At 37.7% G+C, this 288,358-nt stretch overlaps 8 protein-coding genes, 1 long non-coding RNA gene and 2 pseudogenes across 29 annotated transcripts; 6 read left to right on the top strand and 5 right to left on the bottom strand.

Moving 5' to 3' along the window:
* Positions 1 to 365: 365 nt before the first annotated feature.
* On the top strand, positions 366 to 36,569 carry Pkd2l2 (polycystin 2 like 2, transient receptor potential cation channel). 4 transcript variants are annotated; one of them, XM_078045732.1, is made up of 14 exons: positions 366 to 505; positions 1,177 to 1,278; positions 4,428 to 4,561; positions 7,134 to 7,390; positions 10,176 to 10,397; positions 14,349 to 14,577; positions 17,512 to 17,682; positions 18,127 to 18,308; positions 24,414 to 24,534; positions 26,089 to 26,190; positions 27,774 to 27,838; positions 29,121 to 29,175; positions 32,530 to 32,642; positions 36,518 to 36,569. In XM_078045732.1, the coding sequence occupies exons 1-14, from the start codon at positions 475 to 477 to the stop codon at positions 36,567 to 36,569; spliced, it is 1,836 nt and encodes a 611-aa protein (XP_077901858.1). In that variant the 5' UTR covers positions 366 to 474. The 4 variants fall into 4 exon arrangements, with proteins under 4 accessions (XP_077901858.1, XP_005327297.1, XP_077901868.1 ...); XM_005327240.5 differs by lacking the exon at positions 36,518 to 36,569 and adding an exon at positions 33,031 to 33,129; XM_078045742.1 differs by lacking the exon at positions 36,518 to 36,569 and adding an exon at positions 33,031 to 33,129 and having other exon boundaries at positions 17,578 to 17,682.
* Positions 34,565 to 140,512, bottom strand: Fam13b (family with sequence similarity 13 member B). Of its 11 annotated transcripts, XM_078045636.1 has the most exons (26): positions 140,360 to 140,512; positions 130,428 to 130,551; positions 101,674 to 101,840; positions 100,186 to 100,377; positions 99,540 to 99,752; positions 95,889 to 96,066; positions 95,454 to 95,595; positions 90,559 to 90,654; positions 87,039 to 87,199; positions 75,806 to 75,847; positions 75,011 to 75,166; positions 72,618 to 72,750; positions 58,173 to 58,237; positions 56,013 to 56,061; positions 54,610 to 54,757; positions 51,340 to 51,405; positions 49,112 to 49,322; positions 48,381 to 48,510; positions 47,260 to 47,341; positions 44,799 to 45,028; positions 43,542 to 43,625; positions 42,066 to 42,161; positions 39,457 to 39,540; positions 39,203 to 39,366; positions 38,380 to 38,481; positions 34,565 to 36,776 (listed from the first exon to the last, which is right to left on the bottom strand). In XM_078045636.1, the coding sequence occupies exons 4-26, from the start codon at positions 100,340 to 100,342 to the stop codon at positions 36,653 to 36,655; spliced, it is 2,913 nt and encodes a 970-aa protein (XP_077901762.1). In that variant the 5' UTR covers positions 100,343 to 100,377; positions 101,674 to 101,840; positions 130,428 to 130,551; positions 140,360 to 140,512; the 3' UTR covers positions 34,565 to 36,652. The 11 variants fall into 11 exon arrangements, with proteins under 11 accessions (XP_077901762.1, XP_021583369.1, XP_021583371.1 ...); XM_021727694.3 differs by lacking the exons at positions 130,428 to 130,551; positions 140,360 to 140,512 and adding an exon at positions 117,132 to 117,452; XM_021727696.3 differs by lacking the exons at positions 42,066 to 42,161; positions 130,428 to 130,551; positions 140,360 to 140,512 and adding an exon at positions 117,132 to 117,453.
* LOC101959716 (transmembrane protein 39A pseudogene) lies at positions 81,751 to 83,279 on the top strand (annotated as a pseudogene).
* Positions 140,513 to 158,343: 17,831 nt separating the features above from the next.
* Wnt8a (Wnt family member 8A) lies at positions 158,344 to 163,423 on the top strand. Its single transcript, XM_005327242.4, has 6 exons — positions 158,344 to 158,411; positions 158,505 to 158,538; positions 158,752 to 158,890; positions 160,359 to 160,484; positions 161,186 to 161,328; positions 162,878 to 163,423. The coding sequence occupies exons 1-6, from the start codon at positions 158,344 to 158,346 to the stop codon at positions 163,421 to 163,423; spliced, it is 1,056 nt and encodes a 351-aa protein (XP_005327299.1).
* A 17,366-nt stretch (positions 163,424 to 180,789) lies between these two features.
* Nme5 (NME/NM23 family member 5) lies at positions 180,790 to 203,032 on the bottom strand. Its single transcript, XM_005327319.5, has 6 exons — positions 202,579 to 203,032; positions 201,960 to 202,134; positions 190,012 to 190,217; positions 189,159 to 189,259; positions 187,266 to 187,384; positions 180,790 to 180,967 (listed from the first exon to the last, which is right to left on the bottom strand). Exons 2-6 carry the CDS (start codon positions 202,086 to 202,088, stop codon positions 180,860 to 180,862), a joined length of 663 nt encoding a protein of 220 aa, XP_005327376.1. The 5' UTR covers positions 202,089 to 202,134; positions 202,579 to 203,032; the 3' UTR covers positions 180,790 to 180,859.
* LOC101961441 (non-histone chromosomal protein HMG-17 pseudogene) lies at positions 198,757 to 199,076 on the top strand (annotated as a pseudogene).
* On the top strand, positions 202,457 to 212,190 carry LOC144376995 (uncharacterized). The gene is made up of 3 exons (XR_013437457.1): positions 202,457 to 202,588; positions 210,514 to 210,616; positions 211,947 to 212,190. It is a non-coding gene; the product is annotated as an uncharacterized LOC144376995 (long non-coding RNA).
* Positions 203,172 to 217,927, bottom strand: LOC144376992 (bromodomain-containing protein 8-like). Its single transcript, XM_078045803.1, has 7 exons — positions 214,496 to 217,927; positions 212,906 to 213,175; positions 211,959 to 212,116; positions 208,287 to 208,376; positions 206,989 to 207,057; positions 204,317 to 204,494; positions 203,172 to 203,566 (listed from the first exon to the last, which is right to left on the bottom strand). The coding sequence occupies exons 1-7, from the start codon at positions 214,799 to 214,801 to the stop codon at positions 203,516 to 203,518; spliced, it is 1,122 nt and encodes a 373-aa protein (XP_077901929.1). The 5' UTR covers positions 214,802 to 217,927; the 3' UTR covers positions 203,172 to 203,515.
* A 96-nt stretch (positions 217,928 to 218,023) lies between these two features.
* On the bottom strand, positions 218,024 to 246,086 carry Brd8 (bromodomain containing 8). 6 transcript variants are annotated; one of them, XM_005327243.5, is made up of 22 exons: positions 245,828 to 246,078; positions 244,267 to 244,363; positions 232,747 to 232,816; positions 232,017 to 232,066; positions 231,593 to 231,715; positions 230,976 to 231,056; positions 230,403 to 230,467; positions 228,662 to 228,798; positions 227,906 to 228,124; positions 227,390 to 227,534; positions 226,195 to 226,404; positions 225,531 to 225,811; positions 224,783 to 225,235; positions 224,388 to 224,481; positions 224,142 to 224,188; positions 223,082 to 223,296; positions 222,784 to 222,876; positions 222,558 to 222,626; positions 221,848 to 222,025; positions 220,555 to 220,659; positions 220,040 to 220,084; positions 218,024 to 218,400 (listed from the first exon to the last, which is right to left on the bottom strand). In XM_005327243.5, the coding sequence occupies exons 1-22, from the start codon at positions 245,844 to 245,846 to the stop codon at positions 218,341 to 218,343; spliced, it is 2,856 nt and encodes a 951-aa protein (XP_005327300.1). In that variant the 5' UTR covers positions 245,847 to 246,078; the 3' UTR covers positions 218,024 to 218,340. The 6 variants fall into 6 exon arrangements, with proteins under 6 accessions (XP_005327300.1, XP_077901888.1, XP_077901896.1 ...); XM_078045762.1 differs by lacking the exon at positions 226,195 to 226,404 and having other exon boundaries at positions 245,828 to 246,083; XM_078045770.1 differs by lacking the exon at positions 227,906 to 228,124 and having other exon boundaries at positions 245,828 to 246,081.
* A 172-nt stretch (positions 246,087 to 246,258) lies between these two features.
* Kif20a (kinesin family member 20A) lies at positions 246,259 to 255,384 on the top strand. Of its 2 annotated transcripts, none has more exons than XM_040273221.2 (19): positions 246,259 to 246,424; positions 246,891 to 247,076; positions 248,961 to 249,050; positions 249,152 to 249,271; positions 249,631 to 249,769; positions 249,899 to 250,086; positions 250,173 to 250,302; positions 250,485 to 250,679; positions 250,766 to 250,877; positions 250,984 to 251,052; positions 251,431 to 251,574; positions 251,721 to 251,886; positions 251,999 to 252,163; positions 252,274 to 252,413; positions 252,639 to 252,741; positions 253,061 to 253,259; positions 253,511 to 253,602; positions 253,809 to 253,946; positions 254,831 to 255,384. In XM_040273221.2, the coding sequence occupies exons 2-19, from the start codon at positions 246,912 to 246,914 to the stop codon at positions 255,149 to 255,151; spliced, it is 2,676 nt and encodes an 891-aa protein (XP_040129155.1). In that variant the 5' UTR covers positions 246,259 to 246,424; positions 246,891 to 246,911; the 3' UTR covers positions 255,152 to 255,384. The 2 variants fall into 2 exon arrangements, with proteins under 2 accessions (XP_040129155.1, XP_077901904.1); XM_078045778.1 differs by having other exon boundaries at positions 249,899 to 250,008.
* Cdc23 (cell division cycle 23) lies at positions 255,373 to 276,923 on the bottom strand. 2 transcript variants are annotated; one of them, XM_078045792.1, is made up of 17 exons: positions 276,723 to 276,862; positions 276,563 to 276,635; positions 273,686 to 273,714; positions 271,957 to 272,094; positions 270,757 to 270,799; positions 269,945 to 270,050; positions 269,509 to 269,641; positions 267,847 to 268,024; positions 267,664 to 267,761; positions 267,431 to 267,512; positions 259,737 to 259,890; positions 259,503 to 259,622; positions 259,111 to 259,186; positions 258,724 to 258,785; positions 257,204 to 257,282; positions 257,008 to 257,127; positions 255,373 to 256,802 (listed from the first exon to the last, which is right to left on the bottom strand). In XM_078045792.1, exons 1-17 carry the CDS (start codon positions 276,723 to 276,725, stop codon positions 256,632 to 256,634), a joined length of 1,665 nt encoding a protein of 554 aa, XP_077901918.1. In that variant the 5' UTR covers positions 276,726 to 276,862; the 3' UTR covers positions 255,373 to 256,631. The 2 variants fall into 2 exon arrangements, with proteins under 2 accessions (XP_077901918.1, XP_005327302.1); XM_005327245.5 differs by lacking the exon at positions 273,686 to 273,714 and having other exon boundaries at positions 276,723 to 276,923.
* Positions 276,924 to 288,358: the final 11,435 nt, after the last annotated feature.

Here is a 288,358-nt window from a genome sequence, read left to right on the forward strand (position 1 = left end):
CTTTGTACGTCAAAAATATGAGATACATAAACTCTATATATTTAAAGTTAATTGTGAGTACATTTAGAATATCTAGATGGGATGGTTTGTTTTTGTGGTTTTATTGATTTCATTTTCTAATAAATCCAGGAAGAACAAGACAAACTGAAGCTACCACAAGGGAAGAAATCAACCATAATCTTTTTTTACCATTTTTGTTGTTGTTTATGGGGGTAAGATTGATTTCCTTTCTGCGTCCAGAGAAGTGAGCTACAAAATAACCTTCTGCAGCAGAAGACAGAAATAATCCTCAACCCCAGTCGGGAGAAGAGCTGCCGCAGGTCGTCGTTGCGCATGCGCACTTGCAATTTGTCCAGAAACTTGGTCCCTGGGGGCTCGCGCAGGCGCTTGGACTAGGTAGTGCACGCCGCCGAACTATAGCGCAGGCGCGACAAACCCGGGTCCGACGAACTGGCAATGTAAACCGGGTCCGCCATGCCTGAGGCGTCCCGGTGGCACCGAGGAGGTGAGGGATGTGTCTAAGGCCTGTGTGGCAACTTTAAATGCCCGGAAAGGCCCTCTTTAGCTCCAGATCTGAGATGTGACCGCAGCACTTTTAGCTCTCACACCCTCCCTTAGAGAAGCGGAGACTCACAGAACCATTTCACAAATGGAAAATGAATCCCTGAAAAGACCTGGCACTCCCCTTGCGAGGCTCTAACTGGGCCCTTCTGCTGCTGTGCGATGACCGTCACTAGGCAGGTCTCCGAAGTGCTGGGTTGCTCCAGGGATCCGTGGCCTTACAGAACTCCAGCCCGACGCCCCCTTCCCACTCTCTGCGGAAGCCTTCCTCTGCAGGAGTCAGTATTGATGGGTGGAGAAAGCGACTAGGGTCTGAACAGGGAGTTGTGTGTTTTGATTTGTTTTACTTTTTAAAGACAGGACTATGAGGAAACAACTGTGATATAAAACCTATAAAAATGACTACCTATAACCTATAAAATGACTACCCATTTACCCCAATAGGAAAATTCCATAATTATCCATGCCCCATTAAAGTGAGAATTTAAAAATAACCTGAAACCATTGCAGCTTTCCTTCACACAGTGCAACAACTAAAAATAGTTGTGTTTTTCCATCATTGTTACCTATATATTTTCTATAAATGGCATAATAAATTTGTTTTGTATCTCACAGGGACTTCGAAGCCTAAGCTACATTACAGAAAGGAAGTAGAAATTAGAACGACACTTCAGGAGTTGTTACTCTACTTTATTTTTTTAATAAATCTATGTATATGTAAGTACACAGATGTAGACAAAGATACTAATTGAACTAGAAGTTAAAATGTGGAGATAAGGGGCTGAGGTTGTGGCTCAGTAGTAGAGCAGTCGTCTAGCATGTGTGAGGCCCTGGATTCGATCCTCAGCACTACCTAAAAATAAATAAGTAAAATAAAGGTATTGTGTCCAACTGCAACTAAAAAATAAATATTAAAAAAAGTGGAGATAAAAAATAAATGACTATAAAATCATAGGCGTTGCAAAACTTCTCAAAAACAAGTGACCCATTTTAGACATTATTATCCTATTATTGATAGTATTTCTAGTTTTTAAGGGGCAAAACTTTGTTACTTTTTTTTTAAGGTCACAAATGTCATAATATGTTTCCATAGTCAATATTGGTTGAATATAATTATCCCCTTCATTTGGCAGATCTATTTTGAACATAATGCCTTGGGTTGGCAATTATAATTTGATTTCTTTTACAGCCATTTAGGTGCATTAGTTCAGTTTCATGAAGTACAAATAAGACCAAACACAGAACTTTGTCTTGGTGTCTGCCATTAACTTTGTTCTTTTTAATGACTTGTTGCATAATCAACAGTAAAATATGCTTGTGCTGAATCAATGCAAATCTTTGAGGAGGACTGGGAAGACTTCTCAATCTGCATCCCCCTATTTGTGAGTCAATGGCATTGACTTAATAAGAGCCTAGCATTTTGACTTTAGGACACCCAACATTAGTAGCTGTAACCTCACAGGATTTATCTCATATTGTTATGTGCCGCATACTGTGAGTAGTATACTAATTAATTGATTGGTGTTGCAGGGGAAAGTCTGGGTCAGAACTTAATTAAAGACAACTGTAATCAACTTTATAAATGAAGGTAGACAAGTTTATAAAAGCTTAGTTGCAGCCGGGTGCAGTGGCGCAGGCCTGTAATCTCAGCAGCTGGGTAGGCTAAGACAGGAGGATCCTGAGTTCAAAGCCAGCCTCAGCAAAAAGCAAGGCACTAGACAACTCAGTGAGACTCTGTCTCTAAATAAAAGTATAAAAAATAGGACTGGGAACGTGGCTTAGTGGTCGAGTGCCCCTGAATTCAACCCCTGGTACCCGCCCCCCAAAAAAAGCTTAGTTGCAAAAAAAAAAAATACATGCTTATTACAGAGCATTTAGAAAAATGGAAAAAATATAATTCCACTAAGATTTTATATACACACACCCACATATTCCCAGCCTTTTAAATTTTTATTTTGGGACAGGGTCTCACTAAGTTGCCCACAGTGGCCTCAAATTGTGATCCTCCTGTCTCAGCTTCCTAAATCAGTGAGATTACAAGTGCAGGCAACCATACCTGGCCCACTGTTGTGTTCTTGGCGACATAAACCCTTAAGGGTCACTCCAGGGGAACTGAAATAACTGGACCATGCAAAATAACCACACAAGAGACAGAAATACCTTTTTCTTTGGGGTTGCTGTGACGGCTCCTCTAACCTTAAGGGTCCGCAGAAAGAGAGAGAGAGAAAAAAACGTGCAGACCCCTTTTATTGAGGAGAACCTATTCAAATGAGGCAAGGGGTCAGGTTTAAGGGGGCTGAGCCTAGCTTCATGATGTCTGCTGACAGCAGGTTGACTGACATCTAGATAGGCCACACCCAAGGGCAGAGTAAAGGAAGGGAACATACAAAGGGCACTTCCATGGAACGTTATATCCCAAACAGGGTAAGAGGTAATATTACAAAGGAACAGGTGAGCATAGCTCCATCCATGGAGATGTGGGAAGACACACCCATGCACAAAGACACAGTCGCTAGCACCCTAAAGATTGGGCTATTGTCTGGGTTCCCTAGGCAACCCAGAGTGACCTATAATGATGCCACACCAATCCGAAGGGGAGACAGACACGGTCTAGTTTGGCCTCCCACAACCCACTAAATGATATTTTTAGTATTTTTCTTATAATAAATAAAAATTGAAAACAAACTGAATCTCTTCCAACAAGTGGATTTAACATTGTGAAATAAATGCAACTGTTAGGCTGTTTTAGGTTTATGTGTGCCATGAAATGATGTTGAAGATACATGATTTTTAAAAATTAAGGGTTTCTGGGACTAGGAATGTGCTTGCCTGGCATACACAAGGTCTGGGACTCTACCTCTAGCACCACAAAACAAACACCCCGAACAAAATGAAGAGCTTCTGGCAAAAACAAAACAAAACAAACAAACAAACAAAAAGACCACAAAGACATATTTAGTCTATATTCTACTCTAAAACTCACCAACCCCCAAGATAGAAAGAATACTAGGTAATATATTTTAAAACTCATACTATGTGCCAAAGGATGGTTTTTTAAATGTTCTAGCACCATTTAATCTCTCACATCAAAACTAGGAAGTAGGAAATATTATATCTACCATAGGAACCAAATCCTTACCAGACTGGTTCAAAGTCCTTAGCCTTGACTGCTTACCATACTTCCTGCCTATTCTCAACATGGGGAAAAAGCTAACTTGCAGAATAGTGGATATGCTTTGACCTCATTTTTTTTTTTTTTTTGCATATCACTTCATTTCTTTATTTCTTTTTTGATGTTGCTGGGGGTTGAAACCAGGTCCTCACACATGCTGAACACGTGCTCTAACACTGAGCTACATCCCCAGCCTCACGTATCATTTCTTAAATAAAAATGGGCTTTTATTATATGCACTGTTCTGCAACATGCTTTTTCACTTAATGTTAATATATAGCAGAAAGAAACTTCATTTTTTTTAAAGTTGGAAATATATTTCATTTAATTTTATGTGGTGCTGAGGATCAAACCCAGTGCCTCACATGTGCAAGGCAAGTGCTCTACCGCTGAGTTATAACCCCAGCCCCTGCTTTGATCTCATTTTTATAGAGATAAACTTATTTCCTGTTCAAGTGTATATGCATGAAACCCAGTGAATCTAGGTCCAACTTAACTCTAGTAGTGGGATTATAAGAAACTTCTTTCTGCCTTGAATATTTCTATTTTAGATTTTTTTAAATTAATACTTTTATAATTAGACAAAAGTCAATTTTTCAAAAGAAAATTGGGAACAAATTGTTAACATTTTAAATTCTTACATTAAACTAAAATTTTAAGCATAAATTTTTAAATAAAAAATTCTTCTCTTTAGTGACTTTTGGGATGGTAAACCCACACATGTATTACTTAAACAAGGTTATGTCATCTCTATTTTTGGACACTTCTGTATCTGGAGATGAAAGAACCAACTTTAAGTCTATTCGCAGCACAACTGATTTTTGGAAGGTAAGGTGTCATGTGACTGTGGATTGAGTAGTTTTAGGTATTCCATAAATCCTTGGTACACATAGTAAACATTAGGGAAACATTCATTGAATGAATGAATAAAAATGATTACCATTATTATTAAAATCAAATTAATATTTAGTTTTTATTGTATTGAGAACTAATTATTTGCACTGACACTGTTCTCGTAACTTTAAAACTTTGATGTTTTTGCAGACAGTCCTATTTCATTTGGAAAATATGAGACTTTTTAAAAATATTTTTTTAGTTGTAGATGGACACAATACCTTTATTTTATTTATTTATTTTATTTGGTGCTGAGGATCGAACCCATTGCCTCACATGTGGGAGACAAGCACTCTACCCCTGAGCCACAACCACAGCCCAAGATAATTTTTTTTTTTTTGTAACGGAATTGAACCCAGGGTCACTTAACCACTGTGCCACATGCCTAACCCTTTTTATTTATTATTTTGAGACAGTGTCTTAAGTTATTGAGGTTTTGCTGAGGCTGGCCTCAAACTTGAGATCCTCTTGCTTTGGTCTCCAAAATTTCTGGGATTACAGTCATGTACCACCACACCTAGTTGGAAGGTACAAGACAATTTTTTATGTGAGGATTAGGATCTAAAGTTAATCTATAATTGTATATATAATGCACATGAATGACAGTTGCTCTTCTTAAGAATTCTTAAATTGGGGCTGGAGTTGTGGCTCAATAGTAGAACACTTGCCTAGCATGTGTCAGACACTGCATTCAATTCTCAGTACCACATATAAATAAATCAATAAATAAAATAAAGGTCCATCAACAATTTAAAAAATATTTTTAAAAAATTCTTAAATTGCCCAGAAAGTACAATATACATGATTTTGATATGCAACTGGTGCATTCCCCTATTTGTGTATCCCCCCATATGTTACAGTAATGTCAATAAATAATTATGTAGATATTTAATTTATATTGTTTTTAATTACAAAAGAGAATCATTCCTTCAGCATTGGAATAGACTTATTTTTCCCACTAAACAAAGCAAGATGCTCATCTTACAAAGAAAAAACAATTAAGGGAACAGCAATTTCAGGTACCCCATATCACAGACATTTATGCAGACCAAGCAGTTAGGGAAAACTTCCCAGAAGTGATAACAGTGCTATTGAGTTTTAAAGGTTAAATAAAGGGCTGGGTGTGGTGTTGCACACCTGTAATCCCAGCTACTCAGAAGGCTGAGACTGGGGATTGAAAGTCCAAGGCAAGCCTAGGTAACAGCAAGACCTTACTTAAAAAAAAAAAGTCTAGGGGTGTAGTTCAGAGGTTAAATACTAGCCTAGTATGTGTGAGGAGACTCAGGTTCAATCTTCTGTATTGAATAAAAAGAAGAGCATTCTAGGAAAAAGGAACAAATATGTGCTACAAGTAATCCTCCCTGTGCAGCTGTTTGGCATTGTGGGCATTTGGAAATGGAAAAACCAATTAAGAATTGGACAGAATTCACATCATGAATGCCATACTATGAATTTGAAACTTATCAAGAAGCCAAGGTCATTTCCTGAGAGTGAGAGTGTGAGATAAAGTCTAAATAATAGATCATTGGTTTTGACCAGATGAAATAGGAAGAAAGAACAATAGAAGAATTAGTGGAGCTCATCCTGCCTTGTTTTTACTGTGCTATCTTGAAACCTGTATGTGGTCAATGGCAAAGAAGACAAAGGGAGGAAATTTAAAATGAACCCTGAGCGAGGTGGAGTGGCACATGCCTATAATCCCAGTGGTTTGGGAGGCTGAGACAGAAGAATCCCAAATTCAAGGCCAACCTCTGCGATTTAGTGAGGCCCTAAACAACTTAGACCTTGTCTCAAAATTTTTTAAAAGTGGGGGGATGGTGGTGAAGCACCCCTGGGTCTTTACTCTGGGGCATGTGTGTGCACAAGAAAAAAAGAAAGAAAAGAAAAAAAAATGAACTCTGGGCTTGGAATCCCTTAGAATGAGGAGACAGGGACAGAGCCAGATTAATCATCATGGCCAGAATTAGGGAGGAAAATGGTGGGAGAACACAGACAACTTTGGGGTAAAGTCATGATGTGTGACTATGACCAGCTCTGATACTCATGTATAGGAAGACAGTTTTTTTTTTTCTTTTAATGGCATTAGGGATTAAACCAAGGGGTGCTTTACTACTGAGCTACATCCTCAGACCTTTTTATTTTTTATTTTGAGACAGGATCTCACTAAGTTGCTTAGGAACTTGCTAAGTTGCTCAGGCTGGCCTTGAATTTGTGATCCTCCTCCTTCAACCTCCCAAACTGCTGGGATTACAGTTGTGCACCCCTGAGCCAAGCTGATGGACAGTTTTTAATATGGAAGGAGAGAAGGGTGATGGGATTAAATTATAAGGTGCTTAGAGCAATGCCTAGTACATAGTGAGTACTCAATAAGTGTTAACCAACAGAAGCATCATTATCATTACTATTAATGTTCAATAATTTTCATACTCTTATGTATAATGTTATGAAGGTAGATTCTGTTGATGTGAAAATATTTTCCCCATGCCATTTATCTTCCTTTGTGAAGTATATGGAAGGACCCCTTTTGGAAGGTTTGTACTGGGACTCATGGTATACTAACCAGAAGCTGTATAATTTGAAGAACAGCAGTCGCATCTACTATGAGAACATAATTCTAGGAGTCCCCAGAGTCCGACAACTAAAAGTCCGCAATAACACATGCAAGGTCTATTCATCCTTTCAGTCTTTGATTACTGAATGTTATGACAAATATACTGCTGAAAATGAAGACCTGTCTGATTTTGGCCTCCAATCTAATACTGAGTAAGTATAAAATTATATAGTAACTTTTTTTTAGCAGATAACCATTGCATCTTTTAAAATTGTAAAAATATGTGTACTTTCCAAGTAATATAGGCTGGGGTCTGGCAGGTAAGGTTATAACAATAGTTTCAAAAGTAGACTTTTGGATATAGCAGTGTTTAGAAAAAGGGGAGTGACCTATTTGGGTTTGGGGGTTTGTTGTTTGCTTACCTTAGGATGCAAAACATTTTCATTTCTTTTCCTGGCTTTAGTATATGAAATGCTTAATTATAGTGCATGCAGGGTAAAACATCATTTTGTTGCGTTTCCAATAGTCAGTCAGTTTTTCTGGTTCTGGCCAGATGCCCTCAAACTTACCCCCCAAACTTTGTGGGATCCTTAGGAAATATATCTGACACTTTTCTCCTTCCTCACTCTTACTTCAGTGATATCTTTTGTGTCTGCCCACACACTAAAAAAAAGGTAGTTTTGCTCTGTAGATGCTGCGTCTGATGTCACCTGACAAAGATCCTGTGGCCTTATTCTCCAAAGTAGCTGAGGCTAATGCTCCATCTACACTTTATGTTGAAAATGTGAAAGCCCAAAGCCACTGGCACCACCACCTCTCGTTGTCTGTCCTATGAAAATTGTAGAAATTTTTTTAATTACTGATGATTGAACCCAAGGCCTCAAATATGCTAGGAAGCATTCTTCCTCTTACCTACATACCTAGCCCTACCTTTTTTGTATTTAGTATTTTTCAAAGTGATAACAAACGTTTACAAAGGTCTACCCTCCAGAAACAGGTACTCTTTGCTCTTTTAGTTGTTTCTTGTATACGTGTTTCCAAATAGCATTCTTGCACTGCTATTACTTCATTTTACAGTTTATGGATCTGGAAGGCCATCTGGAAGGCAATTTTTCATGTAGCTCTCATATGCTACTCCTCTACACACCCATTCTACTCATTTTAGTCTCTCAATATAGTTATACCATGACTATTTTTAGTCATGAGTCAATATTTATGTTATAAATTTTAATTATATTTCCTTTCCTGAACAACTTCCCCAGAACCCCTAGGATGAATAGTTGCTTTGTTCTGGGTGTTGTGGCTCACGGCTGTAATTCCAGCAGCTTGGAAGTCTGAGGCAGGAGGATTGCAAGTTCGAGGCCAGCCTCAGCAATTTAGCCAGGCCCTATGCAACTTAGTGAGATCCTGTCTCAAAAAAAAAATAAAAAGGACTAAGGATGTAGTTCAGTGGTTAAGTGCCCTGGGTTTAATGATTGTTGAATGTGATGATCATTATCATCCAAAGTACATGTATGAAGACACGAATTGGTGTGAATATACTATGTATACAACCAGAGATATGAAAAATTGTGCTCTATGTATGTAATAAGAATAGTAGTGCATTCCACTACTATATATAAATAAAAAACAAAAAACTAATAGTAATAATAGTAATAATGACAATTGCTTTGTAGTTTTTGTTGAATTATTTATTTCTTCCTTACATGAGTTTTGGACATTCTTAAGGGATTGTATAATTCTTATAAATTTAATAAATTCATGATATAATGATGCATTCTATTAAATATTGTATTATTCACCCCTTTTCAACTCAAAATTACAAATCAATTATTTAATTACACATATTAAATTGGAATCTTAAGACCAATCTTTTAGTTATAAATTATAATTTTTCAGATTTTCATAACTACAAATACTTTAAATACCAAGCATGTTTTGGATAATCCCTGTACTTAACTGAAATTGTGAGTTAATGCCTGTCATTCTTCCACAACCAAAGTAAGAAACAATTTGTGCTTGTTTGTCTATCTAAAGCGTAAAATTCATTAATTTAAAATATTACCTGTTAAAAATTGGACACCAGTAGAGAGTGGGTGTAGCAAAATTTTCTGTTTCAGTTTAACAGTCATGTGCAGAAAGTACTCAAAAAAAAAAAAAAACACAACTGTGAACCTTTTATAAAAGTATAAGTATATTTTCCTAATGGTATCAGTGCCACCCTCCCCCACAAAAAAACAGTATTATTACTAGAAAAATATGTTTAAGCAATAATCTTTGGATAACCTTTGAAATATGTTTTGAGGGAATAAAATTTGGTTATACACATTGCAGTTTATTTTGTATTCTTTTTTTTTTTTTTTTTTGGTGTGTATAGTATTGTAGAACCCAGGGGGTTCAATTTCTTTCTCCACTACTTAGCTACATCACACCCCAGTTCTTTTCTTTCTTTCTTAAAAAAAAAAAAAAAATTGAGACAAAGTCTTGCTGAATTGCCCAGGCGGTCCTTGAACTTGCAATCCTTCCACCTCAGCCTCCTGAGGGGCTGGGACTACAGGTGTACCCCAACCTCTGCACTGGGCATGATGTGTGTACTTTAATTAAAATAAGGTTTTTACTTATTGGCATTTATAATGGTATATTACTTTAGTGAGACAAACTATGAAGCGCCTTTACCCACATTCTTGTCCCACTCAAAGACTAAACGACTCAAGACAACAGGTATAGCATGTTTAAAAAAAAAAAAAATTCTCATTTGTAGATTTTTAAGTTCCAACAGGCAACAGATGATTTTTGAAATATTTTCTCATATCACCTAGTCCTTTGAACTTAATCCTTAACTCATTGTCTTACTTCAAAATTATTCTAATACTTAATGAATTTTCTACTAGAACTTTTAAAAAACTGCCACATGTGAATCAAAGATTAGTTTAAATTCTTAGAAGACTTTTCAATTAGGCTTTCTCTTCTCTTCATTAATTTTTTTATGTCTAACAGATGGACGTATTCTACTTCTAATACCAGTTCTCCTTGGCATTGGGGATTTGTTGGTGTTTACAGAAATGGGGGCTTTATTTTCACTTTATCAAAATCAAAATCTGAAACCAAAAACAAGTTTATTGACCTTCGACTGAACAGCTGGATCACAAGAGGGACCAGAGTTATTTTTATTGATTTTTCACTATACAATGCTAATGTAAATCTGTTTTGCATCATCAGGTGAGTGATTTGAAGTTCTATATTAGCATATTGAATTGAAAAAGCATCCAGAGCCCTCACTTGGGTTTCTAGTTCGTACATACTTATGCTGATATTAAAATCATGAGCTTTAAATACAATGTAGTTCTATGCCAAAAATGAAAAAGAAGTTGAAGCAACATTGCATTTGTTGTTTCATTATTTCAGAGTATGTCTAGAAAGATGGAGAATTACATACAATATGTTAGTTTTGTATTGCTTAAGAAAATATAGTCTAATTTCTTATAATTCTGTAGTTGCACAAATCTGACATGCAGTGTTGACAGTTTTCTTTTTTATCAGATTATTAAAATCTTTTGGCTTCCCTTCAGAATTAGCTTATTTATTAAATTATTCATTTTTGTCTCAAGAATGAACTATTTGGGCTAGGGTTGTGGCTCAGTGGTAGAGCACTTCCCCCCCCCCCCATGCATGTGGCACTGAGCTTGATCCTCAGCACCACATAAATAAATAAAATAAAGGTATATGTCCATCTACAACTAAAAATATTTTTAACAAGAATGAGCAATTTAAATTTCAAACTATATGTAATATAGTTGTCAGCATCCCAGCAATTATTAGAACCTGTGGCATATTGCAAAAAGGGCCTCAATTTTTCATATATTTGTCTGCCACCCTGGGCAGTGGACACTGCTCCAGCTCTTAATGCAGGGTTTAACCATGTGACTTGCATTGGCCAATGAAAGATTAGCATATATAAGTAGAAGCTTGAAATGAGTTTGTACATTAGAACTTGCTCTCTTGCACTTCTGTAGTATCCATGGAAGGATATGTTTAGGCTGACTTGTTGGATCCAGAAGGAGGATGAGAGACATATATAATGGAGCCAACTCAGATTATGAATGGGTCCAGGGGCAAATGGCAGATATAGTACCAAACTAGCTGAGGTGGATCAAGTTCAGCTGGATCAACTGAACTTTGCAAATACTTATGAATATTTATTGTAAGCCACAACATTTTGCTAGATTGTTATCTAGTAAAAGCTAATTGACTTGAGTCTTAGCTCTTCACCACTAAGTCATTTAAGAGGCTTTTGGTTTTAACAGAAAACACCAACTTAATTTAGCTTAAACAATAACAAAATTTATTCCTGCCATATAGCAGCAATTTCACTGTCAGGAAAATACCTTTTGCAGTAAGTTCAAGGGTCTTGCTTCATTTCTTTGAGGTGGCTGCAATTTTTATTTTTATTTATTTTTATTTAATTTTTATTTATTTATTTTTTTAAGAGAGAGTGAGAGAGAGAGGGGGACAGAGAGAGAGAGAATTTTTTTATTATATATATATTTTTTTCTTAGTTCTCGGTGGACACAACATCTTTGTTGGTATGTGGTGCTGAGGATCGAACCCGGGCCACACGCACACTAGGCGAGCGCGCTACCGCTTGAGCCACATCCCCAGCCCCAATGGCTGCAATTTAAAAAAAAATATATCCTGTTTTACTTGTAGTTGGACATAATACCTTTATTTTTATGTGGTGCTGGGGATCAAACCCAGCGCCCTACATGTACTAGGTGAGCACTCTACCACTGAGCCACAACCCCAGCCCCAAGGTGGCTGCAGTTTTGTGCTCTTTTGTATTAAGCTTCCCCAAGATGGTTGTGTACAGGCAGCAACAGTGGTTATATGTTGTTCATATCTTTATTTATTTTTTTAAAGAACTGAAAGTGGAGACTCAAGAGATATTTTTAATTTTTTTTTAAAGAGAGAGACAGAGAGAATTTTTAATATTTTATTTTTTAGTTTCCGGCAGACACAACATCTTTGTTTTTGAATGTGGTGCTGAGGATCGAACTCGGGCCGCACGCATGCCAGGCGAGCGTGCTACCGCTTGAGCCACATCCCCAGCCCAATTGTTCATATCTTTAAAGGAAAATACCAACCAAAGAGAAAAAAATTCTCTCTGCTTGTCTGATTTGGTTACCTTAGGTCACCTCCCAACCTGGACCTTGCTAATTGATGGAACTCATGAGACTCTAGCATGAAATACTGACAAAAGAAATAGGATTACCATGATTAGATCTGTCTGGAGATTTAATCAGCTTCCCTTAAATGATCTGGGATGACTGAATACAATTAGGGTTCTGTTAGAAAGAAGGGGTGGGAAAATAACCACTAGAGAAGCAAAATTTTAGTGATCTACTTTTCTCTAATAGGTCTTACATTTTTGTTGTTGTTGTTCTGAATGGAATATGGAATTAGAGTTTTCTCAGACCAGGGAATTTTGCTCTTGTGCAACAGCAAAAACACCTCATAAAACACATCATCGCTGTTAAAATTTGTATAAATGAATAAAACAAATGAACTCTCCACATAGTCTTTCATACTGTAGTTCTTGTTTTTTTCCTCAGAGAATCAGAAGTTTTTACCAATATCAATCACCCTCCCAATAGTCTTGGTCAGGATAAAGTAAAGCATATAATCACATCTATGTTCCAAATGAGAGTGGAAGCATCATTAGGTTAACTGGCTTAAAGTTAGATGAAGTACTCTAAGTGTTATACTTATTCTGTTACCTTTATTAAAAATTATTTTTTAGAAACTTCAGGAGATTTTGAAGCTGTTAACATGATAGTTAATATGATAGTTAATCAATTCTTAAAATTTGTTCTATGGAATTCTAGATCAAGATTGAGAGAAATGGCTTTATATTTAAGGAAGTTTGGGAAATTTTGCGCCAACAGTTTGGATATTTGCAGTGTGTATTTACTTTTGGCTCTAAGAAATACTGCAATAGGTTTGTTTGCTTTAATTAATTAATTGTTCATGATCTTTCACTAAATTTTTGAGAAAATAAAGAAATGTTTGAGGTTGCCTTCTTTTTTCAAGTCACATGTAAACAGCTGTTAACTATAGAAGCATATAGTCTACACTAAGACAATATCTGTTTTTCCTTTTGTATCAATTATGAAACAATTATTCATTATTATTCTGCACTTCAGATCATAATATTGAATTTCTTTGATTTCACTCACCAATCCAACATGAAACTACCATGTACAAGATGTTAACAGTTCTGTTTGTTACTGGGTTATGTCTGGTTTTTGTTGTTTGTTTTAGAAGCATTTTATTCCATTACCAATAAATTTTGCTAGTATCTTTAGGTAGTAATAACTGCACTGTAACATTGAGATAGAAATGCTTGTTCCTTAAATTATTGCAAATTCCTAATTACTTAAGGCAAGCATCTACCACTGAGCTATGACCCCAGCCATAAATTAGTTTTTGTGCTTCTGTTTACATAAATCTTTATATTTCAACATCAAATGCCTAAAGTAAACAGAAAATATTTGTTTTAGTAGAATATATGACCTTGACATTTAGAAGATAGTTTTCTCTGATAAACTGAAGGGGGGGAAATTTTATTTCCCTCTTTTGAAATATTCAAGTATTATGAAGAGAGTCCTACCTAATAACAATAACTACAGTACAGCATTTTCTTGAACAACACCTCATCCTCCTATGGAGATAAATTAGTATTTCCAGTTATGAACAAGCAATCTGAATAAAAAGTAGACTAAAAGTCTGGCTAAAATCACATCTTTTTCTTTTAGATTACTTTTTATTTTTAGTACCAGGGATTGAATTCTGGGGCACTTAACCACTGAGCCACATCCCCAGCCCTTTTTTAGAGACTGGGTCTCACTGAATTGCTTAGGGCCTCACTAAATTGCTGAGGCTGGCTTTGAACTCAGTCCTCCTGCCTCAGCCTTCGAGGCTGCTGGGATTACAGGCATGTGCCATAATGTCCAGCTAGAAAAATTTTAAATTGAACTTACGACCCCAAGGAAATGTATAAAATATATGATTATCATTAAAGAATGCATCAATATAGATTAGAAATTTCACATTGAGTTAAGTACTAAAATACAACTACTTGAAATGCATACTTTCACAAACCTGATTTTACAGATTGGTGGCAGAATTCCCTGCAACTGGAGGAATACTTACTTCATGGCAGTTTTACTCCGTGAAGCTCCTCAGATATGTTAGCTACTATGATTATTTTATTGCTTCCTGTGAAGTCACATTTTGCATTTTTCTTGTTGTTTTCACAACACAAGAAATCAAGAAAATAAAAGAATTTAAGTCTGCTTATTTAAAAAGTATTTGGAACTGGCTAGAATTACTACTTTTGGTGGTGAGTATATATTCATATGTATCATCTAAGGGGATCACATATGAACCTACCAATGAGGGAGATGTAAAAAACAGAATTTCTATTCACATGGGATTTATTTTGAAGCTAGAAGTATCAAACATAAAATGAATTGTCACAGCACTTACTAATGACATGCCACTAAAAGGCAGAATTTTTTTTTTAATTGGTATTTGGGAGGGCCAGCATAAACCTAGAACAGGTGCTAAGCACAGTGGTGCATGCCTCTAATCTTAAGGTTGCAGGAGGATCACAAATACAGAGGTCAGTCTCAGCACCTTAGTGAGACCCTATTTTTTTTTTTTTTTTAGTTGTGGATGACCTTTATTTATTTATATGTGATGCTGAGAATCAAACCCAGTGCCTCACACATGCCAGGCAAGTGCTCTACCGTGGAACCACAGCCCCAGCCCCAAAACCCTATCTTAAAATGAAAAATAAAAAGGACTGGATGTAGCTCAGTAGTGATTGTTTTTTATACCATGGTCTTGACATCTGTTAACAATAAGATTCTGGCATACCATCCCACACTAGTAATTTTGAGGAAAAGAAACCAGAATAACCCTGGGGCCAGGCATGATGTCACAAGCATGTAATCCCAGTTACCTGGGAAGCTGAGGCAGGAGGGTCACAAATTCAAGGTCAACCTGGGCAATTTAGCAAGACCTGGTCTCAAAACAAAACAAAACAAACAAATGGGCTGGGGATGTAGATCAGTGGAAGAGAGCACCTGGGTTCAATCCTGAGTCCAAAAATTAATAATAAAAAACATGAAAAGAGGGCTGGGTTTGTGGCTCAGTGGTAGAGCATTTTCTTCATATGTGTGAGGCACTGGGTTCAATTCTCAGCACCACATATAAATAAATGAATAAAATAAAGGTCCAGCAACAACTTAAAAAAAAAAAAACATGAAAAGAAGAAAACAAAACAAAGGTCCCTAGAACAGAGCTTGGGTTGTGGCTCAGTGGTAGAGCACTTGCCTTGTATGTGTGAGGCACTGGGCTCAATTCTCAGCAGTGTGCTTAAATTTAGGAATAAAATAAAGATCCATTAACAACTAAAAAAAAATTTTTTTAAATCCCTAGAACAGGTGATTGAGTCCATAAATATGAATTAAAGCACATAGTGGGTTTCTCTAGCCACACTAAAAAAAAACCCCAAAAAACGTATTTTTGTTGACTTGATGGTAAGTGCCTAGAGGTCCCAGCTGCTTGAAAGCATGAAGTCAAGAGAGTCACTTGAGTCCAAGATGAAGCAGATGTGGGTAACAGAGTGAGTAGGACTTCTTTAAAAAAAAGAAAGAAAGAAAGAAAGAAAGAAAGAAAGAAAGAAAGAAAGAAAGAAAGAAAGAAAGAAAGAAAGAAAGAAAGAAAGAAAATTATCCCTTACAAGGCCTCATGTTTCATTTAACATGAATCTTTTTGAGCAATTTTTTATTCCAGGTTTCTTTAAAATGTACTCTTTGACATTGTCTAAATTTGCTTTTCTCCTCACACTAAATTGAGAAAGTAAGATGAAGACAAAACTAGGAAAAACTGAAGGTGAGGAGGGGGCTTGAGCAACTAGAGGATGCCTTGTGGGCACAAACGCACCAGGACTGGGAAAATAGTCCCTTAAGAAATGCCAAAGACTGGGCCGGGTTGTAGCTCAGTGGTAGAGCGCTTGTCTAGCATGTGTGAGGCACTGGTGTTTGATCCTCAGTACCACATAAAAATAAATTAAGATAAAGGAATTATGTCCCTCTGCAACTAAAAATATTTTTTAAAAACCCACTAAAGACTGCCAGGTCTAGTGATAGGAATGTTCTAAAATAAACAGATTTAAGTAGGACAAAACAAAATGTTATGAGCTTGAAATTAGGAATAGTCAATGAACAAACATGTCTGGCTTTTACAATCTGATCTTTTCCCTTTTTGGCCTGTAGTTATAGCCAATCTAGTACCTAAGGCTTGTTTCCCAAAACCAGATTGAAAATTTCTCAGATAGTGTAACATCTATCTCTCCAGTATCCTCAGTAATATCTAACAAAGGGCACAGAATTAAATGTTTAACCATATGGGTATTTCAAGCAAGAAAAGCAAATGAATTGTTTCATGGCAGTTATGAAGCTCTGTTTCCTAAAATAATCTGGACCTGAAACCTGCTTTTAAAATGGTTGTTAAGGCATTCTAGAAGGGTTTATTTTTTGTAATTGCAGTTTTTTTTCCCTTGTAATATTACATGGTAGAAAATATTCAACTTTTAGGTATTATATAGATCAGAAACTCTTATGGCCTATGCAGAGTAACATCATTTTTATACACTTGTGCTTTATGACTAAAAAAAGCAGGTAGTAAATTAGGTTGGTCCAGGGAATGAATGTCTTCATGTTTATGAGAATTATACTACTTTCAATTTCTGTACATTGAAGATTGTAAAAATGTATGTGCGCTGTCCCTCACTTTTTATTAAACTCTTTTTTTTTTTTTTTTTTTTTTGCAGTACTGGAGATTGAATTCAGGGGCATTCTACCACTAAACTACATCTCCAGCCCTTTTTATTTTTAATTTTGAGACAGGGTCTAGGTTGCCTGGATTGGCCTCAAATGCCCTTCTTCTGTTTCAGTCTCCCAAATTGCTCAAATTTTACTAACATTTTTTTGTTCTGGGAATTGAACCCAGGGGCCCTCTGCCACTGAGTTACATCCCCAGCCCTTTTTATTTTTTATTATTTTTTTAAAATTTTGAGACAGGGTCTTACTAAATTGCTGAGGATGGACTCAAGCTTGTGATCCTCCTGCCTCAGCCTCCAAAGTCATTGGGATTACAGGCATACGCCACTGTGTCTGAACTTTTTCAAGTGTTTCTTCATAAGCTGGCAATATTTAGAAGTAGAAATAATTTCTAATTTAACCTTTCTTATTTTTCCATTTTTTAGTTGTGTTTTACAGCTGTTTCCTTCAACATATACTGTAATATACAACTTTTTCTCTTACTTGGACAGCTATTGGAAAATACTGAAAAATATTCAGATTTCTATTTTCTTGCATACTGGCACGTTTATTATAACAATATAATTGCTGTTACCATCTTCTTTGCATGGATAAAGGTATTTGTATTTTATTAGATTACGTAAGACAACACTATAGTAGTATAATAGCAACTTAAAGTGATAAAGGGAAAAAAAGTATTTGAACAAGTGTTTTTTTTTTTTTTTTTTTTTGAAAAAGTGATTTTAAAAGTAGTTTGGCCTGGGCTGAGATTGTGGCTTAGTGGTAGAGCGCTTGCCTACCATGTGTGAGGCACTGGGTTTGATTCTCAGAACCACATACAAATAAATAAAATAAAAAATTTATCAACAATTAATAAAAAATATTTAAAAAAAAAAACTATTAAAAAAAAGTAGTGTGGACTTCCATGTTGGCTGGAAATCCTCAAACACCCTTGATTATCATTAAGTTTCCCATTTAATTTGAAGCACAGTTCTCAAATTAATTTAAGTAATTAATAAATTTGATATTCTACAACTTCAATTAAATTTGTTCTTTTTCAGATATTCAAATTCATAAGCTTTAATAAGACAATGTCTCAGCTGTCATCAACTTTGTCTCGCTGTATCAAAGACATAGTAGGATTTGCCATCATGTTTTTTATAATATTCTTTGCTTACGCCCAGTTAGGATTTCTTGTTTTTGGATCACAGGTTGACGACTTTTCCACTTTTCAAAATTCCATGTAAGCTCTTAGTGTAATTATATTTTCTGTATATGTAACCCCAAATCATGGCAAGGCCCATGATTATTGGTAATATAAGACTTAATTATTAATTTAAATTTGGTTCAATACTTTCATTGAAGACTAACTGCCATATTCAAAGTAAGGTTTGGGATTGAAGGACCCAATGGATGGTGATATCCATTTTTAAGTATTATGAAGTCAAGTTAGAAAAAATAATTCTTAATTCTTCACTGGAAATGAAAATTTTACCTAAGATAATGGAAAATGGCTTCCAGGTCTCTAGTATTTATTCTTTGAGCAAAAGAAATCTTAAGTGGTTTTTCATTAAAGGGCTCCATCTTAATCTTTAAATTGATTAATTTAAATTGATTTAATTTAAATTGATTAATTGATCAATTGACTTGAGGGGTTTGGGTTGTGGCTCAGCAGTAGAGCTCTCTCACCTAGCTTGTGCAGGGCACTGAGTTCGATCCCCAGCAGCACATTAAAAAAAAAAAAAAAAAAATGAAGGTATTGTGTCCAACTACAACTAAAAAAAAAAATATTAAAAAAAATTGATATTGACTTGATTGTCCTATGTTGATCTGCCAAATATGTATTTTAAAAATAGCTTTATGTGCATAAAGCAGTAAAAAATAGGCAACAAGTTTATAAAAGTGACTAGATACAATCTCTAGCAAAGCATTCAACCTTTTCATTAAGAACAAAATATTTTCATAGGTTTACTTTGAGTAAACAAAGCAACTACAATCTGTATGAAAAAAAATATGTTAATCAATTCTTAAAATTTGTTCTGTTGGAATTCTAGATCAAAATTGGGAGAAATGGCTTTATATTTAAGGAAGTTTGGGAAATTTTGTGTCAACAGTTTGGATATTTGCAGTGTATATTTACTTTTGGCTCTAAAAAATACTGCAATAAGTTTGTTTGTTTTAATTAATTAATTGTCTATGACCTTTCACTAAATTTTTGAGAAACTAAAGAAATGTCTGAGGTTGCCTTTTTTTCAAGCCACATGTAAATAACTGAAGTAAAAATGTATAAATTTTATAACATTTTTCTGAATTAACCTTTTACCAAATTAGCAATGAAAATAATTTACTACAAACCAAGAGAATATAATTCTAGTTTCCAGTTCTGCCATTAGGTACTTATATTTTCTAGACTTCAATTTCCTTATCTGTAAAATGAAGGAACTGGAATAACTACTCCTCAAAGCCCTTTCAACTTTAAATGACCTATAATTTGAAAAGTTTTAAATTATGTAGAAAACTAAAAAATGTAATTAAAAACTGTTGCTACAATTGTTTTTTTTTTTTTTTTTTTTTGGTACCGGGGATTTAACTTAGGGGCACTCAGCCACTAGGCCCAGCCCTATTTTGTATTTTATTTAGAGACAGGGTCTCACTGAGTTGCTTAGTGCCTCATTTTTGCTGAGGCTGGCTTTGAACCCATGATCCTCCTGCCTCAGCCTCCCAAGCTGCTGGTATTACAGGGGTGTGCTACCGCTCCTGGCCAACAATAACTTTTATAATTACCCATGTATTTATCCTCTACTGAGATCTATACTCCTTCATATGCCTTTAAGTTACTGTTTAGTGTGCTTTCATTTCAACCTGTAGGACTCCCTTTCAGATTTGTAAGACAGGTCTAGTGGTAATGTGCTCCCTAAGCTTTTACTTATCTAGAAATTACTTAATTTCTTTCTCACTTTTGAAGGACAGTTTTGCCAGATTCAGGATTCTTGTTCAGTTTATTTTGTTTTTCCTTTTAGAACTTTGAACATACCACTCCACTGTGTTTCTGATGAGAAATATGCTGATATTTTTACTGAGAATTCCCAGTATTTGATGTTGCTTTTGTCACTGCTATCCAGATTGTCTTTGCCTTTTGATAGTTTGACAGTATATTTTGTTGTGGGCATCTTTTTTGAATTTATCTCTTTTTTCCTTTTCTTCTTTTTTTGAGCATTGGGGATTAAACTCAGGGGTGCTTTACTACTGAGCTATTTCTCTAGCCCTTTTTATTTTGCCTAGAGCCTAAGTTGCTGAGGCTGGCATTGAACCTGTGATTTTCCCACCTCAGCTTCCTGCTGTGATCACAGGTGTGTGCCACTGTGCTCAGCTCTTTGAGTTCCCTGAGATAAGAAGATATTCTTATCTTTCACCAAACTCTTCCATTATTTATTCAAATAATTTTTCTGTTCCTTTCTATTCTCCTTCTGGAATTCACACAATGTATATGACAAGCTTGCTTGATGATGTCCCACCGGTCCCCAAGGATCTGTTTTTCATCTTTCTTCAATCTTTTTCCTATTTCTCAGACTCAATAACCTCAATCATCCTACCTTCAAGTTCACTGATTCTTTCTTCTGCAAAACAAATCTGCCTTTGAATGCCTCTAGTGAAATTTTCATTTTAGTTTTTGTATTTTTCAGGTCTAGAATTTTTTTCTTTTTGGTATTTTTTTTTTTTTTAGCTGCTATTATCTATTTCCATGCTGGGTATCAGCTTGAGTTATAAACATAAGATCTTCTTAGTTTTCTCTGAGCCTGTGTCTTTCTCTGTATTGCACATTGACTTTATAACTTCTATATTTGCAATTGCTTTTGGGTGTTCTAATCTTTAATGCCTGTTCCCCAAAGGGAAAAAAGAAAAATACAGTGTGGGAGGGAGAAGATGTAAGCCCTTAAAATTCCAAGGAGGTTTTAGTCAGAAAAGATACTAGAAGCAATGCGGAGTAGGTGGCAACAATGGTTCCCCACCTCTGTATCTGCATCTTTTCGATTAGCACCAAACAATTGGAACATAAGCCCTAATATTTGGAGGACATGGTCTTTACTCCCCATCCCGTCCTTTGCAAGCTGCATACAAAGCTGCTCCAGAAACATGTGCATGGATACCAGCTTGAGACTGGGTTGGGGGATGCATAGCTACTGCTGAGCTGAACTGAAACAAAACAAATATTAACCACAATTTACTGTTCAAGTCTTATTATGAAAGTTGCAGGACTTCTCCAGATTTTCAAAATAATTACATTAGACAGATTTTTCCAGTACAATTTTTATTTAGGTGTGTGTGGAGTGGGGGACAGATTCTGGGCACTTCCATCTCCACCATCTTCCCAGAATCCTTCCCTGAAGGCATTTTTTTTTTGCTGATCTAGAAGAAATAGCTGACGAAATAAATGTGTTTCTGGCCAACTCTCAGGAAAAGACAGAAAGCAAAGCCCAGAGTCTGAACAACATGTGTGTGTTTAGGGAAGGTCTGTCTGATCATCTTTCCACACATCAACTAGGAAGCTTGAGTCACTGTAATTTCAAATTAAAGGTAAATCCATGATAGAGACTTGAAGCTTGGGTTCATTCACCTAGGTATCATGGTCCTGAACTTAAGATGGTCCCAAGCTAGAATGTTTCCATCTACTTGGCTGACACAGAAAGCCTCTTTGGAGAAAGTTACCTTCCTCTTAGGTCACAAATTATTTCTTTTCTTTTTTAAATATATATTTTAGTTGTAGGTGGACACAATACCTTTATTTTATTTTTATGTGCTGCATGAACCCAGTGCCTCATGCATGCTAGGCAAGCGTTCTACCACTGAGCCATAACCCCAACCCACAAATTACTTCTACAAGTAATTTTTTTCATATATAATGTGCTTCTCACAATTAGAGATAACTTGGTACATAAGGGAGAAGAAAAATCATCATCAAGACAAGCAGATATAACAGACAACACAAACTTCAAAGACTTTAGAAATTGAAATACTTATTAAACAATACTTATGTTTTGAAAGAACACAAGTCAAAAAATGTCTTCAGAAAAGGAGACAATATAAAAAGTGACATATTTGGAAAAATACCAAAAGTAGAATTTTAGAACTGAAAACCACAGTAGCTGAGATTAAAAGCTCCATTGATAAGGTGACAGCAAATAAAACACAGAGGGATGATAAAAGCAGAACACAGATCAGAACAAATGACCAAAAGTGTATTATTGAAAGACAAAATATTGAAAGAGGGTATGCAATATAAGGAATAGAACGAGAAAGTCATTTACATTGAATCTGAGTCACTAAAGAGCGCAGAAAGTAGAATAAAGAGAATATTTGGAGAATGCTTAGAAATAGCTACTACCAAATCAATGCTTCTAAGTGAAACTGAAAGGTCACATTAATGACAAATGGCACACTATTACTGAACAATCTGGTAGTTATTTTAATTCAATAAGGAAGAACTCTGGAAAGTTAGGAAGGGTGTCAAGAAGTTACAAAGTAGTATTTTCACTCAATTAACCCTCTCTGCTGAGGCAACATTTGTTTCTTTTAGCTTGGAAGGAGAGGGAACAGAAAAAATGTATAAGCTCCAAATTAATAGGAGAAAAGGGGCAAGTACTCCTTTTGTGTCTGGAGACTCCAGTTCCTATGTGATTATAACCATTGGGTAGATTGCTTAGGTTTTTTTTTTTTTTTTTTTTTTGAGAGAGAGAGAGAGAGAGAGAGAGAGAGAGAGAGAGAGAGAGAGAGAGAGAGAGAGAGAGAGAGAGAATTTTAATATTTATTTTTTAGTTTTCAGCAGACACAACATCTTTGTTTGTATGTGGTGCTGAGGATCGAACCCGGGCCGCACGCATGCCAGGCGAGCGTGCTACTGCTTGAGCCGCATCCCCAGCCTTGCTTAGGTTTTTATTCTCATCATTTTCTACAGAACAGAGGTATCTAAACACTTTCCTGTTAGAAAAGGGCTGAATGGAGCTTTAGTTATTGAGCTAGTTTCTGGAAAGGAAAAAAGAATGAGAAATGATGCCTTTAATTAGAAGATTTTTAAAAATGACATTAGAAACACTAAAACAATTTTCTTATTCTCCTATGCCAGAAAGGAAAAACTATTTAGTCTTCTTTCATTTCAGCATTTTCTCTACCTTATGTAGAACATTACAAACCAGTATTAAGGGGTTTGGTCAGGTCTTACCTAGGTACTAGGGAGGAAATTCAGATGTTTGAGTCCTAGGACTCCAATTAGCCCATTTATTTCAATGTGTTTTCTTTCTTTATTGTAGATAGCCTTGTTTCCTTTTATGTGATTGGCAAAAGCAAAAAGAGAGACTGCCTCCCTTTTGACCAACTGAATAATCATGAAGAGTTTTAACATACTATTAAAAATTGCTTCCTGGCTGGGCATGGTGGTGCCTGCCAGTAATCCCAGTGGCTTGGGAGGCTGAGGCAGGAGGATCACAATTTCAATGCCAGCCTCAGCAACTCTTAGTGAAGCCCTAAGCAATTCAGTGAGATCCTGTCTCTAAATAAAATACAAAAAAGGGCTGGGGATGTGGGGCTCAGTGGTTAAGTGCCCCTGACTTTAAAATCCCCAGTACCAAACCAAACCAAACCCTTGCTTTCAGGATTAACCCTTAAAGAAACACACAATTTATAAATTATATTCCTGATGTATAGGCAAGTATATATCCCTGATGCTAGGTAAGTGTTCTACCACTGACCCATTTTCTCAGCCCTTCAATTTCTTAATTTTCATCTTTAAAATGAGAAAAATGAAGGTCTGTAATATTTTAAATGGTATTTAACATTGAAACTGAGTTCTTAGAGTAAGGATAAAATAAACCTCAGGACCATGTTGAGGACCATTACCAGCACTTTGAAACTACCAAGAGACAAATTGTTGGAAAAGTCGAGTTAAGACAAAAATTAAACACACCGTTGACATTAGGGCTCTTGGGTTGAAAATCATTGGTAAACTAAAAGTATTCACTTCTAGAAGGGCACAGAAATGGTCAAGGAAGTCACTGCCAAAACCATTTGTAAATAGTTATCTCAAGATTCAAATGTTGTAAGTGAACACTGAATTCACATTGGTTAAACAAATTGAAACCTATCATTTCCTAAACTACCTGTTCAGCAATTGAGGTAGGTGACTCAAGTCTTGCCTTAAGGGGACTTTTCCACATCATTTTATAGAACTCTGCAGTAATAATTAAAACCAGAGGGTATATGCAGCTACTTTCCTAAAGACAACTCCCAACAGTTGTCATGTATGTATAGAAAAGGAGGTAATATTTTCTAATGTTCTTCTTTCTTCTTACCAAAGATTTACACAATTTCGAATTGTTCTTGGAGATTTTAATTTTGCTGGTATTCAGCAAGCCAACTGGATCTTGGGACCCATTTACTTCATCACTTTTATCTTTTTTGTGTTCTTCGTCCTGCTGGTAAGAATAACTATATATTTTCTCCTCTGCCTTTTTCCCTACATTTTTTAAAAAATGGAATTACTCATTTAAAAGAAATTGTAGTATTACTGCCTACCTGTTAAGAACACTGAAATTTATTAATGGCATGGATAATATAATAATATTATAATATTATTATTATTCCTAATAATCCATTTTTGTAGACTAGTGAATACTAATATTTTCAAGTTGTTAATGGGAAATGGGATCATAATAGGTGCTTATTTTAGCAAGGAATGTGCTTTAAACACATGTGAAATCCTTTAACAAAATGTGAAAGTCCTGTGTCTTTTCAGGCAGGGAATTCAGCCATTCCCATATTTCAATGGCTTACAGCCCTTATGGCTAAAAACTCACCCCTTTGTGATTTTCTAGGAGTCACTAAGACGGGCCTCTCAGACATACTAAGAACAAGTCTCTTTGAGTTTCCTATTAAAGGAAACTTGCCTCCCAGTCAAGGCACTGTTAATGTCTTCCATGAAAATACTTTTTGTCATGCATAGAAGTTATTCCCCAGTGATATTCAAGAGTCCTCAGGGTGACAGAGTTAAAGGTGGAAAGCTGGACTAGGGGTGACAATATTATTGTGTTATCTGGTCATTAGTAGTTGCAGTCAGATGGGAAATTTAAGCAACTTCATAGTACTTAAAAAACAACAAATCCCTCATGAACATATAATTATTCTAATTTTTTTCTGATATGTAATATTGATAAATTATAACATTAGTAACCAGGTCAGACACTATTTTTACACTATCTTTCTCATTATCATATTTGCCTGTATCCACAGGCTATATGTGTTCCATTGTACTCTGCATAGCCACTTATTATTGAGTATATGGGTTACTTTTTGGTTTGGCAATGCTGGTGATTGAACCCAGGATCTCAGGCAAGTATTCTATCACTAAGCCACATTCCCAACCCCAAATGGGTTAATTTAAAACTTGAATCTAATTTTACATTTGAATCTAATTTTACAAATTCCAGTATTTTTTAAAAAAAATATTTTTTAGTTGTAAAATACCTTTATTTTATCTATTTTTTATATGGTGCTGAGGATCGAACCCAGGGCCTCAGACTACTAACTGAGCACTCTACCCTTGAGCCATCCCCACCCCCAAATTCCATGACATGACACTTTTTAAAGTCACTTTTTTTTTTTTTTTGAGACAAAATCTCACTGTTTTGCTCAGGCTGGTCTTGAACTTCTGGGCTTAAGCAATTCTTCTACATCAGCCTCCCAGATAGCCAGGACGGCAGGCACGTGCTACTACATCTGCTTTAAAATCACTAACATTTAAACTAAGTTTTAGCCTAGCAAGGTGGCATATGCATATCCCAGTAACTTGAGAAGCTGAGGTAGAGGAGTGCAAGTTCAAGGCCAACCTCAGCAACTAGAGAAACTGTGTATGTTAAAAAATAAAAAGGGCTGGGAATGTAGCTCAGAGATAGAGTGCCCCTGGGTTCAATACCCAGTACAGCAACAACAGCAAAAGTATCTATTGAAATAATTGTGTGAATATTTCTCCCTAGAACATGTTCTTGGCAATAATTAATGACACCTATTCTGAAGTGAAAGCTGATTATTCAATAGGCAGAAGACCAGATTTTGAACTTGGTAACGTGATTAAAAAGGTATGTCAAATTCTTTTCTAACTATAATTCTAAAGCAAACTGTATTCCTAGCTCTTGGGTCAAAAAACACTTAAACCCCCAACTGTTAGTGGTCTTTCTTCCTGGAGTTTTGTTTTTTGACCCAGTGTTACTCATATTTGCCCTACTTTAGTAGGGGGGTGAAGTATTCTCTCTGGCTTAAAATACATGTATGAAGATGTGAGGGAAAAAATAAAAGAACAGTGTTACCTTAGATTAGGTAGAGAGAAGTGATGGGAGGGGAGGAGAGGAGATGGGAGGTTAGGAAGGACAGTAGAATGAAATAGACATTATTATTACTGTGTGTATATATGTGACTGCATGACCAATATGATTTTGCAACATGTACACTCAGAAAAATGAGAAATTATATCCCATCTGATTCAAATGTATGATATGTTAAGGTCATTGTACTGTCATGTGTAACTAATTAAAACAAAAAATTTTAAAAATGTAGCTGAAATTATTTCAGAGCTCCATATATCAAATAGTAAATAGGATTACTTAATATTATTTTATTTCTTCCCTCTCAAAAGTTTTCAATTTAGATACTGGCAAATTTCTACACAATATAAACTGAGAATTTCGTGTACCCTGTCTTCTTCACTTTCCTGTTTCCATTAATTGTAATATTATTCTCAGTCACTCCTGGCTCAAGACTTATTTCCTTCCCTTTCATAGTCTCTTGATATGGCCCATGTGTATTTTCTCCCTGCAGATCTTACTAGTCTTTGTGGAATTCAAGAATCTTTTGGAATTCTCACTGCCACCACTAGATTATATGGCTTTCTGTAGGTTTCACCAACCTTCCCTATGGCAGCTCTTCATAACTGTTCTAGCTTTCTTCCCATGCAATTCTTACTCTGATTCTATCAGTTTCCCTGGACCTTTCAAAATAGATCCAAAGTCTTTACTCAATACTCCAAGCCCTTGTCAAGCCTCACAGTCACAATCCATCTTCATTAGCTACAGTTATTTAAGCCCTTTTTACATCACCTATTTCCCAGGTAATTTGAGCACTGTGCTTTCATGTCCTCTGTTCATGTTGAAATATTCTCATAGCTCCTGGCTTTCTTGCCAACATTCTATTCTTGATGAAGTGGAATCTGCCTTTTCTTTAGACATCTCTACATACCCCATGGGTCTAAGCATAGCACTTCACAGAGAAAAAGTCCTAGTAGTTATGGGGTTAGTGGGGCTTAAGAACTTCTTCCAAGAACTTATCTGTAAAAGAAAACTATTAAGATGACTGAAGCCCTTGCAAAGAGCTTAACTGTGGATTACTTTTCATCCTTTATCTGGAGTATGATGTTGGTGCAAATATTAAAAGTGTTAACATCCTTATTTTTTTTTCAAGTGTGATGCCCTCATGAGAATTAACCCCTTTTGCTTTTTCACAAAGGTAAAAACCAAAGATTATAGCAACGTGAAAGGATAATCATGACATTTCTTTAGGACAGCAATCCCTAGAGATAAATATTTCATATTTAACTTACTTTGGTTAAACATTACTAATACAGGCTATATTTTTGGTGAAGTTTTAAACTATTTTTAATTATGTACAGGGTTGTTTTAATGCACTTGAGAAACTCAAACTGAAGAAAGCTCAAAAAGATGAAGACGTAAATATGTAAGATGACTTTTCTTAAATTTTATTTATTTATTTTGTACCAGGGATTGAATCTAGGAGCCTACAATTGGGCAAAATCATCTAACACAAAGCTGTTTTTATAGTTAAGTGTTTATTGTATACCTGGATCCAAAAAAACACTGGCAACATAGCATACTTTAGACTCAGCTGTCTTCCTTTGTGACTGGGAGATACAGCTTACTGTCACTACCCAACATAGTAAGAGTACTTAGCATTTCAGCTGAAGAAATGATCAAAATTTAAAGTTTCTACTGAATGTATATCACTTTTACATCATCATAAAGTCGAAAAATAATAAATTGACCCATGGTTAAGTCAGAAACCATCTGTATTATAGGAGAAACTTAAAAAATGAGAGTTAAGGTTTTGATTTCAAAATTACCACCATCCAATGTAGTGATTCTAAATATATTGTCATTACATTCAGTAGTGCCTCCTAATTTCTGAGAATGTCATGAAACTCTTAAGCTAATTTAAAATTAACATAACTAGATGCTGTGGCACATACTATAATCCAGTGACTCGGAAGGCTGAGGCCAGGGGAATGCAAGCCTCAGCAACTTACTGAGACCCTGTCTCAAAAAAACAAAACAGAACAAAAAAACAAAAACAAGGGATGTAACTCAGTGGTAAAATGCCCTGGGTTCAATTCTCAGTACCACAAAAAATAAAATATAATTAATGTAGTAGTCCTGGCATGTTGCTCAGTGGCATGCATGAGGCCCTGGGTTCAATGCCTGGTATCACTAAACAAATTTAATATAATGCACTACTCAGATAAAGGTTTCTTGCTTTTTTGGGGGGGTGGTGGTACTGGGGATTGAACCACAGCCTTGTGTACCATAGGCAACTGCTCTACTACTGAACTCCCTAGCCTGAGAAAAAACTTTAAAGGAAGTTGGGAGAGTCCTATAACGATAGAAAACATATTTAGCTATCTAAAATGAAAATATTTTACACACAACACTTGCAGATAATACTCATACTTAATTTATTTTTTAATTTTACACACATTTATTCCATGATGTGTGTCAAAATGCTTCACAAACCCAGACCTCTGGCAAAAAAAGTAAACTTTCTTCAAAAAAACAGCAAAAGATGTGAAACTCTTAATGATCACATTTTCCAAAAAATTAGGATTTATTATCATAAAAAACAAAAATACAATTCATATCCTTACTATCCATCAGAATGTATTTCATGGTATCACTTCCCTTTTTACTTTTGTATGCCTCTGATTTTTATTTTATATTTCTCATAGCAAAAGCAGTGGAGAATTGGCTGAAGAAGCCAGAAGACAAGGCTTTGATGAAAATGTAAGGTTTAAATTTTTTCATAAATAAGTGGTAGCTTTATTAGAAATCTGCTTACAAAAAAGTTCTGGTTAGGAACTGTAATGATTTTCTTTATTCAGAAAAGTAGTAGTTACCTCTAAATATATCTCCCAGAATTGAGATCCTTTCTTACTTAAGACATACCATTTGGATCCCAGGTGCTTCCTCTCTCCTAGTACTCTCAGCCAGATCCCCTGGTCCCCAGGTGTACACTCACTGTAGCATTATTTATTTAGAGTACATAAAGTGATTATATTTCTCTCCTATTAATGTGATGACTTATTCCAATGATTCTAATATTTCAAAAATTATAGCATATATATATATATTCAATAAATATTAAATTTAAGGAATATATATGTGGAGTTTAAGGAATGGATATCTCCCTGCTACTATCAGTCCACTGAGAAGCTGAGAAGAAATAATACCCTAGCAGAAACAAGTACAACTGAGTACCCAAATCTTAGTTTCCAAATACCATTCTCTGCTAACAGGAGGCAGGACTCCTTGGAGACCCTACTTATTGTAGCCTGGAAAGTACAAATGAGCCTGGAATATTTTGTTGATCCAGAAAGTAAAACTGTTCAAAGAACAGAGACCTATTAAAAGCACACAAGACAAGCAGTAATATTAGGATGAAGTCTAACCAATACCATCTTTTTTGGTGGTGCTGAGGATTGAACCCTGGGCCTTGTGTATGTGAGGCAAGCACTCCACTTAGCTATATCCCCAGCCCCAGAGCATCTTCAACAATCACAAAGCAACATCATCAGTACTGGAACAAATTTACATCATGCCACCTGATGGGATGCCATTAAATCAACATCCCAGTATCTAATCATAATGAAATGTCACACAATCCTAAACTGAAGGACATTCCACAAAATAAATGACCTGTATTCTTTAAAAGTATCAGGGTCACATTGTAAACATGTGGAACTATTCCACAGTAAATAAGATTAAAATGACAAGTAAAAATACAATGCATAATTCTGAACTGGATCCTTTTCCCATAAGAACATCATTGGGACCATTGACTGGTAAACTTGAATGGGACAGTGAGGATTATAATAATATTAATATAATCAATATTAATTTTCTGATTCTGATTGTTGTATTAGGATACATACTGAAGTATTCAGGAATAAAACATTCATGTCTTACCCCTAAAGACTTCAGGGGAAAAAAACATATTTGAATTGTTCTTGTAGCTTTTAAGTTAAAAAAAAAAAAAACTGTGAGGAATTGTGGGGGAGTACCAGGGATTGAACTCAGGGGTACACAACCACTGAGCCACATCCCCAGCCCTATTTTGTATTTTATGTAGAGACAGGGTCTTGCTGAGTTGCTTAGGGCCTCAATGAGTTGCTGAGGCTGGCTTCAAATCCTTGATCCTCCTGACTCAGCCGCCTCAGCCACTGGGATTACAGGCATGTGCCCGCCACTGCACTCTGCTTAAGAAACAATTTTGAGCTATTTAAGCCCCTCAGAGCAAAAGGGGAAAGTTCTACATTATTCTTTTACAATAATTATATATTGTACCACAAAGACAAAAAATCTAATCTCACAATTCTTGAAGCAAAAGTCTTAAGTAAAATATAAGCAAATAGAATCTAATAGCACACAATATAGCTCAAGGGTAGAACATTTGCTTAAAATGCACAAGGCCCTGAGTTCAATCCCCAGTGAACCAAAAATAAAACAAAAAAAGCACACAAATATCATAATTCATATAAGGCTTATTCTATGAAAGAATGGTTCAAAATTGGGTAATCAACATAATTATATTAAAAGGAAAATTACATGATCATTTTCCATATTTGCTGGGTATTTAATAAGTTTCAACCTCAATCTTGAAGAGAAATTAACAAAATGAAAGTACTGGGGATTGAACCGGAGGAATACTTTACTACTTAGCTACATCCCCAGCCCCTCATTTTATTTTTTAAGACAGGGTCTAAGTTACCAGGCTGGCCTTAAATTTGAGATCCTCCTGCCTCAGGTTCCTAAGTTGCTGGAATTCCTTAATAGGCCTTGTGCATGTGAGGCAAGCACATTAAGGAATAGATATCTCCCTGCTACTATCTCTGTCCAATGAGAAGCCGAGAAGAAATAATACCCTAGCAGAAACAAGTACAACTGAGTACCCAAATGTTGAGGACAAGATATTGATGTATTGAAAGGGGTCAATCAAAACAATTAGGTAAGAGAAATGCATTAAAGGTTTAAGAATCTAAAAGAGGTAAAACTGCCTCTATTTGAGATATGATTTCTAGATATGATGATCTGAAAATTAAAATAAAAAGAACATTCAATAAAATAGTTGAAGAAATAATTTATATAAATACTATCATGTCATGTATGCAGACATCAGTTTATTAAAAATTACAATGGTAACAAGAGTAAATAATGCCCAGAAATTAATGTACATGTTCAAAATCAAGATAAGGGAAAATGTGAACATTCTTTTTAAAGATGCTGTTGCTGATTACTTCTGAAGGAATGTGATGAGGCGAATTCTGGGTATGCCAAAAGATGCTAGATGCTGCAGCCTTGAGCTAACATTGCTGCTGGAAATTGCATAAGAAGTACTACTAGAAACAAAAAATCCCAGAAAGACCCTTCTCCTCTACATTCCCTAAATAATGGCAGAATCTTAACAGAAATCCAGTTAGCAAGAGTTTGGAGAATGAGGGATGCAAAGCCTAAGACCCAAGCAACAGAGAGCAGGTTTAAGAGGGTAAAATTCTGAGTTCCTAGACATTAGCTTTATAGCCCAATCTACTCTTCTGGCTATTTAACGTGTACATTTGCAATTCCATAAAATAACTATTTCAAGCCATCATTTATTAGGATGGAACTAATCTTTATACAGATGAAAATACTTTTGCTCCAGCAGCACAAATTTTCTGGCATGAGGTACTTGTTTGGGAATACATGGATAGATTTATGCAGATTGAGTAACACAGTAATTACTTAGAGGTACATGGGCTGGGCATGTAGCTCAGTGGTAGAGCACTTGCCTACCATGCACAAGGGCCTGGGTTCAATCCCTAGCACTGCAAAAAACTGGAATAAAGAACAAACATACAGAATGAGAACATCTCAGGTTTGACACCAAGGATAAAATAGGAAGCAACTCAGATGAAGATGCAAAAGGGAAAGGCAATGTAATGAGGAAAATTTGTAAACAAAACCAAAAACCCCCAAACTTCCCTAAAAATGCTAAATAGTTCTTATACAAAGTCCTCTTAAGTGCCTTTGCTGATACACAGACCTAAACATCAGGCAGGGCAAAAAGCCAATCAGGCTTATACTTGTCCTCTAAATTGACAGGAGATTCAAAGAGCAGAGAAAATGAAAAAATGGAAAGAGCGGCTTGAGAAGAAGTATTATTCTACAGAAATTGAAGATGACTACCAGCCTGTCACTCAACAAGAATTTCAAGAGTAAGCATTTGTTTTAACCAGGGTACTATCAGGCATCATGACATGAGGATTCAGGACATATGTCACATTATTTTTCTGAAGCTTGAACTTATCTCTTGAAAATTTTTCTACCCAATTTTAAAATCAAAGAATGTGACTCCATTTACTTAAAACTGTTTTTATCCCTACATCTCTAAAATGATAGAAACTGCTATTTATATTTGACAAGTATGACAGATACTGTTTTCCATGCAGGTTTAGAATGTCAGAGCCACAATTAGCTACATAAAGCATGTTTTAGCTCACCATACTATCTTCCTTGTCAGAGCAATTCACTCTAATAACCTGTGGTCTTTAAACACAAGTGTATTACTGACTCGTTCTCCACTAACTTCTAATTATCTTTTAGACTCTTTTTATATGCTGTGGAGCTGGAGAAGGAATTACACTATATCAGTTTAAAGCTAAACCGAGTGATGAGAAAGCTTTCAGCTCTACAAAAATAAGATAAGAGGTGAGAATCTGTGAAATAACCTTATGATTATAAGGTTATTTCTGACAAGACTTACTCTGCTAGACGTGTGAATGCCCCCTGGACCCCTTTTGCAGGTTTTGTGCAAGTTTATTTCCTAAGCTTGCCCTAATTTCAGACACATTTTGAAAGCACTAAACTGAATTATCCTCAGGGTTGTTTATAATAATCAAATGATTTCCAGGAATTAAGTGCTACCAAATATGACCCACTACACAATCCATATATTACAACTTGCCTGGCTCATGCATAAAATTTTTATGATGAGGTTTATTACTCAATTCTACAAATGTGAAGAGAAAGTGCAAAATAATGCTTGTAGTTCATGGGTCAATATAAGTAGAGGGAGAAAGACAGTTTTTCCCTTTCAAGCATATCACTATGTTCTGACTTTGTTGGGCCACAGATATATTAATAAAGGTTTAGACATTATATTACTCCCAAGTGAAAAAAATTCTCCATTCTTCAGAATTTAAAGTATCCAGGAATAAGCCTAAGTACAGAAGAACAAACTTTGGGAAATTTCACTGGTATCTATCTTCAAACTGGAAATTCACCTATATCGGGGTCATAAGAAGTCATGCTTGGGAAATGTAAATGATGCTGGAAGTGCCATGTTTCTATGGTTGGAAAACTGTGTATGACTGGTATTACATGAAATAGAGGGAAACTCTTATGTCACTTAGCCATAGCACCCATCTTACACATCAGTGTTCTTTGAATTTTAAAACTTCAACTGAATAAAGGGATTTTAATTTTTTTCCCTTGTTTTTGAGATAGGGTTGCTCTATGTTGTCTAGGCTCAAAGTAGCTAGTACTACAGGCACATGCCATCATGCCCAGGGAATAAAGGAATTTTATTTATTTTGCAGTACTGGGGAATGAACCCAAGGGTGCTGAGCCACATCCCCAGACATTTTTGTATTTGTTTTGAGATAGGGTCTTGCTAAATTGCTGAGGATAGCCTCAAAACTGCAATCCTCCTGTCCAGACTCCTAAATAGCTGGGATAGGTATGTCCTACTCTGGAGACTGAGGCAGGAGGATTTCAAATTCAAGAAAGCTTGGGCAACTTATAGAGACCCTGTCTCAAAAAAACGATGTGGATGTAACTTAAAGAGAGTCACTATGCATGAGGCTATGGGTTTATCCCCTACACTGCCAAAAAGGTATGTAATAATTTTACTTTTTTAGGATAATTCATTGCAATACACTATTCTGCAGCTTCTCCATAGATTTCCCAAGGAAAGCAATCAGTGGCCTTTCCTTGCCTTACACTCCCTATAATTAGTGTTCCCTGATGTGGTCCCTGGGTAAGGTAATTGTAACAAGACTGAGAACATTAAGGAAACATTTAAAATCTCAGCTTTTTTCTTTTTTAACACTTACTGGAAAAACACATTTACAATGACTTAGAACATTAAAGTTCTTTTATTACAAAAGTTTATACAATGAAGCGCCAGACACAGCAATGCAATTATACTGATTATACTTATACAGTGTTTATTTGTACCAAAGTAAAACTATCACGAATTGCCTAATTGTACCACCTACTGCTGCTCAACCATGACACACAAAGTAAGTGCTGCCATGCCACTTTTACCTATTTCTACTCAATAACCAACATCATGAAGCAGCTGTTAATTCTAAAATGAAACCAGTCAGGGCACCGACTTATAAAAATAATATGGTACTCACATAGATTTAGCATTATAAAGAAGGAATATATTATTTAAAACATTTAAATAGTGCATATGGACATTTTTGCATGTGGTATATAAAATAAAACATTCATTAAAAACAATATACAGTGCACATAAATTAGATGTTAGACCCCTGTCTGGAACCTAAAGAAATTAACTGAAATGTACACTGCATAATGGATTCAAATAAAAGTGATACATCTTTTGGCATTTCAATTTTACCAGGAATACATTATGAATAATCTAGTTTCATCAAAAGGAAACACACAAAAAGGGCTGGATTTAGTGCTTTATTCCTCAACTACATGTTTACTACCACTGGATTTTTCCTCCCTCCCAAAAAAGGCATTGCACACACAAGTGAAATGTGAAATACTAGAAACACTATTATCAAGCTACTTCATGTGCTTACTATGTGATAGTGCTAGAAGTTTGAGGTTCATGCTTCCCTCACCTTATTAAAGGATGCTGTAAAATTCCAATTTTGTATAAAACAAATTTTTAATATAAGCTAGTTAAGAAAACCATGCATGAGTCAAGGCATGCAAAACATGGGCACAAAATGAGATACTCATCAATCCAAATAAGCACCAGGAAAAAAAATTAACACTTAGATTAGTCTGACACAAATCTGCTATTGTATATTTTTTAACAAAAATGATATCACCATTCCATGAAAATGATTAGCCATGCAAAGCAAGAGAAATAAGACATGCTAAGAGCATATGACAAGGGGCATACCACCACATATCTTGTAAACGGCTGCTTTAAACAGCGTGTAATTGAGGAAAAGGTGGTTTCTATTTTTAGAGAATGTTTTTCCTATGGATTTTGCTGATTAAAAAAAAAAGAAAAGAAAAAATATAGCCCCTTGAAGGTAAATGCAGTGGTATAGCCCTTGTTAAAAACAGATTTACTTAGGCATAATGATTATTTTGCCAATTTAGGCCCATTTGATTAAACATACAAATCTGAGCACCATCAGAGTTCCTACATACTGACATGGCTACTTTCTCACATTATCTGGAGGTGGGTGGGGAGGGTAAGAGTACAGAATCCCATTCAAACAAATCACATCATCACCAGCTGATAAACACTAATTTAGGAACCAACAGTAACTTAAGTCCCATAGGCAGCATGTGATGTGTGGTATGTGTTCTCTAAGCAAGGTCACTTTTTGGTCTACCCACTGTTATCTTCATCCAAGAGCTGTGTGACCACTGAATTATAAAATTTTCTAACATACTACCTGTGAGGTGTCACTTTGGGAATTAAACAGAAATGTGTTCCACTGTAGGACTTAAAATTTCAGTTTGATTTTGGTTTTCTAGGAGAACAACAGTTGCATATGTGCACTTGTATAGGCTTTTCTTTCAGTCATTCTGTGAGAAAAAGGCAACCGAAGAATTCAGTGTGAAGATTTCCTCTCAATTTTCTTCAGTAATGAAAAAAAAAATTAGTAATAACAAAAACACTCTGTATTTCCAAAGTTCTTGAAGTTGAAAGGATAAAATTCTAGTCTTTTGCTAACAGGATGTATCTGTAGTACAAAACAATGAAAGAAGCTGCGTGTTTGCAAAAGGTGGAGAGGACAGTCTGTGGTTAGTATGGAATATCATACTCCCTAGAGAGGGCCTACTTACCCTTGCATTATTTGTTTAGTGGCATCACAATCAAGTACAAAATGAGATTCTCTGAGTGCCTGACAAAATGAACTCAAGTACCAGCCAAGTACACATGATGACAGCTTCAAGGAATACAAGTGACTTTATGACGTGAATTTTCAAGGAGCATATTTTATATGGATTTTGAAGAATCTTGTTTGCTGATAAGAACTTCAAGAAGCCTAAGTTTTGCTTTGATTTTCTTGTATTCCCTATATTCCTCAAGCACTGGAACACGATCCTCCTTCTGGGCATTCCTAAGGAAGAAAATCACTAATTATATATTCAAATAAAAAGTTGCTCTGCAAGAAAAAGGGTTATTGAACTAATTTGCTCATTCCCAGAGAACATTCCTAAAATACTTCTATTTTTTATGGATTGTTCTAACAGATTAAATAATGCTATAATTCTTTTATCAATGATCAACATTTCACAAAACATTGACAACTAAACTCTGCCAGGTAGGTCTGTGTCTAGTGTTAGAAAATCACCCAGAGTCATTTCATATATTTAGTTAAAACAAAATAAAACAAAACAAAAATTTAGTTGGCACAGTTTACTAACTTTATATTATGAGCCAATGCAATTCGGTTTGATCATCAGCTAAAATGTGGTATCATCCCAACCATAATTATAAGCAAAATTTTCTTCTGATGATAATATAGAGAAGTAGAAGGTACCTGGAAAATGCATTCCTGCACTTCAGATTTTCTTAGTCTTTTGTATAGGTTGGTATAATGATTATCTTAATTCCCAGAATTAAACAAATTTTGGAATTTGTAATGGAGCTACTATTGGGAAAAGCATTTCTGAATTGAATATATTTTTCTCATTTTTAAAGACTCCTCTAGGAGCCAGCCATGGTGGTGATCTCCTGTAACTGAGGCTGAGGCAGGTGAATCACAAGTTTGAGGCCAGTTTGGGCAAATTAGTAAGATCCTGTCTCAAAAATTTAAAAAAGGGCTGGAGATGTACTCAGTGGTAGAGCACTTGCCTAGCGGATGCGAGACCCTGAGTTTCATTCAGCCCCAATCCTACCCCCACCCCTGGAAAAACTAAACACAAAACAAAAAAACCCTCGATCAACTATACATATTAAAGGCACATGCCTGCCACATCTTAGAAACTAGCAGCCTGGAATGACCCAACATGTAGCCTGAAAACAATGTTATCAGTATAAAAATTTTGAGAATCCAAACTAGTTGAGAATACCATTCCTATTAGGGGACTCTTATTAAAAAGAAAAACATCTCATTTCACAACCATTTCCTAAAGGGTAAGAATGTAGAAAAAAGACAAAAATCACTATAGCTCTGTGGTGTAGTGTTTCCCAAGCAAGTGCAAAGGTTTAATCTCCAGCACTACACACACACCATTGCAATTCAACCCAGACTCCAAACTCCTGAGGACAACCCTAATATTTTTCTTTTTCTTTAATCTTCTTTTTTTTTGGGGGGGGGGCGGTATTGGGGATGGAACTCAGGGACATTTAACCACTAAGCCACATCCCGAACCTTTTTTTTTTTTCCCCTTTCTAATTCTTATTTTGACACAAAGTCTTGCTAAGTTGCTGAAGCTGGCCTTGAATTTTACCCTCCTGCTTCAGCCTCCTTAGTTGCTGGGATTATTGGCACATGCCACTGTGCACAGTGAAATATTTTATCTAATGTTGTTTCTTCCAGCTCTGAATTTCCTTGCAATTAATAATAGCATTGAAAAATGTTATACAACTTAATTTTCAATAATGCTAACATCTCATAAGCAAAATTTATCTATAATTCTATGTATTCCACTATTTTAACATATGGACATTTTGTGAGTTAACAGAGAAAGATAACAGTATTATGACACTTGACAAACCTTCCATTTTTTTGATAAAATGCCTCTTCAAATTCCCGTAATGTTTTACGGAGTTTCTTTTTTTCAGCTCTGGCTTTCCAAAGTTGTTCCAGTAATTCAGGCCTAAAATTGAAATGAAAAGAAAACATTAAAAGGGCATAGAGGTGATTCATTATGTTCCTTAACAGTAGTTCTAGCCCTGGCTAAAAATTAAAATCAGCTAGAAGGTTTTTAGAGCATACTAATGCCTTATTCCATCTCCAAACCAATTAAATTAGAATAGCTGAAAGGCCTTAGTATTAGTACTTAAAAACAAAATTTAATAATTGATTGTGATGTGAACTCAGGATTAAGAACATCTTCACTTTGCTGTGCTCATTTCTTGGGGAATAAAGAAGAAACTAAAGGAAAACTTCAGATGGTTTGCATGCTTTGATATATATCTAATATAAGATTTTACTTTAAATTTTTTTTGAAACACACTATTTTGGGCAGTGGGGGGGGGTCACTTTACCATCTGGCTATAACCCCGGCCCTCATGATTTTAAGAGAGTCTTCTTTCTAATTTGCCCAGGCTGGCCTCAAACCTGTGCTCCTCTTGCCTCAACCTCTTAAGTCACTGAGATTACAGGAGTGTGCCATCATGCCCCACTAAAACACACCATATTTAATAAAAGAAAATGGAAATGACAACATGTACTTATAAATCACTTTTTAAAGGGTGTATCTAGCTTGTGGTTAATTCTTAATTAATCACTTGTATTAATCCCTTGTAAGTGCTCAAATTATTTTACAAAAAATTCAATATTATACACATAGGCTAAAATCAAACTAGACTACATACATAGAAGCTGCACGAGTACTTGACAAACGGAGATCCAGAGCCAATTTTTCTTGATTTTCTTCAACATCAGATTCTGAATTTTCCAATGAAGTCTGTGCATGTACAGCTGTTTTCAAGATATCACTTAACTCAGAGGATAAACTAACGCCATCTTCTTCTTCTTCCTAAAAAGATATCCAAACAGAAAAACAGGCTATGGCTTTCAACTTTCCCTTTAGGAAATCAATTAAAGAATGAGTTCTTTAAAGGATTACCTTGATTTCTTCAAAAAAATGTGCAGTTTCTCCTTCTATGATTGGCTGTAACATCTGACTCCTTCGCTTGGTGGAGGGAGATCCCTATAACAATCAGTAATACAGATTTTTTTTTTTTTTAGTTGTATATGGACACAATATCTTTTTTTATTTTTTTTATTTTTATGTGGTGCTGAGATCGAACCCAGTGCATTGCACGTGCCAGGCAGGCGCTCTACCACTAAGCCATAACCCCAGTCTCAATAATACAGTTTTAAAGTATTTAGTGAAGCTTCACTTCATTATGGTACAAATATTAAACTTTATTTTCAAAATCTTTTAGAGGTTCTTAATTTTTGCTTGCATTTTCCTTTTTATTTATGCATAAGGGTGATAATTATATTTAGAAAAGTCTAAAAGAGTTCATTCAATAGTGTTTTACTATTCTAAACAAGTGTCACATATATTTTAACTGGTTGCAATTTTATTTTTAAAAATAGCTGTCAAGCATACTATAGTGACGTAGCCACATCAGTTTATAGCAATTCACAATAGCTAACTATGGAACCAACCATGTGCCCTTCAACAGATGAACGGATAAAGACACTGGTATATATACACAATGGAATATTACTCATCTTAAAGAATGAGATTATGGCATTTGCTGGTAAATTGATGGAACTGGAGAATATCATGCTAAGTGAAATAAACCAATTTCAAAGAACCAAAGGCCAAAGGTTTTCTCTGATATGTGGATGCTAATTCACAATGGGGGAGAATAGAGGTATTTGGAACTAGACAGGGGAGTGAAGGGAGGGAATGGGGTATGGGGATAGGAATGATAGTAGAATGAATCAGAAATTATTACCGTATGTGCATGTATGATTATAGGACCTGTGAAATTCTACATCATGTACAACCAGATGAATGAGAAGTTACACTCCATTTATATATGAGGTGTTGAAATGCATTGTCATGTGTAACTAATTAGAACAAATTAAAAAAATTAAAAAACAAATAGCTGTCAAATATTTTTTGTCCCAAGAATGTTCTTCACTCAAAAAAATGAGTTGGGTTTGTAGCTCAGTGGTAAAGCACTTGCCTAGCAACACATAAAAATAAATAAATAAAATAAAGGTTTGTGTCCACTACAACTAAAATAATACATTAAAAAACCCCAACTTTATTAAAATAATTATTAAAATCATCATATATAACATTAATTCTTTAAAAATGGATAGTTCCATCACCACTAATTCCAGAACATTTCATCACTATAAAAGAAACCCACTAGATATTTCTCATTTGCCTTGCCCCATAACCCTTTGTAAATACTAATCTACACTTTGTCTTTATGGGCTTGCCTATTCTTAAAATTTCATATAAATAGGATTATATAATATGGCCTTTTGTGTCTGGTTAATTTCACTCATCATATTTTTATGGTTTTCGCCCATGTATTTATATTTGTGTATATATATATATATATAAAATATATGTATATATGTATGTATGTATTTTATTCCTTTTTTTGCTGCATAATATTCTAGTGAATACTGGATATACCATATTTTATTTATCCATTTATCAGCTGACAGACATTTAGGCTATTATGAATAATACTGCTGTGAACACTTGTGTACAAGTTTTTTTGTGGACATTTTCACATCTTTTGAGTATTTACCAAATAGTAGCTATACCATTTTACATTCCCACCCAGCAGTGTATGAAGGATTCGATTTATCCAGATTCTCACCACAATACTGTTATCATCTTTTTCATTAATAGTCATACGAATGGGTGTGAAATGGCATCTCAAGGTAGTTTTATCTGCATTCCCTAATGATGTTCAAAATCTTTTGTTTGCTCACAGGCCATTTATAAATGCTCTCTGGAGAAATGTCTGTTCAAATCTTTTTATTCTTGAATTTTTAAATATATTCTGGATATAAGTCCCTTATAGGATTTCTGAATATTTCTTGCATCCTATGGGCTTGTCTTTTCACAAGTGTTTGCACATAGTTTTTAACTTCGTTGTTGTTTGGCAGTACTGGGGGATGAAACCCAGGGCCTTGTGCATTCAAAGAAGGAATTCTACCACTGAACTATACCTCCAGCCCAGGGTTTTACTTTTGATGAAGTCAAATTCATTTTTTTGTTTTGTTGCTTACGTTTTTGGTATTGTATCTTAAAAACAAATAAAACCCTAACCCAAGGTCCAAAGATTCACTCATGTTTTCTAAGAGTTCTTTAGTTTCAGCTTCTACATTTAGATCTATAATCCATTTATAAGATAAGGTCCCAATACCCTCCACCTCACCCACAGTGCTAAGGATGGAACTCAGGGGTACTTTACCTCTGAGCTACATCCTCAGTCCTTTATTTTGAGACAGAGTCTCACTTAGTTACTGACATAATCATATACACAAAATGCTAACAAATGTGCCTGCCAAATAATCCTAGGCTCTTCTTATTAGTTTCTATCCTTTTAAAATCAGTAATCTCAACTTAAAATTACTATTCTTTCTACCTTGGTTATAAATTTCTTCAATATACCACCAACATAAATTTTTTCAGACAAGTACATCTTGAGAAAATGAACTAGAGAAATATTTGTTTGTTTTACTTACAAGAAGGGGAGTGATGCTGGCTCTTGTCAGCATTTGTTTAACAAGCCGGTATCTATCATAGAGAGGTTTAACAATATGCCTTTCTTCCCTGGTCACCTGAAGCCAAAAATAAAAAGGAAGTCCCCTAGTTATCAGAAATGATTTTGTCCAAAACATTAAGCAATTTTATCTTCCTACCCCACATTGAAAATTTTATATTAAATAAGTTAGTTATCTCCCAATTATAAGAAATAAGGCTCTATGAAACAGCTCTGTAGAATGGAAGCCTCAAAAGTGATTCATGCTCTATAGGTGCAGGTACTGATTTCTTCAACAGAAGTTCAAAAACAAACAAACAAACAAATAAAGTTTGAAAAATTAATCAAGAGCCAGGCTAAAGAACGGAAGAAAATCTTTGCCAGCTGCTTCTCTGTCAGGGGATTAGTATCCAGAACTGAGGGCTGGGGTTGTGGCTCAGTGGTAGAACACTTGTCTAGTATGTGTGAGGCACTGGGTTCAATTTTCAGCACCACATAAAACTAAATAAATAAAATAAAGGTCCATCAACAAATAAAATTTTTTTTAAAAAATCCAGAACTGAAAAAATTTAATGCAACCAGGAAAATGCAAATAAAACTACACAAAGATACCATCTGAATGTCAATTATCCAAGAACATAAATAATAATAAATGCTTGTGAGGATGTGGGGGGAAAAATATACATTGTTAATGGGACTGCAAATCAGGAATGGTACGTCCACATGACCCAGCTATCACACTACTTGGTATTTATCCAAAAGAACTAAAATCAGCATACTATAGTAATACAGCTACTTGAATGTTTATAGCAGCACAATTCACCACAGCCAAATTATGAAATTAGTCCAGATGCCTGTCAACAGATGAATGGATCAAGAAAAGGCAGTATATGTATACAAATGGAGTTTTACTCAGCTAAAAAGAAGAATGAAATTATGGCATTTGCCAGCAAATGGATAGAAATGGAGAATATCATGATAAATAAGCCAGACTCAGAAAATCAAGGGTTGAATGTTTTTGTTTTTTTTCCCCATATGCGGAAGCTAGAGAAAAATAAGGGAAAGGAGGTGGAAGTGGTGATAGACATCATAAATATATAGGGAAGATCATGCAGTAGGAGGAAATCAAAAGAGAGGGAGGGAGGAGGGAAAATGGAAAGAAAAATAACAAAACCGTGTTATATATGTATATATAAATGTGCCACAGGGAATTTCACCTTTATGTGTATGTAGAAAAGTATCAATCAAAAATAAATAAATGAGAGAAAGGAAGATCGGTAGAGGAAGGAGAATAGGAGGGAGGAGAGGAGGGGAAACAGGGACTGAAATAAAATTCTACGCATTTTATCAAAACAAACCCAACTACTATATAATGGCATAATGCTCTAATAAAAACATAAAAAATAAAAGTGATCTAAGCTCTTCTATAAATCAAGTTTTTTATCAAGAGAAACATTACCGGCCTTCCATGTTGACTTTCATAGTAAAGAAGACTTTTCTGGAGAGAAGTTTTTTCTTCTATCAAATGATCTTTCGTCATTTTCTAGAATTAGGAGGGAAAAAATCCACTGGCATCATTATTATTCTCCTTACTTCTAACAAAGTAAGTTAATTAAGCTGAAAGGGCAGGCTATCACCAGTCTAACATAGGCTAATGCAATCTTTGCTTATTCATTTGCAGGCAACATTTTTTGTCCTGAAGAATCTGGTATTCTAATACATAGGTGGCAACTCCTTTGATAACTTGATTTATATTTTATTTGAATAAATTATGAATACTGGCTTGGGTACATTACTTAACCTCTTCAGGTTTAATATACCAATATGTATAAAATGAGGACACTTCATTCTACCTCAAAGAATTCAAATAAAGACATTAATATATGTAAAACATTTATAACATTCCTACCCAACACACAGCAGGCATATATAAAAGCTTCTTGTTTTACTTATTTTACTTAACCTTAGTCTTTTATTAGCAGTAAGACTAGTGGATGCAGACACACTTTCACATACATACACAGGTTTTACCATCCAATCTGTCTATATATCCCCTAAGAAAGAAAATCTTGCAGCAGTATAGTGGAAAGATCCTAAAAGAAATTCAACAATGTTAATTTGTAACCTTAGACTTTACCCTGTCCTCAGTTTCTCTTCCAATTGAGATGGTGCATTCTTTACACTGCAATACACTCATCATACCTTTCAGTATGGTATAAGGTGGAATAAGCAGAAATCCACAGAACGTTTCCCTTTGTTTCATAGGATCACATATTATCACTTTTTAAAAAATTTTTTATTTGTTTTAATTAGTTATACATGACAATAGAATGCATTTATATACTTTGATATACATAGATGGGATATACACATATTATCATTTCAATGAACCAATGTTCCAGAATACTCTCCAACTATACCAAATAAAACCTACTTATTTCCATAATTAGTCAATACTACCCGTCTTTCACTACAATGAAATCAGAGATAGAAAAAAAATCACTGGGATGGGGTAGAATGCTTGCGTGCTTGCCTAATGTGCAAGTACCTGAGTTCAATCCAGTACTTTTTAAAAACAACAACAAAACATGTTTATGAATCTGTAAATATCAAGTAGGCCAGTTGGACTACTCAGATATCTTAATCATGTTATGGTAATTGCTTTGTTTCAGGGATTCTAAAGGCCAGCCTGAACAAAAATCATGGTTAACATTACCTTGATATCTTCTGGAAGACACCTCTCAACACGTTTTTCTTTCAGTCTCTTCAGAATAAGTTCAAGGGTTGCTTCCTTAGATGACTTCTTCTCCTTCTGAATAACTCTGGATTCATCATCATTCTCTTCATCTTCATGGTCTAAAGAAGAGCCAAAACTTTTTGGAAGTGTGTTACTACGTGGGCGTGTCTGAGGTACAAATTCTCCATCACAGCTTTTGTGTTTTGCATCTGTATTTCAGAAACAAGAGGAAAGATTAACAATTGATTTTAGCAAGTATACATTAATAGCACAAATGCACAGATATTTCAAAGTAACAAAGTAATCAAATTATATGTACAGCAAGAAAGCTTTCTATTCTATCAAAATTCATAGAAAGTCTACTAAACAGAAGACACTAATACACAGTAGTAAACAAAAGAGATTCGTCCTTGTTCTCATGGAGCATATATAAATATGCAGGGAAGGAAAAACAATAATCAGATAAATAAGTGAAATAACTTCAAAAAAATGCTAAGTGCTATAAAGAAGATATAACAGGACAGAATCACAGTTCTAAAAGAAGTGTGCTTTGTGGAGGAGCAGTAACACTATATAAGATCGACAAAGAAGGCCTTTTTAATGGTCTCATTCTGGTTAAATATGGAATGATAAGGAAATAATGTAGCATAGAAGGTTTAGAGGAAAAACATTCACCCCCAATTGAGGAAATAGCCCATGCAGCTTTACATGTCAGAGGAACAGAAAATGAGAGTTGTCTTGTCTGCCAGAGTGTGCAAGCCATTGAAAGTCATGGTAAAGATTTGGACTCAGAAAAATTCTAAGTGGAAAGGGAAACCCACTGAAATTTTAAGTCTTCTTGAGTCATAAACTAGGCCTTACATTTATGGATATCAGCCCAGTGTTAACAAGGGAGTAACATGATTTATTTTTTAGATATTTGTTTTTATTATTGATGGACCTTAATTTTGTTTATTTGTATGCAGTGCTGAGAATTGAACCCAGTGCCTCACGCATGCTAGGCAATTACTCTACACTGAGCTACAACCCCAGTATATATACAGGTTCTATTGAATGGCTATCATTTTTGCATGATTTTTTAATAGATAATTTTGGCTACTATGCAGAGGATGTACTATAGAACAGTTAAGAGAAGAAAAAAACTGGGAAACTAGGAAGCTAATGCCTATTAATTTAACAATGATTACTGGTGGTTGGAAATCAGAATTTAAACAAGGCAATGCTCTGCAGAACTGTAGGTAGCGAGGAAGTAATCTTAAAAAAAAAAAGTTTGGTTTTGTTTTTAAATTAGAGCTTTATTATTACACACAGTAGCTGGATTCATCCCAACAAACTCATACATGCATGGAAATTGATTTTAGTTCATGAAATCCTCTTTTTTAAATGAAATAATAAAATGAGGTTATTTTTTATTCATGGGTGTATAAAATGAGGAGAATGTAGAACAGTTTATGAATGAAGCTATACATTATCAGATGACAATAACTGGGTATTCTTGGTACTTCACTTAACATGGAGGCAATCCAATGTAAATGCCTAATACACATTTTTTTCATTTTAAAAATTTATATATAACAGCAGAATACATTATGCATGAAATCCTCTTTTAAGAGAAAGTATCTTAAACCAAAGAATAAAAAATTCCATGATAGTGGGGATGATGTTAGAGTACTTGATACTTATGAGCTATTAAGAATTTCACCAAATAAGTCCAAATGAATAAATCAAAACAGTGATCCAAATTATAAGCTATACTTAGCACAGGTAATGGTTAAAAATCATTAAAAAGCATATTCACTAAACACAGAATAAATATACCTTAACAACAGCTTATGCTAAGCAGACAACCAGAAATACAAGGCCTAGTTTATGAGTCAAGAAGACTTACAATTTAGTCTTTACAGTGTCAACAATTCACTAAGACTATATCCCCTACCCATTACTGAGGATCAAACCTAAGGCCTCCCACATGCTAGGCAAGTGCTCCATCATTGTAACTATATACCCCAGTCCCTGACTAGCTAGTCTTTTAGTCTTTAGACAAAATATATACCAAAAAATTTTAATACCTTCAAAAACCCAAATTGTATTGCACCAGTTCACGTGTGTGTGTGTGTGTGTGTGTGTGTGTGTGTGTGTGTGTGTATGCAGGGTACCTTTCAAAAGAATACTAATAAAAAAACACTCTACCACTGAGTTGTGGTGTTTATCTAGCACATGTGAGGCACTGGGTTTGATTCTCAGCACCACATATAAATGAATAAATAAAGGTTCATTGACAACTAAAAAAAATACTAATAAAAACAATAACAAAAAAAACACCTATTTTTGCCAAAAGTCCCAAGATTTGAAAGTATCAAAAATCACAACTATAATTCTCACACAAATTACACAGAACATTTTAAAACTGCAAATATATTATAAAATGGCATACTTATACCTTTAATTTGCTTCCGCAGTTTGGTAAGCTCTGTCATCCATTTTAATACCTTTGGATTGGCTGCAATATCACTGTAGGAAGGCTGAAAATTAAGAAGCAGAATAAATGACATTTTTTGTAGTAAGCAATAGTTTCATTAATTTGTGTCCACATAATATCTTATAGTTCTCACTACAGATTTCATTCAATCCTCAATCCATATTTAATTAATTATACCTTAATTATACAGGGCAGAATATTAAGTAAAAATTCTCCCAGAACAGGGTTAGATAACTGGCTGAAGGCAGATTTGAGCATGGGTCTCCATCTTTAAATATAAGACTCTTTCCACTTCACATGTTCTAATTATTAAAATATGTTCTTTTTCCTTTTCTTCCTTCACTTCTTCAGCAACTCTTATCTTAGAACTTGTAACTTTTACACAGAGCAGAAATAACAGCATCATTTTTAAAAGTAAAGAATTTGCTTTAAAAATTTTAAAGCTGTTTTACAAAGGGAAATAGAGACAAAGTTGCAATGGCAAGAATACTGACCTAGAAATCAAAAGGCCAAAGATCTATTTGCTTTCAGATCTATATAATTACTTTTTTGGTGTGTGTGGCAGCACCAGGTAGTGGACCCAAGGCCTTGCACATGCTAGACAAACATTGAGCTATATCCCCAGTTCTTTTTTTTAAAAAAAGAATTTAAGACAGGGTTTCACTTAGTTGCCCAGGCTGGCCTTAAACTTGCAATCCTCCTGATTAAGCCTCCCAAGTACTTGGGATTATAGGCATGTGCCACCATACCCAGTTTATATGGTCTCTATTTCTCTGGGCATCAGGAAAGAGGTGGACTGATGCTCTGCAAGCCCTTTCTCCCAGTTCTAATATTAGAAAAAATTTTGTGTGTGTGTGTGTGTGTGTGTGTTACTGAAGATTAAACCCAGGGGTGCTTTCACTGAGCTACATGCACATTTTATTCTTTTGTTTTCCTTTTGAGACAGGATCTCGCTAAATTGCTGATGCTGGCCTTACAATTTACAATCCTCCTGTCCCAGCTTCCTAAGTCACTGGGATTACAGGCATGTGCCACAGCACCCAATTAGATATAGCTTGGTCTGGGCAATGGTACAAACTTACCTTGCTATTTCTGTCTCTTTCAAACTGCTCCTCAAATTGTCTGATTTTTTTCTGAAGTTTCTTAACCAACTGGTAAGGTGTTCTGTCTTCTCTTTTTTCATCCTTTGAACTAAAGGATGATCTTCTAATCCTGAATTTAAATGACAAGCCAATAGTCTGTGTTAAATGTTCAACTGTCAACACAACTACTAGTAAGTATATCTTGAAAGTGAAGTTAAGTCCCTAATAGTAAAGAACAGCTTGTTAAAAAAAAAAAAAAAAAAACCTACAGTGTTACACACCACAAAATTAGTGAACACAGTGGTAGAATCATTTAAAACTTATTTGGACAAAGGCAGAAAATAAATAAAGAAACCTAGCAGCTCAGAGCTCTTATAAGTGTTCAACTTGGGGGAAAAACAAGTTTTTGGTATTCACAATCAATTTTAAGTTTTAACAAAAATATTAGAGGAATCAGTTTCACTGGCTGCTTCCCTTTCAATTCTGTATCATAGTCATGAATGAATAAACAAACAAATACACCACGGAAATGTCCATTTGAAAGCAAACTTCAAGCACCACATATACCTCAATGAATTTAGAATTCAATAGCAGGGCAAAACTGCTTCAGGAAATGGGGATTATAGGGGAGAAGGGTCTGACCTATAGGTATAGAAAACTAAATCTTTCAGAGGATCTGGGAACCTAATAGAAATCACCTCTTACAAATACATTAAAAAAAAATCATATACCTAGTAAAAGAAAGTGCTTTAGATGAGGAATCCAGCATTTCTGGATCATGTAGGAAACGCTGGCTTTGTCCAAAATCTAAACTGCGGTGTGATAATACTGGAGGACCATCCTCTTCCATGGGATGGTGATTCATTCTTCCAGCTTGTGGAGACAGCTGAGCTTCTCCAGACTCAGAATCCTCCTGCCAAGACTTAAAAGCAGGAAATGGTTCTGTAAAACATAAAGAACAGTAGGATGGGTCTCTTGAGTCCATATGGGGGGAAAAGTCACAAAATGTAGTCTATAGGTTCTTTAAATTGTATCATTGTGTAGTATTTCAAATATCTATTACACATGTTTTTTAATGAAACAAAGAGATATGAGGATCTTCATGATGCCAACTAAAGTTTAAAATTATCCAAGATTTAGCTCAGAGTTTTCTCTTTTCACAAAAGGAGCTAAAGCTTAAATTACTGAACCTAGTGGCAAAACAAGAAAGGACACTGTCAAGCTCTCTAAAATTTAATTCTAATTTGGTGTGATCCCAGCTACTTGAGGCAAGAAGGATTCCAAATTCAAAGGAGATCTAGGAAAGTAAGCAATACTCTGTCTCAAAAAGGGCTGGGGATGTAGCTCAGTGGTGGAAAGCTTGCTTAGGGGAAGTCCTGGGTTTGATTCCCATGAAGGGAAGGAGGGAAGGAGGGAGGGAAGGAGAGAAGGAGAGAAAGGAAAGGAAAAGAATGGAAGAGACATTATTTAATATAATTCTAAATATTCTAAACATAAGGAAAAATATTATTTTTCAAGTAAAGAAAAAAGTCTTATTTTGAAACAGTGACCACTCAACAGCCCTTAATTAGGAACATAAAGTAAAAGCCAAATGCTGCCAGGTGTAACATTTGTCCATTATTATCAAGAGGCTATGTTAAGATGTGGAAGCTCTTCCCTATGCTACTCAGAAATGGAGTTCTCTGACTCCATAAGAATTCTTTTTTTTTTTTTTTAGTTGTGGATGGATAATTATTTCATTCAATTATTTATATACGGTGCTAGAATTGAACCCACTGTTTCACACATGTGAGGCAAGAAACTTCTACCACTGAGCCACAACCCTAGCCCAAATTCTAACATTTCTAAAAGAGGAGCTAAGTCACCTGTCAGCATCTGGTCTCTTAACATGAAACTGTAGTGGTTATCATTTAGTATGGGATTCCTATGTATAATATGTACTTTATTAAATACCCACAAGAGCATCATAAACAAAAAACTTAACAGTGCTAGTCCTTTATAAGCACATATATCTTATTGTAGTTACCCTGAATGCTCTCAAAAGTAACCATGTTAATATAACTGGTATCTTTGCACACATAGAACATATAAAAATCATACACATAATCCACAAATATAACCTAAATAAAAAAAATAAAATGAATTTTAATATCAATGAACACAGGGGCAAAAAAAAAATAAAAAAATACTTTGCCACTACAAATTTGCATTACTTGTAACTAATAATTCTTTTAATTGGGGAAAGAGGTCACTGGGGATTGACACAGGGGCATTTTACCACTGAGCTACATCCCCGTTTGGCTTTTTTTGTTGTTGTTTATTCAGACAGGGTCTTGCTAGGTTGCTTAGGGCCTCACTAAGTTGCTGAGGCTAGCCTTGAACTTGTGATCCTCCTACCTCAGCCTCCTGAGTTGCTGGGATTATAGGCGTGTGCCACCATGCCTAGACTGTAACTAAAATTTAAAACCTTGATGCTATGGCTATTAATAATGGAAAAAAAAAAAAAAGGAAAGATGGCTCAACAGTGTCAAACTTCAAAAGTCATTTTTTCTTTGTTCTTCACAATAGTTAAACAAAATTATTATAGTAGTGATATTAATTTTATGCATTAGCTATGTAAAGCACTGCCTGTTTTACAGGGTAGTAAGAACAAAACTTAAATCTTTTTTGAAACCCAAATCAATCTCATAAGTAAAAATTGGGTACAGAGCGTGCAATCCCACAATAAACCCAGCAATAAAGTGATTTCAAAGCAACCCTTGTACCTGTGTCCCAGAAATTACTTATAATAAATGTTTTATGAGAAATCTGTTTTAAGGAAAGAAAGAAATAACAAAAACAATTCTTTGGTATCAGTTTTAATCCTAAGATTTGGGGACAGCAGGAGAAGGGCTAAAAAAGACAAACAGAGTGAACCATAAAAAGGCAAGAAAACTAAACTATGGTGAACCATACTTACCCTCCCCATCTCTCTGCAGATGCATTGTTTTGAAATCAATGAGGGGAAAAGTGATAGGGCATGACGCTAATAAAATGGAAAAAATGGCAAAAAATACTAAAGTGAACACACGGCACAGTCAGAACAAACCATACACATAACACAAAGCCAAAGATACCAAAAACATTTCCCTAAAACTAGTTAGGCATTTTGCTCAAAAACTATTCAAAAAAATTACTATTAACCAAACTTTAACAAATGCAAACATACATTTCCATTTCAGCAAGCAAGGCAAAAATAAAAGGAAAAAAAAAAAGAATAGTGGTTTTTTTTTTTTTTTAAACTCTTAACTGATACTGTTTGAAGCTTTTCAGTGTCATTGATTTAACAGAAAATAAAATCCCACTTTCAAAAGATCCCACTATTATGTTTCATTCCAGAATTAGGAGAAAATGGTTCACCTCCATTGAAAGATTAAGTCTTTTTAAATAGCTGTTATAAATTCATACTGTTAGTAATAATGTGCTGCTACCTGTTTGCTGTGTTCTGCTGGTAATCCTTTGAGAAAAACAAAAACACATACTAGAGAATGAAGTGGGGGCCTCTATTTGGAGTCATTCCCACTTCTCTCCTAGGAGCCACATCAAACAAAATGTCTTTAATTCCGAAGTCTGAAATAATCTGTTCTCTTAAGGAAGACATTTTAGAATATCATGACACCTAACTGTGAAAAGTCAATGTTCTTATTAGTGGCAAAGCTTGAAGGAACAATACAGTCTCCCAAGCACATGTGTGGCCATCAAGTACACTCAGCTGTCTACTACCATTGACTTTCTAAAGATCATTGGCCCCTCTTTTTGTAATAGTCAGTGGGAGACTAATATAAACTTGTCATGACCATTGAATCATATGGATAAGAGAATATCTCACACACTGAAAATCAGGGATCAGTAGTCCATAGGTAACCTCCTTTCCCTACAATAAGATATAGGGGTTGGCTAGTGGCTTGGGAGGCTGAGGCAAGAGGCTCTTGAGTTCAAAGATAGCCTCAGCAACTTAAGTGGTTGGATTCAGACATTGTGGGGTGGGGGATAGTCCAGCATCAGATTCTCTTTGAGGAGCTTCCAGAAAGCTGAAGAGACAGAGAATGCCCAATCTCTCAGACAATGGAAAACAATTACTCATCTATTCTTATAATTTAGAATTAGGACTTTCCCCGCCAGGTCAAACATCATAAATGGCTATTTATCTGCATCTTCTAAGAGGAAGAAGCAAAAATACTTTTTTAGAATCCAGATGCTCTGTTAATTACTGCTCCTTTTCAATTATTATGCCTCAATAAATAACTAAAAAGGACATTTAATCTTCACTGTCATCAGTATGCTAACATATCCTCTAACTCTGGGGAATATCTTCATAAATTCCAGAAATCCTGAATAACCCAGAACAACCTGACAATCAAATGACAACTTCTTGATTAGTCAGTTAAGACTTATGTCATTGGGCAGGCCAAAAACCTAGATCTAAAAAGGAGGGAAGGAGAACAGAAATAAAGATTGGTATAGACAATGTTTTGGTTAGAGCTTTAAAAAAACACCTAGACCTTAGCCAGGTGTGGAGGTGCAGGGTTATAGGTATAACCCTGGTGACTCAGAATCCCAAGTTTAAGGCCAGCCTCAGCAACTTAGCAAGGAGGCCCCCAAGTAACTTAGTGAGACACTGCCTCAAAAGAAAAGGCTGGGGATGTAGCTCAATGGTAGAGTGTTCCTGGGTTCAATCTCCAGTACCCCTCCCCACAAAAAAAAAAAAAAAAACAAAAACAAAACACACCCAGACTTCATACACGCATGTGCATGCGCACGTGTACACATTCCTAAGATCAGGGGAACAGATTTACAGTGGCAAGAGGAGCCAAAAGCATTGGCACTATAATTCCTCTTGCTGTTACCACTGTATATCATCAGATAACTTGCCAAAGGTGAGATAACTCAGGAATCTTCAATCCGACTGAACAATATATAACTAGGCTTAAGATTCCTGAATTGGGGACTGGGGTTGTAGCTCGGCGGTAGAGCGCTCGCCTAGAACGTGTGAGGCCCTGGGTTCTATCCTCAGCACTATATATATATAAAGAAAAAATATATGGTGTCCAACTACAACAAATAAATAAATATTCCTAAATTGTCTCATTCTCTTTACCTAGGAAAGCATATGACACAGAAAGGCTCCTAGATACAAGTTTGTTGCTCATTTCCTACCTCCTCCAACATTTTACTTCAAAGTGCACAAAAATACAACAAAGTTAAATTTTACAATAGCCACTCATACACTAATCACCTAGATTCTATCATTAACATTTTACTACATTTGCTTTACAACATTTACCCATCTCATTTAGTTGTAGTTGTAGTTGGACACAACACCTTTATTCCACTTATTTATTTATTTTTCTTTATTTGGTGCTGAGGATTGAACCCAGGGTCTCGCACATGCTAGGCGAGCGCTCTACCACTGAGCCACAACCCCACCCCAATCATCTTTTTTTTAATGGATTTCAAAGTAAACTGGAGATATTGGTATACATCCCCATAAAAAGTTCAGTAGGCAAATCATTCACCGAAGTCAGTATTTGTTTAGTTTCTTATTCTTCATGTAAAAATAAAACTTTACATACAATGAAATGCAAAAATCTTAAGTGTACATTTGCTAAGTTTTGAGAAATGCATACACCCATGTTGCTTGCTTGTTAAACTTCTTTTCTTTGTGCAAATTGTTAGCCTCCACCCCCATCATACTTTCATTACCTGATAGAGACAGGGATATGATACAATATTTGGTTATACATGCCCTTGAAGTTCATTTTAAAGTATTCCTGATAATCATTAAAAAAGGAAGCTAAATGCTCTGTGTTCAAACTGAGAAAGTCTTCAAGTGCTAACACCAGATTTTCAAAGACTAAAGATAGCATCTGGTTTAACAATTTTAGAAAGCCTATTCTGGGTGATTTTATTTTAAAAATAAATTCTAACATCCATTTTCAAAGCTAATGGATCAGACAAATTCTAATTCATATAAGTCAGTTGCCCCATAATCTCATTAGTATATCTAAGTAAAATGTACTCAACTCATCTTATATGAAACAGAAAACGAAAGATTAAAATGAAAAAAACTGTCCAGAAAAGGGCAGTGATCTCATTACTTCCTTGGGTTATCTGAGTTACAAATAATAGTATCGATAATAATAATAATAATAATAATAATAATAATAATAATGGATGTGGGTAAAGTTACCTTCCCATTTGTCACCATCAGAAACATTCTTCAGATCTAAATGTGGAATTTGAACACTTGTTGCTTCCCCTTGAACACCAATACTTTGACCTCCTGGCACTTCTGATTCAGTGTTGGCATTTAAATCACATATCTTGCTACTACAATCCTGTATTTTAAAATAAAGAATATATTTCACAACCATGAAGTTTTCCATTCCCAGCTTAAAGATAATTAGCGCATATTACAATGTCTCATTGGGAAACAAAGTTTGGAATTCAAATTCAAGAAAGAATTTTCATATAAACAATCCCAAAAAACCAATGGCTGAATGTGCAGATGCTGACTCACAATAGGCAGGGTGGAGGGTGTGGTAGGAGTGGAGGTTCACCAGATTGGACAGAGGAGTATGGAGGGAAGGGAGGAGAGATGGGAATGGGAAAGACAGTAGAATGAATCGGACATAACTTTTCTGTATTCATATATGACCAGTGAAAATCCACATCATATACAACCATACGAATGGGAAGTTATATTCCATGTATGCACGATATGTTAAAATACACTCTATTGTCGTGTATACTAAAAAAATTAAAAATTGAATTTAACACACACACAAAGTATTTTCACGGGTGTAGTAGTACAGACCTATAATCCTAGCTACTTGGGAAGGTAAGGTAGGAGGATCCTAAGTTCAAGGCCAGCCTCAACAACATAGTGAGGCCCTATTTCAAAATGAAAAATAAAAAGGAGGGGATGCCAGGCATGATGGCACACAGCTGTAATCCCAGGAGCTCGGGAGGCTGAGGCAGGAGGATCATGAGTTTGAAGCCAACCTCAGCAACTTAGTGAGGCCCTTAGTAACTTAGCAAGACTCTGTCTCTAAATAAAATACAAAATAGGGCTGGAGATGTGGCTTAGTGGTTAAGTGCCCCCGAGTTCAACCCCTGGTACCAAAAAAAAAAATGATGGGGATGCAGTTCAGTGGTAAAGCACCTTGGTTAACCTTCGTAACCCCCTCCCCCCGCCAAAAAAAAAAAAAACTGTTTTCATAACCAAGAATCTTATAACTAAAACTCGCAAATAAGTTACCACTTAACTACAAACATTTGATAAAAGAATTTATATTTACATCTCTTTTAAACCTATCCAATACAAAAATTAAAGGCCAGATATAACTGGCATATAAAATCCTAGCAATTTGGGAAGCTGAGAGATTGTAGGATCACAAGTTCAAGGCCAGCCTCAGCAGCTTTTTTAGACCTTGTCTCAAAAAAAGGAAAGGAATGGGGATAGAGCTAATTGGTACAGTACCCCTGGGTTCAACCCTCAGAAATATAAAGCAAAAGAATAACAATAATGAGAATATTTGGTACATTAAACCTTGGCAATTATAAGAACCATAAGATAAAAATATTTCTTACCAGAATCAAGTGTGACAATTTATCACTGTCAAATAACAAATATTCTTTCCTAAAAATATAAGTAAAGTTATTAGAATATTAAGAATAAAAAGGTTATTATTATTACATATTTCTTACCTAGATTCCTCTTCCCCAATTTAATTAGCATTTAAAATGTGAGAGGAGAAAATGACCATTGGGCAAATGCCCATTCTTTGGAGCCCTATATCTGAAAATCACACGATACTGAAAAGATCCACAGAATCACTTCAGATTTAGAAAAATTAAGTAAGGCTCCCCACTTCCCTGTCAACACATGAAACCATTCCCCAAAAAAACTTTTTACAGAAGGGAAATTAAAATCCACAATAAATAGAAACAAACAAATAAACAAAAAAGCATAATGGGATTTTGTAAAATAAATTAGTTTTAACCAAATAAATAGCTTTATTCTACTTTGAGACTTCTAAATTTTTTAAAAAAGGTATAACTATAACTATGTTCTTTACCTTAAATCTGTTTCTATTACAAGGTTATATTGTAATCAAAGGTTACTAGTTCTAAAATGCTCCCTCCTCTAAATATAAGAGAATTTTAAAAAAGGAAATTTTTAAAATTTTCAGATCACATTTTATTACCCCAGAAAAACTCACCCCTATTAAGAACAGGTGTTAACAACAAGCTGTCACAAATGATTTCTACCTATTCAACCAGTCAACAGAGCATTTGCTATTATGCAGTAGGTTATCAATATGCCTACTTTGGGAAACTTCTTTTCCCAAAAAACACTTGAAAAATTTACAATACAAGTAAGTGCCAGTTCTAACTTGATCTAAATATGGCACGTCATCTCCTCAGATACATAATCATCTCATTCTTGCTGAGTGTAAGAAATGAATTAAATTCCCTGAAAAGCTCAAGGCCTTGCTTTGCTTAGGTAGGATGAGTAGATTCTACGACTAGCTGACCAAAGCACCTAATCCCTTAAATTTGAGAAACAAGAGTGTTAAACATGCAAAATGTAATCCACCTAAGCAAGGTACTCTTTGGATCTAAAAACAAGTTTGCTAACCTATACAAGTTGAAGAGGAAAGAACTTTTCCAAAAAGATTGAGTCCTCACTAAATGGATCCTTATTGTTCTATCAAATCCAGATGTCATCATTCTGGGGATGCCTGTAAATGCTGTTAATCTTAAATCTTCAGCCCATAACTCCAAAACTCCCTGGGCTGGAAGAGGATCATTCCTGCCTCCTGAAAGGAAGCACAAGGAACTGCTGTAAGCAGAAAATCTGTGGACCTTCAGAGTATGGGGACGCTCCAGAGACATGGCTCCAAAGAATTTACTTACCTTCAGAGAATAGGTTTCCTATTCATAATTACGAGACAATGGTATTAACATAAGTTACCCTGGCCAACAGGCTATCAGCAAATTAGTAATGCTGTTTTGGATTTCCAATTATTTAGAATCTAGTTTGCAACTTCATTACTGATGTGTTTTCTGTGTATCAAATCATCTTTCCTAAGAAAGTTATTATGCACTTCTTGGCATATCTGAAAGAATGATGCAAAGAGACCCAAATCCTTTTCAGTGCCTTGAAACACTCTAGAAAGCTTTAACTCAAAGGGATTCTATCTACCGAAACTTACATCTGGTTGACATCTCATTGCCTCAGGCATTGCTTGCTCTATTATAGCTGGTCAAGGAGATGAACATTTGCTTAAGTACCATTCTTGGAACACACCAAGAATGAGTTCAAAGAGGAAGTGAAATATTCTGTACATTATCTGTAGAAGCCAACATGTTATAATCTTTTGGTTAGTTAGCCCCAGCTGCAAGATCATGAATTAACTCACTGACAGGTATACTATAAGTATCAATAAATTCCCAATTGTTCTATAAATCACTTACAAGTTTTAGATGTCTCCAAGAAGGCTGTGTTCTTCCCCCTGAATGTTTTCCAAGTTATAACTAATGTTTGTCTGAAGTTGTTGGAACTCCTGAATATTTGGACATTTAATGTTTTATCCCTACTACTAAAACAAGAAGCTTGAATTTCTTTTATATTGCCTAAACTGTATGTCATAAAGTATAGATCAATCTAAATACTGCACCCAAATATCTGTGAAGAGTTATAAATATAAAAATGATTTATTAGTTAAAAACAAGAGAAATATTTACCTCTCAAGATGGCCTTCCTCACTATCACCATGGTCACTGCATGGCTCTAATAGTATACCTACAGACTGGAAAAAAGAATACCACCACTGTATTAATGGAGCTCCCATCACTCATATATGAGAGAAAGTGGCCAATGAAATTAAGATACTAGATTATGGGTTAGTCATAATTAGCTATCATTTAAAATAACAACCTGTGAGAACTGGCATTTCTTTGTACAGACAGTAACTTATCATCCCTCAAAATCTGAATCATATTAAGCATAGTAGGGATCCTGCATTTCTTAGGTACCACCAATATTATTATTCTCCTGCAAAAATGGTGGCCTTCTGAGTTTACTTGTCTACTACTGTTTGCTTTGTTTTTCCTTAGTCACAAACCAAAATTGGTGAATTCCTACAGGAAAAAGAAGAGTCCTGGAGAACTTCACCAGATTCTTTTATCATGTGCATTTGAAATAAAAACTGCTTTCCACTCAGGGTGCTCCTCAGACACAGGAAACACCTCCCCCCAACACACACACACCATTTTCCAATGAGCTTAGTTATACCACCATCATCATAATTCCCCCACAAATTTAAAAACCTTCCAAGTCTCATGCAAATACCCTGAGCATTACTATAAGGTATATTAAATTTTTGGTGTTTTTGATGATCATCTCTAAAATCAACAAAATTTTAATTTTCTTCTCAGATTCTTTAAAAACTACTACTTGTCCAGTTTTGTTTAATATGAAATAAAGTGCACAATTATTTGAAAAAAGCTAATCAATTACTTTTTCCCTTTTCTAACTACTTATCTCCACAAAGCTGAACTGTCTCAAATAATCTATAGCAGCAGATTGAAAATAGAAGCAAAAGTGAGAATTGAGGTGTCTTTTTGAAAATAGAAGCAAAAGTGAGAATTGAGGTGTCTTCTAAGTCAGACAGGCATTAATATTTGCAAACATAAAACAATGCAACTCTTTAAACTACAAAATTTTTATGAATAGTTGTTTATTAAGAAAAAAGTGGCTGGGCATGGTGGTATGTGTCTGTAGTTCCAGCTACAAAGGAGGCTAAGGCAGCAGGAGAGCTTGAGACCAAATTTCAAAGCCAGCCTGAGCAATAGAGTAGGAAAAAAAGGTGGGAAGAAGGAAAGAAAAAGCAACCTTATTTATATTTTATTATAATGCTTAAGTAAATTAATATTTTTAAATTTTTTTGTTTTTATTTCTAATATGGTAAATACTGATAGATATACCTATGTAAATAAAAGCTCTTTGGGATCCTCATAATTTTTAGTAGTAAAGGGGCCCCAAGACCCAAAGTGTGAGTACTGATATAAAAATTGTACTTCAAGCAACCTTTAAGCTCTAGAACACAGCCTTACATTATGAAGGTTTCTAGCATATTAAAAAAAGAATTACCCAATATTTAAAATATTACCCTGAATAAATGCTTAAAATGAGCCTTAGTATCTATTTTTTTTAAGTTTTTTTTTTTTTGTAGTTGTAGATGGCCTTTATTTTATTTATTTTTATGTGGTGCTGAGGATCGAACCCAGTGTCTTACGCATGCTAGGAAAGAGCTCTGCCACTGAGCTACAACCCTAGCCCCAGAGCCTTGATATCTTACTCAAAGAACCAAACTCAAATTCCAGTTCTGACTCCCTCATCACAAATATGAGAATAATAATTAATGTCTACCTTAGAGTTATTATGAGAGAAGCAAAAGAAAAAGCTTATACTAAAATCAATAAATTATATTAAAAAGTCATACTATTCCATTGCCAATCCTATAATGTTTTATAATGAAATAATTGAAACAAAATACAAAGATCAATATTAATATCTACATATGCTGCAGTCAGCTTTAGACTAATATTAATATCCACATATGCTGCAGTTAGCTTTAGGCAACATAATTCTTTTTTTTTTTTTTTTAGAGAGAGTGAAAGAGTGAGAGAGGAGAGAGAGAGAGAGAGAATTTTTAATATTTATTTTTCAGTTCTCGGCAGACACAACATCTTTGTTGGTATGTGGTGCTGAGGATCGAACCCGGGTCGCACGCATACCAGGCGAGCGCGCTACCGCTTGAGCCACATCCCCAGCCCCGGCAACATAATTCTTAAATTTGCTTTTCAAATAGTGAAAATCAGTAAACAAAAAGGCAACTGGAGGCAATGTAAAAGATAAAGTAATAATGACCAAAAAAATAAATAAATAAAAGATAAAGTGACAGAAGTAAAAGCTGACTGCCCAGCAGTGAAGGAAGTAGAATGAAATGAAAAACCAGGTGCCAAACTGCAATGTACATTATGCCTCAGGGTAAAGAAATTAAAGTCAGATCATAATATAGTCAGAGTTCAATTACAGACAACGAAATATACACTTTCTTTAAATACTAGTAAAAATGTATGTTTCATCACATTTATTTCCTCAGAATTCATTAAAGATTAAATATTCGTTCATATGTGGGTAGAGAAGAGCTTGGTCATTTGCTAAAATATTAGCTGGCAAAATAACTCCTATCTCCCTCCCCATTGTGCCTTTCCACACACATCAGAGTCCTCAAATGGAAAGAAGCCACTCTGGTCTCAAAGTAAGCTAGAGAGCTTTTGTGGTAAGCAGTGATAATAGTAGGAGCAGTTGCTCCACAGACATAATACCAACATCTTAGGGGCTGTCAGTGTTTACTGCCAGGAACTAATTAAGGCCTGGTTAGCATTTCCAGAAACTGATCTCTACCTATTCCTTAGCCATCAAATAACTGGTGCTTCCACATTGCTTAGTTTTGCTTTCTCCCATCTCCACTTACCTAGCTCTGCTCAAGCATGCTAGTTACTTCTTTTTAAATAGGTTAAAAATTTCTCAATCCATTCTGTGCATCTAATATGTTTTAATATATAATAAACTGCATACTAAGATAGTTCAATCTAGTCCACTTTTTTCTTCCTTTTTAAGTTGTTGATAGATCTTTATTTATTTACACGTGGCGCTGAGATTCAAACCCAGTGCCTCACACATGCCAGGCAAGTATACTATGGCTGAGCCACAGCCTCAGCCCTAGTCCACTTTCTTTTACTGAGTTAATATAATCAAAACTGATGCAGTCCCATTATAGTAAAGTCAAATGACAGCCATTTCTTCCTCTTGGCTGCCTGCTAGTTTCCCCAAATACTTATGGCCTCCACTTCAGAAATGAGGTAACTCCATTTTAGCAGTTTCTGTTTGCAATACATGAATAATTTCAATCTTTAGGGAGTACCACAAATGAATGTACTCTGAAATAGATGAGTTTTATGGACGTTTACTGATAAATCCAGATATTCTTAAGTGCCCTCTGATCAAACTACTGATCTTCACACAGTTGCAAATCCCTAAAACAGCCCAAATGACTGTACAATTTGCTGCATCTACTAAAAATCTAGAGAGACAAATTTCACAAGAAAATCTGAAAAAAATACTGATTTGTAAAAACATATCTTTTGAGGGGAGGGGAAGTGGGACTTGAACCCAGGGGTGCTGTACTTCTAAGCTAAATCCCAGCCCTTTTAAAAAATGTTTCTTTTGAAACAGGTCTAAGTTGCGTGGGCAAACTTGGAATTTCTCTTCTTCCTGCCTCAGCCTCCTGAGTGGCTATACCAGTGTACCTAACTTATTATGGGCTGGCATTATGGCTCAGTGGTAAAGCCCTCGCCTAGCATGTGCGAGGCCCTGGGTTGGATCCTCAGCACCACATAAAAATTAGGATATTTTGTTCAACTACAACTAAAAAATAAATATTTAAAACTAAAATAAAATAAAAGACATATCTAACATGTTACCCAAAATATATAAGGAACTCAAACTCAATAAGAAAACAGCCTAATTTTAAAATGAGCAAAACACACCAAAGAAAATATACACATGGTAAATAAACACATGAAACACATCATTAGAGAATTCAAAATTCAAACAATAATGTAACACTATACACCTACCAGAATAGCCAAAATCCAAAACACTAACAACATCCAGTGTGGCAAGGATGTATAGTTCTCATTTGTGCTGGAAAATGAATGAGAAACTCATTCAAATTTATGTAGGCATTTAGATTATATTATGGGTGGCATTCAAATCGGTGGGGAAAAGATAGGTAATTCAAAAAATTTATGTGTTAACTAAGTAAACATCTAGAAAAAAGTAGAATTCACTCTATATCTTACACCATAATAAATTTCAAAGGAGTTAAATATTTCAATGCAGAAAATAAAGCCACAGAAGTATTTTTTAAAAAAGAACTTTTCAACTATGACATAAAACCTAAAGAGGAAACAAACAAACAAACAAAAAACAGATAAAATTGACACTGCCAAAAATGAACTTCAGCACTCAAAAGACAACAAATTTAAAATGTTTAGATTACCACAAAAAAGGGAATATTTCCTTAATAAATAAAAGTGCCTGTAAATCAAAAAGGGAAAATCCAACCATCCAACAGAAGAATGTCAAAAGTATACAGGCAACTAAAAGTAAAAAAAAAAAAAAAAAAAAAGACGCTGAAGCTGTGCGCAGTGGCGTACACCTGTAAATCCCAGCAGCTTGGGAAGCTGAAACAGGAGGATCAAGAGTTTAAAGCCAGCCTCAGGAAAAGTGAGGCACTAAGCAACTCAGTGAGACCCTGTCTCTAAATAAAATACAAAATAGAGCTGGGGATGTGGCTCAGTGGTCTAGTGCCCTTGAGTTCAATCCCCATTACCCACCTACTCCCCCCAAAAAATAGACATTGAATATTTTTACAAAAATATCAATGGAGGGCCAGGGATTTAGCTCAATGGTAGAGCCACTTGCTTAGCAGGCACGAGGCCCAGAGTTTGATCAGCAACACTGCCCAAAAAAACATACAAAAATGTCAATGGAAACGAAAATCACAATTTACAATTTTCACTAACCAGACTGTAATAAAAAAAATCTGCCAAGGGCATAGTGAAATAGATACTAGTATACATTGCTAGTGACTGACAGTATAAACTTGGTTCAATGGAGGGCAATTTGGAAATACATAACAAAATTACAAATATATACAAATAAACTTAATTTTCCTATCTAAACAATATCCTTTTTTAATATTTATTTTTTTAGTTGTAGTTGGATACAATATCTTTTAATGAATTAATTTATTTTTATGTGGTGCTGAGGATTGAACCCAGGGCCTCCCCCATGCTAGGCGAGCATTTTATCGCTGAGCCAAAACCCTAGCCCGTAAACAATATCTTTTCAAGAAGTAAATATTTTAGAACTCTATAAAACAAAAACCAGTTATCCATACATAAAGCTTTCTTAAAAAATTGGTGCTAAGGACTGAACCCAGGGCATTGCACATGTTAAGCACACTCTACAGCCCCATACAACATTTAATCACTAGAGGTCCAAGATTAATTTCATATTGGCTAATCAACAACCACTGTGGTACTATGGTCTGAGTAGCACCTAGTATTCTTCAGTTTATTTTAATGTCGTTGGTTACAATGTTAAAAATAATCTGATTTCCTTATATTGCAAGTCAATTTCTGAGAAACAGTCTTCTCACTAGGGATGTAGTTCAGTGGTAGAGTGCTTTACCAGCATGCACAAGTTCCTGGGTTCAATCCCTAGTACCCAAGATTGGAGAAAAAATTCCTCAGGCAATCTTCAAAATTATTTTTTGTAGCTAAAACCTCGGTCTCTTTACAATATTCTAATCCAGGACTGGCAAACTATAGGCTACTAGCCAAATTCAGTTCAGTCTCACTTTTTTATGGTTAGTAATATAAGAATGGTTTTACACTTTTTCCATCTCCAGTACTAGGGATTAACCCAGCCTTACTTTACCACTGAGCTATATCCATAGTTTTTTTTTAAACATTTTTTTTAAAGAGAGAGTGAGAAAGGAGAGAGAGAGAGAGAGAGAGAGAGAGAGAGAGAGAGAGAGAGAGAATGAATTTTTAATATTTATTTTTTAGTTCTCGGCGGACACAACATCTTTGTTGGTATGTGGTGCTGAGGATTGACTCGGGCCGCAGGCATGCCAGGCGAGCGCGCTACCGCTAGAGCCACATCCCCAGCCCTATCCATAGTTTTTTTCATTTGAGACAGGATTTCACTAAGTTTCTGAGACTGGCCTTAGTACTTGCAATTCTCTTGCCTCAGCTTCCTGAGTTACTGGGATTATTAGGCTGCACCACTGCAATGGAGCACAAGGTGTTTACATTTTTAAATGGTTGTGTGTGCATGGGGAAGGGGATCAAAAGAATATATTATAACATAAAAATATAAGAAATCAAATTTAGGGACCATAAATAAACTTTTTGGATTTTTTTGGCAATGCTGGAGATCAAACCCAGGATGGTATGCACACTTAGTAAGTACTCTACCAATGAACTATAACCCCCACAAGCCCTAAAATAAAGTTTTTTTGGAATACAGCCATGCTTATTTGTTTATATATTTTCTCTAGTTGCTACCACAACAGAATTAAGTAGTTGTGACAGACCATATGCCCACAAAACCTAAAACATTGACTGACCTTTTACAATAAGTTGGTTGACCTCTACTTTAATTAGCCTTACATGTTCCTGGACTTTGGTTAATTTTTACCTAAGCCACTTGAATCATACCATGTCACAAGACACTTGAAACTGATATATCCTCTTCAACTCACATTTCCCTCTTGTGGCAACTTCTTCACCTTGCCGCCATACTAAAAGCCCCATTTCAAGTTTCCAACCCACTTTAACATGTACTCTACACCCTGGTCAACTATTTTAAAGATATTTTATCAAAATCCTTCCCAATGGTATCTAGTTTATTATCAGCTTTCTTTCCTCCAGTGGAAAAATGTTACAAGAAGATGTCACACAATGTACCTTGCTAGTTTAGTTCACTACAAACTCATGCCATCAAACTTCAGCTAGTCCTCCAATGGTTCTTGAGTATCTGCTGACTTCTGTTTTTCTATTTGATTTTTTTTTCCCCATGCAGGATCTTGAAAAACTACCTCTTTCTTCAAACTACAAACCCTATTCCTATCTCTTCACCCTCTGCAAATGAGGCATTTCATTAAAAAAAATAATAAAAATCTTAAATAAGATGCCCAAATACCTCCTGGTTCAAAAGCATTATGTATCTTCCCTTCAACTGCAGATTAAAAACAACTTTTCCTATTTAGAAATAATCACTGAACCTGTGATTGAGGAAACAATCATCTTTCTTCCTTTTCTCACTGCCACCACCATGCAGTATTCCACAAATTATCCTACTTCTTTACATTTTTTAATCTTTCCCTATCTAGAGATTGATTCTCAACATACTGTTGATATACACAAATCACCATTTGATAGAAAAGGGGGTCGGAGAGCTATACCACAATCACGCTATGCAGTTAGAATTCTCTTTCCTTCATTTTCAATACAAAACTTGTACTTGTCTAAAAAGCATTCCAGCCAGGTGCACTGGCACAGGCCTGCAAAACCAGCAACTTGGGAAGCTGAGGCAAGAGGATCACAAGTTACAGTTAACCTCAGTGACTTAGCAAGGCCCTAGCAACTTAGCAAGGCTCTAGCAACTTAGTGAGATGGTCTCAAAAATAAAAAGAGCTGGGGATGTGGCTGACTGCATTGGTTAAGCACCCCTGGATTCAATCCCTGGTACAAAAAAAAAAAAAAAAAATCCACACTTCACTGCTTCTATCTTTTTATCTGCTTGTCAGATACTCATCCTCAATCACTAACATCTGTTTTCTTCCATGAAATTCACTACCTACAAAGCACCTTTCTTTTAACAATAATCTATATCACTAAATCCAATGAATTTAATTGGAATTAAATTTTTATGTCTAGATTGACTATAAATCAATAGAAACTATCAGAATCTAAATATAAAAGAATCTAATAGGGGCTGGGGATGTGGCTCAAGCGGTAGCGCGCTCGCCTAGCATGCGTGCGGCCCGGGTTCGATCCTCAGCACCACATACCAACAAAGATGTTGTGTCCGCCGAGAACTAAAAAATAAATATTAAAAAATTCTCTCTCTCTCTCTCTCTCTCCTCTCTCACTCTCTCTTTAAAAAAAAAAAAATAAATAAAAAAAAAAAAATAAAAGAATCTAAGAAAAGTAAAATCACCTGCAACCCTATCAGCCAGATGGCCACTGGAAATATTTTACCATATTTCTTATATACACAAAAATTGGTAATTCATTAAGCCAAGTATTCTACACTTGCATTTTTAAAAAATAACTTTCATGACTATTACTCATATCTTTAAAACAATATCAAATGATTCAGCAATGCTCCATTATATGGATATACCATGATTTGACTATTTCCCAGTTATTGAAGTTTTTAATGTCTCTCAATTTTTTTCTCCTGCAAATAAACCTACAATGAGAATTCTAGTAGGCAAATCTTTGTATGCATCTCTGATTTGTGTATATTTCCTTAGGATATACTCTAAGATTTTGAGATTTCTAGATAAAGGTTTAACATCTTTTGTTCTTATTATAAATGTGTTTCCAGGAAAATTTGTAGCAATTTATACTTCAATTGTCTGTGTATGAGACTGCTAATCTCAACTTGCCCTCATCAGCATTAAGTATATTGTTCCCAGGTTACTTTATTATTCTTTTTATCAACAGTGAGGCAAAGAAAACCACCACTTTAGACTTATACATAGCCTCACTAGTAAGCAAATAAAATTAAACATACTTTTCCTATTTTATTTGTGCACATTTGCCTCCCACTTTTTTTTTTTTTAAACTTTTTAGTTTCACAAAATTCTTAAGGGTAAAAACAATCTGTTTTGACATTCCCAACTTTTATGGCCATCACTGCTTCTTCCTTTAAGAATACAGAGGTGGGCTGGGGCTGTAGCTCTGTGGTAGAGCGCTTGCCTCACATGTGTGAGGCACTGGGTTCAATCCTCAGCACTACATAAAAATAAATAAATAAAAATATTGTGTCCATCTACAACTAAAAAAAAAAAAAGAATACAGAGATTACTGGGGTTTCCTCAACCTACTTTTCCTCTCTTAAGTCATTGCTTTGGCAATTCCATTCACTCATAACCAAAGAAGTCCCATCACCAACCAAAGTTTAAGACTCAACTTTTTTATTCATGTTGGTATTGTATCCCAGTTACATAAAAATGACCACTTTTACAATCTCTTACTGGGTTCCTTACCCAAGTTTATAGCTAAAAATTCCCTTTTGGTACTGGGAATTAAACTTAGGGGCACCTGACCACTTAGGTACATCCCCAGCTCTTTATATTTTTTGAAACAGGGTCTCACTAAATTGCTGAGGGTGGCCTTTAACTTGTGATCTTCCTGTCTCAGCCTCCCAAATTGCTGGGATTACAGCATGTGCCAACATGTCCAGTTTATAGCTAAATCTTTATTGTTTTCACCTTTGTAATTGCTTTTATTTTCCTTCCTTCTCTTGTGCTGGTATTTCAAACCATTATACGTTCTCACCAAATCTAGTGCAAAAAACCTACTAGCTGTCCCACCCCCCCCACCCCCCGCAGCCCCCGATCTTCCTTACATCTATTTTCTATAAGTCTACTACAACAGCCGCCTTCTTAAAAATAGAGATCTGGGTACACCATTCCCTTTGCTTCAAAGTTTTCTATAGAAAACTTTTTTCTCCTTCAGTGGAGAAAATCCAGTTCTTAAGATAGTATTCTAGGCTCCATACAAACCTACCAATATTTCCTTATTTTCTACAATATATCCTCCCACAATGCTCTGAACCCTACAATTACCAATGCTTCACTAACATCCAATATTTCCCTGTAATCTTTACTCATGCTATCCATTAAGTCTCCCCTATAAACTTTTAACAAAATCCAACCTTAAAAAGACTATGTCTGAAATCCCCCTCCTCCAAAAAGTCTTCTATAATTATCCTGGCCAGAAATTCTTTCCTCTTCTATAAGATAACATTGGATATATTCAGTATTATAAACTGCATGCATGTCCAATATAAATTATCAAGTCATTAAAAATTTAATTATGTGTTCAAATTTTTCAAGTAACCAAGTATTGCATATTACCATTAAGCAAAAATGCCAAATTAAAGTGACTATTCAACTAAGAAAATTATTATGTATTTTAGCTGGAAAAGGTAGGAGGAAAATGGGGAAATGCTGGGGTTTTTAAAAAAAAAAATTTTTTTTAGTTATCAATGAACTTTATTTTTATTTATTTATATGTAATGCTAAGAATTGAACCCAGTGCCTCCTCTCACATGCTAGGCAAGCACTCTATCACTGAGCCACAACCCCGGCCCAATGCTGGTTTTTTCTCTCAAGGTCAAGAACCCATCATTCATAAACATATCCTAAAATCAATTTTTAAAAGAATTCTTGCTTTCTTTTGTGTGTCTCTGTGTTGTTTTTTGTCTGTCTGTTTAGTTTTTAGCACTGGGGATTGAATCCAGGGACACTCTAAAACTAAGCTACACCCTCAGGCCTTATCATTTTTCATTTTGAGACAGGGTCTCTTAAAGTTGCCCAGGATGGGGTAGAACACATGATCTTGCCTCCTGATTCACTGGGATTACAGGTGTGCACCACTGTATCCACTGTATATAACAAAGTAATATACAAATTTAATTCAATAAATTATTATTATTTTAATTTTTAGTTATAGATGAACACAATACTTTTTCTAATTTTTTTTTTAGTTATACATGGACACAATACCTTTATTTTGTTAATTTAATTTGTTTATATGGTGTTGGGGATCAAACAAAGTGCCTCACACATGCCAGGCAAGCGCTCTACAACTGAGCCACAACCCCAGCCCAGGACACAATACTTTTATTTATTAATTTTTATATGGTGCTGAGAATCAAACCCAGTGCCTCACACATGCTACGCAAGGTGGGTGTGGGTGGGCTAGGGGGCGGGGTCAATCAGCAAAGGGATTTGTTATAGCCAGTGAAATAGTACCAAAAATAAATAAATATATGCTATTTATCTATGATGTATTCTAGACAAAACTGCACTGTGCCTTAGGGCACAGATATAGACAAGCCCTTCCAGAATTTTATTATAAACAGAAACAGTTATCTTGATGTAGGCTATATCGGTATGAAAGGCCAAGAGACAGTTTTTCGGGTTTTTTTGTTTTTCCCCTGAATAGGGGAGAGATTTCAGTATTAAAAACATTGTTTTATACCGATGAATGATTCAGTAAACAGGCAGATACTGATAATCTAGAAAAGGGCAAGGGAACAACTACAAAAAGCACTAACTGAATAGATAAAAAGGGATTAATCTAATAAATACAAATCAGTGGAAGTAACAACAGCAACTGAACTTCGGGGACAGTTTTTTCTTTCTTTCTTTCTTTCTTTCTTTCTTTCTTTTTGGTACTGGGGATTGAACTCGGGCACTCAACCACTGAGCCACATCTCTAGTCCTATTTTGTATTTTATTTAAAGACAGGGTTCTCGTTGAGTTTCTTAGAGCCTTGCTTTTTGCTGAGGCTGTTTTTTGTTTTTTTTTTTTTAATTTTTTATTTTTTTATTGGTTGTTCACAACATTACAAAGCTCTTGACATATCATATTTCATACATTAGATTGAAGTGGGTTATGAACTCCCAATTTTACCCCAAATGCAGATTGCAGAATCACCTCGGTTATACATCCACAATTTTACATAATGCCCAATTAGTAATTGTTGTATTCTGCTACCTTTCCTATCCCCTACTATCCCCTCTCCCCTCCCCTCCCCTCCCTTCTTCTCTCTCTACCCCATCTACTGTAATTCATTACTCTCCTTGTTTATTTTCCCATTCCCCTCACAACCTCTTATATGTAATTTTGTATAGCAATGAGGGTCTCCCTTCATTTCCATGCAATTTCCCTTTTCTCTCCCTTTCCCTCCCATCTCATGACTCTGTTAAATGTTAGTCTTTTCTTCCTGTTCTTCCTCCTTGCTCTGTTCATAGTTGCTCTCATTATATCAAAGAAGACATTTGGTATTTGTTTTTTAGGGATTGACTAGCTTCACTAAGCATAATCTGCTCTAGTGCCATCCATTTCCCTGCAAATTCTATGATTTTGTCATTTTTTATTGCTGCATAGTACTCCATTGTGTATAGATGCCACATTTTTTTTATCCATTCATCTATTGAAGGGCATCTGGGTTGGTTCCACAGTCTAGCTATTGTGAATTGTGCTGCTATGAACATCGATATGGCAGCATCCCTGTAGCATGCTCTTTTAAGGTCTTCAGGGAATAGTCCGAGAAGGGCAATAGCAGGGTCAAGTGGTGGTTCCATTCCCAGCTTTCCCAGGAATGCTGAGGCTGGTTTTGAACTCACAATCCTCTGCCTTAGCCTCCCCCCCAAACTGCTGGGATTACAGGCATGTGTCACTGCACACAGCTCTGGGATAGTTTTCTAGTTAATAATCTAATAGGACACACACATCTCTCTCTCTCTCACACACACACACACACACACACACACACACACACTCACACACATTTTTCCTTCTCATTCTTACTGGGAATTGAACCCAGGACACTCTACCAATGAGCTATATCCCAACCCTTGATATTCTTTTTAAGATAGGGTCTTACCAGGGTCTTACCAAGTTACTCAGGCTGGCCTCAAATGTACAATCCTCCTGTGTAATGGGATTACAGGTTTGCATCACCACACTCAGATACTTTTACTTCCTTTAATCTACAAAATAATTCTCTAATGTAGGTATTACCCCAACTTGTTCATGGGAAAGCACAAAGTAGCTCAGAAGCCAGGTAACTTGGCCAAAGTAACAAATTATTAGGCTATTAATTTGTAAAGATCAGGCTGGAATATAGCTCAGTGATAGAGCACTTGCCTTACATGTGTGAAGCCTTGGGTTCAATTTCTACCACTACCCAAAAGAGGGAAAAAAAAAAAAAAGCCTGCATTCTCCCTTGAATGTGTACACCTTATTGTCCTAAATTAATCTGTCTCAATTAAAAATAAAAATTCAAATGTGTTGATTCTAAATTCCTTATTATAGTTACTTTCTTGTATGGATTAGACTGGAAACGTGAAGAAAACTTCTGTATCTATTCATTTAGTATCTTATGTTAAACTTACCAAAACTACACTTGGAAATACATCTTAAAAGTCCTGCCTTTGTACATTTTTTTAAATTAATATTTTTAACATATGACAGTGGAATGTATTACAATTCATATCACACATATAGAGCACAATTTTTCATATCTCTGGCTGTATACAAAGTATATTCACACCAATTTGTGTCTTCATACATGTACTTTGGATAAAGATGTCCACCACATTCCACCATCATTTCTAACCCCATGCTTCCTCCATTCCCCTCCTTCTGCTTTTGTGCAATAATTAATTGCAATTAATTATTTTACAAAACAATGCTACCACCAACAAATGTGACAGTGACAATATTTTAGTTATTTTAAAAATATGACGCTTGCCTTGCATGCAAAAGGCCCTGGGTTCAATCCCCAGCAACCACACATACACATAAACACATAAAAATAAATTAAATTAAAAAAATAAATAAAAACATGTTCTTGGGTTTTTTCTAATTTCTGTGTAAAGATCCCAGAAGTGGGGTTCAGACTGTGCCATCCTAAAATATGCCTCTTTTGTGTAATGATTATATTGAGTGGATTAGTTTGTGAAATTGCAAACACAAAAGTGCTGAAATTTGAATCCAGAGCCTTACACATGCAAGACCAGCACACTACCAGAAAGCTACAACACCCACCATACAGTACCCTTTTTTAAGAGAAATTTTCTATATAACGTAAATATCCATTCGTAAGGCTATCTCCTCTGTACCAGGAAGAGAAGGATGAATAAATGACTAGAAATTCTTATCAGTCTGCTTATTGAACCTTACTTTTGTTTAGGGTGCTTTTCCTAGTCATCTCATTATAACTAGGTCTTTCCCATACCCTTCTTTCTTTATCTTAAGGATGCTGGTATTTAAGCTTTCCCTTAGAGATTTACTGTTTCCCCATCTCCCATGTTTATATAAGGTATACATGTTATTAAACATACTCATTTTTCTCATTCATCTTTCTTTTGTTATAGGGGTTCCCCTAACTACTACAAAGAGAAAATTATTTTCCTTTTCTATACCATGTTCCTCAAGAAAACTGAAAACTACAGAAAAACTTTGAAAAATAACAAAATTCAACCACAATACCTCATACTTTATTTCTTTTCAATAAATACATTAAAATACAGGTTTTGTACCTACTTCTTTACTCAATGATGGTTCCCAAACTCTCCTGAAAGAATGTATATTCTGGGAGATTTAAAATCATGACAAATCAGTTTGTCAGGAAACATACTGAACTATAATTTCTGGTATCAAAAGAATATGTGATATAAGCAGAGCTATACATCTAACATGCCTAACATTTTTTTTTTTTTTTAACATTTCTTACCTGGTTATTTTCTTCATCCTCAAATATAAAATCTTGCTGCATAACTTCATTGTCTAAATTAGTGCCAGCCACAGGTTCTGAACAGTCTCTGTTACTACTACTGGCATTAATAATATCATCGGCAATCTCAACCCTATTAATGAAGATTAAAAAAAAATCAGATTAGGTTAATGATAACATAACTGTCTTTAAAAAATAAATAAATATTAATAATGTCCTTTGCATAAAAATCCACATTTTGTCCTATTAACTCAAATCATAAAATCTGCTAATTTATGTATTTTTTTCCTTCTTACTGGGATGTTGTCAGAGACTTTGAAAATTTTCAGTCAAATGCCTTCTAAATATGTGTGTGTGTGTGTGTGTGTGTGTGTGTGTGTGTGTGTGTGAGAGAGAGAGAGAGAAATTTCCCTTCCAATACACACTCCTACATGATACTGACCTATTTGTCCTGATTTAATATATATTTACTATTAGAGACCATAGTGTTCAACACCTTATCCAAGTACAACAGGAATAGCTTCTACTGAAGATTTTCCAACTTACACAATTTAGAATATGCAAAATATTGCAGTTTGGGTTTTCAAAGATGATACTGCCACCAATGATGAAACATGAGTCATTTCCCCAGTAGTGAAAATATGAATACTGTCTAAGTAAAGGGCAAGTTTCAAAGATCCCAAGCTAAGCTAAAAACAAATTCCAAGGGATGTGCTATTACATCCTTTAAAACATTTCCTATTTCCAGCTTTTAGATACCACCTTTCCTTTCCTATTCAGCCCAAGTACTCCTTATGGATCCAGGTGTATAAGTTTTAATTATGTCCTCAAAGCACACAAATCAGGGCTATCATTGCAGTGCGTCCCATGGCACACATGCACTTGTACAATACAGTATTCCTAAAATTCCAACCATGGTTTTCATATTCAATAGCTATTCTAGTTAGCGCTTTTAAAATCAAGTCACCTTACCTGGTATGGTGGCATACATCTGCAATCCGGCTACTCAGGAGGCTGAGGTAGGAGGATTGCAAGTTTGAGGCTAGTCTGGGCAATTTAGCAAGAGTCTATCTCAAAATTAAGAATGAAAAAAGGGGGGTTGGGGTTGTGGCTCAACGGTAGATCGCTTGCCTAGCATGGGCGGGGGGCTCTGGGTTCAATCTTCAGCATAAAGGTATTATGTCCAACTACAAGTTAAAAAAAAACCGACCAAAAAAATATTTTAAAAAAATAATAAAAAGGGGGGGCTAAGGTTGTGGCTCAATGGTGTAGTGCCTTCCTGGCATGTGTGAGGTACTAGGCTCAATCCTCAATACCATATAAATAAATAAATAAAATAAAAGTGTTGTGTCCATCTACTACTAAAAAAAATTTTTTTAAATGAAAAAGGGTTTGGCAGGGTAAAGATTAGTAAGGATGGTGTAATGTGATAGATATCATTATCCAAAGTACATGTATTAAGACATGAATTGATGTGAACATAGTTTATATACAAACAGAGGTATGAAAAAATTGTTCTATATGTGTAATAAGAATTGTGATGCATTCTGCTGTCATGTATTTAAAAAATAAAACCAATTAAAAAAAAGAAAAAGGATTTGGAATGTAGCTCCATGGTTCAACCTCTAGTACCACAAAAACAAAGAAGTCACTCCACCCAATTAACAAATTTTACTTTCCTACAATACTCCAAATTTGAGAATATCTCACACATCTGTCTCCAAAATACAAACAATACATAAAAATATGAAATCATTTCATCGTCTCCGAGCGAAGTACACATATATCCTAAGTGTAGGAATGAGGTGACAGAAAAATAGGTTAAGTCTGTCCTTCATTAAAACATTAACAATAGGTAAAATGTCAGATAAACAATGAACTTGATATCATATATAATGGGTACTTTTATAGAAATTCACCTAATATCAGTTAATCTAAAAAATCATGTGGGGCGGGGAAAGGCTAGTGGAAGAGGATAACAATTTAAACAGCAAAGGATGTTTCTGTCCACCATTACAAAATGACCATATGCATTAGACTAATATTAATCTGCTGTCCCTGTAACTATCTATCTAGATCACAGCATGACCATCTCTTAAACAGAGTAGGAGTCCAATTTATTTAAGTTATTCTACATTCAACATATACTTAGCTTTAAAAAAGTTTATTGCTTCACCCAGTGTTCAAGGAAGAAACAATGGCTATGATGAACTTAGTATGGAAGAGTTATAAGATTTTCAATGTTAACTAAGTATATACATAATTTACACAAAAGTATTCACAAAGTCACTATTATACTGATTTTCAGAAATACTCAAGCAAAAACTCCATTATTTAAGAAATAAAATAGTAAGAAAAAAAATTTTATAACTCTCAATTAAAATGTTCCTTACTGGTTATTAGGTCTTTCCTCAACACAATTAATACTTCCTGCTTCATTATTACATATCAGACTTTGCTGCTGTAAATTCTTAAGATCATGATCTATGCTGCTCTGCAGGTCAAAAAGGTGCTGTTCCACAGCTGCTCTAATTGTTCTTTCTAAAACACTAAAAAAGAGAATGCATGTTAGTGAGAAACAGGCACCCTAACTGGGTATATGGCCATATAAACTTAAATATTAAGACCTATCACAAATAAAACAAATTATTATGGCATTTAATGGGTAAAAGTATAAAAAGAAATATGCAAAAGAAAACAATAATAACTTAAATTTTAAAATGAAAAAGATGATGCAATACAATCAAGCATAATGTCACAATTATTACTAGATTATTGGAACAATAACCCAATAATTCATTCCTCACTATATAGAAAACCATTTTATATAGACCTTCCAAACCTAAGCTGATAAGGCAAAATAATTTACCAACACCCAGCTATAAAAAATGTAGGGTATTATTCATATTTTCTACATAAATTCTATTTTAAAGAAAACTTAATGAAAGCTCTATCAACATTTTTCAATTATTCAAAAGGAACAAAAAATCATCTGAAGAAAACTCATCTTTTATTTTGAATATCAGTGTAAGAATTTCTTCATTTGTTCCTATTACAGTATGTAAAATTGTAATTAGTTTACTGCCTACATGTAATTTCTAAAGTGAGCACAATAAACTATATGATTCTTATCTCTACAGCTTAGTAATATATAAAATTCTTAAAAATTTGTCTTCTGTATTACTTACTCTGCAGAGGCTGGTAAGATGCTGGTGGGAGATATATGGGCACTGAAATCAAAGAAAGAAATAAGCTACAGAAATTTTCAATACTATAAATTTTATTTTTTAATTTATTCTAATTAGATATACATGAAAAATACTATATTTTTTTCACTACTAAATGACTATACAACGTGCTAAAAACTGTCACATTTGCATTACCTTGATATAGACAGAACAGCATGCTCACACAGTTTCATGCTTTCAATTACATATCAGGTTGGAAGCATTTTCTGAATCTTGTTGGTAAATGTTTTAAGTATTAAAGATAAATCTGATGGCTGGGTTTATGACTCAATAGTAAAGCACTTGCCTAGCACCTGTGAGTGCGAGGCCTTGGATTTAGTCCCCAGTACCACCAAAAACAACAAGAAAAAAGAAAAAAGAAATAGAAATTTGAGATAACACAAAAATTATAAAATGATAAGACAAAAAATGATAAGACAAAAATTTTTTAAGTATTTATTGAATATTTAATATGAGCTAGAGCTTGACATGCATTTATCTCATTTAATAGCTCTCAATAGCTAGAAGTTATAATTATTTCTCCCTTTCCATAAAACTGAAGCTCAAAGATGTTAATTACCTGGCCCAAATTCACACAGTACCAGATTGGGGGCCCCAAAATACCTGCTATTAACAAAAATGCTCTTTTGCCCTCAAAAACTAAATCAGTGATTAAAAACAACAAAAGTAGAAAACAGCACAGCATGAATAAATATTTCTAGCAGAATAATTTTCTAAAGAAATTATTTTTCAGGGGCTGAAGTTGTGGCTCAGTGGTAAAGTGCCTGCCTCATACATGTGAGGTACTAGGTTCGATCCTCAGCACCACATAAATTAACAAAATAAAGGTATTGTGTCCACCTACAATTAAAAAAAATATTTTTTTAAAAACTATTTTTCACACAAAAAGACCTTTAATATTTAGTGGAAGGAGGATAGGATATGCAACTACTTCATCTGGTACTCACTCAAAGAAACATTGATCTATTCCAAGGCTGAAGGAAAAATCAGTTGTATTGGATTCAAGGAAATAGGAATAACATTAGCAGTTCATAAATACAGGTGACTTTTTTTTTTTTTAAATCATGTGAGGTAAGGTCTATTTAAATGACACTGTATATCTAAGCACATCGGACATCTGAGCCACCACTTAGTCATTTCAAGGATTGATCCTTGCACCACACACCCTATTGACCTATATACCACATCTATAGCTACCTTGTCATTGTTTTATGCATGTTTAAATTGGTTCTACAAAGATCCTCTAAAAAATAATAATAATAATAATACAATCTATTAGCCATTATAAAAGAACAGTCAAATCATCAAGCTAATATTCCCATGATTCACTGAGATTCACATTTATCATTCACCCCAAAATCTCCAGGTCTCCCTTGGAAAAGTATATCATTAGCAAACTGCAAAAGTGCTTCAACAGACAACACAGTTAAACCATCTTCGTTTGACACACATAATATCCTACTTTGCTTAATAACATATTTTAAAGAAGTCCTTTAGAACTTCATTTCTGAAATCAGAAAAGGCTAGGGAGAAAAACCATATACATATGCATTAAAAAAAAGTATAGCCAATAGTCTATTTCTAGTAGCAAGCTAAAAGTTTAAATAGTGACTTCTGTAGAAAATAAAAAAGATAAATGAGGCTTTTATAAAAAAGTTTTAATGCCAACTAGGATATATTTTTGATATTTTGCGCAATTATCTAAGGCTTATATTTTAAATTTAAGTTATGAGTTGCTATTTTGATTAATACAAGTTAAATCATTGGTTTTCCTCATTAACATCTGCAGTCTCTATTAAATTTAGAGAGATACTCATTTTAGCTTTAAAAATTACCTGACAATGTAGTATATATTGAATGGTGTGAGAAAAGTTTATGAGAGAGTCATTCACCAGAAATCACACTATGAGAAGGAAATGGTACACCAGAGAGTGGGAAAAAGACGTCTGACATACATAATTAAAAAAAAACAGGGTTTGGGATGTGGCTCAAGCGGTTACGCTCTCGCCTGCCATGCGCAGGGCGCTGGGTTCGATCCTCAGCACCACATAAAAATAAAGATGTTGTGTCCACCGAAAAATGAAAAAAATAAATATTAAAAAATTCTCTCTCTCTCTCTCTCAAAAAAAAATCCAAATCAATAAGAAAAAAACAACCCAATAGAAAATTAGGCAACAAATCTGAACAGGCATTTCATTTCATAAAAGGAGAAATAAATCAATACATGTATAAAATGCGGGAGACACCCTTCATAAAATGACAATGAAATACTACTACATATATACCACATTAGTTCAAACAAAGTGTTGCAAAGACATGGAGCAATGGAAATTCTTACACTGCTAATACTGAAATGAGCACTTTGAAAAATAATCTAGCAATATATACTGAAACCAAACACTGGTACTTATCTTTACATGGATACCAAAAGATATATACAAAATATCACAGCAATATCATTCATAATGGTCAAAGTAAAAACACATTATACAAAATTGTATTATGATATTAGTCAATAATTAAAAAGTGAAAACAATCCAATTGCTTACTAATGGTAAAATGGGTAATTGTGATGTATAACAGAATGACTTAGGATGAAAATGACTTCCTCACCTAACTGGGAAGGAAGGAAGGTCAGAATGTTGAGCTACTGTGCTACTATTAGTGTTTATTTCTAAATGTGGGTGGTAGTTACATGAATATTTGCTTTTTTGCTAACTTATTTGCTATATGTTTTATAGCAATTTTTATATGTAGGATTTATTTTCCAATTTAAAAGGGAAAAGAAAAATAAAGTAGACACCAGTGTCTTCCCCTCACACTTCAAAGGTACGGCCCCAAAACCTACATATTTAACAAGTATCAATGATGATTTTATTCATACAGTAAGTTTGAACACTGGCCTAGATCTATATCCGGTCTTCAGTTATTCAAATGAACTACAGAAGTTCTGATGGCTTTAAATAGGATGCACATGCAGGGTATTTCATCTTTTCGCTTCCTACCCCTTTTGTTACTAAAAAAAGACACAAGTATATATAAAAGCAGTAATGAGAGAGCTAGATTATTGGCAGAAGAGTAAATTCATTAGCCCTGAAGAGTATGCTGGGACAACCAAATAAACAGCTCCCTTCTAATAAGGGCCACTTCATTAAAAAAAAAAAAAATAAAGGAAAAAATTATTTGAGTGTCAATAAGGACCCCTCCCCAAATCCACAGTAAAATGAAACAATCCTTTAAGAATCAGATTGCCACCTGCAAGACTACACACAAAACTGATTGTACAAGTTTGTTCTCTGAATTTCTGAAAGGCAAAGGACTGATTTAGTTTTCAGATTTTATAAAATTTTGCCAGGCATAGTGGCACATGCCAGTAATCCCAGTGACACAAAAGGCTGAGGCAGGAGGATCGCAACTTAGGGCCTCAGCAACTTCTGCGGTACTATTAGTGGCTTTTTTTCCCCTAGATGTGGGTGGTGGTTACATGAATATTTGTTTTTTACTAACTTATTTGCTATATGTTTTATATCAACTTCTGCTGAGGCCCTAAGCAACTTTACAAGACCCTGTCTCAAAAAAAAAGTGGGCTAGGAATATAGCTCAGTTGGTAGCATACACAAGGCCCTGGGTTCAATCCCCAGAACCACAAAAAATAAGTCTTTGAGGATGTGGTTCACATCCTAGGTTAAGCACTCCTAGGTTCAATTCCCAGTACTAACATAAACAAAACAACAACAACAAAAAAAAAAAAAACAGATTTCACAGAATTTAACTGTTCTTTATTTTCAAATTTTAGCCATATTCTGTGAATAAAAGCCCTCATGCACAACCAGGGCTCGACAAATATATATATATGTAAAAGCACTTATGATATAGCTATGTATCTGCAGCTAAACAGCATAGTTGTAACAAGGACATGAATTCTAATTAATAAAGATATACACACACACAAACACACACACACACACACACAAAAACCCAAGACCATGCTGACTAGTACCCTATGCCATAAAAAGTACCTTAAAATGTTGTGTTTATAAACCCACACACAAGGAAGACCAATCTGAAAAATCAAACATTAAATGACAAAGGACATAAAGTCTTCAGTTAAGTATCATGTTAAGGACTATAGTCATTCCTTGACCTTTTCTCTCTTTGCTGTTAATTCTAATTTTAAATTTGCCTATAATCACATCATTTCTTTTTTTTTAATGTCAATTTTTTTTAAGGATTATAAAATACAAACCAGAACAGTATTGCAAGTAAAAGCAGAGCAAATTAGAAACCTAGTGCTAAACTTTTAAGGATATGAAGTCAAATGACGCTGTCATATACATCACATCATATTCTTTAGAGCAGAAAATCTATTGTACAATAATTTAATTCTAATTATTAATTTTTATAATTCAAATGCAAAGATCATAATTTTAGTTTCCCGATTCCAAATATTTAATGCTACAAACAATATTTGAATAAATTCTAGCTCAACTTCAATCAACTTTGAAAAGGATCACTATACCTGTACATAGAGCCTTGCATGCAAGTCATTCTGAATATCCTGTAACTCCCAACAAAAATATCAGCAAAAACATTCACTTTAAATATAATTAAGGATGGTGATGGGCTTTCAAAAACTTCTGAGCAATAATCATTGCTGAGTTCTCCAAAAGAGAGGAACATTATATTCTGCAGTCTACACAGTAAGGAGATGGCAACATGAGGTCAACACTGACAAGGAGGTACCCAGTTGACTGTCCACAAATTTTATCCTAATTAGTTTGCAACTTTTCAGGAGACAGGAAAAATTCTGAAATCTGGCTAGGACTCCTACAAAAATATTTATGCCTGCTTATGTCACTGGGGGCATGCCTTTCATAGGGATTATGGGGACTTGGTCTCTTCCCTCTTTTTTGCTTCCTGACTCATGAGATGAGCAATTTGTTTAGCACGTGCTCCCACCATTATGTGCTACCTTGTCAGAAGGCCAAATCGATGGGGCCAGTCTAGAACCTCCCAAACCATGAACTGAAATAAGTTATTTATCATGAGTTTATCATTATAATGATGAAAAGCTGGTTAATACAAAGCCTAAAATAATACAGACAGAAATCAATATGTTTTCATTAATCACACAATTATCACAAATACAAAATTGCTAAAATAGATGCAAAATATATAATCTAATTTCTGAAAAGCATTAATGGTTAATTTTTCAAGTCTAAAAATTGGATGACTTCAGATAAATCAAGTAAAATGACACTAAAATTATCATTTAAAAAACCGTGGATTCAAAAAATAAACACATAAAACAAAATCATATATCCTTTTAAAACCACAAGTAAAAATCCTTTTCTCCCTCTGCCTACCAATATGAGTCCTCTGTGACAGGAGATAGAGAATACCGGAAGATTTCTCATTACTACAATTGGTCAATAAGTCATATATAACAAATCTTTGAAATATCAAATGCATCATTTATAGGGCAGAAAAGGAGAGAAGCTGTCGATCATGATCTGGTACTTAAAAACAGTGAATTAGTAAAATCCATCAACTGAAATATTTTACAAGCTATCTGATTCAATGAATGAAAGAAAAGCAAAATAATTCTTCCACAATTCACATGCCTATCCAGTCAGCTAACAGCACATTTTCTCAATAATGAGGCAGATCAAGAAAAGTTGAGAGCTCCGCAGTAATGGTGGCTGAGGATGAGTGCTGATGGGGCTGGGTTCTGGTTCTAGCTTTAGCTTTGCCACTGACTCGGGGTCTAGGTCTGGGTCTGGGTCTAGCAGCCCGAAACCTGGACACCCTGCTTCAACCCTCCAGGCATGGACAGCCTGCATACAGGCAGCTGATTTGGAGAGCTTTAACACCCGGAGCTAGTTATCTTGCCTGGGGTCTAGTCTTTAAAGCCACCTCCTCCTCCCAGGGATCCCGCCCCACTGGCCAGGCCTCCTCCATACAGTTGAAACAGGTTGACAACCATTAACATGGGTTGCAACTACAGGTGGCACTGGAAGCAGACTGGTTCCCGGACATGCCCGGTGGAAGGAGGGGCCCTAGTCGGCGCAGCTAAACCGTTCAGCTTTACCTTCTTTACAGACTTTGGTTGGTGGGGGCTGTGGCAATGGAACAGATTTGAGAAACAGGAATAGTAGCACCATTGGCCTTCCAGTTCCACCTATCACAGCCTTAATCACCCCAGGTCCTGTGCATCATTGCCAAATTCCTGGCTTGCTTGTGGATGGGAGCCTGCTTTTTGAATTTCTTTTCTTCATCTACCTTTTGGTTGCTCTGTTCATTCAGTACATCAACATCTATAAAACCGTGTGGTGGTATCCTTACAATCATCCTGCCTTTTGTACTTCACTGAATTTTCATCTCATTATCACCTGGCAGCGTTCATCATGGTGATGCTTGCAAGGAGGCTTGTATGGGCCCTCATCTCCGAAGCCACGAAGGCGGGTGCAGCATCTATGATTCACTACATGGTTCTGATATTAGTTCACTTGGTGATTCTCACTTTGTGTGGATGGGTACTTTGTTGGACCCTAGTCAATCTCTTTCGAAGCCATTCAGTACTTAATCTCCTCTTCCTTGGCTATCTTGGTGTTTATGTTCCTCTCTGTTGTTTCCACCAAGATAGTAGAGCTCATCTTCTTCTCACAGACTATAACTATGTGGTACAGCATCAGCAGGTAGAGGAAAGCGCCTCAACTCTGCCCCCTATCTCCAGACCTCATTGGAAATGAGGTAGAATGTCTGAAAGCCGATTTCAACCACAGAATCAAAGAAGTTCTCTTCAACTCCCTCTTCAGTGCCTACTATGTTGCATTTCTCCCTCTGTGTTTTGTAAAGAGTACCCAGTACTATGACATGCACTGGTCATGTGAACACCTCATTATGGTGTGGATCAATGCTTTTGTCATGCTTACCACACAGTTGCTGCCATCAAAATACTGTGATTTGCTACATAAATCAGCTTCTCACCTCGGCATATGGCAGAAGCTAGAACATGGGTCCTACAGCAATGCTCCACAGCACATTTGGTCAGAAAATACAATATGGCCTCAAGGGGTGCTGGTGCAGCATAGCAGATGTTTATATAGAGCCATGGGGCCTTACAACGTTGCAGTGCCTTCAGATGTATCCCATGCCCGCTTTTATTTCCTGTTTCATCGTCAATTAAGGCTGTTAAATCTACTAATCCTTATTGAGGGCAGTGTTGTCTTCTACCAGCCCTATTCCTTGCTGCGGTTGGAGAAGTGGAATCACACACTTTCCATTGCTCTCATCCTCTTCTGCAACTACTATGTTTTATTTAAGCTCCTTCAGGACAGAATAGTATTAGGCAGGGCGTACTCCTACCCACTCAGCAGTTATGAACTTAAGGCAAACTAAGCTGTCTCTCAACATCGAGAACTCTGATAAAAATACTTTCACACGTTCTATTTTTTCTAGCGATTTTTATAAATATTTAAGATATTTTATATTTTGTATACTATTAAGTTTTGAAAGTCGGGAAGGGTAAGGGATATTAAATGTATCCATAAACAAGGTGATGTGATCTTTCATGTGTTAGTACATTTGAATAATACACGTGTGAGAGGTATGCCTCTCTAGTAAAAAGATTGATTTGTTTGTAAAAAAAAAAAAAAGAAAGAAAAAAGAAAAGTTGAACCATCAGGAACAAATGAACTCAGAAGAACAAAGTCCTAGCTTCAACAATCCACAAGAAAATTATCAATTTCTTGTTCTTTCTAATTTCTGGGTTTTAACAAGGCATTAAAAGCACTTTAAATGGACTTTATAATACCAAGAAATTGGGGTTTTTTCTCTCTCTTTGTCTTAGACAATAGGCCCTCACTTTTGTTTAGCTAGCTAATTCCCTTATCAGATTGTAGTATGGCCACAAGCTTGGTATTCTCTCCCTAACATGCATTCTCTTCTTTATAGTATGGATAGGCTGAAAATTTTTCAAATCTCAGTTGTTTCCCTTTAATAATTCCATCTTCATTTCTCTCTTCTCATAACTAAAAAGAGTCAAGAGGAAATATGCAGCTTCTTAAAAATTTGCTTAGATATTCCTCAGCCAAAAATCCAAAATTGTGGCTTTAAAGTCCCATCTTCCACAAAATATCAACATGAACACAATTCAGCCACTTTATATAATCAAAATAGTGATTCAGTATCTGGTGAGGGTCCAATCATGCTGTCCTTTTACTGCACATAGCAGGAGTGCAGGATCTCTTTCAGGACACTTTTATAAGGTCACTGTTCCCATCCGTGAGGGTTACCTCACCCCAAACAAATCTAATCACTTCCCCAAAGCCTCACCTCCTACTAATCCTACTTGACAATGAGGATCTCAACAAAAAAATTTTGAGAAGTCAGGCTGAAGTTGTAGCTCAGTGGTAGAGCACTCGCTTAAGACGAGCAAGGCCATGGGTTCAAACCTCAGCACCACATAAAAATAAACAAGTAAAATAAAAGTATTGTGTCCAACTACAACTAAAAAATAAATATTATAAAAAAGAATTTTGAGAAGTCACCAACATTCAGATCATAATAGCAACAGATTAAATGCAGAACAAATTATGAGAATCCATTAAGCCAGATACTGAAGATTATTAATACACATGTAACAAGTTGGGGGAGGGGTCACAATCACGTCATTAAAAATATTTTACCAGACACAGTGACACATGCCTGTAATCCCGGTAATTCAAGAGGCTGAGACAGGAGGATTGCCAAATTTGAAGCCAGCCTCAGCAACTAAGCAAGGTCCCATCTCAAAACAAAAAGGGTGCCAGGTGTGGTGATGTATACCTAATCTCAGCAACTTGGGAGGCTGAGGCACCAGGATTCAAAATTCAAGACCAACCTCAGCAACTTAGTGAGATTCTGTCTCAGAATAAAAAAAGGGCTAGGGATGGGACTCCGTGTTAGCATCCCTGGGTCTAATCCTCAATACCCAAACTAAAAATAAACAAATAAGGCCTGGGGCTGCAGTTCAGTGGCAAAGCACTTGCCAAGCATGTGTGAGGCACTGAGTTCGATCCTCAGCATCACAAAAATATAAACAAATAAAATAAAGGTATTCTGTCCATACACAACTACAAAAAATAATAATAAAATAAACAAAATAAAGGCATTCTGTCTATCTACAACTACAAATATATATATATTTGTAGTTGTAGATAGATAAATAAATATATATATTTGTAGTTGTAGATATATAAAATAAATAAAATAGAAAAAAGGGCTGGGGAGTTAGCTCAGTGGTAAATCACTCCTGGGTTCAATCACTGGTACCAAAAAAAATTTTTTTTAATTTAAATTGTGTTTAATTCTAATTAATTTAAGTACATACATTTGTTATTAGTTTAAGTACATACCTTATTGGAGAACATAGCTCTAACTTAACCAAATTTAAAACACTCATTTAAATCTACTGTTGTCATTTCCTCAAGAAAGTACTGGTAGCCTGGCTAGGTATTCAAGGCCAGCCTCCACAACTTAGGAAAAACCTGTCTCAAAAAATAAAAAGGCAGAGCACACCTGGGTTCAATCTCCAGCACGATGGTTGGTGCAGGGGTAGAACATATGTATTTGTATTTGTCTGAATATGTATTGCTAAGGGCAATTTAAATTGGATCAAGTCTTTCTGAAGTGGTTTGGAAATACCAAAACCCATAAAGGTACACTCCTTGAGGCCAAAGAATCCACTCAAACAATTTAAAACGAGAAAAGGGCCAACGAACAAAGGTTTATTTTGTAGCAGTACAATATTGACAAGCTAGCTAACTCAAAATGTCAAAAAAATAAAAAGACCATTAAGTTAATATATACACATATACTGAATAACTACCTCAATATATAATTATAATATAAGAGGGGCCAGGTTGTAGCTCAGTAAAAGAGCACTCGCCTAGCACATGGGAGGCACTGGGTACAATCCTCAACAACACATAATTAATTAATTAAAGGTATTATGTTAAAATTAATAATAATAATAATAATAATAAAAGAGACCATCCTAATCAAATTTCCAGTCACTTTTGTTAGCAGACTGGTTCTTCTAGCCGATTTCATTTTCCAAATTCTTACTAACAGCGTTTTTTTGTTTATTTGTTTTACAGTACTGAGGACTGACCTCAGAGCCTCAAGCATGCTAGACAAGGACTCCACCACTGAGCTACATTCCCAGCCCTTTATTTTATTTTAAGATAGGATCCCTCTAATATGCCCAGGCTAGCCTTAAACTTGCAATTCTCCTGTCTTGTCCTCCTAAGTAGCTGCGATTACAGGCATGAGCCACTGTGCTTGGCATTACCAGTTATTTTTAAATGACATTTTTTTTCCAGACTCAAAATTATCATTTCCTCTGCTTTTTAACCAGCATTGAATCAAAATAAACATAAAAAAAAATCTAACAGACTAAAGAGATAGATTTGCCCTTTAAATTAAAAGGGATCAGTAAACCATGGAGCCATATAGAAAACTAGCAGAGAATTTAGCAAATCCAAAACTATGTTTCAGAAGTTCTTAAATTTTCTGAAGTTTCCGAAACAGTGCACAAAATGGTCCTGGATATCTGATGGGATGGTGCCTACCCCATTTTCCAAACTTATTCAGCCTGTCATGTAAATACTTTCATTTTATCATGAAAAGGATTAGAAAGCTCTATTTTAATAAAATCAGACTTCAACCTAGTTGGAGCCTACAAGCTGGAAATACAAGTAAATTCAATTACTATATGCTTCTCTAGCAATTCTACCTATAGAATTATCAAAATATCACCAAGCTAATATAAAATTATAATTTTATATATTTAAACAAGGTAATATAAAAAACATTTTATGAAAAAAATGTAAGACTGATTATTTAATTCTTACTTTGCCAGGGATTGAACACAGGGCCTCAAACATGTTAGGCAAATGCTCTACCACTGAGCTACACCCTCGGCCAAAGAGGTTTGATTTTTGAAGGAAGGTATAACTTTAATAACTGAAAACTCCTTAGTAAGGGTGCTGCCTTAAATTTTCTTCTTCTTGTTTCTCATTCAAAAATGTCAATCTTTTACATGTAGATATAATTTGTATATCATGTTGGAGTCTACGTGTAGAAAGAAATGCTCAAAAGGTAAAGTCCAATCAATTGAAATATTTACCTTGTTGATGCTGTAACATTACTTGATTCCAGGATGTTTTCAGTTATTCTTAATTGTACCACCTCTGGCACGTCATTTGATTTTTCTGTACCCTCTTCTGGAAGTTCTTCTATATGTTCCAGCTTTTCATCTTCCTCTTCTTCCTCAGAAAGTTCATTAACCTATATGAATAAAAATAAACTCATATGACATATCTGAGACATAACACTTCAAGAAAATTATAAACACAAACTTTTAAAATTTCTTCATTTCTTAAAACCAATCTCTCTTATGGAGTGACCACCAACTTTTTTATATAAAAAAATTGTAGGTATGTGAATGCATGACCAATGTGATTCTGCAACCTGAATACTCAGAAAAATGAGATATTGTATTCCATGTGATTCAAATGTATGATATGTCAAGGTCATTGTACTCTCATATATATAACTAATAAAAAAAAATTGTAGGAACAAGGTGCAATCCTAGCTACTCAGAAAGCTGAGGCAGGGGGACCCCAGTTCCATGCCAGCCTGGACAATGTTTCTAGACCCTGTCTCAAAATAAAGGCTGGCAGTGGTAGGGAGAGGTACAGTGACTCAAGGAAGAGTGCCTGCCTAGCATGCAAGAGGCCCAAGGTTCGATCCCACAAAACAAATAAAATTATAAACCAGAAAAATATAATATTTTGAAGCAGAAAGTAATAACTGAATAACTACATCACTAGAAACATAAATCAGACTGCAAACTAATTAAAATCCTGCACATTGTAGTTAACATTAAGAAAGCTTCATTTTCTAACTGGTTTTGTAAATATAATAGTTACAAAAAGAGGGCTGGGTTGTGGCTCAGTGGCAGAGCGCTTGCCTAGCACATGTGAGGCACTAGGTTTGATTCTCAGCACCACATAGAGATAAATAAACAAAATAAAGATTAATGACAGGGGGCTGGGGATGTGGCTCAAGCGGTAGCGCGCTCTTCTGGAATGCGTGCGGCCCAGGTTCAATCCTCAGCACCACATACCAACAAAAATGTTGTGTCCGCCGAGAACTAAAAAAATAAATATTAAAAAAAAAAAATTCTCTCTCTCCTCTCTCACTCTCTCTTTAAAAAAAAAAAAAGATTAATGACAACTAAAAATATTTTTTTAAAAAATTAGTTACAAAAGACTTCTATTTTATCAGGTTTCCAGGTATAATAAATCATTTTGATACACAGTAAATGTGAAAATAGAAAGGCACAAAAATTTTGCATTAAGGTATAAGCTATGCTTTAGAAATTGTCAGCAAACTTCTAAATGAGTCAGATTAAATTTTTCATAAATAAATTGAAACTGTAACAAGGAAGAACTTGGATTTTGACCATTAAGCACAAGTTATAAAATGTTTTCCATCATCAAACTGGCTCTATTAGGAAATCATTCTAATAAAAAGACACTAAAATACTCAAGAAGGAAAATCAGTTAAATATTTTTGAATGAGAAATATTTTGAAGTTATCCCAAAGAAGAAATTACCTATACATGGTCATAATATCCATTTGGGGAGGGGGTAACTGGGATTGAATTTGTGGTCACTCAACTACTGAGCCACATCCCCAGCCCTATTTTGTATTTTATTTAGAGTTTATAAGCAAATACTTGTCATTAAAAACATAAGCAAGAAAGTATACTTTTGGAGGTTATGGGTATAGCTCAGAGGTAGACCATGTGCAAGGCCCTACATTCAATCCCCAGGACCAATATTTTTTTTTTTAAGTACACTTCCAGTCCATTCTAGCCAAACACAATGGACATATCTAGAATAAATTTAGTTACTACATATATTAGTGGTATTTTACTTGGTGGACATACAAATACAGTTGGTAGAATACTGTCAGAAAGTAAAACTGCAACCAAAGAGTTAATTATGCTGATATTCCTAATCAAAAACACATTAACTATCTAAAGTATAACATGATAGTTAAAAAGGCCTCAGAGGCAGAAAAAACTGTAGTATAATATTTCCATTTCATACCTAAGACTTGGAGAAGTTATAGTGGCTAAAAGGAATGTGTGAATATAGATATTATACTACTTACCTCACAGTACTGGATTGAAAGGATTAACAATACACATAAACACTTCAGCAGGAAGAGAATGACCATCTAAACCATAAGCAAAAGCTCTAAACCATTGGTGTATCAAAGTCATTAGTCAGTAATTAATTTTTAGTGACCCTTCTAACAATCTATGACCTCATTTTGTAAACTATTTACTTCATAAATAAAGTATATGCAACAGATTGCTAAGTTTGTTATGCTTGTAAATGTCACCCCTCATCTATCACATGTCATGCAAAACTGTGATGGGAAAAACTGATAATCACTGGCCTAAGTGGTTATTAACCAAGAAGTTAAGATTTATACACAAAGGAAGCTGGGGATATAGCTCAGTGGTAGAACATTTGCCTAGCATGTTGCCTATGTTCAATCCCTGGTATCATCGAGAGAAAAAGAAAAAAATAATTTATACACAAAGATGAAAATTCAAAATGACAGATCAATTTTTAAAGAATTTGGGCTGGGGTTGTGGCTCAGTGGTTGCATGCTTACCTAGCACACATGAGGTACCAGGTTCGATCATCAGCACCACATAAAAATGAAATAAAGATTGTGTGTCCACCTACAACTAAAAAATAAATATTTTAAAAAAATTTTTTAAAGAATTAAAGTTATCCTTCTTTCTCATCTATGTATTTAATTAATTAGTGAAAGTCAAGAGAATGTACTTAAGACACATTAACCTGGTAACCTAAGCAAGAAAAATACTGAAGGGGAAAATACTGTTTTCACAACTATAAAATGGGAATGACTGCAGCTGAATAATAAGTTTGAATACAACTGCAGAGTATCAAAAAAAAAATAAAGATGGCTTTTTAAACTGAGAATAAATACTTATTCAGTCCACACATTTTTTATATAGATACTACTATTGTAATATGTTACATCAGACTTTTTAAAATCATTTTGTTCCTATAGCCAATAGCTCTTAGGAACTTCAAAGACTACTCCACTATACTGATTACATTATATTCAATAAGTTTTACATAAATTGACATTCTCCAGTATTTTTACCAATAGTATACTAAGATACAACGTGAACAACATCTAGCGTTTTTTCCTTCTCCCCAAATCCAACTCCCAGGCCTTCTAATGTAATTTCTTCTGTAAGAATTCAACTTATTATTTCGAACAGGACTAAGCATTAGGACTGGGGCTGTAGCTCAGTGGTAGAACACTTGCCTCACATGTGTAAGGACTGGGTTCAATCCTCAGCACGACACAAAAATAAAGATATTGTGCCCATCTATAACTAAAAAAATATTTTTAAAAAAGAATAAGCACTAGAATCCTCAAACTTTGAATCCTCAAAGTTTTTCTTGATCTTTGCCTGGTCAACTTGACCTTCTTACCAACACCCTATTCTGTTAAGTTACTTTGAATTTGCCCTCTGTATGCAGCAGCCTCAACTTCACTTATGGAAAACCCTCATCCATACTTACATCTCTTCTTTCTTTGACTGCTGTAATTCCCTTCTCTAGGGCCTCGTGAAATGCCTGCTCTCCAGACTCCAGTTTGTGGAGAACGCTGCTACCTGCCTTCTCAAATGTACAAAGAAACATTATTATCACCTCCATCTTCAAATCACTATACTGGATTTGTATTCATTTAAGGATTCCATATAAAGTCCACCTAGACTCTGTGTCATTTTTTTAACACTACCTATTAATCATCTCCAACCATCTCTCTCATGTATTTAATAAAAATATCTACCACCCTGCCAGGATTTTAACAGCCAAATACTTGTATTAGTGGAATGAAATGCCAAAAGAAGTGCTACATAAATTTTTGCTTCCTTCAAATACAAAATCAGGAGAAAAAGCAAAGCACTGCCAGATGGGCCATGTTTCCCTACATCTTTAAATATGTGAATAAGACATTAGGAATATTTAAGTTAGACCAACTCAAAACACACAAGCAAATTATGCTAAGTATGAGGATATTTTATTTCACTCATCTACTTTCAGAGAATTACATTATCGGGTCATTCTGCTACACAAATCTACTTTATCAAATCTGTTTTAAAAAGACCAAACTTTACAATCTCTACTTTTGTTACTTGCAACCCATTTTAACTCAGAAATTAATAAAAATAGTTAAGAAAATGAATTCTGGTAATTAGCAACATGTCAAAGATTAGATTAAATAAATAAATTATATATATATACACACACACACACACACACATATATATATATATTATATCACACACACACACATATCACGATCACTTAGGACCCCCTGGCACAATCCCATTTACTTGGGCACATTCTACTCAAAAAGCTAAAAATGTTCTTTTATATCCATGGCTAAATCTGCAGAATTCACTCTAACATAAAACAATACATGTTAAGTCAATTTTACTACTGCTTGAAAAATACAAAATCACTAATGCAATACAAATAAGCCACAGATATATTTCAGCAACATCAGGAAACCACATGATAATTATACCACAATATAAAACGTAAGGCATATCTTGTAGATTTTAGGAGTCAAGACATTGGGTCAAATTGGCATCACCAATTTCTCACAAGTCAAATCATCTTAGAAATGTAGAAAATTAGTGACACAAATATGTATATTATTTCACTTTGAACAGCCATTAATTTACTAAAAAAATGCTGACTTAAGACATAATTTAAGAACAGAAAGGTGACATGCAAATTTTCTCAACAGATGAGATTACTTACAGGCATAGAAATATATTAAGGTTTAAAGCACATCTATCTACTTGTCATCTTCTTGTCATTTTCTTTTAAGCAAGAATAATTTGGATAGTAGTTCTAATCTTTTAGGGTTTTTTTGGTGGTACTAGGAATTAAACCCAGGCAAGTACTAGGCAAGTGAGCTACATCCCCAGTCCTAAGCAAGAATAATTTAGAAGAGAAACATTAGTTCTTTAATTTTTAAGTCAGGAACTATATATGATAACTGGAAACTTTCAAAAAAAAAAAAAATCAAGGAATCCAGCACAATGGTACATGCCTATAATCCCAGTTACTTGGGAATTGAGGCAGGAGGATCAAGACCAGCCTGGGCAATTTAATGAGGCTGTGTCGCAAAATAAAAATTTTTTAAAAGGGATGGGGATGTAGCCCAGTGTTTGATACCCAGTAACAAAAAAAAAAAAAAAAGTATCAAGTGGTTGGAAATAATACCTCAGTAGCAAAGTGCTTGCCTAGCACAAAAAAGGCCCTAGGTTCAATCCTCAGATACTTCCAGGAACTGTGGCACATGCCTGTAATCCTAGTGACTTGGGAGGCTGAAGAATGAGGATCAAAAGTCCAAGACCAACCTCAGCAACTTATCAAGACCCTGTCTCACAAAAAAACATAAAAAAAAGGGCTGGGGTTGTAGTTCAGTGGTAAAGTGCCCTAGGTTTAATAATCACTACCAAAAAAAAAGAAAAGTCTAAATATCACTGATTCAGGTCATAAATTCTACCCATTTATTTCACACATAAATACACGTGTATACATACACACACAGAGATTTCATCCTCAGCTTACAGACTGCTATTTGGCGTCTGTTACTATTTCTTTAAAGTAACTGAGACTTGAAAGATGGAGATGGAAAGGCACAAACAGAAAAAGGAAAAAAAAAAAAAAGGAAGGAATTCAGAAGAGAATAAGGGGAAAAGAGAGAAAGGGAAGGAAAACGAAAGATTAAAATGCTCACCTTAAAAGTTAAGGAAGGTATGAACCCCAAATGTTAAAAAGTCAAAGTTTACAAAAGAATAGAAAATCTTTTAAACAAAAGCTGTAAGTAAATCCCAGTGGCTCAGGAGGCTGAGGAAGAAAGATAGCGAGTTCGAAGCCAGCCTCAACAAAAGTAAGATGCTAAGCAACTCAGTAAGACCCTGTCTCTAAATAAAAAACAAAGTAGGGCCTGGGATGTGGCTCAGTGGGCGAATGCCCCTGAGTTCAATCCCCAGTACCCTACATACCACACACACAAAAAAGCTATAAGTACTCAGAAATAAAACTTCTAATTCACACAATCATATACAAGAACTATCAGAACTAATGAAAATCTGTATGATGGGGCTGGACATAGACCTCAGAGGCAGAGTGCTTTGCAGGCATGTACAAGGCCTTAGGTTCTATCCCAAGCACTACCTCCCACTTAAAAAAAAAAAAAAAAGACAATCTGTATAATAAACTACCTTTCAAGAGCTGCTACTTTATTATTGCAGCCAAAGAAAAGGAACCAACCCAAATGTCCATCACCTAATAGAGTGTACCTAAGAGTGATGATGCACATCTATATTTTCAGTTACTGGACAGACTAAAGCAGGAGGATTTTAAGTTTGAGGCCACCATGGACAACTTAGACTCTGTCTCAAAATTACTAAAAAAGAGCTAAGGATATTATTCAGAGACAGAATGCTCCTGGTTCATTCCCCAGTACTGCAAAAATAAATAAATAAAATGTAATTCATTCATTTAAACAAATAGTATAGTCATACAATTTATCATTAAAACCTGGACACATGTGACAGTGACAGCTGGAGTTACTAAATATTATACTAGAAATAGACATAAACCAGAACTGATCTGAGAAAACCTTTTCAAGTGAAAATAGAACTATAAAATCAAATGCTAAAATTCTATCTATACAATAGAAATTACACAGAGGTAAAAATAAAAGAACACGCTCTCTATATACTGATAAGAAAAATCTACAAGACATACTATATACTTGATATAAAACAAGGTACAGATCAGTGTAGTGCTATGCTACTTTTCTATTTGAGAGGGGGCTGGGGGTTGTGGCTCAATGGTAGAACACTTGCCTAGCACATGAGGCATTGGGCTTTATTCTCAGCACCACATGTAAATAAATTACTAAAGGTCCATTGACAACTTAAAAAAAAAAAAAACCTGAGACAGGGCTAGGTTGTGGCTCAGTGGTAATGCACTTGCCTAGCACATGAGAGGCACTTGGTTCAATTCTCAGAACCACATATAAATAAATAAAATTAAGATCTCATTGACAACTAAAAAAATTTTTTAAAAAATTTTTTAAACTGAAAAGATATGTACCTGTATTTACATTAAAATACTCTGGGAAAACATCAGAAATCAGTAGTAGAGCAGGGAAAAGTATATTTTACTTTTTTTTTTAAACCAGGTACATTATTATCCATAAAAGAATAAAGTATCAACCCCACCCCAAATATAAATAACTTCATAGTTTTTACTTAACAGAAGTTTGGTGGCAAACCACCTAAGTGCAAATACTCAGCTTCAATGCTCCCATTTCAGAAAGGAAAAAAGCAAACAGGATCCTTGAACAGTCTCAACCTAGTCATCAGAGCATGGGAATAACAACAAAGAACAAAAAATAGCTTTAGAAATATATTTTCTCCCTTTTATTTTCAGGGGAGGGGGTTAGTAGGGATTGAACCCAGAGGTCCTTTATCACTGAGCCACATCCCCAGCCCATTCTTTTTCTTTTTAATTTTGAGACCAGGTCCTGCCAAATTGCTTAGGGCCTTGCTAAGTTGCTGAGGCTGGCTTTGAACCTGCAATCCTCCTGCCTCAGCCCTGTGAGCCACTGGGCTTACAGGAGTGCTCCACCATGTCCAGCTTTTTTTATTTTTTTAAATATTTTTTAGTTGTAGTTGGACACAACACCTTTATTTTATTTATTTTTATGTGGTGCTGAGGATTGAACCCAGTGCCTCATACATACCAGGAAGAGTGCTCTACTGCTGAACCACAACCCAGGCTCACGTCCAGCTTTTTATTCAAAAATAAAAAGGTGAGACAGGGTCTTACTAAATTGCTAAAGTTGGCCTCAAACTTGTGATCCATCTGCCTCAGCCTCCCATATCGCTGGGATTATAGGCATGCAGTACCACACCATTTGGAAATGGATTTTGATATTCTAGAGTCAACAGAATTAAAAAATTATCTGTAATTTAACCTATGAATTTCCAGATGCTTTCCATTAATGAGAACGATTACAACACTATCTTGACCTGTTATTTTAATCCAGAAAAATTTCAAATTTCTGAGAGTCTGTAAAGGGTTGGGATGCAGTTCACTGATAGAGATCTTGCCTGCATGCCTGAGGCCTTGGGTTCAATCCCTAGCACTGCAAAAACTAAAATTGAAAATAAATGACTTTTCCCTATTGCCCAAATGGAGGACAGAAAGTTGTTCAGAGGCAATCAAAAAGAAAAAAAAACCTACTGACTATTTTTTAATCAAGAGAACCAACTCCAGTTCAGTACTTAAATTCTGTGTAAGCTTATGTCAACTCATAAAGAGCATATTCTTAAAAACAAAAATTCTCATTTTCAAATAGAATTTTAAAATTTTCTCACCTGTTCTGTAATTGAGCTCAAATCATTTGATGAAAAATCTTCCTCTTCATTTTCAAAAAATTCATAGTAATTTTCCAGAAGTCCCGCCATTATCCTGCTCACAATTTCTTGCTCTTTCATATCTTCCACATCTGTGTAAATGCTGAGAAGAAAAGTCCACATTGAGAGTTATTAAATTAATCATAAAGTTAGAAAAGAACCAATGAGTCACCTTATAAACCTGAGCAACTTACGGCATTATTCTGTGCCTCAGTTTTCCCATCTGTAAAACCTACCTAATTTGTACTGTTTATAGAAATGATGCAAGGATTAATCAGATCTACTATAAAAGATAATGGTTCCTCAAGTATCCTATGATCTTTGAGAGAAAATATAATGCTTCTCTTCCACAAACCCATTTTTAAAAACTAAACAAAAATTTGTGAAAGAACTTACTGGAAGACATCTGGACCAAAGACAGCAGCCAAAGAATTTGCAGACCAAATTTCTTCATGATGTGATGCTACATTGGCTAAAAATCTACACAGAAACTTTAACAAACTGTAATTAACAGGTGGAAGCTGTTGCAAGAGGAATCTCAACTTTCTTCCAAATTCATCTTCATTATTATAATCTATAAAAACATAATGACAGATTTTCTTAATGAAGTAAAAAGTAAAGCTCAGATACTTTGCCAGAATCACATTACTCCACCCACATCACCTTTTTACTATAATAACTCAAAAACCACTTCACTTCCTCTACTAGAGGCCAAATGCCTTAGGGCTTTGCATTTCACTTATTAAGTAGGAGAAGTATTGGAAAGGAGGAGGTGGAGAAAGGAACTCAAGCTTTCAATGGCTAGGGGATGTTTTCCTCACCTATTACTCATTGGCCTTAATTTTCTAATTTTTAAAAAGTGCTCATCATACTGTCTCTTGCATGACTATACCTGTTTTTCCAAACTAGTACCAAATATAAGAAGTCAAAAAACACTAGCCATGCCAGTTAATGCAAACTAATAATGAGGAAAGTAGAGATGCAATTCAACAAATAGTATCAGTGATATTTTTCCACTTGAATGAAAAAGAAAACAAGGAATGAACACAAAAAGACAATGTGTCTTTCTTCTTCCCCTGACATTCTAAAAGAACAATTAACTTCAATATTATCAATAGAACTCAATTAAAAGCTCTTCTGTTGTCTCATCTAATTTTCTCCCCTAAATAGATGCTGGGTTAGGGTGGCATTGAGCCCAGAGTGTCACACAAGTTATACAAGTACTCTACTACTGAAATGGGGCTCCTCAGCCCTTTTTATCTTGGGATACGAACTTGGCTAAGTTGCCCAGGCTGGCCTTGAACTTGCAATCCTCCTGCCTCAGTCTCCCAGTCTCTTGAGTTGCTGGGATATAAGCATAAGCCACTGTGCCCCTGTATGCCAGTTTCTTTCTTAACAAGGGAACTTAATAAGGCACGGTGGCACAGGCCTGTATTTCCAGAAATTCAGAAGGTTGAAGTAGAAGAATAGCAAGATGGAAGCCACCTTCCACAACTTAGCAAGACTCAGTCTCAAAATATAATAAAAAGGGGGGCTGGGGATGTGGCTCAAGCAGTAGCGCGCTTGCCTGGCATGCGTGCGGCCCGGGTTTGATCCTCAGCACCACATACAAACAAAGATGTTGTGTCCGCCAAGAACTAAAGAAAAATAAATATTTAAAAAAAAAAAAAAAAATATATATATATATATATATATATATATATATATAATAAAAAGGGACTGGGGATGTAGTTAAGGGGTAGAACACTCCTGGTTCCATCACCAATATCGCAAAAGAATAAATAAAATAAAAAATAAAGTGAGAAGGGTGCAGTGGCACACACCTGTAATCCCAGCAGCTCAGGAGGCTGAGGCAGGAGGATCAAGAGAGAGTTCAAAGCCAGCCTCAAAAAAAGCAAGGTACTAAGCAACTCAGTGAGACCCTGTCTCTAAATAAAATAAAATAAGGCTGGGGATGGGGCTCAGTGGTTAGTGCCCCTGAGTTCAATCCCTGGTACCACCCCCCAACCCCCAGAAAAAGTAAATTTTATCACCGAAGCAAGTCCTTGTGTTTATCATGTCAATAAGTTTTCACTAACATAAAACAGGCTACTAAACCCCAGGGATTTATCTCAAGTCCCATTAAGAACGGGTAATTTCTCAAAGATGCTCTCAAAATAAAGAATTTCTCCAGTAGCAAATATCAATCCAATATATTTCATCTTGTATATTTCTGCAGGTCCTGAAAATTAACTCACAGAAAAACTCCCCACACACACATATTTTATGAGTGCATTCTAGTTGTGTGTAATGATGGAATTTGTTGTTACACATTTGTACATACACACAACATAACAACATAATTTGGTCAATATCATTGCCCAGCACAGAAAAACTTGGTAAAAGGCTATGGTCACAGACTGGGGTTGTAGCTCAGTGGTAGAGTGCTTGCCTAGCATATGTGAGGCACTGGGCTCAATTCTCAGCACCACATATAAATAAATTAAATACAGGTCTATCACCAACTACAAAAAAAAAAAGTGATGGTCATGAAAACGTCCATCTCTGCAAAATTACACTGGCTCCAACTCTCAGCACCGCATATAATAAGTTAAATACAGGTCCATCAACAACATATATATACACACACACACACACACACACACACACACACACACACACATATACATACACACACACATATACATATAAAAGGCCACAGTCATGATACTGTCTATCTCTGCAAATCTAAAAAGTTTATCAGGGAAAGATGATAGTCATGTGAACTTTACTTAAAATTTAAAATGTGGGCTGGGTTGTAGCTCAGTAGTAAAGTGCTTACCTAGCATGTGTGAAGCACTGGGTTGGATCCTCAGCACCACATAAATAAAATAAAGGTCTATGGGGGGCGTTAAAAATGAAATCAATAACAACTTTATGCTTTGTAATATTACCAAGTGTCCATTCAAATTGGCCAGTACTTTGATCTTGTAATTGAATAGAACTGTCCCTGGATTAATGTGTTTTAAATCCCTGTACATATAAGTGGTAGAAAATTAAATTTAACAACCTAAGCATTTAGCAGAAAAGGGTTATTTAAGAAAATAATCAAAGAGGGATAAGTTGTGTTTATTAAAATAAAAAAACAAGAAAATTATAAGCCAGAAGAAATATAAGCAATTAATATTATATAATGATTATACCAACACAAATTCTACCTAACATCTTCTCCAGTTGTATAGCCATTTATCATCTTGTATCATAATCACATAATTTTATTTATCATCTATTTTTCCTCTACCTCCCCTTTAAAATTTTAGCTCCATTGAGGGCAGAGATTTTTAACAAGTTTTGTTTAGTGATGCATTCCCAGCATCTAGAATAGTGTCTAGCATAGAGAAAGTATTCAATGTGGGGCTGGGGCTGTGGCTCAGTGGTAGCGCACTTGCCTGGCATGTGTGAGGCACTGAGTTCAATTCTCAGCACCGCATACAAATAAATAAAGGTCTATCAACAACTAAAAAAAAAAAATTTTTTTAAAAAAAAGTATTCAATGAATAGCTGAGTTAGCTGAATGAATACACAATAACAATATTTACCTATGATAAATGGAGAGATATATCACCTTCCCAAAAGATTAAACAGGTAATACCATCCTTTTCCTCCTTCTCTTTTGCCTCTAACTTTGGTTTAACAAAATCATAAAATAGTAAAAAATACTAGGGATCCAAAAAGTTGCCATCTCCTTGTCTAGACCATGGAGCCCAAAAGAGCAAATGAGAAAACAAGAAATTAACCTCTGAAATACTATATATGTATTCCTAGCAACTTGGGAGGCTAAGGCAGGAGGATCACAAGTTCTTTGAGGCTAGTCTCAATAATTTAGCAAGGCCTTTAAGCAAACTGGCAAGACCCTGTCTCAAAAAGGGCTGGGATGTAGCTCAGAAGTAAGGCACTCCTTGGTTCAATCCTCAGCAAACCTCCCTCCCCCGCAAAAAAAAAAAAAAAAAAACTTCTAAAAAGGCCAGGATTCTGAAATTAATAACTGATTAACAAGAATTATTTTACCTTGAGAAAGTTGCATAAGGTGAATATGCAAACTGCCAGGAATAACAGGTTCAGGAAGTTCTTGAAGGAAAAACCTAAGAAGACTAATAGCTGAGGGAACATCTGCTTCCTTAACCAAATCCACCTCTTCTCCACTGTCGTATCTCTGCCGAAGCCACTCCACTGTCTCAGCATTTCCATTGACTTGAAAAAGTCCTTGTTGCTCCAGACCGCCTACATTAGTTCAAAGCAAAAATTAAATATGCTGCAACTTCAACTACTTGACCATATATATTCATTCTACAATCAATCTGAAATACTTAATACTTTTGGAAACCCTTTCTTGGCTCCCCAGATTTTCATTAAAACTGTCAAATCAATCTAGAAACACACTATCTCTGAGGGATATTCTATTTCATCCCACCCCTTATATTCATTAAAAATATTTCTATCACCCCCACTAAAAAATGTTCCAGGCTGAGCAACTATCATTTCTAGGTATATGAATTTAAGTAAGAAACATATATTAAAACCTTAAAAAGAATTTCTATTGTTTATCCAGTTTTGCACTTTTCATACCAAAAAAATATTTTTAAGCCAAGATCAAAGAGGGATAAGTTGTGTTTATTAAAATAAAAGCTAGCCCTCAAAGTAAGAAAATGTATACCATGTTCCTCAATATAGTCCACAACGTGGCGGACTATGAACGGAACCTCATTGTCTGGATGTCCTCCCTGCTGCAGCTCATCAAGTGGAATTCCAAATATTTTGTTAGCAAGAACGGAGTTGCAGTTACTCAAGGAAGGGGAGGAGCTCTTCCTCATATCTTTTTTGCAGCCAGAAATCAAAGCTGTCTTTTCTGCCAAATGAAAGACAAGGGAAAAAAAAAGGAAAAAAAGACTATAATGATTAACAGGTGGCAATATGACTGTATACATTAAAGAAAAATGCTTTACACCTGAATGTGTTTTCGACTATTTAAATATATTCCAGTTACCGACCAATGATAAATTCTACAAATAAATTTAACTCAATACAATTATGAAAGCATTTTCTCTACTCCGAAGTTAGTTCTGAATGCTTTTAGTGTTTGCACATTTAATAACAAATGGCAAAACTGATCATCCAAAATTCAGCAACAAGCATTAATGTTCCAAAGACAAATTAAGGGACAAATCTTGCTCTAAAAGACCTTTACTAACCAACCTTATTAATGAAATAGGTAAAAAGTCAAACCTAATCCACCTCTGGAATCTGCTATATGAAGCTCATCTCAGCCCTCAATTTGTAAACACCAAAACAGGTGAGAATCACTTTTTAGAAATGATGGGCTAATAAGAACAAGATTAACTGGCTCTTATTTCAACAAGACAAAGCAGCTATAACACATTTAAAAAAAAAAATTCCAGAATCAGTCTCATTCAGAAGAAATACTTATTTGCCTTAACTTTCTAGGAACTAGGATCAGTAACGAAGCAATAGGAGGAAGCCTCACCAATGCCTCAGGTGACTGGCTTCAATCATTTGTGGCATTAAAAAAATAGTAGTCAAGCTGGGCACAATGGTGCACAGCTGTAATCCCAGCGGCTCGGGAGGCTGAGGCAAGAGGATCACAAGTTCAAAGCTAGTCTCAGCAACAGCAAGGCGCTAAGCAACTCAGTGAGACCCTGCCTCTAAATAAAATACAAAACAGAGCTCAGAGAGCTCCAGTGCCCTGGTACCAAACAAAGTAGTAGTCCATGAAGATTCATTCAATAAACATTTATTATTTTATGTAGGAAAGGAGAATTTTAAAAGAAAGACCTTTTTATAATAAAAAAAGACACTATAGATAACAAATATGTATCTGCTCAAGATTCTAAAGTTCACCAATATAAGGCCCACTGGATCAACTGTATACTCCTACATCAAGAGAAGATTACAACATGATTAGGAAACAACCCAGCCAATTCATAGTAACAGTAGAAATTAATTTAGGAACAAGAAAAAGACATAAATTTACATAGTTTTGGACAAGCAGCATCCATTCTTCAACACTCCTTATAGCAGCTACAAGAAAAACTGATACTATTTAAAAAATGGCAGCTATAGAGGGCAAACTTCTAAAATCTCTGTGGATTTATAGAGCATGAGATGGTACCATTTTAAAACTTACCTTTGAGTACTTAAACACCTAAGTTTAAAAAATTGCTTCTGCACCAGCTACCCTCACTGAGCAAGCATTCTTTTGTCATTTATGGTTGTTTAAGATTATGGCAGAAGATCAGCCTGTAGTTCCTCATTGAAGAAACGCAGAACTCGATCAGTACTTCAGCAGTTAATCTAGAAAGAAAAACAATTATTTCAATTTCCCACATTTTTAGCTGTAAAGAGAGACTACAATAAGCAGTAAAGTCTACCATTTAGGAGGGTACTAATTCTGAAAGGCCTGAAAAAAATGTGTAATCTACTTAAAAGGCAAAATTCTGCAAAGGTTTCAAATTATGATAGCTAAACTGGATAAGTATCTTTCTGAAAAAGATGAATAAATAAAGGAATTGCAAGAGAGAATCTTTGACAGAGATTGCACCAACTGATCCATTTTTTTCAATGGACGCTTCATTTATACACAAACACCCTAACCCATTCCTTAATTCCTCATCTACTCAGTACTATTTCCAGAAGATTGAAGAATCAACACAATAGTGGCTATCTGAGCTTTCTGATTTGGTGACCCAAGAGTACATATGGGAAAATAGCAGGAAGAACAAAGGGCTCAGTGAAAGACTGCTTTGTCTAGTATGCATCAAGACCCTAGGTTCAATAGCGTGCACAAATGAAAGAATGAATCAGAAAGAGGAAGGGAGGACCAGAAAAATTCTGTTATGATATTTGACTACCAAACCCACCATTTTATAGACATAGCACACCACAAACAACTTCCATGTCTTTATGCCTAGGTTTCCTTGTATAAAATAAAATACCTTCATGGCTATTAAATTAAACTAAGATAATACATGCATGTAGTAGAGAGCTAGGCATGCACCTATAATCCCAGCAACTCAGGAGCCTGAGGTAGGAGAATTGCAGATTCAAAGACAGCCTCAGCAATTTAGCGAGGCCCTCAGCGAGTTAGTGAGACCCCATCTCAAAATTTAAAAAATAAATAAAATAAAATAAAAAGGGCTGGGACCATAGCTCAGTGGTAAAGTGTCAAGTTCAATCCTCAGTACCAAAAACCAAAAATTTATATATATATATATATATATATATATATATATATATATATATATATATACGTATATGTTTATGTATGTGTGTATGTGTGTGTACTACAGAATCAGTCTTCTTTGCATAATGCTAAATGCTCATAAATAGGCTTAAGGAGGAAAAACTTGTTTAGCAATGTGTTTAATGTTCAACACATTGAACATTAAAGTCTGATCAACCTCTGTGAATTCTATAGACAAATCTTTTAATAAGCTTTGTAAACTACACTGCAACACTCTGCCTAAGATTCAGGTAAGTAGAAGAGTAGTATCATTCAGTATAGTTTTCGAAGTCTTATTAGCGGTATATCCCTTGGTGAGGAACACCAAAACTTGAGGGGAAGGAAACCACACTCCCCCAACCAATCTCTTTAGTAGATGATTACTTCCAAAACATCCTGAAATTCCTGCTAAAACACGTAGTTAGTTCATCTACGTAACTATTCATCAAAAAAACAACTTCAAAGTTAAGTTATATTAAAGATCCTTTAGAAAAGTTTTCCTTAAGAACTTATTTAACAAACTTACATTAAAAGTCAGGTTGATACCTATATAACATAAAGAAAAGGAGGATTTTGCAATGAGAAATGAAATAAAGACTCATTAGAAGATCCTGTTAGCTGGGGGTATAGGCTCAGTGGTAGAGAGCACACTTACCACGTGAAGGCAAGGCCCTGGTTCAATGCTCAGCAAAAAAAAAAAAAAAAAAATATATATATATATATATATATATATACACAAACACACACACACACACATATATAAATATGTAAATAAATATATATATATATATATAATTTTTAAAAATATTCTGTCAAACAAAATAAGTTGTAGGGCTGGGGTTGTGTGTGATTCAGTGGTAGAGCACTTGCCTAGCATGTGCGAGGCACTGGGTTAGATTCTCAGCACTGCATATAAATAAATGAATAAAACAAAGGTCCAACAATAACTAAAAAAAAATTTTTTTAAATAAGAAGTTGTATATATTACTAAAATGGCTACTCACTGGTACACAAAGATAGAAAAACTAGGAGGTGGGTCTCAATAAAAATCATAAATATTGAGAATAGAGATTTAAGTTTGTAGAACATTACTATGTCTAACTCTACATAATTTAATCAAAACTATGAAAAACTAAAATTTATCCCTGCTCTATTCATTCAGCTTTTCACTAGCGTAGCTCTAAAATTAAAAAAAAGAAAATCATTGTAGATAAGGAACAAATACCTCTTTCATTCAAACTGAACAAGGATGGTATTACAAATGTAACCAATATGTTAAATCATATGTTAAAAATCAGTCATTTTAGAGGCATCTAGTTGTAGTGATTTGTCAAGAAAGCCCTGAAAACTAATGCAACATCTAAATCACATTATTAAATTCTCAAAAGACAGAGAACAGCCAGTTTCTCCTGGCCTGAGAAATTAATAAAAGCCTAAGTTGTCTTGAGATATTTTATACAAAGGCTAAGCAAATGTCAACTGCATGTACACTTTTTTTTTTTTTTTGGCAGTGCTGGGGATCTAAGAAATGCTAGGGAAGCAAGCGCTCTACCACCGAGCTACCTACCTTCCCAACCCACACATACACTTATCTGTCTGAAGTTCTTAGATGCTACTTAGATTAGAAAACAGTCATTTGAATCTATTATTTAATCATACTGTTAAGTAATTTATTTATTAAATTCACACTGACTTTGTTAAGTAATTTATCACATACTAACACAGAACTCAGAACTGGAAAGTAATAGAGGGCTCTAGTATTCAAAAAACTGGAGATTTCTCTGCTTTAAACAACAAAACAAAAAATGTAAACTATTTATTTCAACAATGAGGAAATATTGGATATACTTATCCTAAGAATCTGTTTACCTGTATGCATTTTAACATATTACTTACAGGAATAATCCTCCATGGGGATTCCACAAAATTATAATGAACAATGGAATCAAGCATATTTTGTAGGACAACAGTTGCCAAATCATGGTGTTAGTTATACCACTAAATGTAAAGCATTTCATGTAGACAGTTCATTATCCCATTCTTTTTCAAAGCAGTCAAAAATTAGTTTCACCTGGAGATAATCTATTGCTAGATTATGTGGCTAAGTTTTGAGACATTTTCAAGGGTTTCATGGCCACAGTTAATTATTTTATAACCTCTAGTCATAATTTAAGGCAATTTAAATCAAAACAGTCACAAAAGTGGATAAAATCCTCAGTGCCTAAATCCTCTCACGTCTCCTAACTGATGTCATTAACACTGAAATCTAATCTACATTCTTCTGCTCAATATTCCCCAATTTTTTCCCACTGTAAAGCTCTGGACTCCAAATCAGGAAGAAAATTATGAGGATAGAGTGGAGAGGATGGGAGGGAAAAGGGAGATCATGGACTGAAATCAATGTCCATGCATGCCTGAGTTTGTCGGGATGAACCCAACTACTATGTATAGCCATAAAGATCTAATTTAAAAAGAAAGAAAACATAATTATTGATTCTTTCAAAAAATATATCTGCTAGTGTTTCACTAATAGTCTCTTCAACTTAATTTCTGTACAAATTCTAAAGCTACAAATTGCATTGTATCTTGATCACTAACAAAAACATTTATTAAATATCATGTATTTTCAGACTTTATGCTAACTACCAAAAACAGAAATTCATATAAAGGTATTAAAAACTCCAAAATTTACCAGATGTAATGTGCATACTTGTAATCCTAGTGGCTTGGGAGCCTAAGGCAGGAAGATTGCAAGTTCAAAGCCAGCCTCTGCAACTTAGTAAGGCCCTAAACAACTTATTAGCAAGATCTTGTTTTGAAATTAAAAAAAAAAAAATTATAAAAAGGGCTGAAGATGTGGCTCAGTGGTTAGAAGGCCCTATGTTCAATCCTCAGTACAAAAAAAAAAAAAAAAAACCTCCAAAATTTATGATTTTCTTTCTTATGTCTTTATTATCAACGGGAATACATGCTCTTTTTTTTTTTTTTTTTTTTTTTTTTTGGTGCTGGGAATTGAACTCAGAGGTAATCAACCGCTGAGCCACATCCCCAGACCTATTTTGTATTTTTATTTAGAGACAGAGTCTCACTGAGGTGCTTATTAGCACCTCACTGTTAATTGAGGCTGGCTCTGAACTCAGGATCCTCCTGCCTCAGTCTCCCAAGCAGAAGGAATTTCAGCATTCACCACATGCCCGGCTCAATATAATAATTTCAAAAGACAGAAGTATAGAAATGTTAAATTCTCAAAAGTTTTTATGCTAATTTTGGCATATAACCATCCCATCTAGTTTTACCAATTATTATATTATAGGCCTCACACTCATTTTCTGCTTCTAATACTACAAAATTCCAAGAGAAGTCCACATCTGTTTTGTTAGTTCTATATAAATCAAATTCTTATACTAGGATCCTAAAATGTATGTTAAGTTGGTGCTATTCATTTTAACTATATCAAGCCTCCTTTAAGGTTTAGTTCTGTGCATACACCACGTCTGTTTCATCAGGGGATTTCCTGGTATAAGGAAAATTAACAAGTTTAGTAGTGCAATTTATTGGTAAACATTCTTAGTCCCAGTAAAGTTTTAATTTTATTTATTTTGGTTTCAGGTGTATTATTTCTATTTTGTTATTGACAGAATTTGTGTTAATAATAAATTTCTTAATATCAAATTTTTTTAAAATTATGAGCATGTCTCCATGTATCTAAGTATATTTCTAAAATAAAGTGTGAGCCAGGCTCATGGTGGCACACATCTGTAAACTCAGAGACTCAGGAGGCTGAGGCAAGAGGATTGCAAGATCAAAACCAGCCTCAACAACTTAGCAAGACCCTATCTCAAAATAAAAAGTAAAAAGATGTGGAGCTCAGTGGTAAACCAACCTTGGTTTCAATTCCTAGTACAAAAAAAAAATTGTTTTTAAAGTAAAACAAACAATACACTAACATGTATTACATACGTAATAAGCACACATAAAAATTAACATTTTAAAAACATTAAACACTTAAAAATTATTAATTATTTAAACATTATTAACATTTATTAAAAGTAAATAGAGGGGCTGGGAATGTGGCTCAAGAGGTAGCATGCTCGCCCGGCATGCGTGCAGCCCGGGTTCGATCCTCAGCACCACATACAATCAAAGATGTCTAAAAAATAAAATATTAAAAGTATCTCTCTCCCTCTCTCCCTCTCTCACTCTCTCTTTAAAAAAAAAAGTAAATAGAAGCATCATTATTTGTTCGTTTATTTATTTTTAGTTATAGGTAGACACAATGTCTTATTTATTTATTTATTTTTAGTTGTAGGGGGGCACAATGTCTTCATTTGACTTTATGAGGTGCTGAAGATCAAACCCAGTGCCTCATGCATAGGTGAGCACTCTACCGCTGAGCCACAACCCCAGTCCCCAGTACCTCAAAAGCACTTTCCAAACCAGTGACCTCGAATATTGACGTCCAAATTCAGTGTTTATCAGAACCATCTGGGGATGAAAATGTACAGACTGGAAGGCCTCAATCAAAATGTAGCATCCATGAAAGCCTGGCCTGTGCCTCTGTATATTTAACAAGTTTTTGAAGGTGATTGTGATGCATACAAAGTTTTAAGAAACTACAGCATACAAGATAAACTCTAAATTGCATTGCATGACCTACAAGTGCTTCAATTACCAGTAAAATCTCCTTTCTTGCCATTTCTCTAGCTCCCTCTTCTTTCTAGCAATATTTAAATACTTGAAGTTAATAGGCTCACATTTCATACTTCCCAGACTTTGAACATACCATTTTTCTGTGCCTGGAGGCCTTAAACATAATACCATGATCATCCCAGTCTTGCTCACCAAACTTCTTCAGATCTTCCAGTCAAAACTTCAAATTCTCTTGTCAGGCAAATCCCTGATTTCCTGAGGCAGAAAGTTCTCTCCTGTATTGCTAACATATACTCTTACTTTTTCAGCAATCATACCATGGAATTTAAAAACACGTCTCTCATAAAATATCCTTGAAGGCAGGGACCCTGTCATTTCATCTTTGTATCCCCAGAGGCCTTGATTGAGGCTTTCCAATCTGTACATTGAACAATGCCTGGCACATAATTTAGTTTTCAAAATATATACTGAATAAAGACATAAATGAGAAGGAAATAAATATTGGCTACACCAAAAATAAGATTTACAAGCAGAGGGCTGGTGGTGTAGCTCAGTGGTAAAGCACTTGCACATGTGAGGCATTGGGTTCGATCTTAGCAACACATAAACATAATAAAATAAAGGTATTGCATCCATCTAATAAAAAATATTTTTAAAAAAGATTTACAAGCAGAGACATTTCAAATTTTTAAAAATTAAATAAAATATCAAAAAAATGGTGCAAAATCTACTTCCAGCAATAACCAGAGATAAATCAAGGAAGGAAGACAACTGGGGATGCAGCTCAGTGGCAGAGCACTTAACTAGCATGCTCTAATCCCTGGGTTCAATCCCCAAGATCACAAAAACAAAAACTATGGTAAAGCAATTATTACTTAGAGAATCTCTACAAGCACCTAACAAGTTATTTCTTGTAACTAGAACAATGTTGTGAAGCAGGCACTATTACTATTCCCCTTTTATGTATACTAAAAATAAAAATAAAAGTATTGTAAACAACAACAACAAAAAAATCACACATCTAAACTTCAGAATTTGTAAAAATGCTAGAAATTGTCCCTGGATCTATCTGCAAATCTTCTTTTTTTCCTCTGAAAATCCTTCTAATGAAAGTCAGTTTACATCTTAAGAAACCAGAATATTTAGAATGAGAACTACAATAAAGGCAAAATTTTATTTACATATCCACTTAGAAACCATTCACAATCCTAAGGAGACTGTAGAACATCTATAGATTTGGTCTCCAAAACCATCTGAAGAAAGTTCCCCAAAGAATGACCTTTTGATGGGCTGGCACTGTGGCTCAGTGGCACAGCACTTGCCTAGCGTGTGAGGCACTAGGTTCAATTCTCAGCACCACATATAAATAAATAAATAAAATGAAGATCCATCAACAACTAAAACAAAAAAAATTTTAGAAAATGACCTCTTGAGATATCTGCCAATAGACAGATGTAGAGTTCTACATGGTTCACATATCATTATGTTGCAGGCAGCTGCAGGGAAGACAGGAAAGAGTGCTAGAAGAATGAGGAAATGTTTAATACTGTTGTTGTGTTTTGTTTTCCCCCAATATCAGAGATTGAACCAGGGTGCTTTCCCACTGAGTTACATTCTCAGACCTTTTTATTTTGAGACAGGGCCTCATACAGTTGTTTACAGCTTCACCAAATTTCTAAGGCTGGCCTGGAACTTGCAAACCACCTACCCTCAGCCTCCCAGGTCACTGAGATTATAGGCATGTGCCACCACATTCTACTTAATACTACTCATGAAGATATGAGGAAAGGTGGCGATTAAAAGACTTGTCTTCTTATTTAAAGAGTTATCTTGTGTGTGTTGGGAGGGGTTAGACTGCAATGTGCTAGAGCAAGATGGCTCCCAATAGGTTTCCTTCCTTTACATGCCTTATGGTGTCACTAATCCACTAATTCAGCATGATTTTCTATTTAAGTCAAAAAGAATTATATGCTAAATTAGCTCTTCTCCCATGTATCAACAACATAATTACTGACCCTTTAAAAATAAAAATTCCTTGATTGCCAGGCCAATACTCAAGCCTATAATTCTAGCTACTCAGGAGGCTGAGGCAGGAGAATCCCAAATTCAAGGCCAGTCCCTTCGCAAGACCCTGTTCTCAAAATAAGAAATACAAAGTGGGGTTGGGGTTGTGGCTCAGTGTTAAAGTGCTTGCCCAGCATGTGTGAGGCACTGGGTTTAGTTCTCAGTAGCACATGTAAATGAATGAATAAAATAAAACCCATCAACAACTAAAAATATATATAAAAATTTTAAAAGAAAAAAAAAATACAAAGGGTTGTGGATGTAGTTCAGTGGTACACTACCCCTGAACTCAATCCCTACCCTCCTCAAGATATATATCCATTTTCAGAAATGTTAGGCTTTTGAATAAATTATTTAACTCATATAAAATATAACTTTAAAGACTTGCCAGAATCATGAAATTCATCTGGAAAAATAAGAGATCCAGAATAGCCAAAGTAACCTTTAAGCAAGAAAAGTAAATCAGGAGACATCACAATATCAGACCTCAAACTATATTACATAGCCATAGTAACAAAAACTGCATGGCACTGGCATCAAAATAGACACATAGACCAATGGTACAGAATAGAAAACACGGAGACAAACCCACATAAATATAGTTATCTCATACTAGACAAAAGCAAAAACATTCATAGGAGAAAAGGTATACCTCTTCAAAAAATGGTGCTGGGAAAACTGGAAATCCATAAGCAGCAAAATGAAATTAAACCCCTCTCACCCTGCACAAAACTTAAAGTGGATTAAAGACTTAGGCACTAGAACAGAGACTTTGTGCCTAATAGAAGAAAAAGGAGGCCCAAATCTCCACCATGTTGGTTTAGGAACTGCCTTCCTTAACAAGACTCCCAAAGCACAAGAAGTAAAAACAGGAATAAATGGGATGTAATCAAACTAAAAAGCTTCTTCTCAGCAAAGGAAACAATAATGTGGAGACAGAACCTACAGAATGGGAGAAAATCGCCAAGACATATAAAGAATTCAAAAAACTTAACACCAAAAAAACAAATAACCTAGTCAATAAATGGGCTAAGGAACTGAACTGACACTTAAAAGAAGAAATACAATTGATCAGATAGCACATATAAATGAATGAATAAAATAAGAAAAAGTGTTCAATTTTTCAATTGAACAATTAGCAATCAGAGAAATGCAAATCAAAACCACACTAAGATTTCATCTCACTCCAGTCAGAAGAATGGCAATTACCAAAAATACAATATAAACAATAAATGTTGGTTAGGATGTGGGGAAAAAAAGTACACTCAATACATTGCTGGTGGGACTGCAAATTGGTGCAACCATTGTGGAAAGCAGTATGGAGATTCCTCACAAAACTTGGAATGGAACCACCATTTAACCCAGCTATCCCACTCCTCAGTTTACAGCCAAAGTACTCAAAATCAGCATAATACAGTGACTCAGCCACATCAATGTTTAAAGCAGCTCAACTCACAATAGCTATGAAACTATGGAACCAACCTAGGTGCCCTTCAACAGATGAATGGATAAAGAAAGTGTAGTATTTATACACAATAGAATATTACTCAGTCTTAAAGAAGAATGAAATTGTGCCATTTGCCAGTAAATGGATGGAGCTGAGAAATATCATGCTAAGTGAAATAAGCCAAACCCAAAGAACTAAGGGTCAGGGGCTGGGGTGTAGTTCAGTGGTAGAGTACTTGGCTAGCATGTGTGAGGCACTGGGTATGATCCTTAGCACCACATAAAAATAAATTAATAATAAATAAATAAATAAAGGTATTGAGTCCATCTACAACTAAAAATATATAATAATAATTTTTAAAAACTAAGTGCCAAATGTTTTCTCTGATATGCAAATGCTAATTCATAATGGGGAGGCAGCTAGGAAGAACAGAGGTACTTTGGTTTAGACAGAGGGGAGTGAGAGGAGGGAAGAGAGCATGTGGATAGGAAGGATAATAGAATGAATTGGACATTACCACCCTAGGTGCATATATGATTACACAACCTGTGCAACTCTACATCATGTACAACCAGAAGAATGAGAAGTTATACTCCATTTATGTGTGATGTGTCAAAATGCATTCTACTGTCATGTATAACTAATTAGAACAACAACAACAAAAAAAAAAAAAAAAACTTGCTAGGCAGGGTGGCATATGCCTGCAATCCCAGCAACTTGGGAGCTGAGACAGGAGGATCACAATTTCAAGGCCAGCCTCAGCAAGAGAAGCCCTTAGTGACTTAGTGAGGCACTAAGCAACTCAGCAAGACCCTGTCTCAAAAAAATAAAAGATCTGGAGATGTAGCTCAAGGTTAAATCCCCAGTACCATAATAATAACAACACTAATAGTAAAAATAATTTTTGAAAAGGGTTGGGGATGTAGCTCAGAGTGGAGTACCTCTGGATTCAATCCCCAGGAATGCACACACACACAAAAAAAGACTAGCTAAACCTACAACTCAACAACTATGAAATGAACCAATTCAAAATTGAACAAAAATACCTGAATTGACACTTCTCCAAAGACGATATATATGTAATTGATATGCACATGAAAAAATAATATGCACATAAAAAGATGCCCACCACTAGCCTTTAGGGAAATGCAAATCAAAACTACCAGAGCCAAACACTGGTGAGGACAACTAAGAAGGCTGGAAGAACAAGGATCACAAGTTCAAGGCCATGTGGGCAACTTAGCAAGACTCTGTCTCAAAGTAAAAGATACTGGGGAAGTAGCACACTAAATACAAGTGTCTGGGTTCAATCTCAAGTACTTGAGTGAGGGCAGGATCGGGTGGGAGATTCAAATTTATAACCAATAGGATTATAAATAAACCAATTACCAAAGTAGCAGCTGTCAAGCTGGTGGAACTCTTAAACTTTTGTTGGTGGGAATAAAAGATAGTCCAGTCACTTTGAAAAATGGTACTGTAGTTGAAGGATATGGAAATGACAACCCCCAAAACAGTGTGGCCTGGGAAGAGGGAAGGAGGGAGGAAGAAAGCAACACACTGATAACATGGGTCCTTTCCCAGTGACAAGATAATCCCTGGGAAAGAGATATCCATTAAGCCTAAAAAGGAGAGTCTCTGAAAAGGAGCTAAAACATTGATCCTTCTCCAAATAAATCCTTTCCCAGTGACAATACAATAGACCCTGGAAGGAAAGAGATAAACACTGAATGCTGAACTCTGGACCCTCTATTCTTGCCCATAAAAACAAATTTCAAATTCTCACAACCTGTTTCCCGAGTGCCTATATTGATATGTTCTGTTAAAAGTCTTCAATGGTTAAGTCATCTCCCAGTGTGTAACCCATATAACTTCAGACCTCTCCTGTAATCTAAGGCTATTTTTCTACCTAGAAAGTGAGCCTCTCCAGTGCCTGATTGACTGACTCCGCTGCAGAATAAAAGAAAGCTTGCTGATCTGTTTGAGGTTTGCTTCTGTCCCAGTTATTTGTGCCTTCATAATGGTATCAAAACCGTTTTGGTTATTTTTGCTTAGAGTAGTCCCTCAAAATAAATTTAACAATATTTAATATAAAAATTATCACATGATCCAGTAATTCCAATTCTGGGTATATAAGAACTGACAGCGGAAACTTGAAAAGTTATCCGTATACCCATACTGACAGAAACATTATTCACAATTACCAATTTACACCCAAATATCCACCAATAGATGAATGGATAAACAAAATGTGATACATACACACAATAATTATTCAGCCTTACGATAAAAGGAAACTCTGACACACACTTAAACACGGATGAACCTGTCTGCCTGTCTGGGAATATACCTCTGTAGCTCAGTGATTTAGCATTTTGTAGTTGCTGAGGCTGGCATATGTGAGGCCCTGGGTTCAATTTTCAGTGGAGGCAGGCTGCCTGGGCTGGGCCTATACCTCAGTGGTAGACTGTATGCTTATCATGCCCAAAGGGGGGAAAAAAAAAGGGAATAAACCTTTAAAACATGCTTAGAGCAGTGGTGCATACTTCTAATTCCCCAGGGACTTGGGGAGGCTGAGGAAGGAGGATCACAAATTCAAGGACAGCCCTGGCTATTCAGTGAGACCTTGTCTCACTGAATAAGTATTTAAAAAGGGCTGGACCCTGTAATCCCAGCAACTCAGGAGGCTGAGGAAAGAGGATCCCAAGTTTGAGGTCAGCCTCAGCAACTACTTTGCAAGATCTAAGCAACTTAGCAAGACCCTGTTTCAACAAAAGAGAGCTGGGGACGCAGTCCAGTGATTACCCCACCCTAAACTCAATTCCCACTCAAAAAAAAAAAAAAAAGGAAAAGAGAGAAATAAGCCAGACACGAAGGGATAAATATCATATGATTTTAAATCATACAGAACCTAGACAAATTCACAAAGAAAGAAAATAGAACAGAGGTTACCAGGAATAACTTTTGAGGGAATGAGAAAGTCTAGTGGGTACAGAGTTTCTACATAAAAAACTATGGAGCTGGGTAAAATGGCACACGCCTATAATCTCAGTGACTTGGGAGACTGAGGCAGGCTCTAAGCAACTTAGTGAGACCCTGTCTCAAAAAAAAAAAAAAAAAAATTTTAAGGAATAGGAATGTAGCTCAGTGGTAAAGTGCCTCTGGGTTCAAACCACAGTACTGAAAAACAAGAAATGGTTCTAGAAACAAAATGGTGATATGATACCACATTGTTTTGTACTTAATGCCACTGAATTATACATTGAAAAATGGTTAAGCCAAGTGCAATATAACACACCTATAATCCCAGATACTTGCAAGACTGAAGCAGGAGGTTCACAAGTTTCAGGCAAGCCAAAACAACTTCACTGTCTCAAAATAAACATGGCTGCAGTTGTAATTCAGTAATAGTGTGCCTGCCTTGCATGTGTGAGGCCCTGAATTCAATCCCAGGTACTGGGGAGGGTCAGAATTAAAACGGTAAATTCTATGCTATGGTGTGTTTTATCACAATAAATGATTCACAATAATGATAAATGGTAAAGTTTTAGGTTATATTTTACCACAATTCTTTCAAAAATTATTTTGGATAGGGTATAATTCAGTGGTAGAGGGCTTGCCTAAGTATGTAAAGCCCTGGGATTCCATCCCCAGCAATACATTAAAAAAAAAAAAATTAAAACAGGGCGCAGTGGCACAGGCCTGTAATCCCAGAGGCTGGGGAGGCTGAGTTCAAAGTCAGCCACATCAATGGCAAGGCACTTAGCAACTCAATGAGACCCTGCCTCTAAATAAAATACAAAATAGGGTTGGAAATGCAGCTCAGTGGTTGAGTGCCACTGAGTTCAATCTGGTACAAAATAAAGAAAAAATATTTATTTTTTTTTAGTACTGGGGATTGAAACCAAAGCCCTCTACCACTGAGCCACATGCCCAGTCCTAAAAGTTAGCCTGGCATAGTTAACACAGGCCAGGAATCCCAACAATTTAGGAGGCTGAGGCAGGAAGATCCCAAGGTGAAGGCCAGCCTGACTCAAATTTTTTAAAAAGTGTTGAGGATATGGCTCAGTGGTAAAGTACCGCTGAGTTCAATACCCAATACTGGAAAGAAAAAAAAAAAAACACTTTGGCAATTTATAAGGCAATTTACACAAAACAGCCCCCAACTTTAAAATTAGTATACCTTGGGGGAGCCAGGCACAGACAGGTCAAGGTTATCTGCACATGACAATAAAAGTAGATGTCGGGGCTGGGGATGTGGCTCAAGCCGGACAAAGCGTGCTCGCCTGGCATGAATGTAGCCCAGGTTCAATCCTCAGCACCACATACAAATAAAGACGTTGTGTCCGCTGAAAACTAAAAAATAAAAAAATAAATAAAAGTAGTTGTCACCAGGCATAGCAGTGCATGCCTCTAAACCCAGTGGCTCAGGTTGAGGCAAGAGGATCACAAGTTCAAAGCCAGCCTCAGCAATTTAGCCAGGCCCTGAACAACTTAGCAAGACCCCGTCTTAAAAGAAAAATAAAAAAAGAGCTGGGGAAGGTCCTTGCTCAGTGGTTAACCCCTGGGTTCAATTCCTGATACCAAAAAAAAATTTAAAAAGTAGTTGTCATTTTACTGGTGGAGAAACACAAGTCACTATATTCATTTCAGCCACTCTGTCTTTTTTTTTTTTTTCTCTCGGTATTAGTGATTTTATTTTTAATAAAGGATGCATAAGAAATTTCAAAATGTTCTCCAATCTAGTTTTTTCCTATACAAGATAATAATATTGTCTGTCATATAATCGAAATTCCTAAAGAATGTAAATTCTACTTTGAATTCTATTGGCTAATTGACTATAAAATCAAGAAGTCTTACTCTCCTCTATCACTATTCCTAATTGAATTTTTGGCTTTTTATTTTTTTATTTTTTTTTTATTTTTTTTTTATTGGTTGTTCACAACATTTCAGCCACTCTGTCTTTAAAAGACATTCTAATAAAACCACAATGCAACAGTCTCCGCACTCTATGAAGAATTTTATGCCATTGTGATATGCCCTTCTACATCTTCCAAGGACTTAAGCTGTGTCACACAAATGCCTAACTGGGAAGACATTAAACTGGAGAGAATATTACCTTAACATTAAAAAATGCACAGATTAAGAAAGTAAGAAGGGCACCTAACGGATATACAAAAAAATGACTATTCAATTCCATTCAACAAGTATTTACCATGTACAGAGTACCTGTGAGAAACCCAGGCAAACAAGTATTTCAAGATTAAGACACGAAGACATAAACCCACATGAATCCCGCTGGAGAAAGTCAAATAATTCGAAATTCAAAAAAAAGTCTACTTCTATAAACAAACGCACCCCAGCATTACAATGGTTTTGGTTGCCATTTTTAGCTTAGATCCTTGAAAGTATGGTAAATGTCCAACTTTTTTTCACTGATTAGACGATGTAATGGAGAACCGAATAAAATTATGCGACCGTTTTTTGTAAAAATTAATTTGGTTTTAATTGATTACAAAAAAAATGTTTAACAATTTCTCACTGGACAAGTGTGCCAACTGATTCAATTCCTATAAACCTTATCTAGGAAATCAGGCGCCCAATCTGAAACTTAATGCCCTACTACAAAGGGACCCCTCTGGCCTGGTTTCTGCAGACTGCGTTCTTCGTGAGGCCCCAGTGCACCAACAGCCCAATTTTGGATATATTCTCTAGGCGATTTAAGGAAGTCAACAACCCCTGGTCTCACGTGACCTCTAAAAGGGGCGCAGCTGAGCCCGGAATAAACCACACTTTTTTTTTTTTCCTGCATCAACTTAACTGCCCAGCATGAAGGAAGTGGGCACCAAGGTGGCGCAGGGCCTAAGGACAGGAGAGGGTAGCAAGCAAACATGGGGCGTTGTGTCTTTTACTTTGGGGAACCTAGGAGGTGAGGGGCACAGACGTTCACGCGCACTGCCACGGCTGGAAATCGAAGACTGCCACACCCCCCCGGCAGCCCCACCTTCTTCTTTCTCCACCAGAAACGGGGTCCTCTCTACTGAATGCCCACCTGCAGGGTGCTGCCCCAGTTCTGTACACCAAAACGCAACACAGTGGAGCCCACAGGGGTGGGACTCGGCGCTGGGGGGCGGCAAAGAGAGGAGGGCCGCAGCGAGGGGCGACCCGCGCATGCGCAGATCCGAATACCCGCCCTTTTACCTACCGTTGGAACCGCGAAGCCCCGTTTCCCGGCCGCGGCCGCTTCTCCAGGACCTGCAGCGACAGCAAGAGAGCGAGAACTGAGGCCCCAAGTGACTCCGCGGCCGACAAGCCTCTTCCTGAGGTGGCCACTGGAGGAAAGCTGAAGCAACGGCAGTGGCACGGGGCCAGCCCGGTAGCGACCCCCGGATTTCCCCGGCGGTGGCAGCGGCGGAGACGCAAAAGGAGGGGCGGGAGCGGCGACGGAGGCAGCGGCTGAGGCGCAGAGCCTCCCTAACGGCGAGCGAGAGGAGAACGCAGGGCGGGGGCCTGGCCGGACGTGACGTGCGTGGGAGGGGCGGGGCGAGTGCGCCGCCAGGACGGCTAAGTGTCCCACACTCCCTGGCCTCAGCGCCGCAGTCAGCCCGCTTGTGGATTGAGTTACTTCCCCAGTCAACACTTGAACTTTTGAGTTAGGGTGTGAGAAGCTAGGCGCGTGCCTGACCAAGGAAAGGAGAAAGGAAACTGGGAAGGGGACGTAGGGCGATAAAGGGAAAATCCGGAAGTCTGAGGGTAAGGCTGGTCTCTGCCGAGGGTGCCTTGCCCCCCTCAGGATGCCAGAAAAGTACGAGGCGCCCTCATCTTGATGAGGAGTACGGAAGCTGCCTGGCAGGCCTGAGTGGTGACTCACGTTCCCATTCCCAGCTGTTTGGGTTAGACGGGGACTATCGGGCTGCACCTGCGCCTTGCTCGCCCTCCCCCACCCTGTTCACCCAAAGACCTGACCTAGACTCCACAGAGATCATAAAGCTCTGTTAACAAGAGGGTTCGGGAATGTGGAAGTTGCAAAGCTGCATGCTCGCAGGGAGCTTCATATAATAAGCTGGAGCTTCAGAGGCAAGGCCGAAAAGAGGCAGAGAATCTCAAATTCAAATTAGCAAAGCAACTTAGTGAGACGCTGTCTCACAAAAAAAATAAAAAGAGTTCTTTGAGCCTAGAAGTCTGTCCTTGCTTACGTAGCCACCCAGACCAACCCTGCAACTCCCTCAGGCTCACAACCATATGAATAGTCAGCCAATCTCTTCTTTGCTTTAGTCTGTTAAGGGCTTTGAGATCTTCCATTGAGAAAAACGCAGTGTTCCGCCTTTTGGACTCCTTGAGGGCGGGTAGATCCACACCTACACAAAGAACTCTGGGGGTCTGTAAAAATATGAACTATCACAATTCGGTTGTCCCCTACCTGCCTGAGCTGCAAGTCGGTAAGCTGGAAAATATAAAACAAGAACCCTCACAGAACTCGGGACAAGATTTATAGAAATAAAAAGTCACCCTATGAGATGATCTGTAAATGTGTTACAGAGACCAAGGTGGCTCCCAAATTTCGTCAGACTAAAATAAATCATCTGTAACCTAAATGTCACATGCCAAATTGATGCTGTCATAACTGAAGGGTGGGGTCCACAAAGAGTCTAGAACCAGCAGAATCTGAATAAGAATGTGTTGCAAGCCTCCCACTCTGTCCAAGAGAGAGGTAACTGATTCTTATGACCAGGTCCAAATACCTTTTTTCAGGGCAATTAACAGTCTTAATTCGGGGATGGGGATATACCTTAGTGGTAGGGCACTTGACTACCATGTGAAAGGCCCTGGGTTTGATCCTCAGCAACAGGGAGATGGGAAGGAAAAAAAAAAAGTGTGTGTGTGTATGTGTGTATATATATATATATAATATATTATATATAAATAAAGATATGTATGTATATGCATATATAACTAGTGTATATATTTGTATATGCGTACATATAAATGTAAATTCTGATTTACGGTTTCAACAGATTCTGAGTTCTTTCTGTGTTCTGGCCTCTTAAGATAATGTCAGCAAATAAAATCTCTGCCTTCATGAAATTTATATCCTAGCAAATTTAAATTTTGTATGTCCTTTATGAACATAGAAAGCCCAAACTCTGATCCCAAACTTCAACAAGTAGCCTTTTCATCACTTAGAGGCTCTCTTAAGTAAGTCAAGACATCTGATGAGAAGTGATTGTCTAAGGCACATTAGTAGGACTAATTGTGCTAGCTCTACAATCTTCATCAATTAATAAATTCACAGCATGATTTCTAAATCGGCTTTTGTTCACTGGGTTGAATTATGAAGTTGTTTTATCCAAATGAATTTCTTGGAGCATGATTAAACTTGAGTGAAGTGAAATGTAAGTTTTTAAATCTGCTCCACTAAGGACTGGTTTTGTGGTAGCTCAGTCAAGATGCAATCTGTACATTTGGCTTGTATCTCTCTCTAAACATCTCAAATAGAAGGTTTACTCTCTGCTTGGAGAATGAGGGCAATATGATAGCTTCAAAATCTTAATTAAGGGCTTGGGTTTGGCTTAGCAGTAGAGTGCTCACCTAGCACGTGTGAAGCACTGGGTTCAATTCTCAGCACCACATAAAAATAAATAAATGAAATCAAGGTATTGTGTCCAACTACAACTAAAAATTTAAAAAAATAATAATTATAAGGACTAGAGATGTGGCTTAGTGGTAGAGTGCTTGCCTAGCATGCCCAAGACCCTGGGTTCAATTCCCAGCACCAAAAAAAAAAAAAAGTAAAAATTGTGAGTGAATTCTTAGAATCAAAACCCTCCTAACTCTTCTTCACTTAAGCAACATAGGTCCCTTGTTGACATAACTGTTAAAGTTCATAACATACTTTGCATGAAACCCAAGATGTAAGCTCCCAGAGGGCAAGGATTTCCTTGCATTTAAGTGCCTTAAGCCCAAAGTATGTATTCTCAGAAAACAAATGAATTGATTCAATGACCATTTTCCCCCTCCAAAATGCAAGTATATGTTCTTGGAAGATAGATTTTGTAGATCTACTTGATGATACAGAACCAAAATGTTCAATTTTATAGGGCTCATGGGGTATAATTTTTTAAAAAGAACTTTATTTTTTGTCATCCCTTTAAACTCATTCCAGTGGGAATAGATCTTTCATACACCCAGTTGAAAACTCAAGTAGATTCTATGTGTTCTATGGTCTCTCCTAAAAATAGAAAGTCCTGTGGTCACCAGGCAATGCGAAGCAAGCTCCCAACAGCTCTGGAGGCTGAGGCAGGAGGATGGTGAGTTCGAAGCCAGTCTCAGCAACTTGTCAATGCCTAAACAACTCAGTGAGACCCTGTCTCTAAAATATATTTTTTAAAACCAATTTTTTTAAAAAAGGGCTTGGGATGTGGCTCAGTGACTAAGTGCCCCTGGGTTTAAGCCCTTCTTTAAAAAAAAAAAAAAAAAGTTCTATGGTCATGGAGTCACTGAAAAGTGAAACCTTTCCTTCTCCAGGTGAGGACAACTGGCTCACTGTTTGTTCTGGAGACGGGAGCATAGTCTTCTCTAACCTTACCTAGTCTTTCTCCTCCTCTCCCAGCTTACTAACACAAGCCAAAGGGAAGGGGAGAGAGGAAAGGAAAGAAAAGCAAGAATGTTTTTAACTTTTACCTCCAGGTGATGGTTTAATACTCCCGGATTTAAAAGATGTTTAACACTAGCTTTTTTCTTTTGATACTGAGGATTGAACCCAGTGGTGCTTCACCACTAAGCTTAGTCCCCAGCTATTTTTATTTTTTTATTGGGGGAGGGGGGGTCTTGATAAATTGATTAGGGCCTCATTAAGTTGCTGAGGCTGGAACTTGCTATCCTCCTGCCTCAGCCTCCTTGGTCACTGGGATTACATGCATGCATCACCTCATGCAATTAAAACTGACTTTTTCTCATGGATAGTTTCATAGTTACTGTAGATGTCACCATCAACCCCCTTCTCTGGTGGTTTCTCACCCATAATTCCCTTGATCTGGAAAACTATTCCAGCAGTTTATACTTCTCCTTTCAGCCTCAACGAATCTGGTAGCCCACCTCCAACCACTTGTATGTTAAAGGCTATCATTTCTGTAATGGCTCTGTCACATAGAATCTGGGTAACTCTCATTCTGGTCCATTTTTTTTTTAGAAAGTGAGAGAGAGGGAGAATTTTAATATTTATTTTTTAGTGTTTGGTGGACACAACATCTTTGTCTGTATGTGGTGCTGAGGATCGAACCCAGGGCCGCACGCATGCCAGGTGTGCATGCTACCGCTTGAGCCACATCCCCAGCCCTCATTCTGATCCATTTGTAAGAGATCCTGGGGCCACCCCTTTTTGTTGTATAAACTGTGCTCTCCATACCCTAGGGAGTGCCTTTCATATTCCTCTTTATAGATTTGTGTAAGTATTTATTTTGACAGTTTCCCTGCTGATGTCAGTAAATTGTTTCATTCAAATTAATATGACTTTTTCAATAGATGGAAGTAAAAAAAAAGTGTCTGGAAGAAGAGCTTTTTTTCTGATAGTGCTATATTAGGTTAGTGGCAACTCTTTTTTTTTTTTTTTAACTCAGGGGTGCTTACCTCTGAGTCACATTTCCAGCCCTGCCACACACACACTCTTAAAATATGTTTTTAGTTATAGATAGACACAATACCTTTACTTTATTTATTTATTTTTATGTGGTGCTGAAGGTCAAACATAATAGACAAGTCACACATAATAGACAAGCGCCTACCACTGAACTACAACTCCAGCCCTTCCTAGCCCTTTTTTATATTTTACTTAGTGTCAGAGTCTCGATGAGTTGCTTAGGGCCGCACTAAATTGCTGAGGCTGGCTTTGAACTCACAAACCTCCTGCCTCAGCTTCCCAAGCCACTACATGTTGGCAACTCTTTATGGTCCACACCTGGTATACAGGAAACTCAAAAGCCTCCACCACCAGCAACCATGCTGGGGATCCAACCAGGGGCACTCTACCACCTAGCTACATCCCCAGCCCTTTTTTATCTTATTTTATTTATTTTGAGAAAGGTCTCACTAAGATGTCCAGGCTGGCTTTGAATTTGCAGTCTTCCTTCCTAAGCCTCCTGAGTAGCTGGGCTTATATGTGTGTGCACCACCACACCCAGCTCCTCAATATTTCATATTTGACCTTTTATAACTAACTGTATTCATCTTCCTGCTTTTGTCAAAATCCTCTAAAGTTTCAAGAGAGGATCCATCTCAGAAATCATTTTAGTGAGTTTTCTTAGGGGAAGGAGGTTGTGGTTTTTTGTTTATAATATCTCGGTGCTTCAGTTAAAACAGTAGTTCTCAACCACATGATTTTGGGAACAATGTCTGAAGATAACATTGAAAGAAATGGAGACTTACAAAAACCTCAGGGAAAAAGGGAGCTCAGGAATCTCCCTTATCTGCCAAAATCCCTCTACCCTCCAAAAGTAAGCCCATCAAAAGTAACTGACCAAATCTTCCCATGACCTGGCCCTGCTTAACCCTATAACCCTATAACCTTGTTGTAGCCCATGGCCATTTTCTCTCTTGAAAATATGCCCCTCCTCTGCTTAATAAAGAATTACTGATCTGTTGCGGTCTGTCTCCCTTTTTATTTTTGTATCCTCTTTCATTTGCTTTCATTTGGTGCCAAAAAAACGGGACAGGGTTTGAGGCTCTCTACCCCTTCCCATCCTAACGAACCTCTACTGTCTTTTCTCCTCTCATCTCCCTTCCATTTCTTTCCTTCTTTCCTACTGATAGAAGGAGGCCTTCACACTCTCTGGACAGACCAAGAACCTATACTGGATCCTTTATTGGTTTTGGAGTATCCTCCTCTAACCCTATCCTCTCCAATTTCTTCCTTTTCTTATATATGTAGACTTCCATATCAGGGGCCACTTTCTGCCATTTTGTTCCCACATGCAACGCGAGCCTTCTCATTCTTTGGAGATCCCTTCTGGTCTCTCACAGAGGTGTCCTTTCTGAGACCCTCACCTTTTGACTTATCTGAACACTAGGGGTCCTCCACCATTGTAATTGCAGGAGGGGACATCCTCTCATTCTCTGGTGAAACTGTCTGGTGACAGGAAAGATCAAGGGACACTTTGATCTTGACTGCCACCCTAGTCAAACCTCTCCAACATGGGGGTATTCCCCCTTAGGTAGTCTCATTAAAAATTTCAAAATCCTCCACCTCCAATCTGACCTCAAAAGCAAATGCCTTCTCAGGCTAAGTACCCAGATCTGACTGCAATCTAAATTAGACAACCTAATCAATAGCCTGAATTTGGAATTTAGGACCTTTGACCCCCCAAATCCTCAAGACAGACAATTTCCTCCAATGAAATGGCAAATGGCCTAAAATTCCTTATCTTCAAGTCTTCTTTTACCTTCACTCAAGGCCATCATAATACCACCCTTGCTCTGTTCTACAATTAATTCTTGCTGACTCCACACTCCATAAGTTCCCTAGATCAGGTCCTGACCCCCAGCCCTCTTCTTCATTTATCGCTCCTGAAATACAGGATGAGCCCCCACCCAAAGTAAGTAAAGCTGGAGGCTACAAAGGAAAGTTTCATAGACAGAAATGCCTGATAACTATCAAAAGAGTCTGTCAGAGTCACAAGCTCTTTTCTGAGTCAATTTGAGACCTACAACTCTTTCTAACCTCCTACATAGGCAGGCTTGATCTGTTTCTGCTTTTGCTAGTATGATTATCTAGGTCCAACAAGTATCCCTTATATTGGTCTAGAAGAAGTAATGTGGCACATGAAAGTCTTAACTTTGACAAGAAAACCCTAACTGACACAGATTAAGGAATCTTGGTTATTACAGTTAAAAATGAGTAAATTAGATTAACATCAACATCAATGGGATTAATCATAAATGTGTTTATTAGAGAAGATCTGACTAATTTTCAAAGTTAACATCAAGTGCTAAATATAAAATCAAGTACTTTTGACTTCTTAAATTCAAATATATTTAAACATTAAATGTATTTTTAAAAATTGGTAAATGAAAAAATTGTTTAAGACTGCTTCATTTCTGGGTCTTCACTAAAGCAAGGTCATTAAGAGTTAAAGTTCTGGTGGGGCACACCAGTGGCTTGGGAGGCTGAGACAGGAAGATTGGGAGTTCAGAGCCAGCCTCAGCAATGGCGAGGCTCTAAGCAACACAGTGAAACACTGTCTCTAAATAAAATTTAAAATAATAATAATAATAGGGCTGTGGATGTGGCTCATCCGCCAAGTGCCCCTAAATTCAATCCCTGGTACCATAAAAAAAAAAAAAAAAGAGTTAAAAGTTCTAACAGGTATAATTCTATATGCAAAGAGTACAAAAAGTTTCACCTGTGTTTCAAAGTACTGTAAATAGCATAAGGTATTTCATCTTCTTAAGAGGAGTAATTAGAAAAAGTCAGAAATTTCACAAGGATTGTTTCAGATTGTGAATTTTAAAAGGGATCAACAGCTAGAAAGGAGATATAAGAAGGTTCTAGATATGGAACTATGTTTTAATATAAAAGAAGAAGGAAAAGTTATGGAATGTGTAAGCAAGTTGGCAGAAGGTTTTGTGGAGAGTAAATTTCAAAAAGTTTGAACTAAAGTGTAACCAAATTAGTTATATATATAACTGATTTAACAATCAGTTTATAAAGTTTTTTAAGACTTTTTCCTAAGGTCAAATATTAATGTACTGACATAAACCAAAGTTTAATCCTCTATAGGTTGAAGTAACCAAGATTTCTTAAAACATTATTCTGCTCTTATCTATCAAGATAATTTCTTGTGTCTGTTAAGTTTTATTAATTAAAGAAACTAGTCTTAAAGAAATTAGAGTTTCTACAACTCTGCTTAAACAAAAACTGTTATTTTAGACTATTACTCTATACTACAGATTCTGAATTTTCCTTTATGTTTTCATGTCTTCTAAGACCATTTTACCAAGCTAGTATTCTTCAAACTAAAGTTTGAAGTAAAGATTTGGGATTATAAAAATTATGTTTCTTGATTCATAGCTACTATATAAACTTAATATGCTTTTACTTTTGTTAATTTCAGTTTGTATTTTCTTTCAAAAATTTATAACTATTATCTATTAGTGCCTTACAAAAGTACAACTTCGAATATAACAACCTGAGTTAATTTGAGATAATAGGCCATCATTTATAGGACAGACAAGATGTAAGGCTGACTTCCAGTACTAATACTGACCTCAATTAAATAGAAGAGGGAAAATAACTATGAAGTTATAGACATTAAAGGTAAAAACCCAGTACTATTTCTTTAAACTGGTGAAGCTGGCTTGCTGGATATTCAAAACTAAAGCTTAGAGACTAAAGTTAAGAAAATAAAGGGCCAAGGGTGGGGGGAGCCAGTATTTGGCTCTTACCCTCTGAGGCCAGGTCAGACCCAGGGAATTATGGAACTTCTCTAAGGGCTTTTCGACTCTTGGCCATATAACCTCCCACTCAGGGGGACCAATCAGAACCTGGAAAACAGAAAGCTGACCAGTGCACATGCTACAAAGAGGAGAGTCACTGGAGAGGGAGATGTCCTTGATGTTTCAAAGAGAATTCATATGGTCAAGGAGACTCTGACCCATCCTGGCAGATGGCATTAGAGGCTTCTCTCAAGTTCCCAAGAGTAACCCCCTGAGAGAACTCAGCTAACACTTAACAAAGATAAGAACAAGGTCAATTTGACCAGCTTTTTTTTTTTTTTTTTTTTTGAGAGAGATAGAGAGAATTTTTAATATTTATTTTTTTTAGTTCTCGGCGGACACAACATCTTTGTTGGTATGTGGTGCTGAGGATCGAACCCAGGCCGCAAGCATGCCGGGCGAGCGCGCTACTGCTTGAGCCACATCCTCAGCCCCTGACCAGCTTTGTCTTAAACAAGTAGCAAAAAAAAAAAAAAAAAAAAAAAAAAAATTATAACCAAAGTGCAACCATACTTGGGCATTTAAAAGAAAACCCAAAAGATCTTTAATGGAACTTAAGATGTACACTTGTGTCAGCCCCACAGCCCTGGTTCCCCCTTTCCCCAAATTTTGAGGCTTTTTTTCCTTTTCACGGCTCATATTTACCACTGCCTGCCAAAAAATTGGACTGGCTTCTGTACCTGAGTCTTTCTTACTCCTCAAATTGATGTTTTACCTAACAACCAAAGTTTGCCTTTCCCAATAAAAGTGCACACCAGATACAAGAGAGCCCTTCAGTTTATTCCCTTACTCACAGGGCAAGACATATCCACTGGGATTGTAACAGGAGCAGTGGGATTAGAAACCTCTATTCACCACTATAAAAATCATCAGTACAGTTTATTAAGATGTCCAGCAGGTTGCCAATTCAGCACTGACTTTATAAAATCAAATGGATTCTCTGGCGTCTGTCATCCTGCAAAATCATCGGGTCCTAGATTTCCTTACGGCAGAACTAGGTGGCTTCTGCCTCTTCCTCAGAGAAGAATGTTGCTTCTATGTTAATAAATCAATAATAGTAAGAGATAAGATGAGAAAGTAAAGAACAAGGAACTAAAGCAATAAGCTGCTAACCCAGCAACCATCTCCTCCTCCCCTGGATTGTGGGGAGGACTCCTGACCTGGATTTGGCCCATGATGACCTCCATTCTCCTGATTATCTTATTTTTTCTCCCTTCTTCCATGTTTCATTAATCCTTTCTAGAGGTTTCTAACAGAACATGTCTCCACCATCTCCAGAGCCACCACCCAAAAACATGTGAAAGCTGTGCTTCTCCTTCAGATTCTAGAAAGATTTCCCAGGATGTCCCTTCACACCAGGTAGTAGCCAGATATGATGATGTTGCCCCAACTCATTATACCCCTTTGAGAGTCTGGAATGAAGGAAATGGAGTTTTACAAATGTAAATTTCCCTGAACCCTTAGGAAAAAGGGGAGCTCAGAAATCTGACCTGTCACAATCTCCCTTATCTGCCAAAATCCCCTGCCCAGCTGGAAGTAAGCCTATCAAAACAACTTCTCCCATGATCTGGCCCTGATAAACCCTATAAAACTCCCTCTCAAAAATGTGCCCCTCCACTGCTTAAGAAAGCATTGCTGATCCACTAAGATCTGTCTCCCTTTCTTTTTGTATTCTCTTTCATTTGTTTTAATTGTTGCTTGTCAAAACTGGAGAAGTGGCTGTGGTAACTAGTAAGGACGATATTAAGCATTCTACATTGCACAGAACTTCCTCCAAAACAACAACAAAAAAATATTATCTAGTAAAAATATAACTTCTGATTTATTTATTTTTTTACCTTTATTTTATTTATTTATTCTTCTCTGGTGCAGAGCCTTGAACATGCTAGGCGAGCACTCTACACTGGGCCCCAACCCCAACCCCTTAACATTTTTTTCCCAGTACTGGGGATTGAACCCAGGTCCCTCACACATGGTATTCAACATTCACACTAAGCAACATCTCTAGCCCTTTTTACTTTTTATTTTAAGACAGGTCTTGCAAAGTTGCCCAGATTGACCTTGAATCTGAGATGTTCCTGCCTCAGCCTCTCAAGTAGCTGGAATTACAGGTGTGCATCACCACACCCAGCTCAATTCACACCTTGTAATAAATAGAATTTATAAACTTTGCAGTTGCTAAGACTATATCAATTTTTTGGGGGGGGTCCTGGGGATTAAATTCAGGGACACTTAACCACTGAGCCACATCCTAGCCCTTTTTTGTATTTAATTTAGAGACAGGGTCTCACTGAGTTGCTTAGTGCCTTGCTAAATTGCTGAGGCTGACCTCAAACTTGTGATCCTCCTGCCTCAGCCTTCCAAGCCACTGTGCCCTCCTATCTCAAAATCTTTTCCTGCAAATGTTTTACCTGTAGGTATAGAGATCCACATTTTAATATGTTATTAGGGTCAAACACAGTATTTCAGATACCTGTATGCTGGGATAAGAAGTGACTGGTATACAGCATCTGTGTTCATTTATTTATTTACTTGATTTTTTTTTTTTTGTATCCAGGATTGAAGAATGGGGGGCATTTAGCCACTGAGTCACATCCTCAGCCCCTTTTTACTCTTTTATTTCTAGACTCTAAGTTGCTCAGGGTCTAGAAAAATTGCTGAGGCTGGCATTGAACTTGTGATTCTTCCTATCTCAGCCTCCCAAACCACTGGGATTACAGGTGTGCGCCATCATGCCTGGCACCAGTCTATTTCTAACGATTCCTCTGTGTTAGACCAGGTCAGGGAAATTGCTTAAGATGGGGTTTTGTTAGTTGTTTATTTACAAGATGACTTGAAGTCTGAGAATGTGAGCATTCTACCAAATTCCTCTGAACAGACTTTGTCTCTCAGAAGAAAGGTCATGAGTCAAATCACTGTAGAAGGAATCCAGACCATCTCCTGGATGCCAGGGAGGAGCTCAGCATATCTGCCTCCCCAGGATTGCCAGTGTCACTGAAATGAGACTTGAAGTCAAGGAGTAATACTCTGTTTCTTTAGTTAGTTTATAACTTAGTCCCTCATTTCCAGGCACAGTGGTGCAGACCTGTTATCCCAGTGACTCAAGAGCCTCAGGCAGGAAGATCACAATGATCTTCAATGCCAACCTCAGAATCTTAGTAAGACCCTGTCTCAAAAAATAAAAAAGTGGAAGGCTTGGGCAGGAGGATTGCAAGTTTGAGGCCGGCCTCAGCAACTTTTGTGAGGCCCTAAGCAACTTAGTTGAGACCCTGTTTAAATAAATAAATAAAAGGATTGGGGATGTGGCTCAGTGGTAAAGTTCCCCTGAATTTAACCCCCAGTACAAAAAAAAAAAAAAAAAAAGTGTTCACTCATTATTCACAGAGAATACAAATGGACTTTTCCCCCTCCTTTACATCCTTTCTTTCTCTCTCCCTCCTCCCCCCAATCTTTTTTTATTTTGTACTGGGAATTAAAGCTTGAACCTAGGGGTGCTTTGCCACCGAGCTATATCTGCTTTTTCTTTTTTTTTTTTTGAGACCGGTTTTGTTAAATTGCCTAGGGAGCTGGTCTCAGCCTCCAGAATCACTAGGATTATAGGAATGTATAATTTATAAACCACTCCCCACTTCCTTTACATTCTTTTTATTGAATTCAATTCTTCCCAGATGTAGCAGGATGTAGAGCCCATCTCTTGTACTTTCAATAAGGAAACTTTCCTTACCTTTACTGAGCTTGATTCCAAGGATATGGATTAACATTTGTTCAGTCAAGACTGCTGTTATATTTTTTTTAATATAACGTTAACAAGAAATTATAGATACAGCAGCCAGCAAGAGTCAAAAACATATTTTCTATTCCCTAACCATTTTATCACTTAAAAAGTAAAATAGGGGTTGAGGTTGTAGCTCAATGGTAGAGTGCTTGCCTAGCATGTGTGAGGCACTGGGTTTGATTATCAGCACCACCAAATATAAATAAATGAATAAAATAAAGGTTCATCAACAGCTAAAAAAAAAAAAGTAAAATAAGAGATGGGCACACATCTACAACATCAGCACTTGGGAGGATGAGGCAGGAGCATTGCAATTTCCAGGAACCAAGCAACTTAGCAAGACCCTGCCAAAATAAAAATAAAAAGGTCTGGGAATGTAACTCAGTGGTAAAGTACCCCTGGTTTCAATCCCCAGTACCAAAAAATAAATAAATATATAAAATAGAAATAATTTAGTACTTACGAATTTGAATTTGGAATAAGAAAAATTGCACTTGAGTTCTCGACCTGTTTTGAACCTTGTGACTCTACTCAGGTAACAACCTAATTGTACCTTAGGGTCCCCATTGGTAAAATATGAAAAACTAATAATCGCATGGAAAAAAGTGTTTCATAAACTTTATGTTACAATTCTTTCACTCTCCACTGCTAAGCTTTCAGAAGCCTAAAGATAAGTCTCTGGAAATGTTTTGCTTCTGTATCTAAAATTTTATTGCTAGGGATGAGGCAGAGATTGTCAAATATTTGTTAATTTGTTTGGTGCTAGGTTAGAACTCAGGGCCTTGTTCATCCTAAACATGATTCTACCACGGAGTTATACTCCCAGCCCCTTGGAAATTTATTTTTAAGTGAACTTCAAGAACCACTAAGGACCTCCTAAACTCTTGGTGCCATTTTTAAGGTCTTCTGAACCTTGTAAGTTACAATAAATACAAACACACTTCTCTAATTTCAAGCAAGTTTACACTGCCTATTTATAAAATAAGACTTGGATGTCAATAACAATGGGGAAATACATGCTGTTTTGTGTGCAGGAATGGGGACAGGGGAGATTACTGCATAAGGAGAGGAGGTTGGAATTACCCTGATTCTCGCTAAGCAGTAGAATGCTATAAAATTCAATTAAGTAACTAGTCAATTTTCTCTTTCTTAAAGTACTCATCTCTACTGTAACAACAACAAAAAAAAAGACCTAATACATCAAAACTAAAATCTTCTGATAAAGAAAAAGCAACTCACCATTAGTAGTATCGCTGGCTCTTCTGAGGAATGCACTGGAAATCTGACTGTGCCACTTTGCCCAGGACCATTGTACCAATGTGCAAGAATGTGTGTTCTTCATACACAGAAAAAATATTACTAGCTGCAAAGAGAAGAAACTGTTCCAGAGTGTACAAATCCCACGCCAACATCCAAATAATGGCAAATACTGTTCTGTTCTTAGCAACCCAAAGTAACGTTTGTGTCATTTATTTATTCAACACATATTTCTTGAGCAACAATTATGGGCCAGGCATTGTGCTAGGGAATATAATCATGAACTCTGCCCTGAAAAAAAAAATTTAATCTTATGTATCTTTAGAATAGAATGCTTGTGGAATTGGACCAAAGTTAACATAATGTGAATTTTAGCTTCTGTATTCACTCCCATATCCCCTGGTGCCAGTTATATCCAGTTTGGAGAACTGGAATAATTGACAATAACTCCCATCTTTGCCAAGTCCACATTTTTGGCCTGACAACTTGGAATTCAGTATATGACAAAAATGTAAGGCAATGTAATCCTTAGCTATAAGAGTAATTTGGTTTTCTTGATAAATCAGCTAGATACTTTTTCCACTATCAGAACTTTTATTGTTATAAATAAATAAATACACAAAAAAGAACAGATATTTCTTTTTTAGCTTCCCTTTCCCTGTGTTCATGTAGATAAAAGAAAAAAATGCCCAGAGTTTCAGTGAGATTATGAACTTCACAAAACCATGTACCTTCTGCTGCTCTCTTAATCAGAAATCCAGCCAGGATGGTTTGCCATTCTGCATACCCTACCTTTTCTCTTCTTCAGAGGCCTTAGGCCTTTGGACCTTCCTATCATGTGACTACCAGGTTTCCTTCCTCACTTCTTTGGGACTACAACTTCTATAGAAAACTGATAGCCCAAATGTTTGCAGATTGCAATCCAACTACAATCATAGTTTAGCCAAACATTTATACCTGACTGTTCTTTTCCACCAATGACAAGAGTATAATTATTTGCAGAAGCATCTAATATTTTTCCAATCCCCAAACTCATTAGCAGAGAAGCTATGAAGCATCAAGGCTTACACTGTAAAACCACTCATTGGAGAAATAAATGGTGCCGAGCATGATGGCTCATATGTGTAATCCCAGCAGTTTGGAAGGCTGAGGCAGAAGGATTGCAGGTTCAAAGCCAGACTCTGTGAGTCTGTAAGCAACCTAGTGAGACCTTGTCTCAAAATAAAAAATAAAAAGGGTTGTTGCTCAGTGGTACCCCCCGCCCTCCAACACACACACACACACACACACACACACACACACACACACACTGCCTTCAATCCCTGGTACCAAAAAAAAAGCAAATAATTAAACCAAATGTGTTACTTTTTAGTAAGGTCATGCTACTTGTTTCTTCTTGCTCACTTTTTTTTCTTTTTTTGCATGTGGTATTGGATATTGAACCCAGCGGCACTCTACCACTGAGCTGCATTTCTAGCCCTTTTAAAAATTTTTAAGACAGTGTCTTACTAAGTTTCTCAGGCAGACCTTGAACTTGTAATGTTTCTACCTCAGCATCCCAAATAAACTGGATTATAGGCATAAGCCCCATATTGCCCAGCTTTTGTTTCCTTTATATGTATTGTTTCCTTTACCTAGAAACACTTTCATATTTTTATTCATATACTAAAATTATTGATTGAGCACCTCATTTGTGCCAGGAACTGCTGGAGACACAGCAATGAACATTGTGTTTGACTCGTAGCCCTCATGACATTCTTTCTACCTTGTGGCGAATGCAGTGTTGTTATGCTATGGCATGACAGACTATCACTTATTGTTCACTAACCTAAATTCAGCTGGGTGCGGTGGCACACACCTGTAATCTCAGTAACTCAGGAGGCTGAGACAGGAGGCCAACCTCAGCAACTTAGTGAGGCCCTAAAGCAACTTAGAGAGACCCTGCCTCAATAAAAAATAAAAAGCGCTGGGGATATGGCTCAGGGGTAAAGTACTCCTAGGATCAGTCCCCCAGTATCAAATAAATAAGTAAACTAAATTCAACTTACATGTCACTTTATCTGGAAAGCTTTCTGTGACCTCTTCTAAGTAGAATAAGGGATCTCTATTCTGTGGGTCCTTGGCATTTTGGCCATATTTCAAGTTGGGAACTTTCCCAACACTGGGAACCCTGAAGGTTTATATCCTCAGTAGAAGAACAAAAGGGGAAAAGAAAACTGACCTGTATTGGGAAAAGGTAAGGATACCTGAGTGTCTTCACCTCAACAGGATGAAATTGATAAAAAGGAAAAACAAACAACAAAAATCTCTGAGAATTCCTACAAAAGTGTATAAGAAGTATAATATAAGGGGTTAGAATTTCACACTACCTGTGTGACCCAGATACCCCTGAGCTAAAAATCAGTTCCCCCAGGCATCTTGTATAAACCAATATAAATTCTCTCTGGAATTCCTACAGGTAAGGTTCTAAGGAATATAACCTAAAATAAATTTTAGTGATAAAGTATCATAAAAAAACACAGGGAAATAACTTCAGAATAATACCTATAATGACTGCAAGTATTCAACAAGCATCTAGTTAAGAATTCAAAGAGGAGATAATGGAATAGAGGAAAGGTGATATTTTAAGAAATAGTGGCTGAACATTTTCCAGAATTAATGACAAGTATCCTCAATATTGGAAGGTGAAAATTGTCATGCTGAAAAATATAAAGGGATATGTGCGCATAGTGAAAGTACAGGACACCAGAGAAAAAGGAGATTTAAAATTAGGCAGCAAGAAAACACAGATTAACCTTGAAAGAAATGATAACTAGGCTAACAGCAGACTTTTCAACAGTAACAGTGGAAGCCAAAAGAGATTGGAATTTATCTTCAAAATGTTAAGAAAAAAATTACCATCAACCCTGAATTTTATCCTCAGTGAAACCACCTTTTAGGAGGAGAGTAAAATAAAAACACTGTAAGATATACAATGTAAGATTTGAAAAATCAGATAAAATTCAAATTTTTTTATTATTTATTTTTTGGTACTGGAGGTTGAACCCAGGGGCACTTAACCACTGAGCCACATCCCCAGCCCTTTTTATTTTTTCTTTTGAGATAGGCTTTTGCTAAGGCTGGCCTCAAAATGCAGTCCTCTTGCCAAGACTCCTGAATAGCTGGGATTATAGGTATGCACCACTGTACCTGGCAAAATTCCAATTTTTTAAAAAGAGAATTTACTACCAATATATGTTCATTAAAGAAAACATCAAGGATTGGGGTTGTACCTCAGCGATAGAGTACTTGCCAAGCACGTGCGAGGCCCTGGGTTTGATCCTCAGCACCACATAAAAATAAATAAAATAAAAGTATTGTGTCCAACCAACTACAACTAAAAAATAAATATTAAAAAAAGAAAGAAAACATCAAAAGATATGCATCTGGAAAAAAATGAAATAATTCCAGGGGAGGATCCAAAATGCAAGGAGTAAAAAGAAAAAAGAAAATGGTAAACATGTTAGAAATCTTAAACATAGAATATCCAAAATAATGACAATAATGTCTAAAATGTATTGGACACTTATTGTGAGAAGGTGAATGAAGTAAAAGAATTATAAGACCTTGTATTGTTTAAGAGGAAGCTAAATAATTTAAACTTATAATTTGTTGAGTGTTATATGTAAATGTTAAAATATCCAGGTAATCACTAAAATAAATGAAGCAACCAAGGAAGGTGGCACTTCAGCTTGGGAGGCAGAGGCAGGAGGAACACAAGTTCAAGGCCAATCTCAGCAATTTAGCAAGACTCTGTCTCAAAATTAAAATTAAAAAGGGCTGGAACTGGTCTGGGGATGTGGCTCAAGTGGTAGCACTCTCGCCTGGCATGCATGCGGCCCGGGTTCGATCCTCAGCACCACATACAAACAAAGATGTTGTGTCCGCCAAGAACTGAAAAATAAATATTAAAAAATTCTCTCTCTCTCTCTCTCTCTCTCTCTCTCCCCCTCTCTCTCTCAAAAAAAAAAAAAAAAAAAAAAAGGCCTCAACTGTATCTCAGTGGTATAGTGTCCCTGGATTCAATCCTCAGTCCTATAAAAAAAATAAATAACAAATTTTTAAAATCAATGAAATACTATGTATAACTTCTAATTTATTAGAGGGGATAAAATTGAATGGGGGAATCTTAATAAAAAATAAAATTCAAAAGCAGGACAAATAATAAAACATTAGATAGCAGAAATAAATGCAAATATATGAGTAATTGCAATCAAGTAAATATACTTATGAAGCTGGGTGCAATGGTACAGGCCTATAATCCACGACTCAGGAAGCTGAAGCAGAAAGATCACAAATTCTAGGCCAGCCTCAGCAACTTAATAAGGCCCTAACCAAGTTAGTGCAACATTCTCAAATAAAAAGGGTTGAGGATATTTCAGTGGTAACATAAAACATCCCTGGGTTCAGTCCCCACTACTAAAAATAAAAGAAAGAGAAGAGAAAAGAAGAGAAGAGAAAAAAGGAAAGAAAAGAGGCAAGCAAGTGATTGATTACTATAAGAGAACAGCAGTTTCCCTGTAAGAGAAAGGAAATATGTGTTGGACAAGGGCCACAGGGGAACTTTGGGGAAGAGGTGTTGTCAATGTTCTTCCTCTCTAATTGGTTAGTGGTTACACAGATATTTGCTAATAGAATTCTTTTTATATTGCACATTTTAATTTACTGGTCCTTCGTATATGTGTTCATTTTGCAATTTTATTTATTTTTTATTTTTTGAAGTACTGGGGGTTGCACTTAGGGCACTCTACCACTAAGCTACAGCCCTTTTTACTTTTTATGCTGAAGCACCATTTTGCTTAATTGCTGAGTAAATGCCAAGAGTTTAATGTACAGAGAATACATACATATAATGATGATATTGATACACAGTTACTGTATCAAAATAAGGGTATTTCTTTTAATTATTTTTTTTTAGTTGTAGATTGACACAATACCTTTGTTTTATTTATTTATTTTTATGTAGTACTGAGGATCAAGCCCAGTGCCTCACACATGTTAGGCAAGTGCTCTACCACTGAGCCACAACTCAGCCTCTGAGTATTATTTCTTCTTCTCCCCCTCCCCCTTCCCTCCCCCTCCTCCTTCTCTCTTTGTGCATTCCAGGCAAGCACTCTACTAACTGAGCTTATCCCCAGCCTCTGGATCATTTTTCTTTACTTGCTCAGAAAACATTCTAGGCTTGACAAAGAGGAAGTGAGTAATTTGTAGGAAAGAAATGAAAGTGCAATATTTTTTAGGAAGTAGGCAAAACAAGCATGTGGCAAAGGAGTACACAGTGATGGCTATGGTAAGCAGCATGATGATGTCTAGAGAATGTGATGTCCACATTCTATTCTGAATCATGTTGGGTAACATAATAAAAAGGAGTTAAAGTTACAGACAGGATTAAAGGTGCTAATCAACGGACCCAAAGATGGGGAGATTATCTTGGATTATCCTGGTAGGCCCATTGTAATCACAAGGATCTTTATAAATGAAAGAGGAAGGTAAAAGAAAGGGATTGGATGTGATACTAACTCAATTCATTATTACTGATTTTCAGAATGGGAGGAAGCAATGAGCCAAGTAATGGGGAGAGGCTCTAGAGGTTAGGGAGGTAAGGAATGAGATTCTCCCCAAGAGGGCCCCTGCATTTCACCCTAAAGACTGGATTTCAGCCCAGTGAGATTCAGGTCAGACCTCTGACCTATAAAAATTTAAGATAATAAATTTGCTTTTTTTAAAAATTGTTTTGGGCTGGGGATGTGGCTCAAGCGGTAGCGCGCTCGCCTGGCATGCGTGCGGCCCAGGTTCGATCCTCCGCACCACATACAAACAAAGATGCTGTGTCCTCCGAAAACTAAAAAATAAATATTAAAATTCTCTCTCTCTCTCTCTCTCTCTCCCTCCCTCCCTTTCTCACTCTTTAAAAATTGTTTTGGAATAATTTTAGGTTTATAGGAAAATTGCAAAAATAGTACAGAGTTCCCAGGTTCCTCTAATGCTAGCACCTAATGCCTTTTTTCTTTCTTTTTCTTTTTGACATGCTCTTGCTAAGTTGCTTAAGACCTTGTTAAATTGCTGAGACTGGCCACTAACTTGCCATCCTCCCCCTCAGCCTCTTGAATTGTTCTGGTCAAAGGTGCCTCCATGCCTGGCCTCCCTAGTGTCTTTTTTTTTTTTTTTTTTTTTTAATAGACTTGAGGCCTGATGCAGTGGTTCACTCCTATAATCCCAGCTACTAAGGAGGTTGATGCAGAAGGATTGAAAGTTCAAAGGTAGCCTGGGCAACTTGATGAGATCCTGTTTTAAAATAAAAAATAAAAATAATTAAAAGTGGCTGGGTTTATAGCTCAGTGGCAGAGCCCTTGCCTAGTCATATGCTCAAGAGCCTGGTTTCAATCCCCAATACTACTAAATCGATCAATCAATCAATCAATCAATAGACTTTAGAGCCGTTTTAGGTTCACAGCAAAATTGAGCAGAAGGTGTAAAGATTCCCCATAGACTCCCTGCTCCCACATATAAGTTGTGTTATTTTAAGCTACTAAGTTTGTGATAATTTCTTATAGCAGTAATGAATACAAAGCCAAATGGCAAGGGGCAAAAGAAGGCAGGTAATCAAGAAAAAAAAATAGTTAATCCAAAATTGTTACTTTTAATAGAAGATATAGAACACATAGGTGTGACCCCCCACCACACAGGGCTCTCCACTAGCCAATAATTGGCCTGTTGGTGAACCAAGAAAAGAATTATTCTCTGGACAGATAAATTAGATATGTGGGCACAGGATTAGGGACCTACAGCCTAGCAGCGGACGGTGACTTTGTACCCAAGGGAAGCCCCCATTCTCCAGAAGCTATATTCCCCTCCACTCAATAAGGCCCCTTTGTACATTGTCCAGACTGCACCACAGGCACCAACCCACATGAGACCCTCAGAGAGTTTGTAATATTCTATTTCTCAAGCAGATGGTATGTGGGGATTTTTTCCTATCAGTCCCCCAATCTAAAAATCAAGGAATTCTGAAGTGTATTAGAGCGAACCTAAAACTCCATGAAATTTCTTTTCATAGTCTGAGCAAGTTTCTCATGAGCAGGAAAACAGAATTTCCCTTCTTTGATCCCCTATTCCTATTTTCAATAAGAGGTTTTGTCTCTTTTCTAAGCCAGATATTGTCAACAGAGGTGGGAGCTAAATGTGCAAACCGTAGAAGAGTTTGTGGACATCTATAACCCAAGAAAGCTTCCTAAGACCTAAAGAAAAATTTCATTAATAGGAACCTGGAATGTCTGATAAAATCTGATACACTGACCTGCAAAGAAACAAAGAGGCAGACAGAAGAATCTGGAAGGTTTTGAGGCTGCCTGAAGATCTCAGATTCTGAGACACTGCAATTCTGATATTGTTTTGCCTCTTCTAAAGAGGCCCAGAAACTTTGGATGGGACAGAAGACTACTGAAACCCATTTTCTCCCACTACCAAGCAGTCCTGCATCTTTAAAAGAGGCTACTTGGAGGGCTGGGGTTATAACTCAGTGGTAGATTGCTTGCCAAGCATGTTCAGGGCCCTGGGTTCAATTCCCCATATGTGAGGGGGGGAAAAAAAGCATTTCCCAGTTAGTGGCCCAACAATCAAAGCCCCACACCATGAAATACAAGTTTTCCTTCTTAAGTGCAAGTTCTTCCTAGCCTTCTTGACCCCAGAACTACTGTGCCTTATGTATTTATGAAGTCAGATCTAGGAAAGTAATTACAAAGGGCCTTAGAGATAGTCTAATCCACACCACCACCAATTTTTCAAATACAAAATACATATTAATTATTAATACATATTAATACATATTAATTCCCAGATGTAGACATCAAAAATAACAATAATAATAGTCACTGAGAAAATCCAAAGAATTTAGGATAATAAAAAATGATAGGGGGCTGGGGTTGTAGCTCAGTGGTAGAATGTCTGCCTCACACACATGAGGCACTGGGTTCGATCCTCAGCACCACATTAAAAAAATAAATAAATATATATATATAAAGATTGTATCCATCTACAACTTAAAAAAATTAAAAATAAAATGACAGGGCTGGGGATATAGCTTAGTTGGTAGAGTGCTTGCCCCCCATGCCCAGGGCCTTGGGTTCAATCCCCAGCACCACAAAAACACAAACAAACAAACAAAAATTACAAAAATAAAAAATAGGCTGGGAAGGCTGGGAATATAATAGTGCTCAACGGTAGAGCACTTGCTTAGCACATATGAGACCCTGGGTTCAATCCCTAGCATCACAAAAATGAACAAAATAAAAAGTAAAAATTTCTTTTCAGCCCTTAATCTTACTCCTTCTCTTCAGAAGTAAACCTTGTAGCTGAGTGCAGGGGTGCATTCCTGTAATCCCAGAAACTTGAGAGGCTAAGGCAGGTAGGATCATGAGTTCAAGGCCAGCCTCAGCAATTTAGGAATGCCCTGAGCAAAAGAGAGAGACCCTGTCTCAAAAGAAAAAATAAAAAGAGTTGGGGATATAGCTCAGTGGTAAAGTGTCTCTGGGTTCAGTCCCCAGGACCAAAAATAAATAAATTTAAAAAAATAAAATTTGCTTAAACTTTTACCAACAATGTATATTATGTGTGTGTATGCAGATGTACATATATAATATACTTTTTTTAACCAATATGATTAAAACAATAGTACACATTATTTAACTTGCTATTCCCTAATTACAAATGAGATCAAGGGGCTGGGGATGTGGCTCAAGCGGTAGCGCGCTCGTCTGGCATGCGTGCGGCCCGGGTTCGATCCTCAGCACCACGTACCAACAAAGATGTTGTGTCCGCCGAGAACTAAAAACAAATAAATATTAAAAAATTCTCTCTCTCTCTCTCCTCTCTCTCCTCTCTCACTCTCTCTTTAAAAAAAAAAAATGAGATCAAGTCATGTGTTAGGGCTGGGGTTGTAGCTCAGTGGTAGAGCACTTGCCTGGCACATGAAGGCACTGGGTTCAATTCTCAGCACCACATATAATTAATTTTTTTAAATTTGTTTATTTTATGTGGTGCTGAAAATCAAACCAGTGCCTCCCATATGCTAGGCAAGCATTCTACCACTGAGCTACAGCCCCAGCCACATAAATTAATTAATTAGTTAATTAAAGGTCTATTGACAACTAGAAAAACAAAAAAAGTATCTTGTGTCCCCATCACTTGTACCACTATTCAGTGAATTATTTGTCCATCTTTGTTTCCTATTTTTCTGCTTTCAATTTCCTCATTTTGCTATTACATATTAATCAGTTGGCTATGTGCCATGTACCATTGGGCATTTTAGAATAAATTACTTTTTTTTTTTTTTTGGTAGTGGGGGATTAAACTCAAGGGCACTTAACAATTGAGCTACATCCCCAGTCCTTTTCATATTTTATTTTGAGAAAGGGTTTTGCTTGAGATTATCTTGCTTCCTGAGTTGCTAGATTAGAGGTGTGCACACACTTGGCTTAAAATAAATCACTTCTTTTTTTGGCGGGGGGAGTGGTACTGGGGATTGAACTCAGGGGTACTGGACCACTGAGCCACATTCCCAGCCCTTTTATGTATTTTATTTAGAGACAGTGTCTCACTGAGTTGCTTAGCAAACTCGCCATTACTGAGGTTGGCTTTGAACAGTGAACCTCCAGACTCAGCCTCCAGAGCTGCTGGGATTTCAGGCGTGCACCACCGTGCCTGGCTAAAATAAATCACTTCTTAAAACAATCTATTTTGCAGATGAGAAATCTGAGAAACATAGAGATATGAAATTCAAACTCTAGTCAATTTTACTCTAAAAAGCTGCACTTTCTCTACCATACCAAAAAAACTCATTTTACCCAAGTGAGAAATCCCACAGGGAAGTGACTTACCCCAACACTCAGTCCTGTTAGGTGCCCATGCAATCCACACCACTGGTGGCCTTTGTGCCACCCTGTTCTTCCTGGGCAACAAGGTTGAAAGCTGCGCAAAAGGCTGTTCAGGCAAACTTGGCTGCCTATTATCTGTGTCCTTAGAGATAAAGAACCAGCCTTCAGGACAAGGGTCGAAGATAAATAAAATGGAAACACTAAGAAACATGGAGACCTTGGCCCCATTCCATCCCTATCATAGTCAAAGCAGAGGGCATATAGCCTGATGAGTAAGCCCTAGGTTTCCATTTGTCTCCCAACACCCACTTGCCATGTGATTATTTTTAAGAACCAAGGTTTTTAATCACAGGCATGAATAACAAGTTTATAGTTAAGCCTGAGCTTCTGCTTTCTATGAAATAAAAAAAGATTATTTTATAATTCTTTTATTAAATAGCCTATAATGAAAAGGTGTTCCTAAGAATATCATCTTTTTGTGCTTTTCCCCCCAAACCTCAGTAATCTAAAGTGAAATACAGGAAATGTGATTCTATGTTCTTATTGTTCATATTCATTATGATATTCCAAAGAAAAGGAAGATGGGAAATTTATGTCTAAAAAAACTGCCAAACTCCCTTCTGGAAATATTCAACACCTACGTAATTAACTGATAATAGTTTGAAACTGAGTAATGAATACAGGGAGGTTCATTAAACTATTCTTTCAAAATTTCAGTATAATTAAAAATTTTCAGCCGATCTCGGTGACGCACACCTCTAATCCCAGTGGATCTGGAGGTTGAGACAGGAGGACAGCCTCAGCAATTTAGTGAGACCCTATCTCAAAATAAAATATAAAAAAGGTCTGGGGGGCTGAGGCTGTAGCTCAGTGGAAGAGTGCTTGCCTAGCATGCATGGGGCACTGGGTTCGATCCTCAGCACCACATAAAAATAAACAAATAAAATAAAGGCATTCTGTCCATCTACAAGTACAAAAAAAATAAAAAATAAAAAAAAGGTCTGGGATGTGTCTCAGTGGTTAAGCATCCTTAGGTTCAATCTCATATGGGGGAGGAGGGAGTAAGGCTTTGGGCTGGGCACTGGATGTCCTACAATGAGTAAAATATGGCTCCTGTTCTTTGGAGGAGTGATTCATTACTATTCATTCATTACCATGCTAACAGCTTTCAAAGCACTTTTACAAATGTATTATCTGATTCAGCCAGTAATGCATATTAAGATTGCAAATTCAACCTGGAGCCTCCTATTTTTTTTTTTTCATTATTCCTTTTCTTCCTGGTCTTTCATTGTTTCTCTAAAATAAATCTAATCTAGGGAGGGCCAGATCTCTGTGAATGGGGGTAAGAGGGGAGGAGCAAGACCAGGATGCAGAAAAGACCTTTATCCCTTGGGAGGAGGACTGGGTGGGGTCAGTTTCAGAATGCTTCAACAATTTAACAGAATCTTAAAACTTTCAAACATTCCAATCTTTTAAACAGTGTGAGACTTTCCTTATAAAATCACCTATGAATTTAGGAAGATTCTCCTATTTCAAGACAGTTAAACTGGGTCACAGAAAAGAGCCACTTTCCCAAGATTACACAGCAAGATGGAATAAAATTTCATTCTCTTCATCTCCCAGAATCTCCTTCTGTGAAGCTCAGCTGTGAAAGGCAGGACTGATGCACAAGTCAGTTTGACCACCTGCTCCAGAGAGCTACCCAAGTAGTTCATGCACCTTGGGAATGCTGTCACTTTCAACTTTCAGATTCTATCTTGCTTCAATTCTTTTAGAAGTTTTTACCTACTCATTTCCCCCCAGGTGGTTGTAGAGTTTGTGTGTATTGCTTCTTTATAAATTATCCCAGAAAAAATAACTACTTCATAGTACCCATACTCTGCAATAAGTATGCTCACTCTCTCACTCGCTCTCCTAGCTGTTTATCTCTCCTGTAAGAGTTCTTTGAGAAGATGCCATCAGCCTTGGCCAATTGGAAAAAAGAGTTATCTGACTCACCCATCCAATGAATGGCTCCACAGATAGCAAAGGCTTCTAATTTTACTGTTATTTAATTTATTTATTTATTTTAGTATTGAGGATTGAATCCCAGGAACACTTTACCACTGAGCTACATTCCAGGCACCACCACCCCCCCCCCCTTTTTTTTTTTTTTTCAATTTTTGACATGGGATCTCACTAAGCTGCCTAACTAAATTGCTGAGGCTGGTTCTGAACTTTTGATCTTCCAGTCTTAGCCAACTGAGCCGCTGGGATTATAGGCATGCACCACTAGCTAGCAAAGGTTTTTAAATGGCTGTTAAACTTGCCCATGACCTGTTCAACTTCAGCCCATTTGGTCCTTGGCACTAATGATGGGGTTGCTGACAGAGCATTTCTGTGGCTCTTACGGGTCCACAAACTCGCTAGTGTCGTTTTCTTGCCTCCACCACAAGTAAAAAGAAAATGAGCATGCTGTCTTGCTTCTTTGTGTCTGTCAATAAGCATGAATTTTTTTTTAAAGAGAGAGTGAGAGAAAGAGAGGGAGAGAGAGAGAATTTTAATATTTACTTTTCAGTTTTCGGCGGACACAACATCTTTGTTTGTATGTGGTGCTGAGGATCGATCCCGGGCCGCACGCATGCCAGGCAAGCGAGCTACTGCTTGAGCCACATCCCCAGCCCCAATAAGCATGAATTACAGGCAAAAATTAGCCTGGGAGCCAGGCAGGGTGGTGCATGCCCGAAATCTCAGCAGCTCAAGAGGCTAAAACAGGAGGATCACAAGTTCAAAGCTAGCCTCAGCAATGGTGAGGCACTAAGCAACTCAGTAATAACCTGTCTCTAAATAAAATACAAAAAAGAAAAAAGAAAAGAAAAATAGGGCTGGGGATGTGACTCAATGGTTGAGTGCCCCTGTGTTCAATCCCTGGTACCAAAAGAAAAAAAAAAATTAGCCTGGGATGAGAGTGTAGCTCAGTTGTAGAACACAAGCTTAGCATGTGCAAGGCCCTGGGTTTGATCCCCAAAATCAAAAAAATAAATAAAGAAAAAAATGTACATATGCCTGGTTGTCAGAGATAAGCACTTTCTGACTATCCCCCATCCAGCCTCACCCACAATGACTTTATCCTTCCAGTCTCAAGTTTCTCTGTTTGCACACAGCCTAGAAGCTGATATTCCTTCCCTCTTTCCCTGGAAGTTTTGTACAGATCTTTGTGTAAAAGCGGGGCAGAGAACCCTCCAAGCTTTTTTGTTTATTTTTTTTGTGTGTGTGTGTTTTGTTTTTAGGTACTAGGGATTGAACTCAGGGGTGTTCTACTAGTGAGCTACATCTCTGCCTTTTTTTTTTTTTCCTTTTTGAGATAAATTCTCACTAAGTTGCTGAGAGTCTTGCTAAATTGCTGAGGCTGGCCTGGAATTCATCATTCTTCTGCCTCAGCCTTTTTAAAAACATTAATTTATTTATTTGTTCTAATCAGTTATACATGACAGTAGAATGCTCTTTGATTCGTTGTACATAAATACAGAACAATTTTTCACTTCTCTGGTTGTATATGAAGTAGGGTTACACCATTCGTGGAATCATACATGTACTTAAGGTAATGATGTCCATCTTATTCCACCATCTTTCCTATCCCCTTTCCTCCTCCCCTCCCCTCCCTCCTCTTTGCCCATTCCAAAGTTCCTCCACTCATCCCATGCCCCTGTCATTATAGATCAGCATCTACTTATCAGAGAAAACATTTGGCCTTTGGTTTCTTTGGGATTCTGCCTCAGCCTTTTGGAGTTGCTGAGATTACAGGCATAGGCCACTGCAAGCTGGCTTCCCAAGTGTTTTCAGAGACATGGGCAAACAGTTGTTTTCCTTATCAAAAGACCTTACCTGGGTTGGGGTGTAACTCAGTGGCAAGCACTTACCTGGCATACTTGAGGTCCTGGATTTGGTCCCCCATGCCACAAAAGGGGGCTTCACCTGCCACTAGAGTGCAGACCATGCAATTTTCCAGAATGGAGGTGGGCAAAGTGAAAAGTAATAGAGAGAAAAGACAGATGGACAGGAGACCTAGATCCTTTAGTCATCACCCTTCAAGCTTTGTGAGGAAGATGTTGAGGCAATCAGCCTGAATTACCATCAGTGCTACTGCTCCAGGGCCAAGGTTAAAACTTAATGACAAGCATTATGGGATGTATTCATACAAGGACTGGCAGGCTTTTCTCTGGGAGCTTCAGGGTTTAGGGTTGACTTCATCTCAATCATGTTCTTATTGCTGAGAACCCAGAAAGCTGAAAGGCCAGAACAGACACCCTCCCAGCCCAATTAAACAGCTAGCTCAAGTTGCAGGACTTCTAAGAAGAGGAAACCTGAAAATTTTTCCATGTGGCTTCAATCACTTCTGCCAGCACCAACTGTGTTCAGCAGCTCCCTCTACAGCCCTGCTACCAGAAAATTCAGTGGAGGGAAAAGAGAAAAAAGTTCCCATTATCCTTAAAACTAGTCCACATCACTTCCCAGCCTCTGCAGAACACCAAGCCATGAGAAAAGCAACCAATGAAGCATTGGCTGAAAGCATTACCTCATCAGGATGAGTCTCCATTGGCTGAACTACTCCAGGCAAGACTTACAAACTTATAAATTAACTCTGCCAAGAACAGAGACTTAGACAGGCATGGTGGTGCACACCTGTAATTCCACAGGAGAATTTCAAGTTCAAAGTCAGCCTTAGCAATTTAGCGAGGCCCTAAGCAGTTTAGCAAGACCCTGTCTCAAAATAAAAAATAAAAAGGGGGCTGGGGATGTGGCTCAAGCGGTAACCTGCTCGCCTGGCATGCGTGCGGCCCGGGTTCGATCCTCAGCACCACATACCAACAAAGATGTTGTGTCCGCCAAGAACTAAAAAGAAATAAATATTAAAAAAAAAAAAAAATCTCTCTCTCTCTCTTTAAAATAAATAAATAAATAAATAAATAAATAAAAAGGGCTGAAGATGTGTCTCAATAGTTAAGAGCCCTTGGGTTCAAACCCTAGTACCAATAAATAAATAAATTAATTAAAAATAAAATTAAGGGCTGGGGATGTGGCTCAAGCGGTAGCGCGCTTGCCTGGCATACGTGCGGCCCGGGTTCGATCCTCAGCACCACATACCAACAAAGATGTTGTGTCCGCCGAGAACTAAAAAATAAATATTAAAAATTCTCTCTCTCTCTCCCCTCTCTCACTCTCTCTTTAAAAAAAAATAATAATAATGGGGGCTGGGGATGTGGCTCAAGCGGTAGCGCGCTCGCCTAGCATGCGTGCGGCCCGGGTTCGATCCTCAGCAGCACCACATACCAACAAAGATGTTGTGTCCGCCAAGAACTAAGAAAAAATAAATAAATGTTAAAAATAATAATAATAATAATAATAATAATAATAAAATAAAATTAAGAGGGCAGTGGAAATAACTCAGTGGTAAAGTGCCCCTTGGTTCAATCCCCCATATAAAAACCAAACACACCGTGCCGGGGCTGAATTGAGCTCCCCTTCTCCCTTCTGGGACACCTCCTTGAACCCTTTTCCAATGACATGAGGACAGTCAAATAATTTTTAAAATTCATGTAACTAGTTATTGGTTTGGATCCAGAATGTACCCCAAAGACTCTTACATTGAAGGCTTGGTCTCCATTGCAGTAGTATTCAGAGGTGGGGCTCTTGGGAAGTGATGATCACAAGAGCTCTGGCCTCATCACTGGATTATCAATTTATTCATGGGTTAATAATTTGGGCATTATTGAAGGGTGGTATACACTGTAAGAAGTGGGGCTTATGGGGAGGCATGTCTTGGAAAGGTATTTTTTTCTTTCCTTTTTTTTTGTGGATTTGCCACTGAACTATATGTTCAGCTCTTTTTAATTTTTATTCTTATTAAATTCTAAGACTAGATTTGAACTTGCAATCTTCCTGCCTCAACCTCCCAAGTCACTGGGCTTACACGTGTGCACCACTATGCCCAGTTGGAAAGGTATTTCTTGTCCCTGGCTCCTTCCCCAACCTCTCTGTCATGTCCTTTCACCATGTTGCTTCTGCCTTGGAATCAGTTGACAATGGACTGAAACCTCAGAAACTATGAGCTAAAATAAATCTTTCCTCTTAACTAAGGTTGTTTTCTCAGATATTTTGTCCCAGTGACAGAAAGCTATTAGCGAGTGGTAGCACTGGAATCCAAACCCAGGTATGCCTGACTCAACACTCACATGACCCATTACCCTTACTACTTTCTCTCACCACTTTTTCAGGATATTAGAATCACAGACTGTCAGAGCTGGAAGGGATTTCAGGGATGATCTAGTCCCAGCACACTGTTTTCTTTGTTTGTTTTTGTTGTTGTCATTGTTATTTGGTACTATGGATTGAGACACACCCCCAACCCTTTTTTATTTTTAATTTTGAGATAAGGTCTCACTAAGTTGCTTAGGACCTTGCTAAACTTCTAAGACTGGCCTCAAACTTGTGATCCTCCTGCCTTAGCCTCTCAAGTCTCTGGGATTACAGGCATGCACCATCACACCCTGCACACCGGTTTTTCAGTCGAGAAAAATAGACGCCTGACAAGGGGAATTATTTGACCAAGACATACCAGTAGTCAAAGTCAGAGCTGGAGCTGGAGCCAAGCATTAACTCTCCTCCTTTTTGAACACATTTCACACTGTTAAAGGCCTGTGTAGAAATCAAGAGTAGACAGCAATTGTTCAGGAATGAATGGTAGTGGATGGGTCAAGGTCAGGCAGGGGAGAGAGAGAAGAAGGAAAAGAAGAAAGATCATATTCAACTAATACTTTTTTTTTTTTTTTTTTGGTACCAGGGATTGAACCCAGGGGTTCTTAACCATTGAGCCACATCTCCCTACCTTTTTTTTTTTTTAAGACAGGTTCTCACTAGATTGCTTACAATCTCGCTAGATTGCTGAATCTGGCTTTAAAATTTCAATCCTCCTGCCTCAGCCTCCTAAGACACTGAGATTATAGGCATGAACTACCATAACTGGCTTCAAATAACACTTATTGAACATGTTCTATGGACCAAGTCAGGCACTATGTTAAGGACTTTCCATTCTATCTATCTATCTAACTATTTATTTATTTATTTATATTTTTTAGTTGTAGATGAACACACAGAATCTTTATTTTTATGTGGTGCTGAGGATCGAACCCAGTGCCTCACACATGTGAGGCAAGTGCTTTACCACTGAGCTACAGCCCCAGCCCTCCATTTATTATTTATTTTCATATATGTATGTGTGTGTTTATTTATTTTTGCAGCACTAGGGATTAAACTCAGGGACTCACACATATTAGGCAAGCACTTTACCATTGAGTTACATCCCAGCCTCTATTTTAATATTTCTGAAATAATATATTTTAAAATATAACAGACATAGAAAACATGTATACGCATATATTTAGAGAGAGAAGAATTACAAATTGTTATAAGACAAACACACCCTTCTGCTTTTTTTAAATTTCTTTCTTTAAATCTTCCAGTACTGGGAATTGAACCCAAGACCTCACACATGCTAGATAAGAGCTCTACTACTGAGTCACAATCCCCAACCCTTTAATTTTTTTTTTTTTAAGAAAGAGGAGAGGGAGAGAGAGAGAGAGAGAGAGAGAGAGAGAGAGAGAGAGAGAGAGAGAGAATTTTTTTTTAATATTTATTTTTCAGTTCTCGGCAGACACAACATCTTTGTTTGTATGTGGTACTGAGGATCGAACCCCGGGCCGCACGCATGCCAGGCCAGCGCGCTACCGCTTGAGCCACATCCCCAGCCCCCAACCCTTTAATTTTATTGAAGACAGGGTCTTGCTAAATTGTCCAGGCTGGCCTCAAACTGTAATCCTCCTAACTCAACCTCCAAGTAGCTGGGATTACAGGTATGTGCCACCATGTTTAGAAAACAAAAAACCTCAGGTCACAAAACAAAACCTTGCCAGCATCTCAGAAGCTCCTCCTCCTGTTATAGCACCTACCTCTTTTTTTAGATGTAACCTAAAACTTTTATAATCACCATTTCTTATTTTTCTTTGTAATTTTACTAACTATTGACATACCCGTAAACACTATGTGATTTAAACAAGAAACACCTTCTTCCCCAGGCCCTAAAGCCTCCCATTGCAGACTGCTCAGCTGCTCCTCAGAGTTCAGTCTTTCTGATCTCCTGTCTAGTTGCTTCTTAAGAAATAGTGCAGAATAAGCAACAAGAAAAATAAATAAAAACTGAATATCTACCAGGTGTGGTGGCGCACGCCTGTAATCCCTGCAGTTTAGGAAACTGAGCTAGGAGGATCATGAGTTCAAAGCCAGCCTCAGCAAAAGCGAGGAGCTAAGCAACTCAGTGAGACCCTGTCTCTAAATAAAATACAAAATAGGGCTGGGAATGTGGCTCAGGGGTTGAGTGTCCTTGAGTTCAACCCTGATAGAAGAAAAAAAAAAAACAAGAACAACAGAAAGCTGCATATCTAGCTAGGTACTCTGGCACACACCTGTAATCCCACTATTTGAGAGGCTGAGGTAGGAGGATCACAAGTTTAAATCCAGCATTAGCAATTTAGTGAGGCCCTGAACAACTTAGTGAGACCCTGTCACCCTGCCTCAAAAAATAAATAGGGCTAGGGATGTAGCTCAGTGGTAAAGCACTCCTGGGTTCAATCCCCAATAACTCCCCGCTGAGGATGAAACAAAATAAAATTACATATCTGAAATATTCATATTGTATCCTCACATCTTATTGGTGGTTTGACTCAGAATAAAATTCTAGGTGAGAAATCAATTTCCATGAAACTTCGACAGTATTAGGCTTTTGCACATGCGAGATAAGTGCTCTGCCACTGAGCTACATCCCTAGCCCTTTTTAAAAATGTTATTTTAAGACAGGGTCTCACTGAATTGCCCAGGCTGGCCTTAAACTTGTGATCTTCCTGTCTCAACATTCCCATTTGCTGGGATTACAGGCATGTGCCAATATGGGCCTTTTAAAGGTACTTCTCCATCACAGTTTAGCTTCTAATGGTGCCCTTGAGAATTCTTTTCCCATCCCTTTGAGCATGCCATTTTTTGCCTCTGGAAGCTTTAGGGTTTGTTCTTTTTGCCTGGTTATGGAGTTTAGATGTGATGGCTACTGGGTTCACTACCCAGATCCTCCTTCAGAAGGCAGAACCCCAAGCTGCTGGGAATGTGGCCATGCCACTCAGCTGGCAGCCCTCTTTGGAGAACTTGTGGACCAAAGGCATTCAGAGCCAGCCTGCATCCAATTGACGACATCACTGGTGTGAAAGCCCAGCTCCCTCACCTCAGCTGGCAACAAGTCTGCAGGGCTCTGCCAGCTGTAGCACCCCCTGTGGAAAGCCAGCTAAGGTCTTCACAGGGCCTGCACAGCAGCCCAACTTCTTCTGCTCAATCTTGTTTCCTTCAACTTTCTCCCACTGATGTTGGATCCAAGAGCTCTTTCTTGTAAATGTTCTGCCTAACTCTAGGTCATAGTTAGTCTCCAAGAGACCTCAATCTGCAACTACAACATGCCCTGTTGGTGGTCTTGTTTACATTCATCCTGTGGACAATCAGTAGGAATCATATTACTGCTAATATCTACTACCACTTTGAGTGTGATGGCATTACATCCATTTTATTAGATGCAGAAACTCAGTTTATGGAAGACTTTCATGACTGAGTTAGGTATGGTGGCACATGCCTGTAAAACCAGTGACTCAGGAGACTGATACAGGAGGATCACAAGTTCAAGGCCAATCTCAGCAATTTAGCAAGACCCTGTCTCAAAACAAATAAATAAATAACATACTAGAGATGTAGCTCAGCAGTAGAGTGCTTGCCTAGCATGTGTGAGGTCATGGGTTTAAACCCCACTATAGGGGGAGGAAAAAAAAACTTACATAGGGAAGTCACACAATAAGTAGCTGAAATAGTATTTGAAAGCAGATCTGTCTTACTGCAAAACCAGCCGTTTTCATATCTGGAGTAGTCGTGGAGGATTCAGCTACACACTCTGAGTCCTAGGCTTCCTGAAGAGGGGAAGAAGAGCACTCATCAAAGTGAGTAGACCACATGTGCTGAGGACCAGTGTGAACACAGTTCTCCTCATTCTCTTCATACAAGCCACTTTGCTCCAGATGGAGAAAACTAATTCTGTCTTCTGCAATGGACACTGAGCCTTCAGATAGCATAGCATTGACTCAAATGAAAGTCAAAATAACTCTACAGGAGAAGTGCTGAAAAAAATCAGGATGTGAGCAACTGGTAAAAAAGAAAAAAAAAAATGAAGACACAGGTTCTGTCTAGTGTTTTTCTCTTCTAACAAAGATTTGGTTTTTAATTTTTTTTTTTTTTTTGCCAGCAAAGTCCATGGGACATTAGAAAGATTTCTTCTCTCTGGGTCTCCATTCCCAACACCCACTTCCTTACTGGGAATTGAACCCAGGGATGCTCTGTCATTGAGCTATATCCTCAACCCTTCTTATTTCCATTTTTTACAAAACCTGATTTTAAAATGGTATTTTATTTTTTAAAATATTTTTTAGTTGTTGAGGGATCTTTAATTTATTTATTAATATGGAGTGCTGAGAACTGAACCCAGTGCCTTACATGTGCTAGGCAAGCGCTCTCCCATGGAACTACAACCCCAGTCCCTTAAAAATGATATTTTAAACTGTACAGTCACCAGAAGCACACAGTTATCAAAAATGCACACACCTCCCTTTGCATCTGCAGCACCTTCAGCTTTTTGTGCCTGGTCTATCTGGCATCTCCATTTTCTGCAGGGCTATTCCCATCCTTGCCAGCATAAGTTTTTCCCTTTTTCTTTGGCTAGCTTCTCTCCCTTCTTTAGGCTTGAGCTCTGGCTTTGGAGGAACAGATTTAGCAGACAACCTTGCAGATCTTCTCTGTGGTTCATCCTTCACCTTGGCTTCATCTATTTTAGCATCCCCTGCAGCTTTTCTCTTGGGCATGGTGGCGACAGTGACAGGACACAGGTGCTGAACTCAAGGATGCAGCGGCACATGGCTTTGGTTGGTCTAGGGATGGTTCTTGCCTCTTCTTCACCTCCTCATCCATATTTATTTATTTATTTATTTATTTATTTATTTATTCATTCATTCATTCATTCATTCATTCATTCATTCATACCAGGGATTGAACTCAGGGGCACTCAACCACTGAGCCACATCCCCAGCCCTATTTTGTATTTTATTTAGAGACAAGGCCTCACTGAGTTGTTTAGTGCCTCGCCATTGCTGAGGCTGGCTTTGAACCTGTGATCCTCCTGTCTCAGCTTCCCAAGCCAGGATTTCAGGCATTTGCCACCAAGCCAGGCTTAATTTTTATTTTATTTTATTTTATTTTTATTTTGAGACAGCATCTCACTAAGTTGCTTACGGCCTTGCTAAGTTGCTGAGACTGGCTTTGAACTTTCAATCTTCCTGCCTCAGCCTCCCAAACCTCTGGATTACAGGCATGCACCACTAAGGCTAGGAAGAATCTCCCACCTTTTAAAATATTTTTTTTAGTTGTAGATGAACACAATAACTTTATTTTGTTTATTTATTTTTATGTGGTACTGAGGATCGAACCCAGTACCTCACATGTGCAAGGCAAGCGCTCTACCACTGAGCCACAACCTCAGCCCTAGGAAGAATTCCTTTTTCAAACTAGGTTTTGCTATTCCATGCTTGAATAATTATATCAAAATAGATTCTGCTATCATGTATAACTAAAAAGAACAAATAAATAAAAACAGATTTTGTGTGCACATTCTAATATGTATTGCTTAAGTTATAACTTTTAAAGTCATGCCTTATATCCATAAGTACATTACAAGTTTTTCAAGGACAAAGATCACTTTATAAGCTTTACTGTTATGGCTGCCTCAGTGCCAGCCACTCACTAAAGGCTAAATTTCCAGTAATAAATCCCACAACCTGGCAATAAGGAGCCTGCTGTACCACTCACTGCCACCAGGTGGCGGGTCTCACTCAGAAGTCCTCTTCTATAGAATTTCATCATCTCCACTTCCTTTCTAACTAGTCCAGAGTAACTTATTTCTCTGTACTGCTATAGATTGTTTAATAGCTTAAACTTGTCTCAGTCCGGAGTTAGAGCCACTCCAAGTAAAAATATCTCCTAACTCAACTTGGACCCATAACTGTAAACGAACATTTTTGGAATAAATAAATGAATGCATACATGCATATTTCTATGAAGATTAATAAAATCCCACAACTAGCTCCATACTTTCTTCCTTGACAATCAATCAAGGAATATTGATTGAGAACTTCTGCATCCTATCCAGTATCCAGAAATGGGGGCTTAGAACAGTGAGGGAATAAAAACTATAATAGAGGGCTGGGATTGTGGCTCAGCAGTAGAGCGCTCGCCTAGCATGTGCAAGGCCCTGGGTTCGATCCTCAGCACCACATAAAAATGAAATAAAGATTATTGTGTTCAACTACAATTAAAAAAACAAATATTAAAAAAACTATAGTAGAAGTTTTAGTAAACTGAAACCTCTCCTTGGATGAGTCCTTTCAACTCCAATTCTTACTAGGCTAATAGGGAGTAGCCTCTTTCATCTAGGCTCCTCAGTCAATGGGAGAAGTATATCCTTATTCTTGGGGAGATCCCTGTGTGGTTGAGACTGACAAAGCCTAGCCCTAAGCAACTTCAGGACTGATGAAGGAAACACACTCCCCAACATGAAACAGATCTAGTCATGGCTTGCAGATTGATTCCCTAGTGTACCCCAACCTTCAGTAGTCCACATGTTCCACAGATAACCCACCGCCTCCTATTTTCCTCCTTACACCTGGAATCTTGGACCTGAAAATAAAACTTGAAGATTTCCCCTCTTTCTTCTCTGGGAACACTGTTGGGCAACTTGGCAAGTCACTGAGGCTAAATTGAGGAGACCAAAGGGAGGATCAGGAGCTCAAGCAGCTGTGGCATTTGGACTGGAAGTCAAGTATCCCCAGGGGGTGGGAAATTTCCAGAGAGGAGGGTGAAGACCAGAGATTGAAAATCCCTAAACTCTGTTCATTGTCACAGCTCAAAACAATATGCATGGAGGCTCATTCTCCCCCTTCCCCACCTCCTTATCTAATTAGCAGAGAAGTGTAAAAAGTCAGAAATCCTATCTCTCTTCTGGCATTCTCCAGTCACCTCCACCCCCTCTCCATTCCCTCCCAATTCTTCCCCCACTTGCTCCACAGACTAAGCAGCCCTAAAGGCTCAGAGCCCTGCAAGGAACCTAAAAAAGAAATGTGGCAGAACCAAAGATTTGGGAAGTTTTGTGAGAGTGCACATTTGGAAAGAAGCGTTGGCCTGGGATTGCACACTGTTGTTGTAGGGTCACCAACCATCCCAGTTTGCTCAAGACTTTCCTAATTTCAGCACCCAAGATCCCACATGTCATAGGAAACCTCTCAATCCCAGGCAAACTGGAATGGTGGGATCCAGGCTGTCTTGGCTTAAACTCACTGTGTGACCCTGATCACTCCCCCACCCCAGTTTCCTCCTTGTACAATGGGACTCTCTGGCTTAGAGATACCATGGTTCCATGAATGGCCTCGGTTTCCTGAAGTTGGGCAAGGCAAAGGTGACTTGATTCTTCACTGATTACAACCCCAGTGCTTCCCTAGGACTCCGGAATCTCATTTTCCTGGAACATTAGAGAAGAAGAGGGCCTTCAGTCTTACCTGGGCATGCCCCCTTTCTAGATCCGTGAAAGACACGCATACGCTTATGCATTTTATTCCACTTAATGCTTGTTGACCTACATTATGAACACACACTTCATCTCCTGTTTACTAGACATGAAACTTCTTGAAGGCAGACAGAAAGATCCATGGAACTGGGTCTTTCTGGAACAGCTGGAACAAACAATTGTTTGGTGTTAAATTCCAAGGGAAATCTGCACTTCATAGGTGCTGGCCTAGAGGAAAGACACTGGGATCCAGTAATGTGCATGTGAGAGGCTGTTTGTATCGGAGAGATACCTAAGAGCTAAGTGTTATATTTTCAAGAATTTTTCCAAACTGGTTATTAAATACATACTTTATTAAAATTCAAATTATACAAACTTACAATTAAGTGAATTATTATAAAAACAAAGCTAATACTCAAAATTCATTATTTCTTAATTATTTTGCTATCTTTTTCCATTACTCAAACAATTGTGATTATTTATAGCTACATGAGAGAAATATTATATGATATACTACTGTGCATCTTGACCCAAGTCCACATTGGTAGTTTGAAATCGGCCATAGGGGAAGTATTTGCACCATGACAATAAGGAAATGCAACCAGTCTGGTCCCTGCCACACCAAAGCTGGTAGTTAAACATTTCCTAGCATACCACTACTTCAGAAACTCTATTTGGCCTGTTCTATCTACAAAGTCATCTTCTGCTCTGGTTTTCAGCTTCAGATTTCCTTTTGTTCATGGCTTAAAAGTTAATAAAGCAAGGCCCGATGGCACATGCCTGTAATCCCAGCAGCTCTGGAGGCTGAGGCAGGAGAATCACAAGTTCAAAGCTAGCACCAGCAAAAACAAGCCACTAAGCAACTCAGTGAGTCCCTGTCTCTAAATAAAATACAAAATAGGGCTGGGGATGTGGCTCAGTGTTCGAATGCCCATGAGTTCAATCCCCAGTACCAAAAAAAAAAAAAAAAAAAAGCTAATGAAGGGCTGGGGTTGTGGCTCAAGTAGCAGAACGCTCGCCTAGCATGCGTGAGACACTGGGTTCAATCCTCAGCACCACATAAAAAATAAAATAAAGGTATTGTGTCTACCTACAACTGAAAAATATATATTTAATTAAAAAAAAAAAAAGCTAATGAAGAAGGGTTGGGAGAATAGCTCAGTGGTAAAGCACTTGCCTAGCATGCATTAAGGCCCTGAGTTCAATCCCCAACAACACACACACACACACACACACACACACACACACACACACAAAGAGAGGACTCTAAAGAAGGCATTAATTATCCTTCAGGTACCCCTTTTAAAGGTGGCCAACTGCAGGATTCAAAAATAAATTAGATTCTTATGCTCACAGCTTAAAAGGATGATTTCTTCATTTCCAGTCTACAATCACCTCTGAGATTATAAATTCTGTAAATCTTAAAATTAGGATTATAACATGTAAGAGAGCTAGGGAAGGCTTTATGGATCATTCAGTGTTCACCATTTCCTCTACTCCCTCATTTTACAGATGAATAAATTGAGTCTACATGGTGGTCAGTAGCTTAAGGTCACACAACAGATTATTGACCAAAGTCCAGGGTTCGTACCTGGAGTAGAGGCCTTTCCTTGACATCCTCAATTCCACTTAAGAAACTATATGATCTCTAGAGAATCTGAGCAGGAGAAAGTACAAAGTTTGCACAAACACAAAACCTCCACTTCCTTCCTCTCTGCTGCCTAGAAAATGGAAGAATATTTCTCTATGCCAGGTGTTATGGGTACACAGAAGAACAAGACCCAATTACTCATACATAGGCAATGAATGCGCATTCATACCTAAAACTCTGTCAAGAGGGGAAAGAGGGGATCATATTAGGGCTAAGCCTGTTCTGATCCCACTGAGTGGCATAGAAACCAACCCTACTGTTTTAAGAAGTGAAAGTTATACATGAGATTGTTTCCCCCCTACCCTCCTGCCCCACATCCCACTGTTCCACAGTGCTGGGGGTCAAACCAAAGGCCTCATACATGCTAAGTATTCCATCACTGAGTCATAAACTCAGCCCAACATTAGATTCTTGACTGGGTAAAATAGTGTCTCAGTGGGCTTTTCCCAAGTGACTCAAGTGTGGTATGTCTCTTTTTATCAAGCAGAGAAGTTGACAAGCAAGTAGAGGCCAAGAACTTGCAGGGTCTGAGAGTCAGAGTCCAGTGAGGTCTTTTCACATTCACCCTTCAAGAAAAGTGAAACAGAATAAAAGCATACATCATAGGGAGCCCAGCCAGACATAATGGCACACCTGTAATCCCAGCAACCTGGGAGGGTAAGGCAGGAGGATTACAAGTATACGGCCAGTCTCAGCAACCTAGCAAGACTATAAGCAACTTAGTGAGACCTTGTATCAAAATAAAAAAATAAAAAGTGATGGAGGGTTGGGGCTGTAGCTCAGTGGTAGAGAGCTTGCCTAGCACATGAGAGGTCCTGAATTTGATCCTTAGTACCACATAAAAATAAATAAATAAATAAAAGTTATTAAAAAGTGCTGGAGATATGACTCAGAGCTAAAGCACCCCTGGGTTCAATCCCTAGTACCAAAATTTAAAAATACTTTAAAAAAAAACTATAGGTAGCCCAAATTTCTCTCCTCTACCCTTGCCCCCACCCCTGTACTAGGGATTGAACCCAGAGTGAGCTACATCCACTGAGCTACATTCCCAGAACTTTTTATTTTTTGAGACAGGATCTCACTAAATTGCCTAGGCTGGCCTCCAATTTGTAATCCTCCTGCCTCAGCCTTCTGAGTCACTGAGATTATGGATATGTGATGCCACACACAGGTTGGAATCCAAGTATCTTATTATTAGGTCCAACATGTTTAAAACCATTCCATCAAATTACTATAAATTTTATGCTCAATTCTATTTCAGTGCTTATCTTGTCACAGAAAGAAAACAGTTTGCAGACTGACACCATTTCTGGCCCATACTTTAAGTGAACTACCCTAAAAAGGCCTGGGGACTCCATGGCCCCTGGAACTCCTTTGGTGGGGGGATTGTTGTACCAGTTCTAGGGTGCTGGAAGTAATCTGGATACTATGATAGTCACAGGACCATGAGTCAGAACGTGTTCCCATTCTGTGTTTTCCTCTGAAGTACTCTAGCTTCCTTCCCCAATCCTGAGAAAGAGCCTCACCAACTAAGAATGACCTCTAGCCCTTCACATAGTCCCCAATCCTGCCTAGTGGTGCCCCATGTCTCTGTTACAGGCCACGAGTTCTTCCATTCCTTCCTTCCTTCCTTCATAGAGGTTTGTTCTGAGAACACAAAGTCAATCTAAAGGACAGATTCCTGCTTAAGTAGCTGAAACCTAGCAACAAAGAAGGGGCTACAGGTGTAGCTCAGTGGTAAAGCATGCACAGGTCCTGGTCCCATCCCCAGAAAACCTGGCCCATTTCCCCCTCTCACTGCAAAAAGAAAGTGGTATCAGTATCACAAAGAAAGTCATCTGTCTTTTCAAATATAGCCCTGGGTAGCCCAAAGGTTGAACTCACATATATACACAATTAACAAACTAGAGACCTAACCCTAAGATACAAAAGGATAGACCTGCTAGAATTAAGGAAATTTATCAGAACTTACTTTGGTAGAATGTAGTAAAAGGAACTATTGCCAAGACAGGCTCTGAAATATTTCTGCTCCATGGTCCCACAATTTCATCACCTCATAGTCATCAGGGGAGTAGGTAGGGTTGACTACACTCAATTGTTTGGGTAAATGAATAGGAGGGGCCCCCCCAAAGAGAATTCCTCTATGATTATTAACACCTTAGGGAAGAAAGCAGGGCACAGAGTGATGTCTCCCTGACAGATGAAGACACGGTAGCTCCAAGAGATAGGTGACTTGCCTAGGTTGTTCCGGTCTACAAGACTCTGAGAAATGGTCCCTAATCAGGAAGAGACAAACTGACTTACAGAGGAAATGAACCTCAAGGGTGGGAGAACAGCTTCAGCCTTCTGCCTGTCAGGGAGGGAAGAAGGGCTGGGCAGGGGCGGGGCTTCATGGAAGGTTTTGGATTGAGTTCCTCCTCCCTAATCCCCTATTGGGTCAGTGACTCCTGCAGCCCTGCCAGTGAGGAACAAATGAGAAGGGCTGTTGATTTTTTCCCCCTTGGCCATTCAGAATTTGCCCACATAAATACTGAGTAAGACTCTGCTCACTCCTCACTTCTCTGCACTTGGCCCTGAGCTGGACCTGGTCCCCTGAGGGTAGGCAGGGCCATGAGGGACCTGTTCATGCTGTGGGTAACCATGGGAATATGCTGTGCTACCTTTGGTGCCTCTGCCTGGTAAGTCCCTTCCCTTACTCCTTGCTCCCCTCCAAGAAAGTCCCCCGTTATCTCATCCCATTCACCTCTGCCTCCCTTTTTCTTTTTTGATAGGTCAGTGAATAATTTCCTGATAACAGGCCCCAAGGTAGGACTCCTGTTTTTTTGCCCTTGGGGTTCCTAAGGGAAATCTTCTGGGGGAAAAAGAAAGAGGGATGGGGGAGACACTGCCAGACCCCTTCACCCAGAGACCCAGGATTGTTTTCTTAGTGGAGAACTCGCCCATTGGAGTCGTCCTTGCTCCCCCAACCCCAGATGACCTATACTGGGCAGAAGCTCACAGCCCTTTTCCCCTACCCAGGCCTATCTGACCTATACTACCAGTGTGGCCTTGGGTGCCCAGAGTGGCATCGAGGAGTGTAAGTTCCAGTTTGCTTGGGAACGCTGGAACTGCCCTGAAAATGCTCTGCAGCTCTCTACCCACAACAGGCTGAGAAGTGGTAAGTCTATGTGAGAGCACACCTGTACAGAGGGTGCCTGTGCATGGAGGTGGACTTGCAGCATTATGTAATGTGTGTGCTCAGAGAAATGAGAAAGTGACTGGTAATCTGTTGACCTGCCATTTCCTTGCTGTGTGACCTTGAGTGAGTTACTTTCCCTCTCTCAACCCCAGTTTTGTCATTTGAGTCAGTAAGACCGGCTCTATTTAGCCAATCTAAGGGTTGAATGAGGTAGGCAGAGGTGTCTCACAACATACTTTAAGAAATTATGTTTTTAGTGCATACCTGTATGTGTGTGTTTGTACATAATTCACCAATTTACATGAAATAAAAACGGGGAAAGGGCTCTTTGTTTGCAGCTCCTGGGGGAGTTTTACATCTGCCTAATTCTCTTAAAATCCTAGCAACAGTGAAGCCGAGAGATCACATTGAGTTTTGCCTCAGGTGGGCTGCGTGTGCGTGTGTGTGTGTGTATGTGTGTGTGTGTGTGTGTGTGTGTGTGTGTGTTTATAACTATGTGCAATAGTTTGCATAAAAGTAATTTTTGTAGAAACAATAGAGTTGCCTGAGAAGGGTGGAGGGGAAAGGTAATAAAGAAAATGGGAGTGGAAGAACTAACTTCTCATGGGGTAAACAGATAAAATATAGATAAGTGGAAACGAAATGTGATGGTGTTTGTGAAGAGTTTAGCAAGATAAGAGCTCAGTAATAGCAGCCACAATGATTATGATTATTATAGGAACATAGCTTTGAGGTCAGAAAGAATAGATCCTCTCTGTCTCTGTCTCTGTCTCTCTTGTTTTTTTTTTTTGTTGTTGTTTGTTTGTTTGTTTTGGTGGGGATTGAACCCAGGGGCACTTTACCACTGAACGATATCTCCAACCCTTTTTATTTTTTTATTCTGAGACAGAGTCTTGTTAAGTTGCTTAGGGTCTAGCTAAGTTGCTGAGGCTGACCTCAAACTTGCAATTCTCCTAACTCAGCCTCCCAAGTCTCTGGTCTGAAAGCCATGCTCCACTACACCCAGACCTTCTCTCTTTCCTAAGCTAGCCTTGTGGACATGAGCCTCACTGCCCCACAGATCAGCAACTGTGGCTAGAAGAGGTCCAGACTGGACTTGTTGCTTAGGGTCTCACTAAGTTGCTGAGGATGGCTTTGGACTTGCAATCCCCCTGCCTCAGCCTCCTGAGTCTGGATTACAGGCATGTGCCATGATACCTGGCTCTAGGCTGGACGTCAGGAGAGCAGTGTCCTGATCCCAACACCACAACTGGAGAGTAGTCTTGGTCTCATCATTCTATCTCTTGGTTTCATCTTCCCCATCTGTAGCATTTTCCTTAGGAGAAGAGCATCTTCTCAACCCAAATGAGGAGGGGGGCAGGGAGAGCAAAAGAGCATTGTGTTTTCAAAGCCTCCGCTTTGGGTTATCAGCCCAAGCTTATAGTCATTTCCCTTTTTCTCTCCAAAGCCACCAGAGAGACTTCCTTCATTCATGCCATCAGCTCTGCCGGAGTCATGTACACCATCACCAAGAACTGTAGCATGGGTGACTTTGAAAACTGTGGCTGTGATGAGTCAAAAAATGGAAAAACAGGTAAAAGTTGGGCTTTTCAACAGGGGTGAGGAGAGGTGAGGAGCTACAGAGCAGAGCTCAGGCTAAAGTCTTCCAGGGAAAGGCTGAGGGACACAGGTCATCAAACCCCTAGACTTTAGCACCCCCCACCCCAAGTCATGGGAGCTCCTGGACCTAGACTCTCCTGAAAGATGAGTCTTGGTCCATGAGTCCACAGATTGGCAAGTATCTCTAAAACCAACAAAGACGGGAATGAGAAGACCAAAGAGAGTTTAAAGGTAGCCCTGGTATTGGAATGATTTGTCCATAACCCAGTGCTACAAAACTATTTTCAGACCACATAAGAAACTTACCTAAATTTGTCACTTATTAGGGAGAAAAATGACTCTTAAGACCACTGTAGAATAATGGTGTGGAATTCCAGAATGTTTGAGCTTCTATTAACCTTTGAGATCATCTGGACTGGCCCCATGCACCTTCGTTTACTGTGGGTGTTGAAGACTTATTTCTTAGAGCAGAGAAATGCCATAAATTGGCTTTGGGAACAAGACTCCCCTCATTTTCCCCAAGCACCTTCATTTCCCTCTCTCACCTTTAGTTGAAGCACTACCCTCTCCTAGGGTTCGTGGGGATGATTTGGCTGTGTCAGTCAAAAAGACTGACTCTTCTCCCTGCATACAGCAGGGAGCTGTATGCAGAATTTATTCTTTCCTTATGTGTAGGAGGCCATGGCTGGATCTGGGGAGGCTGCAGCGACAATGTGGAATTTGGGGAAAGGATCTCCAAACTCTTTGTGGACAGTTTGGAGAAAGGGAAGGATGCCAGAGCCCTGATGAATCTTCACAACAACAGGGCCGGCAGGCTGGTGGGTATAGGAGTCAGCCAATGTTGGCAACAGCTTCACATCTGCACAGCACTTCACAGTTTACCCAGAGCTGACATACCCTTGTTTCATCCTCATAACCATCCAGCACAACTGAGACAGCTATCCCCATTCTCTGGATGACAAAGCCAATTTTAAGTCCATACTGAATGACTTGTCTGCACCAATACAGTTAATAAGCATATGAGCCAGGCAATGAACTCAGATCTATAAGGCTAGTTCTCTCATCACTAAACCTTGTACTAGGCCCTCTCTACAGGCAGATTTCTGGGAACACAGAACAATACAGAATCAAGGCCTTGTTTCCATGACTTAAAATTTTAATCACTTTAACTGTATGTTCTAGGACATTAATAGCAGTTTATTGTGTCCTAAAGTCTGGGCTGTGAAGGATTGGGACTATCTGGCTTCAGAAGTTGGGGAGGGAGGGCATCTATTGTCCCGATTTCTGGTAGAGTAGCAATCTCTGGAATATTCTAAACTCAAATCTGCAAGGAACTTGGACTTATAGCCAAAATCATAGAAATTTCCTTGTGGACCTGTACCTAGATGTTCTGGTTGCTCAGGGCAGAAGGAAAAGGTTTTCAAGACAAGTAGAACCATGGGTAATTACTTGCCTTGGAATGTAAAGATTCAGATTCTAGGAGCTGCCTTCCTTCTGAGAGAGGGTCAGGATGGAAAATCCAAACTACCACAAATACTCTAGTTCCCCACTTCCAGATGATTACAGTGTCAAAGATCATATTTTCTCTATATTTTATAAAGTATTCTTTGACCATGATTTTATTTTTTATTCGTTTATTTATTTTGGTACTGGAGATTGAACCCAGGGAACTTACCACTGAGTAACTTATTCAGCCCTTTTTAATTTTCTGTTTTGAGATAGGGTCTTGCTAAGTGGCTAAGGGCCTTGTTAAGTTGCTGAGGCTAATCTTGAACTTCTGATCCTCCTGCCTCAGCCTCCCGAGCTGTTGGCATTACAAGCTTGCACCACCACACCTAGCTCCAGACCCTATTTTATTCCATTTTTATCCCAGTTGGGCAGGTAGAGAAATATGATCTACAAATGATGGAGTTGGGCCTGGGGCCTAGGTTTCTTGACTCCAGTAACCTTCTCAACATTTGCCTGACTCTTCACCAGAATCACCCAAGATGATTTAAAGTACCAGGTCCTTAAATCTCAAAACATCCTCATTGGAAAAATATGAGGTAGGGCCCAAGAACAAATATTTTTATGATGCTCCCTAATAATCCTCTAAAGCCAAGAAGCACAGCTCTAATATATATATATATATATATATATATATATATATATATATATATATATATATATATTGTAGATGGACACAACACCTTTTGTTTTATTTGTTTGTCTTTATGGGTGCTGAGGATTGAACCCAGGGCCTCACACATGCCAGGCAAGCACTCTACCACTGATCCACAACCTTACCCCTAAAATATTCCATTTAATTGCTAACCATTGGTCTTCTGTTGCCAGAGCCATTCTCTCTTTTGTTTTCTCTCTGTGAAGGCAGTAAGAGCTACCATGAAACGGATCTGCAAATGCCACGGCATCTCAGGGAGCTGCAGCATCCAGACATGCTGGCTGCAGCTGGCTGACTTCCGGGAGATGGGAAACTACCTAAAGGCCAAGTATGACCAGGCACTAAAAATTGAGATGGATAAGCGGCAGCTAAGGGCTGGGAACAGCGCTGAAGGTTGCTGGGCTCCCACTGAGGCCTTCCTTCCTAGTATAGAAGCTGAGCTGATCTTTTTAGAGGAATCTCCAGACTACTGTACTCGCAATTCCAGCCTGGGCATCTATGGCACAGAGGGTCGTGAATGCCTGCAGAACAGCCACAACACATCTAAGCGGGAGCAACGCAGCTGTGGGCACCTGTGCACTGAGTGTGGGCTGCAAGTGGAAGAAAGGAGAACTGAAGCTGTGAGCAGCTGTAACTGCAAATTCCAATGGTGCTGCACCGTCAAGTGTGACCAGTGTAGGCATGTGGTCAACAAGTACTACTGCATGCGCTCCCCGGGCAGTGCTCGGGGCCGGGGAAACAGGAGATCCTGATAACACCCCACATGAACTGATTTGCTCAGTTGCATGACAGTGGAGGGTGACACCTCTTCTCTCTTGGAGAGAGTAGACTGGAAAACAATTGGACAATCACAGGGATATCTGTGGTCCTCGTGATATCTGCTACAGATGGGGAAATGGAGGTCCAAGATTATACAGCATATTGACAGAGTTGATATTAAAACCTGGGCCTCCTCCTAACTTGGGCAGACCCAATCTTTCCTGCAAGTTACTTCCTGGTATTTGTCCCTGTACTTATTATGCAGCTTGCTAAAATGGGAATTTGAGGGAGTCCATATCCAGAGGAACCCTCGAAGTATTTATTCCTTACAAGTTTTAGGCCATATCCAGCCCAACTGTGCTGCTGGGAATCAGAGAAAATAGAAGCAAAAACTTAAAAGGGTACAGTTCAGATCCCAGAAGGAGCAACCTTCTGCCACTGTGGCTAGGTCGAGAAAGACCAACTGCAAATTCCTGCAGATATATGAGGCAGAGGCTGCCTATTTCCTACTGGAAGGTTTTTAGAATGTTGATTTTTTTCACCTGAGTATGCACTTTTTAAGTTCTCCTCACCCGAGCCTAGGGAAATCAGGAGGGCTTTTTCAGCTCATAAACCATTCTGGTATCAAGGAGAGGGAATGGTCACAGTAAGTAGACCGGTGACTCTCATTTATCAGACAAAGATCTATAAGAGAGACTTTCCCCCAGAGGGCTATAAAACATCCATTTTGCCATTTTTCCAGATTGGGAACTCAACTGCATTTTGTAAAAAATGTTTCTAGGATACATCCAACTGGGACCTTTTACTACTCCCCTTGATAACCTTGGGACCAGGAAGGGAATTGGAACCCTGCTTCTGTTTCCCAATTATCCAGCAGGCTAATGGAGGAAGCTAGAAATATCCAACTCCCTTGATTCCAATTTTGACAGATAATAAAATTGAGATCCAGGCACTGGCCAATAGAAAAACAATACAGACTCACAGATTTACAAGGTGTTATTTTAATACCACCTAAGTAATTTGGGCACTAAAGTAGCCCTTTGAACTTGGACTGTATTCAAAGCCTGTTTGCTCCCTTAACTTGAGCTTCCTAGGTTGTCTATGCACCAAGCAGGGGCCCCAGGGCAACTGACTAGGAGACTTGTGGATTCTACTTTCCTCATTTACATTTCTACATCTTTCCCCACTGGTAATTTTTGGAGGAGGGGTAGTTTCCCATGAAGAGCCCTAGGGGCTCAGCCACCGGTTTCCTAAATCTGAATATCTCAGCCTTGGGAATCACTCCTGTCTGCGAGGGCCTGGTAGCCTGCAGGGAGGTTGAATAAACAAATAAAAGGATGATCAAAAAGAGCAGAGAAACACTCCCAGCTTCTTGTTTTAAATTAGAAAATCATTTAAATGTTTTACAGTAAGATAAACCATTTAAATCATGGCCCTATAGTGGAATTTTAACCCTAAAATAATTTTCTTGAAAAATCTTTAGTAACATGGAAAACATACATGATATTAACAAAGATGATTACTAAATAGCATGTATATGATGAATCCAATTTGTTTTTAAAAATATAAAAATATTTGCCATAATGTAATAGTAAATTTGAGTGGTTTATTCATTTTTCTGCTTTTAAAAATTTATACATGTCCCTACAATAAACAAATATTTTTGTCATCAGAAAGAATTAGTTTCATTTTTTAAATACCTAAAAATAAAGGTCTTCATTTATTTTTAAGTGATAAGGAAAGTGACATTTTCATTCAGGGAATGGGCATCTCATTCTGGTCTCTATTGCATCTAGTGCATTTAAAACTACTACAGATGTCAGAGACCAGAGACAATGAGAAATCCATAAAATTGCAGCCTGTGTCAAGGACATGGAAGACTTCCTCTATGTCCCCCCTTCCAAGGAAGGTTAAAAAACACAGCAGCAATGACAAAGTAAGAAAGTGTGTATAGGGGTGGGGGTGAGCTATGGTAGAAGAAGTGGGAACTGGAGAAAAACTAAGAGCAATATTTTTGAAGAAATTGGCAGACAAAAGTAAAGATCATTTCCCTGGGGCTTAGAGAAAAATTAAAAAACAAAAACATAAAATTATCTGGCCCTGAGGTTAAACCCTCAATAAACATGGATGACAAAGTAGCTACCCTGAAACTTAAGTCATGACACTGTGCTGGAGAAATGAGCAAACTGGATTTTCTCCCATATTCCTAACAGAATCTCTATCCAAAGAATTCAGGCACCTGGTGCTTGGACACTTTCCCCAGGACTTTACTGACATAGTCAGATAATTTTAAGAGGGATTTTCAGAAACAAAACCATCCCCCCACTGTCCTGTTGAAATGCTCATTGCGGGAGACACAAACCTTGTTTATACTGTGGAATTATATCAGTAATTTTCACCAAGAAAACCCAGAGAAGCCAGGCATAATGGTGCACACCTGTAATCCCAGCTACTTGGGTGGCTGAGGCAAGAGGATCATTACTTTGAAGCCTACCTGGGCAACTTAGCAAGACCTTGTCTCAAAATAAAAAATAAAAAGGGCTGGAGATATTGCTCAGTGGTACAGCACCCCTGGGTTCAATCTAGTAACACAAAACAATTAAAAAAGAAAAGAAGGGGCTGGAAATGTGGCTCAAGAGGTAGCAGGCTCGCCTGGCATGCGTGCGGCCCGGGTTTGATCCTCAGCACCACATACAAAGATGTTGTGTCCGCCAAAAACTAAAAAATAAATATTTTTTAAAAAGAAAAGAAAAGAAAATCCAGAGCAATGGGAATTCCTTAAAAAATTTGCCTGATGTTCCCCAAAGTTTATAGTTTCCTAGTCTCTTCTTTCAAGCATCTCTCATCCTCATCCATCTTACCTTCAGAGCAATCAATCACACCAACCAACCTTCTCACTTGAATCTTGGGCCACAACCTAAAGGAATTTAGATTTCTCTACATCCATCATGTTCCTGTCAGGGATTCATTCCAAGGCAATACAGCATCATTCAGATTCATTAGTTACAACCCTACGCCCCTTCCCTTTTGGCTCATCCTTAACAAGCTGCTATCATTAAGGTGACAGAACAATAAAACCCCCCATTTTCAATAGGTTCAGGGCCCAAGACAGGCTGATTTGCCACAGTTTGATGGTAGATCTTGAAAAAGGGATCAACTTAATGAGGGAAACTTGTCCAGAAGTCTATCATATTTCAGTAAACCCAGGAACTGCCTCACTTCACCTGGAGAATGGACAGACTCCTGTAGTTTCTCAATCTAAACTAGAAAATAAGCTTATGCTTGCCAGACCCCCCAATCTTCTTCTTTCTTGACTTGTGTTCTTCCTCCTTCCCATCTGAACGTTGATGCAGGCAGAATTAGGGACTCCCAGGAAAATCTTGAAAACTGTTCCCAAAGTCTCCTATGGTCTGCTACTGATCTCCTCACAGCTTGCCAGTTGGTAATCATAAGGCAGAAAGGGAACCACAGTGGAAAGGGAGTGATTGAGTGCCAGGCATGACCAAAGTGCCAGGTGCTTAATATTATCTCCTTCAATCCTCAGAACAATCCAATTACTCCATTAAATCCCAAATCTTCAATTCTGTTAATATTTTAACAAAATTGACATAAGTGCATTAAAATAGGTTGGAAATTATTTAAAGTTTATATATTATTGTATTAGTATTATTATGTAATGTAATATGATTATATAATTGTATTATCATATGATTATATATTTTGTACTATATTTAAGTTTTTGTAGATGTTTCACATTTGTGGCCATGGGAAATAATGATATGAAATAATAATGTTATGAAAATCAACAAATTAAAGAATAAAAGTAAATAATTAAATTTTTAAAAATAAAAATAAAAGAATTACAAAAAAGAGTTATAAGTATCAGGAACTGGGATGTATAGATGAGAGATCTCCTATTAGCATATGAGAAACCCTAAATTCAATTCCTGGCACACACACACAAAATAAAGTTTAAAAGTTACAATTATTCCCCTCTTGTTATTGAGGAAAATGTCTCAGAGAGAATAAAGCACTTCAATGTAAAATTAACACAAGGCAGTGGATTTGAATTCAGATCTGTCACCTCATAAATTCAAATTCTTTTTTTTTACAACCATTTACACTCTAGGAGCCCAGAGTCTCTGGCATCCTGACAGTTTTGTGGAAGGACTACCATTCATATGCAGTGAAAGGTGTCAGTTTCCTCCCTCTTCTGCAAGTAATAGAGTCTTATTTCTCAGCCCTTCAGCAGAATGAAGAACCCAACTTTTGATTTGCAAAGGCCTTCGTTAGAATGATAAAGCAGATAGCCTGGCTCCTGCTGACTTGGGAGGGCAGAATCCTGGTTCTCCAGGGGGTACTCAAAGTAAAAAGCTAACCATTATGGTCTACATTAAAGGTCAAAGTTTCAAGAGGAGGTGTCAAGACAGGGGTGTTTATTTTAGAGGACACATAGAAAAAAAAAAAAAACAGGATCCAGAGGAAAATACATAAGTTTCTAACCCAAAATGAATTCACAAACTATTCATATTTCCCACTGATGACGAAAGACCTGGGTTGAGAGAAAATGAAATGAAAGCAAGGACCAGGGCAAAGGCTTTTAAGAAAGGTTGAAGATCTTCAGGCAGAAAGAGAGCTCTTAACCATTTAATTTCACTGCTGTCCCTACACAGGAGGAAAGCTAGGCCTGGAAGAGAAAAGCATCCTGCCCAGTATCCCTAAGGGAGATGGCAGAGATTAGTCTAGACTCCAGGGCTCTGGGCAATCTACCTGATTGTTGGTTTGCCTTTCTCAAGGTTACAAGAAAGGGATGTGTAATGCCCCAAGGAAAGCACTGAGGGAGTTAGGGCAAGAATCTTCGAGGCCTCAAACTGCATTTGGTCAGCGAGGGAGTAGGGAGATTACGGGTAGACGAAGTGGTGATGTGGGTAGGAAGTGGGTGGGATATGATGTGGAAAGGACTTGTGTCACCCCAGATGTCAGACACTATCTGAGGATAAAAATGGTGATGAAGAAACAGCAACCAAAGGAAAAGTTTAGCTGAGTGTGGTGGCACCGGCCTGGAAGACCAGTGACGCAGGTGGATGGCAAGTTTAAGGCCAGCCTCAGCGATATGCAAGACCCTTTTTTTAAAAAAAAAGATATTTATTTTTTCTTAGTTTTTGGCGGACACAACATCTTTGTTTGTATGTGGTGCTGAGGATCGAACCTGGGGCCGCACGCATGCCAGGCGAGCGCGCTACCGCTTGAGCCACATCCCCAGCCCCTGCAAGACTCTTTCTCAAAAAAATAAATATCGCTGCTGGGGATGTGGCTCAAGCGGTAGCGCGCTCGCCTGGCATGCGTGCGGCCCGGGTTCGATTCTCAGCACCACATACCAACAAAGATGTTGTGTCCGCCGAGAACTAAAAAATAAATATTAAAAATCTCTCTCTCCTCTCTCACTCTCTCTTTAAAAAAAAAATAAATAAATAAATAAATATCAAAGGAACTGGGGATGAGCTGGAGTTGTGGCTCAGTGGCACAGTGCTTGCCTGGCATACGTGAGACCCTGGGTTCGAGCCTCATCACTGCATATAAATAAATAAATAAAATAAAAGATCTATTGATAACTAAAAAAAAAAAAAAGCTCAGTGTTAAAGGACATTTGGGTTTGATCTCTTCTATTAAAAAAAAAAAAGCAGGGGGAGAGATTATTTCACTAAGAGAAAATATCAAAAACATAATTATCTGACCCTGAGTTTAATTCCTCAGTAAATATAGATGCCAAAGTACCCATTTCCATGTTCCTTTCAGAGTCTCAGGTACCTATACAGACCTGTGGCGGGATTTGTTGATCTTGAGAAAGTCATTTGCCATTTCTTTTCCAGGAACTTCTTGCAGTCCAGAAGAAATCACTTGATTCAGCTACCTGCTTAAAAGAAGAGTTCCTCAACTAAGGCCAAAGGAAGAAAAGCATACCTTGCTCCCTGTTTGAAAGAAAATGAAACCATCACAGAGGGGAAAGGGAGACCGTCCCTTCCTTGGACAAGTACTTATATCTCTGCTTATGTCTACTCTGAAATACTCTCACCGCTATCTGTTGAGCCTGCCATCTTTTTTTTTTTTAAATATTTTTTTAGTTGTAGATGGGCACGATATCTTTATTTTATTTCTTTATTTTTATGTAGTGCTGAGGATCGAACCCAGTGCCTCACACATGCTAGGCAAGCGCTCTACCACTGAGCTACAATCCCAGCCCCATGCCTGCCATCTTCTGGGAGTTCACATTATGGTTCTAGGCCTTCAAACTCCTATTCTCCAAGTAAAATATCCTCAATTACTCTAGTTTTTCACTATTTTTCTCTTTTCTCTACACTGTCCTCAGATGCACTGACATCAGATTTCTACAAGGAGTTAGATGGGGCATGAGCCAGATAACCTTCCAAATCCTTGACTACTATAATTTTCTCTTATGTTTCTGAAGAATCTACTTATTCTTAGCTACCATAGAGTTTTTCTTGTTTTTTTTTTTTTTAAACCTAGGGGCACTTACCACTGAGCCACATCCCCAGTGCTTTTTGTTTTTTTGAGACAGGGTCTCGCTAAGTTGCTTAGGACCTTGCTAAATTGCTGAGCATGGCTTTGAACTTGCAATCCTCCTGCCTTGGCCTCCCAGGCCCCTGGGATTACAGGCTACCATGCCTGGGCATCATAGAGCATTAATTGCCCCACTTGTACTTTTTCATAGCTAAAGTCCATTTCTAACCACTTCCATTCCAACCAAGCAACCTTGATTCTCACCTCCCTCAGCTCTGATTGACCCATCAGAGCGACCTCAATCATTAAGGTCCTCCTGTGCTGGAGGCCTGTAGTGGTACTGGGACAAGAACATGAAACTGATGATAATCAGGGCATTCAATCCCATGATTCACAAGTGGGTATACTTGTGCATGGTCTAGCGCTCCTTTATCAGATAGCTTTTGGCCTGGACTAAGGCCTTTTCCCTTCCTTTGGAACCTGGATAGGCCCCAACTCCAAGCTCCTCTCGACTTCCACTTTCTTTGCTTCACTCCAGGCTTAGCCTACTTCAAAACCTCTCTCCTATCTCTTCTTCTCAACTTCAGCTGCTCCTAGTTATTCCAATGGTGGCTCCTTGCTGTGTTCATGAAAAGTTGTCACGTCCTCATATCCTCAACATTGACCATAATTTATCAGCTAATTTGTTATCCTTCTTCTGATTTTTCCCACTTTTCCACTCAAATTGAACTATTTTCAATAAATTTACTATTGGACACTTCCTCACCCCTCTCAGCACCCAACTAGGCTACCTAGGGTGGCTTGCACTTATTTATTTATTTATTTATTTATTTTCAGTACTAGGGATCAAATCTAGGGCTTTGTGCATACTAAGCAAGCACTCTGCCACTGAGCTACTAGGGATGTAGACCATGCACAAGTCCACTTCATGTTTTTCTTCTCTGTATATGTATTTACCCTTCTGCATTTTTGCCATGTTATGACAGTATGAGGTACTTGCCAGATGTAGTGTCCAATCTTGGATTTATAGCCTCCAGAACCATAAACTAAATAACTCTTTCAAGTAAATTACTCAGTCTCAGGTATTCTGTTATAGCAACAACAACAACAAAACAGACTAAGATGCTTTCTAAATATTCATTTGGTCTGCTCTTCTTTTTGGGGGATGGGGGCAAGGGACTTTTTTTTTTTTTTTTTTTCTTTTTTTGGTACTGGAGAATAAATCCAGGATCCAGGGGCACTTTGCCATTGATCTACATTCCCAGCCCTTTTTATTTTTTATTTTGAGACAGGGCCTCACTAAGTTGCTTAGGGCCTGGCTAAATTGCTGAGACTAGCTTTGAACTTGGGATCCTCCTGCCTCAGCCTCCCTGGGATTACAGGCTTGCACCTCTGCATCTCTTAATGAACTTTCCCAGTTTTATTGCTTTCTTCCTCAACTCCAGATTCACAAAGTTATGACAGTTCCTTTGCATATAACATTTCTACCTGACTTCTGTGTCCCAGTCGTGGCCATTTCCCTCCCTGAAATGCCTTCATCCCATCTACTGCTTCTCCAACTCCAAATGCTCTCTTAAAGTCTATCTGCTTCTTGAAATTGACTTCCATTTATCTGACAGACTCTATATTTCATTCTTTATGTTAGCTAGGAATTATGTATTTTTTATGTCTCAACAATAGGGCTGACAAGTCCCTTCCTTGGAGATAAGACTGTGTTATCCCTTATGGAGTTTCTGTAGCCTCCAGAATACTTTGCCAGTGGTGGGTGATTAGAGCTTGCCCAACACAAAACTGATTTTGCCCAATGGTGGTATGCGTATACATGTCAAAGAACTCAGAGCTAGAGAAGGAAAGCAATTTGTCCAAGGCCACTTGACTAATTAAAGGTCAAATTGAGGCTATACTTCAGGCCTCCTGATTCCAAATTTAAGTAACCCTTAGGGGTGTTCAAGTAACACCTCTCTTTTTCGGGTGATTTCATAGTAACTTCAGGACCAAACTGTTGGACAGTAACTATGAGCGGTAAATGCTATAGGAGAAGTGAGATACCCTATGGCGAGTTAAGGGAAGGGGGAAGGAATGAGAAGAACATACGATTCTTAAACACACCATTACCATCTAAGCCCCCCACTCAAAGGAAAAGGTCAGACCATTATCCCTTCTATACTACTTCTTGCCACTTGTATTCCTTCTCCTCTTCCTTGTTATCCAGTCCACCGAGATAGTTTCTGAAGTCATAAGAATAAATAAAGTTTCCAAAGAAGAAGAGTAGGAAGTGAAGGGAAAAGGACATAGATCCAAACCCTGGGGAGCCCCATTGATGTCCACAACTGTCTAGTGAGAAAGCTGAGCAAATGAACCTCTTTCTGATTCTGGGACTAGGTAGGTATAGACTTGCTGGCAGATGAAGGAATAGAGAGCTAACCTGGGGGATATGTGCCTCCCCATCAATTTATTCACTCACTAGATGCTTTCTATGGGCTGGGGACTATTCTGGGTGCCTCCAAAGTACATAAAGATGAAGGAACATAGTTCCCCCCAATCAAGAAGGAAAGCACACATTGCAGTGTGCTCAACATTCTAACAGCCATGTACACAAGGGCAGTGGGAACTCAGGGATAAAAGCTACCAACATCTGTCTGCCTGGCCCAGAATCGAAGCAAAGTTCACCCAAGTGGTGAGGATGCTCTGAAGCCAGAATGGCTTTTCCTTCTCTGCTTGCTTGCTTGCTTGCTTATTTATTATTTATTTATTTATTTAAAAACAACCCTTGTACTTCCTAGGGTTAAGGTAGAATCATGACAGGTTGGTGGGAATAAAAAGAAGGCTTTTGGTTCTCTATTGACAACAGAGAACAGCCCTTTCCAATGAGCCTTAATCAATCAGGTGTGAGGTGGGGGTGGGCATTAGAGGAAAAAGTGGAAGAAGAGAGTGTTTTATTGCTGTTTACAATGAAAGCAATAAAATGGTTTGCACTGAGCTGCATAAGGGTCATAATCAGTATGATAAGCTATCATTTAACATGAGGAGGAAATTGAAGTTTCATTTCCTTGCTTTTTGTGGCACCCCTTGAATTGGGTTGATGACACCATTCAGTCAGCCAGCATGAGGCCTGCCTTACCAATTTTGTTTTGCAAAACAAAGCCAGTCACGGTCAAACTCAGTTGGTCAACTCCATAGATTAACATGAGAGGCCCCTAGAAAGCAAGACAGCTGGGATAGCTCTGGCTGGGAAATGATGGGTTAATCCCAGGCCAGCTTGGCAGGGAGCTTCATAAGAGTACCCTCCCTCTCTCACCAGTATCCTGGGGTTGACTCTAATCTCCACAGTTTGAAGGACAGGCCTGGATTGAGGATATGAATGCATTTCCCCATTGTGTCATAAAATTCTACTTAACTTGATTGTTTTCAAACCTGGCCAGTATTTGTAGGAGCATACGTTGTGGGGGGTGGGGGGATGGACAAACAAAAACAAAAAACCAAAATGACAGTAACACAAAATTTCTTTCAAATCTTGTCCTACTAATTAGGAATACCTACACAAGCAACACAATTTAAGAAAACACTGGGAAAAACAACTGTTTAAAAGCTAGGCTTGGTGATGCACAACTATAATTCTACCAACTTGGGAGGCTAAGGCAGGAGGAGTTTACATGTTGAAGGACAGACTGGACAATTTAGTAAGACTTTGTCTCAAAATAAAAAATGAAGGGCTAGGATTGTGGCTCAGCGGTAGAGTGCTCCCCTAGCACGGGCGGGACCCAGGTTCGGTCCTCAGCACCACATAAAAATAAATGTATTGTGTTGTGTCCATCTACACCTAAAAAATTAATAAATAAATAAAAGGCACTCCATCCAGGCAGGCCCTAAAGGCACCCCATCCTGCTTTAAAAAAAAAAAAAATGAAAAGGGCTGAGGATATAGCTCAGTAGTAGAGTACTTGCCTAGCATGTGTGAGAGCCTGGGTTCAATCCCCAATAGCACAAAAAAAAAAAAAAAAGAAGTGCTGGGTGCTGTGGGTGGCACATACCTGTAATCACAGCAACTCGGGAGGCTAAGGCAGGAGGATCACAAATTCAAAAAGCCAGCCTCATCAACTTAGTGAGGCCCTAAGCAACTCAGTGAGACCCTGTCTCAAAAAAAGAAAAAAGAAAAGGGCTGGATACGAGGCTCAGTGAGTAAGCACCCCTGAGTTCAAACCCCAGTACCAAAAGAAAAGAGAGCAAGAAAGACAAAAAAAAAAAAAAAAATCTGTGATCATCAGCTATGAAAACCAGTAGGATAAACTGAATAAAAACCCCAGGTTCAGGGGCCGGGGTTGTGGCTCAGTGGTTGAACACTTGCCTAGCATGTATGAGGCACTGGGTTCAATTCTTAGCACCACACAGAAATAAAAATAAAGGTCCATTGACAACAACAACAAAAACCCCAGGTTCTACTCTACTATTTATTATACATAGTAAGTAAATAAATTCATTACATGAGTGAACTTGGTTTATATTCAACATTAGTTAGCTTGGTGAGAAAAACAAGAAGTATCTTATGTCTGTGATTTAGCACCATGAAGTAATATAAAGACTTTTGAACCAAATATAATTGAATTTTGTAGGGAGGAAAAATATCTTTCCCTCACCCAAATTATGTGTTCATAGGTGAGGCCCCTATAAGAAAAGAGAGTTCAAAATCCTGATTCCACTAATTCCTAGATAAGGCCTCTAGATCAAATCACTGAATCTCTGAGTTATTGTGAGAATTACATAATATAAATGAAAATGCTTAACAGAGTGGTTGGCATATAATAGGTAGTAACAGCTAGTAATCCTTCCTTTAAAGATGGGAATGTAATTCATATATTAAAACATTAAATAAAAATACTAGAGGTAAATAATTTTAAAAAGACAAAAGGAAGTTGGGTGCTGTGGCGAACATCTTTAATCCCAGTAGTTTGGGAGGCTGAGGCAAGAGGATCACAAGTTTAGTCAGTCTCAGCAATTTAGTGAGGCCCTAAGCAACTTAGGGAGACCCTATCCCAAAAGAAAAAATACAAAGGGCTAGAGATGTGGCTCAGTGGTTGTGACCCTGGGTTTAATCCCTAGTATAAAAGAAAAAAGAAAAGAAGAAAGAAAATTATTAGAGGTAAAATATAAAAAAACTAGTGTTGATTGCTTACTCTGTGCTAGCAAGCACTGTTAACTACTTTTACATATATTATTATGTTCAACCCTCTCACCAACCCTATACATAGATGAGGAAACTGAGACACTGAGATTAAGCAATTTTTCACACTATCACACAGCTAGGAAGTCACAGGTTTATGATAGAAACTATTTTGCTGCCACCAAAGGCCAAATGCTAATCCATCTCTTAATGTACCACCCAGTACATTATATCAAGGGAGTATATTATTAACTGCCAGACAAGTTAGAATTTAAGGATGAGTAGTTCACAAGCAAGAGACAAGCATGTATTAGGGAGAAAAATTATACCAAATTATCTCTTAGGCTAAGAATTGTATTAGCAGAAAAGAGTAGGAGGGCCTTCCCATGTTTTTGGTGTGGGGGCGTGGGAACAAAAGAAGAGAATAGCTTTTGCACAAGTAGACAGGAATGAGCAAGGTGAGCAAATAGATCATTCTAGCTAGAGCAGAGTTCATAAAGGCAGGTTCTGGAGAAATGCACTTAGAAAGATAAACACTGGGGCGGGGGTTGTGGCTCAATCGGTAGTGCGTTCACCTGGCATGCGCAGGGCAGTGGATTCTATCCTCAGCACCACATAAAATAAAATATAGATGTTGTGTCCACCAAAAACTGAAAAACAAATATTAAAAAATTCTCTCTTTCTCTCTCTTCTCTCTCTTTAAAAATATTCATCTTGGGGCTGGGATGTGGCTCAAGCGGTAGCGCGCTCGCCTAGCATGCGTGCGGCCCGGGTTCGATCCTCAGCAGCACCACATACCAACAAAGATGTTGTGTCCGCCGAGAATTAAGAAAAAATAAATAAATGTTAAAATTCTCTCTCTCTCTCTGTCCCCCTCTCTCACTCTCTCTTTAAAAAAAAAAAAAAAACATTAAAAAAAAATATTCATCTTATATATTTCACTATATAATCAATAAATAATTATATATATATGTACATATACATATGTACATATGTATTGTGTATACACACATATACACACTTTATTTTTAAAATATTTATTATTTATTTATTTATGATCAATATTGGGGATTGAACTCAGGGGCACTCTGTCACTGAAGTACATCTTACCCCTTTTTATTGGCTAAATTTTCCAGGCTGACCTCTGGAGTCTCCTGCATCATTGGGATTAAAGGTGTCATGCTTCATAACTTCTTTTTTTTTCTTTCTTTAGTGCTGGGGATCAAATCCAGAGCCACGTGCATGCTAGGCAAACACTCTACCACCAAGTCACATTCCCAGCTCATGCTTCACAATAGCAAAATGGGTATACCAGCTATGTGGAAATCAGGTATATTCCAAACCCACTAATAAGGTGAAGAAAATGATCAAATGATAGCAGGAAAAAAGATGAAGAGATTAAAAAAAAAAGAAGAAGAACAAAGCTAAAGAGGAAGAAAAGTATTATAAGAAAATGCAAGGGCATGGAATCCAGCAAAATAGGCTAGTTTAGATGGCTCAGGAGTTCTGAGAGCCAGGTCTTAGAGCTAGGTAACTATTGAAGGGCCCCAAAGATCATGTGGGGCACATAGAACCTGTAGCAAGCTAGGCAAGAGTCAGGTTTCTTATATACAATATTGTATGCAGTAGGGACCTTCTATTTTAGTGACAGAAAGACAAATCATAATGTGATTTCACCAGTGGAATAATACCCTAATAATTTTACATTTTTACTTAATTTAGAATTTTGTTTCTCACTACAAAGATCACAGTGGTTTTACATATTATATTTTCTCAGATCATTCCAGAGACACATGAAGAAATTAATAATAGTTTTCCTTTTGTTTTAAAATTGTATCTCTAAAAGACACAAACAAGCCAAGTTAAATTAGATCAGAATTTGGGGTTTCTCTTATAAATAGCACTTTATTTTAATTGATCTTTAAAATAAAAAAAGTTTTAAAAAATCTAAAAATTTTCATCTGGTCTGTTAGTTGTATCCATTGGATGGTTAGGAGTTTGGCATGACTAATTTCTTTACAGTTCACTTACTAAATGACACCATATAAAAGCAAGCACTACTGAAAAGGATGTGCTTGTTTCCAAATTTCAACTCATTGTAGACTGACTGCATTATATTGGTCCTTGTCTAACCATTTTATGGTGCAAGAAGGCATTAACCACATATATATGTTAAAGACTTCTTGGATTATTCTCACATTGGCAAGAGCCAGAAAGACTAGAGGAAGCCCAGAGAGGTTGTTATTCTGGCCACCCAGAAGGATCAGGATTTTATAATCCTGATTAAGATAAGATTTATTAACCATCCTACCCCAAGATGGAGATGCTTATTCTTATAAAATAACTTAACCTTTCCTATCCAACCATTAGATAATGTTTGCTGAAAACTAACCAGCTCCCAGAGTTGAGAATGCTAATTAACTAAGCTCAGTAGGGTTGCTTCAGAATGAAAACAACTGAATATTGAGATTCAAACCTTGAAAATTCAAAGAAGACCCAGAAATTGTGGTTTAGGTTGACATGTTGTTGATAGTTTTTCAGGAGTTTTCTCTATTTCATCTAATTTGTCCAATTTAAAGACATAAAGATGTTTGTAATATCCCCTCACTGTCCTTTTAATATGTGTAAGGTCTGCACTCCTTTGACAACTATTGGGCTGAATGAGTACAACTTGTATGAGAGAGAAAAGGGGATTGGGGTCTTTGAGCCTGCTCTGATAAACTATTTGAAGGCATAATTTTTCAAGAAACATTTCCTCCCACTTCAGCCAAGAAATGCAGATGAGGCAAGGGGTGGGGTTGGAGAGAGAAAAAGAAATGGAATTTTTTATGGTCCTAGTGGTGGGGCTGTTGGTCCGATAATTAGCTGCCCATTTGTCTGCAAGCTGCTTTCTCCTCCCATTCTGTGCTCCCTGCCCTCACAGTGCAGCTGCTGCCCAGGAAGCATGAGGAAGAGACTCCCTTTGGAGCTGATGGCAGTGGCACTTGGAAAGTGCTGGCAGGGGGTGGGCTATAAAAAACAATTTGGTCTGGGAACAAAAGGCATCAATCACAGCAGCGTCATCAACCTCTGGTTTGGACAGGGGAAGAGAACTTTCTTGAGTCAGAAGCAGAAAAGGAACACTTTATTTAGTCATCTCCTTCTTTTAGTGGACTAAATGGTCTAATTAAATTAATAGGAAAGTTAATGCATTAATTCTGGAGCACCACAAAGATTTCTCTCTCTCTCTCTCTCTCTCTCTCTCTCTCTCTCTCTCTCTCTCTCTCTTTCTTTCTCTTTTTTAGTCATATCCTTTGGTGAAGTAGGATAAAGCTATCTCATTTACAGTCTATATCTGAAGTTGCCAGAGTCACTGAATTCTACATTTAGGAGTTAACTTCTCTGTTAAAGGCCCTCATAAGCCTGGAAGTTTCTAACTTAATTAACTTTTTGGAAAGTAATTATGGATCTTAAATGAAAGGTACAAAGTTAGTAAATATTCTCAGAGAGAAGACTAACATAATTAAGAACCCAAGGAAAACAATTGAAGTTATAGAAGTAGCAAACTGAGAAGAAATGGTCATCTCTTAATCAAAAGTCAAAGCTTAATCTAAATAGTTCTTATAGTTAACTGCTTAAGAAAAGTGATAGTATTTCAGAGTTGGGAAAGTATGTCTCAAGTATCTGTGACACTTTCAAATCATGCTGGTCTATGACATCCTTAACCCAAGACAGACAAACTATTCCCTTGGGCTGTCTTCTGATTAGGCAGTATCTCATTCTTTAAAACTCCCCTAACTAGAAAATGAGGTAGAAATGCCCAGCTAGACATGTATCATATTTCTTGGCCAAGTATATGAAGAAGCCTGGAAAGAAGGGGCCTCTAGATGTTACCTTAGATCTAAGCTTCTAAAGAAGTAGAGAAAAATGTAAATTTCCATTTAGTTCTAAATTGCAAAAAAGCTGCATGTTTGCTTGCTTGTTTCTTTGGATCTTTTAAATTTGAATCCTGGAGAAAGAAACTAAATTAAGTGATGTATCTAGCTTAATAAGAATACCACACTGTAATTCAGTGTGAGAAAAATGCATTAATGCATCCATACTTAATGAGCACAAATGTGTGTATAGTACTTTATAAATAATAACATTTACCTGGATATCCTTCTAAATCTGGTACACATATATACTTTTTTTCCTCTCAGAGCAAATGTTCAAACATAGGGCCTCGAGCATGCTAGGCAAATACTCTACCATTAAGCCGCATCCCCAACTTTTTAAATTTAATTTTTAGTTGTAGATGGATACAATACCTGTAATTAATTAATGTATTTATTTTTTATGTGATGCTGAGGATCGAACCCAGTGTCTCACACATGCGAGGTAAACGCTCTACCACTGAACTATGACCCCCAGCCTCTGTTCTTACTTTTTATTTTGAGAAAGAATGTCACTAAATTGTTGAGGCTGGCCAAGCATTTGCCATCTTCTTGCCTCAGCTTCTTGAGTTGCTGGGATTATGGTTGTATACTACCATGCCTGGTATTTAGCCCTAAATATTTTAGAGTTCATTACCTAAAATAATAACATTCTCCTTTTAATAATTTGCAATTATTTCTTAATGTTATCTACTATTTAAATATCTAAATCTCTTTGTCCTCTAAATGTTGTTTATAGTTTTTAATTTTGGTTTTTTTTGTTTTCTGGTAGTAGGTTGTATGGCATTCCATCACTGTGTATATCCCCAGTCCATATAGAATTTTTTTTAAAAATCATAATCCTATCAAGATTTACTCATTACATTTAATCATCTTTTTAGTATCTTTTAAACTAGAACAGTTTTTCCTATCTCCCCTTTTTTTTTCTTTCTTAACTGGGGATTGAACCCAGCGGCCTTCTACCATTGAGCCACATCTGCAGTCCTTTTTTTTTTGTCTTATTTTTAGTTTTAGACAGACACAATATCTTTGTTTATTTATTTTTATGTGGTGCTAAGGATCAAATCCAGTGATGCACATATGTGAGGCAAGCGCTCTACCGCTGAGCCACAACCCTAGCCCCATATCTGCAGTCCTTTTTATTTTTTATTTTTAGACTGAGACTCACTAGGTTGCTGAAGCTGGTCTCAAACTCGCAATCCTCCCATCAGCCTCCTGAGTTGCAGAGATTATGGGCATGTACCATAGTGTGCAGCTTGGTTAAGATAATTGCTTTAGTGCCTTTAATCTAGAATAGTTCTTCCTATTTCCATTTTCTTTTTCTTTCCCCCCTTGGGCCTTACTCATGCTTGGCTACCAGAGATATATCCCCAGTCCTTTATAAATTTCGAGATAGGAAGCTCATTAAATTACTAAGGCTGGCCTTTTTTTTTTTAAATTTTATTATTTATTTTTTAGTTATCGGCGGACACAACATCTTTGTTTGTATGTGGTGCTAAGGATCGAACCCAGGCTGCACGCATGCCAGGCGAGCGCGCTACCACTTGAGCCACATCCCCAGCCCAAGGCTGGCCTTAAACTTGAAATCTTCCCACTTTAGCCTTCCAAATCACTGGGATTACAGGTGCATGCCACCATGCTTATTTTAAAGAAATAAAGCCTTAGGAATAAGGTTTCTTTTTAATTTCTTTCTTTATTTATTTCCTTTTTGTGTGATGCTAGGGATTGAACCCAGGAAGGTCACATGAGATAAGCAATGAATAAGGTGGTAGTTTTTTTTTTGTTTGTTTTTATTTTTGTTTTTTAAAGCAGAAGCAGAAGCTTTTGCAATAAGATAGTTCATGATTTGTTCTTTGGAGGATTTTGAGGCTCTTCTGCAATTATATGATGATAATCAAATTTGGGTTTGTTGGGATTATTCTGCAGCAACCAATCAGCTAGCCAAATCTATGGAAGAAAAGAAAAAAAAATCTTAAGTTAAATACTTAAATATTTCTTTCTAATACATAGTATATTAATTAGAAACTTAGTTTTCAATATCACTTTAAGAAAATGACCATTAAAAATAAAAAATGGAAATGACCATTAAAAATAAAACATGATTTATATTATGCAAAATTGTAAAGTATATGTCAAAATTGGAAAAGAAGAAATAAAATTGTTCATAGATAGCATAATCCTACTTAAAAAAAAACTCAAAGAATTCATGAAAGTGAACAGAAGGTTGCATAGCTCAGTGGTAGAGAAAGCATGTTTACCATATGCATGCCTAGGGTTTGATCTTCAGTACCATTTAAAAAGAAAAGGAAACAAAGCAAAATAATAGACCCCCATATCTCTCTCTCTCTTTTTTTTTTTTCCTTTTTGGTACCAGGGATTGCACTCCAGGGCACTCAATCACTGAGCTGCCACATCTCCAGCCCTATTTTGTATATTATTTAGAGACAGGGTCTCACGGAACTGCTTAGCACCTAGTCTTTGCTGAGGCTTTGAACTCCTACTTCAGCCTCCCAAACCTCTGGGATTACAGGTTTACACCATGGAGCCCAGCAAGACCCTATCTCTAAAAAAAAAAAAAAAAAAAAGAGAGCTGGGTACTGCGGTCTACTTGTAATCCCAGGATTTGGGAGGCTGAGTCAAGAAGATTACAAATTTGAAGCTGGCCCCAGCAAATTAGTGAGGTTCCAAGCAACTAAGTGAGGCCCTGGTTCAAAATAAAAAAGGGCTGGGGGTGTAGCTCAGTGGTAAATCACCACTGGGTTCAAGCTCCAGTACCAAAATAAATAAAATAAGTAAATAAATAAATGAACAAAACAACAAAGACAAACATAGAAATTTAGTTGTAAATTTCCCCAAGCGCATTCCCATATCCAAAAGCATAATTAATGCCCACAGTTCAGATAGTGTAGTTTAAAAAGTTACAAAGAGGGGGCTGGGGATGTGGCTCAAGCATAACATCCTCGCCTGGCATGTGTGGGGCACTGGGTTTGATCCTCAGCACCACATAAAAATAAAATAAAGACGTTGTGTCCACTGAAAATTTTTTTAAAAAGTTACAAAGAGGGGCAGGGGATGTAGCTCAAGCGGTAGCGTGCTCGCCTGGCTGGCATGCATGCGGCCGGGTTCGATCCTCAGCACCACATACAAAAGATGTTGTGTCCGCCGAAAACTACAAAATAAATATTAAAAAATTCTCTCTCTCTCTCTCTCACATCTCATCTCTCTCTCTTTAAAAAAAAAGTTACAAAGATATAATTATATTAATAATTATTTGCTTTAATACAAATGTTCAGAACAAGGGATTTTTTTTTTCAATGATGGCGCTCAAACCCAGGGGGCCCCGTGCTATGCATAAGAGATGATTTTTTTTTCTTTTGGTACCAGGGATTGAACCCAGGAGCGCTTAACCCCTGAACCACATATCCCCATCCCCTCTTTTATTGTTTTATTTTGACATAGGATCTCACTAACTTGCTGAGGCTGGCATTGAACTTGTGATCCTCCTGCATCAGCCCCCTGAGCTGCTGGAATTACGGGTGTGCACCTCTGTACCTGGCATAAGAGGAGATTTTAACTATTTCCAGAAATAAATCCATACATCTGTGGCCAATATACTTTTTAAAAATATTTTTAGTTGTCTCTTGACCTTTATTTTATTTATACGTGGTGCTGAGACTCAAAACCGATGTCTCACACTACATCCCCAGCCCCAATTTTGACAAAGGTACCAATTCCACTCATACAGAAAGAATAATTGCTTTAAACAAATGGTACTGTGACAACTAGGTTTCTATATGTAGAAGAATGAAATTGGACCCTTACCTCACAATACATATAAAAGTTAACTCCAAATGGATCGATGACTGACCTAATTATAAGAACTAAAAACTAATAAAATCCTGAAAACAAATGGGCAAAATTTCACAGCCTTGGATTTAGCAATAGAATCTTATATATAATAGTAAAAGCCCAAAACACAAAAGAAAAACTTGGACTTTATCAAATTTGAAAAACTTTCATACTTCAAAGGATATAATTAATTAAGAAAGGGGAAAGACAATTTACATATTGGGAGAAAATATTTGCAAATCATGCATCTTATAAATATTTAATATCTGGGAATATTTTTTAAAAACCCTATAATTCATCAAAATAACCCAATTAAAAAATAGGCAAAGAACTCAAATTTTTTTTGATGGGTGGGTACTAGGGATTGAACTCAGGGGCACTCAACCACTGAGCCACATCCCCAGCCCTATTTTGTATTTTATTTAGAGACAGGGTCTCACTTAGTTGCTTAGTGCCTAGCTTTTGTTGAGCCTGGCTTTGAACTGCAATCTTACTGTCTCAGCCTCCCTTGCAGATGGGATTATAGGCATGGGCCACTGCGCCCAGCAAGTACTCAAATTTGAATAGACATTTCTTCGAATAAGGTATACAAATGGCCAAGTAGTTCATGAAAAGATATTCAACATCATTAATCATTAGGAAAATGCAAATCAAAATCAAATGAAGGTCTGGGTTTGTGGCTCAGTGGTAGAGTGCTTGTCTCTCATGCATGAGGCACTGGGGTAGATCCTCAACACCACATAAATAAATAAAATAAAACAAAAGTATTGTGCCCATCTACAACAACAACAACAACAACAACAAAGTCTTAAAAAAAAAAAAATGAAAACCACGCCTGGTGGTGGACATCTGTAATTCAGCTACTCTGTAGGCTGAGATGGGACAATTGCAAGTTTGAGGCTAGCTGGGCAATCTAGCTAGATCCTGTCTCAAAAAAAAAAAAAAAAAAAAGGACTGAGAATGTAGCCCCAGCTCCAGTACTGCAATCACCAATACTATAAAACAAAATAAAAAAGAACATAAAAAAAATTGTGTTAAGTGGGGGCTGGGGTTGTAGCTCAGTGGTAGAGCGCTTGCCTCTTACATGCATGAGACACTGGGTTTGATCCTCAGCACCACATTAAAAAATCTTATAAATAAATAAGAAAACCAATGCACTAATTCTTTTTTTTTTTGAGAGAATTTTTTAATATATATATATATTTTTTTAGTTTTCGGTAGACACAACATCTTTATTTTATTTTTATGTGGTGCTGAGGATGGAACCCAGTGCCCCATGCATACCAGGCGAGTTCACTACCACTTGAGCCACATGCCCCACCCTAATACACTAATTCTTAAAAAAAAAAAATGTTATAAGTGAACTAAGCCACCACAAAAGAACACATATTGTATGATTCCACTTATATGAAATAAATACAATTTGATAGAGACAGGAAAAAAAATAGAAGATACCAGTTGAGAAAAAGAAGAGAATGAGAGTAATTGCTTGATGGTTATAGAATTTCTGTTTGGAATAATGAGAACATTTTGGAAATAGGTAGTGGTAAAGGTTGTACAACATTGTAAATATAATTAATGCCACTGAATTGTTCACTTTAAAAAGTTAAAATGGACGGGCTGGGATTGTGGCTCAGAGGTAGAGCACTCCCCTAGCACTGGTGGGACCCGGCTGATTCTCAGCACCACATTAAAAAATAATAAATAAAATAAAGGCATTGTGTTGTGTCCATCTACACCTAAAAAAAAAGTTAAAATGGGGGCTGGGGTTGTCGCTCAGTGGTAGAGTGCCTGCCTAGCACATGTGAGACACTGGGTTCAGTCCTCAGCACCACATAAAGATATGTCCATCTACAACTAAAACAAATATTTAAAAAAAAAATTTAAATGGCAAATTTTATGCATATATAAATTATATATATTACACCACAATAAAAATTAAAAATCAGGTATATACAAAAGTAGTGAAAATAGTGTTAAAAGTTATTTTGGGGGGTACTTGTTAAAACTATTGATCAAGCTGGGTGCTGAGGCATATGCCTATAATCCTAGCAGTTTGGGAGGCTGAGGCAGGAAGGATTGTGAGTTCAAAGCCAGCATCAGAAAATTTAGTGAGGCCTTAAGTAACTTAGTGAGACTCTGTCTCTTATTTAAATATTTTAAAAAAGGGTTGGGGATGTGGCTCAGTGGTTAAGCACCCCTGGGTTCAATAACCAGTACCAAAAAATCCAAAAACAGCAACAACAAAAACTACAGGTCAATGGAGCAGAGTACAGAATTTATTATGTGATTAAATCAAGCTTTACAAATCAATGTACAAGGACAATTGGTCAAGAAAATAATCAATATGCATCTTCATTTTGTGTTATATGCAAAAATAAATCCAATGCAGGATTAAGTCAAACATAAAAACTCTAAGACTGGGGATGTATGTAGCTTAGTGGTAAAGCACTTGCCTAGTATGTGTGAGGCCCTGGGTTCCATCCCTGAGAAAACAAAACAAAAATTCTAGAAGAGGGCTTGGAGATGTAGTTGAGTTGGTAGAGTGCTTGCCTAGCATGCACAAGGTGCTGGGTTTGATTCTCAGAATTGTAAAAAGTAAAATAAAGAATTAAAATTGTGGCACACACCTGTAATCCCAGTGGCTCAGGAGGTGGAGGAGGCAGGAGGAACGCGAGTTCAAAGCCAGCCTCAGCAAAAGTGAGATACTAAGCAACTAACTCAGTGAGACCGTGTCTCTAATAAAATACAAAATAGGGCTGGGGATGTGGCTTAGTGGTCAAGTGCCCCTGAGTTCAATCCCTGGTACAAAAAAAAAAAAAGAATTAAAACTGGGGCCTGGGGTTGTAGCTCAGTGGTAGAGCACTTGCCTAGCACATGTGAGGTACTAGGTTCGATCCTCAGCATCACATAAAAATAGATAAAATGAATGTATTGTGTCCATCTACAACTAAAAAAAATATTTTTAAAGAATTAAAATTTTAAATTTTCTTTTTCCCCCCCTCATTATTGGGACTCTCTACCACTGAGCTATATCCCCAGCCCTTTTTATTTATTTATTTTATTAATTATTTGTTGTTGTTAACAGGAATTAAACACAGGGGCTCTTAACCACTGAGCCACATTCCCAGACCTTTTTATTTTTTGTTTTGACACAGGACCTCACTAATTTGTTGAGGCTACTTTTGAACTTGCAATTCTCCTGCCTCAGGCTATCAAACTGCTGGAATTACAGGCATGCACCTCTACACCCAGCAGTCACAGGCTTCTTATTAAATAAACATATTATTTTCATAATATGCCTATTTTATTTTCTGGTGAAAGCAGAAAATTAGTAGAAGGGATTAGATCTTTTCCATCTGGCAAGGTAGTATATATTTGTAATCCAAGATCCTCAAGAAGTTTTTCGGTAAGAGGATGGAAAATTCAAGGCCAGCCTAAGCCATATATTAAAACCCTGTCTCAAAATAAAAAGGCTGGGATGTAGCTCAGGGCTAAAGCATTTGTGTGGCATGCAGGAGAGCCCTGGGTTCAATTCCCTGTACTGCAAAGAAAAGAAAAGCTGGCATTAAAGTAATCTTCCCTGCTGGGGCAGTGGTACATGCCTGCCATCTCAGTTACTTGGGAGGCTGAAGCAGAAGTGTCTCAAGTTTGAGGCCAGCCTCAGCAATTTATCAAGATTCTGTCTCAAAAGGTGGGTGAGGGGCAGTGCTGGGGTTTTATACCTCAGTGGTAGGGTACTCGTGGATTCTGTCCCTAGGATTGCATTAAATAAAATAACCTTCCCTGATGATCTTTGAGAGTCTTCAAATGGGTAGGAGTAACTGTAAAGAAGACCCTGGATGACAGCTGACCCTGAATAACTATCCTAATTCCTTCTACCAAACTATTCTTACATTTTACTGAGCATTTTGGAGGCATTTGGGAATGTGAATAAATATAAGTTGCTCTAGTTAAAAAAAAAATAGATATTATGATGCCAGGCACCATGGCACATAACTGTAATACCAATGACTGGGGAAACTGGAGGATCACAAGTTCAAGGCCAGCCTCAGCAATTTATTGATACCCTATCTAAAAATTAAAAAAAATAAAAAGGTCTGGGATGTGGTTTAGTGGTAGAGTGTTCCTGGGTTCAAACTCAAGTACTACAAATAGATAAAAAATGTTTAATTTTTTAAAAATATTAGATAACATGAGAATTAAAATGCTGAACAAAATTCAGCAAGTAAATAAGTAATTAATAGTTATGCTAAATATCTGAAATGTATATAAAATAGTTTTAAAAATGCTCATTTTAAAAAAGCTTTCAATACTTTCACTATTTCAAAAAATACAATGTTTTAAAATGACAACTACAGACAACACTTTTTTTAATGTACAAAAGATTTCTTACAAAAGGATCTCTTGGTTTTTGTTTACAAAGCTCTGTGAGTCCTTTAAGCAGAGTTGGTGTGACATATAAATTTAAATAGTCCTTAGCGGCTTGTCCAATTGGAATGGGCTCAACAATCACTGCAAATACAAATATATTCTTGTTAAAACAAACATAAGTGATGAAATATAAGAAAGTTATTTGAAAGGATACCAGAGGGCTGGGATTGTGGCTCAGTGGTAGAGGGCTTGCTTTCTGTGTGAGGCACTGGGTTTGATTCTCAGCACTGCATATCAATAAATGAATAAAATAAAACTCCACCAACAACTAAAAACTATTAAAAAAAAAAAAAAGGATACCTGAAACCTAGCCCGGTGGCAGACACCTATAATCCCAGCTTACTCATGAGGCTTAAAGAGGAATATCACAAATTTGAGGCCAGACTAAGCAATTTGGGAAGACCCTATCTTTAAATATAAATGGGGGGGGTGCTGGGATTGTGGCTCAGAGGTGGAGCACTCACCTAGCATGTGTGAGGTATTGGGTTTGATCCTCAGCACATTAAAAAAATAAAATAAAGATATTGTGTCCACCTATAACTAGGATCACATATGTGCAACACCACGCCCAGTCTTTATAAAATAAATACTGTTTTATATAAAATATAAAGTATTTTATAGTAGACAATATTATGAAAAATGTGAATAAATGTTCAAAACTAGGAGATAATTCATTCAACAAATAACAAGTACTTTACACAGTGTTACAGAAACAATAGTAAATAATACATAGTTCTTGCTCTTACAGAGCACTGAGTATACATATAAAATGTTTCCATCTATACAATTTTATTAATATTTCTACTCTTTTCAAATTTTTAAATATGTCAGATTCAGAAATTTTTAGACTTTTCAGTTTTATTTTCTTGTCACACTACAAGTGTCAAGTCTTACAATAAATAGAATTTATAAAGAATATATTTATATTCAGGAAACTGATAGAACATTGTAAGTTCAAGGCCAGCTTCAGCAATTTAGTGAGAAACTGTCTTAAAATAAAAAGGACTGGGGAAGTAGTTCTATGGTAAAGTACCTCTGATTCAATCCCCAGGATCTGCACCTCCCCACCCTGCCATATATATATATATATATATATATATATATATATATATATATATATATATATATAAGTAATAGTAGATCCATTATTTTTCTTTTTTCTTTTTCCTATCTGCAATGCTGGGGATCAAATCCAGGATATGGTGCATTCTTAAGCAAGTGCTTTCCTCCAGATACACTGAGATATACCCCCAGCCCAATGTGTTACTTTTAATAAAGATGAGAAAGTAAAGCTACTGGTCACCAGATTTTTCTTTTTGTTAAAAATATGATTGAAAACCATCCCAAAATATCAGTGCTGTTCCTTACTATGTCCTCTTCCAAGAAGCTTACAACGTCCACAGTAGAATGGAAACAAAAAAGGATCCTAGAATTGTTAATTTCATAACTGCATGAGACTTTGTTAGGCAAACAGTTAACTGTTAGAGAAGATGGTAAATCAATTGTAATTTCTAAGAGAGTTCCTTTTCTTCCTTCCTTCCCCTACTTCTCGTATAAAAAGTTTTATTGAAGCACTAAAGATTAGGAGAAGAGCAACCCTAAATATGTCTAGTCCAAGAGAAAGAAAGAAAGAAAAAAAAACTTTCAAAAGATTCCCTAAAGGGCACAGTTTAGTTCTGTGGAAAATGTTTAGTTTTCGATTTGTGGCTTCAAGTTATTGAGTAACTCCAACTTGAAAATATGACAAAATATATTGGAGAAAACTCCTGTTATCTTCTTTCCCAGCCATATCTTCAAAAGAAAAGAAAAATCAAATAAGGCAATAGAGTTGACAGATCAGTCACATGTAACTCACCTTTAGGAAACATGAAACGAATTTCTCTTTCTGCTGCAGTAAAGTCATTACTCCCATGAAGTGCATTCCTCAGGTCATCTGTGCCATAAATTGCCCTTAGACTAAAAGTAAATTAGAGTTGATGCCCATCCAATCCACACCTTTTCCTTATTTCATATGAATGCATTCTACTTAGAAATCTTATAGAAGCATTGCCACTTCTTACATATGTAGGCTTTGATATATTTTGAACTTTAGCTTATATCTATCTAGATAAGGGCCAAATACATTTAAATCTGCAGGAAGGATATACTGGGAAAATAGGAGTTCTCTATGTAAGAAAGAGGTTTTATTTTGTGAGAACTGAAAAAGCAATGCATACACAGAAGTGCCAGAACTCAGGGTAAGGATGTGGCTTAGTGGTAGATGGTTGCCTGGCATGTGTGAGGCCCTAGGTTCAATCCCCAACAATGGGTGTGGGTTGATGGCGTTTAAGAACTCAGTGTCCTCTTGTTTTCAGACATTAGTGATAATGCTGAAAATTGTTTCTTCTGAATTACCAATATTCTTTTAAAATACCATACCAATTTTCCCATGAAAAATCCTACTTCAGTGGCAGTTTAACTCAAGGATAAGAAAAGAATAAGGCTAATTAATCATAAATTATAATTTTCTGAGGCCTTTTGTAGTATTTGGTATTAAGATAGACACTGGAATAGTTAAAATAGAAAATCAAAACCCCACAGACTCCTCAAAGAAAAGCTAATTGAGGAAAACTTCTAAATAAAAGAAAACTCCCATTACAATAAAATCAGACTTTCTTTTTAAAAAATTTTTACAGATGGATTCAATTCTCCCATCCCAGGAAGATTACCTGTCTGGGTGTGTCTCCTTAGCTACTAAAGAATTACTTGGTCCCAAAAGTTCTTTCCAGTAAGCGATGGCTTTATGTCTAGCTAATATCATGGCAACAAGTGGTCCAGAACTCATGTAGGCTGTTAAATTTGGGAAAAACATTTTCCCATACTGTTCCACATAAAAGTTACTACAGTGCTCAGGGCTAAGATGTAGTTTTCTTCTCTATAAGAAAAACAAAGTTAACAAAAACATTTAAAGTGACAGTTCAATAGTACCTTATTAAGTCATTAATAACTTGAAATTAGTACCAATCTAATTACAAACTTGGCTTATCTTTATATTATGAAGAAAGAACATGATAATTAAATGTATACTGAAATAAGATAATAAGAGGTATTATGTAACCTACTGAAGAAAAATGATTCCAGTTTGGCAACCTTCCTTACTAATGACAAATTCATCATATTTCCTTTTTTTTTTTTTTTTTTTTTTTAGTGATACTGGGGATTTAACCCAGGGGCATTCTACACCCCCAGCCATTTTTATTTTATTTTAATTTTATTTTGAAACAGACTGAACTTGAATTTGTAGTAATCTTTCCTCAACCTCCAACTTGCTAAAATTACAGGCATACACAATTGCACACTGCTTCTTCCCACTTCTTTTGGTTCTTGGGATTAACTCAGGAATATTCTACCATGAAGCTACATTCCCAGCCTTTTTATTTATTTATACTGAGAATTTATTTATTTGGAATTAATTAATTAAAATTGGGGGTTGAACACAAGGGCACTTTACCATTGAGCTACAAACACAGCCTTTTTTAATTTTTATTTTTAGACAGGGTCTCAAATTAAGTTGCTAAGGTTAGCCTCAAACTTGTGATCCTCCTCCCTCAGCCTTCTGAGTAACTGAGATAATACATGTAAGTCCCCATCACATCTCCTTCCTAAAGTAATATTCCAATTATCAAGATGTTGTTAATGTGTACTTCATACATATTAAATAAAGAAACAAAATTGGATTTCTGAATATTTCAAATTCATCTTTCACTATATATGTGTGATTTTTTTCCATTCTTTGTTAAATTTTTCTACATTACTTGGGAAACTGGTTTCGTTATGGTCATTAGAAATATCATGCAGAAAAATGATGCAGTAAGGAACATTTTCACTTGAACGTTATGTATTCTTTATTCTGGTTCTGACATATCTATTGATTTCACTATAATCCTAAGAAAAATTAGTTGTGTTTCATTTCTCCATTTGACATAATATGAAACATTTTGGACAAATAAATGTTCCCTCTCCTCCACAAATGTGAAGCTTTATAAGAAGGAACAATTAGGACTGGGGATATAGCACAGTTGGTAGAGCGCTAGCCTGGCATGTACCAGGCCCTGGGTTCAATCCCCAGCACCACAAAAAAAAAAAAGAAGGGGCAATTAAATTTTAAAAATCATGGTAGCTGGGTCAATCATTTTCCCCAATTTGAATATCACTTATTCCATAAAAGCACTTATTTTGAGTGCTGGAAAAAAAAAAACTAAATAAATCACCAACCTTGTGGAAATTCATGCCTGTAATCTCAGCAACTGGGGAGGCTGAGGCAGGAGGATCACAAGTTCAAAGCCAACTTCAGCAACTTAGTTAGGCTCTGAGCAACTTACAGAGAATCTGTCTCAAAATTTAAAAAAAAAAAAATTTAAAAAGGGCTGGGGATGTTGCTCAGTGGTTAAGTGCTCCTGGGTTCAAATCACCAGTTGAACCTGGTGTTACACACCTATAATTCCAGCTATTCAGAAGGTTGAGGCAGGGTTTGGCAAATTTGAAATCAGCCTAGTGAATTTCCTGGGACCTTGTCTGCCTCGCCTCCCCTCCCCTCCCCTCCCCCCCTCCCCTCCTCTCTCTCTCTCTCTCTCTCTCTCTCTCTCTCTCTCTCTCTCTCTCTCCTTTTTTTCTTTTCTTAATAGAGATTGAACCCAGGGGTGCGTTTTGCCACTGAGTTACATCCCCTTTTTATTTATTATCTTGAGACAGGGTCTCACTAAGTAGTTTAGGGCCTCGATAATTCACTGAGGCTGGCCTTGAGCTTGCAATGCTCCCAAATCAGCCTCCCAAATCTCTGGGATTACAGATGTGCACCACTGTGCCTGGCTGAGACTCTGTCTTAAAATTAAAAATGGGTTGGGAATGTGGCTCAGTGGTAGTGTCCCTAGGTTAATCTCTAGAACAGAAGGATAAAAATAGACACCAATATCTGGGGACAGTGGTCACACATGTAGTCCCAACTACTTGGGAGCCTGAGACAGAAGGAATTAGTTGGGCCCATGAGTTAAAAGACATCAAAGAATTTCTGACTAGAGTATGGAGTAAAGACAGTAAGACATGGAGAGAAGTCACTAGGCAAAGGATAAAAATCTCCATCATTTTTTTTTTAATTTAAATTTACTTTGTGTGTATGTGTGTGTGTGTAGTGCTGGGGACTGAAACTTGGACTCGCACATGATAAGCAAGCACTCTACCACTAAGCTACATTTTTAATTTCTATTTTTATTTTTGTAGTGCTGGGGATTGAATCCAGGCTTCACATAGGCTAGGCAAGGGCTCTGCTACATGTCTAGTCCTGCTCCACCATTTTTGTTATTTTGTTTTTGCATTTTGAGATAGGCTTTCACTAAGTGGTCCAGGATGGCCTAGAACTTGCAATCTTCCTGCCTCAGCTTCCCAAATTGCTGGGATTATAGGTATGTGCCATCAAGCCCTGGCCTAACTTTATTTTTTTGTGGTGCCAGGGATCTGAACCTAGGGCCTAACACATGATAGGCAAGCACTCTATCACTGAGCTACACCCCAAAACTAACTTTATTTTTTAACTTACAAAGAATAAACATTATACTTATTGATGGAGTACCATGTGTGAGACACACACACAGACACACACACACACACAAAATGTGTAACTGGGAGGGATAGGCGGGATACTGGGGACTGAACCCTGGGGCTCCTTTACCACTGAGCTATATCCCAGTCCTGTATTTTTTTTTTTTTTTAAGTTTGAGACAGGATCTCCCTAAATTGCTGAGGCTGACTTTGAACTTGCAATCCTCCTACTTCAGTCTCCCAAATTGCTGGAATTACAGGTGTGAACCCAATGCCCACCATTGGGTTTTTTTTGTTTTTTTTTTTTTAGCTACTGGGGATCAAACCCAGTGGGGCTGTACCACTGAGTTACATCCTAGTCCTTTTTGTTTTGAAACAGGGTCTCACTAAATTGTCCAGGCTGGCCTCAATACTCTAGACTCTCCTGTTTTAGCCTTCTGAGTAACTGGAATTACAGGCTTGTACTACCACACTTGGCACATTGTATAATGTTTAGATCAGGTTAAACATATCCATCTCCCCAAACATTATCATTTCTTTATGGAGAAAACATTAAAACTCCTTTCTTCTAGCTTTTTGAAATATATAGTCCATTATCATACTGTGCAATAGCTTGCCAGAACATCTTATCCAATCTAATTAAAGTTCAGTACCTATAGATCAACTTCTCTTCATTACTCCAACCCTCCCCCATTCTCTTGTGTGTGGTAAAAAGTTTTATTTTAAATATTAAAAGAGTCCAATCTGATGAATTTCTAAACCTAAACTACTGTAAAAATTCTTGGCCTACCTGGGCATGGTGGTATGCCTGTAATCCCAGCAATTCAGGAGGCTGGAGCTGGAGGATTGGAACTTAGAGGCTAGCCTCGGCAAACTAGCAAGACCCTATTTCAAAATCAAGGGGGAAAAAAAGCAGGGAGGTGCTGCGGATGTAGCTCAGTGATAAAGCATCCCTGGGTTCAATCCCCAGTACCAAAAAAAAATAAATAAATAAAAGCTAGGGGATGTGGCTCAATGGTTAAGCACCCCAGATCCAAGTCTTGGTTCCTAAATAAATAAATAAATGGCCAGGTATGGTGGCCGGCACCTGTAACTCCAGTGGCTCAGAAGGCTGAGGCAGGACAATCACAAGTTCAAAGCCAGCCTCCCCAATTTAGTGAGGCCCTGTCTCAAAATAAAATAGGAGCCAGGCACAGTGGTGCATGCCTGAAATCCCAGTGACTAGGAAGGCTGAGACAGGATGTTTGTGAATTCAAAGCCAGCCTTAGCAATTTAGTGAGGCCCTAAGCAATTCAATGAGACCCTGTCTTTAAATAAAATATAAAAAGGGGCTAGGGATATGGTTCAGTGGTCAAGCACCCCTGGATTCAATTCCTGGTACTTAAATAAATAAATAAGGCTGGCATTTTGGCTCAATAGTTGAGCACCTCTATGTTCAATCATCATCATCATCATCATCATCATAAAGGTAAATTAAATTCAGCTGGTAATGGTGGCATACCTGCAATCTTAGAGGCTCAAGAGTCTGAGTTCAAGCCTAGCCTGCTCAATTTAGCAAGACTCTCAGCAACTTAGAGAGATACTGTCTCAAAACAGAAAATAAAGAATTGGGGGGCTGGGGATGTGGCTCAGCGGTAGCGCGCTTGCCTGGCATGCGTGCGGCCCGGGTTCGATCCTCAGCACCACATACCAACAAAGATGTTGTGTCAGCCGAGAACTAAAAAATAAATATTAAAAATTCTCTTAAAAAAAAAAAAAAAGAATTGGATGTAGCTCAATGACAAAGTTCTCCGGGTTCAATCCCTAGTACCAATAGATAAAAAATAAAGGGCTGAGTGTGGTGGGGCACCCTGTAATCCCAGCAGCTCCGGAGGCTGAGGCAGGAGGATTGAAAATTTAAGTCAGCAATTTAGCAAGACCCAGTCTCAAAATAAAACATAAAAAGGGCTGAGGATGTGATTCAGTGGTTAAGGGACCCTGGGTTCAATCTCTGGTCTCACACACACACACACACACACACACACACACACACACACAACACACACACAGAGTTACTCATTCATTCCCAACAAAGACCACTAATTTGCATAAGAACCATACATAGTACCAGTCTCAGTTTTAAATAATAGTATCAAGGATTAGCTAAATCAAGTGCTTTTGAAACTTCTCACTTCCTTATTAACAACTGTAAATAAGACATTCTTTGATCTATATATTTTGACTAATTTTAGCCTTCAAAGAAGGTTTTGAGGAGTTTGTCAAACCTGTAATACCAGAGACTTGGGAGGCTGAGGCAGGATGATAGTGAGTTCAAAGCCAACTCAACAATTTAGCAAGCCCCTGAGCAACGCAGCAAAATCCTTTGTCAAAATAAAACATAAGGGGTTGGGTTTGTAGCTCAGGGGTAAAGCGTTTGCCTAGCACATATGAGGCACTGGGTTTGATCCCAGCACCACATAAAAATAAATGAATAAAATAAAGTTATATGTCCATCTACAACTAAAAATATTAATAAAATAAATAAATAAAACATATAAAGGGCTGGGGATATTGCTCAGTGGTTAAGTGCCCCTGGGTTTAATTCCTGCTACCAAATAATAATAATAATAATAATAATAATAATAATAATAATAATAATAATAATAAAATAAATAAAGAAAAAAAGACCTTCTTTATTGTGAATGATACAGAATGATACATCATCAATTTTCCTTTTTCTTCATTTAATCCTTGTTTAAAGCTAGGTGTGATAGTGCATGCCTGTAATCCCAGAAATTTGGGAGCAGAGGGTGAGGCAGGAAGATTGCAAGTTTGAGTCTAGCCTTGGCAACTTAGTGAAACCCTATCTTAAAATAAAAAATAAAGGGCTGGGGATATGGCTCAGTTGGTAGAGTGCTTGCCACATATGCATAAGCCCCTGGGTTCAATCCTTAGCACCACAAAAAAATAAATAATATAAAAAATAAAAAGGTCTAGAGATATAGCTCAGTGGTAGATGCCTCTGTGTTCCATACTCAGTACCAAAGAAAAGAACAGAAAAATAAGTCCTTGTTTAGGATTCTCATTCACAAAATCATTTTGAGAACACTGTATGTATGACCCAGTATCAAGTAATTTAGATTCAGATGTACTGACATTCTGAAATTGCCATTTCCTTATGTTGAAGATGCTGGTTTCTTTGAAAAGGTCTGATTGTTCCTTACTACTTAAAGAAGTTTTACCACACTGTATTAGGAATTCAGTGAAGATCTTGTTTTCCTTACTCTTTCTCATTCTCAAAGTGTTGTGCTCATATTATTATTATTATTTTTTTTTTTTTTGGTACTGGGGAATGAACCATTACCAGGGGTGCTTAACCACTGATCCACATCCCTAGACCTTTCTTTTTTTCTTTTCTTTTTTTTAATATTTATTTTTTAGTTGTAAGTAGACACAATACCTTTATTTTATTTATTTGTGGCGCTGAGGATCAAACCCAGGGCCTCACACATACTAGGAAAGTGCCTTACCATTGAGCCACAACTCCAGCCCCACTCCTTTTTCTTTTTTTGAGACAGGCTCTTGCTAAGCTGCTGAGGCTGGCTTTGAACTCAAATCCTTTTGCCTCAGCCTTCCCATCCACTGAGATTACAGGTGTGCCACTGTGCCTGGCTCATCGGTTCTTTTTGTGAACCATTTATAAGGTAAGATGGTGGATTTACACAGGTCTATGGAGTGCTGGGTAAAATCATGGCTAAGCCTGATATACTTTGCATTTTGAAAACAAAATCTTGGTTTATTTCCCAGGGCTAATGTGGAATTGGGTCCCACCCCAAAACTTTTTTTTTTTTTTAATTTTTATTTATTTTAGTACTGGGAATTGAACCCAGAGGTGCTTAACCACTAAGCCACATCCCCTAGCCCTATTTTGTATTTTATTTAGAGACAGAGTCTCGCTGAGTTGCTTAGGGCCTCACTAAACTGCTGATGCTGGCTTTGAACTCAAGATCTGCAGGATTACAGGAATGGGCCACTGCGCCAGGCCCTCCCCTAAACCTTTTAAAGGGAGCTCTACTTGACTCTATAGCAGACTCCCAAAGAGGTCTGTCAGTTGTCCCCTTCCTCCCCAGCCTTCTACCATTCCCAATGTACCACATGCCTCTTAAGCAGGGAAAGCTACCTTCTGCAGTATGTTAGCTAATGTAGCATCTTTTTTTTTTTTTTTTGGCAGTTATAAAGAAGTAAATTACTTAGATCCAAGTTATTTATCACTTCTGTTCAAGGCAAAATGAGTTAACATTATTCAACTGAAAAAGTAAATATAAATGACATGCTTCTTAAAACAAATATTTCAGTGACTCAATTTTAAACTCACATTTCTAGTTATTTTCTGGATAAATAAACTCAAACTCATGGTGGTACATGGAGCTGAAATGTGACAATACAACCCTTTGACCTGGGTAATCCTGTATAAAACATAAAATTATGTGCAGTTGCTACCACAAAAAAGGTATCAGACTGATACAGGGATGTAATTTTTAAACTTAGATTCCTAAGTGAATACAACATTTTTGTTTCTGCAGTAGTTTCTTATGCATTTGAATAAGCTTTGAATGTAAGGGCTAAGTGAATACTAAGTGTAAGGAAGCTCTAAGGAAATCTCCCCCTTGGTTTCCTGCTAGAAAATATTGTGTCCATAAGTAGAAGTCAATAAGCAATACAGCATCATTTAAAAAAAATAAGGTCCATCTTTAAAGTTGATACTGACCAGTATGCCATTGTTTGCTTTAAAATTAAATCAGGTGAAATTTTTTTTTAATTAGGTTGACAAAAAAAAAGAAGCAGTAATATCAATTACAATCAGTACAGAACTCTTAATTCGAAACAAAGGAAAGACTGCCACCTACTGAGAAGAAGATATATAATTTTTCAGAAATCTTTCCCAAATAGAACAGGAAAGCCTCAAATTCAATGGACTCCTAACTCCAAGAAAGCCTATTTTTAAAAGCACACAGTACAAAAGGACAAATATTGTATGATTTCACTTACATGAAATAGCTAGAATAGTCAAATTCCTAGAGATAGAAACTAGAATAGCAGTTACCAGGGGATGGCGGAGAGGGAAGAAGGAGTTATTTTTTAATGAGTAGTTTTAGTTCCAGAGATGGGTGATGGTTATATTTACACAATGTGAATGTATTTAATGGCACTTAAATGAACCCTTGCCAGGTGTGCTGGCTCATGACTGTGGCCCTAGTGATTCAGAAAGATTGAAATTTTGAGATCAGCCTCAGCAATTCAGCAAAACTTTATACAATTTAGCAAGACACTGCCTCAAAATAAAAAAGACTAGGATTTATTGGTAAAGTACCCCTGGGTTCACTCCCCAGGACAAAAAAAAAAAGTTGTACCTTTAAAAATGATCTGGACACGGCGGCTCATGTCTGTAATCCCAGTAAATCAGGAGGTTGAGGCAGGAGGATCACAAATTTGAGGCAATTTAGTGAAATCCTGTATCAAAAGAAAAAACCTAAAAAGAGGCTGAGGATGTGGCTCAGTGGTAGAGCACCTCTGGGTTCAATTCCCAGTGTAAGAAAGAATAATGTTAAAATGGTACATTTTATTATGTATATTTTACCACAATTAAAGAAGAAAAACAAAGCAGCAGCAGTAACAGCAACATACAATACACCATGGCTTATTGGGTAAAATGGCATGCCTATAATCCTAGCCCAGGGGAAGCTGAGGCAGAAGGATCAAGTTCAAGGCCAGCCTCAGCAACTTATTAAGAACCTCAAAATAGGAAGAAGAAAAGGCGAGAATGACCCGGACTGACCAAAGCTGAGCACCGCTGCTGCAACCCCAAGTCTAGCGCCTGCATCCTGCCACCCCGTCCCACTATGCCCAAGAGAAAGGCTGAAAGGGATGCTAAAGGAGATAAAGCCAAGGTGAAAGACGAACCACAGATCTGCAAGGTTGTCTGCTAAACCTGCTCCTCCAAAGCCAGAGCCCAAGCCTAAAAAGGCCCCTGCAAAGAAGGGAGAGAAGGTACCCAAAGGGAAAAAGGGAAAAGCTGACACTAGCAAGGATGGGAATAACCCTGCAGAAAATGGAGATGCCAAAACAGACCAGTCTCAGAAAGCTGAAGGTGCTGGAGATGCCAAGTGAAGTGTGTGCGTTTTTGATAACTGTGTACTTCTGGTGACTGTACAGTTTGAAATACTATTTTTTATCAAGTTTTATAAAAATGCAGGATTCTGTTTTACTTTTTTTTTTTTTAAAGCTATTCTGTTAGCACACAGAACACTTCATTGTTATTTTTTGGGGGAAGGAGCATATGTCACTAGTAGAATGTCTCCAAAGCTGGACTGCTGTGGGGGAAAACACCTTTCCCTTCTAGTTTTGAGAGACTTCCTCTTTGTTCCCAAGAGGAAGGGATTCCCTGATGTTGGCACACATAGCCACCTTGGCACACATAGCCACTTTGGCACAAATGACTTGTGGTATGGAAAAACTCAGACTCGGGCTGGGGATGTGGCTCAAGCAGTAGCGCGCCCGTCTGGCATGCGTGCGGCCCGGGTTCGATTCTCAGCACCACATACAAACAAAGATGTTGTGTCCGCCAATAACTAAAAAATAAATAAATTCTCTCCTCTCTCTCTCTCTCCCCCCTCACTCTCTCTTTAAAAAAAAAAAAAAAAAAAAAAAAAACTCAGACTCATCTGTATGTCCTCCTGTCCCTCTCTGTCATCGGCATAGACTTAACTCCCCTAAACTCAGACCTGTTGGGACCTGATTCCAGTGTGATTACCAGTGTGTGGGGCAATCTGGACTTTCCAGTGACGTCATTGAGAATAGTGTCCCTCATAAGAGCAGCAGTTCCTTTTCTAGATTGCGGATCTTCAGATTAATAATTTTTGCCATTTTCCTTTCATTTCCTGAAAGTCAGGGTCGGCTTGTGAAAAGTTGTTAAACAACATGCTAAATGTGAAATGTCAACCCTCATTCTAAACTTTCCCTATTCAGAGCATCAAATGAAGACTTCATTGGGTTTTATAGTGGCTTTCTGATTTTGGTAGTTCATCCAAGAAGGGAGTTTGAAAGTTTTTGTATACTGTTAACAATTGTCTGCCCATGTCCTGCCTGAAATACTATGATTGTTTATGAAAAGTATCTTTAATAAAGCTGGATACAGTTAAAAAAAAAAGAACCTCAAAATAAAAATAAAGGGCTGGAAATGTAGCTCAATAGTTGAGTGCCTTGGATTCAATCCCCAGTACTGAAAGGGAAAAGTAAAAAATATACAATGGCTGCTTTTGTCTGAAACTTACTGCTAACTAAACCAAGTGATATACAAACACACAAACTGATTTTTAGGAGGTGTGTGTGTGTGTGTGTGTGTGTGTGTGTGTGTGTAGACTATTGGGAACTGAATCCAAGAGCTCTCTAACACTGAGCCCTTTCTATTTTTATTTGACACAGTTTTGCTAAACAGCCCAGACTGGCCTTGAACTGGTGATCTTCTGCTTCAGCCTCCCAATTCACTGGCATTACAGGCATATGCCACTGTGCCAAATGAATCTTTTTAATTATATTAAATATGTCCCTATACTTTCTTGTACCATCCCTATGCTCAGCCCTCACCTATCCATGAAAGCTCAACTGAAATCACATGTCTGAACAGACAACTGAAGTTTTTTTATTCTTAAAATACTAACTAAATAAGCACTATGGTACCATATACATACATGTAAAAGAATAAAATACTAGGGGCTGGGTTTGTGGCTCAGTGGTGGAGTGCTTGCCTAGCATGTGTGAGACACTGGGTTCGATCCTCAGCACCACATAAAAATAAATAAATAAAGGTATTATGTCCATCTACAACTAAAAAAATATTTTTTAAAAAAGAATAAAATACTAGAAATTCAAATAAGATAGTAAAAAGAGGACAAGTTAAAATTATTCAATTCTGGGCTGGGGCTACAGCTTAGTTGGTAGAGTGCTTACCTCACATGCAAAAGGCCCTGGGTTCAATCCCCAGCACCATACATACAAGCGCGTACACACACACACAACACACACACACACACACACACACACACACACACACACTATTCAATTCTGCTGGGCAAGCAACTCAGTGAGACCCTGTCTTAAATAAAATACTAAAAAAGGCTGGAGATGTGGCTAAGTGGTTGAGTGCCCTTGAATTCAAACCCTAGTACTCCCCCCCTCCCCCAAAAATTCAATTCTATTTGATAATTTTTACATTTTTAAAAAATGTTTATTTTTTAGTTTTAGGTGACCACAATATCTTCATTTTATATTTATGTGGTGCTGAGGATCAGCATGCTAGAGGAGCACTCTACCACTGAGTCACAATCCCAGCCCCTACATTTTATATTCATTTTCAAACCTCTAAAATACTATAAAACAAATGTAAGGTGTAAAATACTAAATGCTTATAAATAATTGAAAAAATAGCAACAATTTAAAAGTCCATCCATAGAGAATCAAGTAAATTAACTGTATGGGCAAATATTACACCTAAATTAGAAAGGATAAGATAGATTAGGATGTAATCTGAATGCTATCTAAGGGATTTTGTAAAGGGGCACAGGGGATGGAACAGCTCTATTTTAAGTGGGAAAAATGTTTGTGGGGCTTGGGTTGTAGTTCAGTGGTACAGCACTTGCCTAGCACATGTGAGGCACTGGGTTTGATCCTTAGCACCATATTAAAAAAAAAATAAAATAAGGGTATTGTGTTCATCTACAACTAAAAATAATTCTTAAAAAAAGTTTTTAAACACATAGATAACTCCTGGAAGACCAGAAAGTGTTAAGTGGTTGTCTCTCTCTAGAGATTGGGACGTGGGGTGGGAGATGGGAAGGTGAAGGAAAAAGCGATTTGCTTCTCATTTTATTTCCACTTGAACTGTGACAAATAGTTAACTGTCACATATCATTTTTATATTTAGAAAAATAAAGCTAAATTTAATGCTTAACACTAAGGCTCTAAATGGGTAGGCACATTTACATAAACATTTAAAGGGAGGGGTGTCAAAGATTTTTTAAAAAGCATGATCATGCCCAGAAGTTACCTGAACAATTGTGAATCCAGATCTTAGAATAATATCTTGTATCTCTTCCTCTTTGTCAACAATATCTGGTTTGATAATAGCCAGAGTTTTTTCTACATATATCTGAGGTGGGGGCATTGATATCTCCATTCTGGCTTTTCTGGGTACAATTTAGAAGTTTCTTGACAGATATCAACTGCAATGACATACATCCCCCCACCCCAAATACAACATAACTTTAATTAAGAATAGTAGTATTAGGTGATAGGTTTTATTAATTTATAAAGGGAGAACTGCCTTGTTTTCCTACAAACAGTCTGGACAATACAAATTTCTACTGTGCCCAAGTCAAGCCTTGGGTTTTCCTACATGCTTTCATCAAGGAAGGGAGGACCAAGAGCTCTCAGATCAGAGGCCAAGGGATGACCTAAAGGCCTGATACTTAAAAAAATAAATATTAAAAATTCTCTTTCTCTTTAAAAAAAAAAAAAAAAAAAAAAAAAGGCCTGATACTAGACCAGACACCTGGAGGCCGCTGTAGCTGGGGAGGAGGACTGGTCGGCCACGCAGCTCACCACTCATTGAGGGGAATGGTTCCAGCCAACAGAAGACCCCGTCCTACCAAGACCACTCTACATACAGGGTTAAGCGTGAGTGAAAAGTTGGATCCCCAAGTCCTCTGGTACTGTCCAGGATAGACTTTCTGAGCACTCGCCTTGGTGAATACCCCTCTGCCGCCACACAAACTTGTTGCTAGGAGACCTAAAGTTCCGGCTTGCCAACGGTGGCTGCTGAGGGCCAATCCAAGCAGGCACTTCACAAGCCTCTGACCGGTTCTTTTTCTCTGAGGGTTGGGGAGTGGTTGGGGCTAGGGATTAAACCCAAGGCCCCCTGCATGCTAAGCACAGGCCCTACCACTGAGCTACACATATGCTCCAGCCCCCTGAAGGATTCTGAACCAAGGGAGTCAGTAACAGTGTTGTTGTTTTATAGTTTTTCCCTTGTGAATCTTAAAGCACTAGACATTTTCTTCATAATTTCTCATCCACCCCGACCCATTTGAAGGATCCTTTGATATCCCCTCTTTATACATCAGACAAATCATAAATGCTCCCCTCAGCCAGTCCCATTCCCTTCTGGACAGCCGATGTAAAAAGACCAGATATCTTACTTGTTTCACTACATGAAGTACCTCCCTCTATTCCCAGCTTCTGAAATCATTAAAAAGCAACCTTTGGTTTGAGAAATATTTATTTATAGAGAAGTAGTTAAGGTTTAATCTAATTGTCCCTAAATGAATCCTTTGGAACAAAAATATGGGCAACATTTATGGCATAAATCCGAATCTCAACACCCCCCCACCCCCTTTTAAAAATATTAGACCCAAAGACAGTGTGGACTCCATGGTTGTTAGATAAAAGCATTACTCTTATTAGAAAAGACAACAGAGAAGTGGTAAACAAGCCCTGAGATCTCTGGTCAGAGTCTCAAAGAGAGGTCCAAACTCCAGAAAGGGTCAGGGTAGCAGCTCCAGGTTAACAAAACAGATTTCCATCATCCACTGGGTTGGCTGGCACTCATTCCAGATTACTTAAGTCTCTTCTCTTGTCTAACCAAATACTCAGCACCTACAGAGTCAAGGCACAGATAGTAAGCTATGAATCTTAGAAGCTACAAAGAATTGAATGCAATTTTCTTTTTTTGGCAAATAGATCCAACTACACTTTTTTTCTTTAAAGTATGATGCTGCCCAGAAAAGAAACAGGCAAAAAAAATTTTTTTCCCTTTTGTGGTACTGGTGATTGAACCTAGGCCTCATGCATGCTAGGCAAGTGCTCTATTGCTGAGTTACATCTCCAGCCCTTTAAAATTTTTATTTTGAGACAGGGTCTCTTCTTACTAAGTTGACCAGGCTAGCGACAAACTTGTGATCCTCCTGCCTCAGTCTCCTGAGTAGCTGGGATTACAAGCATGCAATCCTTTGCATAGCTCAAATGTTCCTTTGAAGCTACTATGTCTAATCCTTTAAAGATGAGAAAGTGTGAATGTACAATAATATCAACAGATTAAGCAACCAAAAAGTGGACAGTGACTGTAGTTTACATTTTTAGCCCTCTGATTTGAAGCTTCTCTGGAAGTAAGAGTCCTATTACTTGTCTATCTCCAGCTTTCTTGCTACCTACCTTTATAGACTACTTCATTTCACTATGTATTAAAGATGGACCTATTGAGTCTCAGAGTTTTCCAAATCATCAGGCACAATCATCAATCCTTAAGGTCCTTGAATCACCTCAACATCACCCTCATTCTTATAAACTTTTCAAAATCAGATTCCAGAGGCTGTGCACCTTTTCCTTGCAGCTCACTCCATGTAGTACCTGAATTTGTTCCAAGACTTCACGCTGCATCTCCACAGCCATATGATATACATGATGATCAGAGTCATTGTACATCACAGCATTTTGGAACATCAGCATCAGATCCCGCTGGAATTGGGCCATGGTACGAATCCGCCCCTTAGATAGATTCCTCTTCAGGCTAGTTAAGTCCATGGGTCTGCAGATGGCCAAGAGAAACCAGAGAAAATCAAGTTGTAATGTGGAAAAAGTGGTGACCTAACATGCTCTCTTAGATAACTGTTGTTTTATTTTGTTTTTATTTTTTATATTGGGTATTGAACCCAGATTACTTTACCACTGATCTACATTCTTAGCTTTTTAAAATTATTTTTATTATGAGGTAGGCTTGGAAACTGCACCCAGCAAACTGGCTATAATGAAAAATGGTAGCAAAGATAATAAAGCCCATCAGATAATAATAGCAGCAGCAGCTAACATCTGACTATTTACAACAGGCCAAGCACTATGATAGATACATTCTATCACAAATTAATCCTCTCAATAAACAGATAATATAGGTATTATTACTGTTGTTATGATGCTGATGAGGAAGAGAAAGAGGAACAGGAGATGGAATCTTACTGTTTCCAAGGCTGGTCTTGAACCGTAGATCTTCCTGCAACAGCCTCCCAAATGACAAGAGAACCAAGCATGATTGTGGGTGCCAATAATATCAGCTATTCAGGAGACTGAGGCAAGAGGATTATGGGGACAGCCTGTAAAACTGCAAGACTCCATATAAAAACAAAAACAGGGCTGAGTGTGGTTATACACACTTGTAATCCTGGCAACTCAGCAAGACAAGGACAGCCTGTTCAAGGACAGCCTCAGCAAGTTGGCAAGGCCCTAAGTAACTTAGCAAGACACTGTCTTATGATAAAAAAAATTAAAAAGGAAAAAAAGAAAGACTGTGAATGTATTTTGGTGGTAAGATATCCCTTGGTTTAATTCTCAGTACCAAAAAAAATAATAATAAAAAAAGGATTGATTATTATTAAACTTTGTTGGTTGGGAAACTTACAAAGGTTAAGTACTTGCCCAAAGTAACACATTCTGGACTCCAATTCAGAGGCAGCCTGACTCCAAAGTCCACAGGCCAAGACACTCTATTATAGGAACAGAGTCAGCCTCAGGTATCAAGGCTGTAAGGAGCTCCAGTGTTCAGTTTGTCTTCAATAATCACTGTCCTTCCCCACATGAGGACAAACCATTTGTCCTCTCAGGAGTGTATAGAAACAAGGCACCATCTTTTTAAAAAAATATATTTTTAATTATAGATGGACACAATACCTTTAATTAATTAATTAATTTTTATGTGATGCTGAGGATTAAACCCAGTGCCTCATATGTGTGAGGCAAGAAAGTACCATCTTGGAAGCAGACAGGAGATCTTACTAGACACCAGTTCTGCCAGCATCTTCATCTAGGACTTCCCAGTCTCTAGAACCATGAGAAATAAACTTCTATTACCCAATCTGAGGTATTTTGTTTTAGCACTACAAATGAACTAAAGGTTCAGCCATGATCTTTTATATTCTATTACCACACTGTTTTATAATAGCATTTTAGGGAAAGGGAGGGGGAAGGGGAATAGCAAGGATTGTCGAAGGTGATGGTCATCATTATACAAAATACATGTATGAAGATGTGAATTTGGTGTCAACATACCTTATACACAGAGATATGATAAACTGTGGTATAAAGGTGTATTAAGAATTGTAATGCAAAAAAAAGAGAGTTCACATATAATGGCATAATTTGGCGTGAACATACTTTATATACAGTTACAGAAAAATCGTGCTGTGATTTTTATGGATAATTATGAATGTAATGCATTCCACTATTGTCATGTATGTAAGAAAAAATAAAAATTCAAAATACTGTACTCAACCAATGTTTGTAACTTTGTATGCAACTTCTTTTTGGGTTAATATTTTTGCCTCAGAATACCTATAACTAATTAATTGCCTTAAATTTTTGGAGGCTGAGACAGGAGGATTAATTGAAAGTTCAAGGTCAGGCTTGGTAACTTAGACCCTGTCTCAAAATTTTAAAAATAAATAAAAAGGGGCTGGGAATGTGGCTCAGTGCTAGAGTACCCTTGGGTTCAATCTCCAGTACCATACACATTCACCAAAAAAAAGAGTCAAAGACTAATTTAAGACTATAATGAATGGATCATATTACTTGAAAAGTCAATACTGAAAAAAAAAGTAAATAAAAAGAAAATAAAGTAAAAATTACTTGCATTACTTCTCAAGTGAAGACACTGAACTCATAACTTTATAAACTTGTTTGGCTGTAAAATATATGTTGAGTCTGCAGGGTCCAGTGGTGCAAGTCTAAAATTCCTGTGGCTCGGGAGGCTGAGGCAGGAGGGTTAAAAATTTAAAGCCAGCCTCAGCAACTTAGCAAGGCTCTAAGCTACTTTAGAGAGACCTTGTCTTAAAATAAAAAAATTAAAAAGGCTGGGGGATGTGGCTTGGTAATTAAGCGCCTCTGGGTTTAATTCCTGGTACAAAAATTGTGTGTGTGTGTGTGTATTGAATTTATAAGTAATATAAATAAAGAAATAATCTAACAGATGGGAAAAGAATGAAAAGACAGATATAAAAAAGCAGCCAACCTTTCTTGACACCTTTTCCACTGACCTTTTCACCACATCCTTGTAGCCTGGGGCCTGCCTTTCTGACACAGGCTTCAAAAATGGACTGCTGAACCTGTTAAGGGACAAACCCAGAAAAAGTAAAGAAACCCTGGCAATTACTCTAAGTAAGAAGAGTGGCTATGAACAATACTACTTAAAAATACAGAGTTAAGGCTCAGTTCTTGATAGATTTCCCTTAGTGGAATGCAAACTGAGCACTATTAAGAGGAAATCTATTGTGAATGCCTGTAAATCTCAGTGAGGATGGCAAGTTGGAGGCCAGCCTGGGTAACTTAGTGAGACCCTATCTCAAAATAAAACAAAAAGAACTGGGGGCACCTGGTTTGAATCCCCAGTACTGCCCCCCAAAAAAAAAAAAGGAGAAAAAAGAAAAAAGAAATCTAAATCTACACATTTCCTCTTGCCAGTTAAAAAAAAACAGTGAAATATTTAACTATTATTATAATATACTAATTTAGAGCTCAGAAATTTGTTCAAAGCTCCTGAGGGCCTTTATCTGTTAAAAAAAAAAAGAATCTACCATATGTCATACTGTAAGGAGGCATACATATTTTAAGTACGAAATATCATGTAATATAAATCAATTTCAGGAGACAATTCAAATGGCACAGCAACATTTTTATTATTTATTTTTAGATATACATGATCGTAGAGCATATTTTGACATATCATACATATATGGAGTATAACTTATTCTAATTAGGATCAGATCCCATTCTTGTGGTTGTACATGATGTGGAATTATACTGGTCATGTATTCATATATAACACAGGAAAGTTATGTCTGATTAATTCTACAGTCTTTCCTATTCTCCTCCCCTCTCCCCTTCCCTTCATTTCCCTTTGTCTAATACAATGGACTTCTATTCATCCCCTCCTCATCCTTCCTTGTTGTGGGTTAGTATCCACATATCAGAGAGAACATTCAGCCTTTGGTTTTATGGGACTGGTTTATTTCACTTAGCATGACATTCTCTAGTTCCATCCATTTACTGGCAAATGCCATAATTTCATTCTTCTTTATAGTTGAGTAATATTCCACTATGTATTTATACCGCATTTTCTTTATCCATTCATCTGTTGAGGGGTACCTAGGTTGGTTCCACAGCTTGGCTACTGAATTTAGCTGCAGTAACTATTTCTTGTACAGACCGTAAAAGCAGCTGAGTCTTAGGTATTATGACCTGTTTGAGGGATAAACATATCTCCTTTTATACTTAAGACCTAACATGCTAATGCCTCAGTTCTGAACATAATCCTATTACCACTGTGGAGACCCACCTGTGACTGGCAATCATCTTCCAGACTGGCAAAAGAGTTTTTTTAAATAGCAAATGATCCTGAACAGGGTCACCTTGACTTAGATCAGTCCTAGAAGATACAACATGACAGAAGAGAGATAGTTAACTTTACAAATGGTATTCTGTCTCTCCAGTGATGAAGTTTTCTCAATGCATAGTGCTCCTAATTTTAATACCTGAAGGAATATAATACCACAGGAATAAAAATACATTTAATGCCTTTTTTTTTTCCAGGGGAGAGTACTGGGGATTGACCCCAGGGGCACTCAACCACTAAGCTGCATCCCTAGCCCTTGTTTGTATTTTATTTAGAAACAGAGTCTCAGTGGGTTGCTTAGGTCTTCACTAAGTTGTTGAGGATGGCTTTGAACTCTCAATCCTCCTGCCTCAACCTCCTGAGCCACTGGAATTACAGGTGTGCACTACCATGCCTGGCACCTTTTCTACTCTACTTTTTAAAAATATATAATTTTAGCTATACATGGACACAATATTTTTATTTATTTTTATGTGGTGCTGAGGATCAAACCCAGTGCCTCACATGTGAAAGGCAAGTACTCTGCCACTGAGCCACAACCCTAGCCCCACCTTTTCTACTACTCTTGAAGATTTGTTTTGTAGCAGCCATGACTTTAAAGAACTGGTCTAGGATAACGCTCTTCTTTTTTTTTTTTTTTTTTTTGGGTACTGGAGATTGGACGCAGGGTGCTCCATCACTGAGCTGCATCCCCAGCCCTTTTTAATTTTTGAGATTAGATCTCCTTAAATTGCTGAGGGTGGCTTTGAACTTGCAATCATCCTGACTCAGCATCTCAAATCGCTGGGTTTATAGGCATGCACCACCATGCTAGGCTGAAAGTAGTCTTTGTTCAATGTTTCCCAAGTGCCTGTGACAGAACATGGCACATAGTAGGTGCTCAGTAAGTATTTGATAAGTTAGTCTGGTCCTGTTTTTATGCAGAAATATGTCACACTAATACAACCTCTCCCATATTTCCAAAGAAAGAAACATTTACTTCACATACCAAATAACAATTTAAGTAATTTTCTTTTTCACTTTCCCCTGTATAGTGATCTTTAAAATACCTAAGACAAAACCATTTTTCCTTCCTTCTCTGAGCTAAACTGTCTGTCTGTCTGTCTGTCTGTCTGTCTGTCTGTCTGTCTGTCTGTCTATCTATCTATCTATCTATCTGGGGATGTGAACCCAGTGTCTTATGCATCTGAGGCAAGCACTCTACCAACTGAGCTATATTCCCAGCCCTATGTAGCTTTTCTTTAGAAGAGTACTGGTTCAATTTTTCTTTTTCTTTTTGGTACCCTCAGGATTGAACTAGGGCTAATCGCTATACTACTGAGCTACATCCCAATCTTTTTTTTTTTTTTTTATATATATATTTATTTTTTAGAAGTAGTTGGACACAATACCTTTATTTTGTTTATTCATTTTTTAAATGTGGTACTGAGGATTGAACCCAGGGCCTTGTACGTGCCAGATCAGCACTCCACCGCTGAGCCACAATCCCAGTCCTCTTTTATTTTTTAATTTAAAAAAATTTAAATGTTGATGCAGGGTCTTGCTAAATTGTCCACACTGACCTTGGTTAATCTTGTGATCCTCTTGCCTCAGTCTTCAAGAGTAGCTGGGATTACAGAACACATCATGCCAAGAAAATGCTATTATTATTATTATTATTTTTAATACTGAGGATTGAACCTAAAGGCACTTAAACACTGAGCCATAATCCCAGCACTTTTTATATTTTATTTAGAGACACAGGTCTTGCTAAATTGCTGAGTCTGGCCTCAAATTTGCAATCCTTCTCCTGCAGCCTCCTGATTCATTGGGATTACAGACACGTGCCACCATACCCAGTATAAATGCTATTATTTGTAGAAATCTATCAGAACAGGGAGCCCAAAACAAACTTCTTTGTTTCTGGTCACTCAACAGAATGAACAATTTCTCCTTGGTACTGGTGGTACAACTTCATTCACATATCCATATAACAGACCTTTAATGTACCTACCATACGAAAAGCACTACGCTAGGATTATAACTTCATAATCACAACTTTGTTGTAGAAATTCCTTGCCTACCTTTATGGGAATGAATGCCAAGCAATGATAGTAAAATAAAAGTGAGACTGGAAAGATCCTTCGGACTGGGAATGGTGCTCCAAAGACTCTTCTTTTCTTCTTGACAGATCAGTACAGACCAAGGGAAGTACCTAAGAAGAAGGCTCTAGAGATTTATTCATTTATTTTTTACAGTGATGGGGATTGAACTCAAGGCCTTGGATATGCTAGGTAAGCAGCACTCTACTGGATAACTATATTCCACTCCCCACCTCTGAATGTCTTCTTTTAAAGTAGTTTTACGCTTCCCTACCAATAACAACAACAACAACAAAAAAATCACCTTTTTAATCTCCCCTTAAGGTATCATGCCAAGTAAATATGGAAACTAGAATCTATTGCTTTCTAATAAAGATTATATGATTAGTGTAGTGACTCATACCTGTAATCCCAGCTACTGAGGAGGATCACTAATTTGAACCTAGCCTAGGCAATTTAGTGAGAACCACCCCCCAATCTCAAAATTTAAAAATTGAAATTAAAAAAAGGCTGGGAATGTAGCTCAGTGGTAGAGTACTCCTGGGTTTAGTCTCTAGTACTGCACCCTGCAATAGATTCAAGAAACATTCTGACTTAGCAATCTTTCCTGAACAAATGAAGCCTAGTTATTAAGAAAGAAGAATTAAAGGACACTCAGTGTTGATGAATCAAACTTGTTTTATAATAGGAGAGTCTATAGATCTGTATTTATATGATGTTAAAATTTACATTTGGTGCCAGGCATGGTAACACATGCCTGTAATTCCAGCAGCTCAGAAAGCTAAGGCAGAAGGATAATGAGTTCAAAACCATTCTCAGTAACTTAGCAAGACCTAAGTAAATTAATGAGATCCTATCTCTAAATAAAAATTCAAAAAAGGACTGGGGATTTGGCTCAGTGGTTAAGCACCCCTGAGTTCAATCCCAGGTATCCCGCCAAATTATATTTGAGTCATTGGGATTACAGGCATGTGCCACCATGCCCAGTATAAATACTATTATTTGTATAACTCTATCAGAACAGGGAGCCCAACTCAGTGCCCTCTCTCTAAATAAAAAATAAAAATGGCTGGAGAATGAGGCTCAGTGGTTGAGTGCCTCTGTGTTCAATCCCCAGTACGTACCAACCAACCAACCAACCAACCAACCAATAAATGTATATAGAACCTAAGTGCAGTGGCACATGCCTGAATTTCTGAGTCCAGGAATGCCAGGCCAGACTAGGTAATATAAGAAGACCTTTCCTCAAACCTAACAAAAACAAAACAAAACAAAACAAAAATCCAACAAACATATTTAATTCACAGTGTTTTTCTTTTTTTTAAACTTATAAAAGTAACTCATTTCATTGTAACACATTTAAATAGGAATAATAAACAGAAGTTAAAGTATGAATCTTAATCTTGATAAAAATCTCTACTTATAGGGTTTTTTTTTTAAATTTGTTTGTATGATGTTGGGCATCATACCAAGAGCTTCAAACATGTTAAGCAAATTCTCTTCCACTGAACTATTTCCTCAGATCTATACTTACAGTTTGGAGGAGTTTGCATGACTGAGGAGGATATCCATAAGGGGAGTTTCCTGAATGCTGAAGCCATCATCACAGTCTCCTGAAGGGGGCTGGTCTTCCATCTCTGAAGCATACCCTTCACCTTGATCCTCCTCTTTGGATTCTAGCTGAACCTCACCCTGAGAATTTACGGAAACTTTTACTATTTGTGTGTTAATTTTATTTGCACAGAATAAAATAAGGCTAAACTTAAGGTGAGAAGAGGCAAATTATTATAAAGAAATTAGAGAAAGCCGACTTAACTAGACCTAAATCAATAAATTCTTAGTAAGTATCTTGCTAGAGAATTTTAACTCTGCCTCCTCAACCCCCAAATGAAAAAACAATATTTACTCAATTTTAGTCAGATGCTGTACTCTTTGAAATTATCAGTAGAATCTGTGGGCCCTGGAGTAACAACTATAGCTGGCCAGAATTTTTTATATATATTTTTATATGTATAAAATTTTGTTTTGTTTTTATTTTGGTACTTGGGATTGAACTCAGGGATGCTTTACTACTGAGCTACATTCCTAATCCTTTTTTTTAAAAGACAGATTCTAAATTGCCCAGGTTGACTTTGAATTAACCTGGGATTACAGGCATGCACCACCACAACCACTGGCAAGATAATGTCCCCCAGGCTGGTCTCAAACTCCTGAACTCAGCTAGGACACTGGATGAACTGTTTCATTTAAATCTCACAGCAAACCTACAAAATAGAACACATTATCCTATTTGGAGCAGAGACAACTGAGGTTCTAAAATATTTGGTAATATGCCGAAGAACACACAGCTAAAACTAGTACTAAAACCAGGATTTGGACCAGGTAGTTATAAAGCTCTGCAGTTAACCTATGAGCTCTAACCACTCTGCTCTACCTCCCCTTGAAGACCAATCAGACAGCTGATTTAAATTATTTACTTACCTCTTCACTCTCTGTGGGTAGTCCCTGAACCGCACTAATATCTGAGGGAACAGGAACCACCTCAGGCTTTCCATTTTCTCCCTGCAGCCTTTTTTCAGCTATTAAGGGTTCTACCTTGGCTAAAGGCTCTTTAGTTTCTCTGCAGGGACTCCCTTCTCCTTCAGTGGCTTCAATTTCCCTTCCCTCTTGTTGTTTGGTACCAGATGGAGGGTAGCAGCCTTCACTTGAGTCTTTGCTGCTAATGCACAATGGCTCCATTAAATAAGCAACCTGTAATCAAGTGTACAGAAACTCCATGCAAATTATCCACACATCAGTAATGGCATATGCTTACACTGACACTGTGATTATGCTTGAGATGGCAGATAGGTCTGAAATCAAACCTATCAAATGTATACATAGGCACTGGGTTAATTGCTAGGGATGCTATAGTAAACAAGAAAGATATAGTTCACGCATCTTTAAGGAGCTTATGTTCTCAATTTTCAGTTTTGATCAATTGGGACTTGCTGTCTAGAAAACTTGAAAAATGTGTTTGTTACAGACTCTACAGAGACAACTGGCAACATCTGAACTAGATCCTTGCTCATCCTGTGTTCAGTTGTAGCATAAATAAATTCTTTTGTCCAAATAATTATATTTCTTTTTTTAAATATTTATTTATTTTTTTTTTAGTTTTTGGTGGACACAATATCTCTATTTTATTTGTATGTGGTGCTGAGGATCGAATCCTGCACCCTGCGCATGCCAGGCGAGCGCGTTACTGTTTGAGCCACATTCCCAGCCCTATATTTCTTATCAATATATTTCTTGTCCTTATCTCTGTACCAAGTTAATAAAACCCTTTAAAATTCTGACTTGCAGCCAGGCACAATGGTACACACTTGTAATCTCAGTGACTCAGGAAGCTAAGGCAAGAGGATTGCAAATTCAAGTTTGTCAGCCTCAACAATTTAGTGAGATGCAGTCTCTGGGAATGAGGGTTAGGGGAAGGGCTGTAGAGTAACTCAGTGGTAGAGTGCCCGTGGGTTCAATTTCTAGTATGGGGCTGGGGGGACTGCCTTAAATTATAATATTTTAAGCTTCAAGGAGAGTTTTGTCAAGTATAACTTCTCATGACTCTTAAAGAATGAATTGCCCCAGTGGCTGGGGAGGCTGAGGCAAGAGGACCACGAGTTCAAAGCCAGCCTCAGCAATGGCAAGGCAGGTGCTCAACAACTCTGTGGGACCCTGTCTGTAAATAAAATACAAAATAGGGCTGGGGATGTGGCTCAGTGGTTGAATGCCCGAGTTCAGTCCCGGGTTCACCCCCCAAAAAAAAAAATTTAAAAAAGAATGAATTGCAAGGATTCTCATAAGGCAGTCCTATATATAGAAATTCCACTCCTTTGATTTTAGCTCCCTAAAGACTATATTTGGTGCATATTCTGTATCAGCACCAAGTGCAGGGGACACAACAATTAACTAAGTCACTGCCACTATGGGCCTCATATTTTAGTAAATATAGAAAAAGGTAGCTACATGTAAGGGTGAGCATTCTCTTAAAAAGTTGGATGTTCTTTTGGCTTTGGAATTAATGCCCACTATTACCTCAGAAAGAAAGTGGAGGAGGTTCTGGCGGCTGACTTGCTCTGCCTCTTCCTGAGATTCCTCACTGCCTGCATCTCCCACAAGCAGCTCACTAGTTTCTCTCCCTGGGCTGCTTTCCTCTAGTTCCTCAGCCTCTGGATCTTCAGTTTCCCTCCAGCTGCCCACATCAAGATCCAGACTGGAGTCCCATGAACTGAAGAGGGACCTGCAGTCGTTGCTCAACTCAGAGTCATTGGGATAGTCTTGTTCAGAATCCAACCAAACCCACTCACGCCCCATCTGTAAAGACACAGAACAAAAATGCATTAAATTTATTCAAATAATATCCCTAAGGCATCTCCATCTTCCAAGTTCAGTAGAAATACAAGGGGCCAGAATTTTTTCTCTATTCATTATTAGGAAGTACAAAAACTAGCAGAAAGGAAACATTAAGAAATGAAATAATCTTTTAAAATAAGAAAAAGCTTCATGTCAATATAATACACATTACCCAATAATGTTTTTTACTTGGATTTCCTCATACTCCGTAAGAAGGGAAAGAACTAGACACAGTTAGCTTAATAGACTTCCTTTATCCCAAATAACCCATAAATTTAGCTAAAAGGCATCAAATTTGAGGGAACAAGAGGTATATTCCTCAGCAAATACATAACCTATTAACCATTACATCCTTAAAATTTACTTTTGAGATCACTTTTGGTCATATCCAACTATCATTTTTCGTAGTAAAAACAGAAACATCAAGTTTTAATGCTATCTTCCCTTGTTCATTGTACTTCACTATCTTGGCTTTAAAAATTTTTTTAGATTTGTCTTCTCCCTTTTACAACTTTAAATACAGGCTTTTCTTTTATGTTTTTGCTTGGTTCTCTACTTCCTTAATACTTCCATTAAAAAATGTATATAGAGCCAGGTGCAGTGGTGCAAACTTATAATTCCAGCAGCTCAGGAGGTTGAGGCAGGAGGATTGGGAGTTCAAAGTGAGACTCAGGAACCTAGTGAGCAAATCAGTGAGATCCTCTCTCTAAATAAAAAATAAAAATGGCTGGGGAATGTGGCTCAGTAGTTGAATGCCCCTGGGTTCAATCCCCAGTACTAACCAAACAACCAACCAACCAACAAATGTATACAGAAGCCGAGTGCAGTGGTACACGCCTGTAATTCCAGCATCTTGAGGTGGAAGAGAGAGAACTACAAGATCAAGGCCAACCTCAGCAATTTAGCAAGGCTCTAAAAATAAATGGGCTGTGGTAAAGAGCCCCTGGGTTTGAACCTCCATATCACACCTCAAAAAAAAAAAAAAATTACACACACACACACACACTTAATTTCCAATTTTGTCCTCTATTCAGTAATTTCCAAATCTCTCCATCTTTAATTATATGCACTTTTATCTCATTTCTCTATGCATCTAAGTCAATACCCTACCATCTGCTTTAATTTCTAAAATTATAATGACCTCTTCCTAAATCCAAAATAATTTGTTCTTTCCAACTTCCTGATTTCCATCACCAACACTATTACTCTATAAGAACTTAATTGTGTTTTAACACTTCTCTTGTATTCAGTAAGCAAATTCTATTCCCAATTTGCCCCCACTATGATTCTTCTGTGCCTTTGTTGCTGTACAAATGCATCTCTTTCATTTTCTGTATTCCATCTGCTCTCAACAAGTCTCCTTATTAAAGGCTTTAGAAATCTCAAATATAAATTTCTCAATTGGCCATTCAAAGTCCTAAGATAGCCCTATTTTTTCCCCTCTGGTGTATTTTCTTACTATGATCTGTTCTAATTAATCACTTTATTGCCCCCACCACCTATGCCTAGACTTCAACTTGGCTTCCTAATCTCATCCATCACTTTCTCAACCAACCCTAAATCTATGTTCTTTATTTAATAGACCTTTTTCACCTTTTAGTGCTTCAGTAACATCACATGCCTGTTTGGATGGCTTTATTTCACATTTTTCTAACTCCTGGACTGAATTCTTTTCCATTGTCTCATAAAGACTATCTTCTACTTGCTTATCTTTCTAACAGGCTTTATACAGTTCTATTTAAGGCGAAAAGCTGTGACTTCTAAACATTACTTTTTTTGGGGCAGTACTAGGGATGGAACACAGGGCTTTGTGCATGCCAAACATTCCACCACAGAGCCATATCCCCAGTCCTAATTGTATCTTTCTTAAACTCATCTTTCTCAAGATGGTATAAAGTGCTACAAAACATCTATTCACCTTTACTCCCCCCATCTTTTGTTTTCTGCAGTGCTGGGACTGAATCCAAGTCCTTGCACTTTTTTTTTTTTTAAGAGAAAGAGAAATTTTTAAATATTTATTTTTTTAGTTTTTGGCAGACACAATATCTTTGTATGTGGTGCTGAGGATCGAACCCGGGCTGCACGCATGCCAGGTGAGCGCGCTACCGCTTGAGCCACATCCCCAGCCCAAGTCCTTGCACTTGTTAGGCAGAGTTTTACCACTGAACTATTTGAGATCCTCTTGCTTCATTATAAATATAAATAGTATTTATATATATATAAAATTATATATACCTATTATATGTATCTAATAATACACACACACTACAGTGCTATGCTGGGGCTCAAACCCAGGGCCTTGCACACACTAGGCAAGAATTTACTCGAGTTACAACCCCAGCTCAACATTGTTAATTCTTAAACTGAGGTTAGCCTTCCAAGAACAATGTAAAGAACTCTGCGGGTGCAGTGGTGCACTACTTGGGAGGCTAAGGAGGATTGTGAATTCACACCCACATGGGCAACAAAGTGAGATCCTTTCTCAAAAATAAAGCAAGGGTTGGGGTGGTAGCTCAGTGGTGGAGTGCTTGCCTCACACGTGTGCGCCTGGGGTTCAATCCTCAGCATCAAATAAGATAAAAAAATATTGTGTTCCTCTGCAACTAAAAATAATAATAATAATAATAAAAAGAACAAAGCAAAACAAAAACTCTGTACATAAAAGTTCTACACATAGAAATAAGGAGGGCTGAGACTGTGCATCAGTGATGGAGTGTTACCTGGCATGTGTGAGGCACTGGGTTAAATCCTCAGCACCACGTAAAATACAAAAATAAATTAATTAAAAAAAGGTCCAATGACAAATAAAAAAAGGAGAAAACGATAATACCCTAGAAACATCAGTGAAGAGTGTTAAATGACACAATGTCATAAAGATAAAGGTCAATGCTACCTCTCTCTACAATCTTATTAATCTTCAAGCGATGCCACGAAGAAATCTCTGATAACCCTTAATTTCCCTAACATTTAAGAAAAGCCAAGTAAGATAGTCCTTATTGCACAATACTTTAAAACATTAGTTTGATCTTGGTTACTTACCTTTTCTTGGCTACAGCAGGCAGCTCATAAGATCACTTTCCCCTGACAATCACATTTTCACAAATGAGTAAACAGTGATAATGTAGAAGAAACCACAAGCTTCAAACACAAATACAAACACACACACACACACGCACGCACGCACGCACAAAAGACACCCTAAAGGCCAGAGATTTTTTTTCATTTTATTATATACACACGCACTTCACAGATTTATTTTTAAAAAGTCTGTACACTTCACAAGACAGTACAAACTAGCTACAATCTGCTAGCTACACATGAGGGCATTAACACAGCCCATGATTTTTGCCCTAAAACAGGCAAATGTGTTACTTCCAACTCTCCGAGAGAGATTTTTCCAGCTCATGTCATGCGGCCCGGCGCCTCCTCTTCTGTAATTCCCAGTTCTGGAACAGGGCCCACAAGCCCAAGCTCTATCTTGTTTACTTCTATTTCAGGTTTAGCTCAAAGAGAACACTCTTGAGGCTTCACTTTTTCATCTTCATGTCTGCTTCAATGGCACAGCGGCGTCCTCTGGTGCCTCCATCCTAGATGACAGCAGAGAAAGAAAGAGGGTATGAATAAGCTGGTTAAGAGACAAGGTGCAACAGGAATGCAGGGATTTGGTTTAGTGGGGGAGAGGGGGAAAAAAATCAGCACAAAACTTCAGAGGGATGAGGGGGTATATTTCTTTCTTCCCACAGAGTAGCTAAAAAAAACACCTCATAGTTTGTGAGAGGAAATGTAGGACAGATTATCTGGATCATGACCATCACAGAGGTCCTTGGAATTCACCTGGGGTCCCACAGAATGACTGTTAGTCATACCACCCAGGCCCAAATCATGTGCAAAGGAACAGGAAGAGTAAACTAAAGGTGGGAAAGTTAGAAAGGGAATTGGATAGTGAGGTTCTTGGCTAACATACCTGTCCAGCTGTTGGTCCCTATAAGAAAGGCCTTTCCTGCAGACTGACCCTGGCACTAGTTCCCTAGCACCTCCTGACAGTTGTTTTCCATGAGATCAGGACAATCAGGCTTCTTTCCATCTGCTGCTCTCTCCCTGCAGCCCAGCTCCTTCCTCTTGTGCAATACTTTGCTGTCTTCAATAGATAAAAGATCCTATTAACCAGCCTTGCAATAGCCAGCCAACTGCTTGGTGATCCAGAGTCACTGTTGCAGGCCAATAAGAAAGAACGGAGACCATAGTGTTCTGTCTGTGGTACAGGCTGAAAGGCCTGTAGGCAAGATGAACTAGTGAACACTTTTGCTGGGCCAGACCATTTTTACATTTCTAATATGCAAGGATTCTAAAATATTTTGAGCTCATGAACCTAAGTTACCTATGAGGCAACTTTTGTAAGAACAAAAATACCACCTTGCATTTATATACACACTTTAATTTTTTTAAAGCCAGTTTCATAATTATCATTCTCATTTTATCCTCACAACAACCCTGTGAGGTAGGCTGGACAGGTACCTCATTATATATTAGTTCTATCACACAGAGGAGGAAACAAGGCCCCAAGAAATTACCCAATGACCTTAAGACCATATAATTTTTTAGCCTGATGCCTTTCCAGTATAGTATGCCTCATGTTCTATAATGAACCACACAGAATAAGAGAATCATTTAATTCATGGAGAAAAAGAATACAAGTTTTTAGGTTAGTTCTACTAAGCTTACCTCTAATTCCACCAGCCACTACTGTTTATAGTGGGCATTATTACTGAGATCTTTAGCTTAAGTTTTACTGAGTGTTTGTGTATCAGGGATTATTTTTGAAACTTTATTTTAAGAGAAAGGAGAAAAGTACTTGATAAATATCTGCCAGTATAAAGAACACCAATAAAAAGTCGGGGAGTATCTGCTGCTCTAAGTAATTTTCTATTTATAAGTAAAGAATTAGTAAGTGGTGGAGTCAAGAAATGAAGAGCAGGTGCATCCTAGATTGTTACCCCAAGAATACCTCAGTGATACCATCAACATTCCCTACCCAGCCCACACACACACACATGCAAGAAGACAGAAACGCAGAAGAAAAGACAGTTTCTTATTCAATGACCTAAGTAAACAGAAGTTTAAGACATTGCCACAGTCTATGTGTTGGACTTCCCTCTGCCACCCACCCCCAGCAGGAGCTGAGAACCTTTCTGGCAACACCACCCTTTGCAGCCATTCAATACTTACAAAGAGAGAGAGAAGGAAGGCAGGAGAGCCCATGGGGACACTGTCCTGTTAGAGGACAAACAAACACTGATCAGGTTCCACGGAAACTCTCAGCCGCAAGCACCCCAAACCTCAGGACAGAGACACAAGCACCATACACACAAAGACAAATTTAAAAACCCAAGAATAAGAGGAAAGAGATACAAAAGCAATCTAGTCATCATGTTTGTGGAACAGGAATTGATGGTCCCTAACTGCTGCAAGCTAGGTCAATTCCCCCCACCCCCCTGAGAGTACACTCCCAAAAGGAATCAATATTTCATTCACTCAGTTCAAAGTTTCTGCCATGTTACTGGGCCTCTCAGTTAACAGCATATTTCTTTTGGATGGGAGCAAACAACTATTACTCTATAATCTGTTTCTGTGCACCATTAGAATGCAGAAGCTTGGTGATACCAAGTACTAACATAAAGTTCTTTGAATACTTGAGCACTGGAATACTGGTGAATAGTCTCTTTTCTGGTCTATCACCTCACCTTCTCTGAAGCATCTTGTTTTCGAGTAGAATCTCTTCCTCGAAGACTTTTAGCACTGATTCCAGACTCAGATGTTTGCATAATCAACTGTGTGGCCAAGAATTGCTATAGGGAAAAGAAACAGGGTTGGCCAGAGACCTGATACAGTAGGAAAAAATTAAGACACTTTTAAGTTTTGTTTGTTTGCTTTTGTTTGAATTTAGGGGTGCTTTACCAGTGAGTCACACCTCCAGTCCTTTTTATCTTTATTTTTTGAGGCAGAGTCTCACTATGTTGCCAAGGCTAACCTCAAATTTGCAACCCCCCTGCCTCAGCTTCCCAAGTACCTGGTATATATATTATAGGTATTTAGCACTGCATCCAGCATCAAAAGTTTTTTGCCTTATTGGAAGTTTAGCACATTACGTTTTTTTATTATTATTTTTTAAGGCTTTTGTTGTTTTTTTTCCCCCCTTAAAAAAATTTTTTTTTTTTTTTTAGTTGTAGATGGACACAATACCTTTATTTATTTCTATGTGGTGCTGGGGATCAAACCAATGCCTCACGTGTGCTAGACAAGTGCTCTACCACTGAGCCACACAACCCTAGCCCAGCATATTACGTTTTTTTTTTTTTTTTAATATTTATTTTTTGAAGTCGGACACAATATCTTTATTTTATTTATGTGGTGTTGAGGATCAAACCCAGGGCCTTGCATGTGCCAGGTGAGCGCTCTACCACTTAGCCACAACCCAGCCCCACATTAGGTTTTAATTCTAGTTATAATAGGTATTCTAAAGAAACTGAAAATGTCAAAATGTCTTTTTTTGCTTTAATTTAGGTTTATAATAATAAGACCAAAATCTCTACCCTCAAAAACAGAACAAAAGAGCTCTAACCTCTAAGAATGAGAAAAAGAATAAATATAGGATGAACCAAGACCATTTGGCAATTCAAGTAATTTGGCATACATGCAAAGATACAACATTCCTTCAAGGTCAACTTCCCAAAGGATGCCTGGTTATGCAACTATAGGATAGAAGCAAGTTACCTATGATAAAAAGGAACAGAGAAGAAACTCTTTTTGTTATGCACACATGCCAAGTAGTGATAGAAAGGAAGAATCTTCTAACTCCTTCCCCAAAAAGAGAAAAATTAACACGAATTGCACAAGAACAAAAATGTTATATTCCTAATGTCGTTCCTTATGGCTATTTCAAGTAAAAACTATGGCACCCTTCCTTGTCATCAATGAGACCTTCCCTTCATCCTTTTCACTTCATATTGCTGAAACACAAAGGAGCCTCAAAGTACCTGGATTTGTTCCAAGACATCTCTTTGCATCTCTACTGCCATGTGATAGACATCATGATCTGAGCTGTTATACATTACAGCATTCTGAAACATGAGCATAATGTCACGCTGAAATTCAGCTGTGCTTCGGATCAGTCCATTTTCAATGTTTTTCTTAATAGTTGACAAATCCATAGGCCTAAAAAAAAAAGAGGTAAAATGGCAGTGGAGGTAGGAAGAAGAGGACTTGCCTGGATTTCTGAAAACATTATTAAGATATACAACTTCTTATATATCTCAATTTCAGCCTCCAGGACTCTAATGCCAACCCCTCATCCCAAAACATAAACTTAGCTCCAAAAAGGTCAGTCTGTGTAATAAGCAGTGAGAAAGGTAATTAAAGGGGTTAATTTTTTAAAAAATATTTTTCAGCTATCAATGGACCTTTATCTTAGTTATCTTATTGGTGCTGAGAATAAAACCCGGTGTTCATACATACTAGGCAAGTGCTCTATCACTGAGCTACAACCTCAGCCTGAGAAGTGTGTATGTGGGTGTTAATTTTTTTAGACAACCAGTGGTGATCCAGTCACTAGAATGGTTTTAGCATGTGGATACCCTTACATCAAAAATGCTAACTTTGAACTTATTATTATCTAAAACAAATACTCACTAAGTCTGGATGACTTTCAATTTAAGCAAGTCAGTATACTGGATGAACCATGGCTTACCTCTGTACAATGCTGTGGTAGCCAGGTGCTATGTCATCTGTAACAGGCTGCAGGAAGACATTGGCATACCTATCCAAAAAGAATGAGGTGCAATACTGATTTATTTTCCGGAAGCATATGAGAGGAAGCTTACTCTAAGTAACTGAAAGTAGTAAGGAGCAAACACCAGCAGTCCCACAGAAAACCACTCCAACAATGAGGAGCAAGAGAAATAAGGCTCACTTACCTATGGTTAGCTGCAGCTCTCCATACAAGCATGATGGCTTTCTTCCAGATTTTCTGGGCCTGAATAGCTTCTTGATCTTCACTACAGACAGAGCTGAAACAGAGAGATAGGAGTTCTAGCAGGCACAAGTTTAAAAAAAAAAAAAGTCCTAATTATTTTTTTTGTCAACTATTTGTTCCAGGCCCAGAAAGGGAAGATGAGAAAGTAAGAATAAAGATCCTCTCTTCTCCTCCTTCTCATCTTTACTGTGTTGCCTCAAAAAAAAAAAAAAAAAAAAAAAAGAATTTCAGATACTTACAACTGTGAAGAAGCAGGGCTGCTGGGGATGGAGTCTGCCAGTGTATGTGACTGTAGGGTAGCATTGTGTATGCTAAAGCCATCATCACTCTCGCTTACAGGGGGTTCATTATCCATTTCTGACAAATAGCCTTCTCCTTGATCTTCTTCCTTAGGTTCCTCTAGACTGGCTGCTTCACTGACTCCATCCTCCTCCTCCTCCTCACCTGCGACATCCTTAGACACAGTGTACTCCAGTCAACATATGCAAACAAAGCTATCCAGCAAAGCATCATTAAACATGATCTGCCTTTTGAGTTAGATCAGTTCTAGAAATGGCCTGACACCGATTCTTGACTGAGCCCTCTATCACTTATACTACTATCTACTTATAGCCACTGGCTAAGTAATCTCAAACCTTGACTAAGAATAAAACCCAGGATCTAAAAAAAGCTACTTTCTTAAGACTAAGCTAAGAGGCATTCCTTCTTTCCCCTTGCTCTTAAGAGGAATTCTGACCCTGGGTACAAAGTTATCAAAAATAGTTTTATTTGGGGACTGGGGAGATAGCTCAGTGGTAAAGCACTTGCCTAGCATGCATGTGAGTCTGGGTTAGATCCCCATCACCACATTTAAAAATAAACAAAAATTTAAAAAAAAAAGTTTTATTTCATGTCTCATATGATGGAGTAAACTCACATCACATTAAGTCTCTGTTAACTACTGCTCTAAAAAAGAAAAATTTTCTATATATCTCACTGGATAATTAATAATCTGATTTCTTCTATGATCTCCCTGGCTCTGATATCCCTATTCACTCTAAATCACTGTATATCAAAGTTTATCTGTGCACTAAATGTAAAGAAAGGACTGTGTGTTATTTACAAACTCTTTCAGATGGGAAGCGCATGTTGCTATAGTACTCCCACTATGCCACACTGTCCACTGCAGCTTTTCCCCATGCAACTCCTTACCAGTCTCAGAGAATAAAGATGTGAGAGTACACCAAAATTTATTAAAAAGGTAGTGCTACAGGGAAATCTAATCACATGGCAAGAGGAATAAAGAAAAGTCTGAAATACCTTTATCTGGCCTCCAAAAATAGTCCCTGATTCTTCTTTCAATGAGTCTGCAGAGGAGAGAAAAACTACCTGAAGATTTTTCCACCTTAGCCTTCCCCTTCCTATGGACCATAATCCCCTGCAGCTTTCCTTTCCATTCCTACCTGTTCTATCTCCTCTACTTACCCACAACCCACAATCCCTCAGAAGACAGAGCAAATTATTTCAAGTTAGTTACAGAGTATAGATTTCCAGTCTTTTATTTACCTGACATTTCAAACTTGTGCTGAGTCTCTGCCTCTAAAGGATCTTCAATGGGATTTGAGCCATGTGATGGAGACAACATGCTTTCAGGGGATGCCTGAAGATCAAAAAAAGAACAAGTTTCTTAAGAACTGGTAAACTGCTACAGCTCACACAACCTTATTCTTCAATGATAATGAGACTATAGAAGAAATTTTAAGTCCTACTAATGTGATATGATTCTAATGGTCACCTTAACAGGAATAGGACAAGCATACTTAACACTGATCACAACTTATGGGCTATGGATACATGAAACACACCAAGACTCAGGAATTCAACAGGAAACCCATCACTTCTTACCTACAGTATTATAATTATAAACTTACATACTCCCAGCTCCTGATCTTACTATTTACCTCTGTCTTCACAGTTGCAAGTGGTATCTCATCGCCTTTCCCATTGGAACCATCTGCTTCAGGAATCTCTCCAGTTGCAGTACTTCTGGGTTCCTCATCTAAGTCTTGACTCCTGAGTTCTGGTGGCTCCATACTTGTGGCTGAAACAACCCCAGCTACAATTTCAGCCCCTGAAATGCCTGGCTCTGGTTCTGCAGGTTCCATTTTAATGTCAACACCAGACTCCCTGAGGTCCACGAGTTCATGAATTCCCTTGTTTTCTGTTTCCTCAAAGTCCAATCTCTCTTGCTTGACTGTCATTTCTGGTGCAGGGAGAGGTACTGGCTTATCCCGTTCCTGCTGGATTGGGTGTTCCCAGGGGCCAGGAAGAGACTGGGGATCATCATTTTCTTCACAGAAGGACAGTGCTGCTTCCACAGCTGCCACATCCAGCACTTCAGGGTGATCATCTACCTGTTCCATAATATACAGATTGTTGAGGTCACAGAAAGAAGCCCATCCAAGTCTCTCAAATTTGCTAGCACTGAATGAAAATAAACCTGCCATTTCTCTCTCTTCCCCCATGTAGGGACAGACACCTGCCCTCTGCAAATCAATAATACAGGAATGGCTAGGGAGATGACTAATGCCAAATACCAAAGGCTTTCAGATTACAGAGATGGAGCACAACAGCTGTTTTACTATGAGAAAAAAAGAAAGGCAGAGGAGAGAAGCTATGAGATTCTTTGGGACTTTGCTGAATGGTTACCTTGTCCTCAATTATGGCAATGATGTCTCCAACAGTCTCAAAGTCTAGCTCTTCACCTGTGTAAGACACAGCAATATCCATCTTCTCAGCCAGATCTAAATCTTCCTTTCCGTCTATGCTGGGAGCCTTTGATCCTCCAGGGGCCTCTGCTACCCCTGATCGGAAACACTCTTCTTTGATAGAATTAATGATCATGGAGATTTCATTGCTATCCATGGAAACAGTCACAGTGTGTGGATCCCCCACAGCTTCCATGGGAACACAGGTGTCAGATTGACTCACTAAACAAAAAGGGAAAAGTATCTCAGCTTATTGGATACCAAGTGACCACCTGAAAAATCACACTAGAGCTATAGACAGATGTCAAGTACACTGAAGGTCAGAAACATATATGCCTATTTTTTTTTCTTCTCCCCCATTTACTTAAAAAATAAGGTGAGAACACATTCTCAAGCCTGCTTTTATTTGTACACTTAACCATTTTCCCCCAACAAATACCCACCCTTTTCACATCTTTGTTTTTCTAAGGATAAAGATGGCACATGTCTATGGAAAACAGAAGCATCTAAATTAGAGTTAATGTTCTTGGTTATCTTTCCTTAACTGAAGCTCAAAATGAAATTTTGGTCCTAGTGGCTGCTCAGGGCGTGGGTCAAGGACGAACCTGGAGCTACACTTTCAGGAGTGGAGACAGCCGGAGCAGAGGATGGTGCTGGCAGCGCAGGCATCATGACAATGGTAGCCTGGGACACAGACTCTACAGGGGGTGGCACAAGTTTAACTGGAGGTTCACTGGCAACAGTAGTGAAGGAAGCAAGAGGTGTGGTGAACTGTGTAGGACCAGCTTCTAAAAGCCGGGAAAGAGTGGGAGCACCTAACAAAGAGGTATACAAAATGAGGTAAGAAGAAAGCACACCAACAAGAAGCAATAGCCACTCTAAGATTCAACCAAGAAAAAATTTATGGTCTCAAAGAATGAAAGCAACTCCTATGTTGAGCTATAGTTTTATTTTCTCTAACCTTACTTTTTTCCAAGTTAGGAATGAACCAAAATTCTAAATTAGGAATAAACCAAAGTACTAGAATACACAACATAAGAAAAATGGGTGGTACCTTTCCTCAGAGGAAAATTAAATAATCACCAAGAATAAAAAAACTGGTCTGAATAAATATCATTTCTGTTGAGATTCAACATGCTATACACTACCCAACTTCAACATGATTCAAATACCAACATCTAATGTTTATAAGGTATTTTGTAAAGCATTTTTTTTGCTTTATTTTGTTTATCTCATTTAATTCTCACTATATCAATGAATAGCATATATATCACAATTAATAAAACAGAAAATTGAGCCTCAATAGTTAAGTCACCTATCAGATTAAAAAACCCAATGCATAGCAGGCCTGAGATTCAAGCCAAATCTCTTTCCCATATTCTATTATCTCAGGTATCTCCAGCACCTTTACACAATTTTACAAGCCACAGAGAAGCAGCTTCACTATTAATTTCATGTTCTTCTCATCAATAGCTATGCTGTAGTTAATCAGGGATGTCAACAATTTGAAGATTTAATGGATTAATAATTTCAAGCACTGTTTGTTTTTTTTAAGTTGTCAATGGACCTTTATTTTTTTGTTTGTTTGTTTGTTTATATGCAGTGCTGAGAATCAAACCCAGTGCCTCACACATGCTAGGTAAGCACTCTACCACTGAGCTAAAACCCCAGCCCTTCAAGCACTATGTGTTTTAACAGCTAAAGCAGCTCCAAAACAAAAAAAAAGTAGTTATGGATTAACAATTCCTTAATAATAATGAAACCATCTCTGAAGTAGATAAAGGAAGAGTGATGACTTACCTGAGGCAGCAGGGGAAGCTGCAACAGTATTGGGTGTTTGCTGTATCTCCCCACCATGTATCATGGGAAGGACCCCGCCTACCTCCAGGAGGACACCTGTACTGTTCAGATGGCCAGAAGTAACAGCCATTTCACTCTCACTGACCTACCAGGGAAGAATAGAGGTGAAGGCTACACTCAAGCTTTCCTTAACTACCACTTCCCCCCAAAACTCTGTCAACCAAACTTCTTAAAAACTAAAACTTACTATCCACAGAGAGTAATTCAAACCCAAGGGAAACTCTAATGTTCAGAACTTATTTGTCAAGAGTTCTTTGGGAAGAAAACCAAAATAATTGTGGCTCAGATACCTCAGGACCCAAGGATACTATCAACTTATTGTTTTAAATTAACATTTAACTAAGACATCTCTTCCTCCTTTGAATTTTTTGTCCATGTCACATTTTAGGTCCCAGGCACTCCCTTCCAAGTACTAAAATCACCACAGCTCTCAAACACCCACAGAAGTCTCCATACCAGTCTGGGGCTAGTAGGCAGGAGGCTGCCCTTCTTCAAGAGCTCTGACAGCAGAGGGGAGGGGGGTGGAGTTGCTTTCTGTCCAAGCATCTTTTTCTGGGGTGAATCATCTGTTACTGGGGTCATGGGGGCTTCTAAGGGTGCAGAGCCTGGAGGAAGGGTGTCAGGAATCCCAGGAAACGAGGTGACTGGGGTACTCGGCAAAGTCCCAGGGGTTACCTAAGAGACAACAGAGAACCTTTATCTGACTTCTCAAACTATGGAAGGCTCCCTACTAATCTGGATGGGTTAGTGTGTCTATTGTTTTATTAGTTCTGAGTGGAAATGCCCAGAACCCTCTACCCCCTAATCTTAGCTATACTTTTCTTCCCCATGTTATTTTCTCTTCTACTGATTCAAACCCATAATGACCCAACCATTCCATCCAATCTGCCATTTACAAACTCCTCACCCCCTACCAGTATTATATTTACAAGGAATTGTCTCTTATTTCAGCAGGAATTTCATAGGACTAAGATACACAGCAAAGAATTCCTGAATGCAGTCTTTTCCCTATCTCTCAAAAAGGTCAAAAGCCTCAGTGCTTTTAGGTCCGTCCTTATCTTAGAGCACAGAACATGGTAAATTATAGATAGTCTTTAGTGTTCAGACCAAGAAGTTGCTCCTAGGTCAAAAGTGGTTTCCTCATCACTCAGCTCTCTGCTGGCTTATTGCACCCTTCACTGATCAATTCCAATGGATAGAAATAACACTCACCCCAGAGGTGGCCTCTTCCATAGTGGTTGAAGTCAAGTCCCCAAGTGGATAATCACCTCCTGGGGAGGCTGAATCTATAGGAGAGCGGACCATCACAGTGGGTAACCTCCGAGGGGGTGTTTTCACTGCTTGACGAGCTAGAACATTAAAACAAAGTCCAAACCTTCAGTACTAAATAAGTGAAGCTAGACACTACTCCACTGATGTACAACAAAGGTCAAATAGGAATGCTGCATTATTAAATTATGAATGTGGATTAAAAACTTACTTTAACACAAGAGAGGAGTAATTTTTTAGCCTAATTTTTCCTAACTGCAATTCTCACACTAAGTAAACTCTTAACTATTTAAGTTTCCAAGGAGTGGGAAAACAGTTTACATACTCCTCAACATCTTCTTTAGTAATTTATAAAGACTCTGCTTTTATTTTTTGATGCCAGGGATCAATCCCAGGGCATGGTACATGCAAGGCACTCTGTCACAGAGCTACGTCACCAGCTCAAGATTCTGCTTTTAAAAAAAGGGAAAGGCCAGACACAGTGGTACTCAACTATAATCTCAGTGATTTAGGAGGCTGAGGCAGGAGGATCACAAGTTTGAGGTCAGCCTAGGTAACTTAGTGAGGCCCTGTCTCAAAATTTTGAAAAAAGAGCTGGGGATGTAGTTCAGTAGTGAAGTGACCCTTTGTTCAAATCCCTAGTGCTGCATAAATAAACAAACACATAAATAACTAGAGGGAAAGACATCACTGGTTCACAGCATGTATTCCCAGAATTGCAAATGCTTAAACTGTTTCTCTCATTATCTAATAACTAAATTATTCTCAATCTTTTCACGGGCCTTGTATTTCTAAAACCTCAATTATGTTCAATATATTATTAAAAAGACTATGTCCTAAAAGTAAAATTGAGAGAAAAGTAAATTTGAGACATGGGGATATCTGAGTAGAGCTCATTTTCTTGTTTCTTCCTGGACACGAAGAATTATTTTTATTCTGGTAACATGAATCTTTTGTTATGGCAGTGCTAAGGACTGAACCCAGGACTTCATATGCTAAGCAAGCACTGTACCACTGAGGTACATCCTCAGCCCAGGAGTCATGTTTTGTGAGTCTCTTGTGCATATGAATGTAATAAATTGGTATGGTTTTCCTCTTATTAATCTATGTATGTTAGTTTGACCCACAGACTCAAATTATTGAAACTTCAGAGAGGAGAGGGAAAATTTTGGCAAGCCAGCCAGGATACCAAAACATTCTGCTTCCTCCAGAGGTTACGTTACACCTTAGATTTTATGGAACATGACGAAAATGATAATAATAAGGTATATAGAAAGGATGGGAAAAATTCAGAAAAGTACATGTTTCTGATTTTCCAGTGTAATGGAAATGCAGCTTATTAAAAGTCTATTAGTTTGCACCATATGGATGCCTAACCTTGATGGGAGCACACCTGTAACACTAAATCCTGAAATGACACAGAACTAAACTGACCTACTCCCAGGACTTAAGAGATTGACTCAATAAAATATGGAACATGCATAAGACCCTGGGTTCAGTCCCTAGCACTAGCACCAACCCCACCCCAATCCCCAAAAGAGTACAATATAAAAAAGAGAGATAAAGAAGATGACAAAGAGAGAAATATGCATGTAAATTTGAACTACTAAATTTACAAAGTAGTCTATCATAGCATGCAGTAAGTATAATTAACCGTTAAGCAGAAGCACTAAGTTCAGCTTACCCTGGTATGCAGCATCTGTAGCCTTTCTCTTCACCTCAGCCTCCTCTTCCTCTAATTTTTTTTTCCTAAAGAGGGAATTAAGGGTTAGATGGTAGCCAGATATCTAGTTCCTTCCCATAGTTCGTTGAGCCCTCATGGAGAATTTATTTATTTATTTATTTTTATTTTTATGTGGTGCCAGGGATCGAACCCACTGCCTTGCACATGCTAGGCAAGTACTCTACCACTGAGCCACAATCCCAGCCCTTTTTATTTTTTTTTTCCCCTCACATCTGCCCTTTCTGAAAGCAGGGAGTCTAATCACCAAAACAGGGAATTGGGGTATACTAACTCTCAGTTCTTCACCCAGGCAAAACACAGACCTTTTAAGTTAGAATTAATATGTTCTCATATTGAAATATTCTATAACCCTCTAAGGCCTCATTCCCCACTCCCACACACCAAACCAGTGCTATTCCTTTCCTAGAATCTGTCTCAAGTCAAAAGGTATGGCAGGAGGAGGAAAGAAGATAGATTACTTGGGAAGGAAAGAGGTGAGACAGAAAGGAGCACAGATGGAAGATTATAACCCACATGGCAATGTCATTGCAAAGCTCATCCAGTCTGCTGTCCATGTGCCCTGCTTGAATTAGTTCTGCATCTCTTTTCAGCCGTCTATAGGAAGAAAAAGCAGACAGAATGATAATCTTTTTGAAACAGGGTTTTGCTATGTTGCCCAGGTTGGTCCCAAACTTGTGGGCTTAAGTGATTGTTCCACCTCAACCTTCAAATTGACAATTGGTTTTTTATTTATTTTATTTTAGTTTTAGTTTTGGTACTAGGGATTGAACCCAGAGGTGTTTTACCAATGAGCCAATTCTCCAGCCCTTTTTAAAATTTTCAGACAGAATCTCACTAAATTGCTTAGATTGGCTTTGAACGAGCAATTCTCCTGCCTGCCTCCCTAAACTGCTGGGATTATAGGAATGCACCACCACACCTCGCTCAACTGTTTTTTATGGTGCTAGTGATTTAACCCAGGACCTAGGAAAGCACTCTACAACTAAGCTATATTCCCAGTCCATTCTGATAGCTTTTAAAACTATAATGGTTTTTAAAAATAATCTATTTTAAAAATTCTGACCAGTATAAGAAATTAGTCCCCTTTGTCTTTCCAAACCATTTGATATGTGCTCTGATGAGTTGAGTACCTATATCTCTCCTGGGTTTCCTTTATCACTTTCTTCAGTTCCTCCACTCTTTCAGCAGTCAGTTTCCGAACAATCACATCTTCCACAGTTTCTACTACTTCTCCCTTTTCACCTCTTTTGCGTCTGTGAGGGGAAAAATTCATATCTTCTTAAGAGGACATTTGTTTCCACTCCTACTTGCTTTCTTCAAGACTTCTCTACTACTTAGTCATAAACTTATTTTATTTACTTACTTATTTATTTTTATGTGGTACTGAGGATCAAATCCAGTGCCTCACTCATGCTAGGCAAGCACTCTACCACTGAGCCATAACCCCATCCCTCTGCAATACTTTTATCACCCCAAAATAGGTATAAACTAGATTTCCACAGTAAACACTTGCCACAAAAGGGATCTGCCTGAAATATCTGGCTTTATACTCACTTTGGGGTCTCAGTGGTTTCTAGGAGCTCTGAGTACTGAGAAGCACAATGCTATGGAAAAAAGTAAAAACGTGATGAGCAATCCTGGAAACGAATAAGCTTTTCAAGTTTCAACAAATTTAAGCAAAGTTTAGAAAAGAGAGCTATGTTTAAGATGTATGTGGGTTTTTTTGCTTTTCTTTTGCATACAACACAGGACCCAGCAGTGTGTACAGCTTATAGGACAAATTACTTTGTAATCCAATCAGTTCAAAATAATTAATACCAGGAAAGAAAAAGAAGTCTTCTGTCCTCAGGTATCTTTGGGGAAAGCCAACCCACTAGCCAATATTTATAATAACACCTACAGAGTAATTACCATATGCAAAGTATTCTACTAAAGTGTTTTACATGTATCAGCTCAATTACTTTACAACATTACCGAAGCAATTTTTATGTCTATTTCATAAACAAGAGAACTGAGGATCATGGTCTAAAGTTTTTAGATGGAATCACACAGAACCCAAATCTGTCTAACACCCAAATTTGGGCTCTTAACTGTTATACAACACTGACAAGAAGATTTTATAAGAATGAGCATACACAGATTAGAAAAGTGGGAGGAAAAAAATCATTTTCAACTATTTTCTCATTTCACGGTATAAAAGCTTTGTAATTACAAGGCAGAACTTGGTAGAGAGCCCTACTGTAAATCCTAACGACTATAATAAAGCACCTATTTAGTAACTTACTTTTTGAGAGAACCAGTCTGGAGGGCGGCCAGGTTCTGCAAAGGGCTTGATGGCTCTGCTAACTGATACCCTACGAAGTAAGAGAAGTCTCATTACACACCAAACAGAAAAAAAAAAAACAAAAAACAAAAAACGGGAGAGGTAGTTGGTTGAGTTCAAGGTTTGCAGTTTCAAAATTCAGAATAAAAACTGCCAAATGGGAAATATTCTGGAAAATTTTTTTTTTAAAAAATTACTATTATTGAAAACAGGATTCTACTACAGAGCTATATACCCCCAGATCTCTGACTATGAAAAATGACACAATTACCTAAAAAAAATTTAGAGAGGGGCTGGGGATGTGCCTCAAGCGGTAGCACGCTCGCCTGGCATGCGAGTGGCCCAGGTTAGATCCTCAGCACCACATACAAAGATATTGTGTCCACCGAAAATTAAAAAAAATATATATTAAAATTCTCTAATAAAAAAGAGACTATAAATTCTGCTCAAGTCTGAAGCTCAGCAGAATCTCAAATAGAATCAAATTGTGACCTTTAAAAAAAAAAAAAATTTAGAGAAATGGACCTCGTGGCATATGCTTATAATTCCAGTCACTCAAGAGATCAAGGCAGGAGAATCACAAAATTCAAAGCTGGTCTGGACAACTCCACAGGACCCTGTCTCGAAGTAAAAATAAAAGGGGTGTAGCTCAGCAAAAGACAGCTTGCCTAGCATGTTCAAGGTTCTGGGTTTAATCCTCATTATCTCCCAACCCCTTGAAAAAAATAAAACCATTTAAAGACAGTCATTGCTTCTGTGATTTGGGAGGCTGAGGCAGGAGGACTGCAAGTTCAAAGCTAGCCTTAGTAGCTCAGCAAGGCCCTAAGCAACTTAGTGTGACCCTGTCTCAAAATAAAAAATTAAAAAAGGGCTGGGGTGTGACCCAGTGGTATACCCCTGGTACCAAAAAAAAAAAAGTCATTGCTGAACCGTTTTCCTGGGTGATATACTATTTACTAGATGAAGTAAAAATAGTAAAAATTTTTTTTGGAAAAACATTTTTATGTTGATTTGGTTGTTGGGTTCTTTTAAAAGAGAACTGCCTTGGATTGGGGATATAGTTCAAGTGGTAACACACTTCCCTAGAACACAAGAGTCCAATCCCTAGGACCATAAATAAAGACTCTCCACCACCGCCTCCTCAACAAAACAAAGCCAACCAAGTTTCCAAAATGATGGAAAATGATGGAAGTATAAACACAAAAAAAGAAAACAAGCAAAAATGAAAATAGAGTGAAATAGGATCAACAAAGGATATAAAAGGACTGTACTATATATTATTCTCTACCCTTCTCTATGGGTTTAAAATACTATACAATCTTAAAAAAAGTCTTTATATAGTTTTAAAATATATATATATATATATTTTTTTGTAGATGGACACAATACCTTTACTTGTTTATTTTTATGTGGTGCTGGGAATCAAACCCAGTGCCTCACACATGCTAGGCAAGAGTTCTACCACCAAGCCACAACTCCAGCCCACTATTTATTTTATTTTTGGTGCTTATTTTGTGGTACTGGAGATTGAATTAAAGTCCAAAAGCATACTAAGTACATACTCTGCATGTGAGCTACATTCCCAGCTGCAGAAAAAAGTTTTTAAATTTTGTCTTGGCATAATGGTTATATGACGACCTATTAGGAAAAAGTTTAAGCCAAGCACAGTGGCACACTTTTGTAATCCTAGCTACTCTTGCTGGTTAAGGCAGGAGGATCACAAGTGTGAGACTAGCCTGAGTAGCTTAATGAGACCTTATCTCAAAAAAAAAAAAATAAAAAGGGCTGGGAAATTTAGCTCAGTGGTAAAGTACCCACGGGTTCAATACCCAGTACCAAAGAGACCTCATATCTCATATCTCATAAGCAGAAAAACTCCCAAGTAGATCCAAGATTAAAATATTTTTAAATATTTTAATCATGCAAGAACTAGAAGAACACAATTTCTTTATAATCTCAAAAAGAAAAGCTTTCTAATCATGATGCAAAAGTTGAGAACCATAAAAGAAAAATCTTAATACACTATATTTTAAAAGTCTTAGCTGAGTAAGGTAGTATATGCTACTCAGGAGGCTGAGGCAGGTGGATTGCAAGATGGAGGCCTGGGAAACTTAACAAGACTCTGTCTCAAAAAAGAAAACACCAAAAGGGGGCGGGGACAAGGTAAAAATACTAAAATAAGTTAATTGGCATCTGATAGCAAAAATAGAAAAAAAATGTATCTCATTGAACAGGCAAATAGCTTATTGCTGAGACCCACAGCCAAGTCAGAAAGAAGCATGGCATTTTTGCCAGAAGGGAGTGGTGGAGAGGTGACCAGCGAGCCATTGAGATGATGATGGTTATGATAAGCTGTGTATTCAATTGTATATTAGACCCCTGCTGTCCCGCTACTTTGGAGTTCTCCATTGGTTAGGGAAGTTCTGGAGGAGGGATTTCTAATTGGTGGTGTTCCTGGAAGGGCCATGTGGGTGGCCTGGGTGGCCCCCGAGGGAGTTCGGTAATAAAGGAGTTCTTGTTTTGAACCTACAAGTGCCTCCTGCCTTATTTTGTGGCAGACACCTCTCAACCACTGCCTTCTGGCAAAAATGCCATGGATCATTCGGACTAGGCTGTGGCTCTCAGCAGCTTATCTCCCTAATTTAGATGGAACCCTCCCCCTTTCCCAATTACAGGCAGTACTAATAATAAAAAAGACAACTGGGAAAATGATTTGCAGTAAAGGAAATACAAGTGACTTTTTAACATATAAAGGCACTTAATTTCACACCTAAGATAAATGCAAATCAAAAATATGACATTCTCAGCTTTTATAATACTGTCAAGGATCAGAAGCATGTGAAAACACATTCTATGAGACGGGGCAGAGAATAACAAACGGGCACTGGGAGAGTAAACTGAAAAATCTTTGAGCAAGGCAATTTGAACCTTTTACCAAATATTATAAATTCATATACTCTCTGACCTAGCAATTCTACTTTCAGCTTATCTTATAGATATAAGGTATAATCTACATATAACCAAAGTTATATATTAGCAAACATTCACCCATATAGTATGCAGCAAACGTACATGTAAGGTTTTGCTAAACAATGTTTTATATTATTTCATGCCACTATTTCACATTGTAGTCATAAAACATACCATGTGGCTGTTAAGAAATAAATAAATGGGCTGGATGTGGTGGCACACACCTATAATTCCAGCACATTGGGAGGATGAGGCAGGAGGATACAAAGTTCAAAGCCAGCCTCAGCAAAAGTGAGGCGCTAAGCAACTCAGTGAGACTCTGTCTCTAAATAAAATACAAATTAAGGCTGAAGATGTGCCTCAGTGGTCTAGTGCCTCTGAATTTAATCCCTAGTATTGCCCCCACCCTCAAAATAGGGGCCAGGTATGATAGCACATGCCTGTAATCCCGGTGACTAAGGAGGCCAAGAAAGGAGGTTTGGAAGTTCAAGGCCAACCTCAGCAACCTTAGCAAGACCCCTGGCAATGTATTGAGACTCTGTCTGAAAATAAAAAATCAAAAGGGCTGGGGATGTGGCTCAAGTGGTATTGTGCTTCCCTGGCATGCACGGGGCGCTGGGTTCAATCCTCAATACCACATAAAAATAAAGATGTTGTATCCACCAGAAAAAAAAAAAAGGGCTGGGGATGTAGCTCAGTGGTAAAGCACCCCTGAGTTCAATCACCTGTACTAGCCAACCCCCATAAAAAGATAGGCAGGAGGGAGTTCATAACCCACTTGAATCAAACTGTGAAAGATGATGTATTAAGAACTGTGTAATGTTTTGAACGACCAACAATAAAAATAAAATAAAATAAAAATTAAAAAAAAAAAAAAAAGATAGGCAGGAATGAGGGAGCTGGGGTTATAGCTCAGTTGGTAGAGTGTTTGCCTAAGCATGCACAAGGCCCCGGGTTCAATCCCCAGTACCACCAAAAACAAAAAAGACAGGAATGAGACAGATCTTCAAATGATGATAGTACTTGATCTTGGAGGATATAGTATATCCTATATAGATATATAGTATATATAGGGATGGGAATGCAGCTCAGTGATACAGCACTTTTCTAGCGTATTCAGGCCCTATATATACATCGCCACCCCACCAAAGGAGTATGTGTGTGATCTAGTCAGGTGTAGTGTTATATGCCTGTAATCTCAACAACTTGGGAAGCTGAGGCAGAAAGATCACAAGTTCCAGGTCAGCCTCAGCAACTTAACAAAACACAGTCTCAAAAAAACTAAAAATGGTGGGGTTGGGGATGTGGCTCAGGGTAGAGTGCTCGCCTAGCATGTGTGAGGCACTGGGTTTGATTCTCAGCACCACATAAAAACAAACAATTAAATAAAGGTGTTGTGTCCATCTACAACTAAAATTTTTTTTTAAAAAAAACTAAAAATGGGGCTGGGAATATAGCTCAGCAGCAAAACAACCATGGGTTCAGCTCCCACTAACACACATACACTCAGAGGAAGAAAGAGGTCTAAAGAAAATATGGTATACAAAATTAAAATTAATACTGAGACAAGAAACTGACATTGATGGATGAAAGACAATAATGCAAAGACACTGAAAACGTGCACTACTTTGATTTTTAAAAAGTCATAAACACAGTGTTCCTGTACTATTTTTCTTTTTAAAGTATTTTTTAGATGTCAATGGACCTTTATTTTATTTATTTATATGTGGTGCTGAAGATCAAACCCAGTGCCTCACACATACTAAGCAAGTGCTTTATCACTAAGATACAACCCCAACCTCTATACTATTTTTCTTACGAAAATATGAGGAAATGTACAAATTGGATTTTATTTCAAAACCAGTTTGTTTCTGTGGTGAACTCAGGGCCTTGTACGTGCTAGGTAAATGCTCTTCTACAGAACTACATTCCTAGCCCTCTGTTTTATTTATTTGGTACTAGGGATTGAATCCAGGGGCGCTCAATCACTGAGCTACATCCCCAACCCTTTTTAAAATTCTTTTAAGACAAGGTCTTGCTAAGTTGTTTAGGACCTTGCTAAATTGCTGAGGTTGGCTTTGGATTTGCAATCCTCCTGCCTCAATCTCCCAGGCTGCTGGGATTAAAGGCTGCCTGGTTCACGTAGTTATTTTTGAAGTGAGAACATATGTACTCTTAGCATTTCTTGAGAATACAATATTGTTAATAAATATAAGCAGCACGTGACTGCTTCTCTGAGATGTGGCTCACATTCTCCCTCGAATGTATATTCCTTGCTTTACCCAAAGGTTCTCTAGAGATTGGCCCTCATCAACCCTTAAGGGGTCCCAAGTTTGGACGGTAGAAGTGGAGAATCATATGGAAACTTGGGGATACACAAAAAAAAAGATAAACTTTGAGCCTTAAAAGAATAGCCCATGAGCCACCAGAATGCAATAAATGCCCACAAATCTTTGAAATGCAAAACATATTCCGACCCATACTCTTGACCCCTTCCTGCAAAAAAGGAATATAAGGTTAATGTGCAAGCGCTGGAAAAACTGACACCAAACTGTGCAATTCTACCCCAACTCTAACTCTAGTCCAGACCCTAGCAACTGCAACTGTCCCTCTATAAATATTAATACCCATCAACTGGCTACTATTTCTTCCTGAGGAGATGGCCCACACTGTTTCTTGAATATGCCTCTACTTTCCAAAATAAACTTCTGTCTATGCCTCTAGTAGTGGTGGTGGTGGTGGTGGAGGTGGAGGACTATAGTCACTATACTCTACAACAGATCAGAACTTATTCCTTGTATATGACTCAAAATTTGTATCCTTTGACCGACTCTCTAAACTCACTCCACCTAACCATACCCTCAACCACTCCAGCCACCAGTAACCACCATCTCTAATTCTGAGATTACCCTTCTTAGATTCCACATGAGTAAGATCATGCAGTATTTGTCTCTAGGCCTGACTTTTTTGACTTAACATGATGTCTTCCTGGTTTATCCATGTTGTCACAAATGTCAGGGATCCCTTCTTTCTTTTTTTTTATAACTGATATTCCTTTGTATATTTATACACCATAATTTTCTTCACCTGTTCACCACTAACGAACACTGTCAAAATTATCTTGATTGGGAAGAGTTTCACAGATGTATCCATGTTATAAATACCATGGGCTTATACTTCAAGTAGGTGTAATTTACCACAAATCAATTACACCATTAAAAATCTGCTCAGTAGGCATGGTGGCACATACCTGTAAACACAGCTACTCCGGGGCTGAGGTAGGAATCAAATTATAAGTTTGAAGCTTGTCTGGGGAACTTAGGAAGACCCTGTCTCAAAACAAACAAACCCACAAACAAACAAAACCTTATAATGTAGTTTAGAGTAAAGTGTTTGCTTTGCACATGACACACCCTGGATTCTATTCCCAGTAATGCAAAACGAAAACACCATACCAAGAAGAAAAGTTAAAAGATGGGGGAAGCTGTGCATGTGCATCAGTGGTAAAACACCTGTTTACTATGCCCTTAACTGGGGAAATGAACCCAACTCTGCAAGCTAAGTAAGCCAAAGAGGCTCTAGGTTCAATACCTATCACTGCTCCCCCCACCACAAAAATATTAATCCAACTGAACATTAATTCTTTCCTCTTGGGTGCTATGAACTGAACTCAAGGTCTGTCTCTATTGTATTCTAACACAGAGCTACACGCCCCGCCCCTCAACCTACCACTGAGCTATACCCCTAACATCAATTCAAATGAAATCCTGGCAAAAACGAGGAGGGGAAAAAAAAAAAGACACAATCCCAGCATCACACACAAAAGACATAAATCATCATCAAAACAAGGCATGATCATACTAATTTAACCTTAAGTCAATCTGAACTGTGGTCAGTAAAGGTGGTCTTCAACAAGATGAAGGAAGAGAAGTACCATTCTAGCAACTCTGAGTAAGAATAGTCAGTACAAAAAGGAAACTGTTTTAGAAAGAGAAGAATTCTAGGAATAAAGAAGTGAAGGGAAACCTGAATAACACACAAAACTGGAGAGGCAACTCAGAGAAAAGCAGAAAGCAATTTCCAACTTCAACCCAGGCCCTTAACTGGGGAAATGAACCCAACTCTGCAAGCTAAGTAAGCCAAAGAAGAAAACAGTGGGAGAAACCTATCCTTTTTGTTTGTTTGGTACCAGGGACTGAACCCAGGGGCACTTAACTTAGCCACATTCCCAGTCCTTTTTTTTTTTTAAATTTTGAGATGGGGTCTAAGTTGTTTAGGGTCTCACTAAGCTAAGAATGGCTTTGAACTTGAAATCCTCTTGCCTCCACCACCTGAATCACCAGGATTATAGACATGCGCTACCATACACAGCAAAGCCCAGTTTTTGCAAGCTTTAAATCCAGTTTGAGATTTGGTCTGAAAGTGATTACTCCTGCACAACACAATAGCTTTACAAGGATTCTACTGTTAAGGACTAACCTGCTCTGGGGATCAGAAAACATGCATCACTATTTGGGCCCAACACAACTGGGTGGGAAATAGGAGACATTCATGGAAAGGGAGTGTCTTGTCACAAACCCGGCTGAACAATAGGGATCATGGTGAGGGGACCAAAGGGCTAATCATCTCATGGTCCAGCTCTCTAGGACAAGGAGAGAGACCAATCCCATGTGGTTTTGCACAGCATCCAGGTTTGAAAGCTCTAAGACTGAGAATAAAATTGCTTGGTACAACTAGTAATCCCATCTCCAGCACACAATTCAGAGGTTTGATTGCTTCCTCCAACTCTCTGAGGAATTGGGAATACAACAAGGTGTGGATGTCTGCCCTGCCCCGTGGTGCACAGACTAAGGGACTCAGGAGTGAGTATATATCCACCCTGCTAGTTCACAAAATGTCAAAGCTTGGTTGGTGAGGATGGCTCTTTCTCCACAACCCTAGGTGCAAATAGAAAAAGACTTTGGAGTGAATACAAAGAATATAGTGCTGTCTTGGTCAACAATCCCTTAACCTGTCTACTGGGAAACACCAAACAGGATGCAGCCTGCATTATGTCCCAACCCATATGGTAGGAACATGAAAGAGAACCAATTTCTGCAGCTAGCCCCCACACCTCCCTGATACCTGGTAGATCCCAACATTATAAAGCCTGGAAAGAAGTACCTTAGCTAGGAGGGATTTTTCACTCTCCTCCTCTTTCATTGCTCATTTTTTTCCTTTAATTGGTCAATTAAGTCCAGTTAATTGGGACAGAATTATGGTCTATGTACTGTTCCTCCAATTTTCTAAATTGAGACATTTAAGGCAGATAGTTACACCTCATTTATTCCTTTTTCAAATTAAACTTGCCTGCCTGCCTGCCTCCCTCCCTTTCTTTCCTTGGTGCTTGAGATAGAGCCCAAGGGGATTTTACCACTGAGCTACCATCTTCAGCCTTTTTTATTTTTGACACATGGCTGGGGATGAAGCTCAGTGGTAGACTGCTTACTTAGCATGCACGAGGCCCTGAATTCAATCCCCAGAAATGCAATTAAACAAACAAGAAAAAAAATTGATACAGAGAAAGACAAGACGATGACAGTTCTGAACTATGGCCAAGATTACAGAGCAACTACATGCAATTGGACTATCTAGCAAAAAGCAGACCTAGCCCGTTTTTTCTTGGGAAGATGCCACTCTGCTGAGGCACTTGGGAAACTTCCAAGAACTATATATCTGGTTTCAAACAATTTATGTTGGAATTAGAAAAAAGAAAGTCACAATTGAAAGTCCAAATTGAAAAAAAAAGAATGAAGTCTGTTTGACTTAAGTCTGTCAATCAGGAGGCATAAAGGGGAGTACATACACCATAGATATCCCATATAATTGGATTTTATTGACCACAGAATTCAGCTTTTGGTTAAAATTAGCACAATCATGTTTTGCTTTCTTTTTTCTTATCTCAGGGGCACTCTGCCATTCAACCACATCCTCAGGCCTTTCTTATTTTTTTTTTAAATTTTGAGCCAAGGTATCATTAAGTTGCCAATGCTGGTCTTGAACTTGCAATCCTCCTGTTTATCAAGTTGCTGGGATCATAGGTATGTAGACCATGCCTAGCTTTCATGCTTAGTTTTGATAAAAATTCTATTTGTTCAGTTTGTGTCATTTTTTTTTTCTTGCCAGGAACTTTATTAGAATTCGTATTCAGTTCAGCATGGTGGCATACACCTACAGGTGTATGCACTGTAGGTGGCTACCTACAGTTCTAGTTACTCTGGAGGCTAAAGCAAGAAGATCACAAGTTCCAGGCCAGCCTGAGCAACTTAGTCAGACTCTGTCTTAAAATAAAAATTTTCAAAGGGCTGGGGATGTAGCTCAGTGGTAGAGCACTCACCTAGCATGATTGAAGCCCTGGGTTCAATCCCTCATATTGGAGAAAAACACTGAACAGGAGAAAAGAACAAGTTTGGCAGCTCTTCAAAAAGTTAAACATATAATTACCATATGATGCAGAGATTCCACTACTGGGGTGGAAAACTTGAGAACTGAAATACTGTACACATAAAACTTTGTACACAAATGTTTATAACAGTATTACTCATATTAGCCTTAAATTGGAGGAACCATCCAAATGATCCTAAAGTGTTGAATAAGAAGCCAACTCTCTATATCCAGGGTCTGCATTCTTGGATTCAATCAACCATGGGTTGAAAATTATATACTTGGGGAGGAAAAAAAAAAAAAAAAAAAAAGACTGCATCTGTACTGAACACGTACAGACTATTTTTCTTGTCATCATTCCCTGAACAATACAACAACTGTTTATATCATATTTGGTAACAAGTAATTTAGAGACAATTCTCTCTTAAAAAAAAAGAGAGAGAGAATGAAGCATTAATACATAGTACATGTTGGTGAACCCTGAAAAAGTACTGTTGACTGATTAAGTAGCCAGGCCAAGAATCACAGCCTCTGGGACAGGAGTCCTGTGTATCTCCTTAGCTAGAAAAGCAATAAACCTCCTTTTCCCTTTTTCTCAAAACCATGTCCTTATTGGATTGGCACTGGAGATAAGGACCAAGCTTTCAGTAACAAATTTGGCATCCCAGGAACCCCAAAGAAGCCCCTGATCCAGCTTTCTTCAGCAGGCTTGGTTCTCTAAGGAACCTCATTTTCATGCTGAGTCGGCAAGGTGACTGGCAAACTTGTTGAGAGCCAACTGCAGGAGAGTTAGGAGATGGGTGAGTTGGCCTAGGGTTGAACAAGGGGAGATACTCCTGTGAGTAAAGGGTCCTAAGGAAGGAGCTTCCCAACAGCTGCCTAAACTCCTTTTGCTTCATGGAACTCCTGCATTCTCTCCCCAAACAATAAAGGTTGCTCCATCCTGGTCCACTATGAGAAAAAGGAAATCGAACTCAGGAAAGTCGGACAACTTTGACCATTTTCATGATCCCTGCCTGTGTACACTGTCCAGTCACCTGCCACCTGCCAACTGTGGACCTCTGGACTACTCTGATACTGAAACCCCTTAACTGTCCACACCCCACCTAATAGAGAACAAGGGCTTTGGGTTACTTCCCCCAATTTCACCCCCTTGCAGCAGGAAACAGTTTTGGAGATGTCATCACCCATCTTTCCACAGAAATGGAATGTAGAAATTGACAGTGGGGAAATGTAACAGTGACTATTTTATGCTTTGAATATAGCTCTTGTTGCTCTGCCACTCTTAACTTATTTTTTAAATGGACAGGTTTCTTTCTTTCTCTCCCTGCTCCTCCCTAATTTCTGGGGAAACAGGATTACCTTTCTACCCCTTCCTAGGCAGAGTTATCTGTCCTCGAGTACAAACTCACCATAGGAACAAAGTAATGAGACTTTGGGGATGGTACCAAAAGACCTCAGAAATAAATATCTCCCAAATTATCAAGTGAATTACAACTGAAACAGAGAACATGAGGAATGTAGCCTTTGAATCACCTCTTTAAAAGCCTATTCCTGCTGATAGGCAGAATCCAGCTTCTGGGACAAGAGTCCCAGTTTTTTTCCTTTGCTAGCAAAGCAATAAACCTTTTTTCTAAGTAATAAACCTTTTTTTAATCTCAAAAAAAAAAAAAAGAAAGAAAGAAAGAAAAGAAAAAGAAATCAGTGCCAGAAGACCACGTTATATGATTCCTTCTATATGAAATGAAGTCTGTAGAAAAAGTAAGTAGTACGATAAGTAGTTGCTTGGGAGAGGAGAAGAGAGAATGCAGTGACAGCTAAGGAGAAATGGATTTATTTTAGGGATAAGGAAAATGTTCAAAATTAGACTGTGATGATGAATGCACAACTCTGTGAATATACTAAAAAACTATTGAGTTCTACATTTTAAGTGGGTTAATTTTATGATATATAAATATTTCAGTAAAACTGTTTGGAAAAAAATACTATTTAAAGCTTGATATTACTGTAAAAATCCACCAAAGTGTGTGTGTGTGAGGAGGGACAAGTTTCTAAGACCCAAGAACGGAAACATCCTAGATATCTTACCAATTTTGATCTCCACTCCTCATTACTGAAGATGCTAAACACAGCTTCTCCCGGATGGACCATGGCTCTGTGGGGCCAGTACTCAGCAGCTTGTGTTCTGAAAAGTAACAAGGCTTAGAGACAACCTCTGAGCAGTTTTAAGCACCAAATCAACAACTAAAAGCCTATTACAAAATATACCAATTGTTGGAACAAAACAAGCTACTATCACCAACTTTCTTTTAAACTAGGATTGATTCTTGAACCCAGATCTTTACCACTAAGCTACACAAACACACACCCTTTTTGAGACAGGGTCTAAGTTGCTTAGGGCTTGGCTAATTTGCTGAGGCTGGCCTCAAATTTGCAATCCTCTTGCCTCAGACTTCTGAGCTGCAAAGGTAACAGGTTTGCACCACCGCAACTTTTTTTTTGGTGCCAAGGATTGAATCCATGGGTGCCTAACCACTAAACCACATCCTCAGCCCCTTTAATTTTTTATTTTGAAACAGGGTCTCGCTAAATTGCTTAGGTTGGTTTTGAACTTGTGATTCTCCTGCCTCAGCCTCCGGAACCGCTAGGATTACAGGCATGAGCCACCAAGCCCAGCACTCTTAAGCAATCACCAACACTTGATTTTCACCACCACAATTAACTACATTGATCTTATCTACTGTTTGCATGTGAATTACAGTAGAACATTTTATTTCCTCAGATGCGCTCGGCTTTATTTTTTAAAAATTGGGAAAGTCAGATTAATATGAAGTAATTCTTTAGAAAGTTCAGTTTGAAGAATACTTTATTCCAGCTGGGTGCACGGGTGTTTCCCTGTAATGCCAGCTACTAGGTAGGCTGAGGCAGGAGGATTGCAATTTCGAGGCCAGCCCGAAAAAAAAAAAAAAGTTGGAGGGGGGAATGTAGGGGGGATAGGGATGTACCTCAGTGGTAAGATGCCACTGAGGGGTTCAATCCCAAAGCGACGCGGAGGGGCTAATAAATTAAATTTTTTTAAAAAAAACCCTTTATTCCAATTTGAACGCGAGATTATTTCCCAAGATTCCTAGCGCCCGCCCTTCCTACTGCCCCGCCTCCCTCTTAGCATAAACTTGTTTACTTCTTTCAGCCCCTCCCCCAACCGACGGACCTAAAAACATTCTCTATAAAACGGATAAAAATGATTGAAATTCACGAAACGCAATTTCCTAGTGACAGAAAAAGCTCGTGATTTAAAGTGATCACACTTCGAATGCCTCACACTGTTCAGAAAATGAATGACTCTGAGCTGCCGGCCACACCATATGGCTCAAATCTCTTCGTTTTAACGCCCAAGTTTCTAGAGTGCCTTTCTCTCCCACCCCGCAGAACTCTTGATACAAAGACTCGCTGAGCTGCTTCTCAAAACCTCCCTCCTTCCCTGAGACGCAACAGCTTATATTTATGTCTCAAACCCCAAACGCCGGCCCTCACGAAGCCGTCGAACACTTTAGGGTCTCAGTTATCCCACTCCTCTCACTTCCTTAGCGTGTGCCAAAAATGCTGTGCCTTGCTTCGCTCCACAAAAGCCTTCCACGCAGATACTCACTGCCCGATCCTGTCGCCATCTTGGCCCCGAAGTCTCCAACGCCTGCGAGCTAGAGTCAGGTAGGACCCAACACCGGGAACTCTGGGAAATAGAGTACGGGCGTTGGTTCGCAGTGCCTCCTGGGAAATGTAGGTTTTTCATCCAATCGAAGCAAGAGCCTTAAACCAGTTATCTTGCGCTTTCCTGGAAAGCACTGTTGCCAAAGTAGGGCAGAGATGGCAACCGAAGCCTCAGGATTTCCTTTAGGCTTTTTATAAAAGAAATGTCTGAGTTCAAGGAAAAGAATTAAAGGGAAGTAATCCCAGGAGAAACAACTCCAAACGCACGACAGTTGGTAACCCGGATCCACATTACAGGTGAGAGGTCAAGCTGAATCAAACGGTCTCCCGGGTATTCCCCGCCCCTTTCCTTACGCTGATTGGTAACTGCAGGCTTCGTTTCTGATTGGCCGAACGAACTCAGTGCATAATTTAAAACATTGTATTAGGAACAAAGCTGCACCTCATGGGCGGAGTTGAGCTCTCCGGTAGCGAAAGTCCAGGTTCTGCTGCTGGGATTCAGCTGGTACCTGAGAAGCAGCGAGGGCCGCGTCTTCCAGTAAGTGTGCCGCCTGGCTGGAACTGAGGTTCCCAACTCTTGCCCTTGCAGAGTAGGCTTTCACAAAGAGGAACTGCAGCCATCTCCCTCTCCGCACTACCCGCTCTCTTTCTTCCCTTAATACCTATATTCTTTCAGTGGGCTTTGGGGTGAGGTTGCAAATGGACTCTTGATCCTGACATCACTTCCACAGCATTGGCAGGCCAGGCACCCTACTTGGAGCGTGGCCTTCCACTTTTGGAGCCAGATATCTATTAGTTGCTGTTCACGTTTAGAAAAGAAGCCTTAGACTTGATTTAAATTATTCAATATCCCCTCCCCTTCCTCTTCGCTAGTAATTAGAAAAAATACAGAGTTGCAATTCAGGCTGTGAACCGAGTGCCCTGGGGCAAGGGCATTGTTTCTTACCTATGATTTGTTGCTCCTTCCATTTCTTATTCTTCCTACATACTCTGTCTCTTTTTAGACCTAGGCTGCCTCTGCTGCCATGTCTCAAGGAATCCTTTCTCCACCTGTGGGCCTGCTGTCTGATGAGAATGTGGTAGTCTCCCCAATGTTTGAATCCACAGCTGCAGATTTGGGATCTGTGATCCGGACAGACCTACTATCAGACTGCTCTGTCATCTCCACCTCCCTGGAGGACAAGCAGCAGGTAAAAGAATTGAATAGTGGTGGTGGTGGCACACGCCATAATCCCAGCATCTCAGGAGGCTGAGTTAGGAGGATCACCAGTTCAAAGGAATACTCAGCAACTTAGCAAAGCCCTAAGCAACTCATTGAGACCCTGTATCTAAATAAAATACAAAAAAGGGTTGGGGATGTGGCTCAGTGGTTAAGTGCCCCTGGATTCAATCCCAAGTACCAAAAAATAAACACACATAAAGAATTGGATAGTGGCTTGGGGGCAGAAAATTATATTCTCAGCCTATAATCCTCCATACAGGATAGTTTAATGTCAACGACCAGTAATCCCTAAGGTCTGAGACATCAATTTAAACTAAGGGCAAGACAAATAAAAAATGTAGAGTTGTATGCCCATAAGAATAACTACTATTTAGAGCGCTCGCCTGGCATGCATGCGGCCTGGGTTCGATCCTCAGCACCACATGCAAACAAAGATGTTGTGTCTGCCGAAAACTAAAAAATAAATATTAAAATTCTCTCTCTCTCTTAAAAAAAAAAAAGAATAACTACTATTTGCATTGCATTAATGAAATAAAGTGCATAACTCTTAGGTAATCTCTGAGACAAGGATAAATGCATCTGTCCATCTTGAGACCCAGTTATGTTAAATGATTTGTACAGGCTGGAGAGGGTAGCTCAGTAAGTGGAACCCATGCTTAACATGTAAGACCCTGGATTCAAACCCCACCCCCGCCACTCCCCCACCCACCCCCCACGATTATTTGCACATGATAATCTTACATAAGTAGAACGTACATTCAGGTTTTAATAATATCAACAATTGCTTCCATTTTTTTTAGCTTTCTTGCTGCAAAGCTGGGGTCTTTCAGCTACAGCATTTCTGACATTTGGAGGCTGGATTCTTTATTGTAAGGAGCTGTCCTGTGCATTGTAAATGTTGAGCATCATTCCTGGCCTCTGCCCACTAGATATCAGTAATGCCTTCCCACTTTAATAACCTCGTGTTCTTTGAGGGGAAATAATGGCCCTGGTTAAAAACTGTTGTGCTAGGCCTTATGCTAAATGTTAACATATGTCATCACACTATTCCCCCCCCCCCCCTTAGGAACTAACAGTTTTTATGAAAGCAAAATCCTTGATAACATCCCTCATTAGGAACTACTGGAGCCTTTAACATCCCTCATTAGGAGCTATTGGAGCCTTTTAGAGTTCCTGGGCCATAGTAGGCATTCTCTATTTGTTGAATGAATGATGTTGGTGCTATTATTAACCTCACTATGCAGATGAGGAAACTGAGGCAAAGAGAATTTAAAGAACTTGTTCAAGAGCTCTTAATTATTAAATAATGGAATTGGTACTCAAATTTAGGTGTGTCTATGTCCAAGGTGCTCTAACTACTATACTCTGCTATTGTATCACATGCTGATTTTCTTTTCTTTTCTTTTTTTTTTAAAAGAGAGAGTGAGAAAGGAAGAGAGAGAGAGAATTTTTAATATTTATTTTTTAGTTCTTGGCGGACACAACATCTTTGTTGGTATGTGGTGCTGGGGATCGAACCTGGGCTGCACACATGCCAGGCGAGCACACTACCGCTTGAGCCACATCCCCAGCCCCACATGCTGATTTTCATACCACTCAACCAATTCTAACTCAGATAATTGGTGTGGCAAGCCAGGTTTGCAGGGTACTGATGAGAGAGAGAGGGTGACAAAGGAGTAAAAAAGGTCATGTGGGTTAGAATGATTGTAGAACCAAAGAGTAGTTGCACAGAGACGTTTGAGATGGAATGGGCTTGTGTTAACCTGATTCCTAGGAACCGTGCTATTTGCCCATTTGTTCAGAGGTAACTTCTGAGATTAATATGTGATTCTGGGCTGGAATTCTACCACAGGTTCCATGTGAAGACAGTACAGAGAAGGTGAAAGTATACCTGAGGGTCAGGCCCTTGTTACCTTCCGAGTTGGAACGACAGGAGGATCAGGTGAGTGTTTGAGGAGGAGGCTTTAAAGTGGAATGATACAGTAAAGAAGAGATTCTCCAGCAACATTTCCTTCTATAAAAACTGTATTTCCCCCTTCTCAGGGCTGTGTTCGAATTGAGAATATGGAGACCCTTGTTCTGCAAGCACCCAAGGACTCCTTTGCCTTGAAAAGCAACGAGCGGGGAATTGGCCAAGCTACCCACAAGTTCACCTTTTCCCAGGTATGGATATACTAGTCTTTAACCAAGGAATCAGCATGCAGGGATTTTAATCAGTGGGAGAAACAGGATTAAGATTTAGGTCTATCCATCTCCAAAGCCCTTGCTTGTGACCATTATATTACCCCATAGTGTGTGCAAATCAGGCTTGGTGCATAGCATTCTTTAAGTATTTCTTGATTTGGATGAAAGATGGACTAATAGAGAGTAGTTGAGTCCTCAGTGATTAGGAATAGTTGACAGCAAGGCAGAAAGAACCTTCTGTAATGGGTTCCAGAGCCAACCACCCAGGAAGGGTAGCTTGCATAGAATGCAAGTGGGAGATGAAGAATGGACCTCTGAGTTACTGGGTCTGTCTCCAGATCTTTGGGCCAGAAGTGGGACAGTCATCCTTCTTCAACCTGACCGTGAAGGAGATGGTAAAGGATGTACTCAAAGGGCAGAACTGGCTTATCTATACATATGGAGTCACCAACTCAGGGAAGACTCACACGATTCAAGGTGAGTAGTAAGGCTTCACAGTATTGCTGATTGGCCTTTGATGGTGGATTGACCTGTAATTACTTTTTGGTGCTCTGAATCAGAGGGAGAAAGACTTGCCTCAGCTGTCCATCATTCATATGCCTGTAGGTACCATCAAAGATGGAGGGATCCTGCCTCGGTCATTGGCTCTGATATTCAATAGTCTCCAAGGCCAACTTCATTCAACACCTGACCTGAAGCCCTCGCTCTCCAATGAGGTAATCTGGCTAGATAGTAGGCAGATTCGACAGGAAGAAATGAAGAAGATGTCCCTGCTCAGTGGAGGCTTTCAAGAGGTGAAGTGTTGGTATACATGAGGCAGGGGTAGGGGATACAGATCTCAGGAAAGCTTTGTGTTTACCTCCTCCCTATGTCCCTTCAGGAGGAGCTATCTTCCTCTTTGAAGAGGAGTGTCTACATTGAAAGTCGGATGGGCACCACTACCAGCTTTGACAGTGGCATTGCTGGGCTCTCTTCTACCAGTCAATTTATCAGCAGTAGCCAGCTGGATGGTACGTATCATGAATGTGCTCTTTGCCAAGTAATAAGAGGAACCTACTCCTTCCTCCTAGCAGCTACCAGGGGAGCAGACCCAAGGTTACAACTTGAGCTCCACCTTCCAATGGCCCCTGCAGTCCAGAGGTTAGATGAATTGCCCAAGGATTGATAGTCTATACATTGGCTTTCTCCTCAGAAACAAGTCACCAATGGGCACAGCCAGACACTGCCCCAGTAAGCATACCAGCAGACATTCGCTTCTCCATCTGGATCTCCTTCTTTGAGATCTACAATGAGCTGCTTTATGACCTGTTAGAACCACCTAGCCAGCAGCGGAAGAGGCAGACTCTGCGGCTATGCGAGGATCAAAATGGCAATCCCTATGTGAAAGGTATGTGAATGTGGAGAAAAGCCAGGCAGAAACCCTGGAGGGGGTTGGATATTACCATCTTACACCTTTCTCTCCTCTGGCCCCAGATCTTAACTGGATTCATGTTCAAGATGCTGAGGAAGCCTGGAGACTCCTAAAAGTGGGTCGTAAGAACCAGAGCTTTGCCAGTACACACCTGAACCAGAACTCTAGCCGTAGGTGAGTGAATTTTGTGAATAAACCCTTGACTATATCTAGGAAACATTAGTCTTCCATCTGTTCAGGAAATATATTCAATGATTTTCCTCTTTTTCTTAACTTTTAGTCATAGCATCTTCTCAATCCGGATCTTGCATCTTCAGGGAGAAGGGGATATAATTCCCAAGATCAGCGAGTAAGTTTTTACATTTAGAAATTTGATCTTGCCAGATGTGGGTGCATACCTCTTATCACAGCTACTCAGGAAGCTGAGGCAGGAGCATCACAAGTTGAAAGGCAGTCTAGGCCACTTGGAAAGGGGATGTAGCTCAGTGATGGAGCATTTGCCTAGCATGCATGAGGCTTTGGGTTTAATCCCATTATTAAGAAAAGAAGAAAGTTTGATTTTCTTGATCACTTAGTCATTGTGGGAGCAGAGGGAGGTCCTCAGAATTATTTGTTCTTACTTGGGTACAGAGATTCTTGGTGGGCCCTCTCCTCTCCAAAACAATATGATGGGCCGTAAGCTTACATTATAAGAGGTCCTTATGCCTGATCCTGTGCATCATTTTAGGCTTTCACTCTGTGATCTGGCTGGTTCAGAGCGCTGCAAAGATCAAAAGAGTGGTGAACGGCTAAAGGAAGCAGGAAACATTAACACTTCTCTGCACACCTTGGGCCGCTGTATTGCTGCTCTACGCCAAAACCAACAGAACCGGTGAGCTTTTGACTGTAAACTTGGGCTGGGATGGCCTAGGACTCTGCTATTTACCAAGGCTTCCTGGTCACGACTAGGGATAGCCTTAGGATACCTAAGGATTAGAATTCTTATTCACAGATTTATTACCTCTGGTTCTTTGCTAGGTCAAAGCAGAACCTGGTTCCTTTCCGTGATAGCAAATTGACCCGAGTGTTCCAAGGCTTCTTCACAGGCCGAGGCCGATCTTGCATGATTGTCAATGTGAATCCTTGTGCTTCTACCTATGATGAGACTCTTCACGTGGCCAAGTTTTCAGCCATTGCCAGCCAGGTGAGAAGCTGTAGGTGTACTGATTGTGCCTACCTTGGGCTGCTAACTTTATAGAAATTTACCAGTGAACAGTTAAGGAGTTTATAATTAAGGTTTTTTTCCCCACCTTTAGCTTGTGCATGCCCCACCTGTGCAACTAGGACTCCCATCACTGCATTCATTCATCAAGGAACAGAGTCTTCAGGCATCCCCTGGTTTAGAGAAAGGGAGTAAGGCAGACCCAGGCCTTGACAACCATGCTGAAAATGAAGTTGACATCTCCATGTACAGCAAGGAGGTGAGAATACAAAAAAGCTTTGGTGCAGCAGCTTAATGGCTATAGATTTTCCACGTAGTCTTGGGCCTTTTGGGTTATGAGCATACATCTGACAAGTATGTTCCTTTTAGGAGCTCCTACAGGTGGTGGAAGCCTTGAAAACTCTGCTTTTGAAAGAACGACAGGAAAAGTTGCACCTGGAGATGCAACTCCGTGATGAAATTTGCAATGAGATGGTAGAACAAATGCAACAACGGGAACAGTGGTGCAGGTACTGGCATAGTGACCCCTCTTACTGTCAAGTGGGACAGGGAATAGATCATCCTCCAAGTATACTCCTCAAAATCTTCACTCACGGGCTGGGGGGTTGTGGTTCAGTAGTAGAGTGCTTACCTTGCACACGTGGGGCACTGGGTTCGATCCTCAGCACCACATGAAAATAAAGATATTTAAAAAAAAAAAAATCTTCACTCACTTCTTTTTTCTCCTCTGACAGTGAGCATTTGGACACCCAAAAGGAACTAATGGAGGAAATGTATGAAGAGAAACTAAAGATTCTCAAGGAGTCACTCACAAGTTTTTACAACGAAGAGATTCAGGTAAGTTACCCTGAACCAGCCCCAATTAGCTACTCAGATTTCTGTCACTAATTTGCCTGAGGTTAACAGACTTTATAAACTCTGGTAAGAGCAAGCATTTATAATATATAGAACTCCTTTTCTGTATTCCCTTTAGGTGCTTTGTACATGTTTAATGTATGTTTAGTGAATTAAGGGGTTTAGTTGGGCAAGAATTAATAGAAGTGCTAGCAAATAGGTTTTTGAAGTATTGGGAAAGGTTTTGTTCACTGTTTGTCATCTGTTTCTGCAAGTATTTGTCTGACCCTTAACAGAATTGTGCTCTCTACTTCACTCTTAGGAACGGGATGAAAAAATTGAAGAACTAGAAGCTCTCTTGCAGGAAACCAGACAGCAATCTGAGGCCCATCAACAGTCAGGGTCTAACTTATCCATGCGGCGGTCAAATAGGTTGGCAGCTTCTGCCTCCACTAAGCAGCTCCAGGAGGTTAATGCTGAACTACAACAGTGCAAAGCAGAGCTAAACTCTACCAGTAAAGGTGAGGAAGGAGAGAAGGCAGGAAGCATTAGTGATTCAGGGAAAATGTGGTATTCAAAACTGGGCTGATTCTAATTTCAACATAATTTCCTCAACTCCAAGCTGCAGAAAAGGTCCCCCTGACCTTTCACTCTAGGCTTTATGTGGCCTCACCTTTTATATTTATTGTAAGCTACTGTTAACTACATTAAAAAGAGGTAGGTCTAAAACTAGAAAATCTATGTGTTCAAGTTTCCTTGTTCTTTCCTTCAGAGCTGCAGAAGTATCAGAGAATGTTAGAACCACCACCCTCAGCAAAGCCCTTTACCAGTGACGTGGACAAGAAGTTAGAGGAGGGCCAGAAGGTAACCTTTCTGTTACAAAAGCTGTTACCTAAGGCAGTTTCTGATTCATGAGGACAAGGGGTTCTTTTGTGCAGGGTTCTGGGGAATGGCTTTTTCATTCAGCTGACCAGACTTTCTAATTTTACTTCTCTTCAAATGGTGACCCAACCCCTCCACATCATTACCTGGTTGATCTTGGTACAATCTGATCCTACTCCTTTTTTTAGAATATAAGACTACTGCGGTCAGAGCTTCAGAAACTTGGTGAGTCTCTCCAATCAGCAGAAAGGGCCTGTTGCCACAGCACTGGGGCAGGAAAACTTCGTCAAGCTTTGACCACTTGTGATGACATCTTAATCAAACAGGTTAGAGCAGCCTAAATACCCACTTTTCTCTTACTAGCCCATTCCAGTATATATGTGAAAAAGGGTATCAGGAACATAAGAGAAAAAGATTTTTAGGATAAACTTAGAGTAAGGAGGAATTTCTCTTCCTTCCTAAATAAGAAATGATTCTTTGTGAAGCATTTACTAAGTACTAATAGGTACTGTGGTAATGTATGTGCACCTTGTCATAACAACTATAGGGAGGCATATACGGTCATATATCATCTAAGATGCCACTGGTATCATGTTATCTATTATTATTTTTTTAATATTTATTTTTTTAGTTTTAGGTGGACACAATATCTTTATTTTTAATTATGAGGCTGGGGATGGAACCAGGGCTTATCATTTGATAAGCATTCTACCACTGACATAACCCCAGCCCAAGCTATGACATTTCTCATCCATAAAATACATTCTAATCCCAGAGATCTTAAAATGTTTAAGAAAAATGTACATCTTAGACTAAGCATACCTTTTTCTTTATTATTTTTGAGACAGGGACATACAAGTTGCCCAGGTTACCTTTGAACTTTTGATCCTCTTAAGTTTCCTGAATAGTGGGATTACAGGTGTTATGCACAAAATTTTGTGTCTAGGAACTGAGGCTCTTGGAAGTTAAATAAACTTGTTTAAGCTCATGCCAGTTTGTGTTAAAAAATGTCCTGTTCAGAACTGCTTGTGCTTGGGTCTTAAAATTATATATCCTCTATTCAGTTATGACCTCTAACCTTAAAGAGTTTATCTTTGAAAAAATAGTTACTAGTTACTAATAATGGATAGCATGTATTACCTTGCCACCTTGTTTTTCTAAATATACCATACAAAGATGCATTTTTTCTAACTTTACTGATATTCCCTAGGACCAGACACTAGCTGAACTGCAGAACAACATGATGCTAGTGAAACTGGACCTTCAGAAGAAGGCAACATGCATTGCTGAGCAGTATCATACTGTGCAAAAGCTTCAAGGCCAGGCTGCTTCTGCCAAAAAGCGCCTTGGTACCAACCAGGAAAACCAGCAACCAAACCAGCAACCTCCAGGGAAGAAACCATTCCTTCGAAACTTACTTCCCCGGACACCTACCTGCCAAAGCTCAACAGACTGTAGCCCTTATGCCCGGATCTTGCGCTCAAGGCACTCTCCTTTACTCAAATCTGGGCCTTTTGGCAAAAAATACTAAGACTGGGGAGAAAGAACACAGTCATCTCCCTATGTGGATCAGCTGCTCAGCTTAATAAACAGACCTGTTTTCAGCTTTACCATATACCTGGAACTGTATGCAGCACACAATACTCAAATACTAGTTCCCCACACCTTTTGTATTATAATCACTTTTGTAATCTCGTGTTTTTTCACTCATATGGTTTCTATGCACACAAAAAAAGTTATATTAAATAAAGATTATTGTTCACATTTTTTATTCAAATATCAAATTTAGCAAAATCATTAAAACAAATTATTAAAAGGGCAGAAAACCTGGTACTCAATGTCATTCTGGCCCCTAAGAACTTTGCATAGAAATGGCAATGAAGACCAGCAACTAGCATATACCAAGTCTAAGGTTTAGTAATAATGAATTCAAGTGATATTAGATAGTCTACATGTTTAAATATAAAATGAAGTATCATACATTAGGAAGTGAAGAGGTAATAAAAATGTTCTGGGAACAAGAGAAGGAAAACTAGATCCTGAGCCCAGAATGGTTCATAGCATCTACAAGTTCATTATAGCTGACATCACAGTCAAAGCATATTACCTGCTAGTGAACATGTGCACAGATCTGAAATCCTCCAAGAGCACCACAAAAATGATTCCCTTTACCTAGTCTAGACAGATAAGGCTGACAAAATGTATTCTTTTGGAGATAGGAAGGAAAGAAACAATTATATCAAAAATTTATTAAAACCAGCACGAATTAAGTTTATTCTCAATATAGTCAAAAATGTTATTTTCAAAAGTCCATGAATTATCTGTAATTCTTGCTTTGCTTTGGTAGAGGTATAGCTAGTGCTATAGCCATCTTTGCCCTTAGGAAGGGTCATCAATAGTTCAGGTGGAGATTTTTTTGCCCTTCAATCCTAGTAAGTTACTTCCAGATTCCTTTTCAAAACTGTCTTGAAGAATGTCTCCTAGGTTAAGAACAAATGTATAGCTCCACTTTGTTTAAACCTAATCTCTAATATCAAAACAGGGATCATAACTCGGCAAATTCAAGGAGTCATTTCTGTCTAGTGTCCTGACTCCTTCCTAGGGTAGTTAGTGCCCTTACTGCCAGAAAAGGGTAGAGTGGCAGACTTCTCCCTTTCTTGCCTGTCCCACTCCCAGCAGCATTAAAACCTTGTTCCTGTAGCATTGCCTGTGCTAAAGTGCTGTAAAAGGTATGTTTTAATGGGGGTGGAGAGAAAGGGCACTGAGAAGAAGGCCAAGATTGACAGCCACTCTGAATAGAAGGGAGATAGAAGTGCTGGCAAAAGAATCTGTTTCTGCCAATATTCTTCTATTTGCCTTTGAAGGTAATTATATAAACTGTCCCCAAGGAGCTATTTCCATCTGTAGAAACAAAAAGAGCTGCAGTCCTTGGAAGGACAGACATGGCCATTCTTTACATGAAGGTAAGGCTTAATATGGGTCTAGCAAAGTGCTAACTTGAAAGCAGCCAACTATGGTGTGACAGAAGACAAGTTGAGTGGAGAAACTCTGCGGGTGGGGGTGTTATTAGCAGACAATGAAGCAGGGAGAAAAAAGGGAGCAGGCATCTCGCCCGTGGGAGTTTCCCCTTGGTTCCGCAGCTGCAAGATTTGCCTGAGCAAGGCTTTACCTTCTTCCCGGGTCTGAAAGAAAGTCAGGCAACTGTTTCAAAATATATTCAAGGCTATTCTCAAAAACAGGTTATTAAGACAACGATGATATACAAGTTCCACAGATCAAAGAAGGCTTTCCACTGATATTCATACCCACTTTTCACCTATACATCATGGTAATGATCATATATTCTAGCCTCAAATCCAAACCCTTTACGAAAGAACTGATACGTACATCATTGAATGCACAACACTTTTGGGCACAAGTTGAAGCTTCATCCCACAGCTTGCACTTAAAATAGTATTGGGCCAGATATCGGAAAGCAGTGCTTTCCTCCAAGTGTTCCACTATTTCCTAGACAAGGAAAGCAGAAATGTCTGAGATGGTAAGAATAAGATTGGCAACACAACTCTCATGTTATGACACATACCCCACAGGAATAGATATCTTGGATATATTTGATATAACACTGGGCAGCCTGTTCGGACTCAGTCAACTGTTCATGAAGCCTACAAAAGAAAATTGGCTTTAAATACAAATCAGACCTCAAAGCAAATGAGTGACAAAAAAATAATTAAGTTCTAAAAAATGATAATTACAAGCACAAATTTTGACATAAATGACACAAGACCCTGAAAAAGTCTTAGTTCCCACAAGATGTTACGGTTACTGTAATGAAGTTTAGATTCAGGGGCTGGGAGTATAGCTCAGTGGTAGAACACTTGCCTAGCATGCATTAAGCCCTGAGTTTGATCCCTAGCACAAGGGAAAAAAAAAAAAAAAGGCTGAGGATTGGGGGTGGTCAGTGGCTATTATCCCAGCTACCTGGAAAGCTGAGACAGATGGATCTCAAGTTCAAGGCCAGGCTAGATAACACTGTCTTAAAATAAAAAAAGGTGTGTACATAGCTCAATGGTAGGATGCTTACCTAGCAAGTGTGATGCCCTGGGTTTGATACTCAGCATGGCAAAAACCATTACTTTACCACTACCAACAGAGGGAGAGTTACGAATAAATATTTAAACTGGGTATACAACCTCATAAAAATTCCCTGGTAATACTGAAAATGAGACTGAAAAATAAACCAAACAATTCAGATTTAAAAATCTATAAATAAACTGGGAGAAACTAAATTGCATTTAAATACCTCTTTTCCAACTATTTTGAGCTATTACTAATTTTTTCTTTGAGGGAGATCGATCCTTAACGTAGTTTTCCTAGACTGCTCTAACACAAAAATGTCATTTCTCTCTCTTTTCTTTGCAATTAAAAATAAAAAAACCTTTATATTAATTTTTTATGTAATGCTGAGGATTGAACCAGTGCCTCACACGTGAGGTAAGTAAGTGCTCTACCGCTAAGCTACAACCCCAGCCCTCTCTCTTTTTTAAAAAAATATTTATTTATTTTTTTAGTTTTAGGTGGACATGATATCTTTATTTTATTTTATGTGCTAAGAAATGAACCCAGTGCCTCACACATGCTAGGCAAGCGAGCTACCACTTGAGCCACATCTCCAGCCCTCTCTCTCTTTTTTAAAAGCAGTGCTAGGGATCATATTGCCATTTAAGCACTCTACTACTGAGCTATATACCCTACCCATTCATTTACTTTTTTCAATTCATCTTGGTCTCTTGCTTAATAGGGAAAACTATTTCCCCTTCAAAGAGGAATGACATTTCGAGATTCAAATTCCCACACTCATGTATGACAATGGAAGGGCGGGAGGAGGCTTTAAAATATGCAAGACCCACCATCCTAGAAAAGCCAATAGAGGGGCTGGGATTGTGGTTTAGCGGTAGAGTGCTATGCAAGGCCCTGGGTTCGATTCTCAGCACCACATAAAAATAAACAAACAAAATAAAGGTATTATGTCCAACTACAATTAAAAAATAAATATTAAAAAAAGGACAACAGAAATATCAATAGTATTTCTCTCCTTTCACTCACTTTGCCAGTTTCACCAGAGCCATTTTCTCCACATCTCCCACAGCATAAGCTCTCCAATAACACTGTCAAAAAAAATTAAACCAGTTGCTTTGACCATCGTCCCATGTGCCATCATTAATCACATAAAGGGAAAGGTCCTACAAGCTTCCTAGGAGTTCAGATTTGCAAAATACAAGACATTTTTGCCATTTCTAATAGGTTCAGGCTATAAACAGCATTCCCACTAATGATCTCAGCACACCTTTTTTTTTAGCCTATGCACCTGTAAATATTCAGACTTTTCCTTACACATAGATCAATATAAAGGAAAATTAGAGCACATATAGCCCCATTTGTATCTAAACAGCAGATTTCCACTCAAATTCTCCAGACCTCAATTTCAGGTACCTTTTTGGCTTCCACTAGTTGATTGAGTTTCTCATAACATTCTCCTAATGCAACCAGCATACGAGAATCATTGGGCCTAAGAAAGAAGAGGAATAGGTAGTTTGTGCAAAGACTTTATTGATAACTGAAGTCTTCCACTGAGGAACTAGCACCACTATTTCAAATCTATGCAAGGTTTGACCTTTATTCTAATACTTCATATAATTAGGTTACTTTGTGTTCATAATTGTACTATTAACCCATTAGTGGAAGACATTAAATAAAAATGACCAAACAGCTTTAGCAAGCTTAAATTCAGGTCTCCAAAAGCTGAAACCATTCTCTGTGATTCATGAATAGCTACTGAAACAGCCCTTCCCACACCAGATACATTGTAAAGTGACCAGACTTACCGAAGCTGGTGGGCCCGTCTGTAGTAATATAGGCAGTAAAATGGCATCTTAAGGATTTCATAGGTCTGCCCAAGGCCATACCAAGCTCTGTAGTCCCTCTTGTTGACCTCAATGGCATGTCTAAGAAATGAAAATGAAAGAATGTTAAGAAAGCATAATCAAGACTAGAAACTTGCAGGCTCAACTGAGGCTTCTATCAACACAGCAATCCTCAACCCCCAACTAGATGCTCACCGATAAGCCTGGATAGCAGCAGATGTATTTTTCATTTCCATGTACTCATGCCCCATCAGTGTCCAGGCCCCAAGATACCGAGGATTCAACTTTAGGGCTCTCTGGAAATATAAGGCTGCTTTCTCATGCTGAGAACGTAAACTATAATAATTGCCTGATTTAAAAAAATAAAAAATATTTTATATATATATATAAAGGTAGAAGGGTAAAAATAAGTCTTCTAAAATAACATTCTACCAGGTAAGCATGAAACTTTGCAGAAAAGCCAAATTTTAAACAAGGGGAATATTATCATTCCCTTAGCAAATATAGTTAATCTATCACAAATTCTGGTTAACACACACACACATACACACAAACAAATGTGTTCCCAGCTGGGTGTGATGGCATGCACCTATAATCCCAACACCTCAGAAGGGTAAGACAGGAGGATCTCAAGTTCAAGCCCAGCCTAGGCAATTTAACAAGACCCTGTCTCAAAATAAAAATTAAAGGCCTGAAGATATAGCTCATAGGTAGAGCACCACTAGGCTGAATCCCCTGTAGTATTAAAAAATAAAATTGTTCCCAAACACTGCCAAGTTTTTCTTCATTAATCTCATCTGGAAATAGCATTTATATACTCATTTTCTTAATATAGTATATGAAATTTCAATAGTATACTTTAGCTTGGTGGTTTTCAAACTATATCCCTTCAAGCCTAAGTTTATAAGGAAGTATCCCTAAGGGTTAAAAAAAATAGAGCTCAGAGAGTTTTCCCTCCTCAAGAATCAAGGCAGTTCTAATCACTTGTTCCAAAAAGAGCAAGCAAAAGACTTTAGTATTCTGGGAAAGATTTTATTTTAAGATCCTAAAAGCCATTCATCTTACATCAGTGGCAAATAGATAAACAACAGTGTTATATACAAACAATAGAATATTACTCAGGAATAAAAAGAACTACTGATATCTGCAACAACATCGATAAACTTCAAAAACATGCTAATTGAGAGAAGTCAGACAATAAGACTACTGCAAAATTTCATTTATATCAATTTCCTAGAATAGGCAAAACTACAAACCTGGAAAATAGAAATGGTTGCCAGGAGATGTGAATGGGACCAACTACAGACAAGATAACTTTTGGAGATGATGGAATATTATAAACTGGATTATGATGATGATTCCAAACTGTAAATTTATAACTCATTTAACTGTAAACTTAAAATAGGTAAATTTTATGCTATGTAAATCATACCTCAATAAAGCTATTTTTTTTATATCGTTTAGTTGTAGTTGGACACAATATCTTTATTTTATTTATTTATTTTTATATGGTGCTGAGGATCAAATCCAGGGCCCCACACATGCTAGGCGAGTGCCCTACCACTGAGCCACAATCCCAGCCCAATAAAGCTATTTTTTTTTTAAGAGAGAGAGAGAGAATTTTTTAATATTTATTTTTTAGTTTTCGGTGGCCATAACATCTTTTATTTTTTATTTTTATGTGGTGCTAAGGATCAAACCCAGCGCCCTGCACATGTCACACAAGCACGCTACCACTTGAGCCACATCCCCAGCCCCAATAAGGCTATTTTTTTAAAGGAATAAATTAGAGCTATACCAAGGCTTGGAGAAATTTTCATGAGGTATCTAATGAGAAAAGTAAAATACAGAACATTAGTATAAAATTTGATCCTACTTTTGTTAAGCAAGTAGCCCATTATACCCTGCATATATGTATATATTCTAATGTGGTATGAGAACATGTTAATACAATAACTTAAAGGGTAAAGAATGCAACAAGCAAAAAAAAAAAAAAAAACCTGTACTTAAAAGAATGTCCTTTATGGGCTGGAGTTGTGGCTTAGCTGCAGAATGTTCATTTAGCAAATGTGAGGCGCCGTGGGTTCGATCCTCAGCACCACATAAAAATAAATAAATAAAATGAAAGTACTGTGTCCAACTACAACTTAAAAATTTTTTTAAAAAGTCCTTTATATATTGTATTAATTGCATGTGCATAAATTAGATTTAAAAATAGATTTAGATACACAAACACACACACATTTACACATACATACACTTACAAGAAACATTAAATAAACTATCAAGTAAAAAATAGAAATTATAGAGTAATTACATAATGTGATTCCATTTTGATAAGCTAACCAAAAAACCCCCAAGTCTTCCATATATGTCTTTTAAATCTGTCTAGACTCAAGCCTTTTAGTTTGATTAAGGAGAAATCAATTATATAAATTATCTGTACTCTGTACCTGGTTATTTAAGTTTAAACTCAATTTCATGTTCATCTAGAAAAAAGCGGGATGGAGGACTTTATGTCCTACACAAGGATATCTTTGCTTCTGCCACTGACTCAGATTCAGAAATGGAAGCGTAAGCAGATCTAGGCAGAGTGCCCAAAGGTGAACTTTTGTAATAAAGAAGAGGTAGGTTAGTGATAGCAAGGGTATGAGACTCAGTAGTTAAAGAAGTCAGGATAACAAAGGAGATATTAGGGAAGACAGAACTAGCAAGTTCTGCATAAGGATTAAGTAGATGTAAGAGCTAAAATGTAATGAATGATTATAATTTTTCTGGCAATTTCCAGTATTGTAAGTTTTGGATATGTATTTATTTTTTAAATCTTTACAATTACATAAAAGAAGGTTTTATTTATTATTCTCCCCTTATAGATGAAAATACTAAAGCACAGAACTCTGTCCAAAGTCAGCTACTTAGTATCAGAACCTAGTGAGGTACAGTGGCCCCTGCCTGTATCCCAGTCACTCAGGAGGCTGAGGTAGGAGGATCACAAATTCAAAGCCAGCCTGGGCAACTTAGTGAGATCATCTCTCTTTTTTTTTCATTTTTTTTTTTTAAAGAGAGAGTGAGAGAGGAGAGAGAGAGAGAAAATTTTTAATATTTACTTTTTTTTAGTTCTCGGCAGACACAACATCTTTCTTGGTATATGGTGCTGAGGATCGAACCCGGGCCGCATGGATGCCAGACGAGCACGCTACCGCCTGAGCCACATTCCCAGCCTGAGATCATCTCTCAAAATAAAAACTCAAAAAGGGATGAGGAGGGCTGGGGTTGGCTCAGATGAAAAGCGCTCGCCTAGCATGCATGAGGCACTGGGTTCGATCCTCAGCACCACATAAAAACTATTGTGTCCACCTAAAACTAAAGAATAAATGATAAAAAAAAAAAAAGGCAGGGGCGGGGGAGGCTGGGGATGTGGCTTAGTGGCAGAGTCCCCATGAGTTCAATCCCTAGTACAGGGGGGAAAAAAAGTATCGGAATTCAGATTTAAACTTGCACAGTCTGGGCTGGGATGTAGCTCAGTAATACATTGGTTACCTAGCATGTGCAAGGCCCTGCATTCAATTTTCTGCACCACAAAAAATAAAATAAATAAACTTGAGCAGTCTGGGTCTAGAGTTCAAATTATGGCAAGATATACATATAATGCTGGCTCTTAGAGAAAGTGACTGGACAAGTGCAGAAGGAAACCATTCATGTCAAGACTAAAAGCAGAAGCACGGACTAAACCAGTAGGAAATTCTTGCCATCACTCTCCTCTCAGGTTGTTTCATTCCCTCAGGTCCTCAGTTTCCTCTTTTCCTCTCCATCCTTCTTTCTCCTTTCCACTTTCTCTGTACTGGTTATAATATGAAAAATAAAGTTCATTTTTTGTCATACCTAATGTTCCCTATTCTTAAATTTTTAAGGTATGTGGGCTGAATTCCACAAACATTTATTGACTATATATCAGTAATTTTGCTGGGCATTATGGATATACTGAGGGAAAAAAGAACATTTCATTGAATGATTAAAAATAAAACAAAAGCATGGGCTGGGGTTGGGGCTCAGCGGTGAAGTGCTTCCCTAACGTGTGAGGCACTGCATTTGATCCTCAGCACCACATAAAAATAAAAACAAATAAAATAAAGGCATTCTGTCCATCTACAACTACAAAAAAAAAAAAAAAGGAAAAATAAATAAGTAAATAAATAAAACAAAAGCAAAAAAACCCCAAGAAACTCCTTAATCATTATTCTTCTTAGGCATATCTCCCCCACCCCCCCTTTTTTTTCCTTAAAAAGTCTTTATAGGGGGCTGGGGATGTGGCTCAAGCGGTAGCGCGCTCGCCTGGCATGCGTGCCGTCCGGGTTCAATCCTCAGCACCACATACCAACAAAGATGTTGTGTCTGCCGAGTACTAAAAAATAAATATTAAAAATTCTCTATCTCTCTCTCCTCTCTCACTCTCTCTTTAATAAAAAAAAAAAAAAAAAAAAAAAAGTCTTTATAGGGGCTGGGGTTGTGGCTCAGTGGTAGAGCGCTCACCTAGCAAGTGCAAGGCCCTGGGTTCGATCCTCAGTACCACATATAAATAAATTAATTAAGTAAAGATATTGTGTCCAACTATAACTAAAAAATAAATATTTAAAAAAGGTCTTTTAATATGGCAAAATATTAATATTTGATAAACCTAGGGTGATTAAATCTCATACAAAATCACACATACATTCATATATACATGTAAAAAGTCTGGAAGGACATACTGAAAATACCAATTGCAATTATCTCTAGAACTATATTAGGGATCTCCTTTGATTTCAAATGGCTTCAAGTCAATAGGTTAAAAAAAAAAGGAATCATTCATTATCTCCTCTACCTCTATTTCCTTTCATCATGTAAAAGTCACTATTGTCAATCTGGTTAACCAATCACCAATTCCTGTTCATTCTACTTCCTAAATATCTTCTAAGTCCAATAGCCTCTCCACTCCTCCTGCCAATGTGTCAGCTTAGGCTCTCATCATCTCATACACAAGATTACAGCAAGAGTCTCCTAGCTGGTCTCTCTACCTCTACTCTTGCCCTTTTTCTAATCCTCCCAGCACAATTGTTTCTGGTTGTTATTTCAAAATAAAAATCTGACCACTTTCATCACTCTCTAGTTAAATCCTCCAGAAGACGCCTATTGGGTACAAAAGGCTACCTGAAATTTGTTCATTCCTACCCCTCACAAAATGCCCAGGCACAAATAACTATTTTCTGATACAATGTCTGTTACCTCTGGTCAAATGATACTCTTCCTAAGTCAACCCTTCTCCTCTCTTTTTGAATTCTTTTGCGCCTGCCCATCATTCAAGTATCACCTCTAATGAGCCTTCCCTAATCTCAGACTGTATTAGATACCTTTCCTGTGTACTCCCTTAGCATTCTGCGTTTACTTCAATTATAACATTCAACCTGCTGATAGTTGTTTTCTTATTAGTCTTCTTCAGTAGGCAGTTAGGGTAGGTACTGCAATACAAAGCATAGTGACTTGGCACACAGAAGATACTCAAGAGACATTTCTAAATAAACTGGAGTTCCACCCTTACCTAATGTACATTATAGTTCATTCAAAGTACTCTGATATTGAAAAGACCATTTGTTCTTTGCCTATTTGTGTTCCCAAAGGACTTACTATATTTTTGTTAATATTTACTTTGCTTTATAGACCATAACATAAGAGCTAAAAGTATTTAATCAAATGACTGATGAACTGAAATTCTATTAGATTATTAATAATATCCTGACCTAGAAAGGTACAAATGTATGATCTTGATATAATGTGACCAAAGACCCTTTCATCTTCAGAAAACAGAGTCTTTCAATCAAAACCCACCATGCTTACTTTCTCCAGGAGTAGTCATTCACTTGTCTATATCCACTGATTATCAGGCCACATAGCATGGCCTATACAGGGTTATGGTTCTCAACCCTCAAGAAGGTGTTTGGCAACATCTAGAAATGTTTTTATTTATAACTACCGGGGAAAGGAAGTTACCAGTACCTAGAGGGTATAAGACAAGGCTATACTAATACCAATGATGCACAGGACAGCCTCCCAAAAAAAAGCTATCCAGCCCAAATCATCAATACTGTAGAGAAGAGATGGTCAGGTACAGGAAAACAGACACGCTCATCTCTTTTCATAGGACTGGAAATTCTAACACACTTTTTAGTCATATTAAAGTATAAAACAAACACACACACCCTTGATCTAGGCTTTTACGATTAGGAACTTATTACACAAAAATAGGTTCAAGCATCCAAAAACAAATGCATATGCATAAAGATGTTTCTTAAAGCAATTTTTATTTATATTAACAAAGACTAGTCGCAACTTATATTATAAAAAAATTACTAAATAAAGCCTGGTATGGTGGTGCATGCCTGTAATCCCAGCAACTCCAGAGGCTGAGGGCAGGAGATTACAAATTCAAGGCCAGCCTTAGCAACTTAGCAAGACCCTCAACAACTTAGAGAGATCCTATCTCAAAAACAAAAAATAAAAAGGACTAGGGATGTAGCTCAGTGGTAAAGTATCTCTAAGCTCAATCCCCAGTACCAAAAAAAATAAAATAAAAAGATGGGGTTGTGGCTCAGTGGTAGAGCGCTTGCCTAGCATGTGTGAGGCACTGGGTTCGATCCTCAGCACCACATATAAATAAATGAATAAAATAAAGGTCCATCAACATCTAAAAAAATATTTTAAAAATAAATAAATAAACAGATTAATAAATAGATAAATAAAAAGGGCCGGGGATGTAGCTTAGTGGTAGAGTACTCCTGGGTTCGATTCCCAGCACCACCCACAAAAAAATAAATCAATAAACAAAATTATTAAGCAGAAATATTTAATAGAAATAGATAATAAGGAGCTGGGGTTATGGCTCAGCGGTAGAGTGCTCGCCTTGCATGTGCAAGGCCCTGGGTTCGATCCTCAGCATCACATAAAAATAAATAAATAAATAAAGGTTATTGTGTTCAACTACAAATAAATAAATATTTAGAAAGAAAGAAAGAAAGAAAGAAAGAAAGAAAGAAAAGAAAAGAAAGAAAAAAGAAAGAAAGAAAGAAAGAAAGAAAGAAAGAAAGAAAGAAAGAAAGAAAGAAAGAGATAATAAGATGCTGAGGGCTGATGGCATAGCTTGGTGATAGGGTGCATGCTTAGCTTGTGGAAGGCCCTGGATCCAATCCCCAACACCAAAAACAAGGTACTATCATCAAAAGTAAAACAAATCAAAATATACTAATATGGAAAGATGACAAACACATATCGTTTTAAAAAAAAAAGCTACAAAGCAGTATTTACACAAAAATAGGTTATTACACAAAACTTATTACACAATACCTAGTGGATATAAGACAGGCTAATACCGATACAGTATATAGTATAGTATATATATATATATATATACATATAATGATTAGTTTTTACACACTATAAACAAACACATATTTTTGGTATTCACACAAAAAACATTCTGGAGTTCACCAAACAACCTTAGGGTAACAGTAAGCTTTCATATTCTCTGATACATAATTTTTTCATCTTTGACACTTTAATACTGCTGTTATTTTTACATTTGTGATATTTATAACAAAAATAAGTCTTTTTTTTTTCTTTTTTTTTTTATTTTTTAAAGAGAGAGTGAGAGAGGGGGACAGAGAGAGAGAGAGAGAATTTTTTAACATTTATTTATTTTTTCTTAGTTCTCGGCGGACACAACATCTTTGTTGGTATGTGGTGCTGCTGAGGATCGAACCCGGGCCGCACGCATGCTAGGCGAGCGCGCTACCGCTTGAGCCACATCCCAGCCCCAACAAAAATAAGTCTTAAAAGAAAAAAAAGTAGTTAACTCTTACCAATTACACAGCATGTTTCTACACGGTATTTGTCAATTTCACAGAGGTTATGAGCCAGATAACTCAACTCAGATTTCATGCTCTGGGGAGAAAAAAGAAAAAAAAAATCTAAGTCATGGAAAACGGTTCTCTAAATAATTTCTCTTATAGCTAACACAAACAGGTAACAATCCAATCCAGGAGACTAAAATACAAAAGAGCTTAATCACACCCAAGCAAGAGAAGCAGCTTACTCTGACATAAAGAAGGTTGGAGAATGTGTCCATATTTTCAATCCTGTAAGGGTCTTGTTTCCTTAGCTCATTGAAAATGGAAAGGGCTTTGTCAATATCTGCAGAAAGAACATAGCAAGTTCAGAAAACAACACAGTGCACCTATCAGGGTCTGAGGGTATTTCATTGTCCTTATTCACTCACCTCTGATATTGTGATAGGCAACTGCAATTTGGGAAACAATATATGAGCTTTTAGAAAAGCCCACATCAATGAGATTCTGATACTTTTGCAGGGCCTCCTCTATCAACTGCAACTCTGTGTATATATGAGCCAGAAAAAACTCTTTCATCCAGGTGTCTGGCAAAGACAGGAACTTCAGCTGGCAGCAGGAGAGAGAGGGACACACTTAATAAAATTTGACCTCTCTCCCAAATGAAAATCAAGGAACGATCTTTATTGTCTAAAGGGATTTACCACTAAAATTTTATTAAAGCACCTAATAATGAGTACAGGGTAATCCAACTAAGTGAATATGGCTTATAAGCACAATTAGGGAAGAATGATCTACTGAGAATAGGCTTTAAAGAAAAGGTGAGTCTTAGAGAATGGGTAGGGTTTAAATAGAGAAAAGGGGAAGGAAAATTAAGAACATTCGAGACAAGGGCAACAACCTAAGTAGGGCCAAAACAGATATGATGTGTGTGAATAGGATGAGGAAACCAGCTTGGTTTGAGGAAGCTATATCCAGAAAAAGAGGAAAAATAAGATTAGGCTGGTAGGGTAGATCCTACCATGCAACAGATAATGGGGTACAACAGGAAACTACTATACATTTCTGCCAAGAGAATGACATGATGATGTGTCATTCATGCCAAGAATAAATTTTGAAACAATATGTAGGATGACTTTGAAATGTTAAGTGTAAAATGGGAAAGCTAGAGAGAAAGTATCTACTACTTATAAGTAATTCAAATTTGAGATAACAGAGATGACAACGAGAACCAAGACAAAGAGATGTACACAAGAAAGCAATCATGGCACTGTCTCATGATTGACTAGATTAAGGAAAATAAGAGAAAGGGAAAGACAAATAAATATGACTCTGAGGTGTCAAGATGTGAGTGTCTTGAGAAATAGCAAACGTAGTGAGATATCAAGATAGCAAGAAGAATTTGGTAAGCAAGATGAGAAATTTGGTTTTGCATATTTTGAGTTCAGAGGTAAAACTTTCAGTGGAAATCTAGGAGTTTGTTAGAGATAGGTGAACATAAGTAAACAAAGGTCAGATCTCAGACACAGATTTTTAGCATAAATCATTACTTTGGCTCTTTAAAGCCAACAAAAGGAATTGTGTTGTTGCTTCCATTAGCCACTGAAGAATAGCAGAATGAACATCATAGACAAAGTCTTCTAACAGTGACTAATAAAGCAATTGCAGTTAATAAAGCAGTTTCATATACATTATTTCACTAATAAATCTCTAAATATTTACAGAATCCATGATATCTCAAAAGAGGCCTGAAAATATGTTTTAGTATAATCCTTGATATCAGAGAAATCTTTCCAATGGTATCACTAGAATTAGAGGAGAAACTATAACACTTATTCCATAAAACAAGTTATAGGAAAACCTGAATGTCAAAACATGAATATAAAAAACATTCCAATATCAATGGATTAGAATCCAACAGCAGCTACTGAGCAAGATCTAGTTATCATCCAATGAAGATGTAAATTCTGAAATTGTGACAGGGACTAAAGACACAGCAAAGAGCTAGCTAAAGAGGTCATATGGGCAAAACTTCACCACCCCCCAATTACATTGGAAGCAGAGGGATCTTCACAAGGATCTTCTCAATTTACCATCTCTTTGTCTGTGATCAGGTTACAGAGTTCTAACCAGGCTCCCCAATGCAAAGGCAAAACATGAGTAGCCTCCACAAACACATCAATGGCCTCTTTTACCAAGTCCAGTTTTCGAAGCACCACACCATACCTGGGAAAGAAGGAAATAATCACAGGAGAAGTTAATGCTTTATATTATAGAAACTGGGTGCACTGGCATAAGTCTATAATTCCAGCTACTGAGGAGACTAAAGCAGAAGGATCACAAGTTGGAGGATAGCCTTAGGAACCTAATTAGACCTTGTCCCAAAATAAAAAAGATAGCCAAGGATGTAACTCATTGGTAGAGCACTTGCCTAGCATGTGCGAGGCCCTGTGTTTAATTCCCTGTACCACACTCACCCACACACAAAAAAGATATAGAAAGTTCCAAATTACTATAAAAACCACTTACAGATAAAGGCCAAATCCATCAAGTTCCCGAGCTTGATGCTTTTTGCTGAGCTCTACCCTCAATTCTCTAAGAGCCTCATTTTTCACTTGTCCTTTCTCCAGAGGGCCTAGGAAAGAAACAAAGTCTCTGATCTAAGAGAAGGATACTGGCTTTCATTTTCATAGATGTATATATTCCCTTTAGTTTCAACTGAAGGTTATACTTGAAACCTCCAGCAAATACTCATAATGGGTCTGCAGTCCTACACCCAAATAGTTGTTGGGCTTTTAAATTTGAATTAGATATCATTGTCTAAAAATCAGAAGCCTCAATTAAAAATCTTGAGTTTTTAGCTTCAGGAAACAGAGAAGGGCCAAAGGAAGAAGGCCCTAATAACATCAGGCCCAGAGTGCCACAAGGCAGCCCTCAGCTGAAGCTGGGTGCCAACAGGGTACATGAGATAAGCCATGTGCTCTGCAATTTGCAACAATGCATCTCAGTCCAGTTATATTATCTGACTGGCTCCAACAGGCACTTAAATTTGCAATGCTACTTTTTAATCCAAGAGATAAGAGAAAAAGGGCTGGGGATGTGGCTCAAGCGGTAGTGCGCTCGCCTGGCGTGCGTGCGGCCCGGGTTCGATCCTCAGCACCACATACCAACAAAGATGTTGTGTCCGCCGAGAACTAAAAAATAAATATTAAAAATTCTCTCTCTCTCTCTCTCTCTCTCCCCCCTCTCTCACTCTCTCTTTAAAAAAAAAAAAAATAAAAATAAAATAAAAAAAAAAAGAAAAAAAGAAAAAAAAGAGATAAGAGAAAAAAAATTCATACCTAGGCTATCAACAGTTTCATCATCCTTCTTTTTCTCTCCAGACTGTAAAAGAAATTCAACAAGTAGGTAGGTCTTTTTTCAATTTATTCTGAAACATGTTTTAAAGCTACCCAAGAGTTCAAGTCCAACAAAAATAGCATCTGCTTTTGGTCATTAATTTCAAACAATCATTTGGGGGCTCCCACTGCCTAAATGTGGGATAATTTGAGTACCAAAGTAGTTAAGTACAGTAAATAATTATAAATAATTAAAAATATAGGAATCCAGCCAGGCTTGGTGTTACAAGCTTATAAACCCAGCTACTTGGGAGGTTAAGGCAGGAGGATTGCAACTGGAGGCCAGCCTGGACAACTTATCAAGATCCTGTAGAGTGCTCGCCTCACACATATGAGACCCTGGGTTCAATTATCAGCACCACATAAAAACAAATAAGTGAAATAAAGGTATTGTGTCTAGCTACAACTAAAAAATAAATACTTAAAAAAAAATTTTTTTTAAAGAGCAGGGGATGTAGCTCAGTGGTTAAGCATCCCTAAATTCAATCCTTACACCTGTAATGTAAGGATTACATTACATTATAAATGCTTACACTTGTAAATGTATATAATATATAAAGTGTATATATATATATATTTTTTGCAATGTTGGGGATCAAACCCAATCCTCAGCACCACATAAAAATAAATAAATAAATGAATAAATACATTTTAGGCAAGCACTCTTCCACTGAGCTACCCCCAGCCTTATAAAATATTTTAAAAGATCTGTTCACACATAAAATAACTAAAAAAAAAAGTAGGAAAATACATTCATAATATTCCATAATTAAATAGTTGTACTGCCCTTTATATTTACAATTTAACAGCCAAGCAACAAAACAACAAATGTACTACAAATAAAGTGAAAACTGAATAGTTTATTTATTGGTAGTGGGAATTAAACCCAGAGGCACTTTACATAAGCACTGAGCTACATCTCCAGCCCTTTAATTTTGAGACAGGGTCTCACAGAGTTGCCAAAGCTGGCCTCAAACTTGTAATCTTCCTGACTAAGCCTGTCAAGTCACTAAGATTATAGGCATGCACCACCATTCCCCACTATTATAAATTTAAAAATCAACTCAGGCTGGGATTTTTCTATTTAATTCTAAATATGAATGCTTCACTGAAAGCAAAGTAATACCTTAAAATTGCCCTCACCAAATATCTGGAGTACATATATAGGAAATAGGCTTTCTTGCTATTACAGCCATGTAGGAAATGTGCTGCCCGGTCATATTCTTTAACATCAAAGTAGGCCTTGGCCAGGGTATAAGCATCCATATCCTGGGCATCCTCCTAGAAAAGAGACAAGTCCATGTAAATAACTGAAAATAGGAAAACAAAAGTTCAAACATAAGAAACATATTCAGTAATTTCAAGATGTAAGAAAAGTGATTTTTTTTTCTATTTCCAGAAAGCTAACACATATGTAGATATATACATGCTGCATTTTTATATATGTACTACCAGGCAAGTTCTTTCTTTGGAAAGAACTACTTCTTTCCAAAATACTTTTCAAATAAAAAGGTGGTGAAAAAGACAAAGACACACACAAACACACACACACATATTTTTTTTTTTAAATAACTAGGTATTGAATGTAGGGGTACTCTACCACAGAGCTACACCCCCAGCCCTTTTTATTCTTTTTTCTTTCTGTTTTTGTTTTCTGGGCAGTGAATCTTAGGACTACATACCAAGTCTTTCATTTTATTTTAAATTTAATATTATGTTGTTGTTGTTGATAAACCTTCATTTTATTTATTTATTTATTTATTTTTTTATATGTGGTGCTGAGAATCAAACCCAGGGCTCACACATGTTAGACAAGCACTCTACCACTGAGCTACAACCCCATTCCTTTTATTTTACTTTGAGACAGGGTCTCACTAACTTTTCCCAGGCTGGTCTTGAATCTGCAATCCTACTGCCTTAGTCCCATGTAGCTAGGATTACAGGTATGCATCTCAAAACCTGGCAAAAGAAAAAAATTTTAAAAATTAAACCAACACACACATTTGGGTGCAGTGCCAATGCCTATAATACCAGCAAGTTGGGTAGCTAAGATAAGAATACTTCAAATTCAAGGTCAGCCTCAGCAATTTAGAGACACTCTGACCCAAAATAAAAAAATAAAAAGAACTGGGGGTGTATCTCAGTAGTAAAGTGTCCCTGAGATCAATCCTCAGTACCAAAACAAAACAAAACAAAACAAACCACTAAATCAACATACTCAGAAACTTATATTGTTTCTTCAAATGTCATTAGGAAGTTGCAAATGGTTTTGTGTTCAGGACCTGAATTCATTTTCTGATTTTTGGTCTCTGTTTCATGAGCATGCATTTTCCTTTTCCTTTTTCTTTTCTTTCTTTCTTTTTTTTTTTTTTTTTTTTTTTTGGCAAGTTTTGGGGGAGGTTGGACAGGAACTGAACCCAAGGGCACTTCAGCATTGAGCTATAAATTTAAAAATCAACTCAGAGTCTCAATAGTCCATTTTATTTTTTATTTTTAGATAGGGTCTCACTAAGTGGCCCAGTCTGCTTTCAAACCTGAATTTTCCTGCCCTAGCCTCCTAATCACTGGGATTATAGGAATGTGCCACCACACCTAGTTGAACATCTGTTTCTTCTGTAAAGTAGAATAAGTAATATTGACCTTACAGATTTGATATGAGGAAAATGCGAAAAAGTCACTTAAAATGTCCAGCATTCATATGTGGCATTCTCTTCCTTCTCGTCTTTTTTAAATTCCTACATAAGTACAATACAAGTATGTGATCACTTATATTTTCTGTATTTCAACAAAGTCTTATCATATGTTAGCATTGTTGACAACATAAAATACAGTTATAGGGGCTGGGGTTGTAGCTCAGGGGTTGAATGTTTACCTTGAATGTGTGAGGCATTGGGTTCGATCCTTAGCACCACATGAAAATAAATAAATGAATAAATAATGATATCGTGTCCACCCACAACTAAAAAAATTATTAAAAAAAATAAAATACAGTTATAATTCATAACACATTTAAATTAAAAACATAGTTACAAACATACTGGGCACAGAGGTGCACACCTGTAATCCCAGTGGTTCAGGAGGCTGAGGCAGGAGAATGACAAGCTCAAAGCCAGCCTCAATAACTTAGCAAGGCCCTAAGCAATTAGTGAGACTCTGTCTCAAAATAAAAAAATTTTAAAGGGCTGGGGTGCTCAGTGCCTAAATGCCCCAGGGTTTAATCCCAGGTAACAAAAAAAGAAAAATGTATGATCACCCAAATTCTAGGAACAAGTTAACTAAAACATGAAAAACTTCATTTCTTCTTATCCATCTTGACCCAAATTATCACTAGTACGGAAGTAGAATCACAACATATTTAGCATTTTCTTCACTGGATCAACATGTCCTAAATATTGCCATTCAGCTTAGGATTCTGAAGGTCCCTTTCACATTCTACTCACCAGCTGCTTATTTCTTTTCCACTGAATCCCTCCCTTCATTATGCACCTGTCTCTCTCTGTTTTTGCAGTACTGGTGCATTACACCTTGCCAAATAAGAAATAGTCACTGTTTTATAGTTGTGGGAAAAAAATCAACTGGCATATTCAGGGAAAAATGGATTATGATAAAAATCATTCCAATTACACAACACTGTGCAAACAAACATACATATTATACATCATACACAAAACATTTATAACTCTTCACACACATTTGAAAGTTTTACTATTTTGCCAGGGCTGGTGGCACACACCTGTAATCCCAGCAACTCAGGAGGCAGAAGCAGTTTAAGGCCAGTCTCAGCAACTTAGCTAGACCCTCAGGAACTTAGCAAGACCCTGTTTCAAATTTTTAAAAAAATTAAAAAGGAATAGGAATATAGCTCTATGGTAAAGTGCCCCTGGATTCATTCCCTAGAACCCAAAAAATAAAAAATAAAATAAAATAAACAAAAAACAAACAAACAACAACAAAAATCCACAAAGTCCACAAAGTTTTACTATTTGAACTATATAGCTTTATATTTTCATTCTTGCTTATGAGAACCTAGAATGTTCTAATGAAGGTTACACACTACATGATTCAGACGTATTTAGCATTAAAGCTGAGTTTTTAAGTAGCCACAGTTAGTACCAATCACATCATTTTGTTTTGTTTTGTTTTTAGTACCAGGGATTGAACCCAAGGGCACATCCCAGCCCTCTTCATTGTTTAATTTTGAGACAGGGTCTCAAAGGCTGGCCTCAAATTTTCGATCCTCCTGCCTTAGCCTCCTGAGCTGCTGCAATTAGAGGGTGCACCATCACACCTGGCAAGAATGTTTATATAACAAATGGCTACTACACAGATTTGAACACAGCAAAAGAATCTTCACTTTCAGTAATTCTTTGAAGACCAATGTTTTAAGGTTTACTCTAGTTTAAATTTTGGATCAAGGCTAAATGAGATTAATATGTTTCTCTGGCATTTTTTAGGGACACTCCCCAGAGAACACTAAATGTCCAACAATTTAAAAAAGAAGCTGCTAAATCAATATACTCAAAGTAAGCTGAAACTAACCAATAGCTAATATCACCCCCCACACCCTCACTCCTGCTTCTGGAGACTGAACTTTACCTCTAAGTCACAGCTCCAACCCTTTTATTTTGAGAAGGGTCTCACTAAAATGCAGAAGCTGGCCTGGAACTTGTGATCCTCCTGCCTCAGCCTCCCCAGTCTCTCGGATTACAGGCATGCAATACCCAGCACCAATAGCTATTACTTTCTAATAATTCAATAATGGTTAGGTTTCTGAAATGTCTATAAAATTCCTGTGTTATATGAACTGTTAGGAGCAAGGACTATTTTCTATGTTCACCTGGCATTGTGCTTTATTACTCATTCAGCAATTTTTATTCTATTCAGGACCAACAATGTGCCTAGGCACTGTGACAATAGTCACAGGGAAGTAAAAGCTAATAAGATATATAAATCACAGTGACTCAAAACAATCATACAACAGTGAGTTTTACCTTTAATTCTAAAAAATAAAAATAAAAATTTTACCTCTATTGTCTTAATTAATCTTGAAAACCCAACTATTGTTAATATTATCTATAGATGGAAGGCTGTCACTTAGCATTTATCTTGACAACAATGATGACAGGAGCAAAGAACATGAATGGAATATAGATGCAAAATATTCACCCTACCAAGCCACCTCTCTCTTATGAATGGGAATTTGGAGAATACCTGATTTTACTGAGTCCGGTATTTACTCAGTGCCTGATATTATCTAATTCCCTAAATTGTCCCCTCCCAAAGTAGTCATTATTATTCTCATTTTCAGATAAAAGAACTGGGCTCAGAAGGTTAAGTAAATTGCCAAAAGTCATTAGTTTTATATTTGAACCCAGAGCCCACACACATTTTGCAATGCTTATCAAACAATAGAGTAAGAATAGTCCCAAGCTGTTGCGAAAACTTTTGCTTTTTCTCATCTCTGAGTATTTTCTAGGTTGGGCCACAAAATCCCAAAAGCTGAAATCTTAAGCAATGATTGTATACGTGGTCTCTCTGGCTTAAAGTAAGAGCACCACCAAAACCAAAACGAAACAAGAAAACACCAAGGATAAAAACCACTTATACCACCCAGCTCTTTAAACGCTTGTATTCCCTTTAGCAAACACTGCTGCTAAACGGTTAGCTCCTCTCCAGCGACAAGGCATTCAGTGTGCCTCTTCAAGCACATTGCTTTGGCGAGGATCGCTCACTGTGAAGATGCTCTTACCTCTGTAATAGGCGGCGGCGGCTGCAGCTCGGCCAAAGGCAACGCGGGGAGGGAGAAGGCCAACTCCGCGGACCTAGAACACGCACACAAACTGGATCAGCCTGAGAAGCCCCCAAGGCCAAGGATCCAACCTTGGTCCCCTCCGACCCCGACACCTCACCATTTGCTACTGTGCAGCAGGCCCCGCTCTCGAGTAAGGCCCGCAATGAGCAGCAGCTGCTTTTTAATTTCCCGCAAATCTGAGAAATCTGCGTTCGTGGATAGACCGGGCATCACCGTCGCCGTCACCGTCACCGCAACCGGGACTACAGAGGTACTCGCCGCCATTTTCCTGACTCGGGCCACTTCGACCAATCATCAGCAATAATACTTGCTTCCCTTGCTCCGAAAAAGAGTGACTGTCATTGGCTAGTTCTTACTCCGGAACAACCAATCAGAAATCTTTCTCTTACCATCACGGTGAACAGGGAGGGGGGGAAAAAAGAGACAATTAGGTTCTCATTTAGCCAAAAGCTACTGAGGCCAGAAAATTAGAGCAAGAAGTGCAGGGAAACAGCCCTCACCTGAGTAGACAGGAAAGCTGGGGATGAAAGTAAGGGCATGAAAAGATTGAGAAGGGACAATACTATATTCCTTCGGGGTGATGTGATTGGCTGGCAAATAGTGGGTAGTTTCTGGGCAGATTCTGTGCCATGGGATAAAAGTGATGTTTGTGGTCTAAGAAGGATGAATGGTTTCCTCGAAGCACTGTAAGAGGATGTATCTCTCGCTTTACGGAGAATTCTTCCTCTTTATCTCCCTTCATTGCAACCCATCCGGGAGAAAGGTAACATTCCATGATGGATTACTTGGTGACAGGTTCTGTACTTTTACAAGCATAATCTGGTTTAACTCAAAAAACAGCTGTAAGAGCCAGGAACGGTGGCACAAGCCTGTTCTAGTAGCTACTCCAGAGACTGAGGCAGAAGGATAGCAAATTTGAGGCCAGCCTCAGCAACTTAATCTCGCTAAATCGAGACTGTTTCAAGAAACATTTTTTAATTTAGCTGCTTTTTACATATATATGTAAAAAAATTAAAATTTTTTGATATATATATCATATAACTCAAATTTTTTAAATTAGAAGGGCTGGGGATATAGCTCAGTGGCAAAGGGCCCCTAGGTTCAATCCCCAGTACCTCAAAATAATAATAACCTAATTTAAATAAATAATTGAAAACAACACTATGATATTCGTATCATCTCAATTTTACAGATAAGAAAGCAAGGGCTGGGCGGGGTGGCACCCAGGCACTAGGGACTGACTAGGGAGGCTTAGGCAGAAGGATAGGAAATTCAAAAACCAGCCTCAGCAATTTATCAAGATCCTGTTCTTATTATAAAAGGCTGGGGATATACCTCAGTGACATAATGCCCAGTGCCAAAAAGAAAAGAAAACAAGCCCAGTAAAGAGTCTAGGGCTGGGGATATGGCTCAAGTTGCGTGCGATCCTCAGCACCACATACAAACAAAGATATTGTGTCCGCCAAGAACCAAAAAATAAATATTAAAAAATTCTCTCTCTCTCTCTTTCTCTCTCTCTCTAAAAAAAAAAAAGAAAAATTAAAAAAAAAAAAAAGAGTCTAGTCTATGATCCTGATCTGATTCCAAAGCCTGGTGTTCTTAAATATTACAAAGAAGACCAGGAGTGAGCATGGCCCTGAGATTCTAATCCCAGCACTGAAAATAATAATAATAATAAAATACATGAAGATTTGCAATTTGCTTTAAAAAACCTGGAAGACTTTTCATAACAATATAAAAAGATTTTTTTTTGTACTAGGAGTTGAACCCAGGAGTGTTTTACCACTGAGCTACATTCCTTTTTATTTTGAATTAGTGTTTTGCTAAATTACTAAGGCCCTCACTAATTGCTGAGATTGGCCTTCAACTTTCAGTCCTCCTATCTCTTACTCTGGAGTCACTGAAATTACCGGTGTGTACCACTGTGCCTGACAGCACTTTTTTACCTACTCTCTTGGGAACTTTTTGAACCATTTTTGTCATTATTTTTAAATTTTTTTTTAAGAAAGAGAGAGAGAGAGAGAGAATTTTAATATTTATTTTTTAGTTTTCGGCAGATACAACATCTTTGTTTGTATGTGGTGCTGAGGATCGAACCCAGACCGCACACATGCCAGGTTGGCGGGCTACTGCTTGAGCCACATCCCCAGCCCATTTTTGTCATTCTTTTGGTGTTATTTATTTACATTTATTAAATTATTTTTGGTCCTGGGGATTGAATCCAGAACACTTAACCACTGAGCCTCGCTCCAAGACCTTTTATATATTTTATTTAGAGACAGGATCTCACTGAGTTGCTTGGGGTCTCTCTAAATTACTGAGGCTGGCCTCAAACTTGTGGTCCTTCTGCCTCAGCTTCCTGAGTTGCTGGGAGTACAGTCATGCACCATCGTGCCTGGCTCATTGGGTGAGATTTAGAAGTGATTTTAGAAGAGTTATAGTTGTAGATTAATACTTATTTTGCCAGGTGGAGGTGGGGAACCACTGGGGATTGAACCCAGGGGCCTTTTACCACTGTGCTACATCTCCAGTCTTTTTTTTTTTTTTTTAACTGTTTATTTTGGGGGCTGGGGTTGTGGCTTAGGGCTAGAGTGCTTGCCTCGAACATGTGAGGCTCTGAGTTCCATCCTCAGCACCACATAAACATAAATAAATAAAATAAAGATGTTGTGTTCAACTATAACTAAAAAAATAAATATTTTTTTTAAATGTTTTATTTTGGTACAAGGTCTCACTAAGTTGCTGAGTATGGTGTGGAACTAGTGATGCTCCTGCCTCAGCTTTCCCAGTTGCTAAAATTTCAGTCATGTGCCACCATGCCTGGTTCTGATTAATATATATTAAAGACTGTAAAGCCATGGGCTGGGGCTGTAGTGCTCAGTGGCAGAGTACTTGCCTAGCATTGTGAGGCACTGGTTTTGATCCTTAGTACCATATAAAAATAAACAAATAAAATAAAGGCATTCTGTCTATCTGCAACTATAATTTTTTTAAAAAGATTATAAAACCAATTTGATTGCTGTATAACATAAATAAAATACAGTATATGAATGTAAATTATTTTTTTTAATTGAGAAACAGTAGAGGATAGAACTCAAGAACATGAATTCAGAGCCATCCTATCTGGATTCAGGTCATTCCTTGATAAAATAAGGATCATGATAATAATTCCTGTTATTCAGTTGGATAAGAATTGAATTAGATAATCCGTGTAATATATTTAGGACGATTTTTTTAACATATAGTAAATACTGGCTATGGGTAAGCTATTCTTGAGCTTTTACTCCCTAATTTTTTTTTCCTTTCCTACTTTACTGGGGATTGAACCTGAGGGTGCTCTACCACTGAGTTACATCCCCAGCTCTTTTGATTTTTAAATTTTTAAACAGCATCTTGCTAAACTGCACAGGCTGATCTCAAATTTGTGATTCTCCTGCCTCATCCTTCCAATACTGGGATTACAAGCATATGCCACAGGTCCTGGGTCCTGCAAGGATTTTGACATGTAGAATCACCAATCCTCTTTGTCACTGTGTTGATGTCTGAGGAGGAATGAAGAGAAGAGATATGAAGAGGATATGAAGAGACCTGTACTTGAATCTTCTAGGCTCTTGTCTCCATTGCAAAATATTTAAAAATTTAAGGCCAAGTCAGGTTTTATTTATTTATTTATTTATTTTTGATACTAGACTAGAACGAAGGGGGATTTACCACTGATTACATCCAGTCCAGTCCTTTTTTTTTTTTTTTAAGATAGGATCTTGCTAAGTTTCTGAGAGTCTTGAAAAATGGCTGAAGCTGTCCTCAACGCAATCCTCCTACTTTAGCCTCATGAGTCACTGGAATTACAGGCCTGCACCATCATGCCTGGCTCTATTTGGTGCATATGGCACCAAACCTGATGAGAATCAGATTTTTAAAAAGAGAGGAAGAGGTTTTTAGAAAGGACACAGGAGGGTGAGAGAGTGTGTTCAATCTCAAGAGTGAGAGATGATGCCAGGGCTTAAGGTTAGGTTTGTTTTTCTTTTAATACTTTTATTTTAGGTGGACACAATACCTTTATTTTGTTTATTTAGTTTTTTTTTTTAATGTGGTGCTGGGGGTCAAACTCAGTGCCTCATGCCATGCATGCTAGGCAAGCACTCTACCGCTGAGCCACAACCCCAGCCCAAGGTTAGGTTTTTAAAATAATTAGGTGGGAAATGTGTGCTCCAAAGGGATTGGGCTTCTCTCCTGGTTTGGAAATATTGAGCAAGATCCTGTTTCCCCATTAGGGGATCTTGTCTGGGATAAAGGTTTCAGCTTACATCCAAGTATGTAGAGGTGGGTGGCCCATTGGGTGATCAGAGGGTCATGGTCCAGTAGTTAAACCCTAGCCTCCCAAGGCTAATGGTCCACTACTAAAGTCTTGTTCCCATTTTGTGATATTCCAGAAGACTTATATAGGGAACTGGAAAGTTACAGAGTAATTTATGGGCTTTCTGTCCCTTAGGTACCTTTGTCCAGTTCACGAGTTGTCTATTCATTCTATAATTTAACAGGGATATTTTTTCCTTTGGAGACTCAGTGAACTCTCTCTAAATTTCTATCTCACTCTTGATAATGCAGCAAGATAGGAGTCATTATTTCTATTTTACAGAATAGAAAATAGATCCAGATAACAGTTTATCTGAGGTGACCTCAAGTCCTATTCAAAAAAGACCATATTCTATTATGTTTTCATAATTTCAACATTTTATTCTTTCTTATTTGTGTCTTTGGCCATTTACAAATAATTTTCAAATGTTATTGAAGCCTATGAAGTAGATCCTATATCATTTTTCAGATGATACTAACACCTATTTTTAAGGCATGAGATGTAAATCAGTGGTAGTAGAAACAAATTCTGAGTTCAAAACCCAGCACCAGACACACACATACAGCAATAATAATAATACCCATGTTATGGCATTGTTATAATAGTTAGAGATGTGTACACTGGTGGGGCAAATACAAGTCAGTGAAGGCTTGTTTCTGAATGTGGACTAAGAAAGACTCCCAAAGATGTGATGGGAAGGGCAAGGAGGGAGGAAACTCACCACTTCCCTCGTCTTCAATCTTTTGGTGGGCATCAAAACATGAACCTGGGGCTAGAGTTGTGGCTCAGTGGTAGAGCGTTCGCCTTGCACGTGTGAGACCCTCGGTTCAATCCTCAGCACCACATAAAAATAAATAAACAAAATAAAGATATTGTGTCCATGTATAACTAAAAAAAATTTTTTAAAAATCAAACCTTGGTTTAAAGTTAATCATGTACTCATTAAAACATCTGAAGAAAGCCATACAAGTGGTTGGCCTGCAATCTATCCTGTATTTATTTTCCCCTGCTCATTGGCACAGTATGGTCCTTCATTTTATCTTGGTCTGCCACGCTGAGGAGCACATGAGTAATAAAATGTTCAAACACTCTCTTTGAGTCCTCCAAATTCTTTCTTTGGGATTGGTAAACTGTAATACTGTGACATTTTCAGCCCTGGGGTTGAATAATATTCCTTAGTATGTATCACCATTTCTATGAGGAAATAGCATGATTTGGGGATTATCCAGATATTCAGAGGTAAAGAAACCAGGACTCAGTGTTTCTAGTTCAAGCCTCTTCCCCATACATAACTGCCACTTCTAAAAGCAGCCCAGGATTGGGGTACAGAAGAGCTGAAATCTTAATTCCATCTCCTCTGGAGGCTGAGGCAAAAGGTTCTGAAGTTTGTAGCCAGCCTCAGCAAGTGAGACACTGTCTCAAAAAATAAAAAGGTCTGGGGATGTAGCTTGATGGCACTTCATGGTAAAGCACCCCTGGGTTTAATCCCCAATGAGAGAGAGAGAGACAGACAGAGAGACAGAGAGAGCTAGAGAACAAGAGAGAGTTGAAATCTGCTATGATCTAAATATACCTGCAAAATCTCCTCCCCTCTTCTACTCCCTTTCCTCACAGGTCCTTTTAAAATGACAGAGTTAAGCAAGAGAACTTCCAAGATTCCTTCCACTTCTGATAAATTCCAGTTGGAGACTGGAGCTCAAATCATCTCTGTAAAAATTAGGAGGCAGTAACTTCCTTGTTTTAAGTTTATTAACAGTAAATAAATTTTAAAATAATGATGTAATGAAGAGTTAAAAAGTCACTGTTGCCAGGCATGGTGTTGCACACCTGTAGTCCCAACTACTCAGGGGGCTGAGGCCAGAGGATCACTTGAATCCTTGAGTTCAAGACCAGCATAGGCAACAGTAGTTATCTCAATTCAAAGAGAGTGAGAGATGTGTCACTGCTATGTTTGAAATGTGCAGCTCCTTCTCTCAGTGGAAAATTGACAAAGATCAATCTGAAAGTCAAGAGATCTCAGACCTAAGTCTCCCATTACCTCACTTACTTTATAACCAGAACCCTCCTCTCCCTGCAATACTTGAAGGGGAAAAGAATTCAAAAGTGAACAGAGGCCCAATTCCCTAACCCCTTTCAGGTATCTGTACCACAGTCACAATTTGTATTTTTACTTGTAAATGAGCCCGCATTGTGTCTACTCATTGTTCATGAAGCTCCCTCCTAGCTTGCATGTTATTGTTTGTATATGAGGTCTTCTCCAAAAGTTCCTATGTTAATACAGGAGTATTCAGAGGTGAGATGATTACATTATAAGTGATGTAACCTAATCAGTCTAGCCTAGTTTAAAAGGAGTAACTGGGTGCTAACTGTAGACAGGTAGGGCATGGCTTGAGGAGGTAGGTCACTGGGGCCATGCCCTTCCAGCCCTTCCCAGCTCCCCGGTTCCCAGCTGCCATAAGGTGAAAGCACTCCTGCACTAGGCTCCTTGGCCATGATATTCTGCCTCACCTTGGGCCCAAAGCAATGGAACAGCCGAGCATGAACTGAATGTCTGAAACTGAGCCAAAATAAACTTCCACTTCTCTAAGTTGTTCTTGTCAAGTTTGTTGGTCACACAAAAATAAAAAGCTGATTAATACACTGCATGAAAACATATGATCAAAATAGCCAAAATGCTACCTTCCAAGCTCAGGGGATTAGACTCTGAGAGCAGAGTTACACCCTGACCCTGATGCTCTGGGGCCCCATCCAGGGGCCCAGATTCAGGAAGGGAGATGACCCAACAACTCCATTTCCCTCCAAAGGGGTTAACAGCACAATAATCAGGAGAGTGTTTGTCATCACCTAGTCGGTGCTTCATAAATACATGATGAAACTGATCAGAGTTCGAGAAAAACTGCCACAAGCACACAGCAGGTTTCGATGTCTCTATTGAGAAGAAAATGTATCAAAAAAGGAAGAAAAGTTCAGAGGGAGAGAAAGAAATAAACATTTATTTTATTTTAACTGATTACTGGGCATTTGTGTGTAATTTTTTATGATCCTTACAAGAGCCTTGCATAATCAATTCCTTACCATCAATACCATCACCCCTGAGAGGTTGCTGGACGCAGTGGTGCATGCCTGTAATCCCAAATCTCTAGAGGCTGAGGCAAGAGGATCATGAGTTCAAAGCCAGCCTCAACAATTTAGTGAGGCCCTCAGCAACTTAATGAGACCCTGCCTCAAAATAAAAAATAAAAAGGGCTTGGGATGTGGCTCAGTGGTTAAGCACTCCTGAATTCAATCTCTAGTACAAAAATATAAATAGGGCTGAGGTTGTTACTCAGTAGGGTGCTTTCCTAGCAATGAGAGGCACTTGGTCTGATTCTTAGCACTACATAAAAAAATAAATAAAGCAAAGTTAAAAAAAATTGTTATATATATATATATAAAATAAATATATAAATTACTTCCATTTATTAAGTGCCAATTACAAGCTAAGATATGTGTTAAGGTTTTTACATAGATTATCCCATGTAACCCTTACACAAACATTATCTCATTAGCTCTCACAAACGAGTAATACAGGTATTGTTATTATTATTCCCATTTTATAGATAAGGACACTGAGATCCATAGTATTATGCATGGGCTCTCTCTCTCCAGCGAGGAGGTCTACAGAACAGGGTAGAGGAGAGTGTGGCTGCGGAGTCGCTAATCAAGACCTCTGGTAACCAAGCTGGGAGCAGTTCTGATTTTATTGCAGTTACCATGTATATATATTTGGGCAGTAGCTAGGCAGATTACAGGCAGCCACCAATACAATTTCTTGCTAACTGTCCTTGCAGCGACCAATTGAGGAGTGGGCCGTGGAGCAAGCACAGGGACTGCAACACTGTGGTCTCATGCCCAGGGCTGTGCGTATGGGTAAGCGTGCTGCTCACACGCCTAGCACGAGGGGAGTGGCCTGCTACTCAGGCGTCCTTAACTATGTATGTATGCAGAATTCCATGCATTTGTCACCACAGAATTCAACATATTATCCTAAGTTCCATAGTTATAAAATGGCAGAGTGTAAAAAGAAAAAGGAAAAGGAATAGAAAAAGGCAAAGGGAAAGGAGGGAGAAAAGGACATAGAGCTGATTGACATGGTAACTGAGTCACAAGAGACTTATAAAAAGCTGGTGATGTCAGGATAGGAAACTCAACAGGCAAAAATCAATAGCTTTCCTATACATCAATAATGAATTTTTTGAAAAAGAAATTAGGAAAGCAGTTTTATTCACAGTAGCTTCAAAATAAATAAATAAATCCTACCAAGGCAGTGAAAGACCTCTACAATGAAAATTATAAAACACTGAAGAAAAAAATTAGAGAAGACACTAGAAGATGAAAAGACCTCCACTATTCATGGATAGGCAGAATTACTATTATCGAAAAGGCTACATTACAAAAGCAATGGACAGATTCAATGAATTCCCCATCAAATATCAATGACATGCTTCACAGAACAAGAAAAAAAATCTTAAAATCATTTGGAAGAGGGGCTGGGCATGCGTGCGGCCCGGGTTTGATCCTCAGCACCACATACAAACAAAGATGTTGTGTCCGCCGAGAACTAAAAAAAATAAATATTAAAATTCTTTCTCTCCTCTCTCTCTCTCTCTCTCTCTCTCTCTCTTTAAAAAAAAATCATTTGGAAGAATAAAAGACCCAGAATAGCCAAAGTGGTTCTAAGCCAAAAAAGCGAAGCAGGAGACATCACAATATCCACCTTCAAATTGTACTGCAGAGTGATAGTAACAAAGACTGCATGGTACTGGCATAAAAACAGAAACACAGCAATGAGGGTTGTGGGGTTGTGGCTCAGTGGTAGAGTGCTTGCTTTGCACATGTGACACACTGGGTTTGATCCTCAGCACCATATAAAAATTAAATAAATAAAATAAAGGTATTGTGTCCATCTACAACTAAAAAATTTTTTAAAAAGTTAAAAAAAACAGACACTCAAACCAATGGAACAGAATGGAAGACACAGAGACAAATCAACACAGTCATCTGATGATTGACAAAAGCACCAAAAATATACCTTGGAGAAAAGACAATCTTTTTAACCAATAGGCAAGAGAATTGCAAGTTTAAGGCCAGCCTTAGCAGTTTAGCAAGACCCTGTCTCAAGATCAAAAGTAAGGGTCTGGGTTTGTGGCTCAGTGGTAGAGCATTTACCTCGCAAGCCAGATATCCAAATGTAGAAAAATGAAACTAGATACCTATCGCTCACCCTCCACAAAAATCAACTCAAAATGGATCAAAGTTAGGTCAGAAACTTGCAACTAATACAAGAAAACATGGCTAATACTCCAACATATAGATGCAGGCAATAACTTCCTTAGTAGGACCTCTAATATTCAGCAAATAATACCAAGAATTAATAAATTGAATAGCATCAAATTAAAGAGAACCTACAAAATGAAAGAAAATCATTTTTTCTTTTTTTTTGTATTTCTTTTTTTTTTTAAAGAGAGAGTGAGAGAGGAGAGAGAGAGAATTTTTTAATATTTATTTTTTAGTTCTCGGCGGACACAACATCTTTGTTGGTATGTGGTGCTGAGGATCGAACCCGGGCCACACACATGCCAGGCGAGTGCGCTACCGCTTGAGCCACATCCCCAGCCCTCTTTGTATTTCTTTTTTCCTTATTTTTTTCTCCCTTGTACTGAGGATTTAATCCAGGGGCTCTTACAACTGAGCATCCCCAGTTCTTTTTATGTTTAATCTTTTTTTAAAAAAAATTTTTTTAGGTGTTGATGGATCTTTATTTTATTCATTTATTTATATGTGGTGCTGAGGATTGAACCCAATGCCTCACACATGCGAGTCAAGCCCTCTACCACTGAGCCACAACTTCAGCCTCTTACTTTTAATCTTAAAATAGAGCCTTGCTAAATTGCTGAGGCTGGCCTTGAATTTGCAATCTTCCTGCCTCCCAAATCACTAGATTACAGATATGTGTCACCACATGCCACCAGAATGGGAGAAAAATCTTTGCTAGTTACTCTTCTGACAGAGAACTAAAATGTAGAATATATAAAGAACTAAAAAAAAAAATTAAAAAAAAAAAAAAAACTTTTCACACACACACACAAAATCAGGCATGGTGTGGTGTAGCATGGCTATAATCCCAGTGGTTTGGGAGGCTAAGGCAGGAGGATTGCAAGTTCAAAGCCAGCCTCAACAATTTATCAAGGCCCTAAGCAACCCTGTCCCAAAAGAAAAAAAATTAAAAAGGGGCTGGGGATGTGGCTCAGTGGTTAGGTGCCCCTGAGTTCAATCTCTGGTACCAAAAATAAATAAATAAATAGATTTTTTAAAACCCCAAATATGGGGCTGGGAATGTGGCTCAAGCGGTAGTGCGCTCGCCTGGCATGCATGCGGCCCCGGTTCGATCCTCAGCACCATATACAAAGATGTTGTGTCCGCTGAAAACTAAAAAATAAATATTAAAATTCTGGGCTGGGGATGTGGCTCAAGTGGTAGCGCGCTCGCCTGGCATGCTTGCGGCCCGGGTTCGATCCTCAGCACCACATACCAACAAAGATGTTGTGTCTGCCGAGAACTAAAAAATAAATATTAAAAATTAAAAAAAATATATTAAAATTCTCTCTTCTCTCTCTCTCTCTCTCTCTCTCTCTTTAAAAAAAAAAAATAAAACCCCAAATACCCCATCAATAAATGGGCAAATGAATTAAACAGAGATTTCTCAAAAGAAGATATATAAACAACCAATAAATACATGAAAAAATATTTGACATCTTTAGCAATTAGGGAAATGCAAATAAAAAATATACTGAGGAGGCTGGGGTCTTGGCTCAGTGGTAGAGCGCTCATCTAGCTCACATGAGGCACTGAGTTAGATCCTCAGCACCACATAAGAATAAAATAAAGATATTGTGTCCACCTAAAACTAAAAAATAAATATTAAAAAAAAATACACTGAGGGGGCTGGGGTTATAGCTTAGCGGTAGAGCGCTTGCCTTTCACATGCGAGGCACTGGGTTTGATCCTCAGCACCATATAAAAATAAATTAAAAATTAAAAAAAAATAAAGATATTGTGTCCATCTTTTTAAAAACCTTAAAAAAAATACACTGAGATTTCATCTCACTGAGTTAGAATGGCAGCCATCAAGAATGCAAATAAAATGCCAGCAAGGGGGTGCACGCCTCTAATCCCAGCAGCTTGGGAGGCTGAGAGAGGAGGATTGCAAGTTCATAGCCAGCCTAACCAATAAAGAGGTGTCTTTCTCTAAATAAAATACAAAATAGGGCCGGGGGGATGTGGCTCAGTGGTTGAGTTCAATATCCAGTAAACACCCCCTCACCCACCCACTCACC

The sequence above is a fragment of the Ictidomys tridecemlineatus genome, chromosome 1 (assembly GCF_052094955.1).
Source record: "Ictidomys tridecemlineatus isolate mIctTri1 chromosome 1, mIctTri1.hap1, whole genome shotgun sequence".
Taxonomy (NCBI): Eukaryota; Metazoa; Chordata; class Mammalia; order Rodentia; family Sciuridae; genus Ictidomys; species Ictidomys tridecemlineatus.

Bases quoted from the DNA above. Each gene is read 5' to 3' on its own strand.
- Nme5 (XM_005327319.5), bottom strand. From the start codon at position 202,088: ATGGAGATATCAATGCCCCCACCTCAGATATATGTAGAAAAAACTCTG. The intron at 187,385-189,158 runs GTGAGTTACATG...TTGTATTTGCAG, and splicing joins TCGTTTCATGTTTCCTAAAG to TGATTGTTGAGCCCATTCCA. The intron at 180,968-187,265 runs GTAAGAAATCTT...TTTCTTCCATAG, and splicing joins AAAAACCAAGAGATCCTTTT to ATTTGGCTAGCTGATTGGTT.
- Cdc23 (XM_005327245.5), bottom strand. From the start codon at position 276,889: ATGGCGGCGAGTACCTCTGTAGTCCCGGTTGCGGTGACGGTGACGGCG. The intron at 270,051-270,756 runs GTATGAATTTTT...TTTCTTTCCTAG, and splicing joins TGAAACTGTTGATAGCCTAG to GCCCTCTGGAGAAAGGACAA. The intron at 257,128-257,203 runs GTATGTGTCATA...TTCCTTGTCTAG, and splicing joins AAGATATCTATTCCTGTGGG to GAAATAGTGGAACACTTGGA.
- Fam13b (XM_078045636.1), bottom strand. From the start codon at position 100,342: ATGAGGAAGAGCTCCTCCCCTTCCTTGAGTAACTGCAACTCCGTTCTT. The intron at 87,200-90,558 runs GTAAGTATGGAT...TTATTCATATAG, and splicing joins CAGTCAAAGAAAGAAGAGAT to GTTAATGAACTTTCTGAGGA. The intron at 39,367-39,456 runs GTAATCCTTTAA...ATATCTTTTTAG, and splicing joins ATTTTTTTGAAGAAATCAAG to GAAGAAGAAGAAGATGGCGT.
- Wnt8a (XM_005327242.4), top strand. From the start codon at position 158,344: ATGAGGGACCTGTTCATGCTGTGGGTAACCATGGGAATATGCTGTGCT. The intron at 158,539-158,751 runs GTAGGACTCCTG...TCCCCTACCCAG, and splicing joins TCCTGATAACAGGCCCCAAG to GCCTATCTGACCTATACTAC. The intron at 161,329-162,877 runs GTGGGTATAGGA...CTCTCTGTGAAG, and splicing joins ACAACAGGGCCGGCAGGCTG to GCAGTAAGAGCTACCATGAA.
- Kif20a (XM_040273221.2), top strand. From the start codon at position 246,912: ATGTCTCAAGGAATCCTTTCTCCACCTGTGGGCCTGCTGTCTGATGAG. The intron at 252,414-252,638 runs GTACTGGCATAG...CTCCTCTGACAG, and splicing joins CAACGGGAACAGTGGTGCAG to TGAGCATTTGGACACCCAAA. The intron at 252,742-253,060 runs GTAAGTTACCCT...CTTCACTCTTAG, and splicing joins TTTACAACGAAGAGATTCAG to GAACGGGATGAAAAAATTGA.
- LOC144376992 (XM_078045803.1), bottom strand. From the start codon at position 214,801: ATGCATTTTTGTTCTGTGTCTTTACAGATGGGGCGTGAGTGGGTTTGG. The intron at 213,176-214,495 runs GTAATAGTGGGC...ACTTGATTACAG, and splicing joins TCCTCCACTTTCTTTCTGAG to GTTGCTTATTTAATGGAGCC. The intron at 203,567-204,316 runs GTACTACATGGA...TTGACTCTGTAG, and splicing joins AAGTCTTGGAACAAATTCAG to GTGCTGAGTATTTGGTTAGA.
- Pkd2l2 (XM_005327240.5), top strand. From the start codon at position 475: ATGCCTGAGGCGTCCCGGTGGCACCGAGGAG. The intron at 4,562-7,133 runs GTAAGGTGTCAT...TCCTTTGTGAAG, and splicing joins GCACAACTGATTTTTGGAAG to TATATGGAAGGACCCCTTTT. The intron at 32,643-33,030 runs GTAAGCATTTGT...ATTATCTTTTAG, and splicing joins ACTCAACAAGAATTTCAAGA to ACTCTTTTTATATGCTGTGG.
- Brd8 (XM_005327243.5), bottom strand. The intron at 231,716-232,016 runs GTGAGTATAAAG...TTCCCCTCACAG, and splicing joins GAAACCACTGAGACCCCAAA to ACGCAAAAGAGGTGAAAAGG. The intron at 231,057-231,592 runs GTACTCAACTCA...TTCTTCCTATAG, and splicing joins GAAACCCAGGAGAGATATAG to ACGGCTGAAAAGAGATGCAG.